General features: G+C 38.5%; 2 protein-coding genes and 1 long non-coding RNA gene across 14 annotated transcripts in view; all 3 read right to left on the bottom strand.

The window, feature by feature from the left end:
• Positions 1-60,523, bottom strand: part of SESTD1 (SEC14 and spectrin domain containing 1) — a 65,054-nt gene extending 4,531 nt beyond the window's left edge. Inside the window, exons 1-19 of one of the 5 annotated variants that reach the window (XM_068948397.1) lie at positions 60,396-60,523; positions 57,580-57,634; positions 56,787-56,889; positions 46,804-46,883; positions 41,165-41,273; positions 37,555-37,645; positions 35,493-35,606; positions 23,030-23,143; positions 21,314-21,411; positions 20,408-20,463; positions 17,640-17,851; positions 13,746-13,868; positions 10,468-10,662; positions 9,602-9,716; positions 8,394-8,553; positions 4,131-4,212; positions 3,679-3,801; positions 2,260-2,451; positions 135-256 (exon numbers count right to left, since the gene is read on the bottom strand). In XM_068948397.1, the coding sequence (XP_068804498.1) occupies positions 135-256; positions 2,260-2,451; positions 3,679-3,801; positions 4,131-4,212; positions 8,394-8,553; positions 9,602-9,716; positions 10,468-10,662; positions 13,746-13,868; positions 17,640-17,851; positions 20,408-20,463; positions 21,314-21,411; positions 23,030-23,143; positions 35,493-35,606; positions 37,555-37,645; positions 41,165-41,273; positions 46,804-46,858 (1,961 nt within the window). In that variant the 5' untranslated portion in view covers positions 46,859-46,883; positions 56,787-56,889; positions 57,580-57,634; positions 60,396-60,523. Of the gene's footprint in view, positions 1-134; positions 257-2,259; positions 2,452-3,678; positions 3,802-4,130; positions 4,213-8,393; positions 8,554-9,601; positions 9,717-10,467; positions 10,663-13,745; positions 13,869-17,639; positions 17,852-20,407; positions 20,464-21,313; positions 21,412-23,029; positions 23,144-35,492; positions 35,607-37,554; positions 37,646-41,164; positions 41,274-46,803; positions 46,884-54,502; positions 54,619-56,786; positions 56,890-57,579; positions 57,635-57,744; positions 57,940-60,110; positions 60,242-60,395 lie in introns of those variants that run through there. The other 4 variants (XM_068948398.1, XM_068948399.1, XM_068948400.1 and 1 more) reach the window with 4 other exon arrangements.
• An 855-nt stretch (positions 60,524-61,378) lies between these two features.
• On the bottom strand, positions 61,379-81,566 carry LOC104145009 (uncharacterized). Of its 2 annotated transcripts, XR_011142090.1 has the most exons (9): positions 81,457-81,543; positions 78,513-78,593; positions 78,274-78,345; positions 75,269-75,490; positions 73,741-73,866; positions 70,721-70,812; positions 68,212-68,408; positions 65,797-67,040; positions 61,379-62,543 (listed from the first exon to the last, which is right to left on the bottom strand). It is a non-coding gene; the product is annotated as an uncharacterized lncRNA (long non-coding RNA). The 2 variants fall into 2 exon arrangements; XR_011142089.1 differs by lacking the exons at positions 61,379-62,543; positions 70,721-70,812 and having other exon boundaries at positions 63,694-67,040; positions 81,457-81,566.
• A 24,149-nt stretch (positions 81,567-105,715) lies between these two features.
• On the bottom strand, positions 105,716-282,540 carry ZNF385B (zinc finger protein 385B). Of its 7 annotated transcripts, none has more exons than XM_068948393.1 (9): positions 282,452-282,540; positions 250,928-251,230; positions 166,539-166,669; positions 148,222-148,332; positions 130,715-130,877; positions 111,731-111,976; positions 110,023-110,201; positions 108,811-108,912; positions 105,716-107,189 (listed from the first exon to the last, which is right to left on the bottom strand). In XM_068948393.1, the coding sequence occupies exons 2-9, from the start codon at positions 251,226-251,228 to the stop codon at positions 106,971-106,973; spliced, it is 1,452 nt and encodes a 483-aa protein (XP_068804494.1). In that variant the 5' UTR covers positions 251,229-251,230; positions 282,452-282,540; the 3' UTR covers positions 105,716-106,970. The 7 variants fall into 7 exon arrangements, with proteins under 7 accessions (XP_068804494.1, XP_068804497.1, XP_068804493.1 ...); XM_068948396.1 differs by lacking the exon at positions 282,452-282,540 and adding an exon at positions 282,198-282,247; XM_068948392.1 differs by lacking the exon at positions 282,452-282,540 and adding an exon at positions 280,817-280,947.
• Positions 282,541-288,358: the final 5,818 nt, after the last annotated feature.

Genomic DNA, 288,358 nt, shown 5'->3' with positions numbered 1-288,358 from the left:
AAATCTTAATGAGAATTAGTGCACTACCTTTTGAATTTCAGCAGTAAGCATTCAGAATTCTTATGCATGGGAGACTATTATGAAACTTTACCAAAAAGCATATGCAGAAGGTATTACAACAACATTTTGCATACCCATCGGGATAAACTACAGGCACTGTTAATCTGTCCAGCAGCGATTTCCCAATGGCTTCAATTTCATCAAATTGTTCCATTTCATTAATAGCTTCAGGCTGCTCTGGACATTCTTGCAAAATCTGTAAAACAATAAGGAAAGATAGAACAAAGTAGGCAAAGGATAGCATCTGGTTTTTAAAGGGCCATTAAGCGGCCCAGTGAATGCTCTTTCAGCATCTTCAGCACTTCATTTACACAAGATCCATCTTGAACAATCAAAATAGACTCGTGCAAGTTTCAAGAATGAGAGTGGTTCAGCTACTCTGAGAAGATTGTTCAGGGCAGCTGCTATTCTGTATTGGCACATTTTGTATTATTGCTAAGTGGGTACAAAGAAGAAAAAAGAATGAGGTCTTGCTACGAGGTATTCCAACAATACATACATACTGCATGAAAAAGTAATCTGAATCATTAAACATGCAAGACAACAATATGAAATAGAAAAACTTCAGTAATGAAGGGCCCCTTTCAAGCTATTTTGAAACCAAAAACCATATCCGGCAATGAACTCACACAGCAAGTGAGGATTAAAAGGGGACCAAATACTAGTGCTTAATTCTGTGTTTTCTTCCAAATGCACTCTTTTTTTCCCCCCCCCTCCTTATTCATCCTCCCCCCCTTCCCCTTCCCCCTCCCCCCCCCCCGGTCAATGAAGCAGGGATATTAAGATCACAAGGTTCTTCAGTGTAATTAATAAGCCAAAATAGTGCAAGGAGAATTACACTTCTGGACAAGACAGTAGTTTTTTGAAGCATCCATTTACTCGTTTTTATTTCTGATTGCCTACAAATATAGCAATTAACTACTGCAATAATGAAAGAGTGCTTGTAATATGGACTGAGACAATCAAGACTTTTATTAATCACAGAATTCTAATTTAATATTAAGCAATACTATTTTCAGCTCTCTGTGACAGCACAGACGATATATTTCTGCCTTTATGAACTTCCAACACCTCCCAGCTCCCAGGGATTCAAAGTATCCTCCATTAATACAAACAAGAAATGAAGGAAACGAGCATGTGAATCAACGTTTCATCCATGCTTTTCTTTAACGACAATTCAAGTTTTTACCTTTACTCTGTCCAAGGTTGGCTTTTTTAAAATGATAATGGTGGTAATATTGGAGACAGATATCCTAAATTGCTTTTCTAAAACGTATCACTTATAAACACCGAGAAATGACATATTCTGTACCAAAAGGCCAAGTCCTTCATGAACTATATTCAAGGATGCTTTATGGAATTTAGGCATTTGAAAACTCCAGTATTCCCCCTTATCTAAGCTGTTACCTAACAGCAAATTTTCCTCACAATATTGTTGCTGACTGCTCATCCTCCTCTGTGGCTTCTAGCAACATCCAATTGGGTGCAGTAGCCAGGCCCTTAGTTACAGGGGTTTGAAAATCATACTAAGATAGCAGAGTGCTTGGAAGAAAGCATGTTCAAAATCCCCCCAAGACCAAACTCCAAGCACAAAATATGAGATGTAGCAACCTGGCATGTAAGAAAACAACTGCTGAGAGTTTCACAAACCTACACAATTTGTGAGCAGAAGACCACATTAAAAACACACACAGTGTATACAGCAATTTATTCCTTTCAACTCTGTGAAGTTCTTAAGTAATATCACAGCTTCGTATTATACCTTGCACAAAAACACAAATCAAGATATTTTCGTTGCTTTTGAAGAATTACAGTCTAAACCAACAAAACAAAATGCTTTCTGATCAACACCACACTCGTCTTGGTATTAAGAGTTAAAAAAAAATTCTTCCCAGCTACAATCCAATGCCACCTGCTTAAGGCTGTTCTCCTTTTTGTTATACAGGCCCTATAACAACATATTGTATAGAAATAATAATTAAGTACTAAAAAAATAATTCTAATAACTCTTCTAATCAATAACATAAGAATTCTAGATTCTTAAATTCCTATTCTTCCTACTTTTTAATATTTAGAAAGGTAAATACAAAATTAAGTCTAAAATATACACTGACAACTTTATTTTTCTTACATGATTTTATTAAATTTTTTGCTTAAATTTTTATATGATGTTTTTCTTCTTAAAAACACAACACTCACCTTTTCAGCAATTGAATGAAATGCAACAGCTGTTTCCAGCCTATGTACTCTTTCCTCTGAAGTTAATGTAAACTGCTTCCACACTCTGTTCAGCCTTGGAAGTGTGTCCCCCGAGGACCTTGAAGTGCATCGCAGAGATTGGCACAGCACAACTGTAGCCTGCAGTAACTGTCTCCCGTAATCGTAAGTACTCTAATAGTGGGTGAGGGAGAGAAGAAAGTAGGTAAAAACTTCTGCATTCAAATGAAGGGTTAATTATGATCTTAAAATGACAGCAGACAGGTTTGTCAAACCCCCTCAATTTAGATTCACAACGTATGTTGAACTAACTTGATCTGCTAGAAAAACACTGCTGAAGCGTGAATAAAATTGTGTTTACCAATGCAATTGCTGCAATTGGTGTTACACTCTTCAAAGAGCCCCAATACTCTAGCATTCACACTGGCAAAAGAAGAGACCTTCTTCAAAATAGCAAATAGCTGCTTGGATCTTACATGGAATGCTTGATATCTATTGCCAAGATGACTGTCTCACCAACTTCACTGTCACCATGTTTCTGGTCACCCTACATCCAGGGCACTGCTACTGACAGCAAGCTATCCTCCTGCCATGGTCATTTCTAGTTCTTCCTCATCCTTACATGGTCACTGTTCAAAGAGAATCAGTTCCAGTAGAGCAGGTATTTGAAAATACCACATCTATTAATTGGCAACTCTGAACTCGATGCGCCTAAAAAACAGTAAGCATCTGAAAAAGTACCTGAAGAAGGTCCAACTTACACACATTGTTTGCATATTCAAGGTTTGCAAATAGGTGTGCAAGAGTGCCCTATAGCTTCCGTGAAATTCAGTATATTCTTGTACAACAGGATTCTTTAGTTGGCTGCTACAGTCAAGAGATGTCAGCTCTGTTCTATCCCTAACTCTACTAGTACCAAGGGCTCCTTGCACGAGCAGGACAAACATACACCAATGGTCAACCCTACCTGGACAACCAAATGAAAGGCAGGCTCTGTTTCATAACATACAGCAGAAGACAGACTGAAATCAAGTAGCTCACTCATATTTCATTATCTTGGTTGCAATCCTTCAAACATCTTTACAAAGACTGTCTGAAATAGCTGCCTTTAAAAAAAGGTCATTGTCAAATTTATGTTCTTGGTTTGCATTGCCTATGTGAAGCAGACCAAACTAAAGGTGGTAGGACTGTGGTATCACCGTTGGTGAGGGAACTTCAAAAATCTCATTAAGCTAATCACCAATTCCAGCAATCATGATTTCTTTATTCAAGTATTGAAGCAAACTATGAAGACAACTAGTAACAGCAGTTCAAATAATCACATATATAGGGCAGCAATCCTTTTTAGAAGATTTTCTGAAACTGTACAAACCCCAAATTTCTAGGAAAAAAACATTTCACCTGTGCAACATCAACAAATTTTCGATGTTTCTCCAGTAAAACTTTAGTTTCTTGAGTATCATCTCCCAAGCGGATGTGTGTCTTGAGCAGAGCATCCAACAGTTCACTTAACCACTCTACTGCCTTAAAAAGAAAAGTAAATTATACAAATGAAACACAGGTTTTGTACTAAATTAAGAAATTCATCCAGAGGGGTGAACTAACTACAATACTAGTATATACTTTTAATTTGGAAAAAATAGGTATCAATTAAACTGGTCAATCATGCATATTTAGAATCGTCATATATCATGACTATTTTCAGTCACTGCAATATCCTTTTTTATTTTCACTTTACAAATTCACTTAAATAGAATTACATTTGAAAGTGACAAAAATAACGCTGTCAACCCCTGTGAATTTAGTCAGTGGACTACAAAGAACATAATGAAGTTCTGTAGCTAGTCCCATACCTGAGCAGCGTCTTCTTCACATTTAAATAACTGCACCATCTGAAGCATCTTTAGTCGACGCACGTCTACCATATCCTCACACCTTAAACAGTACCACAGAAAGATTCACCAACACATGTCTAGCAAACCAAATACACTCTGAATCTGACAGTGACAGTATAACAAATCACATGTTTGCAGTGAGCAACATTAAGGTACGAATGTTCATGAAAAGGGGATTAAAGTATTCCTATGCCGATGAGCCTGGCCAAAATAGATAATGTCTTGCATAATAATGAAAAACCTGCAATAAATACAGTTGAGTGTTACAAACCACAAAAGTTATGATCCTGAAGAGTCGGACATGTCTACACTATAGATGGGAATACCAGCAAGTTACATGGCCATTCAGCTGCACTGAATGTTCTTTACCTTGTTGCTCCAGTAAGATTTGCACATCACACAGACGTTTGCATGGCTAAGACAGACTGCTGCACCTACTACAGTCTCTAGGTTAAAGCTAGCTTAAACCTGGCACCGTTCTGACTTGCACTGTCAGCTGATGACAAAGCTTTCTTGGCAAATAAAAATGAAGACTGTTTAAAATCACAACATACATCTTCCCCTCTTTTAGCTAACTACATTAAAAGATTGCAACAAGTGAATCCTTATATGCAAGAATCCAAGTCTTACAGGACTAAATTTGATGATTTCCTTTGCTATAACCTGTCAGATTTTCTGAAACTGTACAAAATCCACGCTTCTAGAAAAAAAATAATTTCACCTGTGCAACATCATCAAATCTGATGTTTCTAATCTAATTCATACAAAAACCTAATTCTAATTCTTCTGTTGTGAATTAAGTTCATCTTGTAATTATTCTTCCAGTCAGAAAGAAGTGTATTGAAAGTTCTTTTCTTTATATAGTGAGAACTGAACTTTAATACATTCAGCAGAAAGGCCTTTCCACTTAAATTTCAGAGCCTACAATCTAAGTAGGCAGCAAGGTCCAGACTCCCATCCAGCGCAGCAGAGGGCATTAATGTTAACAACAGTTAGCACTTCAAGTGTACGGTGAAGGCAGCAGGAATATCTTTTCTCAGACTAGTTGGCCAATTCACATAAACACTTCCCAAGAGCAGTCTACTAGAATGCTGAGTTTTGTTAAGTGTCCTGCAGTGCTGAGATGTTTACAGAGAGGAAGCAGTTGCTCTAGTTGAAATGCTGGAAAACAGCAAAACATCCCTAGAAATAACTACTAGCATAACTCTACATGCGTGCCTATATCTAAATAAATGACAAACATAATAGGATTTGAAAAAATGAAGTGTCACAAAAATTACTACTACGAAATGTTCTGGACAGACAGTAGTCCTTAGGTATTTTTCAGTGGGCAAGGAAAATCTGGTAATGTAGTCAAAATACAAGCAATAAAAGTGTTTCACCCACTTATACCTTAAAACAATTGTGTTTTCAGCCTAAATACAGGACTTATAGCACACTGATTCCTTTGGAAAAATCCAGACAGCAGAAACTAATCATGTTCAGTTTCCAGCAAAATATATTACTTCTATTCCTTCCCCTCCTTTTGATGGGGATAGCCCATGACTAAAACCCTTTCTTAGGTATGTACTTAAAATGAGAAACCTCTGATTCTGTGGTAAGATGCATTACATGGTTAGCTGATAAGCTTTTTTTTTTTTTTTAAATCTACGATAAACTCTGCAGATGAGTTTTTCTGTTTGTGTGTGGGCTTGTTTGTTTGTTTTTAAATAAACCTAGTGAAATTCTAACATTCCAATTTCTTTTCACCCCTTGAAGACTACTACAATAATAGTACTAAAGAAATGTACAGATTCTGTTCAGTCCTGATGATGTGAACTTCATTGGCTTCAGCTGATTACCTGCTGAACATTACACAAAAGAGCTAGTTCGCAAACTGAACACAAAAGCAAGCAAAAAGTTTCAATAGTTGTTACAACCAGGAGAAGCTACATGCTATCTAGGGCAACTAGATAAGATTAAGGATGCTGACAATTAAGTTAGATTCAAAATGCATCACAGTAAGAGACAGAAAAAGGTAAAAGGTAAGCAACTTAGAATAGTTCCTGTCATTTTAGAAACCCTGTCAAGTTAAACAGATTCATGAGATTTGAAGAACCCTGCTGGAGAAAACAGACTGACAAAGAGAAGGGGTGGGGTAAAGAAGGTGTCCTACAACATTTTATTTAAGGGGTATGTCATCTAAATGGAGGATGTCTTTTTATCTGCTTCCTCTCACATGTGAACACACAGAACTTTTCCTTCTCAGCCAAGCGACTCACAAATTCCCCAGTGAAACCTAAGAATTACAGGCATGGAACATAACTGTCTTCAGAGAGAAGAGACAGCATTTAAATATGCATTTAAGCACATACACATAGCAGATGCATAAGAAAGAATATCCAAACTGGGTAAGTATTTAGCAGTATTTCCACAGTAATTTAAGTTTGCTTGCCTCTAGCAATTTGCAGTTCAGAGACTGAAGCAGATGACGTAATTGTGTTTAATGACCTTTGATAGATTTTTTTCCCTCCATAAGTTTGTCCAAACACTTTCTGAAACTAATTAAACTTGTCATCAACAAATCTGGGGTAAGAAGTTCCACAGCTTAAGTACGTGCTGTTGGAGCAGTACCAGCTCTAACTTTCAGGGTTTCTTATGTCATCTGATTTGATGCCCTCAGGTTTTGTACCGGAAAGAGGCAATGAGAGGTCTATCTCGACCTTTTCCACAGCTCACTTGAACTTAGAGACCTTACTGTACTTTTGTCTCTTTCAGACTGAAGAATCCTATTTAATCATTCATCATCTGAAAACTGTTTCATACCTTTGGATGATCCTTGTCTGAACATTATATTGACTTTTTTGATCCTCTAATTGGCTTCTTACAATTCTATAACCCTTCTGAGAAGGCAGATCAGAATTGTATAACATTTAAAATGCAAGCGCATTACAGATCTATGCAATGGCACAATGACATTTTCTTTTGTTTTTTATTCATTTCCTAATAATCCTTAGCTTTTTTATTTGTTGCTCACACTATGACTAAGCATTAAAGAAATTATTATTTTTTTTTTTTTGCAAGAACTCCTTAAGTTTCACCTCTGAGAGGTGACAACTGCATTTTATTGCCCAGACAGTGACCTATGGTCCTTCTGTAACAGTCTGCGCTGACCCTCTAAACATCAGCATCAGTGAGGTAAATAGGATTTGGAGTACATACTCAGAATAAGACCTTTAAGCGCTATCATAAAGCACATGGTTGCTTAGACCGAGCTACTCCAGAAAACAATTTGTGAGTGGCAGAATTAATTACTAAAATTAGCAACTTAAACAGCAAGGTTTAATGAGCATTAATAACTGCACCTCTTTGTCTGCTTGGCCATCGCCCCCATACTTCAAGCACTTTCTATGGAGAGCAATTTATTTTCTCAGAAGTTCCAGCAGTAACCACAAGCAACACCTTTTGATTCTTTCACACTGTGAAGATGAAAAAAGGGTAATACCCTATCTATTCCAGTACTACTGTATCTTTAAGAAAAAGGAGTCAATAAAAGGCTTAGATGAAGAGACAGTGACAAAAATCCATCCTCCTCTTCCTGCAAATCCAACTTTCCCCAGAATTTTACTCTGGTTATCTTTTTCCAAGGCTCACAAAACCCACATTCTGAAAGATGAATTCTGTCCCTCTATTTTGCTGGTCAGTGCGACAGGGTAACAGAGTGAGACCTGACACCAGCCCCTCTTTCTTCCCATCTGTAGGGGTGGAAACACCATGCTGGGATAAAAGCTAGAGGTTGTGAAAAAGAAGAGCAGAACCCAGCTGGTGCACAATTACTACAAAATTTTAGAGCCAGCATTGCTATTATAGTCTTAGTATGCTTTCCATCTCAATCTGCTAACATCTACAAAGATGCCTCTTGCATCCCTTCCATAACACTCTATAGAAGACACTTCTTCCACATTTACAAGTACAGGAAAGCACTCAAATACTCCATCCAGCACCGAACAGTAAAAAGGGCTTGAATTCAGGAATATACTGGAACAGATGGGGGTGGGGCAGGGGCTGAGAGGAAGAAAAGTTTCAGTTCCATTAAAATGTACTACAAACAGTGTAAGTTACAACTGTACCATATCCCTTGACTGAAGATAAAATAAAGCTGTCTCTAAAACATGTATTTTAAGGTGACCCATCAGGAAAATCTTAATGAAAAATCCTAACAATTAGAACTATTGTTACTACCTTTGTTTTCTAAGTTGCATATCTTCCATCACTCCTTGGATGTGGTCCACATTTTCTTTGTTTTCAATGGTCACATCTTTTCCATAGGCCCATGATGCCTGATTAGATATCTGATCGAGAAGACTTTGACCTTTCTCACGCAAGCCTTGCAAGCCTAAGTCTAAAGCAAATGGGAAAGGAAAAAAAAAAAAAAGGTACTCTGATAAATTTGTTTCCTCTCCCCAAGAACAGATATGAAATACAAAAGAAACTCTGAATAAAAGGGTGGAGAGAGGGAATAGACATTACTATTTCCATCTTCCTCTGCCCCTTCTATCCCTTCCCTTTTTTTTTTTTTAATTAAAGTTTGAGGGAGCTTTCATCAATATTAACGAAGAGCTAAGGATACAGGCTTTGCTATTTTATGATCTAGCAGTTAAAAGGGAAGGAAGAAAAGGAATAAGAGTCGACAGTCAGTGTTAACTTTTTAGCATATAAATAGCTAATTAAAGTCTTTCATCCACACAGTTGCATAATACTTAAAATGTGTATCATTAGGTAGTTGCAGCCTAAATATTTTTTCATGGCAGAAGTTAGTATTTTACGATACATCCGATATGGCTGACACATTTTTCTACACCAATATGTCAACCCTTAGAATCTGCTCTAGAATCTATTATCTGGCAGGTCTGCTATCTGTTCTCCTGAAGGAATATCTAGCTTACGCAGTATTATATTCTGAGTATAATTACTTCAACCATATATGTTTTTACTTCATAGCCCCTTCTCCTACAGGATACACATGACAATATAACAACCTTAAGTATTACTTTTATTAAAACATACATTCAGAACTACTGCAAAATATTCCATATAAGCATTCTAAAACTGAACAGATGATTGTCTTATTCATTGTCCAAGGATGATTAGTTGGGAGTGAGGGTGGAAGGGTGGGGAAAAAATAAAGGTTTGTTTACAAATGCAAAGTCTGGTAACTATATGCAACAAATGCTTATATTACATGTAAAACCTTTAAAAGACAACACTTCCAGAACATTTCCCCAGATTATAAACATAAGCAAGTCAGAGATAGTTAGGTGGGGCATTACTAGAGGTAAGACATTACTTTTCCCACTCTTCTTTTTTAGTGAGGTGGAAACAAAATTTTGTTTTCCTATAATGCGTTTATTAGAATGTATATATCTGAAATGCAGAAATATTTTGCTTACCAACACTTTTCAACTTCTCTTCCAGCAGTTTTAGAGTTTGTTGAACTGAAGCCCCATCTGCTGGTGCTACATCTACACACAACATTCCTAGTAAGCCATCCAATTGCTGAGACAACTAAAATGAAAAACAACACACATATGGATTTTTTTTTTTTTTTAACTGCCATCATTCTTTAATTAGTTCGTTCTAATTGCTTTAAGAATTTAAACGGTAAAGATCCTGTCCTGGTTTTATCTACTTCTGCATAAACAAGGAGTATTGTCAAGATCGTTCCCCCCACACCAAATCACAAGGTTAGTTAAATACTGACACTTAAAAAGAAGTTTTGAGCTTCAGAGGCTTGGCTTTGCATTCTGTCTACCTGTTTGGGAATCTCTCATTTTCAAGTTGCTCTTTGCATCTATAGCAACCAGAAAGTCAAGATGAAAGATAAACGGCCCATCTGCTTATATGATTCCAAGTACAGCTATCCCTAGAGAAAAAAAACTAACCAGCCAAAATTGTTTAGATAAGTACAAGAATAAATGTCAATATTAAAAAGCTATGAAGAGTGCATCATCTTGTGGGACAGTCAATGCGTATGCCTCTAATAAAAAAGGACAGAAGAAAGCAAATTTTTTCTAGTAAACTTTTCAGTTCAAATACTATTGAAATGTAAGAGGTATTACAATGTATTTCCCACCTACAAAAGGAAAAATCCATCCTCACAGAGCTTCAGTCATGGTACATGAAGACTTTCTGCATTTCCCAAAGGACATTATTATTTTGTCCAGATAATTCTTTTCCAGTATATTGAATACTTTTCATATTAAGGCAATAATACATCAAGGGGTGAGTTTGGAAAAAATTAAAAAGAAAAGCTTACATCTTGGGCAACACTATGGAACTCAAGTGCTGCTTGTAATAGATTCTGTCTGAATTCCAGCTGACTGGCCTGCCGGTAACACACATCACTCAGCTGCTGCTGCAGCGCTTTCAATTCTACAAGGTCCTCCTCATCCCCTGCATTTAGAAGAGCTGCAATCTGCTGATTAAGCTCAACATAAACAGCAAACCACTCCTAAAAACACAAGAAAATTAAGCTTTAAAATATTACCAAATGTAATTTTATTTTTCTTAAAATGGCATGCATCTAACTGCAGGCTAATAGACTATAAGAGGAACCTATTACAGCTTATACTGTAATTATGATATCTCACACAGAAGGGAGGAACTTTCCTCATTTCAGAGCAACTCAAAATATGCTTAGAACATTTCAGGTAATATACTAGTATAGAGGAAAACAGTGCAGAAAAGATGGGTAGATCACAAATTATAAAACAGAGCACGGCTACCAGCTTACAGTACAAACTCCCAATCAAACTATTTCATTGAATTAATATAAGAATTCCATCATTTTAAAAAACAAAAATCTAACATTTACATGTTGATACTGATCCACTGAAACAAAAGACAAAACCTTTTGTCAAATGATAAGCATTTACAAAAATGCCATTCATAAGACTGCTCAGTATTTTAAGTAAGGATAATGAAATCAGCAATAAATTTCAAACTATTTGGAAAAAAAGCACTACTGTCAAAGTGAAAGAAACAGCTATGTTCTCAATAATATAAGGCATCTATATACAGAAACTTACTTTTTAAATGAAATTTTTACTTCCTTGTTTCTTACTTAAGGAAAGCTTTATACTACTCATTTCAAAACAGGTAGATTTCATTTTCAAATATATTGAATACTAATAAACTCCAATGTTTGTTTTCAGTGTTGTCATGGTGGTGTATTACCAAAAGAAAATAGTTTGAATATTTAATAGCTCTTGGAGATTTAAAAGCTACTTGATACTTTAAGATCAAATTCACATCTTGCATGATTTATAAGCCTGTAAAGCAAAACATGTCTACTCAACAGCTTTTACTCTGGCCTAGGTTCAAGCAACCTTCAAATGCCCTATGCGTTTCTAATACGACTGAATAGCACCACCTATTGGCCTTATATATCTCAATTAGTAGTCTTGCCGCTTTTCAATTGGGATGTTTGCAAATTTTTTTAATTATGCCTTAAGTTTTGCATCATATTTACTTACAAAGCATGCAAAGTGTAGGATATAAATATGGATATTCTGAATTTTTTTCTGTTTACCCAAAACCTTCCCTACTGTCTGCTCACAGGAGAAATTGAGTGGGGCCAGGGGGAGGTTTATAAAAGAGTTAGATTAGCAATCAGTCAAGAATTTAAGAGCACAATAAATCTCTCATCTACCCCAACCAGGGCACCTAAAGGGGAAAAAAAAAACAAAAACACAACACATGCATTGTCACTCTTGTTCTATAGATCTATAGGTTAATTCAATGTACACAGCAGCAAGTAACTCCTGTTATTATCTTCAGACGCCGCACATAAAAACCAACCTTCCTGAGTGCGATAAATCAACTACAACAAAGAGTCCGAAGATAAAAAATTTCTCCATTTAGATTTATCATTAAAATAAACAATTGTAATAATTTCAGTGCTAGTTTACCCAAAACCAACTAAGAGACTGATAAACCAAATAGAAAATGTATACTTCTGACCCTTTCCTGCAGATAATGAGATGAAACTGTACTTCTAGTTAGACAAAGGTGTAAGTGACAGCTCAAAACCATGAGGAAAAGGCCAACATTTGCCCCAAAATAAAAGCTCTAGTATACAGACCCTGAATAAAACCAGAAGGAAAAAAAAACGCAATACCACCTTAAGAAAATTGTTTTTCATTTGTAAGTAAATTGAAAGAACAACAACAAAAACCCCAATCTTTAAAACAAAGTAAACATTTTTGGAGGCCTCTTCAAAATAAAAGTAATAAAAGCAACCATAAATGGGATATATGACGAAAGAAAGTAAACAAACTGTTAATTAAATTTTTAGTAGAGAAAAAGTAGGAAAATGGTAAAGGAGGAAGAAAAGACAACAGGTGCACTCAGCTTTGTACCTATTACAAGATGTTTAGAAACTAGGGAAAAAGGCAAAATATATTTATTTTGTGCTGTTTTCAAGAAATTTGTTATTTATAAATGAGGACTCTGAACTTAAGACCGGCCAGTGGTTTCCCAAATAGTTCATTTGGTTTATAAGTTAAAGATCAGTTTTTTGGCTGTTATTTCTACAAACTTGTAGCAGCACCTGAGAAACAAGCAGTGTTCTCTTTTGTCTGTGCTATATAAACAGCAGTACGGAAACTGCAGGCCAGCCTGCAAACTTCAGTGGGATCTCAGTGATTTCAGGGAAGACTGACTGTATGTAGCCTCAACTAAAGCATGTTCTCACTTGGATATCTTTAACTGTGAGAACTAAAGTATATGAAATCTTATTTTCCCCTTGTCAGTTTGAAATGCTAATGATGGAAAGGTAGTCAAAATTATTTTTGTCCAAAGTAGATAGAGGATTTTTTCTAATCCATTAGGATCCTAATTGAAAAATGCTTTCACTTCAGAAGATACTATCAGGAAAAGCTGGTTGAATTGTCAGTGTCTACATGCAGAAAGTCTGACAAGAGGAAGCATGCTGTAGGCAACCTTCCCTTTTAGAACACTGAGTATTCAAGTCTTGGCTATAATAAAGTATCTGACGGAAAGAGAAGATTCTACTAAATCTTAGAAAGTCTTCAGAATTAGAAGTAACAAAGGCATCAAGTCATACAGTTACAAATCACTCTCTTCAAAATTTCACTATGAATCTTACCTATATTTCAGATTTTGATCAATGAAAGCATTTACCAAGAGCTGAAACTGGATTAGTGTAGTTTAATAAAGACGAAACGTTAACTTATTCACTGGAGAAGTAAAGGACTTCTCAGGCATTTTGGTAGGGAGCGGAAAGAAAATTTACTCCTACTTAAAAGTGAAAATTTAAGAACTGCTATAATGCAACAAGAACAAGACAAATCCTAGATAAAAATCAGTATTTGTCTATACTGGAAAACAAAACAAATAAAATCAACATGTAATGAACATACTAACTTCTTAAACTGCTGATAGTCTTATCTCTAACCCATAAAAAACATACACTACCCCAAATTTCTAGATACTCATGACCAAAAACCATTGGTTGTAATTTCATGTACTCAGAACTATTTTGCTACTTGAAGAGGGTAGGGGAAGTCTCACACTGTGTTGACTCTCAATCTCTTCATGTTTCTGTTGCAAAGCCTGTGAAGCTCTAATTGAATCACCTATTCCCCACTGGGTTCTTAGCTGTTCTGATCCGGGTCCTTCAAGCCAATTGACTACCTGTCAATAACATAAAGGTGACAAAAAAAAATTAATTAAATGAAGTCTGGCATAAAATGAATTCTGAAACATAAGCAGACATATTTCAAAGAAAGTACACATTTATTACCCTTTTTTTTTTCTTTAGGATCTATGAAAGTCTTGTTGAATCCATTCACATTTTTCAAAAACTTTCAAAAGGTAGAAAGTACTTTTCATTACCTCAGCCTGTCTGTTCCATGAAAGCACGTGGCAGCTAGCAAAAGATTTATGAAATGACAAGTATTTGTTTGACATCTCTGTCAATGAACAAGATTAAAACACAACCGTCTTGATAATGGAGCTTATGTTCAAACAAACAATTTTTCTCCCCGTAAATGAATTACGATGCACATAGCAACAGTGAACTGTGGGATTCAATCTCACACTTGAGAGTCGTCTCCTCATTTCGTTGAGCGTGTTAACATACACATACAGGACATGTATGTTTTTCAAAATTAAATACTTGTGGTATTTGGTATATATATAGGCCTTGCAAATTGCTCCACTCATATACCAGAAGCCTCTTTCAGAGTCTTAACAGCAACTTTTCATGAGATCTGCCTTTGAGGAACTCTCCACAAGGTGACAGTTACAGTGTTTTAGACTACAGTCCCGGATTTACTTTTCTGGAAAATGAATAGGTCAATTTATGTTAAAATTATTCAAAGGAAAGCAGAGTTATCTCAAATTTGGTTTTCTTTATATAAACTGAATTATTAGATGATCCCCATGGCAAAACCTTATGATAAATCTCTAAACAGATCTAGAAGACAGAGGCAGTCCTGATGCAACCTAATGCAAAAGTCACTTCTCATTACTGCAGTCTTGAAGTAAAGAAATACAGGAATACCCCATATTCTGAATCTTAATAAAAAAGCAAATAAAACCGGCTTCTTCTCTTTAGTGTGACTTTTCTTTAAGCAAAGATGCCAAAATAGCTTCACGTATTTTTTTTTCTACTTGTCTTTACAGTTATTGTGTCACACAGTGTGTGTTTTACTTCCTGAAAAAATATGGACTAATGGGACCATTTTCTCAGTGCCGCTAGGCCACACTGCAACAGTAATCAAGAATGACCATCACCACTACAGGAAGTTTGCTCAGTTCGCGCCAACTTTTAGTCATCCTTTTCTGTGTCATATATTTTTTAAATGAAGCTCTATTTCAAAGCACATGCTTTGTTCCAAAAACATCCTGGGTTTTATTTACTTATATCATTTCTAGGGACCTCCAGTTGTCAAATTAGGACTCTGCTGTTCCAGAATAATCTTTTTGTTTTAAGACGAGCTCCCTGTTGCACTCACCATCCCTGCACAGCTGTCTCTCTGGTTAAACATGGAAGGCACCTAAAAGCAAAGCCACCAAGATGTCCCCTTGTAACCTCAGTGTGGCCTGGAAAACTCACATGTGGAAATCATGGTTCTGGTGAAAGTCTGGAACAGCGTGCAAGACTGTTGCTTAGCAGCCCCCTCTCCAACCAAGGCCACTGCCCCATTACAAGTTTCTAGCTACTACTGTATTGCCTCTGAAACTCAGCACGCGGCCTCCCTTGTGCCACCACAACAAATAATTGATCTGAGGAGAGAGAATCACTAAAGACGTAAAGAAGGAAGCAACGTTATTTTCATAAAAGAGCTTTTTTAAATGGTCATTGACTAGAGACAACTGCAAGGCTAGGCATATATTTTTGTGAATAGATTAGAAAAATAAACATTTCTACATAAGCTAAAATTTATCCTACTATACAGAACTGTCTATTAGCAGTCTGCTTAGCAAAACCGCTCATCGGAATACATCTGGAAATCATTGCCATCTTTACGCTGCAGAATGAGGGAGGAAGGGAAGGGAAATAAAATTATGGTATAAGAAAGAGGGGTGGTTTGAAAGAGACGGTAGGATACCGAAGATACAAGGGAAGAGAGGTGGTCATGCATGAGTGTTTTGAGCAGGGAGTAAGAACTAAGCAGTTCACAATAAGTTGAAAAACATCATAACGAAAATGAAACAGGACCACAAATAAAAGCCAACCAGAAGTGGCAAGCCATGTGAGAAGCAATAAAAAGAATGAAACAGGAATACAATTGTAACGAAAGATTATGTGAAATCAAATCATTAAAATCAATCAGCAATATGAGGGAATATGCTGTATGTACACACTCATTTCCACTTAATAGTGTTAAAGTATGTTATCCTGAAACTTCTGTTTGGTTTGGCAAAGTAAGTTTTAGAGCACTTTGCCTCTCAGTTTCCTTCATTATCTTCCTGTTTTTCTGTGTTAGCCCAGTTTCTCACACAAACCAACCAGAAACTAAATCAATTTTTAGATTTTAGTAAGTTTTTTCACATATTTGTATGCTACTTACAGATCTTTAAAAGGTACCTTATAAAACTCAACTCAGTAAAATAGCTAAGCACACTCCTCCTATGTGCTGAGACACAATTGTCTTACTATGCAGCATCTGCAGTGTAGACAGAGCAAAGTGATAACTACTTCTAACATAAATATTTCAAAAAATCAGGTTGCTGCCCTAGTAAACAAGTCTACTTAAATGCATTAACAATGGCTGTTTGCAAAACTCTGTCAAAAACCCATTTCCATCAGCACATCTTCTTCAAACTAAATAACTTTACCACAGGAAAAAAAAAAATTCTCATCACCTGATTATATCCATTGCCATGCTAATATGTTTTATGCAGTACTGTTTTCATCCTTTACATATTTTTATTGTTTTCAGCTCAAAATATCAAAACATGACATATGCATCCCTCCCCTTTTTTTAAAATATGAATGACCGTAAGTGAAAAATGGTATCTCGGGACATTTATATTTTTATTGCTAGAAATAACAAGACCGATTAGTTTTTATATTTAGCCATACCTGGAATGCTGTGAAGTATAAATACTTGATTCTTTCCCCATGCATTAGAAAAGTCTATGTTTAAAGGTTAAGAGCAATATGCATTCTATTTTCTGCACATTCAAACTATTACAGAAGCTGAAAAACATATAAATCTAATTTCAAGTAATAAACATCAAAGAAATAAATTAATTCCGTTTCCTTGATTATTTCTATTGAGATTATGTCTGCGAAAATGCTGAAAGTGCCAATTACATGCCTATATCTAAAGGACCAAATCAATTCATTATGACCTTTAACACACAATTGATTAGAAAGGTTTGTAATCATTCTGGTCAGAGTAGCCTTGAAATCCAAAGATAGAGAGTTTAATCACTTTTGCTTCATTAAAACATCAAGTGTTAGACAAAAAGAAATAACTGATGGCTTATCTGCAGTAATGTGAACTTAAAACAACAGGAGCAGGGGAAGTTTTCCAACTCACAAGCTAAACCACAGTCAAACATGTCTCATTGGCTAACGCTCCTTTCTTTGCTAATAGGCCAGGTATTTGACCTGGTGACAGGGCAAGAATAGTTGTCAGGACAGTACGCAGCAAAGGGTCAACGCGAAGGTTCTTCAGAAACACTGTGGGGACAGGAGAACAACTCCATCTGAATCTGTATGCTAACCACCTCTACGTATCAGAGCATGGAGATTTTGGAAAGTTACTGCATGTAGCCACAACATAAAGCACCAAGTCAAAGCAGCGTTTCACAGTCTGAGGAGAGAAAGGAATCATAAAGAGTGGAATGAATATCTTCATCTCTGATTCTTAGTTTTGTAGGAAATAACAGCCTGGGACACAAACTCAAACCTCCATCGCATAATATCAAGAAAAACTTTATGCTTACCTGCATCACTTTCTGCTGAATCTCCTCTAGTTGTGTTCGCTTGCTACGCTGTCTACAAACTTCCTGGTAGCGGGTATATTGCTCTCGGAGTGAGTCTAGTAGCTTCATGACCTGCGGCTGAGCAAGTAGCTCATCATCCATTGGAGACCAGGATACTCCTCCATCCGAACCATTGAATCGACGCTGTTGCAACTCAGATAGTAACTCGTGACCTTAAAGGATACATATAGTGACACAGTTAACTTAGATCCAAAAACAATCACAAAAACCTCTAGGAGGCCAAACTGCTTTTAGACCACCTGGTGGTACATTCTTGCAGCCAATGATCTTTTTACACATTGGGCACATTTAATGGTATCATGTCATTAACAAGTAGAACACTGTCCAGTCGGTGGGGCTGTATCCGTCAAAATAAGGCAGAAATCTTCCAGTATATTTTAGACAGAAAAAGGTACCAAGCATGCAACATTCATACTGATAACAATATTGATTAATATAAAGAAACAACTTCAAGGCATAGTTCTGAGCCTGAAACATCTGTAAGTATTTTGGTTTACTTCAAAACAGTACGCAAGCACCCAGAATGTGTCTCTAGCACAACTCATATTCTTAGATTAAATGGATGATCCAGAAGTACTAATGAATTAAGCATAGCACTTTTCTATTAGCTTATAAGATTTTATAGCAAGTACAAAACTTTTACAGAAAGTGCGGCGTTGAACCCAAAGTATTTTTACTAAAATTATTTTCTCACTTTCCCTACCTCTTTTTTTGTGTTCTGAATACCATATCTGCATGCAAACTCTGCACTGCAATAACTTTCATACATGCAAAAATAGCACAGTGTGACTATTTAGTCCTCTGTTTCAACTGCCCAAAGAATACAAGCTATTGATAAATTATGGTGAAGATTTCAGGATGTAGAAGCTGTCCTACCAGGAAGTAGCTAGGGAAGGGCTACCCAAAAGCCCTACAAACAAGTTAACAAATAAAATAGTGTATTGATCACTAAAGAACTGCTGGCATAAAAGTGAAAAGCTACAATCAGTTAGCTGTGCAGGGCTTAAAACTGTAACACAACAGCTCACTAAAAAAATTTACCACTGGAACAGTAATTATACCAACTCAAGGAAAATGCAGAAAAACAGGCTCCGAATTCAACTGGTATTATCTAGACAATCAAAACATTAAGTGCTTTTGAGATTGCAGTAAGAAACTTCAAATTACTCAGCACGTATTATCGTGAAATGGGGATGCCTTAGGAATTCAGATACATTTTGCCATACCATGGAAATAAACATCTTTGATTTCATCTTATATAATACTACCAGGCATAGATAGATAGCTGCAGGGCAAATACAGACTCTTAAAAGTTTTTTCAAGTGATAAGTTGATAATTTTGAATTTTTATTGTATTGTTCCAGCAGTAAAGAACTTCCATTTTCACAGTAAATTTTTTTTTAAACTAGGTTCTTTTGAAATTTTAACAAATACACTTTATATGTGGATTTGCAGCTTGGGAAAGCAACAGAACTTGTAACTGTTGAAGACAGAAGCCTTCTATTTAAAATCCCAGAACAAGGAGGGAAAAAAAATTTCAAGTTTTCTTTCTTTTGCCTTAGTTTGCATTTTCCATTACAGGATAGGAAAGTTTAAGTGGGGACAATTTAATCTTTGAGTTCTCAAACGCCAGTACAGTGGGTCTGACGAAGTGAAAGGTTGTTTCTTAGGAACTCCCATGACTTAATGAAAGTTCTCACATTAATAGCCCTGAAGAATTTTCATTATGTGATAATTAAGAAAATAAACAATGCATATAAACTAACATTCTTGGGAGCCACTTACTCAAAATTAAAATTGCCGTTGTGTCCAAAAATCTTACCATTAGAGGAGAACGTACAGTTAGTCTCTAAAATCTACCGACAGTGTCAGTGGATATGCAAGAAAGAGCTTTAAAGGCTGCCACAAGGAACTTCAATACTGTTTCCATTTCTAACTGCAACAATATTCTCTCCCATTTAAATACACTAAGGCTTTTATGCAGAGTGCATGTAAAGCCAGCAGTTCTCTGCAGCAATTAATATACGCGATTTACATGTTAGTTTGTACAAGGCTATAAGATAATGATCCTAAACACGCCTTAGAGGCTCTGACCACCACATTAATACCATACATTACTTCCTACTCCACAAATACACAAATCTGTTAGCAAATTTCTAATCCAAATCAATGGTGGCACTATACCATAAACAATAAACTCACCCTAAAAGACATTTAAATTAAAAAAAAAAAAAACAACTCAAATTGCTTAACGCTCGAGGGAGAGTCCAAGCACCCAAGAGTTAGGAGACTGTATGCTTTACTTTTACAATTAGTCTGCTCAGAACTAGGCTGACATAAACTATTAAAATTGTGGGGAGGGGAAGGGAGGGAAAATACAACCTGTATTGTAACCATTTGGTGGCTACTGAGTGGAGTTCATTCAACAGTGCCGACATACTGTCATCATCTAGAAGCAATGCATTCTCAAATTAAACCTATTAATGAGGGCAATTCTGTAAAAATGTTATTGGGATAACTAGAAACTATTCTCCCATTCACTAGCTAACATCAGGGGTTTTTTAACCCAAAGATGATATTAATTGATAACCAATTTCACAGTGTATTAAACTTAAGATAGTTATTTGTCTTCAGTGCCTTCACTTGAAGACTGGAAACAAATTATATGACTTCATTAACAAAAACTATCGTTTTTCAACTTACTGTACCTGTCTGGAGTACTGTCTCAGGATCAACTGATGGAAGAAAGTTCAAATCCACTGATCTTAGAATAAAGTAATAAACATATTATTAATCATCTGTATTACAGTAGCACTAAAGAGCTTCAGCCAAGGCCAGAGCTACCTCATGCTCTTAAGAGATAATATGCTTCTTTTCTCCACAACTCTCCTCCCCCTACGCTCCTCCAGAGAACACATTATATATAACATGACCTAAAAAGCACGGATAACTATGAATACTGCTATTTTGCACTTTAACAGAACTGAGCAACAGTGCTATCACTGTTAAAGGCTTTGTTCTTGGAACGTGGCCTGCTGGCAGGGAGAGCAACACAAGATCAAAGCCTTGCACACTGTCATATAAGGAGTTTCCAGCAAAGCCTAAGACTGAAACTTAAGTCTCCTGTATCTCAATCCAATACCTTAACTACACGGGTTCTCTGTAAATCTATAGAGGGACATACCTTTCATCAAAGACATACAAATAACTGAAAACTCCAGCTTATCCCTTACATTCTTTTGACACATTGTGATAACTGTGCATTTTTTAACTAATGTATTTAGCTTGTTTACACAAATGCTTATTAGAAAGTTTAGTACTTGGGAGTAAATTCATCCTCTCCATCTTGATTCTAAGTATCAGGAAAAAGAGTTAGTCAGGAAAGCCTGGCTTTTTCAACTTGTTGTATCAGAACAGTGTAACTGTACATAGTCAATAGCCAAATGAGCACCTGTACACAAACACACTGATGAATTTTGCTGCCCACATCATAAGTCTTTAAGATTCCTTTGGATGTTTCACAAAATATTAAAGGTCTATCATACTTGCTCAATATTGCTTTGATTTCCAAACAAATTTATATTGCATTATATTTCAACAAGTCAGCTACATACCTCTCTTTCTCTTGTTGAGTTCCCTTATCACTTCCATTGTTAATTAGAGCAAGCTCATCTAGTAACGATGTCGATTCTTTCGTGAACTTTTCAAATACCTAAACAAAAGGCATGTTTTAATTCTAAAAAAGCAAATTATATAAGTGACAGCACTGAAGACATCAGTACAAATTTATCCACTAGTTCTGTTAATACACTTCGATCTTAAAGTGCAATTGCTTCCCAACATTCAGACAGTAAGGCAGAAAGACTAGAAATAGAGTATTCTTCAGGGAACACTGTGTTTTAAGACTCCTTAGGGCTGTTAGAAATATTACCCTAAATATAATGGGGGAGGACTGAATTCTGAGAGTTCTTTAAAACTGTAAGCCATTACAGACTTTTACTATCCATCTCCATACAAGCCTTTGAAGAAGGTTATTTGTTAACATATAGCATAGGTGAAATGAGGCTAGTGCTACATAACTGAAAAGACGTGACAGAAGTCCCAGCTAGGGTGGAAGGTACTGTGCTTATGAATTTTCTGAATGTAGGAAGAAGAGGGTAGAAGCCAAAATTTGTATATCCTACCCAAGAAGGAAGGCTTAGGGAGATAGGAGAGGAAAGTTGGCCAATTTTCAAATTAAGGAAAAGGAGGGAGTGAACAGGGATTTCTGTATAAGCAGACTCATGATATTAAAAACCCAGGCCTCCTGCCTAAAATTCTACCTACATGGATTTCCCTTTCTTTTCCTTATTTGTCCAGACTCTCTCATCTTCAGGTAAAGAAGAAAATCTGACTTGTCCTAGTCCTGGCACTCGTACACATCAGTCAAAGTCCAGTAGAAAAAAGCTGCACAGCAGATAACCCTCTCTCTGTCCTAAGGTCTGAGCACGTAGGGCTGCTGAGATGCAACAAAAAATGAAAAAAGGTACACACTGTATGAGCCCTCAATTTACTTGAAGTGGAAGGACTTCTGTGAGATTGGTTGCAGAGTACGTTTGAAGACTTTTGACAGTTGCAGTTGGGACTCACTGTGGAGTGCCTCATCCAGGATCCCACCTAGGGATCGTAGATGGGAATATACATTTTAAGAACATACTGCATGGCAAAGGGAAACAGGTTCACTCAAAATTTTACATTGTTTTGAAAATTCAACTTAAAGTAACTACAAAATAAATAACAATGAAGAACAGATCAAAAACATTCTGGAGTGCTATGTGCACCAACAATTGTTTGAATAATTTGTCTCTGTTAATGATTTAGGGGTGTATTTGCTCCTCCACGTACACCACAGCCCTGTATTCACAGGGAGAACTGCACTGCCAGAGGTTTCAGCATTAGGGCAGCTTAAAACCTGGCTGTCAGTCCACAGGAACCCAGGCTTAAAAAGAAAAGATCTGCAGAGCCCAAGCATTTCCTAATCGTCTTCAATTTCTCCTATCAGTAGCCAAACACTATGTTCCTTTGCAGCCACTCTACCCTATGCCCAGGCTCTTCCACAATGAGGTTCCTACACAAGAGCTTCATTAAGAAACTTGTTGGTTTCACAAATTGATTACGCTAGCTTTATCATCCCCTGACCAAATTCAGTGTTAGTTATCACGATGAGGCTATTCACGGATTTGAACTGCATATTTCTTTACTATATATACAACAAATTCTTTACATATATCAGTTCTTACACAAAGTAAAGTTCATAGTTTAAGGAATGAGACATTTGAAAGAAAACTAACCAGTCTCTTATTCAACCAATCCATGTGATCATAGGTGAGAGTTCCTCCAAAATCTTCTGTTAGTTGGCATGGTTCTATATATCGAGTCAGCTTGTTAGCAGACACTAAAATAACCTGCAACAATATAAGAAATTTTAGGTACTGTTCTAGGTAACGCTCATATTTTTCTTTAAGTACCTGATAGGTTGCGCAAAGTGTGTCCAAAGGCACTGAGCAGAAGATCTTTTATTTGATACAGAGAAAGTGACCCTCTTACTGCTAAATGTTTAAGTACAAATGGTTGCAATTAATTTGGGCTTTAAACAGACACACAGTTTTGGTATGGAACTTACATCTCATGCACAATCCTTGTAAGACTTTTATCATCTTGCCTGTTTAGATTTCTCTTAGATGTCTATCTTGATGGTAACTAATGTTTCTTCATTAAATGATTCTTCACATGACATTTTTAGTGACTACAGTTGCAGGACACAAAGCTGCAAAGCAGTTAAAAGAAGAGCTCATGCCACCATCTTGCAGTACTTCCAGTTTCAGTGCTGAGTTTGTGCCACACAAGTTAAGTGCCTGCATCTGCTGTGCAATTAAGCCTAGTAAAGAGCTGGGTCAATCATATTTCTCCCATGAGCAGTCAAATTCAAAGCTAAGTATGCTCAAAAGCTCGAGTCATTCACCCAGGAGACAATTCTGAAGAGCACCAACTAGTTCAGGAAATAAAGAAAAACACTGAGCTCCACTGCTAGTCAGAATACAAATCTCTCTTCTTAATTTCTGCTTTCTAGAGCTTCTTGGCAGAGCCTCATCCATACAAATCAAAGACCAAAGTTGGCTGCACAGGTTGCTTTGATACTGTCTGTGAAAGCAGACATTGGCACTATATAGCCAGAAAAAAAATAACTGTGATGGGAATTTTGAGAACCCATCAAACCATGCACATTCTTGCAGCAGACACTCCTGAGAAGAATCTTCTACTTCTAGTCAAGTTCCATGTTAATGAAGACACTGCAAAATAGAAACCCCATCACAAACTGACTGTGTTTCTCCTTAAGTTACTTCAATGTCTGTCTTCCACTCCTGCAGGACAGTTCCGACTACTTTAGATCACAAAATCCATTTGATGTACCAAATCATCAGTGAAATACTTTGTTTCTGAGCTGATCAAAAGCTACTCCAGTCAAAAACTGTTGGTCATCTTTAGCAACTGAAAGCAGAGGTTGTGCAGTCTCCATCTTTGGAAGTTTTTCAAGACCTGACTGAATAAAGCCTTGAATAATGCGGTCTGATTTCACAGATGATCTTGCTTTGAGCAGGAGGTTGGACTACAGATCTCCCAAGGTCCCTTCCACCCTGAACTATTCTATAATATTTCAATTTGTATTACTGAAGATTTAATTTAGAATAATTCCCAACAAATGATCTAATATTTAATGTGTACTAGTATGTGAATGTCTTCCACCAACATTCAGCCAATATAGGGGATTCTCCTCCATTCTTTTCCCATGCAACTGCATGCATAGCTGCCATAAATTAAATTAGTTTGTAGTTTCTTTAAGTAAGACTGGTAACCAGCCCAAACGCCAGATGATGCTAGGTCCAAAAAGGTGAAAAGCTTTTTTATTCTTTCTTCTTTAGGCATGTATTTATATTTTGAGGTCATTTTTACATTCTCTTTACATTCTATGTGCTTATGAAAAGGAGAAAATTAATTTACTCCAGATATGTTGATGTTGTGTACTAAAGCAATTATGGCAGCTACTTTACATCATTGAAATATCTGTTTAAAAAAAATGAAGACAAGGATGGGCCACATAGTACTATTTTACTGAAATCTTTGAAGCGGGGGAGGAGGGGCACTTCACAAACTTGTAGCAGGGAGAGATTAAAAAACCCCAAAACAAAAAACCACACACAACATTTCTTGCAAAGCAAAACATTCCTGCAACCAGAATTTATCTTGGAGCAGAAATGGAAAGCACATTAGCAATCAAAAAAACCCACGTGCACACAAAGTGCTATTTGATCAAAAAACATCAATTTCACTTGCATGGCTGCAAAAACTATTTCAACTATTCTCTTCGTTCCTTACTTAAAGGACTTCGAGCTAGAGTTATTGATGGTTCTCTGTGATAACTGCAGAAATCTTGTCTAAGGACCTCAAAAAAAGGAAACAATCACTTGAACTGGTGAGGCAAAAGGGAGGGTCCTTACCTCTTCTTCTAAACCTAGACCAGTGACAGCACTGCTGTAACGGCCTCCATGTTTTAAATGAGTAACTTCACTATTTATAGGTGTCAAGAGTCCAATTTGTCTCTCTGAAGCTTCTGAAACACTGTTTTAATCAGCTACTACAGATAAATAGTCCATAAGACGACAGCCTGCGAGCCAAGGAAATAAAAGTTGAAAAAAAGTGCAATGGTGCAGAGGGAAGAGAGAAGACATTTCTACCTCTGAAAGATGTGAATTCCACTTCAAACTTTTCCTATCGCAGATTCCTAAAACTTCTCAAAATCCAATCACAGCAATTGCCTTTGATGTCCTGTGAGAATGAATGTCAGATTTTCACGTTCTGTAAAAGCTTTTCCTTTGTCATTCACACTGTTCCAGTTTCTTTGCACTCAAATTTCATATTCTATCACACTACTCTGCCCTTCGTGCTTCACAAAGCATTTGGTCACATGGCCTCCTCACAATCCTCAGTAGTTTAATACTTTGTTATCAGCATACTTTAATTACTTGCCATCTTTCCCTCTACTGTTATCGTTAGGAAACTGCACTAGCCTACTAACCACAGAGAACATTAATTTCTCTTCCCCCTGTGAAGATAATTACATTCCCTGTAATGGTTTTCTATTGCTTGACCACCTCTCAATAATCCTAGATAAGGCACAGGTATAAATGGAGGCTATCTGCAATTATAAAAATAGAAACATCCCACTGTCTGCTTGCAACTGCAATTATTTTTTTTTAAGTCATGTTGTTATGTTGACTTAAAAATATCTTCTTAATCCAAATGAAAAGCCTTCAGACAGCAGACCAAAGGCTGGATGCTTGTTGGATGTTTAAGCTAATGAGAAGCTCAAATTTGCTAAGGGAGAAATTAATAGTTCTGCACTGTAAAAGGGTCTTTCAAAGGCAAAAAAAATACCAGTTATCAAAACTAAGTCTCTGTTTCACTTCCCACTTGGCCTATCCACTTTTAGCTCTTCTGACAATAGTGATGGCTAATAAGGTGACAGTGGTTCTGGACATGTCCTGTCTGGTAGTGACAGAAGCCCTAACATCATCTGTACCAGTTCTATTTAAAAACTGGGAGAGTGGTAACAGCTCTCATCTTTGTTTTACTCTTATCAGCAAACTTGTTTTGCATAATATTGGACCACTAAATTTAAATCAACAGTGCTGTGAAAGTCTGCAAAAATAACTCAGTCTAGTGTTTTGCAAGCAAAAAAGGCATTTTTTTGAATAAAAACAAAACAACCGTTTTCAGAGTGGCCAAAAAAATTATAAAAAGAGGGAGCATGCATTAGAAAAAGTGTTGTATTGCAACTGTAAAATACACATATTTCTCTGGAGTAGAGCTATAGTTATTTTTTCTAGCTGCATGATTCTGACCAAGTCAATAGTGCCATTAACATTGATTTTTAATAATGCAACAGCTCTGACAGCGCTTGTACAAAGCTGACTTCTCTGCTCCATTTGCTGTTTTTTTTGCAGGTGATCCTCATATCATCGACCGTTTGCAATCAGATAGTTGCAGATGCCAAGAACCCCGGAACAGGATTCTGGATATTCAACAAATAAGTATACTCCTGCAAATAAGTATAAGCAGGAGTTTATTTCCCTAAAATTCTACTAAGAATCACGAAAAAGAACCTCAAAATGCTAAACAAGTCCATCTGAACTTCTCTTTTTTTTTTTTTTTTTTTTCTTTTTTAGGGGGGGAAGCACTTTAATACAAATGTCAGTTGCAGAATCAAAATTAGGAACTATTAGAAGACAGGCTGGTGTAAAGTCTCAATTACCAGAATTTTTTTCTTTCTTTCTTATTAAGGCTATATCAAAACCAGCCACACTACTGAGTCTAAAAAGGAGCAGTTAAGATCCAAAGAACACAGATATCACCTAAGAAAACAAAATCTAAACAAGCGAAATCAGAGTATATGTTCTTCTGAGTGGAGCAACCATCTGCATTAATCTTCACAGTTTGATATCTATGAGATACCATATTCTAATGCTGGAATAAATTAAGAACCCTAAATTATCTAAACAAGTTGGACTGTGATTTTCTACATCTATTATCAGAATAAAAAATACATTGCGGAAATAGCTACAGAAGTGCTGTTCTGAAAAATCTGGATTTTTCACCTCAGGAGTAAAGGCTTCTAAAAATCCAATTTAATTTAAAAGATTTAAAAAAAGTAGCTTCCTGTCTTAGAAAAAAAAATGTTTACTTTATTAAAAACAGACACTTTAATACAGCACTGTAAATCTAAAACCATGCTAAACTTCACAGAGCCGAAAAAAAGCTAGTCCTAACAAAGTCATTTACGAAAGTGGAGATCATTAAATACACATATCTATACTGCATATTGCTTTTTAGTCTGTTTTTTTATACTTCAAGCAACATCAACTAAAAGTATGACTGAGTTCAGAATTCTTTAGAAAGAATTCTTAAGTGTCCAATTACAAAGAATTTTAATGTGCTAGAAGTGCATTACTGATGTGTGGCATTTTCTCACTTATTGTAAATAACCCTCATGATCATGTGCTACCAGAGTAATAATAGTCATAATATCAGATACATCTTTAGCATTTAAAAAAAAAATAAAAACCTCAAGTCCATAAACAACAGAACGGATATATGAAACCCAATAGTAGCTGATAGATGTTAGGTAAACATGATATAGAAATGCAACTAATGGCAAGATTATGGATTTGTTATTAAATATGTATAATGTTAAAGTTAGCTGTTCCAATTTGTTACATTGCACTGTGACTACAAAATGTAGCTACTTCAAGAGTATATTAAGGTATTTATTCAAAATGAACAGAACACCACTGCTCATTTACTCCTTTTAATGAACTGCTACCTCAAAATATTTAATATTTTTCATTTAATTACATTTTAAGAACGATAAGTTCTTATTTTCCAGTACAGTTTTATTTTAGGAAAACATTAATAATGATTCTCTGCAAGCTGATCATAGTCTATCTGCTCACTGACTGGTAATTTTGGCCAAATTTCAGGCAAATAAGTATAAGCAGGAGTTTGTTTCCCTAAAATTCTACTAAGAATCACTAAAAAGCCCAAATAGCTCTTCTCATCTCATAGCCTTGTTGACAGCTATAATATACTGAATTTTGATGAAGTCCTTTGAGCTCAATATTGCAATTATTTTCTCAGTAATACCAATGGATTCTTGATTATTTGTTACACCAAAAGCAAAAACCAAACAAGAAAACCAACACACCCCAAATGCCCTTCTCCAAAAAAAAAAAAAAAAAAAAAAAACCACAAAAAACCACGCAAACCCACCACCAAAAAATATGGGAAAGGCTCCAGTAAACAAAGCAGAGATCTTGCGAGCATACCCTTCCTCAGTCTGCGGAGAGATCGAAACTAAATGACTTTTTCCATTTTTCACACTACACTTGATGCAGCCTTTAAATAAAGAGCAGCAACTTTTCCCAGCAAGCGAGAATTCTAATTGATTTCTAAAGCATAAGCATATCCATCTTTGGCATTTGTTTTTTGAAAACTAGTTGTACTTATTACTCAGCAAACCCAGCTGCTGCAAAAAATTGGAACAGGCACTCAATTGATCCCCTGGTGATTTTTCAAGAATAACTGGCACTTGAAACAGATAAAGCATAGCTGCCCATACAACTAGTCTGACAGTCATTCAATGACACCTAATTTTAAAGATGAAAAGGCTTCCTTCTCTTGAGCAGAACAAAAATCCTGTTATTTGATAAAAGAAATTATTTCAATCCATTTTTGAAACAATTTCTTTTATTTTGATAAAACCTTGAGTAGGATAAAGCAACGTTTGTTAATAATGGAACACTAACCTATAAAGTGATCATCTGCTTTTAATACAACAATGAAAAAGACAAATTAAGCATTTGTCTGGCCAGTATCATACAGAAATCTAGCATATCAGAAAACTGTAATTTTAAATAAATGTGTCATTTTGAAGATTAAAAAACACACAATGCAATCTGAAAAGGAGGGTAAAAATGTTACTTTCACAACACACAGTTTAGTTCTATAGCATGTTCTCGTCATCGTATTGGAATTCCTACATGCATTTTTGGGAAAATTCATGAAGCTGCAAATATTGGTGCCAGTATTAAGACAGTGAACTGGAATATCTGACACAGAAACTAAAGCTTTCCTACAAAACGTTAGCCATTTTTCAGTCTGTTGAGCAACATTCTGCTAACTGGCATTATTCTTCAAAGATAACATAGGGATACTGTGCCATGTTTAAGTAGAATACTGAGAGCTAAGATATATAGATACATTAACGTTTAATTTCAACATCTAAGAGCAGTAAAAAAAAATCCTTGCAATATAGTAGAAAGTTCTAGACTGCATGGAGTTTTTAAAGGCAGCAAAAAGCACACTTAAAATGTTTGAGGTGAGGGTGGGTTTTTTTGGGTTTTTTTTTTTTTTTTTTGCATTTTGGAACATCAGTAAATGCTATAACCACGTTAACAGGTATTTAATCACTTTCAGAATAAAGTCTCAAGAAGATAAGTACCTACTTAGGTATCTACCACTACAGCTTAAGACAGACATAGATACTTAGCTTTAATTGGGGACTAGTATGAAAAACTGGGGTCTAACCATGCTGGATTGGCCCTTTTCAGTTATTTTCTTAAACAGTTTCTACATTTACTTTAAACAAAAGACAAAAGCTTATTAGCTACCTGTCACGTACATGGGACGAAAAGAGAAATCAGCTATCTGAAATTTCTTTCAGAACAACTCTGATATGCAAATATACACAAACAGGGATATGCAGGGATCTTCAGATAAAAATGTGATCATTTTTAGATTTTCAGTATTCATTTGTACATTGAACACTGTTGGCATTATACACTTAACTTGAGATTTTCCAGTGCAGATTCTGCTGACCTCTGATCATAAGAAATTTCTGACACTACTACTAAAGACTTCACATTGTTAAGCTGCTATAGTGTAAGCATGAAACATGTAAACTACTCAGACTTTGGACTTCAAGACTATCAGGATCCTTTTACTGTATACTCTAAGGTCTGAATTTAAGTGGTTCCCAGCAGTTTATATTTGTAATGTTTTTATCCTCTAGCGCTTGATTTTCTATATCCTAATCCTAAATGAACTTTTAGGTTTTGCTCCATGATTTCTACCAGGATAAGAATAGCAACCATGCTTTTTGCTCCCCTTTCAAAGGGAACTGATTTTCAAAGAACTAATCCAATACCTGAACCAAGGTTGGACACATTTTTAGCTCCCGTTGGAGCTAAACAGATGTGATATGTTAATGTTTCTCCACCCCCTGCAAAAACAAAAACACCCCACCCACCCTGGAGGCAGTTTTGCATCATGTGCAAACAGCAAAGCACAAAGACATTTACCAGTTCTGCAACTTTTATGATACACATTTTCTTCCAGTTATTATAGTTATCTTGAATTAAAAGCTTACAATCAAATACAAGACACAATGGCTATTCGGAGAGAGTGGTTTGCTTCATACTATTGTGGGTAGTACATTGATCAAAAAGCTAAAAGCAACACCTCCCAGTCTCCCAAAATACAGTTAGATTTCTTTATATTAGCATCCTATTCTTCATTCATTTAAAAACATTAGCAATATTAATTATTACTCAAGTATTATACAGTGTAACATACACAACATTCCAGCTGAGTGAGACACTTCGAGCAATATCGAAACAATTCTCTCATGTTATGAAGCACCCTTACGAAGCACCACGTTATGAAGCACGAGGGACAAGGCCTGAAAAAACAGCTCCAGTGAACACAAGAACTGGTTGCTAAAATACGTTTTGGGGAGGAAGAAAGGGACAACAGAAAGCTCTGCTGTAAGGTAAAGGAGAATTTACTGAGGGGCGTCCAAACCCAACACTGTTACCAACCAAGACCAAGGACTCAACTCTTCTCAGTTGAGTCAGTCCACCTGTTTCTATTTATCCACCCAGCAGCCTTTTCATCTCAGTTCCCACATTTACTTTCAATGCTTTCCAATTCTTCATCACCATGTCTTACACTGAAGCAGAGAATCTCTGCTTTGCAAGAGAAAGGAAGGTATTGCGAGTGATGGCTTTGTATGACAGTATTAACCAAGGTATTAAAAACAGATCAGGTAGCAGGAACTAAGGAAGAGACTGGAAATCACAATTGCATAGCAATTACTTCAAATAAAATTTTGAGATTATACTCTGAAGTGAATAAAAAGATTCCATACTTTCATTTAAAATTTTACATCATATTTATTCATTGGTGCAAAAGTGATCTTGATTTTCCTGACTAACAGTTATGCAGATTTACCCTGTGATCTGAAACACAAATTGTGGTTTGTTTTGTTTTTACTGCCAGTAATATACAATTATGCAGCTGTAAGTGCATGCATGCATTAGAGGCTTCCATATCCTTATCATTGCTCTGCAGTCATATCAGGAATAGAAAAAAGACAGTAAGATATACGACTGTCTCTAAAACAAAGATTACTTGGAGAACAGAGACAGTGGGTCATTTTTACCAAGCCAGTTTTCCTAAACACAACCAAGTTACAGATTAATAGAGTTAATTGATCGTAACAGAAGAACAAAAGCTTACCTATTACTAGGGGTCATTCTTTGTCATCTGGAAAAGCACACAATTTTTCCAACTACTCTGTCAGCTTTCCCTGTCTTTTAGTGAAGAATAACACTTAAGAAAATGGGCATTTTATTGCACAGGAAGCAAAAGCTGAGAAAATACGTGAAACAAGAAAGAGAAAACCATGAGCTAGAACACAATCACACAGTCTCTTCAGAAACAGCTGTAGCAACTCTATACCAACAGCTGCTCATTATCCACCCTCTGCTGGATGACAACTGCCCCAAAGCTGATGGTACCCCTGTGCAAGAGAGCAGTCCCACTCTGATTCAATGCAAGCTGCCAGTCAGCACTTCTAGATTAGCAGGCAAACCTCAAGAGCAAAGAACTATCAACTAAAACAAGAATTCAGCAGCTACCTATTACTGATCCTTTACTCATATAAACCTTTGACCTGCCCACACATCAAGCCAAAATATAAGGAGTCACTAAGGAAAATACCTAGTTTTCCTCCTGACCAGTATGCAGCTGCTCTGTTTCAATGTTGTGACTCTTTTGTTGTAAAACAATTCATATTCACTTTTTTTTCAAATTCACTTTTTAAAAAAAAAAAAAAAAGTTGACACATTCTGCTCTAAACCTGCATGAAAACTATCTTTAACACTTGCATGTTTTTCCCCTTCCTAAAACCTCAGGACTCTTAAAGTAATACTAAGAGAACCACAGATCAAACTCTCAGAGGAGGGACAAATGTTCATGGTTCAGTAATAAAAAAGTAGTTTTGAAAGCAATAAATTTAATTACACAGTTCCAACGGTCCATGCCAACAATGATATCATCATCGGCACAGAACAGTCTTCATAAAATTATTAAGTGTAATAAACTTCGTTACAGAAATACCAGGAATGACTGCGAATCAACCCTTAAAAGTCAAATTAAAAAAAAGGTATTATTGTAACCACGTAAAATTATCCTTGCTTCATTACCAGTTCACATTTTCTGTAGGCATTCCACCTTTGGTCTAGAAATATGTTCTAGCTGAGTCATATTAAAGTAAAACGTAAAAAAAAAATTCTTCTAGAAGATTAATGTCAAAACTAGCAAGATCACGTTTACATTAACAACTATGCTAGTTTACAGATGGCATGAGAAAAATTTAGACCACAAATTCAAAGGCTTCCTCAACTTGTCCAAGAACTACATTCACAGCTGGGCAGGTGTAGAAAGACAGCCTAAAATTACACAGTAGGAACTGCTGAAGAAAAAGGTCCATCTTTATTACTGCTAGTCCCTTTAGGACCTTTGGTACCTAAAGTCCTGAAGGCATCTATGTGAAACTGAATACTCACAGAATCGTTTAGGTTGGAAGGGACCTCTGCAGATCATCTAGTCCAACCTCCCCGCTCAAGTAGGGTCCTCTAGAGCATATTGCCCAGGATCACATCCAGACGGCTTTTGAATATCTCCAGGGAAGGAGACTCCACTACCTCTCTGGGCAACCTGTTCCAATGCTCTGTCACCCTCACAGTCAAGAAGTTTTTTCTCAGGTTTAGGTGGAACTTCCCGTGGTTCAGTTTCTGCCCATTGCCTCTTGTCCTGTTGCTGGGCACCACAGAGAAGAGGCTGGCCTCATCCTCTTGACACTCCCCCTTCAGATACTTGTACACGTTGATGAGATCGCCTCTCAATCTTCTCCAGGCTGAACAGGCCCAGCTCTTGCAGTCTTTCTTCATAGGAGAGGTGCTCCAGCCCTCTAATCATCTTGGAGCCTGGACTCTCTCCAGTAGCGCCATGTCTCTCTTGTCCTGGGGAGCCCAGAACTGGACACAGTACTCCAGGTGAGGCCTCACCAGGGCTGAGTAGAGGGGCAGGCTCACCTCCCTCGACCTCCAAAGTCACTTACTGAACATAAGCTCTTAAATCATCTTCCTGAGTACAGATGATCGGTTTGGTCTCTCTTTTTAAAAGCTCAGCTTGGAGGTGCACCAACCAACAGGCTAGTATATAAAAGGTGGGCACCATATTCATCTCTCTTTCCTCTGGTAATCACGCTCTTGCATGAAAGCATGCATGCAAGTCTTGCATGACTGAGCTGCTACATGCTGGTGGGATATATGAATATGCCTTGACCACACTTCCTTATCAGGCCCCTCAAGGGGTTTAGGTGAAGGGACAGACACTCTGTGAAGCCCAAGAGAGATTAATTGTAATTTAAATCAAAAGATGGTCATATTTTGGACCACACACAGCAGGAAAATTTCAGGCACTTAAGTATCTTTATTAGGGAACATTTAACTGGCTGCAGGCTTTCAAACACAAATGACTCATCAGGGATTCTTTGGATTGTTCTGCTGCACTTGGGCTACTCTTCAAATCTATCTTTAAGAAATGACTCAAAGAGAAAATATAGATAAAAAACAGCCTGAAGGCAATGCCGCAGGACTTGCTTACTCATTACAATGTAAAACACATATACATATATATATACACACACATACATACACACACACACAGAGTAGTAATGTAATAGAAGTATTCTAACGCAGTTTCAAAAAAAGGGTCTTGGCCAGCTAACTGGAAAATAGAAGTTTTCCCCGCCCCCACACTCCTTCAGAGCACTTTCACATGCAGGAAGTATGTTTCTAAAATTAAGCCACCTATTCTAGGTAAAAAATGATAAAAATGTAACAGGACAAAATGAATGTGAATTAACAACGTTGTACCAAAATGATGAAGTCTCTAAGTTTGTATTATTTAGTAGATAGTTATATAATCCTTTAGTTGCCACCTTCCCATCCCCATTTTCCCTGAATTAACTTTTCTACAGGAATATTTGAGAATGTCATAATCTTAACGTCAGTAGGAACTACCTAGCATTAGAGAGGGCTGCAAAATATTTTTCTATCCAATCCCTTTCACAAAAAAAAATGCTCTCAATAATAGTGTTTTGCTGTATAAAACAATTAGATCTTTTATTATGCGATGAGCACAGGAAACCAATTTTTTTAGTTCAAACAAGATCAGTGCCAAGATGGGTCATGTAATAAATAATTTTCTACACACCGGGAAAATTGAAAACAACCATTCAAAAAAAAAATAAAATAATGGAACTGTTAATGTTAGTGTGCAATCTCTTGTACACATTCTGCCTCACAAAGTAAGAGCACTGTCAGCTTATCTTTAGTAATCAAGGTTACAGGTCCCTTTAGTTTTCTAACATCAACTCAAATATGAGGAGGTGCATGCAACAGCAGCTACATGTTCTTCTAAATAGTTACTACAGACGTAATGACACCATGCAATATGCAACTCTGCAACCTACTACTGAGGAGTCATTTACAAAATTCACACTAAGCCCTGTAAAACAATCTCTTGCTCAAAACATGGCTAGGTTTATCAAACAGCTTTATCTTCTCACTGGGCAAAGAATTAAAGCAGTAGATCTCTAATTCAAGACTTACTGCATTTAATATTCTTTTCAAGGGAGAAAAATTAAAAAAAAAAGCTGTAGTAGTTTCTTAAGGATATCCACAAAGCAATTCAGAATGTAACTACTTCTAAAAAAAGATTTATTTTCATCCAATCTCTAATATTCTAGAAGGAGTATTTCTGACTAAAGTAGATAGAAGTTCTACATACCTCAAAGCCAAGTCTATCTTTCTCTTTCCAAAAACAGAAATGTGTAACCTTCTTGTCCCAAAATTCATCTGGCTTTACTACACAAACAAGTGATACCTCAGCAGGAACAACATTCTGTAAAACAACAACAACAAAAGTAAGTAAAATATTCAAGATTAACATCTGAATTCCATTTATATCGCACCCTCTATTCAAGAGCTTAATATTTACAGATATAAATTTTAAAAAGTCATCTAAGCATCTAAGATGCTTGTTGGCACCATCCTCTTACGAATTAGAGCGCACTAAATCCCATAAAAAGATATTGTCAGAATTAAAAAGAAAATCTAGCCTCTCTACTCCCAATATCGTGGTATAACCACTGGTAGTCCATGCTCCATCAGTACAGAATATTTATTACTGGTTCGACTGCATTTTATTTATGGTACTTCATTTAAAAAAAAATTAAGAAAACAAAACTTTCCACCTATGCCCTCTGCTATATAGCACCTTGAGAAACTTTTAGAAAAAAGTCTAAGCTTTAAGAAAAATAGTATTTGAAAATGGGCAGAATTCAAAACATTGTCAAAAAAGTAAGAAGAGACACGCATACTTTATTGTTAAATCTTGAATCAAGATCATATCCCATATCTCTCCAGTACATATTGCTCAGAATACAATGACAGGACAATATTAACATATAAATATATTAATAAAGGTATCATTGGGAAAGTTTTCAGCCTAACACACTAATTTTATCTACCGATGACCTCAATACTCACAGCACTGAGATCAAGATGACACTATGCATGCAACCTCTCTTCCAATACCTTGCTCAATTTCTAAAAAAAATAACTTTAAAAAAAAAAAAAGATGAGCTAACTCTATACAACTCAGAAATCGTAACTAATAGAAAAAAGGACCTATTTCAATCTTTCTCCATTTTAATGGAAACGCAAGTTACATAAAAGCATACAATATTTTTAACACAGAAGTCTCTCTTTGACGACCAACCACCATTTTCAGGAACTTGTTGTCCAAGCAGAGAGAAAATAAGTGGTCTGCAAAAACAAGTTGTTTTACATCATGTCAAAATTCTCTTTATTTCTCCCTTCTCAAATTTAATTTATAGATGTGCAACTTATGTTTCTGCAGACTTCCACCGGTTACAATGTCAGGAAGCCAGTGAAATCTGAGCACAGGCAAATAGCTACCTTCCTCACTAGCCTGAAGTTCACATTAAATGTCACAATTGTGTATTAACCAAAGTGAAGGCTCAGTTAAGACCACAACTGGAAGGCAATGGACTGAATTACTATGTCCATTTGTAAGAATAGCAATTTAGCCAAAAGTAGATGAAAGACACCTTGAAACCGACCAAAGAACCCATGAGGACAAACTTTGTCCCGTAGGACAACAAAATCAAATTATTCATATCTGACACACTTTCTGAGGCTTCATCTAAGTCTGCGAAGAAAATCACTCTGATAAACAGAGACCACTTTTTCCTCAATCATCATCTGTGGAGTTAGAAAGGCAGTAATTGAAAATGCATGACAGTTCTTTAACTTATTCACGTGCTGTATATTACAGTTTCTTTCACCTTTGAGTCCACAGAATAACCTATATTGTTTGGCAAAAATCAGATGACTTTATAATGAGCCCATAGTTCTGAAGAAGTAAAACAATAAATTATGGAATTTTGAAATCTGTAATTGGCACCTTTTTTCCTACTTTGTAGAACTTTTGCCTACAGATCTTTCTGCCATTCACAATTACGCAGACTGATGATGCCAGGAGCAGACTTCTGTATTTTTAAACTAAAAAGGTTTCATACCCATTGTTTTAGAAAAGTTCTGAGCATGTAATGAATTTGTCCCCGACTTGAGTAAAATGTATCATTCTCTTTTCAGATTGTTTCTTCCTGCACAAAAAATTTGTCACGGAACAAATTTGACTGTGATTTTTAAAACCATAAATTGTCTATTTATCAATAAATTACTGCTGTTACAGTAATGCAGCTAATTGGGCTTGTATCTATAAAACTAATCTCTCAACTACGAACGTACAAAAAGAGATTTACCTGTAGCATTAGCACAACCGTCTTTACCACGTTCCATTGAGATTTTCTGCCGTCCACTATCACAGTAAATCCTCTAGCTTTACATTTTTCACTAAAAGAAGAAAAGTACTTAGAAATAAAGTCAAATTCATGAATAAGCGTCATATCACAGTGACTTTGAACTTCAACCCTACTGAAAAACAGCTACAGTTTTTTTTCTTATAAGTATTTTGCCTTATAAATATGAAGTATGCTCAGTTAGAATAGTTTTCATTTTTAATGCTCATGCATATTAATAGATATTCCAAACTATAATTTGGCAGTAGCACTGAAGTGTGTTTCATAATACAAACATTTCTTTAAACCTCTGTACTTCTGAAAAGGTTTTATAAACATAAAAAAAACCCTTCAAGTAAAACCTCCGAAAGATAAAATAGAGTCATTTGCAATTTAGTAAGGAAGGCAAAAGAAAGCTAGTTTTCATAGGAACACTTTCAAATTGGTGCAGACTTGAGGATACAACTAAAAATCACTTGACACATGTCCAAGCAGGAAGGCATCTAAATACAGTTAAATTCCTTTTCTGAATGAGTGTCCTCGTAACTACAGTGCACAAAACGCCTCTACAGGGACAGAGGCTTTATATATAGTTCTATACAGAAAGTATTTTAAACTGACAGTGTCTTCTTTTTTTTCTTTTTTTCTTTTTTTTTAAATGAAAAGGTTTGAGTCTGCGTCCTACAAACAAAAACTTTGCCGAAAGAACAACAAAGCCAAATATTTGAAGGTATTTCTGCTGAAGTACCGAATGGGAAAACACAGTGAAAGCTTTCCTCACTCCAGGCACATCACCACAAAGACCTATCCTGCTCGTTTCAAATGAAGCAGGCAACAAGGAGCTCACAAAATTGGCTGAGCAGTCAGTTCCAAGAGGGCAGCAACCTCTGGACGTGACCTGCTCACAATCAGCGCAGCAGCAGCCAGAAGAGGGCATGGAAACGAGCCCGTAATTTTAGCATCAGACACCACAGCATTCCTCAAAATAAAAACTCTCTCCCTCTCATAAGGAAAAAGTAGAAGTACATTCATGGGATGTAGCCCTCAAAGCATAAGACGCATTCACAAAGTACATGCAAGTAGTAATTTTTAAAGGTTTACAACTTTGTAACTTTTGGTGGAATTCAGATCAGCATCCCTTGCCAAACTCTAAATCCACATGGAAGTCTGAAAGCTTCTCAGACGTGAAGGTGCTACATAATTTCTAATCATTGTTTTGCTCTTCTAGTCTTCCTTTCTGAAATGGAGAACTAGAGAAGTTCCCTTTTCCTGAACTGTAAGGCCTGATATTGCAGCTTTTCAGGCTGAGACTTTCTATCTATCAGAGTGATAAGTATCTGAAAATAAACTTTATATAACAGGTAGAGGAACATTATGTACTCTAGGGCCCAGTCTTTCAACCTGCAATCACAAAACAAAGCCATTTCTGATCTCTAGCTTACAAAAAAGATGAAACTCGCTTGTAACAGCGAGCATTGTATCTCACGTGTTCAGAAAATTAACTGATTTTTAATCCATATTTAGGCTGCGCTTTATCAGCTGCGGGTGGAAGACAAAAAATTTATCATGTAATTTAAAAAAGGAAAAAAGGCATCCTATTAATCTATTCAGGAAAAAATTATTTATAAATTTGGCTGCCTCTCCATACATATGTTTGATTTTGTTTGTTTAAGGAACTTCTAAGATTATGCATATGATTATCCCAGAATCACTCAGAAAACTCAGGCCTTTTTTTGTCCAATGTTCAATCACAACAAACCACAGAGGCAGACCAACACTACTTCTAAGGGCAGCAAGATGAACAGTGTCACTACAACATTTGTGAGACAATGCTTTCTTATGCTCACTGGAAACTCGTAGTATCAGCACCTGTTTTCCATCATTACTTAACCCATTAAAAAACAAAACAAAACAAAAAAATACAAGTGAGCTACCAGTTCTGAAAGGTTTAGTCACTTGTCCAAACAAACGTTTAAAACGTTCAAAAATGTGGCATGGTATGCATAACTGAATTCAAAGGTAAACATATAAAGTTACTTTACATGCAAAACAAGTAACGTTAATGTTTCATGGAAACCCATCTGGGTTTTGGACAACACGTCCCCCTCCCCTCAAACACTGTTCAGTTAGACTTTTCAGAACATAAGAGGCAACTAAATAGTTCAAAGAGTACGCGTTTCCTACTAAGGAAATAACATGCAAACAAACATGACAATGATTTTTCCACACTGCCAACATAAAGAGAGGTCACTTTTTCCACTCCACTGACAAACAACATTAGAAATGGGAACATTAAACTTTTCTTTCACACAGATTTCCCAGTTTGCACAGAGTGCAAAGAGTAGTTTGGTTGAAAATGCAGAGTTACTTCTACACTACTATAGCTATAGCCATATATCAGCGTGAGACTGCAGAATAGTTAATGCTGGCTAGAACAGCAATGCCTGCATCTGTTCCGTAAACACAGCCAAGCCCTTAACTCAATGAGAAAGCTTGCACAGATGATGATCTGGGATTTTCATCATTTTAAAAATAACAACAAGCTGATTTAAAAAAACCCAAAATTTCCATGACTAAAATGCCGTTCAATATATACGTCTACATTATGATGTTTTATGTGTAAGCAACCTGAATTAACTCTCTGCTTCCCTCTCTCCAACCAGAGCATTTTTTAAAAATACTCTTAACTACAAAAAAAAAAAAAAACAAACAGATCCACATTTTTAAAGCATTTGTTGATTCCAACATGCAAAGTAGATTCTCTAATTATGTTAGTTTTTCTCTGCTTTCAAAAGACAAACTGAAATGGATAAAAATAAGCATTTAGCTGAGGTGCTTCTTTCCTTTATAAATCCACGTCAAAGGAAAATGAAAAACAAGGCTATAATAAAGACCAACCTCAGAGACTCTTAAGACAAAAAAAGGCAGCAACTAAGATAAGATCCAGAACTGTCACTGTAAGCTTGCAGGGTTACATGAGCATGATGATTTTACAGTAAGGTCTGAACAGCAGGATATTTGAGTTGTAATTCAGCACAATTAAGCACTCTCTTAACTTTAAACATTTGCATAAGCTCACTAACTTCAATGATATTTCATATATTTTTAAATTAAGCACATGCTTAAGCACTTCAGGCTACAAAAACAGGCACTTAGCAAAGAAAGGAAGAGGAAAAAGCTTTCTTAGTTTGAGTAAGTTCAGCAACTGCATGACTATCCTTGTAAACTTATGAGTTTCATTACAGTGGCTCATTAATTTATACAGCAATGTAAGCAAGCTGTCATTAAAAATGAAATTACTAGAGAGATTCCAAGAAAGGAGTGAGGAATACACACAGCAAAAAACAAAGCCACAGACATACAAAATAAAAGGATGTAAACAATCATTAGTAGATATACCTTAGTTTATTGAAATATATTGTTTCTAATTAAAGCAGATGGTATCACATTTTAACACAACTGTCCATGTAAACTTCATTTTGCATTAAAAGGTAAGGAAAAATAAAAACCAAAAAAACACCCCTCCTACCACCAGGAAAGCAAGCAGCCCTGAACAGAATGCCTTTGAAATTACCTTGGGATACTTAGAAGGTAGTCTAGCGTGACACTCAGCTCATCCATACTTGTCTGTTCAAGGCATAGTGGAATTGTCAGAATGAGGCCACTTCTTCTGTCCTTCCCTCCTATTTAGGGCGGGAAAAGATCATTAGAAAGATGGGATGGCTTTAAGGTAAAAGAAATACTTGATACTTACATGGTCTCAAAAGGCATCAGAAAACTAAAGTTACTACGAAAATCACAACTGAAGTTTCTCCTCTCAGTTGTGAGGATTCATTCACTACATTTATATTCAATGCACCACCAAGAGTTCAGAGCACAGATCCTATCTGTACCTGTCAGTCTTTTATCTACTATTCCAACATAAATAACAGCGTCAAAAATTAAGTCTCCTAGGAGCATTTTTTGGCATATCTAGATGATGCTTTCAAAGACGTATCTCCTAGACCTTCTACGCTATCAGTCTGTCAGTAACCTGGTAAGCTTCCAATGTAGGCACGTACACAGCAGTTCCCAGCCGCACTGCACGACCTCCTAGACACCTCCAGTACACAAAGGAGGGCCCTTTACCACACAGACCCATGAAAGCACATGTAGTTGCTTTCATCTTCAAATGCATGTTTAAACCCTTCTGGCATAAGTTATACCAACAGTACTAGCAACAAAAATATTGAAAAAGCAGGTCCCACATTTATCCTTCCCTTATGAGGTCCAGTAACATCAAGCAATAGGTGATGTTAATGTAGTGCATTCAAGCAGACTGTTCCACAACTCTGGCTTGGGTTATTTTTGACTAAACAAACATTCTAGAACATCTCTGGAAAGTACAGTTAAGAAAAGTGAGTTTTAAAGAGAGAGAAAAATTTCTCCTTTGATCTTTCTTCTAGAAGACTGAGTTTTGAGTCACATGGGTATGAACCAGTAACTAGAATGGATTTGGACAGGGTTCTTTCTCCTGACTTAAATGGAAACTGAAGCCAAGCCCATTGATGATTACTGAATCGAGCCAAAAATAAATACTGACACAACTCCCGGATACATACTTCTACTATGTCACAAAAAGGTCAACCAGAAAATCCTGTAGAATGAAGCAGACCAGTTGGGAGTGCAACCGACTTTTCGACTATCACTGTATCTCCAAGTACAGGAGCATCACGGGGGATATTTTGAAGGCAAAAGGCCTTGAGACCAAAACATTAGCCCCTAAATGGCTGTTATTTCATCAGAAGAAATAGAGAAGGTGGTTTGTTCAAAATGGCAAATATAAGAAGCAGTCAAGAGCTCCAAAATTTGTAAGTGGAAAGACGCAGCACAGCTATCTTTGCTCCCTTACTTAATCACAGAGTGTCAATGCCCAGCTCATTCAGGAACTATCCAAGCTTTCAGTATCTTACTGCTTTCGGCATAACTTCCAGAATTCTGCAAGTTCCAATGATGAAAGTGCCCAGGAAGTCAGAGTAAAGGAAGCGCAGAGAAGTACACAGAATTTTGTTAGAGCGCACAGCAGCCTGAAATGGTGGGGACAAAATCTAAGCGTCAAGAGGTTCAGAGCGAGTTTGAGAATCAAAGAAAAGGTTCATCACCAGTCACACAGAGGTTGATTAAAATCAAAAAAAGAAAAAAAACAAATAAAAAAGCACAAAGGGATTCAGACTATGGGAACACTTAATTAGAAACCCAGCCTCCACCTCGTTTTTCAAAGTAGCTGCATAGAACTGCTCTTCACATCTCCCAGTCCTGCCAATTAAGTTTATACTACCATCCTGGGCAAGCAGCTGTGCAGGGGAAACAAAATAAAACAACGCCAAAACAACAACAACAAAACTTATACGTGCTTTTAAGATGCCAGGAGTTGATACAGAGATCTACCAGAAATGTAACTGCATCTTCTGAACATTCTTTATGCTCTGCTCTTGAATTTTGAATCATGTCTATAACGAACTTCAAAAGAAAGAAAACCTCATTTCAAAACCCAAACAAGTTTCTTTGTTTACCTTTTTTTGGAACGGACTGGGAGAAAGTAGAAGGGAAGTAGGGAAAAGAATTTGGTCAATAAGTAAAGAACATGAAGCGAACAAAACATACTTCAGAGAAGGATTTACTGCTTGACTTTGCAGCTTATTAAACCACAACTTCAGCTGTCTTAAAGTTTGTTTTGTTTTTTAAATCTTCAGGCATTTTTTTTAAACTAATGCTTATATCTACATTAAACCAGCTTCAAAATAAGCTTTCCAGATTCTGGAGTAGTTGAAAGGCTTCTCCATTTTCCTTCGTTATTTTTAAGAATACTTTTTCTTTAATATTTCAGCTATACAAGAAAAAGTGTCCAAAATTACAAGGAGTCATTTACATACATTTAGGGGAGCATTACTAAACTATTTCCTCCAGATTTTAAAAGTGCAATCGTACAAGGAAGATTATAATCTCAGCTTCATTTGGGGTGAGAGAGAAGCAAAGTGATTTTCTGTGACCTGAAAATGAACTTTTTCCTTCAGTGATTTTAAATGTGTTGTTCACGTGGCTAAAGCCATCAAACTGTGTTTTTGCTTCCTACAGGTATAATATTTGCAAAGGCTAAGTTCAAAAGTTGGTTACTTTTAAGTTTAAAAAAAAAAAAAGTTGTAAAATGAAAGCACTACGAAAAATTAGTTGAGTAAAGAAGCAAGAAAACACTGTCACAAATATTAATGAAAATTAAAAAAGGAAAATGGACAGAATTTAGTCATCAACCTGAGTGAGCCTGTAATATGAAAAGTAAGACTGCAGTCATGAAGGTGCTTCTTACAAGAAACAACTGAAGGGCAGCTTTGGTCCAAGCTCCAGTGTCCAAAATACAATCATAATCCATGGCAACAGCTCAGGACTCTCTCTCATACCCCCTGCCCTCTACCCACTTATAAGCTCATGAGTGATCCTAAAATGAGTTTTCTGAAGTTGTTCATTTTCGTGAAGGTGTATTTGGGAGTGTACAAACACCCAGACACACCCTCACATTTATAGCAAGTCAGCCTTACCATAGCTGATTCATAACTGAGACTTGTTCTTCTGTAAGCTACTTGGAGAATTTATGACAAATGCTGTGAGACACACATGCCCAAAACTATTAACTATCAATATTGGTTCATGACTTGTTTACACAGAGTTGAAAGACTGTGCTGTTGAACAGGGTCTTTCTTATGAAAGTTTAGAACTGGCCCATGGAAGCCTACTCATACAAGAAAGCAGATACCTAGAACTTTTCACTTTTATATCTGGATTTAAACAGTATTCAATGAACTGACTGAAAATTGTTGACATTCCACAAAAAGACCGCAATAATTAGCTAAATTCTTCTGTTTTGGGACATTTCATCTTGTGCACAAACTAAATGGTTTTCCCCCACCCTGCAAACACTATTACTAGGATTCAAACATCCATATGCTTCCTGCACAGTGATTTTTGTACCGTTTTTTGAACGACTGCAATATAGGTAAGTTCAGGTAAATATCCTGCCGCTCTGTCAGCGCAAAACGAGGACAAAGTCGGGATTATCACTGATTCTTTTCCCTCATGAAAAGTTATCTCTTATATAAACCACCAGCTATAACTATTATCTCTTTATCCTTCTAACAATCATTTTAACTCAAAACTGTATTTTAAAGGAAATATTGAAAAACTGAATAGGGCTTTAAAGGAATATTAACTAAAGTTATCCGTTAAGAAGAGTTAGCTATCATGGACGTAGCCTGTAACATTTCCCAATATTACCACGCTAAACAATAAAAATTATTTATTAAACAGTCAAGTAGATTTTTCTTTGATCTTAGTTATAACATTTTGATCTTAGCTATAGTATAGTAAAGCTAGACGTTGGGTAAATATTCGTCATAACCTTTATGTTTCAGAAAGATAAACCCAAACCAAATTGTAATTTTAGGTGTGGGGAAAACAAAAAAAAAAAAAAATCTCCTTTGTGTCACAAAAAAGCACTACATATCTGAGTTTTCAGTCTTAGAACCAAACCTGAAAAACAAAATCAGGACAAATTAACATGATGTGCGTTGTAAACCAGCAGAAGCGCTATAGTTTACAAACTGGAAAAAGTAGATTTAAGCTAAAGAAAACTATAGTCGTTACAAAAGAAAAATTCTGTATTTTGCACAGTCAAAGTGGCTGCTTACTTCATTTTGTTGAGTCAGAGCTAACTTTGTCCTTTTTTTTGCTGCTATTTGTAATAACCTACCAACATGCAACCTACATGGCCATTTGCCACCTCTAAACACAGTTTATGGATTCCAAATCCAAAGAGACACTGCTCCATCAGGAATCACTGTTTTGCTTCCAGAAAAAGGTGAGGTCAACATTATATGTACTAAAGTAATGCGAAGAAAAAGAGAAATACAAACACCACCAGAGAGCATTTTCCTAAAATATCATTTCTCTGATTATTTGTTTTTATTGCTAATGTATTATGCATGAAACTACATGGAATAAAATTGCTTTAAAGAAACCACTTTACCTTATTCCATATCAGGTCCTTTTACTCACACTGAAGAAAGCTTAGAAGAACTATTGTATGAATCTTTACCATTTATTAAAGTGTCCATCAATATCACACAACTCCAAGAGGGCAAACCTACTTAGCAGCAGGTAAGTTCTAAATGGTTTCTAGCACTTAAACTGCCACTTAGTAAATTACTTTTCACTAAGAACATCTATATTTCAAAATGAAGCAGGCAGCTTTAATTGCCAATCTGCAAAAGCACTCTAGTTAATCAGAATTTCCTTGAGGTGATCAAACCACCATACCATGCATCTACCGATACTACTGAAGAAATTGTCCACTGTCCCAGGCAATTTAGAAATTAAACAACTCCTACTAAAAAAGGAGCAAGTTTCACTTCTCAAATGACTGGAGCAGGCTAACTAGTCCCTAGAATAAATTAAAATAAAAGAATATTACAGCAACCTTTCTCATTTTATGAGGTTAAGCGTCCTGCAAGTTATCCACCTTCTCTAAAATAAGTATTCAAACACCAACAACCAGCACAGCTATCTGTGACAGCAGTGAAATCAGCAAGAACACGTCGTTCATCCTTCTTAAATATGTCCTTTTGGTTTTCTTTGGCTTGGGGAGGGAAAAAAAGTTAAATTTAATCTAAAATTCACAAAGTTTGAACAAATACAATGACAATAATTCCAGCACTGCCCGGATTAACTACTCGTAAGAACTAAAATCTGGCAACGTATGGCTAATTCTGCTTCCATCCTCTTCTATGTTGGAGAAAAGAATGGAGGGGGAGGTGAAAAGGAGGAAACAACATTTTTTTGAAAATTCCTGAAACCAAATACTTTACATTTCAAAAACCACTTACAAAACCAAGAGGGTTGTTCTTGGACCCCTGCTAAATCATTCCTTTATTTACAGAGCAAAGCTTCATGAAATCAACTTTCTGAAGTTGAGTTACAGGCTACAGTGAAAACAAGTCTGCCAAATGCCAGCAGCAATAGTTTGGCTACTAGATTAAAAACTTCAGAGATGCTTTTGAAATAGGACAAAACACTATGCTGCAATATAGTTCTGTTAAATACATTGAGCAAGTATAAGAAAGGCAACCTAAAAACCCCATCCAAATTACGTGGACAGGAACCATTTAAGGAAAACAGAAACTGTACCTGAAAGAAAAGCCAGTTTTTTCTTCAGAATGGGTAATATTACTGAAGCTTCCATTCTACTTCAGATAATTTTCACCGCTCTGAAACACAAGAAGTTAAAGTTGTCAAGTATGGGAAATCAATTACCACATTTCAGTAAAATGAGCACTGGCCAAAACACTTTTGTACTCTTGAAGGAAGTATAGAGCACCGTAACACAAATCCAACTTATAACATGTTCAAAGTGCTGTAAAAATTGAAGAAAATGCCAACATCAGACTCATTTTCCATGTAGATCTTTAACTAAAGATTTCTTCCTGCTCACCTTAAAAAAAGAAAATCAAAGCAGAATCTCAGCCAAAGACACAGCGATAATTTATTTAAGAGTCCCATTTCCCAACCCCATTAAGCAATTTGCAGGCAGATCATCTGTTTGGCTGGTCATTCAGGTATAAAATAAGATTAGTACTCTTTCCACTTTTACATAGTCTGTCTCATACTACTAGGAATAAAGTAGTTATTTAAATACCTCATGCTGCATTTATGTCTGGACTCTGTCATTAACCTGCAATTAGCAGGTCTTCAGTCAAAGAAAAGAAAAAAAAAGCCAGAAAAAGTTTAACATATAGATGACATGCTTCTGCTCCCTTTTGTCTCCAAATGCGTTCTTAGCCTCATCCCATTTTCATCGATTTATGTACCATGATTCACTGTGACTAAGCTTCAGTGTTTCACAGATAATCAACAGGACACTAGAACTACAACGGCCTCTTCTACCTTACACAGAGTAGCAATTGGCACCCCCTCGTGAGTCTTCCTCAGTTCATATTTTTATTTATGCCCTAATCTACAACACAGTATTGTGCTCTCCCAGTAACAAGCCTCAAATTTGATTATTCACACCTTGCCATTACTCCTGCACCACAGAAGACATGCTGCACAATTTTCAGATTTATTTATTCTTTCCAATTAGACAAACTTTCTTAAGAAAGAGATGTAGAGACAGATGAGTCATTCTCTCAGGAAACTGATGAAATTTCAACTGTGAAAGAATTAAGATACAGTCTGCTTATATCCACAAGAAAATCCCAACAACACACACTGCTTCTTCAGAAACTTGTTTTACACTCAAGTAGTATTTTTTTCTTTTCCTAAATGTCACATAAAAGAAATGGAAGTGCCTCACTTCACTAGATTTATGTGTGGTTAAAAGCTATTATGCAGTAACATTTCATTTACTGATAATAAACTGATTTTTGGTGTATCAAGACAATTTACTCTTTTTCAGAAATAAAGTGCTTGAGCAAACAAATAGACTTTGAGTGCTGCAACATATAATTGAGAATTATATATAGGAAATACATTAGAAGTGATTTCCTGATGACCGTTTGCTAAACGGTTACCTGTGCTTCTGAGAGGCACATTTAGAACAATTAATAATCCAATACAGATAAGATGAGCTATTATATCAAGTAAGAATATAATTAACATAGGAAAATTAAACTATGTAAAATAATTAAAAATAACCAATAGATTATTATTGAGTAAGCTAGGCCATAAAAGGAAGCAAAGAACAGTAGACAATTCTGAATATCAGGGTACAATACTACCATAAGCAGATCAGAAACAGTAAGAATTTACAAAAATAAAGGGAAGCGTTTTGGCATAGACCAAATATAGTCCAAGCTGTGCCAAAAACTGCAGAGTGAACACTACCAAGTGACAAATTGCAAAAGAATAGAAACCTTTATGAAAATATAAGGTTCTGAGGGATGCTCCATACAAAATATCTTTAAAGGAAGTATTTAGTAGGATAAATATTAAGTGTGAGAAATAGATTTCTGCAAGTTCCTAAACAAAATAATAATTATAAAAAAAATATTAATTCAGAGAGAATACTATGCATAGCAAGCAATCAGAAAAATCAACTGCTGCACTTGGTAGCTACGTGCTGTACCTGGTTTCGGTCACAGAAGGTGGCAGACAGCCTGGCAGGACAAGCTGTCACCATCTGTACGGAAACACATTTCCTGCTCATCAAGTTCCACCACGAGATGGCACAAAAATCTAACTACAGGTTGAGGTTTTTCAAGAATGCCAGAGAAGTGCCAGAAAAACATATGTATGGTTTAAGGAGGCCTCTAGACTGAGTGGATTTCAATCAGGTTAGAGGAAAGATATGAGGGGCAGGTTTAGTATCTCCACCAACACCCGTTTCAGGTAGGATCTGCATCTGGAAAGGTGTGTTCAAGTCCAGCACTCAAAAAGGACAAGAGGCTACGATACAGAAAGGTGTGGAAGACCAGTACATCAAGAACTTAAGAGCTTTATAAAGTTACACCTTATGAAGCCATACGTAGCATCCAATTAGCAGAAGAGAAGGGGTTCCGTGCGCTCTTTCGGCTAAAAGAGAACAGCCAAGTTTTGGCAGTAGTAGGTTCACTGTAATACATGCTTGCCGGGAGAGGGAGCCTTGGTCATTCACATAGTGTTGGCAGAGCTGCCTCTGAAGAGCAAAGGAAAAACCCATGATGGCATTATGGGTCAGCATGTATTTTGAAGAGATGGATTTACAAGTCACAAGGACAAAAACAGAACCCTGTAGTGCCAACACAGGGGGAACGCACACTTTATGAATCCTAACAGAGTTCTCATTTCAGCTGCGGGCTAATCCATTACAAGATAGTTAAGCATATAACACCTTATTTGTGGTATACATAAGACTTAGAAATCTTCAGGATAAGAGAAGGCCAGCAGGAGAGTTAAATTTTGGATTTAGGTAAGTGTTTTTTGTTAGATTTTTTTAAACCCTTACAGGCTGGACTGATGGGAGACAGTCACTAGGCCATGAATTCTGACCATACAAGCTGCAGCTGCATTACCCTAGGGCCCATGTAAATGCACGTTATTCCTTTTCTTGTCAAAGGAATGAGTTTCATTATGAACCAAAAGTTCAATGATTATTTTTTATGAAGCACAGACATAACAGTTCAACCACTTTTTACTGCCCCTCTCTGTTCCAAAGTGTAATGCTTCACAAAGTTAATTCCCAACCCTCTCACCAAAACCTCAGTACCTGCGTCTTTTTTTGTCAACTATATAAGTTACAGAAGGAAATAAAGAGAAATCTCAGTTTCTTGAAAGCATTGAAAGCACCAAGACAGGTTACACTTTAAATGAGTACTCAAATAAGCATCCTATTAAAACTTCCTGTATGCCTCAGACAAAAATGCTTTTTCAGGTTATGTGTTGCATAAAACACAAAGCTCAAGATGATCATTCTTGTCTCTTCATTACAACCACACTTTAACTACCCCATAGAAGCTACTTAAGAAAAAAACACTGCCAAAGTTAACATGAGGAACATGTACCTGGTAATTATTTTACCCTCTCCCCAAGGTATATTTCAAAATTACTACAGACGGTTCTGCAGCATAATCAATGAAGAGAGTACAAACTTACACACACTTCATTATCTTCATACCTTCACATAGGAACAAAAGTTTGTATAAACTTATTGACTCTAGGATGCACTTATTTCTTTGCTATTGTTAAAACATCAAGTTATTTAATATTAAAGCACTGCCTGGCTTTCTGCCGCAGTAGAAAACTGCTGTCCATCGATTAAAATAGTTCTTTTGTTGAATATTTCCTGGAACCAAAGGAAGTATTCTGTTCACAGAGAAGAGGGAACTGACTCAGAGCAATTACTGTTAATTTCTACCACCTACCCTTTGTTCCAGAAACTGCTAAAATTTTCAATTACCGCTTTTTTGTGAAAGTTTTGATGCATTCCATCTAGAAGGAAATTCTCACCAGAGCAAGTTATCAGACCATGCCAGAAAATCTTCAGAATTAAAAAAGGTTTAATATCCCTCACTATCTTCAACACTCCAGAGAATATCAGGATGAGTGAAGTTAAATACCATTTCTCTATTAGTAAGTGAAACAATTTGAAGAGAGCTGGCCTCTACTTTCCATTGGGAGCTGTCAAAGGTATTTTACAAAAGTGCACTGCTAAAAAACAGATATATTTAGTCCTATAAGTAAAACAAAGTTTTATTGTTCAGAGGAAGACAAAATGACAGACTCTTAAAATGGCCATCAAGCCTCCATTTTAAAATTAGGAAAGAATAATGAGAAACTATGCGACATCACTGTTTAGCTGAAAGGAACAGATCCAGTGTTTACTCATCAATAAAATAAAAGCATTTGGACTCATTAAAGAGAAAAGAAAAAAGCTACAGAATAAAAAAATAGGAGCACTGAAGAGAACAGACTTCACTTGAGGAAACCAAAGTACTTCAAAAATATTAGCTATATTTTATCACCTCCAAACAAAAGGCACAAGTTTCATATGCTCAAATTTTACAGACATGAAACCAAGTTAAAGAGCTTTAATCAGATTGCTGGAAATTAGAAACAATCTGGAGTACTGAATGCCCACCTCCAATATACTCAGCCAACTAAAATACCATATGCCAAATCATAAAACTTGTGTTAACAGGAAATATGCTAAATAAAAGAAATACATTAAAGAGCTGTACAGAACTCACTTAAAATGACTTGAGTTCTTCAGATAATTTTTTTTTAATCAATACAGCAATGTTCATCATCAACCACGCATTAATTTTTTTGAAGATTTCCAGAGAAATGGGGCAAAACTGAGTCCATACAGAATATTTGTATTTAAACCTAAATATTTGAAAGGTGCTTCAAATACCTGGACGAAAGACACAGCGAAAACAAAGAGAAAACTCTGCCCGCTACCCCCAAGCATAAGCTAATACTGCTCGTGAAGAAAATTCTCTTAAATACATAATTAAATGTAATAGGAACGGATGGGAATGAGCGACGGTAAACATATCAGCTACAAATTTACCAAACAGATAAAATGCAAATAATATTTCATGCTGCACTCCACTGTGGAATCAAATCATGGCTACGCAGACTTCATCCCCTATTATTTCTAGGCTCTGGAAAGACTGTAATGACACTGCTTTTACCCAATACAGTTTAAAAATCTTAAAAAAAAAGAAACACACACCTATGTGTACAACATGTATAATTTATGATTAATAAAAGCATCTCATCTGCATTTGCTACTACACATCTTCAGTCTCATATAATAAAAAATAAGTAAGAGCAGATGTCCAGACACTATTGAAACAGAAGGGAGAGGATAAAGAGAAGCAGCTCATGGACTCGCAATTGACTAGAGGACCAGAAGAGAGACACCCTGAAGATGTCAGAGAGAACCTGACTCTGCAATTAATGTGTGTTTTCTTCCTAAGTGATCCAGCAGGAACCATGCCACAAAAAGCATTAAAAATCAAGATGAATCCATGCTCAAGGAGAATTAAGACAAACATGATTACACAAATTCTTTGGGTCTGAAACACTTAATACTCTCAGTATGTGGAGCAAGATCTTTAAATGGATTAGTCTGTTCACAAACATCCCCTGTCAGTTTCAAAGAAAGAGTAATTTCATCATTCTCTCACCATATACCAAGCAAGAGAACATAGCTGTTCTGTTAAATACAGGACTAGAAGAAGTCTGCTTTCTACTCCTTGGTCTGCTGTGAAATACACCTACGGCTTTCAGCAAGCCATTTATCCATTTTAGTCTTCCTTCGATCTCTCCATCTGTAAAATGGAGCTGTTATATATTAATTCCCTCTTTACAAAAGTATTGGGATGTTTTATTCAGCAACGTTTTTAAAAGACTTGAGAGATTATAAGAAACTCTATAGATCTGCCTATAAATAACCAAGAAGCAGATGGGCAGCTACATTCAAAACTGTAGCAGCTTGCAAGTCCTGGCACAAACAATAGTGCAAATAACAATAGACATGCTGAAATACTGCACAAAAAAGAAAAGCCTCAATCACATACACTGATTTTTTTTTTTTAAATCAGCTTCTGAATTCTCAGCCTTCAAGATTAACAGCTTCATTCCCTGAAGCCACCATGCAAGTTTTTTCAGATGGTATGTTCAACCCACAAAGCACAAAGTTCACTTGTTCCACATGGAAGTAAAACCTGTGTGCATAAGAAACAGAAAGCTGAACAACACAAATATCTATGTAGCTTATTGTTCCATCTTCCTTTGAAGCTAGCTTAGAGCTGTGGGAGAGAGGGCATGTAGGTGTCACAAAGTCAGGGAGAAGACAAATAAAAGCATCGCCATATGACTGCTGCTACCCCAGGGTAATCTGAGAAATACACCAAACAAATGGCCCTGAAGAGCAGACAAAAGCGGTAAACATTCATTCATTGATTTAGTTTGTAATTAAAGAGCACATAGGCACTGCGTTACTCAGCTGCACAGTTTCAAAATAACAATAAGACCTGACAGATGAACAGACACTTAGGTACTCAAATGCAGATGACGACCAGTATGTTTAGAAGCTGTCACGTTTAAATGCTAGAGCCCTGTAAGGCCTCACACATATAGAAATGATCAAATCACAGTTTCAGCTTTCTGAACAGCTTCATTCAGTTATAAGCAGATTATTTTCCTTTTGATCAACAGACTTTCAAAAGGGCATACTGAAGTTTTATGTTGTGCCTGATTTTCAAGTAGTACACAAAAAAGATGCTCCTGCTCTTCCACAAGGAATTCATTCATATCAAAGGATTAAGCAAATAAAAATTACAGACCATATAAGTTTCATCAATATGCAAGCTTGTTTAATTTTAAGGCAAAAAACAAGCATCTCTATCAGTTCCATTACAAACAAACAGTTACTACTCTAATTCAGCAACTTTTCACAGCAGATGTATGCATGGGTTGAAAAAAAAAGTGTCCAACTTCAGGTTAATACTTGGGTTAACAACGTGCTAGGTTATCATCCAAAACATATTGCCACAGCCATACCAAACTGAAGCTTGGAAGCAGTACTCCATTTGTTCTGCCCCATTTTCAGTCGGATGCTTAAGTGTTAACTTATACCCTGCGTCTGCTAAGTACTTCTAATAATAGAATTTAGAAGAGCCCTCTCCTGTTAACTACTTCCTCTGTTTAACTTTCCGGGAGAAGTGAAGTAAAAGACCAGTGGCAAAAAGGAGTGATGAGCAATGTAATGAACAGTGAGACAGCAAATGGAGAACTGATGAATAAGAGAGGTTATGCCATCAGGGTAGAAAAAGTCACTGTTCTCATAAGTTTACTTTGATCTCAGTTAAATACTCATTTCACAGAATGGGAGCCCTTTCCCTCTGCTTTACAGCAAACGTCAAAGGGAAAGAAAGCAGAGTACAGAGCCCAGCAGCCATATAACTAAGAATCCATGCCAACATTTGCACTTATAGCTATGAAACATGACACCCACACCTCAGGCTTTTCATACAAGAAGGGCAAGCACAGGACAGTCTAAAGCAATTAGTACTCTCAAATAACACTTCTTTGGATTCATCAAAGGATGTGTCCACAGATAGCAGCTCTAAGCAAAAGATTAGGCAATTTGCCCTAATCCAAAGAAACACGCAGAAGGCTGTAACGATGCTACAGCGTATGATACACCAAAATGATAGCTTGCTTGAGTCTTCTAACTTTTTCAGGCTCAGGCAAAGCCAAACACATATGGCATATGTTAAATTGCAGCAGTTTCCAGGCCTCTTCTATTCAGAATAAAAGAGAAAATAAGTCTCAGGTTTTGAATGTGTCTCCACATTTCCTTTTCGGCCACACTTACAGAAAGAGACTTTGTGCTTACCTTTCTGCAGAATTCTATAGCTCGCCCTTGTAGGTTGCTACCACAGGCAACAGCAGAGTCAGATCTACTTTCTTCCCTCTCTTGCAACACACAGCCAATATAGTATAAGTTGCAGTCATCTGGCACGGTCCCAGCTGACATCAGAGCACAAAGTGACCACAAAGCAACATGATGCAATTTGGGAGGTGGCTTCTTCCATCCCATTCTATGTTGCAGTAGGTCAACTGAAATGCTATGTTCAAAGCATAGCATGGAAATTTTCTGTTCCTCATCACACCAATGAGAACCACAGGTTCAGCTCTTAAAATTTTACTTAGTTGGAAGTCACGGGGAAAGCAAGACAGAAATCGCACAGCCTGTAAATCCTCACGGACATGGTTTCAGAATCACAGGCTAAAAAACCATCGATGAATAGTAGAATAAAATGGCATACTTCTTCCCCAGCTCATTCTCCTGAAAAAGCCAGCAGTCCCAAAAACTTTTTATACCAGTTCTTAAAAATACTGACCAAAAGCAGTTTGTGATGAAAGACCACAGATAGCAAGCACTTCAATACTTCATAAATCTAACTAAACAGACAGTAGGAGTAAAAATAGTGGACAATTCCAGGCCAGAACTGGCCAAGTCAAGAGTCAAAGTCAAAAGACAAACAGCTGCACTGATGAGTGCAAGTGCTGGCAGTCTGGAGTTTAAAAAAAAAAGAAAAAGAAAAAGAAAGCTTTCCTCTGGGGTGCAAGATCAGAACTTCTTGTTCCTTTTATAACATTTACATAAGAGAATCAAGTTCTGCAACCTCATAACAATACAGCAACAGCCCTGGCTACAAGTGTGTGTGGCTCAGACTCTCAGAAACATTTTTTGTGCAAGAGGTCAGACCAATATAGTGATACTACAACTGTATGGAAGCAAAAAGAAATGCACTTCTAAACTTGGGGTGGGGGAGGGGAGCGAGGGGGAAGACCAGAAAAGGAGGACAGTTTTGAGAATAAATTAGGAGCAGGGTGTGGAGACATAATCATAGTAGACGCAGTAAAAGCATTTGTCCTTCTTAGGTAGAAAAACCAGACTAGAGGTAAGAAGAAAACAAATGATGCCTAACAGCTTTAACAAAAGCTAATAAAAAGACTGCTTACAAGTCTAGAAAAGCATGTTTTTGATACCTTACATAAAAAAAGTTCTCAGCTCAGAGTAAGATGTTGTGTGAGCCTTGAAATATCCTGAGCAATTCTAAATCTTTTCTTAAATGGGAATGGCTTGCTAGTTTTTCTTCCCCACTGCACAATCCATAAGGTAGTCATAAAAGGGATAATAATAAAAATCCCTGCAGAAAGAATATGTAAATAATTTGAGAACTTTGCTAACCTTAACCAAACAGGCAAATTAAAAAAAAAAAAAAAAAAAAGAGTTGAGGCATAAGTGACTTGTTCATCTGCATTTTTAAGTTTCAAAATATTTCAGGATTAAACAAATTATGACCAAACAAATAAAAACAACTTTGCTCCTCTTGAATTACTGTGTATGAGAGAAATACATCTTTCTCTACTGTGAACAGTTCTTTCCTTCAATTTTTGTGCCCATCTTAAAGATTCTGAACCTTTCTTCTGCTAGCCACAAATCAAACTGGCTGCAACAACCACCTGCAGTAGCTATAGCATCTCTCTCCCGCTCCCTCAAAATAAAAGCGATAACATTCCACTATCATAAATAAATAAATGGGCACATGTTTCAGAGAAGATAAAAACAGGCGCGCTAAACTGCTGCCTGGAGCATCTTACATGGAAGTAACACACTTGCATATTCGCCAGTGATGTAACTTGTAGGGCTGGAGCAGAATGTAACACCAAAGAAATAGCAAATACTACCTTAGCATGGAGAAAACAGACAACCCACGTTCAGAGGGTACACTGATAGGAAAGAAAACATTTTCACAAACACCTAAAAGTAGACAAGCCGTGACGCCTTTCACCTATGTATTTTGTGTCCATCCTGACCCTCTCTCTTAAGAAGAGCCATTTATTTTCTGACGTTCAGCCACACATATCATCGCGTGACCAAAACATCCTATTACATTAACATCAAACCCATTCACCTTATTCTTCCAGAATTTTTTTTTTGGCTTTATTTGGTCTGGCCAACGTTTATCCTTCACGAGTTCTCTCTCAGAACATCTCTCTCAAATTCAACTCTGCCAATACCACAGAAGTTTAGCTTGACTTTAAATTCTCATGCGCTTACTACAACTACTTCCCTTGAATCATTGCTTCTGTCAAGCACTAAGTCATACCTTCATCTCCTCTTAACTACTGTAATTTCCTTCTTAATGGATTCTTTATGTCGCAGCGTTCCAAACTTCAGCTTGTCCAAAATGCAGCAGCTCATCTTCTCACCTAGAAACAGGAAAACAACACTCCATATTCATTTTCACTTGCTTCCTCCTCCAGTAGGGTCCCCTGTAAGCAAAACTTCACTTCAGAATCTCTGATTCTCATTTAGTCTAGAGGGTAGAAAGCTTTGCGAGTGGATTTTTCTGCTTGCTCATTCAGGATGCTCACTCTCATTTCTCTTCTCTATGCAAGCTTGTCAACACTATAAGAACAGCATCAATCTTCTTCAATGCTATTAAGTTTTTTTTTCTTTCCTCACCTACAATCATATCTCCTAATTTAAATTAGAATTTACAAATCTCCCATCTACCACTTGCTCATCCTCTAATACATTAGAAAAATAATACTGTGTGAGCCACTGTCACCAACACTATCTCATACACAAGCTGTATCATTTTAGTGAGTTTAATATCTATGAATTAAGATGTCTAAAACAAACTATATAATGTCTTAAATAAGTGAAGCTTTGGTTTTGTTACACCAGCTTCTAAAGGTTTTACAAAGCCACAAGACCAAACGCAAGTAGTATGCACAAGATAAACAAGGCATGAGTTTGAATTACGGCTTAAATACATTTGCGCAACACTAGTTGCAAGGATGTTGTCCAAGATGTCTGTCTGTATTCATCAGAACCAAAAAAACTTCATGAAGATTTTAATGATCTCATTTCGGGAACAGATCGATCTTACTTACCATTTGCATTGGAATATCTGTTAAGGATAAAAGTTTGAGCTCTGGATCCTGGATTCTGAAAATTTAAATGAAAAAAATGTATTTGACTATATTTTTAGAAGCTAATGCTCCATACAAATCTTAATGTCTTTGGAGACTGAAAATAAGAATTTATTATGAAGTTACATGATAAGGGAGTCAATGTTTCCATTATAGATTCATAAATACTTGTAAGTTAGGCATTCAAGTTGAGTAGGTCAGCAGGAATCCCATATTTTCCACCAAAACATATGGTAGACATCAACATTGTTTATAATTAGCAGGCAATGCTCCTGAGGCAGCACCGGAAGCAGTGGGAAAGTAACAAGAATCAGAGTCCTTGTAGTACGCTTTCAACCGGAGGTAATCCACACAGTTTCAGGCAAAAGGAAGAAAAGAACAAAGTCAGTGTTTTTTGTGGAAAGAAAAAGATATTCCCTCAAACTAAATGAATCACCGCTATAAAATAAAATAAAAAATTGTATCTTACATTCAAAATTTAAATAGTCCCTATTTGTACTACAAGATACAGGATTAAAAGATAAACCCCAGCAGATGCTTCAAGACACACATGGAACCTTGATCAAATTCCACCCATCAGAGAAACCAAAGAACACAAATTTGTGTGGACTGTTTCACAGGTGAAGCAGAGAACCTAAACACACTTCACAGGTTTCACATTTACTGAAATGTAGCAGTCATTACAGCAATCTCTCACAACAAGTTTTTAATTTAAAAGTGTTATATTAAGAGATGTTTTCTAGTCAGGCAAATAAACCAGAAAGATGGAGAAGGCGGCAAGGGTACACAGCCGCAGATTAGACAAAGAATATCAATACTAATTGCTCAAGATAGTTTGAACAGAGAAGGGTGGTAGAAATCCTGTGACAATGCCATTTCTTACCACTCCTAGACCTAAAGCAGGCTTTGCTTACTTCATCAGAAGCTGGCTATTAAAAGTATTCCATGTTCCCCTGCCCACTCAGTCACTGGGGAAAAAAGCATTCCTCTTCATGCTCTATCCCTAAGGACTCTTGATAATCACATAGCGCTATGTTATTAAAGTTTACCACTACTGTATTTAGCTCGTCTTCCCTAAGTACCTCCAGTTCTTGTCCCCTACTAATGCTCCCAAAGCAGCAGCAAACTGAAATCAACCTGAACTTCACCTTTGATTCCTTTTTTTCCCCTCCTACACTGAAAAGCAGCAAACAGCAAAAACAGTTTGTTTCCCCTGTTTACAGAGGGAAAACAAACAGAGAAACAGAGAAATATAATTCCAAAGCTAATTCAGAATTATACTCTATAACTCAAGAAGATACCATGGTATCAGTTCTTAAGTTAAATACAAACATTATTTTAACAATAAATATAATAAATATTAATTTCTTTTTCTTCTCTTAACTTCTGACTCTAAGGAAAATGGTAGTAGAGATCACTACTAAATCACCTAAACACCAAAATCACCTAAACACCAAATAAACATCAACTATTATCATGTTACTTTAGGAAAAAAAATTTGCCATGGCTGCTTTCCAGGATTTTCCAAGAAACAGCAATCTGTGATGTAAAAACGCGTACAAAATTTGAAAGTTCATCACTAAAAAGAACACTAATGACCTACAGACTGTTTTTCCAAGTAAAGCATGACCAGAACCCTGACAGCAAGCACTAGGCCTCTCTGACCAAGCTCTGGTTGTACTGTGGTCCACCTTCCCCTTTCTCTCATTAAATATCCACTCAGTGTAGACAATGCGAGTAGTAAGACAATACGACTTCACAAAAATACGTAAATTCAGGAAACTGAGAGCCCTTATTAGGGTGCAAGTCCATCAGCATAGCTGTTGCTGTAGCACAATAACATTATTCATTGTGCACTATAAACTGTACCTTAGCAGACAATACCAGGGGAAGGGAGGCAGGGGGGAACCCAATACTTCCTTATCACAACGAATTTTAACGAGTGAACAAAGTCTACATTCAGTCATTAGTACAATGCAACGTTAAAAACGCAGAGAGCCAGTATTTTCTTCGGGATAAAGCAAGATGAAAGGACAAGTGCCAAAGCGTCCACTAATGCCGATCCATGTGAGCATTACCAGTTCTGCTCATCCAAAAAAAAAAAAAAAAAAAAAAGGCAAGCCACCTTCCGTGATCACCTCGACTCTCAATAGTTGCTTCCCACACGTTTGTACGCATTGGTTAAGAAACCAGCACTTGAGAATATCTTCTTCCTACAATTGCCTAGCTAAAAACCGACGGGCGCGCAGCACGGGAGAGCAGAGCTATGGGAGAAAAGGCAAAACTGCCAGACAATGGACCTGTCAAAAACCAGAGAAAAGGCACCGGCGGCGCTGAGCAACCCGCAGTGAATCAGCCCCGACCGGGTGGCGCTTCCCCGGCCCGGCCCGGCCCGGCCAGCAGGCTCCCCCGCCGCCCTCCCGCACAAAGGCGGCCCCGGGGGCCTCCCCGCCGCCGCGGCCACGCAGAAAAGCACCACCAAACGCCCAGACCTGTTGCGCCGGTGCCCGGGGGCCGCAGTCAGCCGCCCACGCGGATGGGCCGGGCCGGGCCCCGCCGCAGGGCTGGCAGCGAGGCCGAGCCTCCCGCTACCGCACCAGCGCCCGCTCCGCGCCGCGCCGCCGGCCGCGCTCGCCCCTGCCGCGGGGCGGCTCCTCCGCAAGGCCCGGCCGCCGCCGCCGCCGCCGCCAGGGGAACAAAGCGCGGCCAGGCCACGGGGCCCGCGCCCCCCCCCGCCCCTCGGCGCCGGCAGAGCCCCTCGCGCCGCGGCTACTCACCGGGCTGCAGCGCTCCGGGTGCCCGGGGCCGGCGGCAGGGCGGGCGCGGGGCGGAGCGGAGCTGACACCCGCCCGCCTGCCTGCCTGCCCGCGCCGGCCAGGCTGCGGCGACCGCCCTGCGCCGCCTCGCTGGCCCGCGGCGGCTCGCGGCCTACGGCGCGGCGGGGGTGGGGCGGCTCCGGCCTCTTCCCGTTGGCAAGGAGACAGCGAGCGCGGCCGGGCTGGGCCGGGCCGGGCCGGGCGGAACCGCCACCCTGGCCGCGGTGCCGCCCGCTGGGAGCTGCGCGGGGCGGTGCGGCCGCCGGCAGCCCCGCCCTCGGGGAGCGGCGCGGCCGCCGCGCCGGCAGGGGGCGCCCGCCGCCGGGGGCGCCGGGGAGGAGACCGCGAGCGCGGGCCTCGCCCGCCGCAGGCGCCGACTAGCGGGCTGCCCGCGGGCTGGGTTAGCGGCGCGGGGGCCGGCGCACGGCCAGAGCCGCCGGGCTGCCCTGGGCCCGGGCGCTGTGGGTGGCAGGCCGCCTGCTGCCCCGCCGCCCCGGGCTGCCCGACGGGCCCCCCAGCCAGCCGGCTTCTGTGAACTCTGCCCCGAGAGAGAGCAGTTTCGCCCCTGTTAGTTGCAGGCCGAGCGAATAGCGCTAACCCCGTCTCCTCCCGCCTACGAGCACCGTGCCCCCGCGGACTGCCGCTGCCTGGTCTCCTGCCCCAAAACGCAGCTCGCAAGGGCAAGCGGGGGCCGCGCGCCGCCGGAGAGCTCACCCGCGGGCTTCCCGAGGGCGCTGAGCCCAGGCCCCTCCGGGTCGGCACCCGCCGCTCGCCTCCCCCTTTGCCAGGCCTTTCTCTCCTGCGGTGGTGGTCACAGCAGCAGCAGAATAAAATGACGAGCAAAAGCGGTCCTAGCAAATGCTGTTGGAAATGAGTGGAGACAACCAATCTTTATTCGCTTCCCACTGGAAGTTGGGAGCCAAACACGTTCTCTTGGTCTTTATTAAAACTCTTTAACAGTGTTTTAATTCTGTGCATTAGTGATTTAAGAGTGCTCCAGACGCAACTTTCAGGGCACCTTTTTAAGTGTATGCTTGTGTATTTGAGGTCAGAAGGTACGACAAGGGGAAGACGTTTATCCTACTGACCAACATTTAGTTAGGACTCTACCTTTGTAGTTTCTGACTGTAGCACAAATACTATTTTGTAACACTGGGTGCGTGATGTAAGTGAAAATCCAGCGGAAGCCACTGAACCGTGTGAAGGAGGCTTCTCCTCCTGCAGAGCTGCTCTCAGCTCGGACAAAGCCGCGCTCTCCCACCTTGCAAGTACAGCTCCTTGTCTTAGCAGACACCCCCTGTCCAGGTTCCCGTGTGCCTCTGTCCTCCTCTTTTTGCCCTTGTGCAGAAGGTTTTTGGGGCTTTCAGTGCTCTAAGATAGAGTGACCTAAATAGTTGCTCTAATTTATACGGTGGCTGGAGCTGAGCTGGTTTGAATATCGAGATGTAACAGGCTTTCTGCCTCCTCCACGCGTCCGCTGCTCAGTGATTTGCCAGGCTAGAGTCTGAGCAGAGTGATGTTGTTTAAGGTCACGCTGGAAGTTCAGAGTTGTAGTTAATTTCCTCTGCTGCACATGCCACCATCAAAAAAAAAAAGTATATTTTTGTATCAAGGATCCATGTGATTAAAACTGACCTTAATCAATGTTCCAGCAGCCATGCCAGATTTACCCCACTATGAATAGCAGTAAATAGGCTGAAAACATCCTGAGCTTTGGAGGCTGTGGTGTGTGAGCACAGCAGAGCCTTTGTTACAGACGCAACAGAGCCCTCACAATGGAGTTACTGCTTCCAGCTTTTGGTGCTGCTCTTTCAGAAAAAATCAGCTTTCAAAGAAGACTGAACTAACCCCACCATGCATGTTTTAGTGAACAGCAGCTCTTCACTGTGACACTGGTCCTCTGCTACTTTCCAGGTGCCCCCAGGTGTGACAGAGGCTCACGCCCGTGCCTCGGCTCTGCCTCCACTTGCCGAGGGCACCGGGAGCCGCCTCTGGGCACAGTCCTGCACTGGGTGGGCTGGAAACCCTCCACACAGAACAATTTATTCTGCTCCCTTGCTTCTTGTTTGCTTCCACATCTCGAGGCAACAGATGGACAATTGTTTCTACCTGCAGCACAAAAATGAATGTAAACAGTTATGTTAGTGTAAGCTAGTACTATCCAGCGTAAGTGGCTAGAGCTATAGTTTGCCAACCATTGCAATTCATAAATCGTATATATCATAAATCCAGCAAATATCTATGTGCAGTAAGATTAGTGTAGGCTGGCAATGATGAATCGTAAATAGAAACTGGAGAATGTGTTATATGTGAAGCTTTATGATCGTAACAAGATGGTATCATCATATTCACAGGTAACCAGCAGAGGCACCTAGTACTTTAATACCTTACATATTTGTTATGCAGCCAGATTCATGTTGACAAAACAGTGTGAACAGTCCCTTCTATGTTGATAAACAGTATTAGAAGGTTTAGGAAGTGGAAGTGACAGAAAAATATAAGCATTCAGTGCACGTTCAAAAAAGTGGCAGAAACAAACAAAAGATCTGCTACAGTACTCTGCATGTTAGCTGCCGTTCACTGATTGCTGAAGTTAGCCACGTTTACCTGCTATTAGCAAAAAAAAGGTGAAATCTTCTTTTCAACACAAATAAATAACAGTTTTAAAATCCTGAAATGAGGAGAGCTTGGTTCTTCTGAAACAATTAGCAACATACATAGCCTTAAGTCGCGTTCCCAATAGAACTAGAAACTAGTGTCCCCAAAAGCTCAGACCCATGAGATTCCACGTACTGATTAGCGCAAGCTGAAACTCAGCAGCTATTGAAGGATCTCTATTATCTTATATCCGTACTTAAGAGGTAGGTGTATAAAGCCAGTCCTTTAAATAGCTATCTCATGTTGACAATACTTTTGAAGTTCATCACTTAAAATACAAAAACAGAGAGAGCCTTTGTTTTACAAAGGTCTTTGCATGAGTGACTTATGCCTGTAATGAAAGACATCAGTATGAATCTTTGCAAGAGTCTGAAGAAACAGTTTTTGTTGTATATTTTTCATATGCTTTCTCAGGCAGAAACAATAAAGCACACCCTGATTTCATTATATCCACCCATGTACTAGAGGCTGTCAGATTGTATGACCTGCAGCAAACTCTTCAGTGACTTTTATTGTTTTGTTTAATTACTTTTTATTTTCTATAAAATACAATCTTTACAATTTGTCCTTTCCCTCCTACTTAGGAAATAAGGGCTTTTTTTGTAAAAAATAAATGCCTAAAAGCTGCATTGCTATTGAGTAGACACATGAGAACCGTCAGAAATGTTTCATGGGAAACAAAGCTATCTGTGGTCAGCGTCTTTGCCGAAGACATTATCCCTCCTTTCTTGGGGACAGACTGGTCTGATGGGAGCAGTCTCAAAGTCGAGTGAAAAAAGGAAGGAATCAGAAAGTGTTTCTTGCTGCCCAGGTTTCTTAAATGCAAACATGGTTTCCCCGCAGATTTCTTTCAGCTTGGGAAGGAGGAGTAGTTTTCGGCTGGCAGTGGGCCCCGAGCCCCTGAAACGCAGCAAGGAGGTGCACCCAGTCCCGTCCGCTGGGTCTGGCCTGCCTCGCTCCCCAGGCAGCAGCAAGGGCAGATCTTGATGCAGTCTCTGTAGCTTTAACCAGAAGATGGAGGGCAGCAGCACGGGGCTGGGGATGCCTCATGCCCCGTTCGGGGCTGCAGGGGCAGGAGGTGTCAACATCTGTCGTGCTGCTTGTGTATAAAGTGCTTGAAAAATCATGAAGAAAAGTGTTATACCTCGTTTACATATGGCACATTTCTAAAGGAATCTGTACCTTTGGTGGAAAATTCTTACGGGTTCACAGATTTAAAAATTACCAGTATATTAACGGAGAAATATCATTAGCTTCTGCGAGCAAGGTACACAGCATACGGTAGCTGTATCAGAGCCAGAAGCCAGGATATTTGTATTCTTATGAAGGTAATGAATATGTTCTTGAGAAAAATTTCTGTACTTTGTTTCTAGGAGTCAGAATGGAAAGCACTTGGAAAGAGGATAAATTGAAAGGAGAGACTCAATAACATCTGTTTCTGTAGTGTCTAAATAGCAAATCTTTCTATGTTAAGAAGAACAGTTCAGTTACAGATTTTGAATACATTCTCTATATAGATTCCTCTTCTTCTGGCTTGGATTTTTAACTTTACAAACAGCAACTGCCTTCCATGGTGTATACTAACGCTAATCACAATCACTGATAGCTGCAGTGAATAGAAAGAGGATAAGAAATACGAGCTACTTTTAGAGGCAATAAACCAGAGCTCCTCACTCTTGGGGAAAAGCCATATTTAGGAGTAAGTGGCTGATCTGGTCAAAATTCATCACTGTGTCTACTAGTCTATGGATGTTCTTAAAGCTTGCCAACTTTATAGTTTGTCATGTTTATTAAGCATTCAGGAGCCTTAAAATATAACTTTTGGAGTAGAAGAGTGCGTTATTTTACAGAGATTCGATGTTACTCAGCCTTCAATTACTCAGCATTCAGTGTTCACCCTGCACGTCAGAAATCCTCTTCGAGAAAGATGGAATTTCATGGCTGAAGAAATAACTATGTTACCAAATAAAGGAATTACATCTGTAATTATAATTGAAATGTAAAACGTTTTGCAATGTGGGGAAGTAATTTCTCATTGCTTTATCAAAACTGTGCCCTAGGAGCCCAGTCATGGCCCTTGTTTCTAATTCACAGAAATGTTTTAAAATCCCATCCTTTGGTCCTCGTTTTGTTTTTACTTTGCTTAGTTCCCACGCAGCTTGTTAACTTCTTGCTATATCACTTTTCTGCATGGCGTACATCAGAAATCGTGGACAATCAGATTGCAAAACTGATCTTTTTCACAGAGGTCGTGCACATTACAAATAGATCATTGAATTCAGTAGGACCACCTTGAGAATAAGGTACTATTCTCATGGAATACGAATACTACCGTCTAATCCAAAGTGCTAATAATATTCCAGTCAGAGGGAAGGATTTCTTGAGCTTTTCATCCTTACAGTATTTAGTGTTACACAACAACTGAAATCTGGATGTACTGTTTAGTACCAAATTAGGTACTTGGCACTTTGTCTTTCAGTACATGAACATAAATTCAGAACAGCTCATACTGAGATGCAAAAAATAGGGCAGAGATAAATGAAATCATGCAACAATTTTTACTTACTAAAGTAATGCTTTAAAATTTCCATAATAAGAAATATTGTAAAAGAATGTAATACTACCGTGAGTTACTATGTGTAAGAATTTTACAAAATTTGTAAAAGGTAACAGAAATTTACAAAATACACCCTTACATACTTACAGACTTGTAGCGAATTTTACTTCAGCAAGTGATTCTTTCTGAAGAAGAGATCATTAAAAATCCTCGTATTCTTCCCATGAGTCAGTGAGTAGGTTGAAGCCCCAATGGATGACAAAATTAAAATCCCCTGTTGCATAACTTTCAGTACCACAAACTATAAAGAAACTTATTCCATGTACACAAATGAAAGGAAAGGAAGCTCAGGAAGCACAGTCAGAGGCAGCTGAAGTATGTGCGTGCAACTCTACTTTTAGGGCATGTTAGCGGGAGAAAATATTTCTGTACTTGCATTAGGTAAGAAATTAAAATTCTGTCATTTTAGTCGCATATAATCCAATTTTTTATAGTGCATCAAAAATTCTTGGGTACCTTATTGCTTCATTAGTGTCTTTCTTGTATTGGTAATAAGGGTGTTTAAATAGACTTCATATTTCAGAATCAAGAGCTACATTTTTGTCACTTCTTATCCTTAGTTGTTTTAGTTTCACAGACACATGCTTTTCCCCAGTCTGGTGCAGGATGGTGGTGCAGCAGCTGACCCACAGCTATCGCTGCAGTCTGTCTACACCTACCCAAGAAATGTGGCCGGCTGATCCACGTGTTTTGTAGATCCTTCCACAGCGAGCTGCTTTGTTTGTTGTCAGACTGCACGGAAAAGGAACAGCTATTTTCAACGTCGCACCCTTCAACCTTTCAGCAGAACTGTGGTGGTTCTCTTCCTCTTCAGATTTTGCAGAACTGCCTTTTGAGATGGAGGGGAAAGGAAGCTGAATTTACACCTAATGAAATGGCCATCTGGACCGAAGGCTTTCCAAGTTCTGTACTTCTTTAATGGATGCATTAATTTCTAAGAGCGTGATAATATTGCTGACTTTTATCGCTTCTTTTTACACAGCCTGCTATTTCAAGATTTTTGAGACATTTGATTTAACAAATCAGAAGTATATTTCAAATGTACAGATGTTTGAAACAACCCAGTAAATGCGAGTTGTGAGGTCCTTTTGCTTAAGCAGTTTGCGGGGACTCTGGTAACCAGATTCACGTGATTTTGTGAAATAATTGTTTTCCGTTCTTCCTCTAAATCCTTTTTCAGAACTGACCATGGCTTTTTTTAAACTTTATCCATAAGTAAAACGTGTGTGTCCTCTAGTTATAATCAGAGACTGGATCCACACTGCCATTTGCCTTTTTATCCTAATGGTGAATAGTTTGTTTATGATATGCTGTCCTGTATTTGTAAGAACCTGGCGTAAAATAGGGGAACAAAGCACAAAAGGTTAGATTTTTTAGGGCTAGCAAGAACCATTTCAGTCTTCCGTATCTTGACACTGCAGCAAATTGTCCTAATGAACCTTTCTGTTTGATATACACAAGGATACTGAGCTCATGTGCCAGCAGACAGAGACTGCATGCTTTTAAGCCTCCCACAGGCAAAAATAATTTTCTTCCTCTCCTCAAAGTTGATCAAGCCAATACTTTCCTTGAAAGAAATATTCATCAAACTCTACCTCAAGTTAAAAAGTAAATCCCTCTGTAAAGTCATGCATGCTTTTCCCTCTGAATACTCTCTGAGTCCTTTGTGCCTAGTATCAACCCTTGGCTTCACTGATCTTCTCTTCAAGGATTTTTCTGTTATCCAGCAACTTTGACTAGCCGGCATTTTCTAAGCTTCTGCTGGGCCATTCCTGGCTTCTGCTTGAGCGGACCCAGCCAATGTTTAATGACCCTCCAGTATTCCAGTTTTTGGACGTACATATCACAGCTCTGGCAGCAAGTGGCAGATTCCACATCCACTGACATATTTATTAGTACAGAAATGTTTTGAGATCAGTCAGAATTTGTAAACTGCACAGAGATTCCCCGATATGTCACACATGACTTCTTCCTTCATTCTTTTTAATTTTAAAATCAATATAGAAAATTAAATCATTTTTGGTGGGATAGAATAGAAAAAAGCCTTTTCATAGTTCTGTTTCCAGTCCTGCTAATCCTCATAAATATAATTAGTTCTATTGTATTTATGGTGACTACTCACATATATAAAGTTACTTACTTGAGTAAAATGTCTGCAGAATTAGGGCCTAGTTTGCATTATTATTTTTACCACAAACTAAAATTAACCCATCCTATATAATTGAAAATCTTGGATTTATACGTATAAATTTTGCACTGGAGTGCAAATCCTATAATCAAATCTATATAGGTAGGTACTATCAACAAGAAGTCTTACTGATTTCAAACATGTCTATAGGTCCATTGCTGGGACTATAGTCTAGACTTCAGATCATATAGATATACCAGGTAAGCATATGAGCCATATAAAGGATTTAAAAGCAGATTTCTAACTACCCAAAGTCCTTTGGAATAGTACAAAACAGTTTTTAGCTGCATGAAATAGGACTCAAACCAACAAACCTGTGTTTGGATTTCCCTTTTCTTTTAAGCAGACATTAGAGGCCAGATCCAAGTTATTCTTAACAAACGCGGTTTACCTCCCAGAGCCAGAGTGTACAGGCTACTTCCCAGATCATAACCAAAATGCACAGCATTTCTCTGCTTCTCTCTCAGAGCAGGACACAGATACACAGCTTGAAACATTTGCAGCAGCTAATCTGCAGAAAAACAGAACAAAAAGCACATCAAAGCCTAAAATTTTCTCTTGTTGTAGTTGGTAAACAAAACACTGTATTTGGGGCTATTCCGGGTTAGGCCTCAGCATTTTCACCCTTGAACACTTTTCAAGTTTTTCTATTCTGCATAGTCATTTTATTTTATCAGTGACCCCCATGCATTTTTTTCAATTACATTTTTAGTCTTCCCTGGCAGAAGCACGCCTCTAAAAGTCATTAATGAACTGCAGTATCCTCTGACGTGCTGGACTTGCTGCCCTATCTGGTAAAAATATGATCTGCATTTCTAATTTTAGTTTAAAAGGCAAAAGGATAGATTTTCCTCAAAGCTTTGCAAAAAATCTCTTATGAGTCTCCATTTAAGGAATCAAAAATAAATTTTATAAAATTTACCCAACATTTTTGCGGTTTGTTGCAGTAAGGGGATTTTACTGTTTAAATATGATCGTATTCTCCTGTTTATTATTTTGTTAACAATAGACACAAGCAATAATAGATTTTATGTATAATATAGTTGGCTATAAGAAGGTTACCTCCTGTCATAAGGAAACTAAATAACTTAATACAAGCATATAATTATTTTTACATTGTTAAAAGAATAAATAAGCTGCGCTTATTGGTAATGGAAACAGGTTGCATACAGTTATTTTCCAGACAAGTATAATATAAGAATCATACTTCCTTTTTTTTTATTCTATTACACACAGCAAAGCAGAACACGCGTTTGCTTGCCAAAGAATTTCACATCTATTTTACTGGGGAGAGAAATTATTTCACAGTGTTTTTGAAAGCCTAGATGTCTGTAAGCCATTCCAGTGAAAATTCACTTTCTTTTTATTGATCTAGAGATTTTATGTTGCTCTGAGGAAGCAGGCGGCTGCAGAAATGTTATAGCACAGAAGGAAAGGGAAACAGCAGGTATGGTCACATTGTTTATGAACTGCATAATAAAATAAGCCTGATGTTGGCTTCATTTTGTCATTTCTTAAGACTAGTTATAAATGACAATATTGCAGAAGCATCATGTAGGATATTTTTAAAGAACAGTAAAAAATAAGTAGCTTTGCAGTAGGAAAACCGCAGTGATGGAGCCTTGTGCAGGGGAGAGAGGAAAGCACACTAGTCAGCTTCATATTATACGCTCAGATCCCTAACAGAGCAGCAAAGAGAAAATCCTTTCCTATGCAGCACAGGAAGATGCCGCTTTCAATCTAGCCCTCAATATCAGAAATATAATGACAATTCAGAGACTGGCACTGATAATTAAGGAGCTAGAGGGACTGATTTAAAAAGAAATAGCATTGATTAAAATTTGCGTTTAAAGCATTTTCTATCAGAGGATCACAACTGCTGCATTAGTATTAGACCAGCGTTTTCAAAAGCGAGCGTTAATGGGCTGCTGTACTGCAATGGACTCTGGTACTCAGCAGATTTTCAGAGCAGGTGCTTGACTGTGCCAAAGCCTGCTGAACACCCTTGGGCTAAATACTCCAGGAGGGCTGAAGCGTTAGACACATTACTGCTCTTTGTGGGAGCACGCAGACAGCCCCCTTTGCCTTTGTTTCCAGCCAGGTGCTCCTGATTTAAACAGCTCTAAGCACAAACAAAGTCACAGAAGTGAAGGGTCATTAGGACTGTATAGACACTACTGGTAATTCAGCAAAGCACGTACCTTCAAACCACTAATAGAAAAAATAAAAAAACCCAGCTCTCTCTCACTCCCTCCCCCAAAACCTTAATCAACCAATTAAATGAACTTTATCTGAAAATGAATGACATAGAGATGGATGACAGTGTGTGGAAAGAAAGAAGCAGCTACTGAGAAGATTGAAACCAGAGAGAAACCAGAGAGAACTGCAGTCCAAAGGACAGTTGCATCAGCCCACGGCTGCAGCATCACATCCACCATTAACAGTACATGACACAGCTGAAGATAAGATTGTTGTAGAAAGGGGAGATGCAAAGTGACTAAATGTAAGATAAATCCGCACACTCTAAACAGGGAGGAAGAGCCACAGAAAGTTTTCCATGACTTTCCCTAAAGACAATTGGAAAGACAAGCTAATGTACAAAATGGATGAACGTGAGAAAGGTCTGAAAAAGATGAGTAGACAGAGCCATGATTTGGGAGAGCTAGTAGTGTCACTGCAGCGTTGTACGCACTAACTAAAACCCCAAAATTAAAAACATATATATATTTTGGGAGTAGCCTGGTGTCTGACAGATTTATGCACTACGTTTCAGGCTCCCATGCTTTCTCCTACCCTTGCTCCTCTCTCCGCACCAATAAATACCTCCAGTTCCTTTCCATTTTCCTATCCTTGTTAGGCAGAGATCTGTAACAGCAATGCTGAGATGAGCGTGATTGCAGAATGGACAGGAATGCCTGGAACAAAAAGCGGGAGAGGGGATATGAGTGGCATGTGTTGATGGCACCTAGATTAGCAGCTCATCAGGATCCCAGCATATTTATGTGCAGTTGCAAAGGACATCCAGGTTAGGAGACAAAGGAGAGTGAGTAAATCCTGATGACTCACAGAGGTGGGACAGGATGGAGAGACTGAGGACTGTCAGCTCCTAAAGGGTGTAGAAAAGGCATAGCCGAAATCAACACATGGAGCTCATTGAGAAGAATGGAAAAACAGCCAAGAAACCCAGCAGACTAATCTGCTCAGATAATAGAAGCAAGGAAATATTCCTTGCTCTACAAAAACAGAAAGGGGTTTTATGGTCTTTATACTGTTTTCCACTGCTTATCCTGTGGAATAAGTACCTTGCACTGGTGGAAATGAAGTCATTGCAAAATATTATAAAATAACCTTGGGGAAGTAGAACAGAGACCCTGGGCCCCACTCAGCACACAAGTTCTCTGAAAGAATTCACCTTGCTGAGAGCTGTCATCAGTGAGATGGTCTTTGGGCCTTGACATAGTACCAGGGACAGCATAAGTGACTAAGCATAAGCACGTATATCAGAAGATCTGGTGCATCTAAAATTCTGCATTGACGCTGCTGAACACAGATTGCTTTTGTCTTGAAACACAAATTCATGTATGTCACTGCTCCAGTGAAATATATACTTCAATAATAATTCTCAAATCTCTCAGGTCCTAATCATTTAACCATTGTTAATTATTTGGCAATTACGCTGATGAAAGGTTAAAAATGATCACAGAGCCGTTTTTTCAGTCGAGGAAGGGAGAAATGGTTTAAAATTATAACCTTACAGTTGATGTTTAATGGTAATGATATGCTATTTTTATATTATTCGAAGTAGCAGACGATTACTTAGAAATTTTGACATTCGAAAATGGTCTAGAAAAGTCTGGTAAGCTAAATTAGAGACAATCATTCTCTACCGTGAAATTACTACATAGTATAGGTTGTTACAGAAATACAACTTTACAAGTAAATATCTTGCTGACCACTGAATACCACAACCTGGCATTTATACTTCTGCTGTCCGAAGTATATGTAAAGTAGGCACAGACTATAGTTAGGAGTGTTAAGATAAACTTTGTCTTTCTAAGAAAGAACAAGGTATATTTTCACAAGGTATGTTTTTACATATTATTAATGGAGTAAGCCATGCATATTTAAATGGAAAACATAAGTAAGTTAAACTAATCATGAGCATAGTATCTTTTTAAAGTTGCACATCAACGATCAGTAATGTCTGTCAAGTTGCCAATTTTTTGCTTCACTTTTTTCAAATGTAGCATAGTTGGAAGAACTTAACTGCAATATCTTGTATTGTAATGTCCTCCTGGTCATTTCAGATTACAAAATGAAAGTGCAATCTATTTAATTTTTCCCGCAATGAGTAGCTCTTAGCCAGGGTAGGCACAGGAGTCTATGTTTCGTGTTTTCTTCCCTTCTTTAAAGGGAAATTGGAACAAATGAGCAGAATCTTATGCCCTTAAAAGGAAGAACTCCAGGATATTTCAGGCCAAGAGCAAGAGAGCATTTCAAAGCCCAGAGGGGGTCACTGCGAAGCATACCCTGCCAAGCACTTGGGTTACGGGAGGTGTATTACGAGCACCTCTTCCAGTTGCATCTCTGACACCACAGGGAGGAGCGAGCAGGGAGGAATGCAGTCTCCTCACAAGGATTGATCTCAGGTTACCAAACACTTGTTATCTTCCTGGTACGACCTACTAGACCTTATAAAGCCATCACTTAAAGTAGATCCAATCTTTTGAGTACCGCAGAGGCGTTTAACATAATGCTGGGTACTGTAAACAACTGCTAGGAAACTGATGACCTTATCTTTATTAGAAATAGCCAGAGCACTCATACAAGCTATAATAAGAAGAAAGGTACTGGTACACATTACTTAAGAGCAAATTTGAAGATTCAGTGTTGCCCTGCAGTACGTGGAAGTACATGGCAGCATATGGAACTTCTCACACTTTTTTGAGTATTTATCAGGGCTTAATATGCAAATGTTAAACGCAAATTATTTCAGGAAATACCATACTTATGAAGATGGGGGAATGCAACCCTTCGGTCAGGCTTTTCTTGACAGCAAAAAGGGTTGGGTTCCAATTTCAGGAGTTTCTGATGAACACCAGCTCAGATATATACCCTGAAACTTGGAAATACTAAACTAAGTGGTTGCATTCCCAGTAAGCTAATTGTCCCCACCTGTAAATGACAAATGAACTCGAATGTCAGAACAGTATTTCACTGAAGGGAAGGAGTAGAAGGGGTAATTGGGGACATAGGGGAATATACAAGAAATAACCTCTACTTTCCCAAGGCACAAGCAACAAGCATATAATATAAAGTCCTTCTCTTTCTTTTCTTGTGCTAGGTCCTGAGGCTCTTTCTCTCTCCCTATAACACCTCCGTCCCTAACTTATTGCCTATAGGCCTGGCTCCAGGGCTGCATAGTCCACCCTGCCGAGGAGCAAGGCCTTCAGCCCCTGCAGCTCCTGGGATTAAAGTGAGCATCGCTACTGCCTTTGCCGGTGCCTCCGGCCCCTCTCTTCAGCTGCCACCTTGCTTAGAGGAGCCACTGCAGCTCCAGCCTCGTGTAACTAATCACTGCGGCTCCACCAGTGGACCCTGCTCCTTGGGTCCCTCTGCCCTCCAGCAAGGATGCATGCAACACACGGGATGCACACAGGGCTTCGCTGCTCAGAGGAGGCTCGTTAAATAGACTTCCCTATCCTGCCTTGTCAATCTACAACTTTTGCACCCTGAATCTCTTGTACCTGAGCTGATTTGCCCGGACTTACACTCAGTGTTGCTACTACATAATTTCCCCCGCAGTATGATGTGCCTGTTTATTATAAAGCGAAATATCTCACCTGTAACATAAATAGTGAACCACGTGTCTCTGTTTTCCTGTTGCCACGTGTCAACCAAGTCCTCGTCGTCTTCTGGAGAGAGGGCGGCTCTTCCCTTTAGGCCTCAGCCATCAGGATTGCATTCAGCTAAAATGAGAGAAAATTGTAGCTCGTCTTTCCAGTTCTTTCTTGAAACAGCAAATTAAGAGATTAAAATAAATAACCTGACTGAAACTTTATATGAACACAAATCATGGTATTGATTAAGAAATTAGTTTGGTCATAATCGTAAGCAGAGCTTATCATTACATTTCATTTCCTGTAATGGACACTTTCTGTTGCATTTATATAAACAGAGGAATCCTTTTTAAGTTAAATTATGTGCCTGTATTCCTCTGTGCTTTAAAATGTCCAGGGCTTCAGGGCATATACATTTGAAGTGCACCATATTCTTCCTTTTCTATTTGCTGTTTCTTCAGTAGCAAAACTGTGATCTATCGCTGGTTCCAAGGTGATTATATAATGTCTTCTCGTTTCAAGAGAACAAGTATATCAAATACCACAAGGTTCTTCAAAGTTCTGTTAGACTTTTTTTTAGGTTCTGCTCTTTCTCTCACAGTGTTTATCAACTTTGAAGACATAAACACCTCTTTCTCTCATTCTTGCTGGTGCTGAAAAACTATTACTTGTTCTCATGTTAGAAACCATTCCCCCTTGTAGGATTTTGTTTTTGTTTTTGTTTTTGGGTGTTTTTTTGAGATATCATAGCACTAGAATGGGAGCAATTTCCCTTTATTTAGGGAGCATATTATACATCTATAGTGGCTCATAAGTAGCACGGTTCTTCCGGGAGCATATAAAGCATATACAGCTCCTGCACGCAGCAATTTCTTTTGGGATTTATACATTACTGAGTTTATCTGTCTAAACCCTTGTTTGCAATCACCTCTACACCAACAGTAGCTGCAGAGACTCCTCGGGTTGGGATAACAAATCTAAAATGAACCTCATTTATAAGAGGATAGAAAACGAGTGAGTCTGTAATTCAGAGAAGAATAGCACTACGGGTCAAGTCACTCTCTTTTGGATCTCTGTCATCTTACAGTTGGTATACCTGTGTCTCTGAAGGCCCCCACACCTTCCAGATGAGCACTGCTGGAAGGCAAGAGAGTCATAAAGGCAGTCAGTAAGGAAGCCCTCTTCCCCCATCCTCACACTCCTCAGAGCTAAGTAGGGACAGGCCGGTAAGCATCCTCTCATCCCTAAAATATTGTTGAAACAGAAACTGCCAGTCAGCACTTTGAAAAAGGCGCTGCGTGCAGAGACTGTCTTTTAATCTATGTCTCTCTCCCCACGCAGTTTATTCAAAGAACATTTTCTATTTGTTTCGCAACATATGAAGCTTGACAGTCTTCACAGTATAGAGTGAGGCTGAACTATTTCAAATGCCCACAGGACTTCAATTATGCTCCTTGCTCTTCTGCAGTGATTAATGCATTTGGAAACTAACAACGTCACTTTGCTACGGCTGGAGCAGGCCTGTGCATACCGGCATGTCTGCAGGCAGCTGGAAGGGAAGGCAGGAGCAGAATCACCAATGCTGTGCCGACCGCGGTGTCCAATCAATAATCCACAGCAAAAGCATCATAAGCTCTGCAATATTTCAGGGGATTTGACAAGCTGGCATGTAGCATTCCTAGCGGCAGGATACCTCAGTGCAAGTCTGAATATGGAGAATTTGGAATATTTGGTGTTTCATTTTTCAAAGGACCTGTTGTGTATCGATAAAACAGAAATTAGAAAGAGAATTTGTTAGATAGAGTCATTTGTATCACTCCATAAAACCTTATTTTCCCAGCAGAAGAAGCTGTGGAAATCAAGTGAAGAATCTGTTCTGATCTCTAGCTGACAATAAATGTTAACATATATTTTAATCCCCTTAAAAGGATAAGTGTGTGTGTATATATATATATATATATATATATATATATATGTATACTTAAGATTTGCAATAACCTACAAGCATAAAAATTGCATGTGCCAGAAGACTTGAAAATCGTCAAACTCTATCATCTGCGAAATAAAAGTATGTATTTCAGGGACGTATTCATTTCGTAAGGGTCCTTTAGATTTATACGTTTCTCACAAATCTATGATTCAGTGATTTAGTTGGAGCCAAAGACAGATGGATGGAAGAGAGAGAGAAATGCTTTAGGGGCATCAAAAAGGTAGCTTGGCACCATCAAACAGCATCCTGGGATCACAACACAGCAACACAGCTGCTTGTAGGCTAAACATTAGTCTAAACATTAGATATGGCTTTTATTCTTTCCATATTTCTTGTTTCTTTCTCATTTGCTTTTATTTTCTCATTTTCGTGTTTCTCTCTTATTTTTAGCCTTTCCTGATTTCATTCTATTTGTCCTCTGCATATTTATTTCTGTCCCTCTGTGATTCCAGCACTCCCTTTGTTGCTGAATATTTACTCACAATTCTTTTCTCCTTCTCTGCTATTCCTCTTTCTTTTGGCACCTTTTCTCCTTGCTCTAGAAGCAATCTGTTGGGTTGCTTCTGCCTTCAACAGAGGGAGAGCAGGTTATCTCCCTCTGTTGTTTCCACACCTCTTTACTCTTCCCTGGCCCTACCTTTTTTTCTCCTCCCCCCCTTTTTTTTTCTTCCTGCTTCCTATTGCCCATAGGATTTCTTGATTACCTTTAAGAATACTTCCTTCTTTACCAGCTACCTTTCTACATCGTGAGAAGGGGCCCCGCTTAACTCTCATTGCTTAGATGGTTGTTCACTGTTAAATGGCAGAAAGGCCAAGCACAGTGATGGTAACCTGAGCTCACAGAAACAAATAACGAAAACTCTAATCAGATTCTCTGGCCCTAACTGATAATTTACAATCATGCTGATTAGGTTTTAGGGACTGATTCCTGATCAGTACAGGAGTCCTGCTGACATTTCTTCAGTCAGTTACTATTTGCTCGTACCCACCATACAGTGCCCACAATTTCCTCTGGTAAGTGCATCATCTCTCAGAAACTACTGGCATTTCAACATATACATTTGGTCATGAACATTGGTTGTCATGAAATGACAGCCCCAAGCAATACAGATAACACTCCGTGTGCAAATAATGTGCTTGTCAGGCACCTCCCAGGCCCACTGCCTTTCTCTTGATGTTCAGGCCAGGGAATATATTTCTACCTCCTCTACTTTTCTGTCATTTGCATTTTCATTTGCTAAGAGTATTATACTGTCCTGTTTATCTTGGACTGCAGCATGAAGATCTTTGTGCATCTTATCCCCTCTAGGAATTTCCCAGGGAAGTATTTCCTCACTGAACCTATTTACTAAATGACGACAAAAGATTTCTCTAACATAAAGAAGTAGAGACTGTCCTTAGAGAAAGCCAAAATCCTTCTGAAGGATAATTAATTTTCTGGATACAGTTCAGCAGAATGCCATTGTGTGTATGAGCATGTGTTAGCAAGAAATAAAAGCTTCGTATAATATAAGCCCTCTCCTAGCTGATTGTAGTAATAAGAAAAAGACCAGTTCAGTGTATCTTGGGGGTTCTTTTAGCAGATACTTTGAGCTCAAACCCTCAGCCAGGATTTCTGGAATCACTAAATACATCCCCTGAGAGCCCTTAGAAGTTATTCCCCCCTTCCAAACACTGGATTCTTGTAAAGGGGGTTTGAAAAAAGCAAGACATTATCATTAGTAAAGATACACAACCTCAACCTGAATGCTGTCCCCAGCAAAGTTGTTTATGATGATACATAATGTGTTCCCTCAAGCTAGTTTTAGAAGTAGTTCATTATTTTGATTCCTCACTCACTAGAAAGAATGCGCAGCAGACATGTATACTGTTAGCAACACTTCTCGGGCTAATGTGTTAGTTTTCATTGCACAGTGCAGTGTAAGAGGGCTTGCAGTGCTGCTTGACCTTGTCCTTTGGTTCATCTAACTAATTTCAGCTGTTTAGCACTGGGAAAAAGGAGGTCCTTACGGAGCTAATCCAGATTTGCTATCATTCTCTTCGGCTTCTGGAAGAACCTTCATTTTGTTTGGAGAGTCTTTCTCGGGAGACAGACTCCGAACTGAACTCCACATTAAGTTCAGTTTCACTATCCAAGTAGTTTTAAACTTGCTTCCTGTTCTGATGGCTCCCAAAGCATCTCTGGGGTAGTGCTGGGTTGAAAACTTATGCAAATAGAGCTTCTTGATGGCTTCCTTTTCCCTGTGTGCCAATAACTGAGAGCAGAGAGCACTTTATTCTCTGCATTTTCATCCCATCAGGAGTTCTGGGTAAATAGTTTATGCAGACGGGTTAGCTCTCTGCCCATTATTCTCCCATTCGCCCAAAGAGGAGCCTTCTAAAGATTCAGGCCATGGGGCTTAAATGAGGTTTTATGAAATAATATTTTTCTATTTTAGAATAATACCTGTCAGAAGGAAAAACAAGCAAAAAAAATCTGCAGGAGTTAAGATTGCCACAGCCACATCCAAGTATTTTAAAGAATCCCATTATCCCTCTGGACTTACCACAGTGTTGATGATACTGTGTAGAGGTCCAAAGTTCTTCAGGTGAATCACTCTATTATCAGATGCAGTAAGCTTTATGAAAACAAAGAAGCTTCTGTTGGTTCAGGGTCAGTTAAGTTCTGTTAATACCAGTCTCTCACTGACTGGTTCAGAAAGTGCCTCTAAGATTTAAGCTAGGCTACTGAAATTGCATTTGGGTGCACTCTCTTCATATGTCTTCAACATATGCATGCACTTACTTGCCTTCCCCCACTTCAGCACCCCACAGGGACATGAGCCGGCCGCCTCAGGGTCCTCTCCGCCTCAGCCAGTGTCTCCACCTACAACATCAAGAAGCAGCTGCACCCAGGGCATCCTGGGCTGATGAAATGTACCCTTATTCCCTCGTTGCTTTGCACCTTTTGGTGGCATGCCTGTAACCAGTATCCTCCGCTTCGATTTCTTTAAAAGAGCCCTGGGTATTTTGGTGATTCTGTTTAGTGTTCTTCTGTGGCATATTATTCTTTTTTAGGTCATTTCTGTCCCTATTTTTTCAATACAATTTCTGTTCTGTGGCTTTTTCGTTCAACATAAGGAAAGAGCTTTTAGTTGCAGATGTGTCTAAGCCCGCTCAGTCAAGGAATTTTCTACCGGGGCACAAAGTCTTTTTTTCAGCTGTGTACATTCTCTTTCCCTCTCTACAAAAATGCTGAGATTACTAGTAGCTATATCTAATCTTATCTTTTGCTGCCCGATAGCTCTGTAACAAACATATTTGAGAAACAAATAAACTGACTGCAGAAGGAGGGTTTATTAGATATGCAAACGTAGCTACCTGACCCAGACTCAATTTTGTGGATTTAGTGGCTCATTTCAGCCTGGTGACCTTTTTTACTGTATTGTTTTGTATGATGTTTAGCCACATCCTCCCTCGCTTATGCAAGACTGCAGTGCTAGCTGTGCATAGCATCCCTTTCCTTGGCCAGCAGACCCTGCTCCCTGCTCCAGTTTCAGAGTTGCTTTTCTGTGACTGTCTTAATGCAGTAGCCATCTCCATTTTTCTGTTCTTTTAAAATCTGGATTAACTGTATATCCAGGATCATTTCCATCAGGCAATGCCTGGCCCAGGTGCCTGGTCTGCACGGCTTTGCTCAGTGTTGCGCGGGGCCAGTGCGGTGAGGGGCAGCGTGGGCCCCCCAGAGCCTCCCCCAGACACCTCCCTGTAGCTCCTACTGGCCTCACTGGCTGCCACGTGGCTCCTACTCTACTGTCAGTGTTAGGAGCTGGTTTTCCTTGGAAATATTGTTCACTTATTTATTTAAGAATTTTGGCTACCACTAGCTATTAGTCAAAGCAAGAAGATGTACGTTTAGGAATTAATGGGAGTATGAGTCCGCTGCTTAGCAGACTTATCATAATGGGAGCAATTTATAATCCCTCTTGAGCAAAACTGGATTTAAGCCAGTTTAACCAACACACAAAAGGCTGTGTAGCTAATTAGCAGGGTTTTGTAGCATCTAGGCTTCCAATAAATATTAATGTGATGTCCTAAAGAATGAGGTTTATGTTCCTGAAACATACATCTATTAAGTCAAGATTTGACCTTTTTGGAGATTACACAGGCAAAATCCTTCACTCTCTGCAAACACAGGCAAAAATCAATCATCTCCTGCAAGCGTACTCTGAACAAGTCCAAATGCCACATCCTATGTTTAATGGATAAGTTTGATTGAACTCAATACAGAAACAAAATAAATGTAACTCTCCTAACCTAACTACAATAAATTAAATATTGACACCAGATCCAAATTTTTAAAAAGTCATGTATTAGTTTTGAGTAATATCAACAATTACAACTATTTTGTTCCTCCCACAGTAAGAGGAGAGTCTATCTGTACGTAATTACTCCCAAAAATCTACATTAAAATCCTGTTGCCGGTATAAAGTAAAACACTCCAGAATTGTTAATGCTAAAATGAAATCTATCCGTAAAGCAATCATTCTCCATTATGTACGCATTCTGGTATTTTCCTCCAAAATTAACGATCAATAACATTTTAACTCCTATATTTCATGCCCATCAGCACTGTTCTCTTACACAAAGGAGAAGCTTTTAGCAGGAAGAGCTGTAATGCCTCATATGGACCGCTCGGTCAGTGGCTACCTAACACACATGGTGCCAGTAAGATACCTGATTGTGGTAAAATGGCAAGGGACTCCTGGTGTGGGGATTCCCAGCTTCCCAGCGCTCAGAGGGGTAGGTAGCGATGAGGGACGTGGTTACAGAAAGGGGCACTGGGAAACTCCAGTAACATATGCATTTGGTGAGAGGAGCAGAGCAAACGAGTTGGTGACATTTCATTTTGCCACGTTAGTGACCCACATTGCATCCTCCCAGTACTTTGGATAAAGTCCCAAAGTACCGTACCTGTAAAAGCAACGGAGGAATGTGATACACTTGTCAGCCTCCTGGGGTAGGAATATTAGATCTTGATCTAATAAGAGTCATGATTTACCCAGAAATAGTTCCAGAAACTGATAGAAATCAGAGTATACGACCTTGCAGCTTCTGGCCTGCTCTATTTTACCATGTATTCTGTGAGGAAAATCTCTCTCACTGCAGATGCAGCCAGGTGTGACAAGATTACCTGTGTCATGTTTGATGTGCATATAGACCTCTAGGGAAAGGTGGTCCTATGTAAAAACCATCGTTGATGCTACTTTATCTTATTCTGTAATAACCCGTTCCCCCCAAAAATCTGTTTCTACTACCAGCTGATCAATGTATGCATGGCTGAAAACATTTGGGATAATAGGAAGCATCTTTCTTCAGGTCATAATTATTTTCAAAATTTATTTTACTTAAAAATATTTTTTACTTAAAGATAAAGGCTACCATAGTAAGAAGATATGCCTACTGCACGTCTGCAGCAAACTGCTACAGTTACTTAGCAACCAGTAAGATTTTTGTTTCCTGATAGAAGCAAAAAAAAAAAAAAGATCATTTAAAAGAAGAGAAATATTGGAAGCAAATTGAGTTGAAATAAAAAAGCAAATACCATATTAACATTCAATTTGCATAATAATATGGGTAAGTTTCCATTGTATCCACCAGCAACTGTTGCACAGCATTGTCAGCCTCTGCTTTTAAAACCAAACATCAGTCTAACTTGAATTAGCCCATAATTGAAATGCAGTGCCTACCATCTTATGCCTATATCCTCCTTGTGTTTCAGATTGCAGATAGAAGGATGCAACAACAGAAAAATGCTATGATGAATTAAAATGTTTATGGTTGAGCACCATTGCTTAAATTGCACAGGGAAAGCAGTCTGAACTGGAAGAATTTACTGGGAGCAAAATTCTGCTTCCTGTATTCAGGAGGAATAATTATGCAATCGCATGGGACTTCAGCAGAACTGGAAACGCGGCTGTTGCGGAGGAAAGAATAAAGACGCCACTGTGCCCCTCTATCTTGGCTGGCCAGCGCACTTCTCACTATTATTTGAATTCGCTGGGCCACGCACTTACCTTCTTCCTTTGGCTGGGGCATCCTCTTTCCTCCCTGCTCCCGGCTAGACAGGATTTAAAAGTACCATTGATTCATGTTGAAAGATGAAGATGCAATATACTTTCTGACCTAGAGTGAATGTAATGAAGACTTCTATACAATGACCAGTGAATTATAACTTTTTAGCCTGGATTTTATGATTTAGGAAGGAGTAAATTGTGTTCTAAGGGAAATTACAGACTTAATTACTAAGAGTAATGATGCTATGAATAAACATTTAGATTCTCAGCAGGAGGTAATTACATTTCTATCATAAGATCGTTTCAAAAATTTAGCACTGCAGCTTTTTGTATAAGACAGCAGGGTTTCATCAGTGTACCATAATATATATTACCTTCAAAGACTGCAAAAGTCTGAAGTATAAAATACCAGAGACCAACATTCACTTCTGTGGTCAGTTATTACATTGGTTTTTATATTACATTTGAGCAAAGGGATGACAGTTACAAATTATTAGGCATTTTTCTATGGAAAATGTTGACTGAAATGAAAAAGTGGTATTCTACTTGATATTTTTCACTGCAATATTCTTTTGTCAATAAAAATGGGAAATTTACTGAGTTTTGTTTTCATATTTGTTTGCAGGTAAAAAAAAAATTAGGAAAAAGTGTCCCTCAGTAACTTTTTATTAAACATGATATTTTTTCACTAAGAACCTTGGAACAAAAATCCAAACAGGTCTCCCACAGTGTTTAATGTGGCACAGTTCTGCAACCATAATATTTTGCATTTCTACAGAACATATTTTTCTCATGAAATGGAAGAGAAAAAAAAAAAGAATCTTTCCTAAGTTCCAAAGAAAGTCAAAAAGGGATTGTGAGCTGGTGTTTTATTAATCTGAAACTTCAAGTAAGTATCAATCATTTTAAAGGGGAGAGTTTCCCCACAGAAAGCCCGTAGTGGGTAGTTTCATTAGAAACATGATTTTGGTGCCTGTTTCCTGAAATCTGCTTTCACCTGATTTCTTGTACTCGCTGTCCCTTGCTTGTACAGCCAGTGATTTAGTGTGTAATTTTTTGTACAGTGTTTGTACTTTCTCGAGGGGAGCACTTTCTTTTTAAAACACAATAGGAGTAGTTAGTGTCAGAGTTACCAGTATTGGTTTCAGGAGACCTATAAAAATCTTAGGCTTTGTTAAGGGCATGGAGGTATCATTAGAAGAGGACAAAATACTGGCATCACTTATTTGTTCTAACTAATAAGTGAAGCAACTGATCTGAAAGAAGCTGTTATTGTGCACTAATTCAGCTCTTATCAGGCCTGGCAATTTGTATAGTTCTGTGGGAAGCGTTTTGTGGTCTTGCCGGACTTGCTAGGAGAGCATTTTGAGGATGGAATTTCTTTCATGATATGCCACATTCACATCGTGGTAGGATCTTCATTTTTCTGTTACTCTGAAATTTAAGACTTGATGTTTCATTTTTTTGGAAAGCTCATATTTTAATCACAAAGATGTAAACATAGGAGCCAAGTCATAACCAGTTTCATTCTAGGAGCTTTTTACGTTAACTCTACACAGTTTTAGCTCTGAGACAGTTTGTTAACAAATACACAAGTTCCTCCCTGAGCAACAAATACATCACTGAGGTTTATGGGCTCCCAGCACTTTCATGTAGATTACCTGTGATAAACTATGGTCCCCATCTTCCAGAGGGCTAAGATTTCTCCATCTCTGCTTCCAAGCGTTCCAAATTAAAGCAAATATTTCATTTAGACTGACACTGAACAGCGTAAGAGCTGGCTTCATCTCAGCTCTGTGCAACCAATCTGATCTGCATGTTTGTTTGTGCTTGGCAGAAGGGACCTTCTCCACTAAGCAATTCCCAGTATCGATGTCTGCTTGCTGCTCTTGTGCCAGTCTCTCACTGCCGAAAGAGGCTCTCATTGCCGTTAAACTTTAAATTTAAAAACCACAGATTTCTGTGCAGTTTTTTTTTTGGAAAACAGGGAACACCGTACAAAGTTTCAGTGAAGTGGAACGTTCTGATGTGCAGTAAGCAGAGCACTGGAACAGGACTGCAGAAGCGTAGATGAAGATATGATCATTTTAAGAGGCTCAAAAGAGGAGCATCAATGCATGCTCATCTCTTTATTCAGTCTTTTGAACACTGCAAGAACTGTCACTGTGATAGCGTAGGTCTGAAAAGCTACCTGCTTGTTCTCTATAGCAATAGCAAACATGAAAGTACTGCTGTCAGATTGAGCAAGGCAGGTTGACTTCTTCACAATAGAGGCAGAAGCCGACAGATTGACTTTCAGTGATGATCTTACACCCATAGACCTTTAGCCACTTGAGAGATAGATCTGACTTATGATTGTATCCTTAGTCATAGCACACATTTGTTATCCTTTCCTACCTAATCCTATGAATATGTTTTTTACAGATTTACTTTCTATTTTTGTTTTTCTTATTTGCAGTTGCTTTAACCTTTTATATGCATCTTGAGAGGTCTGAAATTCAGTTGTGCATAATTCCAGGAAAATACATAATATTTATTTATTTTGTGGTGTGCCCTCCAGACTGAAACATAATATAAAACTTCCTCTAACATTCTCTATTTTTAGGAGTGTCAAACATCAGAGCACGCCAGCAGTTTAAATTATATAACTGAACAGAAATAAATAGGATGTGCTTTTATATTTTTAGCACCTAGCTAAACACGTGTTGCCTTACTGTATTAGTCTATGGAGGCCTCCATATAAACAGGTAAATGAAGTATCAGTATCCTGATGGGTCTCAGGTGCTCTCCACAGACTTGCAAAGCAGGCAGAATGGTCTGCGTCCCAGGCTGGGATTCTGCTAGTCATGTTTAAAGCCAAGACTCCCTGCAGCTGTTTTTTCCTCCCTTCTTTAAAGTGAGAAGCTCATTATCTCTTCTTTCCATCTATGTGCCTCACTCTAAACCTTTAATTAAGGGAAGGATATGTTACTTTGTTAGATTTCCCTACTTTCGACTTGCCTCTTTCCCTTGAATGATTCATCACATTAGTGAGACTTGCTCGTAGAGCAAATAACTCAAGAGAGCAGCTTTTGTGGGCTGTTGGCAGGGCAGACTGACCTCTGTCAACAAGAAGGGACAGAAGTGACCTTTTGAAATTGTGGGCCAGATTCATAGCTACACTTAAGGGCAATACTGAAGCGGCCGTGCCAGCCTGAAGGGAACGTAGGGCAAAGCATGGGTCCTCTTCCATTGAGCACTGCAGGTGGCAGCACCGTCCATATTCACTCCAGGTTGGTAGGAGACTTGTCGCCTATGAAACGCCAAGACAGTGCTCAGAGTTGCGAGATGGTAAGAACACAGACTAGAGCAGTGACCCCCCCCACTGACACATTGGGCCCCTTTGTAGGTCCCTCAGGAGCAAGGCAGACCTTCAAGCCTATCAAGCCTAGACAAACATCTGTATGTGAGTAACAGCCAAAGCTAATTTATAGACTGGCACCAAAACAGTATCTCTCAGTCAAGCCAATCTATTTTTGCGCTATTTGCTTCTGAAGCCAAAAAAAGCAAGATAAGCAAATGATATTACAGCCTGCTAATAAGTGTTGGTTACCAACTAAATATATACAAATTTAGTGGAGTGTTACTGCACAGGAAGTGTGTGCACTCAACAGCAACGATGTGATCTTACTTTATTAAATCAAGAAAATTGAAATTTCCTATGAATTACCACAGTGAGATGTGTCCAAACAGCTTGACTTGGACCAAAACCAGAGCAACGACTGAAATGGGACTGCTTCCCAAAGAACCAGCATAAGGTCACCTCTTAAGCTCTACTGTCAGATGTGTTGTTTTATTTCTAATCAGCCCTGAATGCACTTCAAACCAAAAGAGTCTACAGAAAATCTCTTTTCGTATGGCACAGAGGCTTTCGGGAGTCCTGGCAGAAGTCTGTCCACAGACATGCATATTTTAAGCTTTAGATTGTAAAATTCTTTAGGACAAGGATCACTTCTTCCTCTTTATATTGAGCCGGCACCAAAACAGATAAATCAATACTCATTAAAAAAAAAAGTTAATAATGGCCCACTTTTTAACCTTCTGTTCAAATTATCTCTTTAGTAATTGTTGTTGCTACTTTTTTTCATTTTCAGCTTGACCATGGTCAGAGTGTAGAAGTGTAGTCTGAAAGTTAGAATTGAAGCAACATAAACTTGAAGGTTGATAAGGCAAGTTTCCTCCCTTGTGCCTGAGTGATAACTGTCCTGTGGTAGTGCCGTAATGAAAAATACACAAAAAACAATCTGGCAGCGTACCACTAATATCTATGACAGATAATTTACTGATCTAACCATTATTGTGCCACAGGAAATGTGCATAGGTGAAATGTTAGAGATCTCATGTCAGCTCAATGCAAAGAAACGCTTCTTATTCTACTGCTCATCAAATATGCACTGTACAAATGTAGAAGCTCTATGTAGCTTAGTAAAGATCTAATTTCAGAGGTAGTAACATTCTTGACAGGAAACTTTACCTCTCAGGTACCTGCAAATGAAGTCACCTTATGCAGGCCATTCAGAAAGGTGGCAGTGGCAAGGGAACAGCAGGGGATCCGGTCTCCATAAAAATCAATAATTGAGATAAACCTGATTTTGAAGCTTAATCCTCGTCTCAAAAGATGAAAGAGCCTCTGCAGAATTGAAAAAATAAAGAAAACAAATGGTAAAAATGGCTCCAGATTTCAGAGTGAGGAAGATGCATCTTGGGACATGTGAGTGGGGATTCATAGCGAGGACATGCTGTTGGAGACATAGCTCTTTATTATTTTGTATGTTTAGTAAAAAGTATAATATTAGAAAGCTTAGTGGAAAGGACTTTGTAAACAAGAGGATGTAAGATGCTAGGTTACAGAAAAAATGTACCCAGGCTAAAGACCAGCATGAAATGCTGTGTGTTAATTACAATTACAGAAAAATATGTCTGAACAATTACAGAAAAAGTCCAGGAGTGAACGATAAATACTAGCAAGAGACACCAATTTCAACTATGGAAAAAACAGTGAGATGATGAGATTTGATTACTCTATAAATTTTAGGAAGAACTTTTATCCCCAAAAGCTGGACGGGCAAAAGCAGACATCTTTCTGCAGAAAAGAGATGCAGTCACAGTATTGTAACAGTTACATGCTAAAAGAATGGGGAGCGCCATTTCTATTTTTATCTATTATCCTCTGTTATTCTGCGCAATTAATTTCCCTCCAGAGGCCCCAGAGTAGTTCTTTATGTTGATTTATCTGTCATGTACCTAAACTGTAGGCTTTCCGGGGCAAGATCATCTTTTATGTGTGTGAGCAGTAATGAACACAGGGAAGCCCTGGCTGTGAATTAACACTACTTGCAATATGGGGGGGAGAGATTAAGGAGTGACGTAGCCTAGCACGTAAATGCTTATAATGGACACTTCAGCCTCATACAGAAGAAATTTTCTGCTTTCCCAACACTATGTGGTAAAAGCAAGAAGGCTCGTTAGGCTGGAATCTAAATTATTGTCAACCACTCTCTTACAGTTTTTTGTTTTTGAAACTGCATTTCTTGTCTGCTTAAGATGGTTCATACCAGTAGATCCAAAGTAACAGTCCTTTGATCTCTCAAAAGAAGCTGATGAAAGACGTAGTCTGTGCTGGGCTGAGACGTTTGGCTGAAGGCAAAGAACACCGTTTTGTTACCTGAAGGTGTTTTAGCTGCAATCAGTGCCCATAAAGCAGTGAGTTACAGAACCAGAGACTCATAAGGAAATTCTGAAGGCCAGACTTAGAGATTTATCTTGGAGAAGTTAAACTGCATGAAGAATAAGCACCTGGGGTTTCAGGCAACAGAGATGAAGCGTCTGGAATAGCGTGTTTTTAATCAGCCGTCAACTCCTCTTGCTTAGCACAACAGCTTTCACTGTATCTGTGGCAGAAACTGCCCAGGTGACTTTTGGAAACTCTTCAGTGTATAAGTAGAAGAGTTTCCATGTTCTTCTCGGAAAAATGTCCACTCCAGTAGCTATTCTGGTGTCCATTATTCTCAGCTTTGCTCTTGGTGTTCAAGGGACAGGTAGTAAACCCCCTGCGTTCAAGACAGCTTTTTTTGTTCAGTACAAAAACTACATAACAGAAATTCCTTCTCTTTGCAAGACTGACATTTATAAACACTTCATGATTTACTTCAGAATCATTCCATTTAGTGGACTGGTGATTTAAGTCTTCCATAGCAGATGAATCATAAATGCTGAAATCTAGCTCAGTTTTAGTTTCACAACAGTGTCACAACAGGCACCTGCATTGAGCAATCTATAAATAAAAGAATATGAGCAACTATACACCATAAATATTTATTTTCCAGTTTATGTTTCCCTATCCATCACCTAGACCTGTGACTGAGACTGAAAAAATGTATTTGTGACAAACCCTTCTAGCAGCTGCAAAATGAGCCGTGGACACATCTTGGAGTCTTTATTAATTTACAGATAGCGGGGAAGTGGGACTGAGTTTCTTAAAACCGTGCCCCCACAGCTTTCCTGACACATTTCACGACATGAGCTAGACAGCTGGTCTCACCTTCTCATGAGACAAAATAAAGATGACTTTTGATATCAGTGAAACTTCTTTTTCAGTTAACAAGCTGTCCCTCTAAATCAGGAGCTGCCCTCCATGGTCACTCTCTGCAAGCCTGTGTCAATCCTGTGCTACCTGCGTGTGTCAGGAAAAGGAATAGAAAGGCTGCAAGAGGTCAGTGGCCCTGGCAGACTACTAGACTGTTTGGCTGGGGAAAGCGCTTCACAGCTGTTAATACTAATTCTGGCACTCTGAAATCTTGAACAACTAAGATTTTCCTGGAAAAAGTAAGTAAATCCTTGATGGAAACGTGTTGATCTAACAGGAAAGCCGCGAGCCCTGGTTGTTATGTGACCAGCTGATACTGTGAAATCCTGAACTCTGGAGCCTTCTGGGGAAAGGGCAGCAAGGATTTCACTCAGTTCCCTCAATTTCTAGTTTCTGCTGCAATGTATTTTTAACAGCATTAATTATTGTTTGGTACTTGCGCTTGAAGTGGTCTCTGTGAGTCAGGCTAAAAGTTCACTCTCACTAAATAATAATACCGAAGCAGCCAATTAGTAAAAATGCATCAAAGCGCTCTGTAATGCAACCATACTAGGGGCTAATGTAGGACTTTTGATTTAATTACAAGGGCTAAGATGTCAAATGATTGAACAAACCAGCAAATCAATGAACTGTGCAGATATAGACTGTTAAAACCTAAAGTGGGAAGGGATCTCAAGGTATCAGTCAACACATTACTCTGCACTGAGTCATTTTTGGCAAAAAAGTTGCAAAATCTCCTCTGCTGCAGGCTTTAAAAACAAAGCCTGGATCATTTACACCAATGCTTACTCACCCAAACCACGAGATTTTTTTTTTTTTCCTAATGTCTGATCTAAATCTTCCTTCCTCAAATTTAAGCTCATCATCTCTTCTGCTAGCCTCAGTCAACATGAAGAACAGCTTGTTTCCTTCTTTTCTGCTTCAGCCCTTTATAGACTTTATATATAAACATATGTTGCGTAGGGTCTAGTAAGAACTGGACCCTCCCTTTATGCCGGCTTGTGCAAATTACCTTGAGCATGTCTCGCAGCTGCTGCCGTGGGCAGCCGCAGGTTTGAATGGGGTCTCTGCCACCACTGGAGATGTAACCAACTCGTTCAGCCCTGCAGGCCACATACCTTGGCCTGTCTCTACTATCTAAGCCAATATAGGGGCTCCTACTTATCCCATAGAAGAGCATGCTAAAAATCCAGGATGCATTTGTAGGGTCTTTATAAGGTATTGGCCTACCTGTAACCTCTTTAAGTTGGAAATATGTGATTAATTCTCTCCTTACTTGTAACACAAGTAAGTCTTACTATGGCTAGAACTTATCCAGCTTTCTAGGCCGCTCTTGTACACAGATGTCTCTTGCATACTGTGAGAATATCAACATTTTTTCTTCTTCATCTTTTTTTTTTTGTTTGATCTATTTAAATCACATAGTTAGAATAAAAGTGTAAGAAAGACTGATAGGTTATTCTACCTTTGGACAAATTTTAGTAAAACAAAAATGCCCAAGGCAAAAGTGACAAGTTTGGGATATTGTCCAAACAGGAGAAAACTGAGTGGCTGTTGGAGGAGGGAGGTGCTCTAAAAGTTTCCTGCTTTCCTTCCTTTCTAGCTTGAAGTCCTGAAATTGAAGTAGTTGATGACCTCCGACTCTGATATTACAAACTGAAAATGGGGATGTTATGATGCAAAAATTGAACTGTGTCACTGTATGCAAATCATATTAGTAGACCCATCATTTAGAGGAAGAGTCTCTGTCTTTCAAAAAACAAAAACAAAGAAAAAAAAAAGCCCCAGCCCAAAATTAAGGTAACAGAAAATATAGAATCAGGGAAAGATGAGTCAGTCATAAAATTACCAGAGATTTAAAAGAAAGAGAAAAAGGTCAATTTCATTTCTTCTCAGTGAAGTATAAGTTAATACATTTTTTAAATGAATGTTCAATTGTCCAAGTTAATAACTCAAACTGGTCATTCAGATGTGCCCTCAGCAATACCTACAGCAGGCTGAATGCAACCCAGAGTTGCTGGAGGAGAAACCTCTCCACTGCAGAACGCAGAGCAGGAGAAGTCTTGGCAGGGCATCAGCTGCCTCCTTTTCTGAGTAAGCATCTGCCTATCTGTACAATCTATTAGCAGCCGTCGTATGCGAAGTAGAAGCCAAGTTAAAACTTCTTAGGTGATTTCAGGGCTATTTCTATCCAGAAAACAGAAGACAGCACATGAACATAGTATGCAACATGGGCAAGCTACAGAAAGGTGCCAAAACCCCCTTTATAGTAAAGATGTTTTAAAGGTACGGTAAAAATTTATTTTGCAGGTCTGTAACACTGGTGGCAGACTTCCCTAAAGAGCTCATTCTCAGGATGCAGGAAGAATAGCTTTAAAGAAGGAAACACATCAAAACAAAACACTAAAACATTTCTTCAATAAAAGGGCTTTCTCAGGGATCATACATGAGAACAAAATCTTCATCGACAGAAATGCTGGCATTGCCCTTTAATAGCCTCACAGATCCAGAGCGGTGATAAGAACAAATACATAGGTAACATCCTTACGCAGCTTTTCCAAAGCTAAAGCAAGCTACCTGCAGAGACATGTGGCTCTTTCCCCAAATGCTGCAGCACGTTCGCCATGGGGGCCAAGAAGGCAAGCTCTGGGCAGGCTCCCTCCTCTGCCCTCTTTTCCTAGCACGTTGCCCGGTATTTAAAGGCACACCTCTAAACTTCTACTCTGAAACTAAGATTGTCCTCATCAAGTCCACTTAAACAAACGTTTACCTACAACACTGTATTTATTACCTTGAAGCTTGTGTTTCCACGTTATATTACATGAACAATGGTTAAAGTTACTTGAATGGTATCCAAAGAGGCAATTTTGCTGAGATAAGCTTATTGGGCATATCTTTTTTGCTATTTACAGTTGTTCTTAAATCAACAGTAACTGATCCTGTAGGGTTCATTATAGTTCCTTTATAGGGACTACTTTATAAAGATATGTAATGTGTTCATCAGAGCTGTTTTTGCTACTTAAAGTAGTGTTTTTTCTATCCCATTCATAACATATCATTATTTTCCACTTCCTGCTGTCAGCCTCTAGTTCACATTATGCTCCCCTGAATCTCATTTTGCTTTAGTGTCAGTAACGCTCATTTCATCCGTTTGCGCCTTCTGCCTCTGACGCATTACTCCAATTTTGCCACTAGGTGTCATCAAAACTCACACCAGCACCACTTACTTGATGACAAGATTTGGGAAATGTGGGAAAAGGAGCAATGCTCATTAGCTACCACTACGTTCACACAACAGTGAGAGGGCCACGCGTCGGACTCGCCCATCGCCTTCTCTGTGTAGCTAGTCCTTTGCGTTACAGCAACAAGATGCAAGCAACACCCTCCAAACACTGGTATTTGAATGAGGCTGACACCACCTTACCTGTAGTTTCATTGGGAGTGAGTCTAAGGTTTGTCCAGTGCTCATCAGCACGCCTGGAAGAGATCTTTCTGCTTTAGCCTGACCTTCTTGGCATTACAACAAGCCATCCAATTACTTACACTACAAGATGAAAAAAAGCATGAATTGAAGAGGCATCAGACAGAATGCATTCATTTATTGCAGGGATTCACTTAAAAAAAACCAGCAGCTGTAGATTCTGAAGCAGTTTCCTTCTCAAAACAAATACAATTCTTCCTCTTTGTCCTCCATGTCTTCCTCCCCAAATTGTTTTTACATTTTCAAATAAAAACATTAAATGATCTTTCTACCTTCCTATTGCATTCTAAATACCCATGTCTTTATGCTGTCAATTGTCCAGTTCACTATATATGGATTTTTTTTTTTTTAAACCATCTGGACCAGGCACTTTAATATATTTTAGGACTTCACCAGGGCTGTTAATCAGATCCTTGAAACAAAACCATTATCTGTCAGGTGCAAAAATAAGCTTGCCATGAATTCTCTTTGATGGCCAGGGACTATGGGGCTTGCTATGTGTACAGGGAAAAGTAATGCCAGTCAAGGCAGTGAAAACAAAGCAGTTTGAGAGCCGACAGGCCAGGCTGCTGGTGTGGTGCTGGGCTCCGGGCACTCCTGGGAGGCTCCCGCGTGCCAGCCTGCCTGCGCCATGCTCAGGTTTCTGGCACCAGCCAGACGATTCACAAGGACGCAAGGAAAGAGACACACCTTCATTTTCTTAAATATCAGTATCAGTATCTTAAATACTGGAAAATTATAGAGCATGTTGCAGTAACAAAGGAACAGCTTCACCAAAGCATCTTTCAGGAAAGCAAATCAAGTTCAGTACACAAATAAATTCTATTTCCAAGTTTGTTATTTTGCTTCAGCGCACAAAAGCCAAAACGTTGTCACTGAATTACCATTCCTGCAAGGCCTGGCTAATGAGTCTAAATCGGCATATAGCATACATATTGAAAGCTATGTACTCATTTAGATCCTCTTCGAGTCACTTATTTTTTGGACCCAAGAAAATAAGGGTCAGAAAATGCTTCCAGGGGTTCCAGGTCGCTGCAGAGGTGGCAGCTGGAGCAGACGTGTGCCTGTCGCCTCGCTACGCAGCAAACACCTGAGGCCGAGGCTTGGCAAAAGGCTTCTGGGGTCCTTCTGCTGCGATCCAGGAGCTGCTGTGTTAGATGCAGTCTGCCGTGGATGACTGACCTTTGCGATCCACGTGGTACCATTTAAACCCTTTTGTACTTCTTTATTATGCCGGCTTTCAGTGACGTCTGAATCCAAGATGAAACCCAACGTGTTCAGGCTGGTTCAGCTTTTATTCCTCGTCAGTCTCCACTTAACTCTATGAGCTATGTTTTGAATTTCTGTTGAAAATCTATACTAACCCAGTTGGAGAGGAATGTGAGTCTTTGGTCCTACGTGCTTTTTTTTGAACTGTAATAACTGTGTTCAGCTCAGAACATTTTTAATAGAATTTCTAATATTAGGAGGTATATGTGCATCTCAGCACATTACACAGTATATGCATCACCGCTGTTCAGAGACCTTACCCCAGTGTAGTTTGGATCCAGATTAAAATAAATAATTTCAGATTTAAGGACGTGCATCTTTGATTCTCTGGCTTTTCCTTAGTTTATGAAATCTGACTAATTAAGTATGAAAGTATTTTCCTATAAAAAGGATCCCTACCATTTTTATTATAGCATAGTAAACGTCAGTTAATGTTAAATTTGTATGCATCTTTACAGGATGTTTCATTTTATTGTATACTATATTTTAAAATGTCTTCTTAGGTTCTATGGCAGACGAGTTTATTGACTTTCAACTTACTCTGAAGTAATTTAATTTTAGGAAAGTAATTTGGAAAGTACTTTAAAATAGTATTTCTTTCTTTTGATGATATGCTTCCTCTTATTAACGTCTGGTTTTAGTGAAGCAATATTGTACAGCTGGTTCCCCTAATAAAATCATTCTTTCAGAGTGAAAGATACATGGCACACTTTAAACAAGACTTATTTTTCTTAAAAAAAACCCAAACAAACAAAAAACACTTTGGCCAAGTTTAAATGTGCTCATCCGCTCATCTAAAAATAACAGCAGCTAGCCATAAGAAAATCCACATTACTTCCTTTACTCTAAAAAAGCAGTGTAAATCAAATATGATGTATGCATTGAAATGATGTATGCATTGAAATGATGTATGCATTGAAATACTGTTCATCCCTAGCGCTGACTCCATTGACATCCAATGAAGTTACACTAGGATCACTTTACTCCTAAAGTTTTGCAGTTCAAGGTAGCATGAAGTGCCAGAAAGAATCCCAAATTTTTAGTCTTTATAAGCATAACAAGTCAGAGCTTCTGATATAAAGAGCTATATTTTTCTTTTCAGTGGGCATGCCTCTGGGAGGAGCACAGCTGGTGAGAAAGCCGCAGTGGGGGTGACTTCATGGAGCTTCCTGCAAGTATTCTGCTCAGCAGAGACTTACAGACTTTAGGGGTGCAGTTTTTTACTCTTTGCCTCTTTTCTAGGTTAATGCATGTATATTGCTACTGGCTGGACAAGCTATTGGCTCAGCAGAGTGAAAGACATACTCTTGGCCTCTCTGCCAAGAGAGCATTTCAACAGCATGAGGAATTCAAAAGCCACCTCTTCTTCTCAATCTAGTTCAGAGACTATAAAAAAGGAAATTCTTTAGATCAAAATCCTTTACACAGAAAATGGCAGCTACTCAAGTTTTGTAACACTTTTCCCACTCTACTTTTCCTTCAACAGGTGACCAAGCAAAGGTCAGACATGGACACCTCAGACATGGAATTAAGCTGTGTACTTCTGTTGCTTGGCTTCTTACAGCAGCCCAGGCTATACCTCCAAGTGAAGACATTGAAAGGATCAATAAAAGTATGGGAGGAATCTGAAAATGCAAATAATTAGAAATTCAAGTTCTAATTAATTAAAAAGCTTGAAAAGTTCTTTGAAATCAGCTATATCTTGAGAATATTAAAGATTATTTTCAGTGCATTGAAACAAATTTAAAAAAATATAAAATGGAAAACCAAGAAGCTTGATCAATGTGAACTTCTCAGGCAGCAGTACATATATCTTTATAATTATTAAACACATTTTAGCAGAACTACACTATTTTTACTATAAACTTACATTCAACTCTTCCAAGCATGACAAGCTCTACTGAGCATTAGGTGGAGTCTGTTGCTGTCTTCCTGGTGCAAAGACTCTGTAGGAACCTCAGAAATAATTGGCAGCAGCTCTCATCTCCTTTACAATGACTACAGAGAGATTTCTTTGGATGTACATATTTAACCTCCACACATTTAATCCAATGCCAAGATGAAATACATTTCTACTAAGGAGGGCTTAATTTGTTTGCTTCTTTATCACCTAAAGATTCTGGGGGTGCTGACCTGGTCAGAGGCTGTTTATCCCAAGATTTAACTCCGGGAAAAAGAAAAAGAGTTCCATTGCAGCAGAAATGTTTTTATTTCTGTGTGTGTGTGTTTTAATACCACTAGAATAGGAAGATCCTTCCCAGCAAATAAGAAAAAAAAAAAAACCCTACCACCAGTAGTATTTGCAGACCAAATATCATGCCTTTTTAGCAGTGCACAAAAACTCAAAAGTGAATCTGGCTAGTCTACTGTTATGAGATAGGTTAACTATCAATACCTCTGAAAATTGGATTTTCTCTTTACAATACCTGTACATACTTCCTAGAGATCAGCTTCTAAATGACTCCAGGTTCTCTGCAATGACCAAGCAGCCTTGTGTGGGTTGGCTACACAGTCACAAGCTGCAGGAAATACCAGTTGCTCTGTCCAGAGTTCAGATAAGTCGTTCCCAAAGTTACTGGCAGGGCACTTACCTGGTTGTAGCGATTGGCTTCACCCCTTCTTCCATGCCATTGCAAAGCAAAGAACAGAACTGCAGCATGCTCTCCATTTTGCTCCCTTACTTCTTCCTTTTAATAATAGATAAATGGTGAGTGCATAATTTCCCATCAGCACAGAGATCTGGCAGCCTGTTTTGCTTTGGTTTAGTCCTAATAGACCTGCTTATGTATTCCCCTGTGTAAAGATTTGCTAGCTGTGTTTAAAGTCATGGTGTTTCTTTTCATCAACTGGCAATATCGAAAACTTCCTTTGTCTCATTAAGTATAAATGAATGAGACATTCATTGAGTCAAAAATTGTCTTATTTTAAATTAAACTAGAAAGCAAGGAGGTGATCTTGAAACGCATCACTGTGTGATCTGCTCATTGAAAGCACGTGGACAAGCTTTAAGAGAAGGTGGAAACAATCATATGCTATCAGTCTTCCAAATACCAGGTGAAAAAGGTTTGACGATCTTAATCTTCCCTCTCTGTCATGCTAAGAAAAGACAATTCCTTTGACAATACAGTGAAATATATTTCTAACATGAAAGAGCAAGTTCTGCATTTTTTTGTTTCATATTTTTTTAAAAGAAATTTTCTTTGCTATCTGGACTTTGCTTCTATTAACCTCTCCTTAAGTCCTTTGAAAAACTCTATGTATATTTTGGAAGAATCAGATACTTTAAGACTTAGTCAAGGCAGAGATAAATTTTCCGTGTGGGATGTTCCCAACGATGGTCTTGTCGATAAAGTCTTGGGAGGATTACAGTTTCTAAAGTAGATACACGGTATTTGAATTCTGTACTGTAACCACATAAATATTATTCCCAAAAGGAACAGTTACCCCATTCAAAAATTACCATCAGCTTACTAGATTTGTATTACCAGTGGAAGACTGCATCCAAACCGTGAACAAGCGTCAGATCAAGCTAAGAACGTGATGCAAAAGCATTGGTATGTCTCTTTTGTTCCTATACTAATACACTAAGAAGTTCGTATTTTATCTGCAATCTCAAGTTCTCTGTTGCTGCCTCCTCAGGAACAATATGCGATAGGCATTTTATGTTTCTTCACTGTGCCAAGGTCAAATAATGCTAATGTATCAGGATGAGAAACTTCTTCCCTCCCTAATGCCAAGAAGAAAATGCTTTATTTTTGGTGCTCAGCAACATTTTTATTGAAACAGTGGAAATATTGGACAAGTTCCATTAGTCTTTAAGTTCCTGTCATTATCAATATTCTACGTTACTACAGAAGTGTAGAGTTGAATGTTTACTTTAGAGTAAACACATGCCATGAACATACTAATAGAAGAAAGTAAGCATACCTGGTCAAGCTTCTTCATTACTTTCTGATAACTCCTTGATTTGACATCTAGAGATGTTGACAATAAATGTAAGCGTGCCTTGTGGAAAGTGAATAGATCTCTTCTGAACTTATTTCACATCTCAGCTTTTCCAAGTCATGGAATCAAACTTAGCAGTTAAAAGCATAGCCCCAGCAAAAAAAAAAAAAAGTGAACTTTTTTTTAGGGTTTGGATGTGCAAATATATTTTTAGCTGATCAAGCCATGCTTCACAGAAGGAGAGGTGCCAATAGGTGCCAATAGAGCGGGTTAGAACAGCTAGGTGAAGTCCCTGGAACTGAGTAGAGTGCTGCCCTTCATGCTGGTAGGACAGCCTTCTCATTTGCACTTCATAAGATGCTAAATCATGAAGCAGCTTTTTGGCTTAACTCTGTAATTATAGTTTCTTTTAGTCACAATGTAGAAAGGCATTGCAAGTCATAACTGAATTCTTGCTTGCTCACAATGTAAAATAAAGATTGACATTTTCAGAACATACTTTCATAAACACATTGTCCTCCTTAAATGCGCTCGACTGCATTGCACCTGCTAGCTGCTCACAAACTGTCCTGGTGCGCTGAGAGCCCCCCCTCTTGCTGCATCCCTCCTTTACCACTCTTGTTTTTAGAAGCAGAACAGAACTACAAATGTGCCTCCTATCTCTGCTGATGGAGCATCACCCTGGCACCTGCTGAGCAGTCCCTACAGGAGGAAAATTTAAATAGAAAACATCTAAAATTACAATTAATTTCCTTTAAAAATAGATGTAAATAATGATAGGCAACACTTGTGAGTAGTTAAGTGTTTTCAGGGAGAAGCTAAAACTTTTTTTCACGTAGGTGGGTAGTTCGAGCGCAGAGCAGGCCACCTACAATGATTGAGAAGGCACAAGAGAATTCCCAGCATCCAGTTCCATATAGAACAGCAAGTCATAATTTTTAAAATTAACTTTTGCATTTGAAAACATGGATGTAATTCTAAGCACCCTCTACCTCTGAACATTTCTGATGTCTTTGCCTACACTAATCTCTCTTCTGCACTCAATCATTTACAGAGAGCAACCAGTGAAGTTGATTTACAAGCCTAGTGCCATATCCAGCACCCCAAAGCACTCAGCTGGCAGAAAGCATCAACACTTGCATATCTTCTTCCACTATTACATATTCCAAAGATGGATAGCAGAGAAGGCGTAGGAGTGTAACTGGAGTCTGTTTAGCATTGGCAAAAACCTGGAGCCTGGGATTTATGGGTTGGGGGCTGTCACGAGTGAGAAGCATTCACTAATGAAGTCCAAACTGTGCAGAACAGACATTGTGTTCCTGTTCTTATCTCCTTTTTCTTGGGAGCTGAATAATTCATCAGTAAACACTCACCTGTGAAAGTCACAGGTGAATCTCACACTGAAGGTTTTGCTACATGAGTTGTGACTGCTCCTCCACTGGGGGAGGGAAGGAGGAGGGCAGAGACGCAGGCAGTGCACCCCTGAGCTGGGAGGAGAGAGGCAGGGCCTCCAGAGGATTAAATTTTCAAGGTACAAAAGAGGATTACTGTAGCCCTGGACTCACTGGCTGTTAGAAAACAATAAACAAATCTCATGTCACTCTAATGCCTGTCAGATATTTAGCAGGAAAAGAAATTAAAACACAACATACATTATGAGGCTTGCCTTATGTATGCCCCTTCCTGTAACATATGGCAGGCCACAGCTTCATTGCAAAGTGTTGTTTGGAAGGGTGGGTGGACTGGCTTCAAAACAAGAGCACATATGTGGTCATATGAGGAATTATGTAGACAAGAAAAGCAAGAGTGAAACCAGTGCCTTTCATGCTGCAGAAACCAAAACTCCACTATTTCCCTTGCCCTGTTTGACAAAAGGTAACCCACACTACTCCACTGCAAGTGACAGCCTCCGAGCAGCTCTGGTAAAGTTGGGGAACAGATGATCCATTTTTCATTCAACCTCTGCAGAAAATGTTAGAGAACATCTTAAAATCTGAAATGCACGTGAAATTTGATTTGGTGCAGTGCAATGTGGAAATTAACTTTGAAGGAAGCTACCACCTGTCTTCCTAAGGAGAGAATATATCCTGAAAAGGAAGTTTTTGCTGGCATAATTGACCCTCTAAGGCAATCATCAGATCTGCCAGAAAAACGTGCTTAGCACAGTCGCACTGACAGCGCTTGGAGAGATGAAGTAAGGAGGGTCATGGTTATGCTGTCCCCTATTCTTAGGCGTTCCTGTGTGCTAAAATCTGGCATCACAAAAGCTCCTGCCAGTTTTACTCTCCCTGCAGGTGCTGCAGTGGTGGTGGATTTTTTTTTCTTTATCATCATCATTATTTTTAAGTATGCTGCTATAAGTTAGTTATATGAAAGATTTTGAAGGTCAAAAAAATCTGTCGAAATTACATTGCATATCTAAAGTATAAGCCACTGTCTTTGAAAAAGAAGCCTGTGTGCTAATGGCAACACTGGCTGCCCCTAGCCTACGAAAGTAGCTCCAAGTAGCTAACATCTCCTAACCAATGTGTTTTTCAACACCACTACACAGTCAAACTCTTTCATTCTTTCCTTAAAGAATGCAAGATTGACCTAAACTCGCCAGCCTCTTTCCTGATGCAACCTGCTTCACGAGTTTAGACCTGGCACTTGTCTAAAGCGCACTCTAGGGCGCTTTGGGACTTCTGCGCAAGATGAAGCCGGATGTTCTTTCTAAGAGATTTCTAAACTAATAAAACCACTGCAAATACCTAAACCTAGTCAGTCTCAGGTAAAGGGACTGGCCAGATCCTGTCCCCCTCACACAATACAAATTAGACTGTTTTGTTCTGGTATAATACTCTAATTTTACTACTGTTTTTCCTAATTCATAGGAATCCTTATACCTCCTACCTAAGTTCTTAACATTCCCTTGCCCTTACCCCTCATGGAATTCAGTCAAATAGTGGAGGCATCCAAATATTTTTTTTAACAATTACTGAAAAATAACTAGCAGCTACGGTGTGAACTCTGCTTTTCTGTTTGGTTCCATTTTCATTTGGCTTGCACAATAAAATCAGAATATTTTGCCTCTGTTTATTTCAGAGGGAAGAAAGGAATCATTTCTGTTTGTACTGATGTGTAGACCTAGATCTGTTTTCAGAGAGAAAATAATTGTACAATGGATTTACGTTTGACAGCACATCTATGCTATATGGATTTTGTTGGCTGGTTATGCAGACACTGAAATTCTCCAATATATGTAACCCTAGTGCTGAATTAGCAGGCACCCTTTTTAAAATCAGCATCTTACCTACATAGACCAGTGCTTTGTCATCAGATTCGGCCAACAGCAGCCTTACTGTCTGTTGCACACAGTATTTTTTTCCTATTATACTACATCCTCTTGCTGCTACTTTACTTTATTGCCAACATATCCCTTAAAAAGACAACCAATGCTTGTCTAAAAAATATGACCAATTTTTATATTAATTTTTACCTTTTTAAGTCTGATGGGGAATAGAAGAAATATGCAATTCAAAACCAAAACAGTCCATTGTTCCAAAACACAGGCACTGAGAGATAAATGCATTACAGGTGTTAGCCGTGGTGCTTAATTCACTAATGGAAGATGCTCTTCTATGAACATAAGACATAACCTAGATTTGGTGAGAAAATTTTCAGCAAAACATATTTTTGGTTAAATAGTTTCAGCTCATCTAAACAAGAAACTTTTGTGAAAAGGTATTAGCTTTAGCAAAACTTGTCCAGGCTTGAATCATCTTATATATTTCAACTACTGCAATGTCTTTTTATTGGCCTGAAAAATACAGTCTCAGCCCCAGATAAAACCCAGCCACAACATTACAGTAAAAATCTTTCCCCACCCTATCGCTTTGACTTTCTCATCATTCTACATACATCCTCCTGTTAGCTCCCCTTCTTCAGCACGTTACAGGTAAGATGCTTGTCTTCACTTTTTCAGCCTTTCACAGCAGCTCTCCACCACGTTATGGGTGATGAACTAGCATTCAGTACTCAAAAGTTTACTTCTGCCCCTACTTGTCCTGTACTGCAATTGCTCTGTTTTGGATCCTCAACAGAAGTCCCTTCACCTTTTAGAAATACCGAACCGTTTCTGAGGGGAGGGCCCTTGGGAGGTGACCAAGTCCAGCCTCTTGCTCAAAGCGTTCAGAGCCGGATGAAGGTGCCAAGGATTTGTCCAGTGCCCTTTGAGCCTCCCCAAGGCTGGACATTGCATAACCTTCTAGGGCAAACTGTTCCAGCTCTTATCCACTTTTACTGTGGAAACTTCTTTTCTTATATGCAGTCAGAATGGTCTTTTCTGCAGCTTGTGACTGCTGCCTCTCATCCTTCTGTTGTGTTCCTCTGAGGAAAGTACGATTCTGCCTTCTCTACAACCATTCATTAGACAGTTGAGGACAGTGGACAGAACTGCTTTAGCCTTCTCCAGACTGAACAAACCCAGCTGTCTCAGTTACTTGTATATCATGTGCTCCAGTTCCTAACCACCTTTGTGGTCTTCTCCTAAACTTGCTCCAGTTTATCAAAATCTCTCTCATGTTGGAGGCCCAAAACCAGACACAGTATTCCAGATGCAGCCTCACAAGTGCTGAATAGAGAGGAGACATCATTTCCCTTAACCTGCTGACCATGTTTTTGCCAACACAGCACAATATCCAGTTAACCTCAGTTGCCACAAGAGCGCACTGGAGACTTGTGTTCAATTTGTCCACCACAGCCCCCAGGTACTTTTCTGCAAAGCTGCTTTCTAGGCAGTCAGTCCCCTGCCTGTAACATTGCACAGGGCTAGTCCACCCCAGATGCAGGACTTTGCCTTTGTCTAGAACTTCATGAGGTTCCTGTCAAATCATTTCTCCAGCTTGTTGAGGTCCCTCTGAATGGCTGCTCTACTTTGCAGGATATTGGCTGGAAAGGTAGATACCCCAATTTGGTACCATCCACAAACTGCTCAGGGTGCTCTCTTTCCCGTCGTACAAGTTGCTGAGTATGTTAAGCATTACTGACCGCTGAGGAACACCACTCATAACTGGCTGTCACACAGACTGCAAACTGCTGCTACTCTTCCAGCTTGGTGGCCTAGCCACTATTTCTACGCACCTTATAGCCCACCCATCCAGCTCTTCCCCAATTTGCCTATGAGGATTAGACGAGAAACTGCATCAAAAGCCTTGCTAAAGTCAAAGTAATGACATCCACCACTCTCACTTTGTCTACAGAGGCAGTTATCGCTGAAGGCAACGAGGTTGGTCAGGCAAAATTTGCCCTCAGTAAACCCATGTTGGCTGGCCCCAGTCAGCTACTTGTCTTTCATATGTCTGGAAATGGCTTCCAGGAGAATTTGCTCCATGTCTTCATGGGGATTGAGGTTAGGCAAACTAATCTGTACTATTCCTCTCTCTTGCCTTTTTTGAAGATGGGTATAACACTGTCCTTTTTCCGGTCATTGGGGACCTCCCTCAACTGCAAGCTTTCAAAGATGACAGGAGGCTCAGTAAGGCCTGTACTTCTTGTGCTTGGCTGGAGTTCACTCTCAGCACTGTGTGATACGTACAGGCTCATTGGATCTGTACTGTATCTAGCACTGTACTGTATTAACACAAATTAATATTAACGGGAAACTAAACCAAATAGAAACATAGCTAGGTCAATGTTACTTTAATTCAAGAATGTTATATTATCTAAGAATTACAAATACTTGAAAAAAAAAAAAAAGATAGTTTTACCTGAAAAGCTGCTCATTCCAATAAATCCTTGAGGATGCTTAGGATGTCACTGGAAACAAGATGCTAAGCGAAAATGGTAAAAAACAAACAGACAGACAAACATACCATACATAGTAAGAGAACTGTCATAACCACTGTGACCAGCAGGTGACAGCTGTGGAGATTTACTCTTCAACCAAGCATGAATAAATAGTACAGTACCTCACTTATTCAAGGTGACGTGTTGGATACATAGTTGGGCTCACTGGACTATTGCCGAATGTGTGGTGGAATTCTTCCTGCAAAGAATTTCTCTCCCTTGGCCTTGAACAACCATGTCCTCTCCCTCCCCCCACACCACATGTGATGGAAATTCTTTTACAGAAATTTTCTGAGCCTAAAATGTGTTGCTCCATATCACAGAGCAAGGGAGTAAAATAAGCCAATTTATTATGTAGTGAATTGATGAATTTTCTTACCGGAAATGTCTATTACTTCATCTAATGCTGAGTGATGGACTCTAATTCCCAGTGTAACATTATCATAGGAGTTCAAGTGGTGATATGAACCAGCGGAATATATGTGCTAGCTTCTCTCTTACTCCCTTTGCCATCTGACCAAAATCAGAGGGAAAGATCTGATTAATTTTTTGACCTGTAGAAATGAGAGGCATAGTAGTATCCTCTAGTGGCCTCAAGAGAGCCTATTTCTATAATATGTCTATACAGGTTATTACTTTTAAGACTATTGGAGCACATCCTCTATTCAGTCCTCTTTACAGAAATCTTTTGCAGTACAGGGACTGCGATGTGGACACACGCACCAGCAAAGAATTCCTGCTGATATTTCTGTGTCTGCTCTGGATCCTCCTTCTTCTACTATAGCAAGAACGGTAGTGCCTGGCAACCATCCCTGATTGATACAGGGCCCATTGTAAGCCTTAACCTGGTAGCACAACTTTCAGCTTCTCTTGCAGGAACTCCTTGCAGCTCAGGGGCTGGGCTGGTGCCCACTATGAGCATGGCCATTCCTGCAGTGAACACAACTAGAATAACAGGCATAGGAGAGAACCAGATCCTATTACCTTTAGGTATAAGGAATAATAAGGAATAATCTTTTGGTTTGCACATTCAGTGTATTCATTCAAAATGGTGCCTGCATTGCAAATATTACATTTCTGTACCAGTTCCCTTTTTTTCTAATAAATCCATTAATTTAATTGCTAGCTGTCTGTAATGATATTACATCTCAGAAGAGACCATCCTAACACATTGAAAAAGCAGCTGATATCTTTTGTACCAAGATGATATAATTTTCCTTCTCATCTACAGCTTATTTCTAAAATGCAAGCAGGCATAAAGGGAGGTTTTACCATATATCATGTAATTATTAACTCAAACGCTCAGTCCTGCATATCATGGACAAAACAGGTGGAAAATGGAGTTACAGCACACAATGTGTAAGTTAACACAGCAAAGAGTACAAAGGCTTTTGAGCGTGAACCTGACTCTTCCTTGGCTCACAATCTTGGTCTTGTAGCTCCTTGTGTTTCATAGGTTAAAAAATTCCACGCGTTGCTGGATGACATGACACATTCTTTCACTCTTAGTGACATAAATATTTCTCTCATACAGGATACTCTTTGAAACAATCAATTGCTCTGAAAAATCTACACACTGCTGATCGGTCCTCTCAGCCTCAGTATGGCTTTTTTCTATTCTGTATGTGAACACTGTCAATTGCATTGACTTAAAATTGCTTTAAATCCAGTATTACCAATAGCAGGTTAAAAAAAGCAGGAAAAATAGTGTTTTAATACACAGACAATTGTTGTTTCCTGAACAACCAATTAAAATACACAGTTCTGTAAACTTGTCCCATGTTGAGTAGAAATAAGTTCCTCATGCAAGTAACTCCACTGAAAGCAGCTGAGTGGTTACCCCTGACTCGAGAGGAGCACGAGTTACAAAATCAGACAAACAAATGCCCACGGAAGAGTATCTATCCATACACTGTAATTCTCACCCTCCACAGGATTAGTACAGCCTTCACTGCTTCCCTAGAGGATGATAAAAGCCCGGATTCCCTTACTTATCCATTTGAAGGTGATTCTCTAGCAGCTTATCTTCCCACAACACGGTCTGCTGCTATACTGCATAGGGGAAATGGGCAGATTTAAACTGACAGAAAATGCTCTCTAGTATGTTGCAACCATGAGACATATGCTGGCCTTTAAGTTATTAGAAAGCTCCTGAAAGTTTAATTCCTTTGCTTTTGTGGATTTGTAATGGCTCTGTTGGCTTTGTATTAATCATAACATCCTAACAGTTAACTCTTTTTACTCAGCAATAACAAAGACCTGTTTTCAACAGAGCAACTTGAACTCTTTAACAGGGGAAATAAAATTTCAAAGCTGCCCCACACACCTGCCTTCAACAGCCTGCAGCCTCAAGCAGCTGCCTGCTTTGCCAATGCTTAAGAGCTGGTCCTGGCTACAAAGGGACCTGCTTCCAGTCTTGGGTATGCCCAGGTTGGTTTTAAAGATAATCCTTAATCTCATCAAGAGGTGGCATAACCACATCATAGCTCTGATGTAGGGTAACAACAACAATCATCACCACCCACCTGGCTCCACTGCTTCTTTCTCTCGATCTCCAAAGCACTGACTGTTTATAGTCCTATTGCAGAAAAGCCCCAGTAAAGGCTGTAACACGATGTAGCAAGGAAAAGACATTAAGACACAAGAGAGGTAAATACAGGTTCTCTAATTATACTTTATTACAAACTCTAACGCTTTGCCTGCTCCTAAAGACTTTTTTTTAAGCTACATTTGTTTGTTCCAATCATTTTTTTCCTGTACTAATTAATAAACACAAGAAGCATGTATATTTTTCTCATTATTTTATTGAAAAGGTACATTTAAAAAAATACACAGACATTTTACTATTATGGATTGCAGATAAAGATGCTCTAAAAGTTAATTCATTTTTTTTCTTCCACCCGTTGTCTCCATTATCACATATAATGACTTCAATCTGAGTACTGCATATCGATATCACCTTTATAAAAGGGTTGGGGAGGTAAGAAGAGAGGTGGGGCATTACTGCAATAGAAGTAAACAGAAAGTAAACAGAAAAGACAATCAGTCAATTATAAATATTTTATGTTCTGTACATTATTGCATTAGGGAGCCACAACATTATGCAGCATCGTTACAAAGGAAACTAGTTAGAAATGAAGAAAAAGGATATTTACGTACAAATGCATGGATCCATTCTCTTCTTGAACAATGCATATGAGCTGTGGTAATGTGCAATTGTAAAGCTTTTTTTTTTCTCTTTAAACATTGCTCAGTAACACCAGTGAGGAAACAACAAAATAAGTTAAATGAAAGTAGCAAACAAGCAGTAATCTTAACTATACGTTATATGGCTTTCTATTTTTAATCTCTCTAAATAAAGTGTGACACAAAGGAAATAATTAAAAAAAAAAAAGCCTCAGCGCTGCGTTGCTTCCAAACTAAAAATTTTAAATTCAGACATGTGATACATCTTCAGTACTACACAAGATACACCAGCACTGGGGTCTAGGACAGTACACAATCCCTGTCAACAAGAACACATTGAAAACAAAAGGACGCAACTCATTTTTAAGATGTTATCCACAATTAAGCACTTCATTCATCTACCTTTTTTCACACTGGAATATACCCCATTGGTTTTCAGAGACCTATTTACATAAGTGTGAGCGAGGAAGACCCTAGTTTTCAAGTCAGTCAGGAAAATATTTTACGTTCCTTGTTTCCAAGGTGCATCATACGTGTTTTTAAAAAAAAAAAAACAGCAACCATTAATAGATGCAATGAATCTTTAACGATGTAATTTTACGAGCAATTAAGGTTTTAGCAAACCACTCTATTTGGATTTAAAAAAAAAGAGAGATTGAGAAACAGATAAAGAGAGAGAACTGTCTAGACTTCTAGGACACAGTACCCATCAGTGATGGATTTTGTGGTGCGGTTGGCTGAGGTGTCACACTGGATGGCGTTCCAAAAGAGAAAGACATTTTATATCGACCCCTTTCTTGCTTTCGTTTTACCCCTTCTACTGGCCATAATTATCTCCTTTTTATATCACTAAAATTAGTATGGTGCAAAAAGGATTGAGGCAGGTGTTGCACGGATGGGACCATGGCCTGGCCTTAGGAGCGCCGGGGGTATTGCAGGTGCCTGGAACAGAGAGGCAGAAGGACGAGGAGGAAGGGACAGAGCTGATGATACAGCTGCAGCCGCAGCAAGAGGAGATGAAAGGAAAGCAGGTGCCAGCGGTTTAATCATGTCTTTCTGGAACGCAAGTTTTGCCTGCAATGAAACAAACAAAAAAGCAATGTAAATACAGTCCTCCTCACGCCCATTTTTACCTGAGGGAAAACATTAACTCTGGCAAAGTGCACACTGTCGTTTTTCCACCGAAGCCTGTTGTTAGCTGTTGGGAAATTTTACCCACTCTGTCTTCTTATTCCCAGGACAATTTAAGCAACCAAACTGTGTATTTAAAAGCATATAAATCTCTTGTGTGTAAGGGCAGCCACAGTGGAGTTTAGGAGGAAGCATAATTTGCAAACGAGTAACATTAAACTATACAAGTCATTACTGTGCAAGAAATAATAAAACAATGACTATGACTTCAATGCAAAAAGTTAGATTTTCCTCTTTTATTTACACTTGCAAAAATTATTTGTAGAAGAGTACAAAGGTCAGAGATGGGAAACTAGTATTAGCGCAGCCAGCTATTCCCCTGTTAATGCAGAGCTGTTCTTGTCTATATATATGTAGATTTTTAAGATCAATACTGTAAAAAGTTCTTTCTGGAGGAATTATCATTCAGCTCTCAGAACTACAGTGGGGCTGGTGCTCATGGTGAAAATAAACTAACCAGAAATATACACAGTACCGTTTCACTGAAAATGGCAGGTTTCACAACCAAGTATACCTGTGGGCAGAGATACTCACGTCCTTCTTTTGTTAGTGCAGGTCTTTTCTTATCCAACAGATTACAAAATAACGTATTACACAAGTTAATAAGATTAGCGTGTGCAGAACCTACTGAATGGAGAGACTTAGAGAAAGCCTACAGCGTTTTCATTCAGCTCTATGCAATTAGAGAGATACATTAATAGTTCAGCTTAAAAGGCTTTTCACATGCTTACTCCTGCACACATGCATTTGCCTCTCTTTCTTTCCAAGCTATAAATTGTTTTTGTGCCATAGATGGCATGCTCTTTTCCCTAATGAATAAAATACAAGCTGAGTCATGAGCAAACAAACATACAGTCTCTGCTGTGCTAGAGTCAGCCTGAACTCTGTCTGCATCTGACTGGCAGAACCAGCTTGGGGAATTCTTGGAAACGCAGGTAGGTGTGAAAGGGGAATCGCTGGGGGGCACAAAGGTGGGAGTAGTGTTTTGACAGATGGCGACAGACATAGCCCAAGTATGCAGACAGACCATCTTGAACTTATAACTCCTTTGCGCATCTACACAGCACCCGGTTTTGCTATATGCAAAGAGTGAACATTAGTATTTTTATATTTTAACACCTTATATCGTTTTCCCTGACAGCACCCATCATAACTGGGAGATATCTCAAGTGCCCAGAAAAAGAGAGTATATACCTTTCAGCCTTCAAGAAGTGCATTAACGAGGCACAGTTCATACCTTTCCACTAGGCACAGGGTTCATTCCAGATTCCACTGATTACCGCCTTCTTCCTAGCAGTAAATAACACTCACGCTGTTGTCTGAGTGCCTTTGACTGAGCAGACAGACTACTAACTACCTTAAAATCTGGCTCCAGTGCACATTCAGCCTGCAGGGGGAGAAACTCTGTGGAAGTGTCCCGTCTGTCATGTTCTTGTCTTTGTGCAGTGGGAGCCCCCAAGGTCACAAATTCACACAGACAGTGATGACAAATAAGAATACTTACTGCTAAAATACTTGGGCTGCGCTGAAGTTTGTTGTAAGGACTATATTTAGGTTTCATAGGCTTTCCTGCAACTCTGTCCTTATGCCTTCTGCTGGAAATATGCTGAAATAAATATCATCACATTTAATTAGCTGTTTAAAGTTTTGGGTTTAAAACCGATTTATTAGCAGGATATGCTTAAGCCCGTGTGTGAGATAAAGTAGGTTCTTTGGAGAGGGCAAGGATGAGTTTTGTTAAATTAAACCTAACAATATGGAGCACATCAAATAGAGAACCAGAAGCTAATCAAACACAGCAAATTCTGTGATCTGAGACTAGTTCTGCAAATAATCAACATTTTGGTTAGTATTTTCTTTTTCTACTCAAGGAGCTTTGAACCAAATAGAGCTGTAATCACTAGGTCATAGGGATATTCATAAACAGGGGTATATGTACACTCCAGTTTTTCTTACTGATGCTGTTCCAGTTGTATACATAATTCGGTATTAACAGAAGGAAGAACCAGTACCCAAGGATATGTCTATGTCATGCAAGTTAATACTATCTTAGAGATAACTGAAATAACACATCCACATAGCACAGAACCATTGAGTTAAGAGATCCCAATTTGGGTATGAGATGCAACATAGTTAGTTGTATTGGCATAGGTCTGAACCTGGGGCTACTTAGCCTGCACAGAGCAGAACTATACATTGATAGAGCTGTGCTGCTTCCAGGGCTAACGATAACTTTGCTGTATAGTACTACCAGTGCAGACATATCTAGAGTGTGTTATCCTCCTGCTGATTGTCTTAAACCAAGATGCAAGTCTCATTCTCCCCCTCACACTGAACGAGCATTAAAAAATACTACAGTAGATTAGAAAAGCATCAGAGAAGGAATTCAGAGAACCTCAGCCCAGGATTTTTTGCATTTGGGAGAGCAAAGCTCAAATCTACTCTCTCTTGAGCCATGACAAACTTTTAAACCGGTTCTACTATATTATTTGCTGATACTGACACCTCTTCCCCTTCTGCTTAACTCTCAGCCCGTTCTTTTCCAGCTGTAACAATCAGGTGAATTTGATGGACTTTTAGAAATAGCTCCAGGATGATGAAAAACATAATTCATTGAGTTCACTTTTTGCCAAAACGTCTTCCCACAAACCTACAGGAAACCTACAATGCTGCATTACAGCTAAAAACAAAGACGCCTCAGAGACACACAAGCTACCTGTTTAAGCTGAATTTCTGAATTAACATGCACGTCACAGATTTCACAATGAAATGTCTTGTTCTGCAGTCCTGAGCCTTTACTGCCATTCTGAACCTTCAGCCGGGATCCAGGTCTAGGATAAGACTTAATGGGACCAGCACCATTTCGAGCCTCAACCATTGTCTTGTGCTTGGAGCCTAATGGACAAGCAGGTGCAGATGAATTAATAAACAGCAACATATAATTGTGTCCAACAGTCTTGGGACTTCTTGTAATATGTTTATCTTCAAGATAAAAGGAATAAAATCACCAACAAATCTAGATTAATAATGACTCTGCTTTTGGTCAGTGTAGCTCCCATTTCCCTGGATCCAAAGGGAAATCAAACAATGGAAGAAGGGTTTGTACAAAAAGAGGCAACATAAGCACACCGGGACACTGCCCCTCTGTTTGGGGGCAGTGTGTGGCTGTATGGCCCAGGTGTCTGTCACTTGTTCTTCTGCCAAAATCCATGCAGCTGATGGATCACATCAGGAAAGGGGCATTAGCCAAGCAGGGAAGAAGCAGCACAGCCATCACTCAGGAACTCCTACACAGAAAGCTGTGATTAAGCCTACAGCCACTATACTGGAAGACATATGGAGGAAAAGCTACCATATGAAGTCTTGGCTCTGTTAATTTGATTATAATTTTTTCATAGACTTAATTGGGATCAGAATTCAACTCTTAGCTTTAACTGTCAGAAGAGACAAACAACGAACTAGGAAAGGCTGATCTCCTGGACACTACATGATTTCGGAGGTCCTGATTGCCCTGAGACTCGTAGCGCCGAGGAAGACCAGAGGCACAAGTCCTCTGGATTCATCGCTTTGCAAATACTTTTACGCAGAAGTCACCGTGGCCATTTTCTCTCCAGTGCAGGTAGCTTTTAAGGAAAGTAAATCTATATTAACTTTCAATATTAACTTAATGGTGACTGTGGGACCCTGCAGTAAGGTGTAGAATGAGGGAACTGTACATACAGTTATTATCACACATCCCCAGATGCAAATAGAGGTGATGATGATGGAGACTGCAGCAGTCCTTTAGTACATTTGATCTGGAAGGAATGTCTGCTTTGGCCATTTGAAGAATAGATTATAGCTGTAAAACCAGCTTCACTGGTTTGTTAACAGGCTTTCCATCACCAGCACATCACAGAGCAGCCACAGTACATTAGGGATTATGTGAGGAACGAGGGGAGAAAATTTCAAAGATTCTAGGACATCTAGAAAATCTAGAGAGCCCACCTTCTTAAAAATATCAGATAAAAGATACATCTTTGCAAACAAAAGTTACTACTAGTTATGCCAGCAAAAACAAGTACCAGAGGTACAGAGAGAACTGAGAACTGAAAGAGATACAGAACTGTCCTTTTAAGAAATTTGGTGTTATGGAGGCCACTACAGAGGCATTACGGAATATGATTAGGTGACATGAACTCTATAAGCCTTTAGCTGACAAAATCCCTAGAGAACAAGAATTTTCAAAAACTAGTAGAGAACTTTAATAAAATACCAAACATGTTACCATCAACAGAAATGTTTTTGCATCTTGCCATCACAAAATTTTATTAAAAGACTCTCTTCAGTAAAGTGTGGCTACAATAGCGTCAGAAAAGCAGCTTGTTACATTCAGTTTTTAAAAGACAACTCACAGCTTGCACATGCACTGTGCACATACTCACCTGTATTGTGGGCTTCCAGTTGCGACAGGGAATTCACAGCCACTTTGCATAACGAACAGTAAAGTAGTTTTTTGGCTTTTTCCTCTTCTGACTCGGAAGCTGTGGCAGGAGCTCCATTTGTGCTCTTGGAGGATGGTGTAGGTGCTACAGGTGCCATTGCTGCCACTGCAGGCTTGGGAAGAAAAGGACTCACTTCTGTACTGGAATGCTGACTCACGCTATTGGATTTTGCTTTCCCTTTATCTTCTAAAAGAAGAAAAACATGTATGTCATAATATGCGGCACATAACAAGACATTAAGCGATTGTCCCGTGGTTTTAGTGAACCTAGCACAACAGGATCCTAACTTCTATTTTATACAGGACAGCAATATCTGTGAAATCTTGTTAAAATCCGACCATGAAATGTATGTAAACTGGGGGAAGGAGCGATCTTCCTGTTTTTCAAGGCAGCAGTGAATAGCAAGGACTCTTCCCTCAACAGATTCATGCCAGCCACTGTTGCTACCATGCTGCAGGTCTGGGCAGCCTGAAAGAAGCCCCAAAAAGCCCAAGAGGTGAAAGGCTGGAGAGCATTTAAACATGCAGGGCTATGTCCTGGGGATTATAAAAATACTTTTGAAAAGCAATATATTTGTCTTTGGAATGGCCCAAAATTCACAAAGTCACTGGGATGACATTCAAAGACTTGATATATGATTTCCCTCATTTCAGTTACAGGAGTTGAACACAGTACCACACTACCCACATGAACACAGCTGCTAATATTTTTAGATTTTTCAAAGAATAATTCTGCACACGTTCAGAGATCTGATGGCTCTGATGCACATTCAGTGCATTCCTGTATCACTTCATAACCATTAATCAATAATCTGTGCTCCTTTGGGACAGGTACGCAGGTATGACTTCACTTTACAGATGGTGATCGCGAGGCAGAGAGATTAAATGTCTTAACCGAGTCTTAGGAGGGACTTTGGACCAGAGCCAATATTCAAATGCACAAGGATCTTGCTCCTTGCCAATGTGCTGCTGCCTACAAGAGTTCACTGCTTTTTAAACTATTCCGTTGCAGTCCTTGTGGCCACAAGTCATCCTAATCGTCAGCAGAAAAGCAAGCTCATCTCTAAAGGACCTAGGACGGGAACAGGAAAATGCAGTGGCTCTCGAATGAGCAAGCCTGACAAAACGGACATGGGAAGTGACTGCACAGGAGGACTAGGGCTTGTTACCACTCCAGATAAACTGCCATCATCAGAGGAAAAAAATCACCTTGACAAAATTTCCGTTCTGTTGATTAAATAACCTTGGCATCTGACAGTGTGCATTTTTAAAGTTTGTTTGTAAGTGGAAAAACATGAGATAACTAATTTTCTTAGAAACTAACCAATATTAGCCTTTACATTTCTGTTTCTCTGAGATTAACAAAATTCCAAAGGCCAGCTCTGCATTTAGGATTAATCAAAGTTGGATCACTTGCAGCTCAAGCACAAAGACAGCATAACATATACACGAAGTATAGGGAAAGAAGTGTGTGTGATGATGCAGATAAGCATCTCCTCAAAGCTCAGGCTTATGTCTTATTTTCTCAGAACAAGTTAGAAACTCAAATAGCTCCACTTACATTGTGCACTGTTTTTTCATACTCATTGCTTATACTTTATACCTCAAGACACCTCATCTCTAGCGAGAAATAAAGTGGATTTATCGTTGCTGTCACTTCTGTAAGTCCACAGGATGACTGCTCCCTCTGCTTTGAAAAATCCAGAAAGAGATGAGGAGGGAATAGCATTCCTTGCTCATTTCCCCACAATAAATAATATTTAAATGGCTCTGAATAACTAAATAATGTCCTCGGCCCTTCCTCACGACATCTGCTAAATTCTGCATTGATTTACACAACATTTGCTTCTGGTTAAGCAATGACATTTTTCACGGCCTTCAGACTTGAAAGAACACTTCTAGGTATTCAGTATCTGCAAAAGGAACCAACTTTTTAGCATGTAAGTACAACATCTAAGTAGCAGCAACCTCTTAAAAACTACTTATCTTTCGTTTGCATCCTGTGGCACAGTTTCAAATGCGTTGAACTGATCTGAAAAACTAGGTTCTACTTTGAGCACTCAGCTGTTTTTAAATACAGATCCTTGCAATTTATGTTTACAATTACTAGACTCTGTCTTAACATCACGGTGTACAGCGGGCCAATGTTGTGCTACTGAGAATTCTGAAAGCAGGACTGGACCCTCTACGAATAGACGGGAACAGCAAACACTTGAGAGAGCATACCAACTATGAACAGGCATGCTGATACTAAAAAACACAGCTGTTGGCATATCTCCCAGAAAGGCAGTGCAGTGCATCAGTTCTAGATTGTTAAAACCAGAAGAAAAGAAATTCTAATAAGGGAATTGCTTTTTAAAATGCCTGTAAAACACTGTAAAATTATACAATATAAACTATATTAAACATTTAAAATAATTAAATATGAAGACTACTATTGGCACCAATTCATGATAAAGCCAGATTCTGAAGATATTTTTGGCTGATAAAGTATGGCAAACGAAAGCAATGTTAAACCATAATTCGTTGTTCAATTTTAATGCTGCTGTAGTAATCGGTCACATCTGCAACATTCTAAAATGCAGAGATGATATCACATTCCATACTTATAAAACATACGCTTTCAATAAGTATGTTTGCTAACATTCTACATTAGAGATTTTTCAATATGGAAAGTTCTCAGAGGTGCTAACATATAAAAATGAAACATGCAGACCTGCTACTGTTTGTCAACTGGCATTACAGGAAAAGAGATTTTTTGTTGCTGTTGTTCTGCGTAGTATTATACCAAACCGTAAAAGGCATAATGCCAAAAGGTATGTGAACTTGAATCCAGAAAGGAAGGTTCCTCAGTATTTTGCATTTCAGGTCTTAAAGACTTGAAATAAATCACTAAAAAGAAAACTCCCAAACAGTAAAAATTCTAAAATAATATACCTGCAAAACTGCAAGCTGTATCTTAACATATATAGACTATACTTCCAGTTTGGGCTTTCCATAGCTCTTCAGGGTTTTTTTTTTTTTTTTAAATATAAATGTACGCATTTAGTGCTTCTGAAACATCTCCTGGAGATAGAAATCATGTCATTCTGTAGGAGAGAGAACAGCGTAGGGCAAGCAGGAAGGCAAGTCCTGCCTCCGTGCCAGGATGGACCTCCACTGACCTAAGAGATTGCCTTGCAGCCCCTGACCTCCGGATTCAAATTGCCTGTAACACCTGGGAAGAGACTTTTAATTCTTTATTTTGCCATTAAGTGTCTGTGGATTGAGATCCTAAACAAGGGAGTAAGATCCATTTTACGCAGGCCACCAATTACCATCACAGAGTGACAGTTTTCCATTGCTGAATTTAACAGATAATTGAGAAATGACAGACTTAATTTCCCACTTCCACTCGCTTAGCCAGCCACCATTAAGGGACATTTAGATTTAGTTCTGTGCCTCAAATGCCAGCTGATGTGGTACTTCAATATTTAAAATATTGCCTAGATTTACAGTGTTTTCACTATTCATAATACCGAGTGATTCCACAGTATGTAATGTGGCAAGAAAACCTCTACAACCTGGCAAGAAGACCTCTACAAAACTAGACAGATATTACTAGCATCCAGCTGGGCAAAATTCTGCCGGTTCCTCAGCTCGTGGGAAGGAGCTCAGCTCACTTCACCACTCCCTCCTCCTGAAAGCTTCCCGACACGAACAAACACTTCATCCGTGTGGATATACGCGTATGTGGAAAGACACACGCTCCTCTATGAATTAATATCTCTTTCCACAATTCTAAATGCTTAATGCAGAACGTCTTCAAAAATCGTAATTGTAAGGTTATTATACAGCTTAACTCCCACAGAAAGTACGCTCAGCTAAGTGTGTACTTACCACTCCAGTGGGGCCAGAATCGGGTTTTTCTGGCTTCTAAGATCAGAAACTTACACTTCCCCAAGCGAGTTTTAGATAACAGCGTATTGTTTTCAATCTACAGAATTCAAAATACCACTACTTACATTTTTAAGTTTGAGACAGAAATGCCTACCAAATATTCAACTGTGCAAAGCACAGGAAATACAAATAATATATATATACACAAAGCATGAGGAAGATTACTCTTTTATTTGTATTTATAGCACTGAGTTAGTAAGTAATACCTCCAAGCAGAAAGAAGAGACGTGACTTGTTTAAGCCTACCCATACATACACTATTGTAATCACCCTACAGAACAGGTGGATGGTTAGATGTGCCTACAGGATTACAGTGCACTTGCTCCTTCTGAAGGCAAGAACTGAGGACAGGTGAGAATAGGCCAAAATTTGCACCTGGCCCAAGCCCAGTAGGCTCAGCGGGTTCAGGCAAGGCTAACGAGGTCCCTCCTACCCGGCACGGCTGACGACCCGGCTCCTGCCGCGCAGCTTAGCAGGACGCAGTGCGCTGGGGCTCCAGCCCCATCACTGCCCTTGCCACTAGCTGGAAGCGGGAGACCGTGACTATAGCAGCCTCCTCCCAGAAAATTATGGCTGTGATTCAACCTGGCCCAGGCGCAGGCTGAAGCGCTCCCGTCAGTCCTCACAGACAAGGCGTTCACAGAAAAGCTGACTCGTACTGTATGGGACTACGTTCTGTTACGATAGCAGAAAGGGACGGTTTTGCCCGTGTTAAATTCCCATCTTTAAATTAAGTCCCCCTTTTCCTCAAGAGTCCAGAGGAGTAAATTACTGGTTCATTTCAAGCTCTTACTGAAGCCTGAATTTATTTTGAAATAGAGCCCAGGGAAAAAACAGAGCAAGCTAATTAAGTATTGCTTTGGGCTCAGTAATACCAATGCTGTTGTTGCCTACCTCCATTGTTTCAATTCTGCTTTGAAGTTGTCATCATATATTCATGACTGTTTGGCTTTTTTTTTTTTAAATCTAATTAGCAGTGCCACATCTTAGATTTGTGTATCAAAGTCAAAACATGCAGTAGGATAAAATCTAACAGGTTCAACCTTTCTAGTTCCCTCCCAATGCAAGATCGGCTTAAAGCGATTGACTACGTGCAGGTAACGCCACTCTCACTACAATAGGTACGGTACAGTTTAATGAACTACCTGTTAATGGTGAAATCCCACCCCTGCTAAGGGAATGGGTTTTGCTCTTAGCTTAAAAAGGGGCAAAAATGTTACCGCCTTCCCTGTGACATTCAGCCTGCATTTCTTTTTTTCAGTTGTATTTTTTCTTGGTTCCTGGTGAACAACTCAATGCAAACACTTAGTCCCCACCTCATAGCCCAGTGATCAGGGCAGTCCCTGCAGAATACCTCTTTGTGGTGCAGAATATATAAAGAACATTTTTCCTCCTAACAGTTCTATCAGGCAGTCTGTTTTTCAAGGTACTGTTCAAACAGTTCACTTGGTTTACTTTGTGATTTCTGTGAGGTGTTTATAACATATACTCATATATATTTATGTACATCATAAACCTATATTTTAAAATGTTCTCTTACGGTACTAAAATGTTGCCTATGGGTATTGCTTTCTAGAGTTAGGAAATCACATTTTTCTGTTCTTGGCTATGAGTGATGCTTTTGGTATGTGTTAGGCAAAGGTGTAAGGCAAAAGGCAATTTGGACTTCATGGCAAAAATACATGCGCTATTTTCAGTAGAATAGCAACCTCAAAATTCAGATCATTAAATAAAAATTAGGGATACCAACACAAACAAAATTCAAAATAGAATAATATAATATAATATATAATAATATAACTATAATCCTAAGGAAAACCTTTAAAAAATTGTTACAAACATTTTCTGCCTGTGTTAATAAATACATACACAAGCAAATCTGCTCCTACTGGGATCACAACAAAAGAAATAATATTTTGTTTTTACTCCGTATATATGCTTTTGTGTGCATGTGAGAAAAGATATGGCTTTACATAGGTCTGCCTGTCTCCCCAGCCAGAGGATGGGACTGCTAATCCCGACTGCTGCCAAAGGCACTGACGAACAAGGATCCGGGGCAGGAACGCGGACGGGATTGATATTCTCACTTTATGGATACTCCTTAAGCTTTTGGAGTCCAAAATTGCAAGTTGCCCATCACTGCTCTAGACAATCCTACACCAAAGCTCTTCTGAGGCATTTGCTGGTTTCCTGTCCTAGAAATGGAGAATTATTTTTAGAATTCGTCTACCTGCCTGCATAACAAAACACACTGCCAGCTTGTAAAAGAGCATAACAGAACCACTATTTTCAGAAGTCTGGATATTCATGATTCTCCTTCGTGAAGGTGAGAAAATAGCAAATACTTGTGCCTTCCCTTTCTTCTTGAAAAACCTAAGGGAAAGACCATGTGAAACTCCTGTCTAAAATGTGAAAACAGAACAACTATGTGAGGAGAGAAAAAAGAATAAAATAATCTAACATATAATTCAATCAGTGCGTGGTTATCTGTGCTTTGCTACCAAATAGCAAAACTGATGCATGGTCAGGTGCAAACCCTTTTGCGTTATCAGCCGTGGTTACTGTGGTACATGACAGTCAAGTCTACATCACTGCTGAAAGAACAACTTTCTAAAATATGGATAGCTTGATCACTCTGAAAACCTTAAATGAATTTCTGACTATGCCATTTCCTGCGGTAACTAAAAACAAAGTCATTTCTGAAAAGAAGGGTTTGTGTTTTATTTACAGGTTTCATAGCACTGATCCTTAACAGCTTTATGTCATCACTAGAAACGCAGCGCAAAGATAGTCTCGTGATACCCTTGAATTCACATGGGTTGTGCTACAGGACACTGAGGTAAAGCATGCAGATCTGCAAAACCAGCAGAGCTGTACTGAGCAAAACCAATTTCAAATTTCTCCCTGTAATTTCAACAGCTCCAGATATGAGGCTACTTTAAGCAACCTTTGAAGCATACAGTGATATAGACGGGGAAAAGGAAATGAATCACATTGTCAGAGTACTGTGCAGAAGTTCTTTTCCTGATCAACTGCACAGAAAAGATAAAAAGTTACATTAATTACTTACAACTGTATACAAGCCAAGAACTTGTGCTGAAATGCTTACCACTGTAGTTAAATTGGCATCAATAGAGACAGTGTGAAAATGTGTTTGCTGAAAAATAATATTCTAAATCGCTTAAAATTTGACATTCCAGATGCTCGTCACATCTGACGTAAAACTAAAATGACAATTTTTTTCCCACTGCATTTTTTATTCCTACACTTTTCAATGAAATATCCACGTTGACAATGCTGAAGAGAGGTAAATTACTTGATGTTACTGGAAGCTATCATTTGACCCCACTGTTCTAAGCTTTCCCCAAACAGAGCAGTAAGATGGTGCGCAGGCCAGAAGAGCCTCAGTTTAAGAGAAGAGATCACAGCTGAGAGAGACAGATAGGAAATTACAGAAGAAACAAACGCAGAACAGATCAGCAAAATGGGCATTGGTGGGGCAGCTTTTTTCTGTTTTTTAAACCCCAGCAGAAAAAAAGAAATTTTCAGAAGTGAGAGTAACAACAAGAAGTCTGGCAGGTGTTTATAGGGAGCTCTTCCCAAATTTAAGGGCCGACAAAAGGAAAGCAGGAAGCTGTCTGGGGAGTTAACAGGCAGGCGCCAGAAGTTGGTTTCAAAGGCAAGCCAGGACCTGGGAGGTATGTTACAAGTATATGTACAAGAAGATATGAAGAGCTCTGAACGTGAAGGACAGGAAGAATTTGGAGAGAGAAGATCAGAAGCTTTATTTTGGGGAGATAAAATGGGGAAATAACACAGAAAAGCTACCCCGGTTCACTCTGACAATCTACAAGCATCCCCGCAGCAGTGGTTCTGAGCAGACTTGGCTTAGACAGAGCTACGTTTGACAAAGTCAGGAAAAAGGATGCAGCTACTAGAATGCAAAATTACAAAAAATGTTAGCAAGAGATGGGAAAGGAAGAAGAAGGGGCAGGAAATTAAAAGCTGTATCTTGGAAATCTTGTAACAAAATTTGCAGTACTTACGCAAAAACAGGGAGGTAAAGAGATCACAAAGAGGTTACAGCCTGACTGAAATTCATAAAGGAGATGGTGAGAAAAACCATGACAAAGCAGGGTAAGAACTTTTTTAGCCACATTGTGCTTGTACGGCTGCCTAACCAGTCCTAAGATCTAAACTGGGACACAGGACTGGAGCAGGGAGAGAGGATTCACGAGTCCTCATAGCAGAAACAATAGTTGCTGCAGATCAGTTTGCCCAGAAGTAAGGTATGGAGGCAGAAGAGGATCAGTACCAGAATTAACAGAAGGACAAGAAGGGCCTTCCTCGATATGCTGCTGGAAAATCTCTACTGAATAGCAAAGCAGATAATAGCTCCAGAAAAAAAAGCAAATACCAAACCACTGTTCTTTATGGAAAATCTTATCTTCTGCTGGCCCACGCTGTTATAAAGGAATAAAGCATGCATTTGAACAATTACTTATCCTTTTTATGAAGAAAAAGATGAACACTATGAGTAATATGTGCCATAAAGGCAATAGCAGGAAAGCAATTAAGTCACTAGTGGTCGCAACCTTTTCAGCACTCATAAGCACTCTGTCCTACATCTCACCAGCATTCAAAAGAAAGAAAGAGCGTTACATGATTTCTTGACACTCATTAAGACAAAGTTAGCTGACTTTGATAAGGGATTTCAAAACCATCTTTGTTTTATCTCCACATTGCTCAATAATGAGTCTCTAATGGGTGTCAGGCAGAATACTTACTTTCTCACCAGTTGTGCAGTCTACTGAGAAATGAGGCTGAAAAACCCGTAGGGCTCTGCTCTAGAAAAATTCCACTGCAAACCTACATGCAAATCAGGCAGCACAGCATATCTGTCAACTCTCTGATTACCTTCAGTTTTTGCAGAAACTTTTTTCCCCGTAGTTTGAACCTAACTGACAAAAGGCCAAGCTTTGTAGAACTGAAAGGTTGTTACATGAAATAAATATTTGATAGATTCTAAGAAAAACAATTTTGTTTCTATATGAAAATGACAAAAACAAATGGCAGCTATAAATATAAAGCTTTTCATCCCAAAAACAGTTTACATTGAAATCAGCTACAGCATATTTTGTGGAGATACTGAAGCTACACAGGGAAATGCTTGGGTGGCTCTGAAATATTGAGTTAACTCTGTAGCTAGACTGATTATTAGATTAGCTGCAACACTACTCTCAACTGGCTGAGCCGAAGCATCAATTTTCATTTCAGAAGTGTTGCTTGTTTGGCTTGATACTTCTTAATTTCTAAGCTATTTTATTTTTGATTTGGCATACCAAAGACCCTAGGGAATTTTCTTAGAAAGCACCTGGCTTTTTTCAGAGTACAAAAATAGGTGTAAATAATCAGATTACTGATACAACGTTATAGAGGTTTGTTTTTGAAAGTTTGAATGGATTTAATTCTTATGAAAGTGGACTGATGAGAATCAGAAAATATTCAGGTGTCCACACAGTTCTGCAACTGTAAAATCTTCACCTGCAAAAATCTCGTTTTGTATCTATCTGCACACCTTCGCGAACAGAGAATGCTTGTTGTTCCAAATACTACGCATTTCTGAGATAACCTTACTGTTTCATCTACTATTCTTACTTGGTTCCTTGTTTCCTTGCGGTTTTTTTTTTGTTGATTGCGGTATTTTATATTTATTTTATTGACTAAGATCAAGAAAAATTTGGCACCAAAAAACCAAAAAAGCTATGCTTGTACATACATGAAAAGCATATATGCAACTGACTGTGCAAAAGTTGTTATATATCAGCAAAGACATTCACATTTCAAAAAATCTGACACTTAATGTTTCAATGCAATGAAATTTCTTTGTCCAAAAGAAAAAGGAGCAAGAACAGTGCAAATTAAAATTTTGCACTGTTAGCCCAAATGCATAACTTTGTGTACTACCTGGAACACACAAACTAAGTTTTAACACTCGCGTGAAGTAAATAGAGCAGCAAGCTTGTTTTGCGTCTCCATTTCACCTGCTTGTCTCCCTTTCTGCTTTTTTGCATTTGTAATACCTTTGTTTTGGTTTGTCCCTTCTCTCTTCCTGGGTAGTAAAACCAACAGAAGTCACTTTCATTTCACTCGCTCCTTCCCTGTTCCCTCCGAAAGGACCGAAGGCTGCACAGCTATACCCACCCAGGGGGCTTGTGAGGTTAAAAGTACCCAGTCGCTCATTTGCCCAACCAATTCCTTTGCTTCCTGGTAGATACATGCAGTCCTGACAAAAACGCTGTCACTAGAAAGAAAATAGTCTATCACTTCTGTTCTTCAAGGGCTTTTCTTAGATCCCCTTTCTTACAGGGACTACTAGGTTATATCACACTTCTCTTTTCCTCATTTGAAAAGAGATTAAATACATTTTCCCCCTCCTCTACAATTTTCAGACTGAATAGTGTGATCACTGGTAACTATGGTGAATGTAAATTCAACAGTGTATTAGTACTGGAAAAAACCAGCTCACTTACAAACACAACTACACACCTTCTTAGTGCACATGGCAGATGTCTAATTTTTCAGTTAACACCTCATGCCTATTACAGTAGCTTAGGAAAACTTGCACTAGAAATTTGTACATGAAATTCAGCAAGATCCGTAGCGCTACTCTGCCAGCAGTTGAAAACAAGGTAGATCTAACTAAGGTACATCTTCTAATCATACACAGGTAACAAGGCCAGACCTTAGCTTAAGGAGTATCCATAAAGTGAGAATATCAAACAAGTTAGCATTCTTGGGTTCTTTCACTATGCAGGTAGCCAAATTAATTTTAAATCTATCTTCACCTTTCATCTTTTCTAAGCCATGCCAGTTGGCGTTGGCTGGAATGAAAAAAATTAATATAGACTTGGAAAAATCACAACACAAAGATTGTGAGCAAAGACTGATACTTGGTTTATGATCTTTTAGTTAGGCAAAGGTAAATACATATGCTGGTTTAATCTACCTTTTTCTGACACCAGGCATTATTTTGTAAGTATCTTATACTCCCGTTATGGACTATATCACATTTATTTTACAGGCCCTGGCACGTAAGCTATCTATAGTACTGTATTTGTCTTTTTAATGTTTTAGTAATGTAGGAATGTTTAGAAAAATAATGTTCAAAGATTACAAACATCTGTATTCTGCCCAGGCATCTTTCACTTCTGCTTATAAAAGCCTTTGTTCGTCTCCTAAACTATAAAAATAATGTTACCTCCTCCATCTATGAATCTGAAATATATTACTAGAAACATATTTCACTTGTAGTTTGTGCAAAATAATCTTAAAATTCTACCCACAGCTGCTAAAGTGTTTTGGAACTCAGTACAAAATTTATGGGTCTCTAAATAAATGAATCAAGAAAAAATGGCATTCTGCATGCAAGTATGCTCTCACGGGACTGTCTCTGAACTACTTATTCAGTACTTGCCTTGCCATTGAAGTCAACTATGAAACACTCCTCATTTCAGTTAAATGATAGCTCTCATTTCAGTTAAATGATAGCTATAATTGCGCATTCTCACTGATTTCAGCTACAGTTTCGCCTGAGTACTGTGAGTATTCAGTCATGCCCTCAAGATTTGACCAATGAATTGCATTTCAAATATAACTCACCTGAAAGGCATCAAAATATTTTCACTTTCTTTGAAAATAATAAGTAACCTATTGTTTGTAGATACAATTTTTATGCTATAGGAAATGTAACATAGTTCTCATATTAACTCAATAAAGCAGCAGCTATAGAATTAAGGCTGGAAGAAAAACGAAGGAAGATTTTCAAAAGACCTACTTAAATGTTTGATATGCCAACCAAGGATATTTTTGCTTTTCTTTTGGATACTGGAGGCCTGAACAATTTGGTTTCAAAATAAACTCATCAACTTTTTCACCTCCCAGTTTCCCACCATCTCCGGCATTTCCCTAGCAACATGCAATAGGGGGTTATTTTTCCATATGTTTGTATTCTAAATGCCACTTGCAGTTATGCTGCAAAAACTGAGATAAATACAAGTAAAAATAATATTTTCAAAAAAGAAACAAAATCAAGTAAGGGCTTAATGTTGCGTTACTGATGTGTGGAAGTTGCCACTAGACTGGTTTTTGTATACATACAGGCCTTTTCCTTTACTCAGATAATAGTTGATAACAAATGCAGAACAAAGCCACCAGCAAGCCTGTTTTGCCCCACTTGTAAGTACATCTTTTCCAATAAGATGGTTCTGCTTCAAAAATGGGATAATTTTTTTCTTCTGTACGAGTTAAAACAAAGTGTTTTGAAGCAACACCACCTCTGAACGGATCTGACCCATTCTTTTACATTTGGAGACTAAACTCACTCAAAGACTAAGACAAAACAAGGAATTTTAAACTTCTAACTTTACAAACTCAATGCAACCTCTAACTGTGGCACAACTGGCACCGGTCACAGACAAAAACTCCGTTCAACTACCAGCTGTATGAGTGATCTCCAGCATTGCCTTACATATTCTCTGATGATGAAAGAAAACTAAACCTCTAGCATCAAAATAAATGGCCTTATTTCTTTAGCAATATATTTTTTAATGAGCTTTGGGAAACTGAGGCACAAACTCTTCCCAAACTTGTTCAAACAACAACAACAACAACAACAACAACAAACAACAAAGCAAAACAAAAAAACCCAACTCCCCCCAAACTGAGCAGTGTCTGTACTGGGAATTTTGCATTCTAATGAATTCAGACAGGCAATTTCAGTCCTACTAAAATGACAAGGTTTTCACTTATTTGCATTTCTTACTCATCTAAAAGCATAGTGCTTAACTCATGAATTAAATTTTTCTTATACAAATAATATTGTCATCCATCATTGGAATAATCACTATTTGAAGGTGACAAAGGAGGATATTTTTTTGGGGGGGTGGATTTTTACAAAATCTCATTCCACAACCCTCACTTTTTAAGATACTTGATCTTTCTTCCTAGAACAAAAAATTACAAAGCAGCTAAGTGACATTAATCTCTCTGTCTCATACTCTCTCTTTGCTGGCTATTTTTTTTTGTCCCACTTTTGACTTCTCCATTTTCTGACCTGAAGACTCAAGAACTTTTGTAATAAAATGCTGCAAAAACAATGATGAATTGAGAATGATGTGATACATTATAATTGCATGTCACGGTCATTCTCTCATCCCTGAGGAAATATAACTTCTTAATCAATTGTTAGTAATTTTTGTTATTCCATACTTATCTTATTATCTTCACTAAAAATAAAAAAAAATTTTTGAATATTCAGTAAACACATCATTAACATCACAGACAAGAAAAAGAAAAGAGATGCCTGACCTCACAATCTAAAAAAGTTGATTTGAAAGATCAAAGGTATAAATGGATTATTTAAATGACCATTTACCTCTAGCTAAAAAGAGTTGACAGCATCCCTGTCTCTGCTCCCACTGCCCAGCTAAATTAGTAGTCAATACTGCTAGTCAACACCTATCTTTACTTCTCCTCCAAGTAAGAAAAACTGAATAATTTTAAGGATGCTAATGAAAAAATATGCAGTGAAATTGCAGTTTTTAGCACCGGATTAAGTAAGAGTAAGTAATAATAAAAAACTGCTTTAATGATATGGGACACAAACGTTGAGGTAAGGAGCAGAACATCCAAAGAGAAGTTAATTTAATCTTACAATATATTTTTAATGCAGAGCTTCTGCAGGAGAAAAAGCCTGCCATTTCTTCAAAATAAATTCCTGCTTGCATGTATTTCTGATTGATGTAATGACTGGAGAAAGAAAAGATTGACCTTTTTCAATTTGAACAGGAATTGCAACAGCTCATCAATGTAATTGTGCCAGTCAGAGCTTATTTTTCAGCTAATGGCACCTATAATCAGTTTTCAGTAGAGATACAAAATTTGATATGTGCTATTTAGCATTATTTTAGACAGACTGAAGAAATACCTGAACACTTTAAGGACCTTCTAGAAGTCCATCAACACCAAAATTTGCAAAATAACTGGCCTCCCATTCAATTTGTAAGACGACAGACATGGAAGGATGAGCTTTGAAAATCCCCTTTTGAAAAGTATCAACAGTAAAAATGACAGGAAAGAAAGCGTTTAAAGATCAAACCTAATATAAACATTTTTTTAATAGACTTTGATTTGCTACTCATACTTTTTGCTAAACTTCTATCCTAAGAATATAAACTTCCTCAAACAGGTGCTGAAATAACCCACAAGCTACTTGCTAACAGACCCAATATCTACATTATTTATGCTACTGACAACATATTTTACACAATCAATTCTGATATCGACACTGTATTTACGTAAATGGTACTTGCACATGAAATCACAGAATCACAGCACGGTTGAGGTTGGAAGGGACCTCTAGAGATCATCTCATCCAACCCCTCTGGTCAAGCAGGGCCACCTACAGTACATTGCACAGAATCATGTCCAGATGGGCTTTGAATATCTCCAGGGAAGGAGACTCTGCAACCTTTCTGGGCAACCTGTTCCAGTGCTCAGTCACCCTCTCAGTAAAGAAGTTTTTCCTCATGTTCAGCTGGAACTTCCTGTACAGAGTACATGATGAATTTATGAGATTTTATCAACTTTATTACATTATCAACCAAAAATACATTGCTATCAAGCAGCAAATCCTGTATTGTGCCTTGACCTCCATTTGGGGAGCAGAGTTTTAACAGGTGGCAATACAGAATGATCTTCAGAGGGCTGTGAAATCTTGAATGGAAACAGAACAAAACTTACCATCCTCAGAGGATTTCATGAAAAAATGCCATTTAAATAGCACACCTTGGTGGGTGTATCTGGCTGATTTTAACACTTAGCTGACCATAAACTAATGTCTTTATCTAATGGGAGAAACTCACCCTTATGTTCTCAATAAAGATAACAATGTTAATTTTTATAAGTATTCCAAAACTCAGGGCGGTTTTATTCCTGAATAACCATTTCCCCCACAGCTGGATGCATATAATGGCAATAAAATTTCTGGGCTTGATTCACAATTATTAATCTCAGTGATAGAATATATATGTTGAAATTTTGTCATAACATAAGTAGTAGGGATTTTTGAGGTCTGCATCATTCGGGAACATTGTAGTCAATAGGACAAGAGTACTAAAGAATAAATACACTAAAAACACTGTATACTTTGAGGTTCTTATGACAACATCTGTATAACAAATAACCTAGAATTCCTCAGAATAAATACAGTAACAGTTCAGTTGTGGAGGCCTCATGTTCCTACCTTCTTGGTATTTCTTGAGGATTATCACTTAAAAACGTGTTTATTGGAGCTATGCAGACAAGTCTTTTCTTTAAAATGGGTGGAAAATAAAATGATGAATGGAAATAAACGTTAAGGAGAAGAAAAGCGATTTTGTTAAGAGAACTGGCCATCTTTCTTAGGATATTCAAACTACAGAGATGAATATGGAAAAGTTTGTAATTTTAGCACTGGCACGAAGATTTTTAAAATAAGCAATAAAAATGACACCACCTGGGAGTGTCTCGATGGTGCACTTGCGAAATAGGAGCTGAGCCCTCCCTTAGGACATTACATCTCATTGGTAGTCGACGAATAAACAGCACTGGTAATTGGCACAAAAACCAATCCCTCAAAATGTTCCTGAGTAATGTGATTCAACGCTGCACTCTACTATTTAGGAACATTTAGGAATAAAAGGAAGGAATATTCAGTTTTGTTGTCAAACCACTCACAAAGAGCCCTCAATGAAGCCAAAATGATGGACAAGACCCTCAAGATCAACCTTTCTAAGTGTAACAAAGCTTGGGAGTTGCCAGTCCTGCCTAACAGACCAACCTCTGGTATGTCTATATGACAAACTGTTAATGATTGCATGAATCAGCGTGTCCAGACTGCTTTCAAACTCTGAGCTAGCCCATTCAGTGGCAGACACAGTACTGCACCCTACACCCTGCTGACATGTTCTTCTGAACAACCTGCAGCTGGTTTTAGTTATACAGTTTTAATTATTGGCTAGGATTAGGCTGGAAAATGACAGCTTTCCAGTTAGGTCCCTTTCCTGTGGTCCTTGCCACATACAGCAAATCAGCACAGAAATGCTCATATGCTAGGATCTCATCAGCAAGACACTATGAGCTGCTTGTTTAGCTGCTCTGAGGCACAGTTACAGAACAAAGCAGTTTTAAGAGCCGCCAGGATTTGAAACGAGGTTCAAAATTTGGCCTAGCTGAGGTCGTAATGTTACATGTCCCTATACCAGCTGGAAAAAAAGCGGTTTTCACAGCCAGACTGTCCAAAGGGTTCATCTGTAACTACAAAGTCCCAAGTAGCAGAGCCTTCTGATCTTACTTGAACGAGGACTGAACTTGAAACGCCTATATAATTCATTTCACAAATAGCTCTCACTGACACAAGGGAAACGAATCATATATGGAATGGATCAAAGATGGAAAAAGGTTTTCTTTTATACTCTGAAACCTGGTTTTGACTCCTTTGAGTAGTTTAAATCATTTGCATTTACCTTCGGATTTTTATATCAAAACAAAATGCAAAGAAGGTGAGACTGCAACTTTCTATCTGCTTCATTTTGAACTATTTATTTTGATTTGGAAGTGTGATCAAAGAATTTCTCTTTGTTTGATAAGTAAACAGTGACATTTCAGTCCAGTTATTATTATACGCATTCCTCAAGCACTCATCACTGTAAGCATCTAGACTATGTTAGCCTGGGATCATAGATGCCAGTCTTTTATTGTGTTCTCAGAGCTATATTTAAATGCATCCTAAACACTCTAATCTGTGTCATGTTGTAGTAGATACCCCTGCCCGTTTCTAAAGGAATGTATTCCACCGTGATCCTTTTTTTTTAATGTTTACATTAATGCAGGATCCTTCAGCTTAAAAGACTTTTCAAAGTGCTGAACAGAGCTGACTTTCTAACTAGGTTCCCCCTCATATATGCATATTTCTCTATGAAGCCATCCTGAAAATCCTGGCTTTCCACGGCGAGGGAAGGGAAAGGAATCTTTGCCCTGCACTGGAGAACAGCTCTCTGTTAATCCTGTGTTGTTCTCTAACCATGTCTCAGAGCAGCTATACAAAATTTTACCGTGTCATGCTATCCCTCACAGATAACTCCTATCTGAAAATACCAGTTAAGACAAGTGTAGCACACTGAGTGGTACAGATCCTACCTGCAATCTTTTGCAGAGCACTCTCAGGCTTTTAGGAGCCGATCTTTCACAGAGAATTCTACTTTTCTCCTAACTGGCAGAAAAGTGTTTAATTAAATTGCCACTGTGATTTATTTTGAAAGTAGGAACACTTGCAACGGTATAATTCAATAGATACAGATGGTAATCGGACTAACTTGGGTGAAGTAGTCAATTGCCCCTGTTTTGACAGTTAACAGGCAATACAACAATTTCAAGAGCAGATTTCCCTTGTCATTGAATTAGATTGTATTATTCCTTCTCAAAAACTGAACATAGAGTAGTAAACGATTTTAGGTATATGGCACAGAGAAGAAGAAAACTAAATTAGGGACAGATCTTGTAGTCCAGCATAAGAAATGCATGAGAGAGCTCCAGACTTACGTAAAATAGAGTTAGAGATGATGTTGGAGTTAATAAAAGATTCTGAAACTTACACTACGTGGGCCAAAGCCTTTGGCATGGGCGGGCACTATACAATTAAATTATCACAGAATGTATTCTTAAGATGTTAAAAACTGAAGTTTGAACTCTTTTAAAGTTTTGAAGTCCTATTAACTAAACTCTTGTCTGATTTTTTACACTGTATGCATGTAGTAAGCTACTTTAATTTGATATTTCAGAGAGTAAAATTTTTATCAAATATTTTAAATCTTTTCCCATTCAATGATTTATATCCTTATTTTATTCAGATAAAACTGAAACAGTAGTTTGCTACTGTTTTATAGTAAATTGACTTGTTTACTTTAAGATGCTACTTGGATTCATGTTACCTCATTCAAATCTAAAGGTAGGTGAATCAAACCAGAATTAGGAACCCGTTGTCATTGCTAAGGGCCCAGATCTAGGCTTTTTTGCTGCTGTGGAGAGAGTACGAATACCAAATACTCTGGAAATACTCTTTTTTTTTTTCATCAGAGAACTGTACGTGCCGTTCGCATTATGGCATTAAGAGTCAAGCTCAGCTCTGGTGAAGAGAATAATAAATGGCTACCAAGGCAGAAGCAAATGTATCAGAGGCAGTCTATTAGACCAGCAGTTAGGAAACCCACAGTAGGTGCTTTCTCTTGGATGACAAGGACAATATTTCAGACTGCCAGGAAGTTCAGGAAATTCTCTTGTTTCATTCAGTAACACAATGCTGACAGAACAGAAAGGACTCCAACAACTCTCCTGCAATTACTGTTAATGAACTTCCTCAGATTACTAACATGGAGAAAAAAAAAAAAGTGCTGTTCAAGCATCAGTGAGACTGAGGAAGTCAGGAAATAACCATGCCATGAGGCTTCACTTAGCAATATTCTGTGGGTGTACATGCAGGTTTGAGCAATATTATTCAGAAAGGAAACATTCTTTAAAGAGATTTCTTGTACCTCAGGTTTCAAAGTCAGCTAAATATATACATCATAGACTTGTTCCCTGTCCCAGCCCCCATCCATCCCTCGTTGTTGCTGGATGAACAACATCCACAGTTTTATAAAAGTAAATTTCACAAGAGGGTCTTAACTTGAAATTTGAAAAAAAAGAGACTTTAGTATTCAGGAATACCAGACGTTTCAAAGATGTGAAAAATACTTGGAAAATACCAAAAACAATCAATTCTATATAAGAAAGCATAGTAAACAGTTTAGAAACACAAGTCATGGATCAGTGTCATGCAACCAGATTTTCTCACACAGTCAGAAAAGGAGAAAATAAACGATGCATAGAACAAAAAAATTTCATTGACCTGATTTGTCAGAGAGGTTGGCCGTGACTGGCGTGGTGGAGCAGCTTGTGTTAGCCTTTGCGCTGTCCTTGGAAGAACCAACTTTTGGTTTATTTTTCGTTGCCTCTAGTGCTTTGACCTTCTTGGCATGTTTACTTCCTTTGTAGTGGGCCTCGGCCTGGCTCTACAAAGGAGAACAAATCAGGCTCACTTTGTTTGGAACTTACATATAAGACAATGGATGATAAGGCAGAAAAGTGACACTTTCAATAGCAGGCACCATATTATTCCACCTAGAAAATTTTAGTAGCTTAACACTAACAATTTTTCTAGATGTAAATTCTGATAAATTCAAAGGGTAGGATTTTAATGACCAGTACATGTTTTTAGTAACTTGGAACAAGAAGCTTTGAGATTAGGTAAAGTTCTGTCACTTCTAATGTAACTGCTTCTAAGCTGCTTAAAGATTTAAAGTCCTATACAAATGTAAGTACATCAAATTGTGAAAGACACTGTTCAATTTTCATGTACTGTTCCCTTTATTTATCCATATTGCTTATAGTTAAAAAAAAAAAAAGTACCATGCTGTAACTCGATCAAACAATCCATTCTCTTCCCTTCTGCTTGATCTAGTACAAAAGTCATAAAGTATTTTCATCATCACACTAACAGCAATTGAAACAGGCATTAATGACATTATGACTTCACTATTAGATCAGGGAGGAAGGGATAAAAAGAAGAAATATGATATCAATAAACTTTAATAGACCCAAGTGAAACACAGGTAACAAAGTATTAATCAGTGTTGATTGTTTCATAAGTTGCCTGGCATAGTTTTTTCCAAAGACTAAGAAAATTGGAACCTGAAGGACAGGAAATGGAGGAGCTTGTATTTATTATCAGCTTCTTTGCTAAAATGCTTTATATATAATGTATTCTTCTTGGTCTGGTCCCACATAACAGTAGAAATATGTATTAAGGTGTATCATTTACTTCACCTCTGTCATAAAAGTATCCACAGAACCTAGGCCAGTGTTTTCCAAGTTGCAAAGCTAAAGCCAGACAAGTAAATAAATGATTGCTTTTCAGCGACTTCAAGTCCTCATTATTCTTCTTGACTTTACATGGCCGGCTCCCTTAACAAATTAAGCCACTTCTTTAGGTGCAAAGCTAAGAAACTACATGCTTAGCCCAAACTCAAGAGTTTGGAAATTTTCAGCTATTGAGTTTTCAGTGTTTTTCCCGACTCCCTAAAAAATTAATTTACCAAAAATGCGCAAAGAATATAGTTTTATACAAAACATCATCTACTTTCGTAACATTGTACCTTATACTATTTAGCACTAGCTTTGCATTACTAGTATTACAAATGTCATTGTTTTAATGATTTGAGATATACTACTAGGTGCCTCTATTGAAGGTTCCATATTAACTAAAAAGTTAATAGTGTCGTTTAATTCAAAGTAAAAGGCTCAGAGAAAGCATGCTTCAGGTAGCAAGATGACCACATCTTGGCACCTGGCATATAAAAATATCAGTGCAAGGAAACTTTTGCTATGTTCATGCAAAAACACATAATCTCTCTCCAACTGATTAGGACTATTTTATTTAGCTCACTGTGTTAAATGAAGCGAGGCATGAAACAAATTACATGCTTTACAAAAGCAACTAAACATGTTAGGTGTGGTAAACAGTGCTGCCATAATGAGGAAATTCATTTTAAGGTCAGTGGAAACAGGCATCACAATAAAGTCACCTCGGGACGACATGTAGTAACACTTTTTGTCACACAGTAGAGTGTAAGCGACCAGTAGAAACAGCTGGAACAGGTAAGAGAATAGATACAAAACTATGCCTGTTGGAGTCATCACAAAAATTATATGCACCATCAAAGCTAACGGAGAACTGCAGCTAAAATAGGGCAGGGAAGTTCCTAAATGCTGAAGCTTCTTAAGTGACTATATATCCTGGGAAACACAGTGATTTCTACCTCAAAAGAAATAGCATGAGTGATGCGCTATGGCTGCATCTTTTCTTTTGTGGGAAATTCAGTAAGCAAGCACTCACTCAGAAAGGTTGCTAGATAAGTTTTACCTTGAATTCCTTTGAAATTGGGTTTTTTTAATCTTCATTTTAAAAGCAGCAAAGATTTTACTTATCAATTGCTATTAAACTATTTACGACTTTAAAATTTTTGATTTAACATGTATACAAACACAATTAAAAGATTATCAAGAAATAACTAAATGACTATACCACCATTGATTTGTGCACTACTTAAAGGGACACTTGTCAACTTCTGAGCTGGAGCTTTTGATTCCTGAACGTGGGCACAGGAGCGCAGACGTGTTTGCACCCTGTTAAACACATGTGCCTTACGAAGGCACGGGAGCTAGCTGTTGTCCCCCCTGTCTCTCTCCACCCTTGCTGGGTTTTGCCCATTTCTTTTCAGCTTTGCTGTTGCTATATAATGCACCAGGAGTGTCCACCGTCGACAAAATTATATCAACTACTTGCACAATACGATGTACAAAAACGTGAAGCTAAAAATTGAGAGGTAGATAGGCTCTGACCGTTCTAATACTTTCAACTGTAAATACTAGCATCAACAAGATTTTCGACTCAAACACTCTCAGGTTGATGATGTCCCTTTAAATATTTGGACGATAACTATGCTCCACGCGTACATGTGCTGTTGGTAGGATCCAGTGCTGCCTGAGGTGGAAGCTACGACATAAGAGACATAGGTGCACTCAAGAGAAAGGCTTAATAAGTCAAATCATTGATAATAAGCCTTTCTGCTGATATTTGCAATAATAATGCCTGCAATATCAGTAATAACCTACTACAGTCTTTGATTCCCTTCATTCAATCCTCACATAGCGTACATGAGACCTGTTGAGAACAAACAAGCCCAGGCAGAATTAAAATTAAGATTTCCATAAATACAAGAGAAGCCTCAAGGAAATGTGGTAAATGGTCTCCCTTCTGATTTCAATGACATAATTACTGTAATCATTACATTACCAAATTTGCAGCTGTACTTTTTAAAGCCAAAAGGCACTGCTGTGACAATCCAATTCTGGCTTCCGAAAACATCAACCTTTTCCAAAACTGTTTGACACTAATTCCTTAGAGGAAAAAAAAGGTTCAATTTTGATTTTAAAGTAGCCAGGGATGGAAAATCCACCTTTGGTAAACTGCCTCAGCGATTCACTTCCTTAGTTAAGAACATAACGTTTATTTCTTTGAATTTGTCTAGCTTCAACGTGCAGTGACTGGATTTTGTTGCAACTTTGTTAAGGCTCTTTCCATATATCTCTCTTCCGTGAGCGGGAACACAGATACTCTTTTCAACATGAAGTTAAGGGGCATCCCTTGAGGTCCTGAAGCAGTGTTTTCTAAACACATAAGCACTATCTATTTTCTAACCCTTTCAGATACAGCAAAAGTTCAGGATTTACTTATTAACCACTGCAGGATTCAAATCACCTTCTGATTTGCTGTTTCATGGAAGAGATTATCCCACCTTATTTGGCCCAACTTTATTTTTGCTAAATCCATCCTTCTACATTTGTCTACTTTCATACGAACAATGTGTTTGTGCAGAATTTGCGAGAACTGATGCAGACTGGTCTGGAACAGTGACCTGCCCTTGTCTGGGCATATAACCCAGAATACACTATGAACTTCAACTATGGTTGTAGATTATCATATTTTTCATAGTTTTATAATGGTTCAACTTCATTGGCATAGCTCAGCAACAATGACCGATGTTAACAGAAAATCCATGCAGTATATAAAACTGTCATAATAATGTTGCAATATTCAATTGCTCATCACTTGCCCTATTTCACCCAAGTATCCTATACAGGAGTTGGAATTAAAAATAGGTCTCACATTTTTAAAAGCAATATTGTATTTTATTTCTGTCAATGCACTAGTTTCTTTTGAACTAGAAGCAATAATTTAAAACAAAATGCACAAGTTCAGTGAAGGGCAGAATTTAATCCACTATTCTTAAGCAGTTTCAAGTTATTCCCGTTCCCACACAATTTATTTTAATCAGCTGCCTTTTGGGAACTAAAACACAATATCAGCATAGGACTGCTTTCTGTGTAAACGTATTACAAAACCTACTGCTCTTTAGAGTTTTCTAGAATAAAAAAAAAAAAAGGATGGTCGCTGCAATCTAAAATTTTAAAAAAAGTTTGGATTATGGTGTTAATGAGTATGACTATTAATGTCCTGGGTGTAATTAAGCCCAGTTTTATTGGATAGTTGCACAGACACCACATTAAAACAAACATATTTGGTCCATATCCTTTCAAAGAAAGAAAAAAACTTGCTTCTTACACAAATACAGCAATACAGTGCAGGTTACAAGCTTCCATTACACAGACAATTGAAATACTAAATATAACTTTAGAATAGGTCACTACAGATAAAACATTCATTTTTAGTTAAGATGAGATGCAGTACATTTCAATTGTTCTGACAATCCCAAAAAGTCCAGTACACGCAAGGTTTAAAAGTCAAATGTTGTATAAAAGAAAGATAATTTAGCTGTTTCAACATAAAAAAAAAAATATATAAAAACACTAATAGTAAATGTATTAGGAATACAATATTTTAAATGAGTACTGAATGTACTTTTTTGATTATCATTAACACTAATCAAACTAATTAATTTATACAAACTCCATACCATCAAAGCAATTTTTGTGAAAATTAATAACGTTAAGAGCACAGCAATATTACTTAGGTTGTGAGACCAAGAGCTCTAGAACGAAGAATAGTCAAATTAAAGATACATAATCTTACTGATTCTCACTATACTTGTGTACTGTGATGCATTCTAATTGCATAGTAATTTTTCCCATATGACACTGTTTCATTCCGTGTACAGCGTTGCACCAAGTGTAGGGAGAATCAGAATTCTACAGTAAAAGAATTTTGGTGTTGTCACTGCCCCAATTCAATGTTATTGGAATTAAGTGGCATTTATTGCTTAGATAAACAAAATTAAAAGTCACCATTGAACATTTTTTTCTTATTACTATTATTTTTCAAGAAATACTGACTAGGTTAAGGATGACAGTGTTGTTTTCTTGAAAAAGTAGAATAAGATATAATTCATATGAAAGAACTCCCTACCTAAAGGGAAAAATCTAATTCCCATTCAGTTCTAAAACTGACTGTGGCCAACTACGTTGATAACACAGGCATTGCTACAATTTAACATGGAATCCCCACCTTTTTAGAAAACAGAAAGCTGTTAAGTACTGGCTAGTAAGTTTAATGAGTAGGAACAACTTTAAGCTGCAATAAATGTGGAATTAAATAATAAAATGCAAAAAATACCTTTTTATTGACTTAGGTCAAATTCTACAACAATGCTTTTGCACGTGCCCAGTATTACATTTTGAATGTGCTGTTCAACAGGATGCATACAGCAAGATACTAAACATACGTTTAAGCCTTTAGAAGACCATAGTTTATTGAAAAAGCTGTATTTAGAGCTTAGTCACAAATAATTAAGCATGTTATCGACATACAAATAACCACACAATTTTCACCCATGGTTTTTTAAATTCTACATGTTAAAATATCTGCCTGTCCTATCTTTGAGGAACCTAGATTTTTAACTCCATTCAAAGTCTTTAAGCAGGAAGTAAAAAATCCCAAGCAACTAAGCCTTACAAATTTTTTTTTTGTATAAAGCCTTCTAAACTATAAGGATTCTTGACTTGGCTTTAACTAAGGATAAGGATTTTGCTCTTGTAAGTATTTTCCATGAAGACAAACAAATGATTGTGACAGTATATTTTACTTAAAACCTAAAATTAATCATCACTCTCAAATGCCAAATATTAAGTTATCAAGTTTGTTATTATCAAGTTATTTAAGAATGTGAAATTGTGAGATTATATACAATGCATAAGCTCTATGACACACTGGTTTACATACTAGATTGCAGCTAATAAAACATTAGTGATGCAAATGTTTGTTTTCTACCTGTAAATGTGCTTTCTAAGAGAGCTTTTCTAAGAGAGAATATTACAGCATACCATAGTGTTCAAAATGTTCTAAGTACCCTTGCTTTACATCTCCGTAAGTATGTGTATAAGTAGCGATATATATAGACATAGATATAAATAACCAGGAAACATAAAAAGCATACAGATTCTTTGATAGTGGTATTACCTTTAGGAAATCTTTAAAATTCAGGAAAGACTGCAGTACAAAAGATGATAGAAAACTATCCCTGTCAGGAGTGATGACTGACAGTGTATTTGAAATCATCACTATTCATTTTGACAGTTCACAGGTGAGTGAGTTTGAGAATCTATTTGGTGTGTGAATGACTAATAACTGAATTTAACCTAAAGAGATGAAATATCAATCTACCAGATTTTTTCAATGACAATCTGATGCAAGGTTTGACTAAATCTTAGGTCTTTGGTTCAGTTTGCATGCATGTGCAGTCAGGGGTATTTTCAGGTTTCAGTAGGATCAACTGAAGTAGCCCTTTAATTGAGCTGGACGGAAATAGATCTTTGAACTTCCAACACTTAAGTTGAATGCTTGAACCTCCTACCAGGTTATCCAGTCTGACAATTAACACTTAAAATGAAATATACGTGGAGCAGTAGGCTAGCAGGAAGGAGAAAGGGACACGCTGAAGTATCCATGCGGGAAGCCCAGGTTCATGTCTTAACACGCTGAAATATCAGGTGAGTGCCATAACTACTATGCAACCGGATATGGTGATTCTTAGCTCTTATTTCTTCTCCTTTACTACTGCACCTTTTTTAAAGCAGGAATTCCATCCTGGATGGGAAGCCTTCTCAATGGCAATTTGGTCTCTGTATTTTTATCCCTGTAATATTCAATTTTTTAATCCCAAATTGCCAAATACTTGAATTCCTCAAGCTTAATTTAAATCAATATAATTTGTGTCTGCAAGTTATAAAACGAGGCCTAAAGAAGTGCTGAAACATAAGTAATAGTATCCTTATTAAAAGCATGAATCCAAATAAGGCCATGACTTCTGAAAGTGCTGCTAATTCATAGTTTTATCTTTAATTCAGTAGGAACAGAGATTCTAAGCACCTCTGAAAGCCAATGCTGAGTGACTTACCCAAGTTCACGGTAAAACTAAAGAGAATTTAGATTCCTTAATTGCAATTAAAACGGACAATTGCCACAAAAAAAAATGAGAACACGTTCTCTTCCAGCATTCAAAAAAAAGTTAAAAGATAAATACATTTGCCTACAGAACATTGTCAGAAAACCATTCACTACAATATGCCTTTTTAACACTGACAAGTACCAGGTTTATTATCCTATATTGAACTGGCAGAAGCACATACTATAGGAAGCCTCATGGCATGAATTATACTCCATAAAAAACAAAAATTCCTAGTACACTAACATGCACTATTACACCATGCATAGCTTCCAGGTACTGGGCATAACAAGCCATTAAATAGTGATATAATTACATATCTATACCACATCCAGTACTGCAATCAAGGTTTCTAGATCCTAAATCCAAAGATATTTATGGACTTCTTCAGCTGAAGTCATTAGGACTGGACACAAAAGTTAAGGATGCATGTACGTCTGTAGGTAGTACAGAAAACTGCCAACATAACTAAATAGTCTCAAGTATGAATAATTCACTCTATTTACAAAAAGCTGTGGAAGCAGCTAGGCTAATCGTACTTGTGTTAGATCAGGCAGTTAGGAGAAGTGCTGTAGTAAAGTATGTGCAGCATGTCTGTAAGAAATCTTCTGTCTTGGCTGCAAGGGCAGTGGCAGCAGGCTTCTATCTTTGCTTGCAAAGCAAAAGACTGGAGCAGCAGAGAGACATTTAATTCCAGATTTAATAAATCGTAACTTACAACAGGCCTAAACTATCAAGCTCCCTTTCTTAAAACAGCATAACGTCTGAGAAATGTTCGATTATCTAGTTTACCTGTTAGCATCATGTTAGAACAGCATGCATATTTATATGAGGGGTATTTAAATACAAAGGAAAAAAAAAAGCAGACTAGAATTATATAACTTTAGTGGAAATTACAAAATGTGATAATTAGGAAATGAGGTTGACATTTTTCTTTTTTGATGTATCTCTAGTTTGATATTAAGCATAGTTTTAATTGAAATCTGCAGAACTGCAGCGCTCATATTTTTGTTGTACGAAAGGTATCCACTATTTTTTAAACTCTGTTCTCAAGAGATTTCTAAAACCTAATTACTCCAAATAGTAAGGTATATTACTACTCAGGAGGACATGGAAAGAATGGAAAATCTGTGCAATCAGCCATGTAATAAGAAATCAACTCTCTAATCAAACTTAGTTAAAAGCTTTGTTAAATAGCTGTTATTTAAACAGAACTTTCACCACGTTATAACCCTGCACCCTATAATCATGCAATATTTCTGTCATGTTGAAGCTAAAAACTTTCATCATTTTGTCAGCTCTGTCTACAAAACAGAATTACCTTCACAAGTTTCTGAAATTTATGCTTTTAATTACCTCCTATCTACTTCACTACCCTCCAAACCCAATGAATTGATATAAATAGTCTTATTTACAGGGAAAATGTAAAACATTGGACAAAAGACTATGACAGCTCTGTAGATTTTTATTTGATGCTATTGATCATTTTGTGTATTATCTTTTTGACAGCATGAGTAATTCATTCAAATTCGCAAAGTTAACATTTAGTAACACTTACCAAAACTTCAAAAATTTGCCTTTTGCTTTTTTTAAAAGATGATCACCATCCTGTTATCTTCTTTATTAGCTGCAAATGTATTCAATAATAAGCATCTCTTAATGCCCAACTGCTACAACGGCTGCTTTTTTCTGAACTGCCTACATGATTTGTCTTCTTGATTCCTGAGTATTCATGGGTGATCCTGAAAAGCGGTATTGACCTACAGTTATCACTCACAGAAAGCAGCACACTACACAAACACAAGTGTATTTTAATCAAATAATATCCTTTCTGATCAGTAAGGTGGCACCTACCAGACTTTATCCAATAAGCAGAGAATGTGCAGTGAGAGAGGAGGAGACGTACACAAAGCACGTTTTTTAGATGTGATCAACAGATGACAAAATTTAGTTTTCAAACAAAAAAAAGAAGTTGACCACTAACATAATTTACCTGTAAGTGAGCATGAGGCACATGCTCATGAGGCACATTTGACACAAAGGCCTGGAGACTAGGAAAGCGAATGGATTAGCACTGACATTACTGTAAAATAATGCTCAAGCTCCAAATGTTTTGTGGAGTATCAGTACAAATAGTGACAGAGAAGAGCAGAGAGAAGCTACCTGAACATAAGGCAACGATTCACAGATATGGAGAAAACCCAAATTTTCAGAAGCCAAAGAGGCGGCCTTGCAACTGTGACCTACCTTTCTCTCATAGTTGCAAGCTACGGTAGGAGACACTATAAGAGAATACAACAGACAACTCAGGGACAACCTGGCCAAAGCTCCACAGCTGCTAGAGGGACTTGCTGCCACATGGCAGCTGCAGGAGAAGCTGTAGATTTGTCTAGTGGCCATAAGGAAGAGGAAGAATGAGCCGAGAGCAGGCAGAAAAGGAATCTACGTAGGATAAAAAAAAAGCCATTTTTCCCTTGCCCTGTTGCTACCAGACCCTCTTGTGGGTATCTTAAAAAGTCAGCAAACTCACTCAAGCCACTTTTTGTTTCTGCAAGAATGTCTGTAATACAAATACTAACAACAAACTTGGCCTCTTTAGTTAATATGAAGGCTTATTTAACAAAGCTTATCTGTAGTCCATATAGATATACTATGGGTTTCGAAGGATTCCCAGAATTCTTGGAAGAAAAAAATATTTAAAAAAGGCTAAGTCAGATCTTTCTCAGAATGTCTTGCTTCCTCTTTCTGGAACACAGTTGTGCCCCTTGCTCTGCTGGCCTTTACTGGAGTGTAAAATCTGACTCACTGTAACAATTCGTTCCACATGGATTCTTCCTCCTCTGCTCGATGTTCTCTGATGATAGCGAATATAACTGAGACATTTCTAAATTTCTCTTAGCTGGATTGTAACACAAGACCACAGCTTGAACTTTACTGACACAATAGACATTACTGTATTAAAACATACACTGGTTCACCATGATGTAGAAACCAAAAATAGTGTTAACATACATTTTGATGCAAAGATGGAAACACCTATGTTTATTCTAATATACTGGAAGAAAACCAAATGCAACTGTCAACTGATGGTAGGCTTTTTAAATTAGTTTTTCAAAGCATGTCCCTCTGCATAACAGAATTTACACAGTTTACACAGGCTGAAATTCGTGTCTCAGTTTGAGCATCTATTCTGACTAACAAATCTCATCAGCTACCAATCCTCATAAAGCTAACCCCTCAAGTTGTTTTCCAGCTTAACCATCACCAGTTGACTTCTGGTATCTACCATCGTGAAAAATTAGCTTTGGAAGAAGCTCTCTTTTCTCTGTTCTCCTTTTTCTTCACTCACCTTCCTTGAACCATTGAGAGCCCTACTAACCTTCCACTTTTCTAGGGTCATAATCTTGGGGTAAGTTATCTTTCTTCTGGCTTTTTTTAATGCTCTTCTCACTAAACCTTTTCCCCTCCCCCCTTAAAAAAAAGAAGGAAAGGAAAGTAAAAAGCAAAGCTAATAAGTTCCCTTTAGACTCAGTTGAGATTCAGGTGTCCAGACAGGCATCCGGTAAAATTTGTCATGTCCTTAGATGTCCTGGCTGACCTCCAACTGCATGTCCTGTGTCAAACTGACCAGCCCGGTGTGGATGTTCCAGGTCCCTGGTCCTCAAATGACACGAGACACTTGTTTAGGCACCATCCTAGGTATCAGTTAGAGCACCTTAATTAGGTTATGCGACAAATATTGTTGAAATAACCTCAGTTACTGTTGATGTCGCATCAATATTAATGCTACAGATAAGTAATTCCAAGTCAAGGATGTCAAAGTTCAGGTTGTTAGAACAACTTTAATTTGCTATTATTTCATAGGGATGGCATTTCACCCTTCTGTTTCTCAAGGCTTTTAATTCTCTATTCTTGTACTCCTGAAGTTTTCTCCGGAAACTTCTAGAGTTTATTCTGGATTTGAGAGAGCTTGGAAGGGTTGTTCAGATTGCTTATGGCAGAATTTATTAACAGAAAAATACAGCTTCCAAACTGGCCAAACTGCTAATAATGAATTTTTGAAAAGGTAAGTTGGGAGTATGATGGTGAACGTCTAATTGAGCAAAGGGAATGTTTCAGCCCCTTCTTTGGGGAATATTTCTCTACTTAGAGAACGGTTCCAGCAGGAATAATAAGGAGAAATAGCTCCTCTAGAATATCCTCAAACTATGTTTTCTTGGCAACTAAAAAGCCTTGTTTAAAATTCTTATTTTAGAACAGGCAGAGTTTAAGGTTTAACTTCGAAAAAAACATGTCCCATACCCACAGTCATGAAAGTGGGATGCTTCCACTGCTGCCCCTTCAACAATGTGAAAATAACGTCTATTTCTTCCCAAAATACAGGTCTTTGTTTGCATATCAGCTTCTTTTTTTTTTGAAAAAAATCCATAATTCAAAGTAAAATATTTGATTTTGGTAAAAGACTGTGTTTCATTCCATTTTAGGCTACTTATTTTCACTGATTCGAAAATTCAAAAATCCAAACCAAATCAAAAATAAGTATTAGCTCGGCACAGCTACAGTTCCCAACTAAAGCAGCTCAAAATATTTCTTTGAATGTTTCAGCATTTATATCATTAAATATACAGAGAAGATTTGATGTGCTGTTGCATAGCTCATCTTATATTTGCATTATTTCATGGAAAGGTATTAGGGTAAAACCGGACTATCAGAGACCACAGCAGGCCCACTGTGCCACAGGATGGACTTAGGAGTGCTGAAATACAGCTTTAACTGCCTGGTTTTAACAAAATAATTTTAGGTACTACTGTGAAGCTGTGTGCCTAATACTTGGGCATCTCTCTACAACAATATTTGCTAACAACTTATTACGTTCTATGAAGGAAGAATACTGAGTGCCTGAATGTATGCAAACACAAATACATATATGTAAATCTGATCCTCTTCAAATGAGAAAGACATGATATTCTTTAACTGAATTGTCGGCCCACTGGCAAAGTTATTAGCATTAATTTCTAATGGTTCATTTGGGAAATATTCATGATCAGCACTTCTACATCTGCATAAACGTTATATAAATATAAAGTGTAGCCTTTGCCTTCTAACAATGGTGCATTGCAGAGAGGATGGAAAAAAGGACAAAGAGGACACTGATGGTGGGTCACACTGATACTTAATTATAATGTATAGAAGCTTCCTTAAATTACTTACTTATACCAAACTGTAGTATTCCAAAAAATGATCAACTGTATTTTAATTCTAGTTTTCAAAACTTTCTTCACAGCCTGTGTCATCTTAGTCTCTTCATACCATTAGAAATGTTCATTCAGATTTTCTTCATGTAGACACACAAAAAAAAGTATAAATATAAATAACCAGTAACGAAGGAACACTAAATGCAAAATTATGTAAAGTTTTCACTTATATAGCCTATATATGGAAGAGCAGACTATTGGTACTGTAGATTTTCAGGGATTTAAAAAGTTTTCTGAGAGTCTGAATTCTGTTCATTAAGAAACTTATTTTCTTTCTGTACTATGGCAGGGAAGCTTTTTAGCTTTTTTAAATTCCTCTCTCAGGTATACATTCACACTTCCCTGCGTTCACATTCTCAAGACGGCTAGCGCTGATGATTTCTTAAAACCTAAAGCAAATGTGCACAAAATTCATATACTGCCAACTAAAGCTCAGTGAATCTCTCTGGCATGCATTTGGGGATGAAATGATTTGTGCTTCTTGCTCTTCTTTTAGTATACCCAACCGAAAGTGTAACATACCGTTTTGACTCTTCTACAAGTCTAAAAGCTATCAGTTATACTATCTTTAGTTTAGACTGCAGAGAAGTGGAAAAAGTTAAAATACCGTAGGCTGTCATCTCAATCATTTTGTAAGTATCATTTTCACCATTGGCTATTTGTTTGGCTTCAGCTGTCCTTACTTGGCACATAAACAGGATTGTTCCTGCATAGCATAATTCGTAACTTATGATGGAAGTGAGTACTAGAAACTGCAGTTAGGCTCTTAATATAATGTTCTTATAATTAGGGACCCATTATATAAATAGGTTTCATAACAGAACTTAATCTTCCACTAACAGCTAACTATAAGCTTGCATGGACCTATTTTTGCAGTTTAGGCTTTGCTTTTTTGAAACACAAATACAAATAATGCATGATCAAGAACAAAATCTAATTCAAACAATTCTGGAAATCTTTTTGCGAAGAAGAAATCAGATGAGGGCCAATGAAACAACTACGACTGACAGGAGTCGCTTTTGGCCTCTAAAAACTGCCATTCCTAAGCCAAACAATTTATTTACTGAATTGGCTTAAAGATTTTAAGTATTTGCTAACAAATTTAAGCTTGTTACATTTTCTGCTTAAGAAAAGAACTGGGGGAAAAACAACTCAAAACCTCTCCTCAAACTCCATATGGCTGCTTCTTAAACATACTTTTGAGACTTACAGAGCTAGGATAAGCAGCAGGCTATCTTGAAAAGATATATTTATTTTCCCCATATAATCACAGATTAATCTCCAATGCATAAAGTGTGCTTTTAAAAGTATGAGTCAAAACCCATCATTTCATTTTTCGAAGCAGATAAAACTAGTCTGAGTTCAGAGTTTGCACACAGATCTTTTCTTCTTGTACTTTTTGAAAACTGTTTTAAAAGTGCAGAAGACTGGGAAATCCTGAAGAACTCAATTAGAAAATTCTCTTTTCAAATTATAATATGGTAGAAGAAAAATAACATCATTTTATTAGTTTTTATTTTTCAAAAATAAAGGAGACATCACGGAAATGTTAAATGCTTTTATTCCCATAGTGGGAACAACTTATTTTTTAACATTTTTCCATCTCTGAACTCAGACTTTCTTCTCCTGACAGCTGCAGACCTGTCTTCATTCTCTTATGCCAGAACACTGCAGCCAAAGCTGAAACTAAAGAGGCTAACAGAAGAAAAGAAACCTGAAATCTCTGCAATTTAGCATATTCATTTAATGGGAGGTTTCAAATTTATAAATTAAGTAGTCAGAAATATTTTGGTCTAAGTGGGTGTCCACAGTGTGAGAAGAAGATTACAGGCAAGGAAACCAATTTTCTTCTTCTCACAGATGAATATTCACTGGCCTAGATATTATTCATGCAATATATAGAGCGCTGTGTGAATTAGGTCAGAAGCTTCAAATACCATGCAGCTGAAATTTGTTTAGGAGAACAAAAGTAAGAATATTACTTAATAGCTTATTCTGTCATTCTTGTTTAATTCGCTTGCATAATTTAAGTCAAAGGAAGTTCAAAGGAACAAAATGGCCATCAACAACAAGGACCATGTCAGCCTTGCTGAGCGAGAGGAAAAAACTGCAAATGTGAAGTGGCTGTACTACAAATTTCATTCTACAATGTGCTGTGCTTCTGTGCCCAAGGTTTTAATGCAAACTATCATAATTTGATGTCACCAAAAAAAGTCAGTAAATTCTTAGGATGTTCTACAGTGGAACTGATCCACAGAAAAATTCAACAGGTAAGCTATTCACAAACATCTTACTGCCCTTTCCCCAATCTAGCACATTATGGATTGTAAAGACCATTCTGTACCCTAAATATGAAGTTATTTGTCTCACTATAAAGGGATAAAAAGAAAAAAAACAAGGAAATAGCTCAGATCTTTGTTTTTATTTGAAAGAAGGTGGTTATAACAAGGTGAGAGAAGTATGTATCGCCTTTTCAAGGAATAACTGGCACAAGAAAACATGTGTGCATATGTGTATGTATATATTTATAAACACACATATATATACACATATGAGTGCACGCACGTGCATGTGTGTGTGTGTGTGTATAAGACAACTCTACATACATAAGAGTCTGCAGAGCTTAGTTGAAAGGGCATTAGCATTATTTCAGTGAAATTACGACAATAAAGTTTGAGGTGGAGAAAAGTATCTAAATAAAATAAAATTTATCTCTGTCAAAGAAAAGGTAACAAACACTTAAATATTCAACTCTTAAGGTCAGAAGACTGAACCCGGCAGTAAGCTTCCTAGGAGAAGCTGAATAATCCAGTGAAAGATTAGACAGCTTTTAGAATAAAAATGCTGGGAAAACTTTTCTCCAAATACTCCCGTATGCTCTGGTTATGAAATATTACTGAATTTTTCATTTAAAAACGAGTATTTTCTAGTATTAACAACATTACTAGAATCTCAGCATCTTCTAGAATAAGATTTGTAGTATGTTTGAGAATGTCCTAGGGTCCTTCTTACACCCATTCATTAGAAAAGCATAATTATATTTTCAAGCAATCAGAATTAAGCACTTCTAGAAAATTCAAAAAAAAAAAAAAGGAAGACAACACCGGATGAATATATCCAACCCAAAAGAAGAAATATATAATCTCCCATGCTCTGTGAGGCCACTGTTGAAAATGGAATATGGTACTTGCTCTTCTACATTGTGAATAAGTCTAAATAGGAAGAACTGCTTGGTTGGGAGATGCACAAAACATTATAATATTTCAGCTCTTCTTTGTTTTGTGCCACTGAGCTGGGAATCAATATGGCTGCCTTGAAGTGCTATTTGTCCATCTGAATGTCAGTGCAGATAGAGCAAGCTACTCCTCTAGAGACAGGATCAGTCATCAGAGGGACCCTGACCTCAAAATGAGAGAGTAGAGAAGAAACAGGCTGAGCTGCCTCCTCTGTGATAGAATAAGGTCCAACTCAGAAGTAATGCTCAGATCCATACATGCCTCTCTCTCTATATATACAAATTATCTATCTATATATAATATATATTAAAATATCTAAATATTTTAAAACTTTCTTAGTTCTTTGTTTGTATTTAAAAACATTAAAAACAAAACACAAATAATTAAAAAACCTTGGTCTGGACCAAGTATCAGAGCAGAAAGATTTTTTAACCTTTAAGAGGAAAGACAAATGAACTACATTTTATGTAACACTTCTGAAATATTAACTAAGTAGACATTGCCACTTCAGAGAAAGTTTAAGTAAATCAGCTAGTCAAAAGATGACAGCTTTTTTAATTTAGAAATCAATTTGAAGGTAAGAAAGCAATACTTTAAAATGGTGCCAGTCTAGACAAGCCAAACCAAGGAAACCACATCTCAAGAGACTTTTCAAAGTGGAAAGAGGCAGAGAAAAACAGATTAATAAGTATGGGGGCTATATTGTGGCTCTCTAGTAGTACCAAAGAGGGTACAGTGGCCTTGAATTGCTGTCTTCAAACTTTCTCTTAGAATAAAATAATAATAAAATATTAATATTCACACATCACTTAAGTGCTTGTTCTCACACCTGAGATTCAAAAAATCTGATAATTTTTTGTTTTTATTAGCTTCATGACATTAGTAAATATTTTCCATGAACAAATACATATTTTCAAAGTGCTGAATGTACTACTTTTCTTAAATATAATTTTCTTGTACTTCTTTAATTTTCCAGCTCTGCTGGACAACCTTTAATTGGATATCTATTTTAAACATATCCGTCAATGTGCTCTTTTGAAATATACTCTTCTGAATTACACCTCAGGAGACAGCTTCCTTGACCCTTATCACGCTCAAGAGACAGCTAGAAGTCAAGGTTCATATTTATTACCCCTATAACTCACTGGACGAGTGACTTAATACTAAGAAATCTGGAGACTTATTATAATAAAGCAGGTAGGAACAACCAGGAAAAAAGGGAGATATTATTTCCAGAAAACTGGGTATGAAATGAAAAGGACACACAGGAAAAGTCTGTGGCCTCCTCCTCCCTTTTTTTTTTTAAAGGATTTCTTTATGCAGTACCTCTTGAAGATTAATAGCCTGTCAAATGGAATATCATCAATAGACAAGACATTGCACATCGTGGCAGTCTTTCTTCCACATCTATCCAGAAGTACAGGGCTCTGTTAGGGTGGCACTTCAGCTAGTGTTCAACCAAAGAGCAGGTGTCTGCAGAGCTGCTGTCTTGAACGTGAGAAAAAAACTACACTGCCCAGTCCTCAAATCCAAGAAAGAAGGTGCATGTTAGTAGTGAGCTCCAGGTGCTCTGCTAGTCATTTTACCTGGGTAGTGGCAGTCTCTGCTGATCAATTAAGTTTACATGTAAATACCACTAGTTGCCAGGAACATGCAAGGAAATCAAAGAGCGGGATACCACTACAGACTTCCACCTCTGAGCAGACAAAATATCAGCACAATAGGCTTTTCAGAAGGTAGGCAGAATTGTAGAGGATTTTTTTTTCCCCCAAAAAAGAGGTATGGATTAATCATACCTACTGTGACAAAAGAAAGAAAAAAGAAATGCAAATAGCCAATACTCACATCAGAGTTAAAACGAAGCTGGCAGACATTACAGGAAATAACTTGTTTCTTCTTTGGGGGAATGGATACTCCAAATGTATGGTTTATGACTGCTTTTTGCACAGGATCCATCTGGAGAACAAACAATAATCAGTTTACAACTTCTCAGGGCAACATACGTTACAGAAAAAGCTAAACAACAACATTTTCTGCTGCAACCTCTTTTTTTTTTTTTAAATAAACAAGAGGAAATAATATTTCAGCTCTCATAATAGCTAGACTTAACTCAGGTTAGGGAATCAGAAACATGCCAGAGCCTATGAAAAACAGGCAACTCGATTGCTGCTGCCACCCTCAGGCTACTATATAGTTCCTCTCCCAACCCTGCATATCCCCTGCTCTCCCAGGGCCCCGGTAACACATCCAAAACGTGAAGAGCCCACTGAAAGTTTTCCCTGCATGACTTGCTGATTCAAGAGAAACATTCTAAAAAACCACTGTTGCTCCCTAACAAAGCAGAGTCATTTATCTCTATTTGTTTTTCTGTTTGACGATAAATATTAGCACTTCTTTGGAAAATGTTCTCCCATGAAGACCTCTTTGTGCGAGGAGGTTGTTTGCTGGCTGCATCGGAACCATCACTTGCTGGGAAAAGCTGACGCAACCCCCAAACGTTTCCAAAGCGGAGCCGACGAGGGATGGGATCAGTGAGAACATTCAGGTCAGCAGAGCAGGCGGGGAGCACCCACCAGGAAAGGCTACAGAAGTTACCATGTTTCAGAAAATGCTCTGACACTGAAAAATTTGAGATAAGCAAATCACTGAATATAGTAATCCTAAATTTGACCGAAGACTTTCAGGAACTGGAAGCTGCTTACATCTTTGCTAAATATCAGACTGCTGTTGGTCACCAGCTCAGAGTTTGCTCAAGATGCCAGAGAGCTCTGTTGTTCACACCGCTGGAGCTGGGGAATGGCACTGGCTGTTCAGGAAAAAGCATTTATAACTGCTACCGCACAGAGGGGGCCTCAACTAAGCATAATGTATTTACTTCATGATGTAACACGAATAGAGACTAAAATAAATCCCTTTACTCAAAAAGTTTCAAAAATATCTTCACAAATCATGTAAAACAAAATATCTGGTCTAACATCAGGGCTGATTCTGCTTTGAGCAGGAGGTTGGACCTGACAGCCTCGGATGTCCCTTCCGATCTGAATTAACCTATGTACATGTGTACACGTGTGGTTCCCCATCCTTATTTAAGATAACAAATATATTCTGGAAAGGTGGAGTGGGAAAGTGGTGGTCTGCAACAAAAGATAAGTGCTTGTTTCCCAACCAGAGAAAATAGTTCTATTTACTATAAAGCTGTATTTTTCTGAAGCTTGTTTTGCAGTCTCATCAGCGACGTTTTTCCCTTTACAGTACTATTTGAAGAAACCAAATCTGGGTATTTAATCCTGTATGGTACACATCATATTTAATATTAAGATGAATTATAAAAGGAGGAGAGAAAAGTTGAAGTTAATGGTTCCTTAAAGAATTATAATAGTAAATCAGATGCTTCCAGAATTGTAAACTCAATGGATACATACTGTAATTTTCCCTTATTACGTTTACCCTTTCAGAGAAAAGAAAACTACACTCATGAGGATTTTCTACACATATATGCACATACACATAAATTCAAAAAATGTTTTGTGTCATACCTGCCTAAGAATAGGCTTTCAGATAATCTATTACCTAACATTCAACAAACAATATTTTTGGCCTAAGGTTAGACAAGTTTCTTTTACTACATTCCTTCAAATCCAAATGCTTGGTTTTGTAAACGTCATTCATTGCTAACAAATTTTCTGGAGAGATGATATAATTTCTGTCAGCTTTTTGCCATTAAATATTGTGTTGTGTCATATTAACACAAATAATTACAAAAGTAAAAATAGCTAATCTAGAATGAACTACTGAATTATCAGATGACACTATAGCTTTATTACAATGAATGACAAAGTTGAAAATAAAAACTGAAATACCTTCATTTCCTCTGTTTCGAGGATATAGTAACAGCATTTAAAATACTACATCCAAAGCCAGAACAGAGTTGAACAGATTAAAATATAACAAAATAATTTGTGTCTGACTTATACCATTTATTGCATCATCCTGCATAATAAATATAGCACAATTACACATGCAGATTAAAAGCTTTTTGAGTATTCATTTTATAACAGAGATGCCACTGAATATATATTGTCACATTTATAATATCTGTTAAAAGACTGCTGTATCATTAGGGAATAGCGTCATTTTTTTTCTTGAACAGAAGATACATTTTGCTTTTCAACTTAACTACCAGTTACTAAACTCCCTAACCTAGACCAAAAAGTAATGCTAAAAAGTACCTCAACCATTTGAAGTGTCTGAGATCAGTGAAAAGAAATAGCAAAAATATCCACTAGTGTCTGCAGTCCCGTTTACAAAAAGGGAAAAAGAAAAAATGGTCAGTGATTCTTCCGAGTACTCCAGGTAACAATCCACAGCACTAACGTTAGGCAATAGTCAGTCCAAAACACACAGTGCAAGTAAAGCCCCGTTTCAGGCAGAGGTAGCAGCGCGAGGACAAACTCTCCCGAACCCCAGAGCCCAGGCTGCCTCCCAAGAGCATCGCTCGGGATCCCCAGGGGAACGGTTAATGATCCTTCCCAAACCGGAGCCCCAAACGCAGCCTGGTCATGATTAGAATTCAAGAAGTGCAACATTAACAATTAATAGGTTTTAAATATATCAGAAACCGGGGTGGATTACAGCACGCTGGAAAAGTAAAATAGTATCTCTCTGTTAGAAGCTTAACGTTGCAGGGTAAACTGATCTCAGATAACTATACAAAATTATCCTCTTCATTGCAGGGAGGAGGGAGTACGAAAGAGGAAGAGAGCAGTCTTCTGAGGTGTCTATTAGCAGGTGATGCAGCATACTTTGCCCAGTGGGGAGTACCCGTATTTAAAAAACAGTTCTATAAAATAAAATAGTCACAGAGGCTAAACAGCTATTGGAAATGCAAATCCCTTCTCAGTTCTATCACATTTTAACAATTCAATTAAATATTTTGAAGAGATGGACAGGAATCAAATGCTGTATTCAAGGTGGATCAGTACTGAACTCTCAGCTGATGTTTTCATGGCATCACCTATCATAACCCCAAGATCTCAGCCTTAAGTGTTCACAGCTCTTCACAGCGCATCATTTCATAGGTGAAGTTACGATTGTTTTCCCTTCAGGTGCATCACTACAAACTTACCTAGATGGATAATGTCATTACAAGTTCTTTGCAGTGGCTTTGCCCTCTAAACACCTTCTAAAGCCTAATCACCAACTGGCCCTGCAGAGTTTCCCAAACTCTTCTTGCTCCTGATGTGTTTGAGGAATGATTAGTATTTCACTTGACTGCTTTTCTTGTTCTCTCCTTGAACTTTTTTTGGCCTTCTTTATTCTGCTTTTACTTTTTATCTGCTAAAGTCTGTGACCTTTTTCCATAGTCTTCACTGGGACACAACCTTAGCTTTTCGAAAGATGTCTTATGTTTCTAACAGCTTCCCTTGCTCTTCTATTCAGCTATGCCCAGCTTCCTTTTACCTTTTCTTAAGCCTTTCAGAGTGTGTGGTACGTGCTGAATCCAAGGTGCCCTTCAGCAATCTCCTCACAACTTAAAAGCAGATAATTCTCTTAGCTACCTGTAATTTTTTTTTTAAACAATCTTCATTTTTTGCTAGTGCTATTTAAGCACACCCACGCTGAGATTTTTGGCCTTTGTCCCTCCTTAAGGAATGTTTCTTCTCAGTTATGGCCATGGTTACAGAGTAGCTCTTCAGTTGTAAGACTGTGAAACAGATCCTGAGCTTCATTACTGAGACAACAGGTGCATCTTCCCTTGCGGGCTCCTAAACTCGCTGCTCCACAAAGCAGTCTAGATCGTCTCTAAAGCTGTGGGCCAGCACTACGTTTTGATAGTGGGGGAGGAAGAAATAACTGAGGCCTCACTCTGTTTCCTCACTGCCATCTCTGATCTCCATCAGCATGTCAAAGTCAGTGTCACCGTCCTATTTCATTGATGAAATCTATATATTCCTTATTTAGGTCACTTCAATACATGTAGATTATTTTGTTAATTTTATTCAAATCTAAGCTCTCTAGCATACAGTATTACATTGGATAAACGTTGCGGTTTAACACTACTACTTCATATCCAGCACAGCCTTGTCAGGACACAGCTGTCTCCCTTCACCAGGTTTCCATGAAACCGACTCTTCACCTACCATTTTGTCAGCTTGACATTCCCATGTCTTCCATCCCTATTTCTTAGATTTTTTACCATTCCTGAAAAACAGCTGCACCACAGTAAGTTCTCTTGCTGCTCCCTAGCACTCCTCTGTTCTACATTTCCTATTTGGCTACTTTTATCCTCCACCCTCTCTTTCACTTTAGACCACAGAGTTGTCCCTGTCTTCATCCTGAACCATACGCTCTTCCACACGTTAGCTTTCTCCCACTCATGACATGTAGGTTCCCTAACTGTTCAAATGACATTCATCCACCTGCATATACTCTAAAACATTAACTTCTTACAGCATCATTTCAGCCAGGCATTACAACTCTAACTCTCTTTGGTCCTAAACAGGAGACTGGGAGCACTTCAGGAAAGGCAACAGAGAAAATCCTGTCTTCAGCTTTCTTCCTGAGAGCCTAAATTTTGCTACCTGAAACTCTCTGTTGCCTTGCTGTATGTACTGGTACACACAGATTCTTCCCTGGTGCCTTTTAGGAACTGACCCAGACTTCTAAGAGACAGCAAAGTATGTTTTGGAAGAACGAAAAGAAAAAATTGGGCAAGGGCATCAGGAGAACTCCTTTCATGGAACTGAAGCTCTGGTTATAAGGTATTTTAACAGGCTCTTTACACACCGCTGATAGCAGAAACCTCAACTTGCAAGCCTCAAGAAGATGATGAATCACACTGATCCATCCTGTCAGGGGGTAAGCTGCTACAATAAAAAGGTTAGGATCTTTTCTAAGCCTATTATTTAAATGAGGTGATGCTATATTGCAAGAAAAGCTGTTTTTGTTGTACTGCAAATCCAGAATATTTTTATTAGCTTTGCTTGGCTGCAATCTCCAGTTTAAAAGTTTCTATAAGCCTAGATTCTTATATGAGTTGAAGCTTTGATAAAGTAGCAGATAAACTGCTGGTTAGACATCTGGGTTAGCGACTGAGCATTGATCTACATTTGCTATTTTTACCTAATGACCTAATCTCTAAGTTTTCTTTCTCTTCCTGATACACTTAGCTACTGAAGCAGGCTCAGCCAAATGCCATACATACTATTGCCATCACTCCTACCAAAATCTACACCCAATCTACATCTTCTCATAATAGCTAGCAATAACAATGCCTCTGTTTCACAGCAAGGGAATTCTGATAGATAGGATCTCTGTTCAATTCAGAGAAAAGTTTAAAATTGTTACTGGAAATTTATGCCCCCCTTCAGTTATCTTATATCATGACATAACTCCTAGGTGAAATCTAGAGTTGTGTATTAGAGAAGCATTTGTAAACAGAATATTGCTAAATGGGAATAAAAGATTTAAATGAATATCATTTAACCATTGGTGACTAAGAAGCTTCTGTAAAAATACTGAGAGTGACCCTGAGGCATACTCTGTCACTTTACTCTCATAAAGCAAAATTTTAAACAGTATATGGAACAAACTGATACCATAATCCAGTGTTCCCTCTGGTAATTAAAGGGAGCAAACGGTGGCATAGATAAGTTACCAATGCAGTGGCAGGATCTAAATTAAGTCCTGGGATTTTTCTGCACTGTCTGACAACATTCCTACTTTGTGTGGTTCCCCCGCCCCCCCATTATAAACAAGTAACCAGGCAAACAGCAACAAATATCCTGAAGGTCAGATCTTTCAGCATCCTTCTAGATCATAAGCTCTTACGTCAACATGAATTCGTTCTGTGTTTGAACGCCAGTTTTCAGGAAAGCTGGGCACATTGCCATTATGAAGAACCACTATATGTCGAAGCTTATCGTAAACTCTGTCATTTACACACCCTCCTGCCAGAACTCCACATGTTATGATGACTAATGTTGTTATATGAGTGAATATATGTACCCAGCAGAACACATTTAAAACGTCCTGTGTATAATCAAATAAACAGTGCAGAAGAAATTAACATAAAATCAGAAAATCTAACATTCTGATGTGATAGCTTATACACTTCGGCAAATGCCAACTACCAAGGATCTCTCTTTACATTAATGCTGCTTTTGTCACAACAGAGAACATCTCTCTCATTAGGCTAATGCTAAGTGTAACTCACTGTTGAGGTGAGCACTATACTGTTACATATGCCCTTGCTGATTTTGCATTACAAGGAACACCTGAGTCAGCTCCGCTGATTTGCACTACTTCATTTTATTGAGAGAAGTCTATCAGTGTTCCCTGCTTATCTGCCCTGCTCGACTAGCTCAGTGTGTGTATGCACACAGTGAAGTACTTCTGGTTGGTCAGCTTTTTTTTCTAAACATCACCCATCACCCTCCCACATACATTTCTATCTCAATGTTCCTCACAATGGTTTGGGGTCATAAAAGTCATGCACGGGTAAACAGCCAGTAATTGAGAATCTTCTCATATTGGTATCTCTCTTTTTTTAATAATTCTGTGTTGATATCTTTCCCCTAAGCGTAGAAAGATACCGGCATACAACTTCTTGCATCCGTCGAGATAAAAGTAAGACCACAAGGATAATATCTCCTTTCCCATCCACGTGGTTCCCAAAATACAGAAGCAACATAGTACTCCTGACGGAAAACCTCTCTAGCAGATAAGACTAGCTGAATGCAACTTCTTACTGTGTTTGCCTCTCCCTCTCTTGATCCATTTAGCATTAAGTGCCACCTTTCCTAGACACAGTGGCTGTGATAGCTGTGACCACCCAGCACTACTAGTCAGTGAAGTCAGCCCAAAGGCATCTTAAAACAAAACAGAAATCTTGCTGTAATTCATTTGCTAACATGTCAGATAATATAGACACCTATGAAGAGTTGTTAAAACAACACTGAGTACCTAAAAAATAAAAAAAAGAAAGAGAAAATTTAAGAGTTTACATTTCTACTTCATTCTTACTACAAGCCTACTAAAATGGCACCCAGAGCTGGGAATAACCTTTTATGTCTCAAAAGAAATTAAATACTAATGAATTCGGCTTCGTCATTTTCCTTTTAGAAGTACAGATTGGGCTAATTTTATTTTTGAAAATCCCACACCATTTTTGCTAACAGACTTGCAGGGCTGGAATGCTGGTGTTCGGGACACCGCTCTTCTGTCTCCTGCTAGGGGCAGTCAGACTCCCCTCCCTGCTTTTCTACATTCAGTCCTACGGCATGATGCAGAATCACTTGCTGTGCTACCCTCTTGCAGGTCCCCTTTTAAAGCCCAACTAGCATGGAAAAATCAGAAAGGGGATGATTCTCTTTCTGCATCGGTAACCATGCAGGTTACTGAAAGCGGTGTCTACAGCATCTTACAGATTCATAGTGTCTTAGGCCAGAGGGAGCCATTACATTTGATTTCCTGAGTAACGCAGGACACAATTTCACCCACCGGAAAGTTTCAGCCTTTCCTGTTATGAAGTACAATAATTTATGGTCAATTCCAAACCTTGATTTAAAAGTTCCCAGCTATGATAAATGTACAGCATCACTGGGGAAGCTATGCTAATGGTCGATTATCCCCACAGTCAAAAACCTTTGCCTTTCAGCATCTATTATAAACCGCTCGACCTAGTTGTGCCTCACTGTATTAAAGCGCACCCTGATGTCAGATACCTTCTGAGTATGTAGGTATTTATACCCTGCAATCAGACCAGCTCTTAACCTTCTCTTTGATAAACTAAATAATTAAGTTCCTTAAGCCTCTCATTATTAAGGCCTTGATTCATTTTGTAGTTTTTCTCTGAACCCTCTTTAGATTTTCAGTATGCCATTGAAGTATAGGCACCAGAAGTGAAAGTAGTATGCTCAAATATAATTTCTCTTTACCTACTTAATTAAAACTCATTTCTTTCAGCAAGAACTGCATTAACCTTTTTGCCTCAGCGTTACCTTGGGAGGCACAGCCCTACATATTTACTAGCACGACCATTTATCCATCTTGTGTGCTAATACTCTGGATTTTACCATCACGCATCCTTTTATATCCTAGGATGTGTTCTGACCCAATTAGAGAGGGAGTCGACGGAAATATCACCACACTGTAAATCTTCAGTTGGAGCAGATACTGTTTCAGTAGGTTTTTCACTTAGTTGAATTTTGCAACACTTGTTTTAGGCCTCCTGAACAGGAACCAACAAAGTCCCAGTCTCAGTAGAATTTTGTTTCTCCTAAGTCAGTCTAAAATTTTGGTTTACACTAACATATGCCAAGGGAACAGTGTTCCACACTGTCCAACTGAAAAAAAAGAAAAAATCGTGCATCTTCAGATCTTTTGCTGTTCTGTCTTCCCCCTCACTTTGCCCTTCACGGGCTTAAATTAAGAAATTCAGATATTTAAAAAACAAAACAAAACAAAAAACCACACGTATATAAAGGTAAATATTCTAATCTCTCCCTTCTGCCCATATAATGTGATTATGATTAAGTAGAGAGGCCAAAAGAAAATTGAGAAAATGTCTTTTAATTTTTTTTTAATTATGTACTTCAGTGCTGGGACTGTTCTCTCTCCCCTTCCTCCATGTGCATATTTATTATAGATAAAAAATAAATTCTGCTTTAGAAAAAAAAATTGTGGAACCTTAGGAAAAAATGTTCTAAAAATGAATTACTACTAGTATTTTGGAAACAGTCATGAAAAAGATTATGAGAATTTTATATCTGGTCTGCTATGAAAGACGTAATCCAAAGAAAGAAAAAATAGGTGAGGTATCACAGCAAAAAATGTCTGAATCAGATCTCCATTTCTTGTAAGGCTTATTCTCAAGTGAGGGCTTGGATACCTAAAAGGATTGAGTTTGTAACATGAACGACAACTGGTGCTATTGACCAGTTATGTACTGAGGATGCTTCTGTTTACAGTATTCCTTATGACAGAAAAATGTCATGTTTTTGCTCCACACAAGTTCAGAGATTTTAGTAGTAGAGGTAAAGAAAGATGCTGAAAGTGTTTTAGGACAAAATCAGGGACAAAAGAGACTTCTCACACACCCAAATGGAGAAAAGGAGAAAATATCTGAGGTTTAATCCTTTTTTTATACTAAACTGAATTCAGCTCTAAGTATTTTTTTTTAATCCATCCAGATCACTCTCTTGCCACAGTACAAGACTGTACCTGTGAGTTTTCAGGATCATGAAAGAGTAAACCTGAGAAACAGAGAAAAGTCAAATACAAAACGTGATGGTTTTAGCTAATCTTTAAGGAATACGACAATTTCCCTTCCCTTTGTGGCTCTACTGGCTCTGTACACGAGTCGCTTCACGTAAGCCTTACTTTACTCATCTTTAAAATGGGGATAACGTATTACAACCCCACAAAAAGGCTGAAAGACCTAAATAACATGTTTACAACTCTTCAAATCCTCTGATAGATGATGTAACATAACTGTTATTTATTATTAAGCACACTATTATTTAGATTGCTCAGTTTTAAGCTAAGCAAAAAAATGCCACCAAAAGCATCTTGCCTCCAGATATAGGAAAGAATAAAAACATTCCACAGTTTGAGACTTGCAGGAACTCAAATCAATAACACACCCCAAGAGTAAAGCTAGCTATTCTTGTTATACTGTCTATTACCTTTTGACAATAAAATAATGTGAACCTGGAAAACAGTATGAAAAATTACCTTCCAGCAGAATCCTGCCAAAAGACTCAAGTCTAGGAGCTTATGGGGGAAAAGCTTGGAGAATGTGTGGGCTAAGCAAGACTCCTGGTTTTTGATTTGATCTTCGAGATGACCCTTTTTCCTCTTGAGGGTCTGCTCTATGTTTTCCTGGCAGTTTTCTTGCTCCCAGCCTGCTCAGAGCACCAATAATACATAAAAGTGAATGCTATCCCATTAGGTAGATTTGAATTACCTTTATAATTCTAAACTGTGCAAAGAGAGGTCAGGGTCATATTCATGGCCTTGATTACATCTCTGAACGAGAGAGAACAAAGACACAGGAAGCCTAATCTTTTGGAATGAATTAATGCTGCTACCTTTCACATATTGAAATAAAAATCTAGAAAGATGATAAATTATATAAATACACGTTTGAATACGAATGTCTAAAATGTCTGAATATCAACGCATAAAATGGCTCAATATAAATGAGAAGCAGTTCAGAATTGAGAATTTCATAAGTGTACTAGCTGCTAACTGTCATCCACGCTTTGCAGTGAGCTAAGTATAATAGTTCTTTCTTCATTTAAAACTCAATAATGAGGTTTTTGGTTTTGGTTTGGGTTTTTTGATCAGTAGCATGCACTACACCAACAGCTTTTCAAAGGCACTTGTGTAAAAAAGCCCTGTATTTAGAAACAAACCTTTGAATCTTTTCTAATCAAACCTGTCCTGACTTAATTAAAATCAAAATCTGCTGGTTTTTTTTTTTATCCAAGTAAATAAGACACAAAGCTGGCAAAGGCAGAAACCTGTGTTTTTTTCCCAGCAAATACGCGAACAAGAAACACAATCCTCTTTCCATAGTGCTAATGTGGTGAAGCAGCTGAAGTTTGTGGTACCTTCACTGTGATAACGCATGGATTGAATATAGCAGAAGATCAGCTTGAGTGACAGATCTTCAAATCAGCTTAGCTCAGGTCACTGAAATGGGCTGCTCAGTGCTTCAAACCTGCAAACCAGCAGCTTTCAGATGTGCTACAGAAAGACAGGTTTCACACTATGACTTTAGATTGCCATACTGTACTTTAAAATTGTCACCAATTTGAGAGTATCTAAATTAAAGGATCAGGAGCTATATTCACATTCAGAAAGAAAAGAGTACAAAATGAATTAATTCTTAGCTAAATTCTTAGTATTTAGCAATTAATAATTAATGCATTAATTCTTGGTTTCGCATGGAACAACGCAACACAGCCCTCTGAGAGCAGGGAAAGCCAACCACCTGAGGCTGGCATGCTGCATGAGCAGATATTTTGTATTCATTAGATACACACTGAGAATTTAGAGTTTTCTACCAGTTTTCTAGAATATTTCCTTAGGACAAGAGGTCTTATAAGTAGAAACTACTGAAATCTTTATAAGTGGGGCAACACATGTGTCCGGTTTGCCTTAGACTGTAAATTTGCTACTGCCGGCTGTGAGAGGGGACGTTTCCCTCGCAAGGTATTTGCGAGACGCCCTTCAATGTTCTAACGTGTAAAATACTCACGGCCAACACACCTCGCTCTTTAAACAGTTTCCCTGTGTCATGAACTCGCTACTAACTTGAGAACAAAGCAATTCAATGAAGATAAAAAGCTTCTCAACTTTTCCCTATGCTGACCAGTAAAAGAAATATATACCGCTGAAACGTCAGAGAGACTAAATCCAAGCTTTCTATAAAGACAGAGATGAAACATATAGCTAAAGAACAGATTTTCTGCAGGACCTGGGAAGTTATAGGATTTGTTTGCAAAAGCTGTAATTTTGTGAAGAATTAGGCTGACGTCCAAATTACTTTTATGCACAATAACTAACGTAGCCGTTTAGAACAGCAAGTTTTCAAAAGCCGCACCGGGAACACTGAGCTCCTATAAAGCGGCCAGGAAAAGGCTGTCCACACGGGTTGACTTCTCTCTTGCTAGTATGCCAATGCACTTTCTGTTTACAGACGGGGGGTTTTATCTGCTTGCTAATGTAGTAACAAAGAGAAAGAAGCTAATCCATCCAATTCCTGTCAGAGACAATCCAAAATAACTAGAATCTTTAAGCAGTGAGTAACATGAGGAGGGCCACCATTAAAGGTGGCTTGTATTATTTTGATAAAAGATTTTTTTTTTAATGAGAATAATATGTATTAAAGACTAGACACAAAACAAAAAATATTTAATCACTCTTATTTAACACAAAGTTGTTCTTTGAAAAGAACCTTGACAGGAACTAGGGAACCTGCATTTTTACATTGAAATAGTGCAAGCTGTAGCACCTGTCAAACAAAGACTGATTGACAATTCCCTGTCTTTAGCAGCAATTTTTCTTCCATATCTAACTCAGTTTATCTTACTAGGAGTTTGCTTCAAGCTGAGTATTTTTTGGAATTCTCACCAGAAATCCCTCAAGTATTTTGTGGTGAAAATACACTGTTTGGAATAAGTATGTCTTGGGGCCTCCAAAGGCTGAGTAGAAGTCTTCCAAAAATTGCTCCCATAGTTGAAAGAGAAGGTCTCTGCTGACTTGCATCAAAGCCAGAGAGATGAGGAGGAATTCCTGACTTAGTGCAAAAAGAATAAGGACACAGAAAAAGAGGATTACAGGAAATTGGAAAGAGGAAAAACAGCAGATAAACAGGTCCTCAATCAGACGTTAGAGGAGAACAGAGTTAGAGAAAGAAAGCAAATAGGAACTAAGGAGAAGAGCAGCAGAGGTGTGTGTTTCCAGAACTTGGACTTTATTATGCCCCAAGCCTCTGGTTTCCTCTCCTGTAAATACCTGGGAAAATACGTATTTTCCTCTTTTGTTCCCTGATCTGTATAAAAGATAACAGGCTGATTCCTCATGCTGTAGCCTGGGTGATTCTGCATATGATTTGGAAAACATGAACTCTGGAGCCTCCAGAACAACTAACGGTGAAGGAAGAATGTTTTTAAGTGTCTAACAAAGGAATGGAGAAGAAAAGCTCAAGTGCCTTGTGTGCCTGCACTGTCTATAAATAAAGGGCACGTAAAATGTCTGTAAGAAAAATCTTGCCATTTCCTGCATTAAAAAAAAAGAGAGCACCTAGCTATCCCATACTGTTTAATTCTAGGTTAATTGCCTAAATTTCTTTTCTGTGCTGTTAGTTAACAAGGGTAAGGGATAGCTCCTCCAAAATGTCAGCTGCTCTTTGGAGTAGAGTATTTCTGAGAGAGATGAAACAAGCAGTTCCTTTCCCTTTAGCTCTTCATAGAAGGGGAAAAGGGGAAATTCAGAGCACAGGCTATTTAGGGTAAAGATAAAGAAGGCAGGGGATAACTGGTTGGCAACATCCAGTTGGCTGCATCTGTAATTTGTTCCCGCTGTGCTCTAGAGTGTGTTTTGGCATTGCAGAAGAGTACTAAGCAGCTGAAATGCAGGTTCGGCTACGGAAACAAGAGCTCCTCTAGCTGTACCACACTGCCAGAAGTAGAAGAGGCACTTGGCACGCTGGTGTGAGAAGTCAGTGACAGGAGCCCACTGGAGTCTTATCTTCAGGCCTCCGCTTCTGGTTTGGTTCCTTCAAATGTGAGGGAGAAGGAACGTAAACCAGATAGGTAGCAGATAAAAATGAGGGATGTAATTGAAAACGCAGAAGAGGAAAGAGCAACTTGGTCCTTCCGAGTCGTTTTCTTGGGAGTAGGCCAGGGGCAGTTAGTCCAGGCAAGGCTAATGCTGGAGAGAAGTCAGAGACTCCTATGTTACTAGTCAGCTCCTCTTTCCCTTCCTGTAGCCCACTCCAGCTGGCTCACTTTCAGTGGCAGCTGTAAAATACTTCTGGTCCGCTACTAGAGCTTGGATCTCCTTTGCAAAGAATCAGTGTAAGCTTTCTACTTGAAGAGAAATAGATACTGAAGCAGTAACTAGGCCACATTAACCCCTGCGTCCTCTAAAATATGAAGGTATGAACCAGCATTTAGAAATCAATCATGATCGAGTTAGATGGAGAATACTTCACTAACGTGAAAGCTACAAGAGATGCTATAATCTTTGATCACCCCTGAGGCCGTAACAAACTCTGAAGGAAGCATATAAATTGCTGATTATTTTCTATGACGATAGGATCTCAGAAACTGCTGACTGCTTTTATGCAGACTGACAGGTCCCTCACTGTATTACTCTCACTTAATTTGAGTCATCAAGAAGTGCTGCTCTGCTTCCAAATCTACTTTCAGGACAGTAGAGCATTTAGAGTTTTGGAGACTTCTTCTCGGGTGTATACAACCTTACAGGGAGGTGCAGACAGTGATCATTAAGTTTGCTTTGCAAGATGAATCCTTGCTTTTGACCACTCTAGCGACTGCACTGTGACAACCTTCCATGACGTGATCACGTAGTGTCTTTTCCTCATTCCCCACCCACAAGATGGATGACACAAGAAAATGAATCCTAGAGGTGCAGGGAAAGCATGTTATATCAGGCGAAGCTGCGTGGTTAAAGAGACAGTGAGCGTAAAATTCAAGATTACATTATAATAAACGTGCAATGGGGACAAAAGGAAGATTGCACAGTCATCCTAATTCTGATTTTAACTAGCTTTACTTGACTTCAGAGACTTACAGATCTTTCAATGTAATCAGTATGCAAGATGTTAAATGTTTAGAAATCATTAAAATCATTTTAGCATGCTAAAAGAGAGCTCTGTTTAACAATACCATTTTGTACAGCACCTGCTACAAATTGGAGGTGCCAACTTGAGAAGTTCCTTCCCATTAGGCTAGATCTCATTTTGCTATAAATAGGAATATTTTAAATTACGCCACCTGAGAATTTGATTCAAACTGTGCATTTCAGGCAGAGGGGAATCAATAACTGAGACAGAGCTTTTAGCAGATTGAGGCCAAGGCAAACAGGCTGCTCCCTTTGGATCAGTTGCTACAATACTTCTAAGTCCTTCTACAGCTGTCCTTCTGTGCAGAAAATAAGGTTCAATTTGTAACAGAATAACGTCCGTTCTGACAAAACTATTTGCTAGTGCTGTAAAAAGATCAGCAAAGAACAAAGTACCTGCTCTGCAATACCTCTCTGCTTGGAATCCTTTATTCTGCACTTAGGAGATCCCTTTCCGGCTGCTCTGCTACAATAAAAAGGCACCCTTACCGAGGATTAAAGGCATGTATCCGAGGAGTTGGTACAATCATTCTCCAACTTATTTTGCCTATAAGCAAGTCCTAAGGTACCTATCTCCTCCATAAAGGGAGTCTCACTTTAGTAGAAACTAAATTGGAGCTTGAATTGATAAATACTACACATACGTCCACAGCATTTTTAGAATTATTAATGTATTCAGAAGAAAGAGAAGGAAAACCTTTTTAACTAAATCATATAATTTTTTCAGGAAAATGAGATACACCAGGGGTAGGCATTTCTTTCCAAAAAATCAGGGTCTGCCTAGTGCTTCATCTGAAAGTAATCCATGCAGAGCGACCAGAGTACTTTCACAAATGAAACACGAACACCCATGTTTCATCTGTAGTGTCACAGATGTTTTGAGAATTGAACACCGTCCATTAAAAAGGTTTACCCTAGATTTTAAATATATTTCTGTAAATAAGAGGACTTCTTTGGGAAACACTGTAGGGAGTGTTCCTTAAAAGATGCTTCTAGTTAATATATTTTGCTTGTTGTTTTTCCTGCCCTGGTAGCTGATATATCAAGCTCTTCCACAGAAACTTTTCTTTTTTCAGGTCACTGCAATTAAGTTAGAAACCACCTTCTGACAAAGTTCAGAAAAAAACGTTTCCATATCTGACTGCTATTGAAAAGGTGAATCCAGAGTTTTCGCTTGAGACCAGATTTCTTTTTTCCACTTTCAGTGGATACATGCAAGCATGAACAGCTGCCTGATCCAGCACTGGCACGTGCTGCAGGGTCCTCTCAGTCCTGCTGAAGGCAAAGGGATTCAGTGACCCACACTAGAGGTTTCACTGTCTACTTTGCTTTACAAGTAGTCTTGTGAGTGCAATGTGTAGATTTCCAGATTAATCCATAAGGCAAATGATAGCCTTTTTCTGGAAAAGGACAAAAAACTCTTCCAACATCATGCTACTGTATAGGATGAAGACGACGGGGACTTCAGAACATGCATATATTATTGCTTAACCAGATTACAGTTTTGTTTAGTCAAATTTAACATTGCGGAAAAGGCTTTTCCCCCTTTTAACAGATTTTACATACTCTCCCACCACTTACTTGCATTTACAGGGGAAAAAAATATATACATATATTTATAAACATGGAAATCTACATTTGCAAAGGTTGTGTTAAGTTACAAAAAAGGGAATGCATGACAGCTGGTGTTCACTGTGCCTGTCAGAAGACAGCCATAAACGATTCAGTTTTCCAATAAGCTTTAGATAAAGCCCATCATAAAAGACCACTGGGGAAGATCAATACCTGCAAGATAAATGAGAAAGTCTGTGAATTAGAAGTAGAATAGTAGTGAACTACTGCTCCTCAGCAAAGAGGTGCTAAAATGTGGTGTTTTTACAGTGCATAGCAGTGTGATTTTATGTAGTTTTCCGTAATTCCAAGGAAGAAAGCAGACAATAAGTTGATAATGTTTGCTGACCACCCCAGGCCTCTCTCTTTAATGAATAAAACCCACAGAGGTTTGGAGTGAAATGACAAGTGTGAAGGATAAACACTCCAGGAATTAGGCAAACGAAATGTAAACCAGATAACTGTAAGCTAGTGTGCATAAGCAAAACCAGTCTAAATATCCAAATTAATCTGCCTCTAGAGGCTCCTGCAACTCAATCAATAATACCAGTAAGAAAATAATGCTGGTGGACGCTACAGCTGCAGTATCTCTGAAAAGGTTCTCAAAGTCTTTAGGTATAGTTTTATGAAAAAGCTCAGCTATAACAACAGTACAATTTGAAAGTAAATCAACAACAAATACAGTTCTTCAGTGTGTTATAAAGAGGATGGAAAAGGAACATGAATTACGTCATGCCTAGAAGATGAAAATGACACATTTGTCGCCTTCAAACTGTACTGAGTTTTGTTTGCACTTTAAACATACCTAAACTTCTCTCTCTTTGAACGCATGCATGTGCATATACCCCCCCCAAACTATAACATGCACATCCTCACATCTCCCATCTAACTACACAAGTTTTACATGGGTGTTTTGCAACGAATCTAGTAATATTTGCTGGTGCTTATAATACAGGTTTGGGCTGTTGACCTTTGAAACAAGTTGGCTGGTATGTTACCTCATAATCATCCCAGAGCGCTGTGCGTTATAATACAAGGCCTGTCAGCAAGATTTATTTGCGAGCCATGAAGAAAAAATCCTCTTGCTGGTTTAACTTCAGACAGAAAGTAAGTTTGCAAAAGGAAACAGTTGGCAGTAGTTCAGCCAGTCACTGTCTGGTGGTGGTGATAACGCTCCCTCTTCCATCCTCCCTCAGTTGCAGTGACAAGTACGATGCTGTGCAATTCACGCAACAGTCATGTACCAACGACTTATATTTACTGACTGGATAAAAACTATTTATACAATGACCGGAGCCAGCTTCCTTCCTGTTGCTATTAGCTTATTATTTGTGGACTCATTCTGTGCTGAATTATCTCCACGCATGGAAACTTTGTTGGCAAACTGGCAAAATACTGGTTTTGGTGTACTCAGTAAGTTTAAGATGATAATTAAACAACCATGAAGGGTGATAGCAAAAAGGATTTTAATAACATCCAAACCCTGTTTATGAACCCATTAAAGAAGTGCAAACTACAAAGGAGTATATTTTTGTTATTGCCGCTCTGAAAAATTTAGAGAACTAAAGCAACATTTGGCATTATTTTGGCAATAATATTTTACTGCAGAAACATCAAGAAAAACCCCCAAATGCCTCAACATAAAGAAAAAATAGTGCATTAACATTTTTCATTTTGGCTGGCTGCACAATTCTAGGTTTTATTACTACTGTTGTTCAGAATAAGCAAGATCCTCCACTTACTTCGCAGGTTGTAACAGACTTAGCTTGATTTAAGCCAGCAGAGGATCTGCACCTGCCACATCTTTCGATTAGCTTTTGCTTTTTCCATTTTTACAACACATGAAAACACACAGATCCATACAAACGCACAAAAGGATTCTACTGCTCATTAAATCCATATTGTGCGTTGTTGTTGTTTTTTCTCTCCAATGTGCAAACACCATCCCAGCAGGCCAAGTTAGAAAAGGATCGGGACCAGTCACAGTGAGAAGATTGAGTCACGGTCTGTCACTGTTCCACACGAGAACAATAACTACCAGAACACAGAAAAAAAGGTTTCTCTAAAATTGTGTCAGTGATGCACAGTTTTAAGGCAGCTTCAAGTACCGGATATTTGAACTGGCTTGGAAAGCACACACTGAAACTAAATGTGGAAACACCTTTACTTACTGTGTTAAAATTTGGGAAGAATCCAACAGCAGAACTACTGTCCACTGGGAAGGACATAAAGGGTTTGATATCCAGGGAAGGCTGCATCATCAAGGTAGGTGCACGCACAAGGGTGGGAAGGGTCGTAGTGCCTGCCAAGAGCAAACAAAACCAGGCATTCATAGTAGTCTCCTTTCCACATGACACACGTTAGAGCTATCTCTTGCTGACACAACCTCTAAGAAAAACTATTACCCAGAGGTAATAAAGTGGCTCTTTAGGAGTTAATATCATTAAAAGAAACCTACTTCCACACACTACAGATGAGGCAAAGCACTCTCCCATGGCTGTGGCTACTCAGATGCCGCAGAGGAGACATATGGTATATAAATCACACTGGCAGGTAGAATAAATCCTTTCTAAAGCTAAAAAAAAAATTTTCTGTGCCAAAAAGGCCGGGATGGGTGCCTACAGAAGTCAGATGCTTTTGCAATTCATGGTTGCCTATTAGATCAGCTAACACAGACAATATATGCAAGCTGAAGTCGAGAGGTCTGTTTCAGACAGCTAGCAACATGTTTATTTTTCCTTTTCTGATAGTAAAGTATAAGGTGCTGCACAAATATCTTTCCACCGAACATCCAAAAAAATTCCGTCTGCTTTACAAGGCAATGATATTAGCAAACAGACAGCAAGCTATTACACACTATTAAATAATGAGATGGCATGCAAATGAACTCAAATTTCTTTACATGTAACAGAAAACACATTTTCTTAACAGAAGTCTAGATCTTTCATTCTAAATAAGAGCTTTCCAGAACCATATATGCAGAAATTGTTTCTGTATGCACCTGAGCACTCGCCCTCCCCTAACATGACCCCAAAAGAATGAGAAGGTACACATGTCCAAATATGCATTTATAAGTAGCTGTCTGCCCTATTTGCATAATAGTGTGCCAGTCATGCCAATGGGAGTATTTTTTTCCGAAATCAAATATAGCAAAAAAAAAAAATCTTCAAACAACATTCCCCTCATTGAAATCAAAAATGCAAAAAAATTCTCAGTTTCTCCTTTCTATGTTGAGTAAGTAATTCAACACCGACTGACACAGCAATGGGAAACGCAAGCGTCCCATGTCTGCAAAGGAGGGTGAGCCTTTCTCTGCCTCTCCTGGACGTCCTCTTGGCCACAATTCCTCCAAAACTCCCTCCTCCTCCCGCTTACCGATGGCCAGCGCATCGGCCTGGGGGGAGGAGGGGAGGGGGAACAGTCCTATGTTCAGAGCGTATTTGGTCTCAAGCAAAGGTAACACGATACCAATGCACGGCATATTGTTCCTCATCGAAATTTTCTAAGATTTTTACACGCAGTCAGGAGGGGGAAAACAAGCAAGCAAACTAAGCGGTTTTCCCTCTCTTCACCCATGAAATCAAATCATTTGCATCTGCTTGCAAGTCCGAGTCTTCCATTACAGGGTCTCCCTTTCTCCCTGGTAAGGGCATATGAAAATCAAGTCAGAGGAGACATTTTCCTTCTTTTCGTCTCACCATCCTGCCTCTGCAGACAGTATTTCACACCCATCCTGAGTATTTCACACACACCTGAGAGGGCAGCTGAGTTCAGGACCCGGATGTGGCTCCCCGATGGCCAAACACTTCTAACTGCCAGCCCTGAGCTTTCATTTTGTCGAGGGAAGAGAGACAGACGTTTTGATGACAGCTGCAGCATAGTAAACATGATATAATGGTCTAGCAGATTAATAGCAGGCTGTAATCTATTCTCTTTGTTTCTTGTACAGGAAAAGTGTGATGATTGCAGGAAGATGGGTCCCCAACAATTATGGAGCGAGAACTATTGAATAACATCTCAGCTGAGCTGCACCACTTGAAAGGAAAAATATGGTTGAGACACACTGTTCCAGAATATTTTCTCCTATCCCAATACTTTCAAAATGTAAGGTTTGTTTCAAATCTCTAAGGCAGTTAAACCCTACATTCTGCATAAGCCCTGAAATTCATTGACAGTTGTGCTTAATTAACTGTAAGTCAAAGTACTCAAGTGGAGTCTCAAATGCCAAAAAGCTAAAGGCTGTCTAATATGCCTATAGTTGCTTCTTTATCTGTAATGAAAAAAGATATATCAACAGGAAAGTAGTGTTTCAGAGGATTTATCCAAATAAATTGTCTTCAACTGCAAAAGTGATGATTATTTCTCCTAGCTGGTTCTGACACAGTAGATTTACATAATTTGGATTTCAGAGTTGTATGCATACAGCAACTATGCTGTATTCAGTTATGTAAGTCTATAAACTGTCATCATCAGTCTAAGTTCTATGAGTTTCTCTTTACGGTTTATAAGCAATTAAACATCTACCAAGTAAAAAAAAAAGTGCCCTGTCCTCTCTTTATATATTCACACTTCAGTGAAGCTATGGTTACATATTTTACCTACATTTTACAGAAAAAAGTGTAACAGATCAGAATCAACTTGTGACTGACATTTAAAAATCAGAGTTAAGCTGAGCTTCTGAGGCAGCGTTTAACTGAGATATAGAAAGTACTTGGCATAAAAGTTAAGTTTTAAAAATTAAAAAATGATTAGCACCCGTCTCCTGTAACAATGCAATCTTCTTAGTGCTCCTTAGCTGAGGATAGATATTTCATATGACAAATATATTTCAAATCTGCCTGCAGTTTTTCAGGCCACAGTGTTTCTATGACTAGTAGATCAGGATATATTCAAAGATAGCACAAAATAGAAAAACGTACACAACTTGCAGATTGGTTAGTACAGGCATCAATTAAAGAAAAATTGTTCTACTATTACCAATGAAATACCAGTGACCTTGCTTGACTGGAGTTTGATTTTTAGACCTGCCTTTAAAAATCTCTGAAGAATTACCAGATGAAGATAACCTAAATTTCAGGTAGAATCCCTGAAGAATAATATCATCAACTCAGAGCAGGGCAGTTTTACACCAGCATTACTCCTAACAGTCAAATATATTCCCACCAGCACCCCATCAAATCTGCATGCAAATCTGAACTAAGCAGGAATACTGCCACAAGAAAGATGTAGCCGACAAGCTTCATTATCATTATAAATTTAACAGATGTTTACCATTTCATTAGCATTTTAACGATAAAGACAATTTACCATGTCAAACACAGATTGCTTTAAACTACTTGTAAATCTTTGCCATAAATATAACTGATCTTTCTTGTAAATTCATTTGCTCATTTCAGCTTCATAATTTTTAAGCAGTATTTTACCTTTTTTGTAACTGCTATTTTCACTCCTACAGCAGAAGTTACCTATGTACAGCAGATGCAAGCAGCAGAGACTTTGCGAAAATGGCAAAGGGACCTTGTTGGTCCCTTCTACCCTTGTCTGAAAGGAGGAAAGCAGGTTTTCATCTGAGCAGATGACCCCAAACAAATTCTCATTTTCTTGAGATTTTTTTCCTCCAACATATACTCATCTCAAAAACAAGTCTCTGTAACAAGCTCTACTTCTCTTTAATCGTATATAATTGGCTTCAAAAATCCTATAGCTCACTTGGCCATAGTTATGAAAGGCTGTCATCTTCAATTACTTGAACTTGACCTGTGTCTAACAAAAAAAAGGCATGTAAGTAATAGATTAAGTGACAGCAGTGATATTTTGGGGAAGCAATTGGTGCTAGCAAGCCTTGTACTGGTCCCTGCAATGGCAACGCTAGTCTCCCTGGACCACTGAGATGGGCTTTAGGTACAAACCAGAAAGGTGGCAGACGACAAGATGTGACCAGAGCAAACTTCTTGCAGCTCCCAGTGTGGCCAGCCTCACAGTAAGTCTGCAGCAGACAAGACTGGCACAATCCCAGTTTTGGCAAAGGCAAACACAGTTAACTTTTGCTGCGGGTAATATTCACTGTTCATCTTTTTCTAGCAAGAATGGTGTCAAGGTTCAGTAAAATTTGAGCGGTAAAATCTAAAAGCTTTTCCTCTTTGTACCCTCCTGAAAACTGTTTGTAAAAACATTATTTGTTTTTCTCCTTAAGCGCTTTCCTTTATTGCCTACAAGTATCAACAAGTGTGTAAGGCCTCCACATTAATTCCTCTGATTTGGATCAATATTGGACCATTACATGAAAGAACCCGATTCCATCACAAAATCTATTCATCTAAAATATGTTTTTCAAATAACGTCATCATATTTAAAGAGCAATTTTCCAAAACAAATTCCACTTTTAAAACTAGAAAGCATGGTCTTCAAAAGTCTTCACTGAAGGCAACTATAGGGAAGTCTAAAGCTGTAGTTGATTCTCTCCACTTCCTCTGTTACCACAATGTTTTGCTCCTCAAGTGCAAGGAAGCAGTTTGTACTTAAACAAGAGCAATGAAAGAGTAAATGAAGTGTTACCACAACTGAATAAAGGTATCTGGCTGACAAACTGCTACGGACAGGACAATCTTACATCTACCTCTGAGATCGCATGTGCTTGCCTTTGCTCAACTTGTGTCAAAGACAGACAATAGTGGGGTGAACTTCAAGGGGACCTAATTTGGGTGACTGATACCCACTACAACATATACTTCAGAGTTGCTCTGAAGAATTTTCAGTTTGGGACAGGCTATCCTAGCTTTTCCTCCTTGAATTGACAGACTGTTTTGAGCTATGAAGAACCAATACCTAGCCAGGGAACGGCAGCAATACAAGAATGACTAATGGGATGGGTGAGTTCTGGGCTTTTTCTTCTCTTGATTTTTTAGTGCAGCATTTTTCAGACACGGCGTGAGCCAAAAATGTCCCTTGAAGGGTGGATGACAGTTGTCCCTTTGGTTTTGCACAGGTTGGCTGAATCCATTACAGATTGCAACCACACTATGCTCAGTCATCCTGCCTTTAGAGTTCACACTGTCACCTCAATTTACATTGTTTGCCCTTAAAGCTCCACAAGCCTTAGGACCAGGCAGGACATGTTTGAATTGGTTTCATGAAGTGATTTTCAGAATTCTGCATGCATTCATCTACAACCTTCTTCTGAGGCTCTAAAGCTTTCAGTACAATTTAGTAATTTGTCAGTGGAACTTTTGAATATTGTCAGAAATATTTATTTCAGTGCGTGGCTCAAAAACAGTTTCATAAACAGGTTAGAGCCAGAGGTAGTACCTAGGCTTTCATATTGAATAAAGCTCTCCAACTCCATTGCCTATGTCTCGCAAAGAAACACTATATTAAAAAAAAAAAAAAAAAGCCTGCTGAAGATTTTCCTACACTTATATGCAGCTTTATAGGATGATTAGAATAATGAAGTTATGTTTATAAAAACCCCCACCTAACTACAGAAATGCATTCCATGAAAAAAAAAAAAAAGTTCATTGACTAAAATCTGTGCCTCCGTTGCATTATGCCCCAGACCCATCCGCTTGCCTTAGGATTCCCCCCTCCACCGCCACAAAAATGACAGGCAAGATCAGTCACTTGCAAGTCACTACATTTGTAGTTTAGGTATTTATACGGCATTCATCACCATAGCCCCCGAGATCTTTCCCAATATTTAACAATAGAAACACTAATCTTTCTTCCTTCTCAGTGTGATCAGTTCACAGGATTTAGAGGTATATTTAGAGGTATTTAGAGGTAGATTTATTTGTATCGTTCTGGCTATAAACAGGTATTAGAGAATGTCCTAAGACAAACTGCTTTAAAAAAAAAAAGTTAAGTTCAAGTAATATAATTTTGAGTTTCTGAAAACAGCAGGTGCTGATATCAAAATGCTTAAGCAAAAAGCCATTTTAGAAGTATTTAATTTAGAATATTTATGGAGGTGAATTTTAAGTCATTCTCCTATCTTAAATAAAAAGTAACCTTCTTTAATAGACTACTTTTTTTCAGGACTCACTCAGCAGAACAAATATTGCCTCCTTATAATACAGTACTATGATCCATGAGATTTACCGTCTCCATAGGGATTCCAGCTTGTCAAAAGAAAAGAATCAAAGATGAGAGAGAGAGAGAGAGAGAAGACCACTCCTTCAACAAGGTTTCCCAAAAGGCAAATTAACATGAACTTAAGAGATATTCATCATCCAGGCAACAGAACTATTTTTTAAAATAACTTGAAGCAGAACATCAGCACATGAGAGATACGGCACAGTCCTCAACTGACAACAGGAAAGATACTAAGCACCATACAAACTACTTCATTAATGAATGCGAATGGCAGTTCCTGTGAGAACTAACATGATTACCACTAGAACTACTGTTATACACACATCTTTTAAAACTTGGAGAGTGCATTGAATTCATATCTCTTAAATGCTCTTCAGATATCAATGCAGCAGTCAGTCCTTCCACTGGCTCGTTAACTGATTTAAATAACACAAACCATACATGACTGTTCATGTTTGGCTATTAAAAACTAGTACAATCCTCAAACATGTTTTTTCAAAAGCTTCAAGGAAAGGCAGCAAGAACTACTGCAGTGCCTACAGCTATTGGACAGCATTAAGCAAGAACTGCCCTGCATAACTAGCATAACACAAGTTACAGGAAAGCATAAGTCCAGGTCTAACCTCATACAGCAATATATCTATTGAAAATGATATGCCAAATGTTTTGCATTCCATTCTGAGCTTGTTTTTTCAATAGGTCAGCGTTGCAACAAACCCAAAGGCATCTGATGCAGCTTGACAGCAATGTACAAACTGTCTATATACCATACAGTTTCTAAGCTCTTGTACTCAAATAGGATTTGTTTAAAAAACATGGCAGGCAGAAAATAACTCTGTCCCCACAAATTAAAATGTGATTTCCAGTATGGGTGAGTGGGAAGACAGTCATTTCATTATCATCCATCTAGAAATAAATGTATGGTGAAGGTATGTTAACAGAATACTATGTCCTCTCTTTGTATACAGTCAGATACCTCAAAATGAAGTATTTCTATATCTCAAATACATACAGCATACCACCTAACTAGATCAGTATAATAAACAAATTGAAATCTATGTTGCTGAAATGTATAGCAGTTTTGACATTTAATCAATCCAAAAAGTCAATCATTACCTACTTACCTAATATTGATAACCATATACAGCTCATTTACAATCAAAAAGAAAAAATGCATAGCTGTATACATCTGTCATGCATTTCACATAGGGATTACAAAATTAAGACATAAAAAGCATACGCCTAAATATTTCACAGAAAATACAAATTTAACCAAAACATCTAGCCAGCAGCTGGGGATGTAAATTTGCATGATCGTTCTCTTCAAGTCTTTTGAAATTCTGATGAGGTTCTGTTCCTGGTAATTTGTGTGTGCCTATAAAATGATTTACCTTCTCTCTTGTCTTCTCAATATAAGGTTAAACAACATTAAAGGGGCAGCACATTACAGCGAAGGAAGCCAGGCTACTATCAAAAGTATTCATTGCATAGATTTTTAACAGGAACTTACCAAGTGCAATGGCTGAATTTAAAATGAAAGGCAAAAGCATAACTAGAGTTTTAGCAACCTTTTAGCTTCATTATTAGCATGCTGCCAAAGAGCCTGGCATATTGGCTGACCCTCATCAAAAGTTCACCGTTGTCTGTACAAGCACTCACTCAGACAAGTACAAGACTTTTGTACTTGTACGTGCAAGCAAGCAAATCGTTATGAGATCAGACCTGTCTCATTAAAATACTGAAGGGCTGATTTGGTACCGCCTTAGCTTCCGTGAACTGTAAAGATTCCTCTGCCTATCTGATTGCTTTCCATCTCCCATGTCTTAGGATGTAGAATATAGATCATAAACACTACGCATAGAGTTGCTATGAAGATAATCCTGGAAGAGCTGATATTTAAGACCCCTGCTCTAATAATATTAATGTTCAAAAGAAATTTGTAAATATTTATTTCCCTAATCTCTACATTTAGTTCCTCAAAAATCGTAGACAGCAAATAATGTTTACCCTTAAAAGGAGAGGTGTTAACAACAGAAAGCTATAATTTTACTATTTTAGAGACAAACAAATAAAAACATTAATCAAGAAAATCGCAGCCTCTTGCAGTTGTACTGCATTCCTAATAGCTTAAAATAAAGACAAGAATCTATACAGGTTTTGCACAGAAGACATCAGACCAGATGGAGCGGGAAGGAAAGTCCAATAATTAGAACTAGAACAGATTATCTCATATTTTGTCTGAAATAACTGTGTTACAATTATCTGATCATATCATTTTGAATAGCCCTGTCCATCCTACACATTTGCAATAATTGCACTCATCTGGATTTGCAGAATGCGTGACACATTTTTTTGCATTATTTATATGAAAGCATGTTTATTAGCATTGGCTCCTTGTCAAGCCTAAGCAATTAAATAAATTAAGGAACATCCTCCACTACATTTAGAAGAAATATCCGGGCTTCAGTACTACCGCAATCTGCCATTACCTGTAGGTAATACAGAAATATTTGTCATCTGTTTCTTGAAAGAGCTAGGTCTTCAGACTTCTAAAACAAACAAGACTATTTGTTTCACTGGAAAGCATAGTAGCATGTTATAACTTAGTACCCGCTAGTCTAGCGAGCTGGATTTTATTCCACATAAACAGTGACAACTATTAATAAATGCAATACTCCTCGTCCTATGGGAGTCCTGCCTGCATTGAAGTCAACTGGACTTTGCAGCCTGTCCCAGTTTCCTTTTAGAAATCTCCTGGCTTGTTCAAATCTCTCTCCCCAGCATGAACAGGCTTATGAGCAGCCCTGTTCCCCTCCTCTGTTCCTGTTTGGTTTGAGGAAATGCTGCTTTGGAGTTGTTTTCTCTTTGAAATTGTTCAAGTATGACAAAAACCAGCTGCGTCTTTTTCAGCTCTCCAGATTTCCATTCTTTTGCCGTCTGTACTCATGGAGATCTTGAAATCCTGCAAATACTTTTTCTTGACTTTCTCAAATCAGGACCCTTTGACCCCTTGCCTTTTCTACTCTCCAGTACAAAGGCGCAGTGAGAGAGGGTATTTGTTTGCTCTTCTGCCGCCATTTTTAACAAAAAACATAGTACCACAACAATCATACTTGATGCTGCAACTTTATCTAGAGCGCAGGGCAATCTGCATTTCAGGCTCCTTTTTCTGAATGCATGTTCTCCTGGGCATCACGCCTGTGAGCGTCAAAGGATGAAGCACAGCACTCCATCCCCTCTCAGTTTAGGATACTGTAACCAACCCATGCCAACAGTTTATTACCATACCTGTCCAAATGCAACTGCTTTTTCCCCTTTGGGAACCTGTAAGAAGTGCTATAGGGTGATGAACAGCTTTCTAAAGACAAAGAAAATAGAAAAAGTATTGTATTTGTATTTAGGAAATAGAAAAAGTATCAAGGAAGAGCCTAAAAGTCCCTTTTGATCAACATAATGTTTCACTACAAACTGAAGCTTCCCGACTAAGGAACAGGAACAAAAAAGGACCAATTCATATTATTTTAGAAGTTCCATAAGTTTCAAGATGAGGCCTGGTCTAAGTTTGCTTTTTAGAGAGTTTGTCTCCCCTGTACCTCTAATACAACCACATGTTTCTCAAAAACCAACCCTTTCATCCTGAATTCAGGTACCACCACACTCATCATCTAATTCTTTGAAAGCCTCAGCACAGACTTGACTTTAGCAAGTACCGAGTTGCTATCTGCGGAAAACTAACAAGTCTATCAAAGGAAACGCTACTAGGTGACTGTTCTCTCATTATTCCATCAAAGTTACTGTGCCTTGACACTTATATTTGGAGGATTTATGTCTGCAGTTAGCTTCTTCCTCCTTATTCCACTTCCATACTCAAATAAACCAGCTCGGCAATGCTATACAGAGAGGTAATAGGGGTCTAGACCCATACGCTTTCTCGCAGATGACACTAATCATTAACCAAATTAGACAGAATTTCCAACTCTCTTGAAAGTCATCATAGCTCAGAGAATTTCATGCCTCATCTGCTTTCCTCATGTATCACACAATCACCCCTAGCAAATGTAATTACCTAAGTTACTTTTTATTTTCTTTTTTTAAAGATAAAGACTATAGCAACAGCTAATTTAGCTTTCTGAAAGTGTTCTATTGAAACTACTTACAATCTAAACAAAGGTCTCTACTGAATGAAATTTAGTTTTCCTTTCAATAAAAATTTCCAGTTTTTCAGAAAATTCAAAAGGAGTTTCAATATTCAATTCCCCCCCCCCCCCCAATTCTATCCAAAAGGTCACGGTTTCAGTGGCCATCTTCCCTGCTATTTGCTGCTTTTTCTACAGTTAGGTACTGCTTTTACGAGAACCACAGTGTTTCTATCTTGAAATAAGAAGCAATGAGATAGGGAAGAATGGTGGAATTAAAAGTCTTCATAATATTCACCACGTAGCCTATATTCTGTGTTGAATGTAACTGTTCTACCAAAGCGCAGAGCGTGCAGTAAACACCTGTCCAAAACAAGCCAAACTTGTCAAGTTGGTGGCAGATTTATTACACTTGGACTTAAACTGCATGTGATATAATCCTTTTTCCAGGACTAGTTTTACTAAATAGAATCCTAGAGGACTTAGAAGTAGTTTATAGAAGAAAAGAACAATTTTATAATTTCTTAGTCAGTACAGAAAGGAAAAGCTGCTCCTCCTCTAACTTGCCTAATTCTTCCTAGTGCCATATCTGTTACTCCTACTTAAGTGCCAAGAAAGTATGATTTCCCGGAGGACTTCAGTTTTCTCATAATCGTTTGCCCTGCAACATCTCCCACTTTTCACAGCCTGCACTCATAAAGGTTACAGTGAGGGACAAGTCAGAGCTGTTTCTTGAGGTTTATAAGTTACTAGCCCTCTGTTACACTGCACCCTGGAAATACAAAAAGTGCAAACGCCTTCCCTTGCTCAAGAAAGCAGGAGTTTGATTCAGCACTTCTCTCACCTAAAAACACCAAAAGGGTACTTTAACCTGGCTGTGAAAAAATCACAAGAGTTGTACTTCTGACCCATGTTCTTTAGGCCACTCATAAAAGGAAAAAAAAAAAAAAAAAAACCACACTACGGTTCACCAATACCTTGGCATATTCAGAAGCCAAAAGCTAGAGAGGTTTCATTAAGACCATTTCATAAACCATGAACGATTTTAGCAAAACAAAAGCATAAAACACAGACAACATAGTCCCACAGAAGTTCCCCACTGTTATGAAGTGTCATGATGCTTACCTTAGTTCCTAAGGTTATAATCCACCTCAGCATTCAAGCATACACACAGCATCAGACTCAGATAAATAAACCCTCAGTTTCAACATGGTGCTTTTGTGATGTTAGCTGCTATGAGACAGTGGGCAAGCAACAAGTCTGAACAGATTGAGGGTGCTGTAATTGTGTGCTTAGCTTTAATTACTCTGGAGGACAGTGTTTGCAACTTGACTCCAGAGGGAGGGTAGCCTACTATTGACATCACCAGATCAAATATAACCTAAAAGACTGATGATCTACATCTCAGTGGCATTTCCTCAGTTATTATTCTTAAATTTAAACTTAAGGGTTACTGCTTTACCTAGCTAGCTGACTGCTATAGAGCTGCATTTTAAAATAACTTCTAATAGAAGAAATGGTGTCTGCTCAGATTGCTGAAGAAATTGGTGGAAGGAGATCTGGGAGCGCAGGGTTATAGACACTGCAGGGCCCTGCACTTCAGGAAATCTAAGTCCTCAAAACCTGGCTCTGTTGAATGAAGGTGCGCTGCTGTACCTCACTTATTCTCAAAGTCAGGATCGATGGATAAATAAGAATTTGAAAGCTGATAAAATTAAAATACATGAAATCTACCCTCTCTTACATGAGGGAGAATGAAGGCAATAGATTTAAAAACTAGCAGCAGAAACACTGGTTATCTGATTGAACACCAATTAATTTGACTAGAAACATTATTGTGACTTAGGAAGCAGCAATATACCAGCCCTGCCAGGACTGGTCCCTGAAGTGCTTTGATGCTGTTATGTTTTCACAACGATAGACTGCACAACATAAACTTGGGCGACTGTACCCTCAGCTAAATCAGAGAGAGAAAAAAGCATTATATAACAAACGTTTCTGAAAAATTAAACTGAGATTGGACAGAGAAGAAAAATTTTAACAAAATATTCACATTGACATTTAACAGGACTTCACATAGTATAAGACTTTTTTGAAAGTCACCTCTAAACTCCTGATCAATAATGAATATAACTAAGATATTGCATATCATTAAATATAATTAAACAAAAACTATACTGAAAATTAACTGAAAGAAACATAAGGCAAGAGGTAATGTTTAAAAAAAAAAAAAAAAAAAGCCTGAAAGGTATTTTTCATGAAAAGTGTAGTGCATCTGCTTTCCAAGACCGTGGGTGGAGCAGAACGGGCAGTCCCACCTTTGCTGCACTCGTCCTGCCCTTCCATGCTGGCACTTGCCTCCACCAGCACTACCACGCAAGCACCCAGCGCATCAAGCCATCTGGGAATAAACTGGCAAGAAACCAATACAAGAGAAGTTTGCTTTCAGCCAGTTCAATGAACTGGTCCAACTGAACTCATAACTGTGCAATTGAGAGTACCATGATGGTGGTAGAGGAAAAGAAAACTTGCAACAAGTGCCACAGGAAAAAGCCTGAAATTAGATCAGATTAAAGCTGCTGTCAAATCGTACCTTCAGGCATTTATTAAATTGTATGGTCATAGCTTAGATTTCTTTTTTGTTATTTCAAATGAAACGTTCACCCAAGCAAAGCACCTTATCCTTGAACATTAATAGCAGTCAAGTGTTGAAAACAAGTAGCAACCAGCTGCAGTCACACAGTTCTTGACCGAGGTCCCCATCCTGCAATAAGCACTGGGGCTGCGTCCGTCCCTCTACACAGACTCCACTACAAGAGTTAGGCCTAAACAATTTATAAACTTTCTGCATGGGGAAACAGTGACTTTTGTTGAAGCATAATGAATTATTGATACACTAGGTAAAAACAGCATGTCTTCCTCCTTCTTGAAAAGGTCTTGATTGAACTTTTTTTTCCCTGAAGGGGCCTTCTGCAGGAAGAGATGCACAGGGTCACAGAGCTGAATTTAGCCCACTATGTTTTAGAGTGCTAACCCCTAAACAGTTGTTTGGCAGCGCTGCCCAACCGCATACTACTACTGAAAACAAAAACCACGAGCAAGAGCAGATCTGTGTCATTTTCTATGATACCTTACACTGAGACAGATGAAGTAATTCACCAGTTTTGACAGATCTTACAGATGAGTACAACAAATTCTGCTCCATTACCAGCAAAACAATTAACACAGGAACACACACTTGAAATGTATTCACTGCAGTTTTTAACTTGTCAAGGGTCTATTAGAGCCTCTTAGACTGGAAACATAGCAGATGGAAGCTATACTAAAAAGCTGAGGATTAATAACCGATTTAAATGGACAGTCAAAAGGAGAGATTACTGATTTTTATTTGTCATACTTAGCTTTCCGGCATCAGCAGTTTTCCAAACATCTTAAGGATTTTGTTGACTGAGAAATAGAGCAGGAACAAGTAAGCTTTTCAGAAATAAGCAACATGGGGGGGGGGGTAGGGGGAAGAACGAGAGAATAAACTCCTGATATAGAAAGGACTACGCACTAAGTTTGCTCAGATATCAAACTTTCAGAATACAAACAAAATTACAGTATGCCTCCAGGAACAGTGAGAAAACCTACCTTTTTATGTTGTTTGTATACAGATGTGTCTGTGTAAACACACACACGCTCACGCGCACACAGTGCGCTCATGCAGTTAAACTATCAACCAATGTTAGCTAACTGGTTAGCTCAACTAACGGGTTCCAGGAGACCCTGCTTTCAGAACAGAAATGAAAAAAATTTCCAGTTGACCAGCTGGTGCTTGTTGTCCCCACCAAGGGAAATCTCTGGATTGTACCTCTACTGCCTCAATTCCCTCAGAGCAGGAATTGCGTTAATTTTGCTGATTAGTCACGCTGACCAAGAGTGTTTCAGCACAGCTTTCAGTGAGCGCTCCTTGAACTGGCCCTCAGTGTAACACTTCATATTCTGTAACAGTTTATATTTGTACTTAAAGTCCTCTGAAATACTACATTCAGGCGTTGAACTGAAACTCTTCCAAAAGTGAAGCGGAACATCCATTTAAAGAGCATCCACCGCACTACACAAAACGTAGACAGAAGTCAAATATTGTAACTATGTAACTACTGTAAGAATTAGGACAAGAACCACCTGGAAGCCATACAACAACCACAGACTGGCTAACACATCAGCAAAACATGTTTTTGTCTAGGGCTAGAAAACAGACGTTACCACCTGAGCTATGGGATACACTTTCCAATAATTCATGTGCTCCAGGGTCAGAGTCAGAGCTTTAACTTAGGCTCAACAGGAAGCTACATTAAGGCTCTTATCCATAACCTTCCCCGCCCCCCTCCCCAATAGCGTCACATCACACTGAAAGCCTTCCACAAATAACAATCATGCACTGAGCATGTAATTTCTCCAAGGCACTGGAATTATATGTCATATCACAGAGCTACAGGGAGCTTCAAGAACTCATCTAGCTCCTTCCCCACTTGCAGACAGCATCATCCACTCCCTCTGCCTTTCCTAACAGACACTTGTCTAATCCGGCCTAAAAGACTGCTGGTGATGAGACTCCTTCCTACTCCACTCAAACGCTTCCCTGTTTTCACCACTTGGCTTCCCTGTTTTCACCACTTGAGAGTTTTTCCTAAGATGAAACTTACCTTCTCTTTTCTACCGTCAACAAGGAGATCAGATCATTTTATCAGTCGCATTTCCCTCTTACGCATTTATCATCATTTCCTCCCTAAATTATCCCTTCTATAAGCTAAATTCACTCAGTCTTTCCTCAAAGGTCCTGTTTGTGTGAGCACTGATGATTCGCATTCTCATCCACACTCACCCGAACTCACACTCACCTCGTCTTCCTTGCAGTGTAGCAGAGGAATTTCACGTCTCTCATACGCTATCTTTCTGCCTCTCAGGACAGTATTGGCCTTAGTTAATAACATGGTGTTGTTAACTCATGTGCAGCTATAATTCTTTTTTGTGTTTGCATAGTGGTGATTCCCGGTTATGGCTGTGTCTTGAACTTCCTCCTATTGAATAGCAGCCCTGTATTTTCTCTCATCATCTCTGAGTTTTAAATCCGTCTTCCAACAAGCTTGCAGGCCTCTTGGGTTGGTGTTCCATATAAACCTACTAAGCAGATTTATTCAGGTTGTTAGTGAAAGCATTAATGGTAGCAGACCATCAGATTGTCTTCTGTTTAAATTGTGAACTTTTGGAAACTACACTCTAGTTTGCTTCTCAACCAAATTTGCTTCATATTTTATATTTGTTTTTCCTTGACTGGCATGTGTCGGGGGACATACTACAGTGAAGGTATGTGATTTCTCTACCCACAAGGTCTGTTATTTTGTAGAGAAGGCAATTAAAATAGGTGAATGATTTCTCCCTCAGTAATACACATTGGTATTCGCTCAGCTCCTGTTTTCCTTTGTGTACTTTGGCATAATTCATTTCTCTGTTTCTGCAAATGGAAAATAACCTGTTAGTTCCTAAACTCTGAGTTCCTAAACTCAGAACTTTTTTCTTCCCTTTGAAAATACTGGCACCCTATTTGTTCTTTGTAGTGCTTCTGAGCTTCATCTTCTCATCACAAATGGTAACTGCTCTGACAGTCCCACTAGCTCAAGTGTTCCAGCATGTTGTTTGTCATAACCAGCATCTTGAAGACTGTAGCTTATCAAAATACTCTCACTTGTTCTTCTTAAATTGTAATCTCACCCTTTCACGATTAATATTAAAAATGACAGTAACTTTAGCACAATTAATCTTTCTAATGAAAAATAATGCTAAAATGGCACCATGCAACCCAAACTTATTGGCTTCCTCTGAGATTCACAGAACAACATTCCACCTTCTTCTTTGGTATTCTCTAAGTATTACAAACGTAGATTTCTTAACGTTTGTTGCTTCTTTCTGTCTCATTTCCCAATTATTTCTCATTTTGTCCTATCCATTCATGTTACACTTTCTTTACCATCCTTAGTAATTTGCCCTAGTTCCCATTTCCTATCTATTCACGTAGTCCTTGTGCTTGAGTTCATAAAGAGCTTACAGTTCGGTCAAATTAGCCTTGCTACACTTCCTATCTTTCCTCTGCCATGGGATAGTTCGTACTTCTGTTCTTATTAGGGTCTCTTTAAAAGAGCTTCTAAACCCTTACAGTAAGCTTGGTAAAAGAAATATCCTGATAAACATATCTTAAAGAAAAGGTCTACTCAATCCTCTTTCCAAAATTACTGGCACTACTGGTCACTTGGGACACTACACTGTTGCTCTTAATAAGTAGACACAGTAGCCTTTTGGTACATAATTTAAAAGAAAAGAAAAATCACACATAGATGGCTATTCTGTTATTATTTCCACTGGAAAACATACTCCTCCCAGTTCTAATGTATAAAAAAAGTTTAGTATTTTACTCAGATGTTAAAAGAAACAATACTTTAGATTTAGTCTCCTAAATACTAGTTTAAAGAGGCATCTAAGCAATACACAGGCTTCAGCCTACCTTCTAGGACAGACATATTTCCCTCGTCCATTCATTAAGTCCTTGTTATATACTAAGAGAAATGATCACATCTATCATTCTGAAGAGTAAGAACCAAGCAAAGCACACACTTACATTTTTTCTCTGTCCTGAAATTCACTTTGCCTATTTTAAGAATGAGTTTATATTCCCAAGCACTGGGCCTTAAAATCATGCTTAAATGTTTTTCTTAATTCTCTAAAAAGAGTATTGCACAAATTTAACCTCACTTAATGCTTAGCTGTTGGCAAGACTGATGTAAAATTGAATAAACAATTTACAGAAAATTTACTGCTTGAAACATGGCTCTAAATCTCTTTAAGCTTTTCAAAACTTAACATTGAGAGATAAAACTATATAGGGGAATTCAAAGTAAGGCTGCTTTGTTTTTGTGAAGTGAGGAGAACTGGGAAAAGGCATACAGGATGGAAAATACTGTATTAGAAAGACATGGCTTTTTCCCCCGCAAAAGATTTCTATTAGCTATAATGCCACTCACTGTAATAGGGAAAGTAAAAACCCTGAAACCCAGACTGTCAGAACGCTGGAGACAGAATTATTCTTGCAAGATTTTGAAGTGATGGCTGACAACATTGTAAAAGGGCATGCTCTGAGATATCAAGAAATCTTAAAATAACTGGAACTTTAACAGACCTCTGCCTTTCACTTTCTTTTTAATTGCATACACTTGCCATTGAAAAAGAAATCGGGAGAAGCTAGGCAGCATTCCACGGCTTTTATACACTTAACGCTTGGAGGTATGATGTGTGATGTACTCACTCCTGCAAACGGCCCAAACTTCGATCTGTTGCTCTGGCATCGATCTGAAATCATTCTGTTCAAACCCATAGTGCTGCTGCAATGAGCAGCAGTGCGAGTGTGGAGCTCGGCCCATTAACTTCAGCAGGAGCTCTGCGTAGACAAAAGAGCTACCAAGCCAGATGCTGCTATAGTTTGCGTTTCTCAATGCAAAGGAATAAGAAGAGAAGATATCACGGTTTTTTGTTAGTGCACTTTTATGTCTTCACTTTGATACATTAACAGAAACTGCTACATGTTTTTTATTGACTAGTATTTCTTAAACTGCTGCACAGAGAAACCCAGTAAAGAGATGAAAAATATGAACAGTGGAAGGAGAGGGGCAAACAATGACGAGGCTACATTGCTGGCAGCATCTGTAGCAGAAGGATCATAGCAAGTAAGTTATACAGAACAACGTGTCGCACGAGGAGAGGATCACAGTCTACCCATTCATCCCATCTCTTACAGAACAACGCGTCGCACGAGGAGAGGATCACAGTCTACCCATTCATCCCATCTCTTACCACACACTCTGGGCGACACGCTGCAGCTCTCCTTTCACTTCTGTGCGAATGTCCTGGGTCAAAACATCCACTGGCACTAAGTCACTACCATAACATGCCAAATTGGGCGAGACAAGTTTGCAGAGACAGGAAACAAAGAGTGACTCCTTAGTTAAGGTCAAGGTTTATGTGTTTTTGTGGATACATCAATTATGGTTTCATGATTAAGTCTGCATTCCAAAATGGGCTTAAAATAAGCCATATATTTCTGTAACAGAAACAGCCTTTCAGAGTGAACCCATACTCCAGAAAGCACTCCCTGCTGCATACCCGAAGGAATCCAACCCAGGTGCCTAATGCAGGAGCTAGGGCTCCTTATGAAGCAGTGGTTAAGACACAGGCTCTTTTCACAAGTACTCTCTGGAAGTTCAATCACCTCCAGAGGAAGCCCTCACTTGTAACATGGTCACCTACAACAGCTAGCATGAACAACCCCTCTCCATCTCCACTGGTGATATGTACACCTTTTGAATTTCTATATCGTTTTCCAGAATTTTCAAAAAAAAGTTTTCTGGAAGTATTTGAGAGTAGAGTTTGGGAGAAACTTGTGCATAACTACAGCACATGCCTGTCAGCCCAGGAGAAGTGCAGTCAGAGTGGAGAAGAAAGCAGGAAAGGAGAGAAGCTTAAGTCCATTTATCAGCAGTAGAACATTTACATTAAAGAGAATTAAGGTCCATTTTACAAGTTTTGCAAAGACACTTTATCTTACAGCTTTCTGCCAACAAAGAAATTCATATTTCTGCAACAGCTTTTTCCCCAGACATGAATTTCAAACATCATCTATTAAACACTTCTGAAAGTTACAAAAAAATTGAGTCATGCAGAGTGAAATATAATACTGAAATGCCTTTTCTGTTACAGAAAAATAGAAATGAACATAGCATATTTTAAATCCTTTACAGAATGCAAATTTGGATACAGATCCATGACTGATACCTCCATTAGAAAAAAAAAAAAGAGATCGATATATCTTCAGATAGTACTGGAGCTAGAAAAGGAAGCACCTATGAACAAGCATCATCTTTTTTTTTTCCTCCGCATGTTTAACTTACATAACAGCACTTGAATGCAACAATGAATTCAAGAATAGCCATCATTGTACAAGAAAAACAAAGAAAATGTATTTCCTGATACCTCCTAAATTTACTTCCAGCACTGAGAAGTGTTCATCCTATGGTGTGAGATCTCATTTGCAGTACAGTGTTTAATTCTTGGCATCCATGACCAAGGAAAGCAGAAACAAATTTAAGATGGAAAAAAATGGAGAAATGGTAAGGGCAGCTAGATTCTAGTGTGGTCAGAAGAAAATCTCAGCTAGTTTTGAGATTGCAAACAGGTGCTCCAAGACCACCACAGGATTGGACAGGGTGACTCTTGTCCAATATCTCTATTTGTGTGTACGCATATTTAAACAAAACAGTAAATGAAATCTGTAAAATCAATTAACTAAGACCATCTGATCTTCATATGTTGAGATAAGCTTTGACAAATCAATCCATCAGACAGCACTGCAGAATTAAAATAGAACTTAGGCAAAAACTACAGATGACAGAAAAATATCTGGACATATGAAAAAAAGTATAGATAGTGAAAGTGTTTGGTGTGTTTCCAAATATTTAAGTTGCAAGTGCAAGGGATAGACCTGCCAGCACAGCAATTAAGGAAAAGGGGATTAAAAGTCCAGTTCACTCTCTTGCATAAAACTATCAAGCACAAAGCCTAATAATCTGGCCACAGCATGAGGGACAAGACTTTGACCTCTTTAAAGTATCGATATAGAGCTGACATGAAGCAAGGAATTATCAATCCCTTTCAACGCTGACTGTTTATTGTGTTGATCAGTAGGTACCTTTCTACTTGAAAAGTATTTACAAATCAAAGAGAGGAGACTGAGGCAAAACAATAGAAGCAGCAAGCCCCGAAAAGTCTAGCAAAGATAAAAGAGTTAAACACATACAGGCTAGTAACAACATAGGACAGATATAGAGGCAAATGGTGACAGGACCTTTGAAAGACTAAAAGAATTCTAAAAAGGTTTGGAGGCTAGAGAAAACTGAAATAAAACGATGCAACTCAAAAATAGCAGTACTGAACATCGGGGAAAGTTTCTTGACAGTAAGATTATTCTGAGTGATATTTAATGTTCACGGTGACACCCTTTTTGAGATGAACTAGTCTGTGGAAATAATCTCCCAAGGGAATTTGGGAATCGCAACAGCACAGACATTTGTATCAAGAGCAAATAAAATAGTGTTAAACATACAAGAAAAGTGATTCCACGTTGACAAGGAGAGGACTAGAGGACCAGCAGCAACGGGTACTATGATTGTAGTCATTAAAGACAAATGGCAATAAGGTATTTATAGTCAGTGAAATTTACTTTTCTTTTATGAAGTATAAACACGACCTTGCTTGATTTCAAGGAGGCTCTGTCTTTCAGAAGGAGTTCTATCACAGGTTTTGGTCAAGAGGTGACTAAAACAAGATTTAGTAGAAGCATAAACATATACTGCAAATCAGTGTCCACGATGTCCCAATACACTGGACCCAATACATTGGGTTGTCTCTTTGGCACAAGAGAAGGTCCTTCCTGCAGAAACATGACTATCAAATTCTTAACATCCTAACATGAAAATATATAAGAATATCTCTACACATAGAAATAAAGTTCTAGTTTAATTAACATAAAACATCAGACTGTTTAAAATTTGCATTTTATTTTACTGTGGTACTTGCATTTTTTGCATTCTAAATCTAAAGAACGCTATAAATACTGTAAAAGAATCACTCTAAGAAGAATTATGTGCCAGCTCTTCAAACAATTGAAGTAGAAGAACTTTTCATATGAATGGTTCTGTCACATTTGGTTTTTGACAAGTCAAGATTTTCAGGGTGCTCACCACAGTGGCATCTGCGAATTCTGGGAAAAGAAAGTAGCTAAGACTCCCCCTCACCCCCCAAAATGGAATTTTCCACTATTATAAATACTACTTTTGTCCAAGCCATTTGTATGGAGTCCTACTACCACTGTACACAAAATGGAAAGTTCCACAGCTTTAATGTAACTGGGAACAGTTGTTCATGGAACACTTGTATTTTCATGTTCAGGACAAACGTGTGTCATAGTCAACAGCAGGGTTCTTATCTGTGCAGTAAATATTAAATTTACAATTTTATTTTCAAATATAACTTGTACCTGATTTAAAATGTTAATTTTCCATAATCCATTTCTAGCAAAGTTCATGGTAGAACAGCACCAGCACAGATGTGAGTTGCCATGCACCTTAAACCTACCTACCACAACTACCTTAAACTAATTGCATAAAAAGCCCTGTGAGTTGAATCAGTGAAAATAAGAGACAGCTTTCATTTGGTGATATTAGGATTTATGCAAATTACAACAAAGTAAAGTATCCATCAAAGAATTTATACTCACTATTTCTAGGGTGACTAGCAACTTTCAGATATTATTACTAGATCAAAACATCAAAGCATTTTGATTAAAAGCTGGTCATTGAGTGATGGAAAATAGGACTAGACAGAATCTCAAGAAGTCATCCAATCAACACATTTTATTTTCTGTAGATAGATAATCTGGCAATAATTTTATCTTCGATCTATAGTGTCAGTCAAGCTCTACACTATTTGAAAATCCCTTCATTATAAAAAGCACTCAGAACATAGGGAAAGAAAATAAAGGCAAGTGAAAAGCTGGCAGAAGAAAGATGGGCGCTACTGGTTCCATGGAAATCAGTGCACTTTCTGTGCATGTATTTTGCTGAAAAATCAGATCTTTGAAATGGATCTTGGTGAACCGTAAAAAGGCATTCATTATAAACTACAAAAATTCTTGATGTACCTCACATTCAAAAGAAGGGTCGGCAAGATTATGCAATATTTGCAGAGTAAATAACAAGCAGTGACAAGCATCAAGATCTTGCTATTAGTCTGGAACTTTACTTACTTGAAAAAAAGAGAAATAATCAAATAGATTACAGATCTTACTTACACTGGTTAATAGATGGGAGTTATAACAACTATTTACACCTGTTAAAGTTCATTCTTCAATATCAGCTAGATATTGAGCGATCACTTCTGTTTACTACCAGGGAAAGCTATATAGATATAGTTTTTGCCTATATTTATTTCACACTCTCACTTGGATTTCCTCCATTTTGTCTCTTTTCCCTTCTTATTTTATAGACAGTTGAATTCATCTGCCAAACGAGTGGGTAGGAGGAAGCTCTTCACCCTGATGTCCAACCTCCAAAGGTTAAAACTAAAAATTACAGCAATCCCCTGACTTCAGAGCTTCCTTGCAATGCCTTTCTGCTGTCATTCAGGCAGCTGTTCACATTTCAGATTTCCAAACAATTTTTTTAGTTGCTTGCCCTGACATCCCCCTGGTGAGCAGACGTGGTGAGAACGTGCAAGACTGATTATTCTTCCCCACCTGCCTGACCAGCAAGACCTTTCCTCAGCATCCTTTACCGACTGTTGCCAAAGAGGGAATCCCTGTCTCCACTCCCAACCCCACACCTCGCTGTTCCAAAAGCCTGCCGCTGTAGGCTATTCCACTTATCATCCACTTGCAGGTTAACACAAAATAAGTTCAAATACTGATCTGAAAGATCCCTTGTAAAGAGCCTGCCTTAGTGTTGACTGCAAAGAGAACTTCTTGAAGTGGTCCGTATTTTGAAGGGTACACCCGTCTGTATATGCATTAGAAATGCATACATTCAACATCCAAGACAAAAAACGGCTTTTTTCATTCAAACAAATCCCAAACTTACCATGAGAAAGTTAGAGCGCTGTGAACACCAAATGAAAAAATAGCTTGTAACAGGTCTCTCCCTTTAAACCTGCAGTTCCTATGTTAATCGCAGCAGCAATACTGGCTATATTGCAAACTTGGTCTCAAACCATATGGTAGAAGAAGCTGCATGCAAACAAATCAATAACCGCAGTAAAATCTCAGCTTCAGTTTTAACATGCTGGCATGTGAACAGCCAAGGACTATGCAGGTTAGAGTTTCAGTTTAATTAAGAGTTTTAAGAATGTCTGAAGTAACTAGCTACCTCAAAAAAATAGCGTGCTATTGCATTTGAACACTTTCAATATGCAAAGAGATCCAAATGACTGCTCAGAAAGCTTTCCTGAGAGGAATGCAAGCATAAATAAGGAAATCAAGCTTGTGGGGTGGGAGAGAAGATACCAGCAGCCCTGTAAGTTTCGTTTCATGAGCACCCCCCCAATAAGAGCAGGCAAGAAACTTTTTTGCTCTGTAGGAAGAGGAAACAAAGTGAGAGTTGAATGCTTCACACTGCAAATGGTTCAAGGCAGTGGGCTGACACACTAAATAATTTGAAAAAAATTAAAATATACTGCTCTTGTCCTCATTTGGGAGGGACAGCAACAAATGGCGGTAACTGGAGTCATGAGTAATCGAGGACCACATGAATTTCTGCCCAGTTTTCTGAAGTCCAGAACAGATAGCAGACAACATCTTGTACTGTTGTCACCGAGAGAAACGGTCCTGTTTGTCTGTATTAAAAGAGGGTTTGTATGAGGCTGTCAAGTCAGACTCTGAATAACAAATGGTTGCAATTTCTGCCTTCTCTCTTTCTATTAGGGGAGAAAAGCCTTCTTTGACAACAGACATTCAAACAATCAGGAACACCAGCCTGGATTCAAGAAACGAGGCAACACCTTTACAAAATACAGAGCGCGTTTGTGATGCACTAACTGGGGAAAGCAGCATTCAAACTGAGCTAACTTTAAGACTCCAAAGGGTGTCCTAGCACATGTTGCACTGACAGCCTACATTAAAAGGCAGTATTCCCCAAATGCCTTGTCACAATACACACTATCACCAACAGTTCAAAAGATTCAACAAATTTTGGACACAAATTACTTTAAAGAATATAGTTTCATTTTCATTAACTCATATGTCTGTACTCTTGGTTCAGAACTGATTTGCCTGTTTAATATTATGTCTCAACTACATAAAAACTACTTCTAATTCCAATTCTCCCAACATTAGCATCAAGCATCTTTCTTGAAATTGTTCTCTCATAGACGGCTTCCAGCACTGGTCTCAATAGTGTTCAGTCTGATTCTCTCAAGATTTTTTGCCATGTGAATGAATGACTTGCAACTCCACATTTCAGTAGCACATCCAAACCTCTGGCACCATGGGGTTAAGATCTAAAACTGATGATATCTGCCCCTCCCCACACACTTTTTTTTTTTTTTTAAAGGAAAAGTATTGCCTTTTGTTTTTTAAATGCTTCCTATGCTTCCTTTTTCAGATCAACACTGAAGTTAGATAAGAACGTTAACAATTTCCATTTACCTGCTTTAGGAACCGCCCCTGCTTTCTAAAGTACAGCTTGTTTTCTTTTATATTGAAGAACTGAAAAGAAAGCTTGTGATCTCCTCTAGAGGTGGCATATATTGCATATACACAAGGAGTTCTTCACTTTTCATGCAACTCATTCTATTGTAGAATGTAAATGGTAGTTTCCTGTTGAATTTTTTAAAGAGTGTCCCATATATAATTTATAAAAACTGCCAATTGCATCAGTCTTACGTTCTGGTATGCTTTTTGCTTCAAAATGTCACATGCAATACTTTAGTCATAGGTGCAATATCTATTATTGGCTGTAAGTGACCCTGCCCTGGCATCCATTTTGTTGCTATCAACAATCATTTGAGCATTTCAGATTTTTTGGCTGACACCACCTACTGCTTTGTTGTTGCGCTTAATGTTGCCATGGAGACAAAAGAACAGCTGAATAACAATTTTCATGGTTGAGAAATGCTTATTCTTTAGTAACAGGATGCTACTTGCCAGTATGGAGTCTCAAGATTGAATGGAAAATATTATAAATAGCAACTTCTGAATCAAAGTTTCACTCAAAGAAAGGCAAAAGACAAAGATACTTGGGTTTCTTCTACTGGACTTCTATTGATACTGCACTGGGGAGGAGACTGTTACCCTACTGCGGCAAAAGAAAAGTTGCCTCCCTGTCCTGTATCCTAGAGAATACAACAGCCACTGCACAAAGACGATTACCTGATTTTCTAGCGCTTCCAGGTTGCAAATAATCTCAAAACAGGAAGAAATAAGGAAGTTCCACGCTTCATCTTCCTCAACAACTCAGGTAAATTGCTGCTCCATCCACAGAAATACCATACAAGCTAGGAAGTAACTGAGGATCCTCTGCTTGAATTTATTCCTCTAGTCATATAGATCTGCTTTTCTCTATCACAACCCTTCCTACACAGAAGGGCAACTGCTGCTCTCTCCCTATAATCCATTAAATCACATTAACATAACTAGCAACTCATGGGAACTGAGTGCACTCTGGACACTTGGCCCCCTTTGGATCCCCATCCTAACTCTTTCTTCTATCTCACTGCAACTCCTGAATGGACAATAATGACAATGACAACACACGGGATCAAAGTGAATCATCTATAAAGCCTTTTTTTCTACCTTAAATCCAGTGGTTGGTTAGTCGGACAACTCCTAAAGATCATTCTGAGTAGTTACGTACCACTGGTGTGGTCCTGTGGACCAGGGACAAAATGCAATAAAGCAGAGCCTTGTCCCACCCAGTTAACCAGGGGGCAAAGCAGGCAGCTGTCAGGGATGTGGGTATTTTTCCTATACAAGAGCCTTCCCCCCACCTTCCCAACAGACAAACACTTGATACTGCTGCCCCTCTCCCAGTATCTCTATGGCAGCAAAAACACCGACCCTGTTTCCCAGGGAGTGCAGCCTGATCCTTTACCACTGGTAGCAGCAGCTTTGGCCCCTCCATCTCCTTCCCCATGAGTAGACTCCGACTTGTACCTTCCTAGGAGGTGCAGGAAATACCTTCTAGCAAGGGAGCAAGTGAGTGATGGGGGGTAACATGCAAGCAGAGGAAGGCTTGAATAAGGATGACTGTTCCTCTTTCTTCACCAGATCTCCCTCCTGAAGGACCCCAGTTGTCAGAAGCCTACTCTGCTCTCCTACAGCCCTGACGCTCCATCCATAGCTCCTCTTATCCGTACAGAATTGTCCAAGTCCTCTCATGACCCCATCGCTTTCAACAACCCCACCTTCATCCCGAAATACATTTTGTTGATACTTACAGAAAGAACATTTCACTCTGAGGATTATAATCCTTTACGTAAGTTGGACAAAGCTATTTTTGCTAAGCAGCTGTGAATTAGCTTTGGAGCTCACAGAAGCAAAAATATTAAATATTAATATAAAAGAACCTACAGACTGAAGACAGTAAAAGCCTGTTTCCTCTAGCTTGGAAGTTTCCAGCTGAGTGAGAACTGATAAACTGAAATTAAAAGCATGGATTGATCCTAGTTTTAAAAATCCTCTGATCTACAGCACAGATTTTTAATGTGGAAATAACATTATGAAAGAACACTGCACCTTTTTGTTCTTTTGAACAAACTTTTGATTACTTGGGAGGAGGGGAGAGACAATGGTAAAATATATTTTCATTATCGATATTTAACTTCAGGAGCTCAAACAACTGCAATCCTAAGGTCTAGGGGACGTGATGCAAATGATCACAACAACAAAGAGAAGGAGCGAAAACTTGAGAGCAACTCTACCTCAAGGAGGGCAAGACCATATTTCAAATAAGCTCCTTGCCCGCTCTCAGCATTTCACGATTCCAACCTGTTTCACCTAAGCAGTTCTCATTTCAAATGTGCTAACTAAAAGTAGACTGTACGGTTTATACAAGCCCTCTCAGCAGTCACCCTGCGAGACAGGAACTTGCTGAGAAGTACGTGCTCTGCAGAGACCTTAGGTATCCTACTCAGAGGCACGGCCAGCCCACCGCTGGGATGCCCGAAGGCAGCACGCCGTTCCCTTTGGAGCGGGGCACAGCAGGGCCAGCCCAGCCAGGACCAGGGCTCTGGCGCTGGCCAGTCACTGCTGCCTCCAGAGGCTGCCAGCTCCTGCTGAGCCTGAGCCAACACGCTGTATTTTTGTCTCGAGCTGGAGACTAGTCTGCTGCATCACTTCTGACAAGTTGCCAAGCCCAGTTCCACGTCTCTTTACTGTACTGTTAAAAACAGAGCTACAGATTGAGGTAGAAGACAAATCTGTTAATAAAATGATGCAGTTTCTAATCCTTGTGTCCCCACTGTCAAGCCTGAAGGGAAGGGAAAGAAGTCCACACGCCACTGAAATAAGGTAAAATTTAAATGGAAAGGAAACCAGCGGACTGGCAGCCTCAGCTCAGTCCTATTGGCATTTTGATCAAATACGTTTGGCATTGCTCCCACCCTGGGGAGAAAAACCATTCTCTCAAACTCAATGTAAAGAAATGTGTGACAAGGCAGGAAATAAAAGGGCTTCACTGTAAAAGGTTATATGGAAAGACTTTTTTTTTTATGAGGGGAAGACTTTCAGAAAAACTTGTTCAGTGAAAAAAATTGTGATGGAGCTCAGAAAGAAATAAGGCAGAAAACTTTATCCTAAAGTTGCATTTGAAGATTAGCATACATTCAGAAATCATGAGGAATATGAGAGAGTGAATTTAAAGCATTGCTATTCACACAAATTCCCTGTGAGGACGGACAGACGAGCACTACACTAGCATCTATGCAAACTCTAGGTTAATTTACATTCACTCAGGCAAAGTGTGAGTTTTGCTTTCACTTCAGACAGGACAACTGAATTTAAAAAAAAGGAAAATTAATGCCCTGAAATAAATTATAGATGGTTGCCTTGCAGTAGCAAAGGTTTGCCTAGGATTTCAGCTCCTATCTTTCTATTTTAAAGACGGACATTATCTGCAAAGCGTTTAAGATAAAAGGCAAATAAAGGCCAAACGTATAAAGTCTTAGAAGGGATCCAATCTGATTATGAAAATGAAGAATGGTGCCAGAGCTGGCATACATACATAAAGGTAATCTAGAAACCTACAGCAATAAACAGAAAGCACACATTTACCCGTTATCTTGCCATACGAGCTCATTCCTTCCTTGCTGCACCTCAGTAAGCGATATGAAGTATTGCTTGGCGTAAAGGCACAGCCAGGAAGTCTGTCCCTCAGAGGTTCGCGCCACACTGCTGCCCAGAGCAATGGGCTGGGAGCAGAGCACAGGAAAGCTCTGCCAGCAACCATGCAGTGTCCTTGCACCAGCTCAAACCAAGAAACCCTGCTGCTCTTCCAGGACGTCTCCTGTCTTTCATCCAGTTTTTCTTGTTGTTTGAACGATTGCTCCAGATGCAATGTAACAGGAGTTTGTATATTTTCTCAGAGGTCAGCACCAGGTACTTCATTATTTATGGTCATCTTTCCTCAGGGAATGAATGTGCCTGGAGGGTTTTAAAATTCTGATGAAAGGTCTTAAAACTCTCCCTGGATTTGCATCCATAACTGACTGTATTACATAATTTTTAAGTACTGAATGACTCAAAATTGGATATAAAATACTAACTTTATAGGGACTTTGCGCTCTTTAATAAACTTTCATTGCTCTTAGGGTCTAGGATTTCAATTCATGACGCTTGGATTTATGAGAAGAAGTTCCTCTCTTTTTCAAGTAGACATCTTTGCTCTGTTTAATTTTAAAAAGCAAAAACAGTGCAGAGAGCCTCATCTCTGTTAGAGTTGCACTGCAACATCTCAGAGTACTCCTCAGACAGCTGGAACAGAAGGATTTCCTGAGTCTTACAGCTAGCCCTCCAACTAAGAGCAGGATAAATCCTAGATTTACAAACTCAGCATGTTAAATGTATCTGGATTAATCTTTTCCATGCAGATCAAATATTAGAAGGTTTTATTATTTGTTCTGTTTTGCTATGACGAGCCTACCCTCCCCTGTTCTACAAGGGCTGCTCATTTCTTTCAAGCCAAAGAGCTATCCAGATCCCGTAACGTATCTTTGAAATATTAAGAGTATTACTAGCTTCTTAAAAATCACTGTGGTATAATAAAACTTTACTTTTAATTTAACTGGATGCCTGAACAGGAAAAAATGAGTTTATTTTGTTGTTTTGGTTTGCTTTTTTGTGTTACTACTACTAAGTCATAATAACATCTCTTTCACTACCAGATACAATTTCTTAATGGCCAAACTTGAACAGGGACTCAAAAGGTAAAATGATACTGTTATTAATGTCCCAAGAGCAGGGAGCTAAAACAGAAAACTGATACCAGTTACAGCTGCTAAAAGCAAGCATTTGGCTTAAAGAAGTTTCATGTAATCTAAAAAGTGTTTTAAATCGCCACATATTTGCAAAGCGTGAGCCACTATAACTGATTCCAAGGTTGCTGAATATGAAAGAACATCAACAATCAAATAACAGAAAGCCAAATATCACCTTTATGAACCCAGCCACCAGGATAGGAATCATAGACTAACTCTATTTCAGGGCAAGCAGTATTTAAAAGTACCTAAGAGTTGATGAGATATAAATAATTTTGAAATAAAATATGTTTAATGCAGTTAGCATAACTGTTAACCACAGAACATCATTCCTACTGCTACTTTGGGGACTAATTAAAAAAAAAAAATTAGTATCTGCACCCCTCACTCCACCACAAATTTTGGAGGAGTTAATACTGTAAGCAAAGTTTCTAAGTCTGATACACTGGGGCGTAATTTAGAATGATGGGATAGAACAAAGAAATGAATATTAGTCGTAAGGCTGAACATTGGGAAAACTAGCCTGACAACACAAACACCAAGACAAAAGTACAGCATCCCATGGGAAAGGCAGGAAAGCCTTCGGACTTGTAAAACAAAAACAAAACAAAACAACAAAGCAAAACAAAACCAGAAAACAAAATTGGTAAGCAAATCTATTTTCATGTGTTTTTCAGAAGGTTCATCCTAACAGTATCAAAAGTCTTTCCCCACTTTTAATTTTATTTTTCCACAACATGTCTTATGCTCTTTCTTGGATTGCAGGAAGGGTTTTAAGAAATATCAATAAATTTGTTTTCCTCAGTCAATATAAGTGGAAGCTTCTCAAAAGGCATGGCAATCATATTGTGTTCAGCAGAAATTGAGACAAAGATCCCACCTGAATAAGAACAGAAGGGGAGCACCAGTTCTATTGTTTTTATAATGCTCTTAATTTAAAAAAATGGTAAATTTACGATTTTTAAGAAAAGCACTGATCAGATGAGTGTTTGTGGAACCACTTTGATCAAAACACACTGTTAAAAAGTATCAATTTTCATTGATACAAAGCATCAATGTTTCAATTGCATTTCTAGTATTAAATATTGTTAAATGCAATGTGATTATTACAATCTTAAAATTTAAAGAGCACAGATCCATAGAGTATTCCTGAAGTCTCTAAAATTGGTGATCTTGAAGCATATCATTTATTACTGGTTGTGCTCAGTGAAAAGTTGATTGATTTTTCTCTATAACTGGAGTTCTGCTTGAGCAGAAACCACACATTACTCCCAATAGATTCCTGAACACTTTTGGATTTCCAAAAGGAAAATGACTTCCCTCCTAAGATTTTACTTACCTTTCACTTAAATCAGACAAAAACTAGATCTTGTGGATTTTCTGGGCCTACTTCTGTGCTCATATATATCAGATTAATTCCACCAGCCTCAGGGAATTCAAACCAGTAAAAAACGAAGACTGAGCAAGCCAGTCACAAAACACTTGGAGCAGAAGCACATGCCCCACGACAGGTTGATCTGAAGTGCGTGAGGAAACTGATACACAGTGGAGATGCTGATGGGCCCTTCGTTTTCAAGCGTGTCAGATATGCAACGAATGACTCCTGAGGCTAGCTCTTCATTCCCTCTAGCAAGTGATAGGTCTTCCTTGGAAACTAGAATTAGAAACTAACAATTTAACGTTAAAGAAGAACATTCACAGGAAAGTCTTGTTAAACTCCGTGACTCAATTTTTTCAGCCCATCACATAACATAAACTGTAAGAACACTAGTAAACAGAGTTGGACATCGTGCTCCTTTTCCTCCAAATATTCCCTGTACCTTTCACTAAGCTAGACATCCATCCTTTCTGCGCTATCACGATCCCATAAAGACAAAAAATTTTTCCAGCTAACCCAGAAGACTGATTCTCTGTCCTTACTCCTCAATCTCTTCAAAAGCTTTAAACATTTTGAATTATTCTCCTTTCATATTTACAGTGCACTTAGTTTCCTACAGATCTAAGATGGCCAGAGTAAAGTTTCTACTCCCACTGTTCTTTAATCCTAGTTCTGATTTTGATTGTATCCTCTGTTTTATTCAGCAATCCCACTTCATCTGCAATTCATCTCTCTCCCTACCTATTCTGACTTTCCTCCTCCCTTCAGTTTCAGAGAGCACAGTAAAAATATCTGAGTTGTCAAGGGATGATTCTCACAAAATATATTTCACTCATATAGATTCACTTGTCAGCACTAGCAGTTGATTCAGGCTTACCCATAACTTGAACTGCGAGTTTTTGACATGCATAACCCTAAGAGGTTTTAGATCCAGCACATCTCCAAGTGACCTCTCTTTCCAGACATCTTAAGTAATGAATTTCCTATTTAAAGAGAAGCACTTAACCAATTTACTTTTACTTCTAGAATCTGAACCTGTGGTTTTGGACTACCTGAGAGAAAACAGCCTGGCTTTTAAATTAAACTAAAAGAAGTTTCTCTGTTTTACAAGAAAATGGAAAAGGACACAGCAGAGATTTAGGAAGAGCTTTAGCTACGGACACTATCTTTCAGGACAGAATTTATGAATTCCTCTGAGGTTTTTCATACTCACCAAAAATCTGAATACCTACACATGCAGGGATGCTCAAATTAAGAGTTCTGAATCATCACTATTTCTTTAGAACGTCTAGTCTTCTCTTCTGAAAGTTAGTAAGCTTATAAGTTAATAGTTTTATAGTTAAATTAATAGTCAGGCTTCAGAAAGAACAAAAAAATGCTCTACTCATCCCTGATTTTTTTAACGATTTCCTCATACAGGTGCTATTTTGGTTCTCTGCTAGAGCATAACCGCAACCACCCAAGATACAGGACTGCTTTCTTCTTCTACTGCGCTACTATTTGTTATATCAGTAAGTTGGCAGTGCATTTTTAAAGATTTTTTGTAACTATTTTTAGATCTAATACTGATGTTTGTACCTAAGTTTCAGCTATGCTACCACAGCATTCTGACAGAGACATTAATATATGGTATCAAGTCTATAAAGGGCAGTTAACAAGAGACCAAGACATCAGATGTTCATGTTCAATCTAGGAAGGACATTAGTATGCTACACGCACTGTCTGAAAAGGCTGTCATGTTATTTTATTACAGCAGCAGAGGGACAGAGGTAACATGAGAGTACGCTTTCAGACCTAGAACCATGTCACACCGTGGCAGTTGGTAGCTATGTGACGGCTTTATAGCACATATAACTGCAAAAGGTTGAGGATCTACTTCCCAGGGAAATCTGAGAACAACAAAGCTGCAGACTTGGTTACCTGTACTCAGATGTACATATATAAAATCAGCAATTTTTAAAACTTCACAGTAACCAAGACTATGCAGTCTATAAGAAGATAGAAGACTTATTTCCTGTACATCGTGTGCAAGTTTCAGGGAAAAATCAATCTGAAAACCCAGTCAAAGGCACAGGTCAGATACCAAAAGAACTTGTGTCCTGAAACATTCAGGTCTTCCAACAGAGTCCATACGGCCTCATTTTCCTTACTAGACACAGCTAAAATTCTTTACACAGCACAGCTCTTCAAGCTTTTATATTGGCTGTGGGGGTTTTGTAGTTGATAAATTCATTTCAAATAAAACTTGCTTAACCTAGTTAAACTGGTGCTTGCTATTCTAGAGATGGCCGAGGGGTTTAAGCCGAACTGCTTGCGTACGTTCCAGTCGATTAAAGTTTGCTTTAAATGATGATACCTTCTCACGGCTGGCACTTTTAGCAGCCATGGAATATAAAAAGGCCACTGACCACAAAAGGAAGAGAAGTAAAGACACCAGTATGGAAGGTAGGTGTCCTTCTCTTCCTTTGGAGTTGGGTAAGACTTTCCACAATGGCCCATACCTTTTTATAGAAAAGTCAGCTTCAGGAAAATCAAAGTCTGAAGCTAATACTTTTGTTAATGAAACTGTCCAACTTTTAACTTTACTTCTTAATATGATGAAGCACGTTACTTGATATTATTTCTTGGTTAAGAAACGCTAATAACGTAGTGTTTCAACAGTACTTTACATAAACTTTGGAATTGTTGTATATGAAGCTGTCTTTTCATTTACAAAATTACACAGTCTTTGCTTAAGTGGACATGAAAGAAATGAAAGGAAAAGATTCTGACCATTCTAGGACTTCCATACTCTTCTACCAAGATAATATTCATAAACTATTTGAAAATGACCACAATGTTACCGTGTACGGCTTAAAATAACTTCTCCTAAAATTGGTTTAATATTACTATGGAATTTCACATAAAGTCATAATAATCACATTATGGCTAAGTATAAATCGAAATTTGAGCAGTCAGAAAAAAAGACTAGAGAAAATAGCTTAAAATATAAATTTATAATGATGGTGTAATTGTGATGACAGAATAAATTAATTATGTAGAAAATAGTGAAGCTTAGAAGTTAATATTAGAACACTACCCACATGTTCTGGTCTTTGTAGGATCCAGACCTGAAAGCATTACCAAACTGCAGCATTTGATACCAGAAGTAGTCTATTTTGAAGCTAATGACTACTGCATGAAACTACTGAATACTGTATTTGTCAGCAATTTTTGCAGGGATACCTCTTACATATTGGTAATGAGGGAGATTCTCTGTATAACTTCACTACATATCACAGCACACAAGAAACATCCTGGTTCAATTCAAATAACAAATATCTCTCATAGAGGTTTTCCAGACTGTTAGCTCTTCCAAAAAAAAAAAAAAAAACCACACACCACAATGGTACGGTTTCTTCCAGTAGCAAAGAAACAAAGAGGCTAGAGTACATTATTCATAAAACATGATTAGGATCAGCAGGAAGTAGCATGTTTCCCTTCCACAGTGCTTACAGAGATAGACCTCCTGATATATGTGAGCAAGAACTGCTCTCCTGAGAACACTGTAGGATCATATCCCTAAAAAAAATTACTTCTATGTTAATCATGATTAAGTGTCTAGAGTCACTTTAAAATTATATATTCTATTCAAGAATATACTGTATTCTAGTTTAATTACAACAGTGAATAAAACAAAGAATCCTAAATTGAAATAAAATTATAGAAGCAAATAAGTTTAGACGGGGGTGGGTATTCTTAGCTTTTTCTCCATCAAGATAGTTTCTGTCCTAAGCTTATAGAATAGCCTATCCTGGCTGTTAAGCAATATGGTATTTTTGTATAATATCATTCAAAGTATGAGCTTCATGAGCAAGCGAAAGAAATATAACAAGGAGCAAAACACGGTGGGAGGAACTTGAGCATTCTTCTGTGCTAAGCCTTGACATTTAACAATGCACTTCTTGTAGAATTACAAAGAGGAATAGTTTAAAAAGAAGTTTTTTTCTCTGTTCTATTTCTTTTTTCAGGTTCTCCCAAAACTCTCTCTAATTCTTTATCCACCACCTTCAGTTCAGTCCAAGGTGCAATAGAGAACATACCTTTCAGTTACTGCCTAAATACTTGCTAAAAGGAGAGGAAAAACTTAAAATTACTTCAGAATATAATTTATCTGCATAGGAAAGCCTCAGTGTACATTCTCATTTATTCTAGTACTCCAAAAACACATCTATACAAACAAAATGCTAAATAAGGAAGCAATACAAATGGAGTTCTGCGTCAACATGAAGTTGGTCAAGTGGTGGTTTTTGAAAGCACCACAGAGGAACGTCTTGTAAATGCTGACCACTTGTGTATACTGCATTTATCACTGCAGTATGAGATTGTCTCTCAATCAAAAGAATCTGCATTATGTCAGGGAACACTGGATATTAGTTTGGATCTGTGCCCAAAGAATGGATATAGAAGTTCTTTGTGGCATTGCCCTTAGAAATGTGCAGGTCTCAGAGCTTCAGTTCTTATTGGCAATAAGTGTTAATAAAATTACCTAATAAAATAGAGGTTTCAATCACAAAGACTAGAAAATTAAGTTGAGTTGTATGGTATAATCTGAACTTCATCCTCTGGTTTGTATTATTGTGATAGATAGGATATTTAGACTAATCAAGAAGTTTATATGACACTTGCTATTATAAGACCATGTTTTTCCATAGCTTGTAATGGGTTGGGCTATTAGTCTAAGTTTTTCTTGACTAATCTGAATTTTTATCAGCTTTAAATTTCAAGTCACTTCTCAGAACAGCTATTATAAACAAACCAGAGGGTATATATGCTCGAACAAAGAGAAACTGGTAGCCATCACCTGTTAGGATTACTGGACACCACCCATTGTGAAGGACTGTTAAACTGCTTTTTGGGAATTTCTCACACCTCTGTTGACCTTTGATATTTGGAAGAATATCCTAAGCCTGCCCACCTAATCTTTGACCTACTGATATAGCTTTTTACATGTTAAAAATCATCAGTTCCTTCCCTCACTTTGGTTCCAGAGAGATTTCAACAGTCTACCAAAACCTCTGTTGTTCTCAGAATGGATTGTGCCACTTCCAAACCTCATGCTACACCCCCAGACTTCATGTACTTGGTCCTCTACAACTTTTGGAGCGGTGACAAAGACCACCAGGGTAAGAGAGCAAAACAATGCACTGGAACACAGCAGTGTTTCAATAGTCCAGCTACCCTTCCAAGAAGGCAGGAAGACCATTACCCCTTCAGGAAGTAATTAGCTTCATTACTTCACTAGTAATGTAGCTTCCTCATACAAGTTCCTGGATCCCCAACCCTGTCTCTTGAACTGAAAACGGCCAACCTTGTCAGTAAACGTGGCTAGCCCTGTAGCTCAGACAGGAACAAGAAATACTAGGTGTGCTGTCTCTTGTCCCTCCTCGTCCCTTTCTGGCTGCACTGAGTTCTTCTGCATTCTTCCTTCCCTTTGCCTATCTGTCAGCAGCAAGGCAGAACTTCTCCCTGAAGGCACAAGGGACAAGCAGAAATAAACATCATAACAAAAAGTCACCAGAAAAATACAAGTAAATCACATAGAAAGAAATGCCTTAACTAAACCAAAGCAAATCATATGAGGATCAGATTCTTCCTTAGGACCTTCTATAAAGGCTTATAAAAATTTTTAATGAAAGACCAAAACTCAGAAATTAAAACAGGAGAAATCTGTTCCAAATACAACATACTTCTAAACAATCCCTTGTTTTATCTGCACAGCTTCAAATCTCAGTCAACAAGGTTCTGCAGAATTCAAGCCAAACCATCTCCAACTGTACCCATCTTTACCCAAAAAGAAAGATTTTGTTCAGAAAGATTCTTTTTTTTTTTTTTTAAACAGTTAAACCAAATTTTGCAGGAAAGACTACTGCTTGTCTTTGTACCCGTTATGCTATTGATTGTTGTGTAAATATTAGGCTTCCTGCTTGCGGGGAAACTACTGCAAAGTTTCTTTCAGGTCTGTTGGCGTATTTCAAACTTCTGCGTGGTTTAGCACAAGGAAGTTTATGTAATGTTCCAGAGAAACTGCAGCACAGCATGGCTCATTTTAATTCAGGTATGAATACATGACACAGATGAATTCACAAAACACTCCTTTCATCTGAAATTTAAGTAGTAACCCTTTCTCCTCCTGAAGGTTTAAGCAGCTTTAAGTGCTGAAATGATTATATTCTCCTGTCTCTTTAAAGCAGTCCTGAAGAGAAACAGCTTAGGATGAATCTTTCCTGAATTTATTCAAAAAAGAATACACCGCCAACTGTAAGAATATTCAAGTAAATCATTCTGGAAGATCTCAGTGTTCTCTACAAGTACCAAATACAATAATTTTCAACTTTGCTCAAAGCATTTTAGTATTGCAGCACATAAAAGCATCTTTTTCCCCAAAAGCCTAATGTGTGGGTGCTGAACAAACCCAAATATCTGTTTGGAAAAATCTAGAAATCTGTACATGCACCTAGAATATTCACCTACCTAACCACAAACCTATGATGCCCTTATTTGCATGATGCCCATTACCAGAGCCTGTCACTGAAAGCCTTGTGTACCTGCAAAGTTGGTTTCACCTTTCCGGCAGAAAGCTTTTGTTTTTTTTCTCCTCCTTTTTTTTTTTTTTTTTTTTTTTTACTACTACTGTTATGAAATGTCATTGGGAAAGACACAGAGGAGTACTTTTGCACCTCTTTACCCAGATACCCACCCTAAATTCAGAATCCTTTTCAGATGCCCCCTTTCCTACCCCCCTTCTATTCCCCCACCCCACCCCAGCTGCTTCTTGCTCCTGTGACTCCCGGAGCCCGGTGCCTGCTTCCCGGAAAGCAGGATCAGCAGGAAACACTGCCATCAGCAAGGATCAGACATTTTTCCCCTCACCCGGCACCATTTGTCTTGCTCTACACTTGCCAAAATTCACATTATCTTTGGTGCACAATTTTCCAAGTTTTGCTGGGTTTCCCCTCTCAACAGGATCTCCCTCTCAGCTGAAGAGATCAGCACGTCATGTAGAAAGCAGCATGTTATGTAGAAAGCAGTTTTGATGAGTTAAAACTACTTTTTGCTTTCTGGGCAGACAAAATTTTCCCTACATCACATAACCATCCCCAAGGGCTGGATACGAGTTTTGGGACTGGACTCTCACTTCTCTCCACCAGCTTGCAAGGCCCGTGGCTGGAGGAGAAGACAGCGGCCGCCTGGCCTGCTCAGCTGCCCAGCGCCTCCGCCTCAGCCGCTCAGCTGCCTCCTGCTCTGCCCAAGAGCTGCCTGAGGCAGACAACACGCGGCAGCCTAGCTCGGCCCACGGGCTGCCAGATGAACCACGCTGAATACTCTTAGATGCATATGAAGTTTGACATTACCATCGTGATGGCAGCACAAGGACGTTACAGCTAGCCATGTTTAACTAAACGTCCTGACGAAGGCCTTAAAGATATGCAACGGCTGTAAGCTCACAGGGAATCCAATATATTTTTAATATACAACACTGAAATCACCCAAGTGAGCAATGGGAACCTTTCTCTCAGACTTCTCTGTTAAATACTTCCACAACATGTATTTCTCCGCAACACAGCAAATGATTGTCACGACTGTGACTACACAAATAACACAAGGAAGCAAAGGTTTGCAGTAATCACTGAGCATTTCCATATCACAAACAGTTCAGTACCCAAGCTATAATATTATGATCATCAAACAAAACAAACACAGCATCACAGAGAGACAGAGAGAGACAGAGAGAGACAGAGAGAGACAGAGAGAGACAGAGAGAGACAGAGAGAGACAGAGAGAGACAGAGAGAGACAGAGAGAGACAGAGAGAGACAGAGAGAGACAGAGAGAGACAGAGAGAGACAGAGAGAGACAGAGAGAGACAGAGAGAGACAGAGAGAGACAGAGAGAGACAGAGAGAGACAGAGAGAGACAGAGAGAGACAGAGAGAGACAGAGAGAGACAGAGAGAGACAGAGAGAGACAGAGAGAGACAGAGAGAGACAGAGAGAGACAGAGAGAGACAGAGAGAGACAGAGAGAGACAGAGAGAGACAGAGAGAGACAGAGAGAGACAGAGAGAGACAGAGAGAGACAGAGAGAGACAGAGAGAGACAGAGAGAGACAGAGAGAGACAGAGAGAGACAGAGAGAGACAGAGAGAGACAGAGAGAGACAGAGAGAGACAGAGAGAGACAGAGAGAGACAGAGAGAGACAGAGAGAGACAGAGAGAGACAGAGAGAGACAGAGAGAGACAGAGAGAGACAGAGAGAGACAGAGAGAGACAGAGAGAGACAGAGAGAGACAGAGAGAGACAGAGAGAGACAGAGAGAGACAGAGAGAGACAGAGAGAGACAGAGAGAGACAGAGAGAGACAGAGAGAGACAGAGAGAGACAGAGAGAGACAGAGAGAGACAGAGAGAGACAGAGAGAGACAGAGAGAGACAGAGAGAGACAGAGAGAGACAGAGAGAGACAGAGAGAGACAGAGAGAGACAGAGAGAGACAGAGAGAGACAGAGAGAGACAGAGAGAGACAGAGAGAGACAGAGAGAGACAGAGAGAGACAGAGAGAGACAGAGAGAGACAGAGAGAGACAGAGAGAGACAGAGAGAGACAGAGAGAGACAGAGAGAGACAGAGAGAGACAGAGAGAGACAGAGAGAGACAGAGAGAGACAGAGAGAGACAGAGAGAGACAGAGAGAGACAGAGAGAGACAGAGAGAGACAGAGAGAGACAGAGAGAGACAGAGAGAGACAGAGAGAGACAGAGAGAGACAGAGAGAGACAGAGAGAGACAGAGAGAGACAGAGAGAGACAGAGAGAGACAGAGAGAGACAGAGAGAGACAGAGAGAGACAGAGAGAGACAGAGAGAGACAGAGAGAGACAGAGAGAGACAGAGAGAGACAGAGAGAGACAGAGAGAGACAGAGAGAGACAGAGAGAGACAGAGAGAGACAGAGAGAGACAGAGAGAGACAGAGAGAGACAGAGAGAGACAGAGAGAGACAGAGAGAGACAGAGAGAGACAGAGAGAGACAGAGAGAGACAGAGAGAGACAGAGAGAGACAGAGAGAGACAGAGAGAGACAGAGAGAGACAGAGAGAGACAGAGAGAGACAGAGAGAGACAGAGAGAGACAGAGAGAGACAGAGAGAGACAGAGAGAGACAGAGAGAGACAGAGAGAGACAGAGAGAGACAGAGAGAGACAGAGAGAGACAGAGAGAGACAGAGAGAGACAGAGAGAGACAGAGAGAGACAGAGAGAGACAGAGAGAGACAGAGAGAGACAGAGAGAGACAGAGAGAGACAGAGAGAGACAGAGAGAGACAGAGAGAGACAGAGAGAGACAGAGAGAGACAGAGAGAGACAGAGAGAGACAGAGAGAGACAGAGAGAGACAGAGAGAGACAGAGAGAGACAGAGAGAGACAGAGAGAGACAGAGAGAGACAGAGAGAGACAGAGAGAGACAGAGAGAGACAGAGAGAGACAGAGAGAGACAGAGAGAGACAGAGAGAGACAGAGAGAGACAGAGAGAGACAGAGAGAGACAGAGAGAGACAGAGAGAGACAGAGAGAGACAGAGAGAGACAGAGAGAGACAGAGAGAGACAGAGAGAGACAGAGAGAGACAGAGAGAGACAGAGAGAGACAGAGAGAGACAGAGAGAGACAGAGAGAGACAGAGAGAGACAGAGAGAGACAGAGAGAGACAGAGAGAGACAGAGAGAGACAGAGAGAGACAGAGAGAGACAGAGAGAGACAGAGAGAGACAGAGAGAGACAGAGAGAGACAGAGAGAGACAGAGAGAGACAGAGAGAGACAGAGAGAGACAGAGAGAGACAGAGAGAGACAGAGAGAGACAGAGAGAGACAGAGAGAGACAGAGAGAGACAGAGAGAGACAGAGAGAGACAGAGAGAGACAGAGAGAGACAGAGAGAGACAGAGAGAGACAGAGAGAGACAGAGAGAGACAGAGAGAGACAGAGAGAGACAGAGAGAGACAGAGAGAGACAGAGAGAGACAGAGAGAGACAGAGAGAGACAGAGAGAGACAGAGAGAGACAGAGAGAGACAGAGAGAGACAGAGAGAGACAGAGAGAGACAGAGAGAGACAGAGAGAGACAGAGAGAGACAGAGAGAGACAGAGAGAGACAGAGAGAGACAGAGAGAGACAGAGAGAGACAGAGAGAGACAGAGAGAGACAGAGAGAGACAGAGAGAGACAGAGAGAGACAGAGAGAGACAGAGAGAGACAGAGAGAGACAGAGAGAGACAGAGAGAGACAGAGAGAGACAGAGAGAGACAGAGAGAGACAGAGAGAGACAGAGAGAGACAGAGAGAGACAGAGAGAGACAGAGAGAGACAGAGAGAGACAGAGAGAGACAGAGAGAGACAGAGAGAGACAGAGAGAGACAGAGAGAGACAGAGAGAGACAGAGAGAGACAGAGAGAGACAGAGAGAGACAGAGAGAGACAGAGAGAGACAGAGAGAGACAGAGAGAGACAGAGAGAGACAGAGAGAGACAGAGAGAGACAGAGAGAGACAGAGAGAGACAGAGAGAGACAGAGAGAGACAGAGAGAGACAGAGAGAGACAGAGAGAGACAGAGAGAGACAGAGAGAGACAGAGAGAGACAGAGAGAGACAGAGAGAGACAGAGAGAGACAGAGAGAGACAGAGAGAGACAGAGAGAGACAGAGAGAGACAGAGAGAGACAGAGAGAGACAGAGAGAGACAGAGAGAGACAGAGAGAGACAGAGAGAGACAGAGAGAGACAGAGAGAGACAGAGAGAGACAGAGAGAGACAGAGAGAGACAGAGAGAGACAGAGAGAGACAGAGAGAGACAGAGAGAGACAGAGAGAGACAGAGAGAGACAGAGAGAGACAGAGAGAGACAGAGAGAGACAGAGAGAGACAGAGAGAGACAGAGAGAGACAGAGAGAGACAGAGAGAGACAGAGAGAGACAGAGAGAGACAGAGAGAGACAGAGAGAGACAGAGAGAGACAGAGAGAGACAGAGAGAGACAGAGAGAGACAGAGAGAGACAGAGAGAGACAGAGAGAGACAGAGAGAGACAGAGAGAGACAGAGAGAGACAGAGAGAGACAGAGAGAGACAGAGAGAGACAGAGAGAGACAGAGAGAGACAGAGAGAGACAGAGAGACAGAGAGACAGAGAGACAGAGAGACAGAGAGACAGAGAGACAGAGAGACAGAGAGACAGAGAGACAGAGAGACAGAGAGACAGAGAGACAGAGAGACAGAGAGACAGAGAGACAGAGAGACAGAGAGACAGAGAGACAGAGAAAGAGACAGAGAAAGAGACAGAGAAAGAGACAGAGAAAGAGACAGAGAGAGAGAGAGAGAGAGAACAAGGAATAAATACTTTTGAAAAAGCTGTGCTTTCAATCCTGAAGCATCTACAAATACGCAACCTATTTTGCTAAAATCTGAACAATCTAGCTGTACTAACTAAATACTATACTAATCCTAAATTCTATCTAACAAAAGCATCTCCCTAGGGCATTTTGTTGCTTTTGGAAAGATAAAACACTGTCAGTAACCAAAAATTAGGGTAAATGACCCATGCCATTTTTAGTTTAAAAAAAAAAAAAGTGTGAGAGTTCTTTTTAAAATAACTGAATCCTATGAGTCTAAGTTTGCCACATCCAAAGGATGATCACAGTTGCACAGAACAGAGAGTACTTCATAATGTTCAATTCACGGTGAATGAATCATTTTATCATTATTTACTTAGATGTCTGAACAAACTGCCAATGACATTCCTCCAGACAAGGTTGCCTTGTATGAAATAAAGATGTTTTCTACAAACTAATTTTCTAACTATAAACAGCACTTCCAGGATGGAAGGAGAGCATTTATCTGCTTTCTGCCTAACATGACATGCCACAGAACTTTCTGAAAGCATCATGCACATTTTTAACATTGCTGTCAAGCAGTACAGTGAAATCTGCACTATATTAACATTGCATAAGCTCAATAATTTGAAGATTTTCTTTAAAATACAGATGAAGGCTTATTTTAAATGCTATTACAATTTATAGTTGAAATTATTATATAACATACTATCAGTCAATAGGATTTTAGCATTCTGCTGTTAAAGAAAGTTAATGCCATACAATAGGCAAGCACTAAATTTTTGCAGTGAAGTATCAGCATGCTCACAAATAAGAAACAAGTTTATTTTAATATTTAAGAAATAATGTTTTCCAATGGGCTTACTAACACGAATATTTATAGCCTTACTTCACAAAATGTCACAATTACCATCTGAGCAGGGAAAAAAAGATAAAGTTCAAATGCTGATTCTGGCATTTGTAGTTCTCTCTGACATATTTTACCGAAAGATGAAAGTTTTCTAAAAAAACAGATCACAGGCATCCACAAAACCAGTATTTTCTAATTTGATTATTCAGTACCTAAACCATAGCAAATGAGTACAACTTTCACTAATAGACTGCTATTAAAAATATATTAGCAAAACATTGTATGTATTTCTCCTCCTATACAGCTGGAGCAAGTATACAGTGTTCTATTATGCAAGCGAGCTGAAAAACAGATTTCAACCTCCACATGGAATTACTTACCCAGAAGCATGTTTTTCATGTAGAGTTAGCTCGGCAGAATGGTAAGTTCTGCACAAGAGATTTAGCAAGGGGAATGTTCTCACAAACTCCTTCTCGACTTGGTTCAAGTTTTGAGTAAGATTTGAACTTGAGCTGCTGAGAAATATGCCTGGCCCCATAAAGCTGCTGGGATACTTTACTTCACTCTCATTGGTGAATGATACCTCTTCAGAACATGTAGAAATGAGGCAGAGACAGTCAGTAGCTGGTGCCACCTTAAACTGAGGTAACAAAACCATAAAAAGAGAGTCGTCACTTCGCTGAAGCTTTAAAAGTGATATATTTTAACATATCTGCCCTGCAATTGGTTTGAAATTAACTGCTTGTATTTGAGCAAAGGATCCCTACAGAACTACTGTATTACACAGCATGGTTTTTTTTTTTTTTTTAAACAAAATACCTGAAGCATCAAGAAAAATATAAGTGGTATGCTGATTTTTCACAAACCTAAAAGTACTTTAGACAAAATATTTGTGAACAGATTAACTTTATACCCAGTCCTTACTAAAACATGTGGTTCCAGTGACTACCCTCTTCTCTAGGGTGTGACTTCTGGTTACTCAAAAAAGCGCACACAAGAGTTCAGCCAGAGCTTCTTCCTACTTTATTCTACAACCTCCTACCCGTCAATCTCTCTGCTAAAAGGGGGATTACTTTGATAATTACTTGCCAACATGACTTGGCAGCAATTACCAAATTTTAACTGTCCTGAAGAAAAACATGAAAAGAAAGAAAGGCCATTGCTAGCAGTAATGATTACAGAAGAACAGCGGAAAAAATGAATCAGCTTTGACATAAAAAGGCAAATAAAAATGAAAGCTAATTAAAAATAAATCCCTCTGATTTTTAAGCAAATCCTGTGATCTTGGAAGATGTGACTCATTCTTGTTGTGCGCTTGGGATTGGCAGCATCAAACTCCTATGAAACTTTATGTGGGATTTATATAGACTCAGATGATTTAGCAGGAAGACCAGTACTCCCAAGCAAACACTACATTCTCTCATGCTGGTACTACTTTTATTTGTATTTTCTGTGATGTCTGAAGACTTTTTTTTAAATCTCACTGTAAACTGCAGAGGGGTTTCGTACATTCCATAAGCACGTACGTATCTGTGTGTTACAGCAAGACAAAACTGCAAGGACTACATTTCCCAGAACTGGCGGGCACGCTTCCCCCACTCCCTCCACTTGTTCAACCACGGTTGTTTTGGCAATGTCTGATAGTTCCTTACTTGTTAAAGCCATTAGCAGGCAGCGGCATGCTCAGGTTAGATGAGCACTGTAGCTGGTTAGATGTGCTGCAGCGCCTTTCTAATTCCTTCTCAGCAGCACACAACAGCCGGTCTCACAGAAGACCAGTTTTTGGTTGCAGAGCAAGGTTTAAGTTTTACTAACTACAGTTTTAACATTTCAGCCGGCACTTTAGTTCACATTTAAAAAGTACTTTCCAGGACACAAAGGGTCAGAATTTTATCTCTATGACTCTCTTCCTGTTTAGAACAACTATTAACTCCCATCTCCTTCTATTGATGCCCACTGTCCCAAGATTTTGCAGCTCCCTTGATTATTCTTTTGCCTGGGAACGTCTCTGCAGAGGTTTATGATTAGTGCTGTTACAGCTGTGACTCCTCCATGTAGTCCAAGAGGCCATCACGTTGGCAACATGGGCATATAAAATGCTTACGTAAGCACAACAGAGAGGATGAGGGTGAGAAGGAAAGCAGGAGGAGAAAGCTTTCTTTTGGAGAACCAGTTTGAAGTGATCATGCAACTACTGCATTACAGATGGTGCTGAAAAGCTAATGAAGCAATAAAGGTAAGGACAAGTAAGAGAGAAACACTAGAATATAGCGGAGACAACAAAAAGGAGAAAAACAGGTGAGAAGTAAACAGCATAATATGTAAGAGAAGAGTGAAATGAAGGACAGGAAGGAATAGATAATAGCGCTCATCTATTGTAAGACAGCAAAGGGTAGAGAAGCAGAGATGAAAAAGAACAAGTAAAAACAATACGGAGAAACGAAAGTAACTCAGGAAAACAACAACAGTAAACGAAATATGACAAGGAGGAACCCATCTCTTCCCAGATATCTTATCTTATGGAAGGTCAGCACCTGTCAGCTATGACATTCACTCCAAACGTGGTATCTGCTACCACAAATCTAATCAATCTGCTCCCTCTTTCTGCTTTGCCTTCACAGCCAGCATCCATCCATTTCCTTTCCAAATGAGGCTGCTATATGGAAAGTTTCCCTCTTCCCCTTCAAAGATCCCAGAGTCACCACCTTTTTAGTCAATAAAAAGCAAAAGAAATCTGTCTTCACTTAGGAGCATCTCAACTCCTGCAACACTGTAAAAGAGTGAACCTAAATCTTCAGGCAATCAGAGAGGGACAGCAGGGGGGAGACTGAGAGCAAGGAGGAGAGAGAGAGCGCGAGCCCGCGCAGGCAGCAGTGCGAGCGCTAGCACTGTGTCATCTACGGCCAAGAGCAATGCAAAGGGAAAGGCCTGTCCAGTGGGGTGTCTGAAGGTGAGTGCTAGCAGGGCTCACTCATGAGCAGCTCCCCTAGGGGCTCAAAGCATGAACAGCAGACAGACAGCTCAACTGGTAAGAAGCTCAGGTGATGTCTTTTTACTAAAGGCCGTGCTTTCATGCAAGTTTTTCCTGTGCTTTCCTGGCATTTCTCTCTCATTTGTGGAAGCTGGAGAAGTGTTGTTTGGAGCGTTTGTAGCAGTTTATTATCTCTGCCTAACAAGTTTCAGTAACTGAAATAAAAATAACCTAGAATCCAAAGTCTACACGAACCACAGTGTTTAGACTTCCACTCTTTCCACCTCCGCTCTCTGCCCCCCAATTGCTTTGCTATAGACAGCCTCCCTAGCAGGCTGCAGTACAGCAGGCTTGTATTTCAGCTGATGGTCAGAAACTCTGAGAACTCTACTGTCAGGATGCAAATGATGAAAAATGGACAGTATATGCAGACACACCACATTTTCAACTGAAGTTGCTCTCATGGAGCAACTCATTCTTCCAGAAGACCAAGATTTAGCACTTGTGACTTCCACAGAGATTAGTGTCAAACAGTAACAACAACTACCTACTGTCAAAACTTGTAAGAGGCTTCTCTGTCTGGCCACGCTTGGATCCTTTTGGTTTGATCCTTGGTTTTTCACGTATGAACAACTGTTTAGGTTTGTTGTACCTGTTCAAGGTTACATCTTCAGTTAAATACACACTAGTGTAGTTGTAACACTAAGTGTTGCAGAACTTTTGGACAAAAGGGAAACCTAGGAAAAAATGGGCTATAGCTACTATATCTGGTAGTAATGTATAAGTAAGGAAAAAAAAACAAAATTAAGTGGTTAACGGTTTGAATATATTGTCGTTGTGTATTAGTCATGGTGATTCTTAATCTTCAACTTTCTCCACTGAATTTTTACATATATATATGAACAGATGAATGTTACTGTTAAGGTATTAATTTTCACTGAGATCTTAATGAATTTATTATAATGATATAGGTGAAATACACTAATGAACTGCAAGCATTCTCCAGAGACATCAGCTTAAATCAATGGCTAGTATATGAAAGAAAAAGACATCTTTTCAACAAAAAAACAGAAGTATCCTACCTCTTGTAATAAAAGATTTACATCTATACTCCAAATTCCGCTAAGCGGTAAGAGTTGTATAGAGTGTGCCAAATCACCCCTACTTTGTTTTGAAAAAATTCAAGGTGAGATTCAAAGCAAAGGCGAGATACCTTCCTCCGGGGAATGCTGCAATGCTGTCAGACATACAATCTAATTTATGGACTCAGTGTGCGCTATGTTCTGAAAAGTCAGTAAGCATAAATTCTGATTGCTTTATACAAAAGCAGCAGAATAAGTGGACTTAAAATTGTAGTAAATGTGCATTCACTAATCTCTTTTTTGGGGAATTTCCGGCTAGCAGTTAGGACAAAATGAAAGAAACTGTGGCTACAAAACACTGCATGCTAGGGAGTCTGCTGGCCACACCTGAGCAGTAGTTTACTCCAGTGCATTTTCTACAATCCTTAAGAATTATGCTCAGTTTGAGTGAAAAAACATATATGTCAGAAGAGTGGTAGAATAACCTCAAGAGCCTCTGAAAAGTGTGCAGACGCACAGGAACAGGCAGGGAGATGCTATCAAGCGCACGTCAAGGGAGTAACGGTTAAATCCATTTCTCAACAGACAATTTCTCAAGGACACCACAAACTCCCAAGGCTGCTCAAATTTGTCAGCGCAGAAGGAGATTCCTGATCAAGGGAGTTTGGTTGTTCCGCTCTTAGTCTTTTTCCCACATTAGGCTAATACCAGGGAGTTGTAGCACATGCAGATACAGGTTAAGAAAGTGGAGGCAAGCGATTATATTCTCCCAGACTCTCAGATCACATTCCCCAGTAAGACATGCACAACCAGTCACACAGGAATTCCAGCTCCTCCTCTTCCTGTCGTACAGAGCCCAGCTGGATCCAGCCCTCAGTAAACCTTTTTCCTAAACTTTCCATAGCCAGAGGCTATGGAAAGACTACAAGAGGTCCAGCAGGCTTGCAGCCCTCTTCAGTATCGAGACCCTAACAGATATTGTTGAGAACATCAGAGGCTTGCTACACCATCTATAAGTGCACACTAAAACCTAGTTTTTCAAAGTTACTCATCACTCTCACTCCTCACTCACACTTGCTACTTTGCATAGTTATTTTTTTGCATATTTTATTTTTATTTTTGCTACTCTCACTCACACTTGCTACTTTGACCCAACATGAGAACTTATCATTATAAACTCTAGATGACAGCAGATACTTTAGGAGCCATCCCCATAAATAATTACTTCATTGCAAGTGCAAAAGAGAAACGATAAACTTATTTCCTGCTTTGTAACTTGTACTGCAAATCACTGGAAAAGCCTTTCACATGCAGTATAGTAGATCCAATTAATCCTTCCTTTTATTAATGAGCATACATAGATTCTGAAACACTCATCACCTTTCAGGTCTCGAACAGTGTATTTGCATGGTATTTCTGCATATCTTTCAGATATATTCAGAACTGAAAAAACAGAGTATTTGAAAACAGCAAAAGTTTAAAAGTCATACATGCATGCATACATACATATATATATATACGCATATATTTCCTTAGCTTTTGCTCCCAAAATTCAAATAGATATATATTCATCATTATGTTGGCGATAAGAGTTCACATAAATAAAGGGAATCACAAAGCGTAAGTAGCTGCAATAAAGCCTAGAAAAATTCTGCAAGCCATCTCTTGATGACTTATAATTATTTGTATTACAGTAATGCTGAGAGGTGTCAAATGACATCAAGCTCCATAGTACTAAGAGTTCTATATATACAATTTAAGAAAGAATTCCTGACCTAAGAAATTACAGTATAAGAAATACTAAAAAAGGATTCACAAGTACTTTAAGTTTTATATATAATGAATCGAAGCATCTGTGACTTTCCCATAGTCAAAAAGAAAATCCGTGATATGCCCCGTTATAAATAACAAATGCTACTAAGCATGCTCTATTCTGATCACATTTTAAAATGACCTATTGAGACATCTCTGCTACAGCAGGGCAACAGCTACCCCATCACAACAGATAAACCCTCGCGACATTACTCCTGAAACACAATCAGCTTTTCAAGGAAGTGATGACACACAAATATGAAGAAAAAAAACCCACACCAACAATGGCTCAATAGTCCTCTAACAGTCCAATGCCGTTTGCATCTTGAGACTGCAAAGCACTCTGTTGCTGAGAGAGAGCAACATTCATGGCTATAGAGATTCCCAAATCCTGGTGCAGAGTTTCATGGTCAGGCCAGGGAAGCCGGCATGCTTCGCGAACGAAAGCACGAGAGCTTTCAGAGAGAAAGAAAAGAGGAAAGGGAGCAGGGAATAGGCAGTCTGAGTGCTGAAAGAAATTTGTAGGACTTGGGCAGCGGAAGCACATTGTATCATACGTTGATACCAGTAACAGCTACCTGCTGATTTCTAAGGAAACTATTTGAACTCTGTAACTATCCTGAGAGCCACCCCTTTGACATCAGAAATACGAAAATACAGTAAAAGCTTTAGGAAAGCAGCGATAAAAAGTCGCAGGCTGATAATTTTTTTTTTTTTTTAAATCAGCATGCTTCTTTCTCTGTTGTTAAGAGATAATAGAAGTTAGCAAGCCAATCATCAATTCATACGACATAAATGAAAGCAGAGTAGGTCACAGTCACAGAAATGTCAGATCAACGATGAATAAATGAGAAAGGCATTTGCACTGACATTAAAAAAGTAAGCTTAAGATAGCCTTCTGAGAAATTATTTAGTTTCAAAACACACTCGAATTCTTCCATTGACTGTAAGAGGCTTAGGAATTAAAGAAAGTATATATCTGCATACTGTTTGCAAGGACTAGTATGCCAAAAAGTTTGACATAAGCAAGAAGTATCAAGACAGTTTTACTGAGAGAATGAAGCCATAAGAAACAAATGACACATCCAGCTGCATTATAATAAGGGCTGACAGCTCAAATCACATTAATGTCCTGGTTTAAGAATGATCTCATTAAAAATATTCCCATTGTCCTTTTGCTTCTCCCTGGAATGTTTCAAAACAAAATTTTACATCAGAGGAAGAAAAAACACCTGTCCATAGCAACGACAAAAATCCATCAGATGTACTGATTTGTTTCATTTACTTTTTAAAGTACATAATGATACATTGATCAATTTAAAGCCCATATCACCAGGAGGACAGTGGGGTTTTTTTTTTTTTGTAAATAAGAGTCAGAGCTGACAGCACAGAGCCACTAACTTACTCAGGTCATCCAAGCAACGGCCCTTAATTAGCCGCTGATACTTGAGTGTTTGGATATGAAAAGATTAACGTCCTGAAGCAAAGAAGAAACAAAAAGAAAAAAAATGAAGTCATGAAAAGAAATAACATTCCTAATTTACAGGGGTGCACTAACTAGGGATCTTACTGGCAAACTTATCTGACATACTAACGCTTACTTGTGTTCAGATTATAAATGCTATTTTTTCTGGATGGCCATTCTAGTTTAAAGGCAGGGCACAATATGAAATATCTAGAGATGAAAGCACTTCTGATAAAATCCTCCCAGGGCTGGGAAGCTACGTAGTCTAGTCCTAATCTGGGTGTTTCAACAGGATTCAAGTATGACATAGTGCAACTCATTTAGCATTTGTGCTAAGTTACAGTTGTAAAAACAAATACTTAGAAAACATCCCTGCTTAATTCACAGGGCTCAGTTGCTGACCTGGCACAATTTGAGAAGCACGGTTCCATTCCTGCCCTGTAAACGTGAACAGATACGTCTGCTCCTCTGCACACTGCATACTGGCTCCAATCATCTCCTACACACTCTCTTCAAGTTAGAAAGGAATTATACATTCCCCAAGCTTCCTTCCTTTCAATCCTCCCTCTCTGTTTCTCACTTTCTCTCAGTTTTCCCTTTCTTGAACCTTCAATATATCATTTCTCCACTTAATTAGCACTCCATTAGGCATAACTGTGATGATACTGGCCTCTCCTCCTTTGCTTACTCTTCTTGTGCATTGAATCCTTTCCCTCTTTGTTGATGCTGGAGTCAGCTGCTGTTTTTTCTGGGTTTGCACAATATCTCATACTGGAACCTCAAAGAATGTCTGCACTGCTCCAGCTTAATGATGTGCACTTCATGGCTGGTTGGAACAAAAACACACTCTTGCATCAACACAGCTACTTTGCAGATAACGGGAAGGAAGGAACAGTTATAAGGAATGTAGCCACCCTGCACACCAGAAACCACGTAAGGGGGATTTGGGAAATAGATGTGTCTGCAGGGAAGACCAAGAGCTCTGTGCTGCCTGGGCAGATCCATTCTGGGGCCAGGCAGCAGACTTCCTTTCCAGCAGGACAAAGTGTCGCAATAAATTCCCTTTGAAACAGACTGACATCTACGTTACTCTTCAAAGATCGGTCTCTCTCAGTAGTAGCTTGTTTTTATTTCAGTCTTGTATGTTAAAGCCAATTAGATTGTTTAACTGACACAGACACCTCATTTCTCTTGGCACCCAGCCTTCTCCTTCTATGAAGCCATCACACTGTGTATACAGACTTTGCAGAGACAGCATCTGTGCAGGCACACTGGAGTTAGAAGCAGAATTTACACCTGTTAAAAAGCCATCCTAAAAGTTTTGCAGGTACACAGACGCACACAGTTTGAACATTTGTGAGAATCCACAAGTATGTAGAGCTACAACGAACACAAGTATATGCTCCCAAAACTGCATGAGCAAGTGTGGAATGTACATAAATTTGGCCAAAAATTTCCAGGCTTTGGATGGAAGTAAGAAAAAAATCCAACACCAAACAGCCTCAAAACCCTGAAACAGCACCACAGCACTGGACTGGTTTTCAGACCTCTCTACCTGTACAGTTTTGAAGGAAAAGTCCATCAGTGTGCTCTGTAGCTTCCCAAGCTAACAATTTTTAAAATGTCACATGAATTGCGTGTAGGGTATGCTGTTACAGCTCAAAATCCCAGGGACACCTCATAGCAATTATTTCACTTTGAAATATTATCTCTGAATCACATTACGTTCAATAAGCTTTTTGCATTTTTGCATTGCATTTATTTGCAATGTCTAAAGAACATGCTCTCTTTCCAATTTGGATAAAATGCTGATCTTGCAAATTTAACCTCTAAGCTTCTTATTGATACCTTTAACTGCCTTTTATTATATGCATTTAGGTATGATATTTCCTCCAGGGAAACTGAGACATATCAGTATTATCACCTGTGCATATAGGATGTCATTTCTTTATAATAGCATTCACTCAGCTAATCCAAGTTCTCAAGAGACATTTTAAGCACTACTAGTACTTAAGGTCATTCCAGATGCCTGTTACGAGTTTTTAAGCAATCTAATTTTATTAATAATAGGTTTCAGTCATCTGGAATTGCCCAATCAGAATGGCATTTATTCTCATTGTTTTTCTTGATTTTTTTTTTTTTAAATGTGCTTCAACAGATTCATAGCACAGTAGTTTGCCACTTTTTTGGCAAAGTACCAACACATTCAGCCTACTGCCATGCATGACAGGACACAGATTTATGCCCATAAAATACAGCCTGAATGATTAATTTGCAATAATCTATAATAATTTGAGCATATTTTAATTGTTATATAGAAAACAGGTATGTACCACAATGACAATTTTTTAGTAACATAACAAACATGCAATTGCTTCACCAAAAGAAATCATTTTGGGGGGGGGGTGGGGGGAGGGGAGGTCAGGTAGCAATTGACAGAGATCACTCAATATTTTCCAGTTTACTGAAACTGCAATAGTTTTTTAAATGGAAAATTAATTTAGAGAAGCAAATTTTAATTGCCTTAGGCAGAGCACTACTTACTGTAAATATGTCAGTTTCTGAAGCCTGCTCATTTTGAAAACTGTAAAGCTGTACCAAACACCATGAAATGATACAATTTACATAATAATTAACATATTTAAAATAACAATAAGCCAACTTCCACATCTCTAATAATAAGCAAGTAATAATAATGATTTGTCCTTTTCCACATTATTCTTACTCAGTGCTCCAAAAATCCTTGGGCCAGCATTGAGCACTCGACAGAAGACAGAGGGGAAAAAACCCTTTTATGCCCAACCCCAAGTCCTCCAAATACAAGTCCACTAAAGCACCAAGATCAACATATTAGTCAAAATGAGAATACAGAAATTGTTAAATGCCATACCAGGCAATAGATGGAGCCAGCACCTACCTACAAACCCAGCAGAACTACATTAAAGCCCCACGTTTACTCATCTTGAAACACCCTCTGTAAGGCAGGCTAGTGAAGAAGAAAAGAATGCTTTGGCATATGAGCTCAGACTAGAAGAGTCACCTGTTTTTTCTCCCCCAAAGCCTCTGCTGCTGCAGTGACCAGCTGGTACTTGAGCCTTGGTATTCTGTGATCTGCACAAATTTATGAGAACTCCAGGTCACTGCTTTGGTGGATTTCTACTTACCTGGTTTGTTCCCCTGGAGTGCTAGGCAGACACAAGAACCTAGAAGTCTGGCTGCACAGAGCAGCTTTGCAAGGCTAGGTCACGCTAACTCATTTCAAAGGTAGATGAATGAGAGTGGACTGTATTTTTCATTCCATTTTCCTTTTCTCCCCAAAACACAAAAATAATCTCTGTATTCTTAACTGGGTAGTTTAGGCTTGCCGATTGCACTATGATATTGCCAGTTTAAATAAGTGCCTTAATTACCTTCACTTAGTGAAAAGGGCAGGGAGAGAAAGGAGTCATTTCCTGCCCCACTCCAAACTATCTGCAATTATTTAAGCAGCATGGTATTTTTTACTGTTTCTATATTTTGCAGATATTTCTGCAAATATTTTCTTGTCCATTGTTCTACTGAGTATATCACGTATCTTCTTTCATTTCATTGATTTCAAAGGAAATTTAATGGGTAGACAGTAAATGAACAGATACAGTGGAAGATGAGCGAGCAAAAAGGGTTGATTGTAAGATTACTTACATTAAGATTTCCTCCTCTCCTTATATGTTCTGTAGATAAAAAAAAGTCTATCTTAATAATTTTTTTCCCCAAAAATTCAATTATTAACCAGAAACTTGGTAATAGTAAAACTGGCCTTAGTTTCTCATTTTAAAAATGGGACCTCTTAAGAAAATCTAGAGATACACATACATGCAGCTGGTGTTTCAGTGTTTCAGCTGGTATCTCAAGTGATTAAAAATATATACATATATCTATAGAGAGTATATGAGAAAGGAATCCTTTTAGCAAGAAGTATAGTATTGAAGATGCTTACATACAAAACAATAAAAAAGTATAAATAATAACTCATAGAAAGGAAAAGCCTGTGTAATTCCTCAGACCTTCCTCCAAATTCTACAATCCAAGAACTTCAAGTCCTTCAAAATCAGTGGGAAGGATACAGGCCAGTATCAAGCCTGCCAGAGAACATGTTTCTTCTCCAGTGTGTTAATCCGTACAGGGCAGCCATTCTCAAATACATCTAGAAAAAGAGATGGGTCCCTCCTGAAACTAGAAAGGATTCATATAAGAAATCTTTATACCCTCTGGAAATAAACTGGATCTGCAGCCAAGCAACTGTCTCCCATCAGTGTAAATAAACAAAGAATAGCAAAAACCGAACTCTGAAATATTCTTATTTCCACACTAAAAAAAGGAATTGGATAAACAATAAATCCAGTATTTTCTTCTTAGACATCTTTGAGCAGAATCACACAAGTACTCTTCTGTCTGTCCCTCCCAAACAATTCACTTTCATTTGTTTCAGTCAGCATCACTGGCCCTTGACAAGAGAAAAACAGACTAATGAGACAAGCATTGCCTCTAAACCAGAGCCAGATTTAGAAAAAGTTTGAAACTTGAGATGCAAAGAAATGCCAGAGCAGCTTTGTCTGAATCCTTCATATAATCTTTCATTTTCATATGGGAAAGCCAACACAGTTAAAGACTGGCATCAAAAAACGTATCTTCTTGCAACGTCAGATCTACTTTTTGAGGAAGACTTCCATCCTAGCTTTTCCTTACAGAGGAATGAACATCTTGCGTGAGCAAGAACCTCTTCAGAAAGAGAACAGAATAAAAGCGAAACCACATCTGGTAACACTGGCTGTGTATCCAAACACAGAGAGACTGCAGAACAGTGTAGCTAGCGCTGGTCATTTCAATCGCTTTCAAGAACATGTCTAATCTTAACCAGTTTTGCAACTGCGTGTCATGGTAAAGGTTGAATGACTTATAATAAATAGATGCACTGAAAAGAAGTGTAAAAATGTTAGATTAACCTAGCACAGTATTATCAGAGTAGAGAGCCTATTTCTTGTCCCTCATTTTTCAAAACAGCCATTGAAACTCCACGATGATTCCTATTACTGTGCACACAGAGTGTTTCTTGCTCAAGCAAGTCCCAAGTCACACAGGCTGGCAGAAATATACAGCAACTATATATAGCGGAATCCACAGAAGATGAGCAGTTATTTCTAGTAATACATAGGAGATCTAAGCATACACTGCCAGAGCATAAAAATAACATCAAGTCTCATGAAATCTGTAACTATCAACCTGTAAGGGAAGGCTACTACCATCTATACTGCTAATAGCTAGCTGTCAAAATCGTCGCAAGCTGTGTGAAATGAGTAAGAGTCCATTCTTTGTACAGATCCCTGGGAGCTCTCAAGAGCAGAGCTATTTACATAATTTAAATCCATTAAAAAAACCAAAATGCTCAAACTTCATTTCAAATTTTTTATATTTTATATAATTATATGTTTTTAGGTAGGCTCTGTTTTCTCTCAACTTTTTAGTAAGGATAAAGCACTTCATGCTTTAATATAACTCTTTCCTTCATTAAGGTAATGAATTTTCCATCAGGAAACTTGAATATAACAGATGATTATTGCTCTGGGTCTTTTCATCAGCTGAAGTTTGGAAATCAGAGCTTCTGCTTTTGCTTAATAAAGAAGCAGCTGAAATAAAATCCTGCTCATCTAACAAAGATCAAGTCTTCTGAAGGGGGTAAGGGTAAAATATTTAAGGAATAATCTTCCATAATAGCCATAGGCAAAGACCATAGTTATGCTGAAACGATGAGATCTATTTTGTTTTACTTTTCTTATCATTAGTTTTCATTCTCAAGACAGATGCAATTGTTTGAAAAGTTGCAATTACATTATCCCTTGATCTTCTGCAGATTACTCTGATGGTTAACATTTAAGAGAGAATAACAACCTCTTCAGCCATCAAATACCCAGTATGCAATTTCTATTAAAAGCTTTAGGTATGAAGGTGAGGTTCATCATGCCATGTGGGAACTGAAAACTGAACTGCATCTTAACACTAGCTACAAAAAAGAAAGCATGCTCCTTTTATGTTCTGAACTTGCAGAAGCTGTGACAATTTTTAAAATCAATTAATGATCTGTCATAAAAAGCATTCTTTCAGGTGATTCTGCAAGCCCCACTCTTTCCCCAAAGTAGAACGTGTTCCTTGTTAGATACACGCATATTTATGCGGAAACGCATAAACATATTCTGCCTTGGAAGCCACACCATGAATGCCATAGCGAGAAGCAGCCTGGCTTTTAGATCAGTAAGACCCCCCTCCTTTCCTCTCCCTCCTTCTCCCCCTTAGAAGGTAGCTTCCTCAAGTATTTCTATTAGATGAGAGTAAATATGCTTATTATAGTTCCAATCAACTTCCACATCATTAAAAAAAATACACAATTTAACACAGATGAACTACATCGTATTCCTATAATCCAGACAGGACTGTAATTTTTTCACTGTTATGAAACCCATGCAAATTAAAACATATATTAAAGTTTTAGATAACAAACAGCCTTGGAGTCTGTTTTTCAGCTCTAAATTACTTTTCTTTCTCTTTGACTGGGGACAAACAGGACTGTCCTGCGAACTCTTCAGTTGAGTTTAGAAACCATTAACTCGAACTACAAGGTCATCAAGATAAGAATAAAATCAATAGGATTGTCCTTCTGGGCTCTTTGCAGATATTGCTACTAAGTCTCTACAGCACATTCTTCTCCACACTGGTTTCTTTTTATTCAAATATTTACCTAGGTTGCAGTTTAACCTGGGGTTTGCTTTGCAAAGTGTCAATGTTCTGCTTTGACTGTAGCACCATTTCTCACAGCAGTGGAACTGTGCTGCTGTAAGGCATTGCTCACTATATACAACATCAAAACCAAGTCTGGTTAACACAAAGCTCACTGAATAGGGTTGAAAAATTATGCTCAAACTAATGGAAGACAGTAGTTGGACACTACAGGCATGCCCACCATTATAAACCAGAACGAAAGCCTGCGTTTGAAGTTTTGCTGTTATTCATTGACGATAACGGAAGAAATTGGACTCTCAAAAGGCAGCTAACAATGACTCGACCTGAACCAGCCTAGTCCACAACTTGAAGGAATGCCTCAACTCCAAATAACTTACTGGAGCCCACCAAAACTCGATTACAGCAGCTGGTAGGAGAAGCATTCTTATCAGACAATGCAGATTACCAGAATGGCTTATCTTTTAATGCTGAACAGCAACTTTCAAGGCCCTTTGCAAAGCAGTCTCCCGCTCTACGCCACTCATCAGTCCTTCCACCGATAACATGAGCATTTGTTTCTCACACGTCTTATGCAACCCTTTAACCCGGAGCTGTTCTGTCTGATGGTCACCCTGCTTGCCATCGTAAACTTCTTTAAGGATTATTTTAAAGAAATTGCCATCTCTTAATGGCTAAGGAGATGGCTGGAGAGGAGATTAATAGTCAACCTATTTATACAGTACAGCTTGGGAAAAAGCAATGGTAATGCATATCTGGGCTGAAACACTAGGTATTTTCTACATAATCCTATTTATTTTGGCTTATAACCCTGTTCCTTCCCACTATCTGTCATCCCACACTTAAGTGGGCCCCATTTTAAACTACACTGTAAATCAGGAGATCAGTACTGTCTTGTACTCTGCGCCCTTAGGGAGCCTAGCACAACAGAAAACCCTGACTGAAACCCGCAAAAGACCTGCTAAAAGCCTAGTAAAATGCACAACTACAATGACTACTAAAAAAAAAGGGGGGGGGGAAGTGGGCAAAAAAAACCCACCATCAAAACATTATCAGGCTACTAAAGTTATTCAGCATAAAGGTAAGATACCAAAAGTGAAAACTTGAAAGTAAAATGAGGAAAAATTAACATATACAGTCAGATGAACAAACTTTGCATAATTTAATTCAAAGTTGTTTTCTTTACTCTGAGGATTTCCCTCTATACTTTCAATAGCACGATCTGTAACAATCTGTGCTTGCTTAATTTCATGATATATACTTAAGTGATGGTAAAGGAGTTAAGAAAATGTGCAACAAAGAGTATAGCAACAAACTCTGAAATTAAAATGAAAACATAGCATAATGCACATGAATGAATTCAGATTTTATTTATATGGGAAGGTATATAGTGTGAGAAAACAGCATTAATGTCTTATCCAGGAAGCAACTGGTTTTAAAGAGCAGAAACTGTTAAGGGAAACAATCCTGAAAAAGATATTTGGATATCACTGAAAATGGCATACAAATAGGAAATGTTATCAGAATTTGTTTTCCAAATAATTACACAAGAAATTCAGCTATTTGTCCTGATTCACAGAGATATGAATGCACTACATATGCTGGCAGGGAAAAGTGACAAACCTATGACTTCTGAAACTCTCAGAGGTTTAAAGTTATAAATATAGTAAATGAATGGAAATATCCTATTCATATTTGTGCCTCCAACACAGACTATAATTAAGTAGATTAGTACTATATAGAACCTTTTAGCTCCCCTTTGGTTGACTTGGATTAATTTGTTGTAATTTTTTCAGGAATAAGAGCTAGGAAAGTTTCTAAATGCTATGAAATTTTAATCAGTCAAATATTCACTGACTACAGAAACCTTGAAGAGGTAATGAGTCAGATTTCAGTACTTCAGTCAAAGTCTGCAAATGTTACATACACTAAATGAACTTTCCAAAGTAACTGCACAGCTAATATTGTGAGGATTTAAAGTCTCATGAATGTTCTGCATTCAAAAAAAAAAAAAAACACCAAACTCAACTACTCTGAGAAATGTATACTTGAAAAGATAAATACAAATGCTGTTTATTGAAGGAAGAGGATGACTAGGAAATATTCTAAAAGCGTGTAGACAGAAATACAATTTATGGCATACTGTGGCTTTTGGTGTATTTTGGTATATGTGCAAGGACAGAGAAGCATGCAGGAATGCTATATACATTCATGCTTCATATTAATTCAGAACAAACACACACTCATTATTTCAACATATCATGCAAACTTCAGCACTGAAGTTCTATTCTTTCCTTTGAAATATTCAAAATAACAAGGTTGGATATAGCTAGGAGAGTCTTGAAATAAGAATAAAAAAGATAAACCTTTCAGTTATCAGCTATATACAAAACTTGCCTGTAACTACAGAAGAAATACTGCCTGAACTTAAGTAGATACTGTAGATACACTGAGACAAAGTAACACAGGTCAAGATTTACTAGGTATTAATAATCTAAAATTTTATAGTCTCCATAGAAATTCATCCAACTTTTAAAAAAAAAGAAAAAGAAAATTTGGCAAATGAAAGTAAGCAGAATCTAGAAAAGTGTTAAAAGACATTCTCCATCAACTGAGTAGACCTTGATCATATTTATTGTTAATCTTTCTTCACATAGTTACTGATAGCGCATTTCTGTAAAATCACACAGTCTTACTTATTTAACACACACACACACACACACACAAATAATCAAAGCAATAAACAGATATTAAAATGCTCATAACTCAGCAGATTTAACTGACTGATGCGAGCGATACAATCTGAATTCAAATAATGTTACACCAATTCCACGGAGTCTCAAAGTAGGACACATTGAGCACACCAAATTTTCCCTCATTCTACTACGAATTTGTCAACAAAAGCTGGAGTATCTGAGGAGTCTCACAGAACATCCTCCAGTGTTTGAATATTTAAGAAAGAACTGCAACATTTAAGTTAAAGCAGAGAGACAAAAACCAGAGCAAAAACCAGCAACGCAAGCATTTGCACGACATCCTCCACTAAGTTACATACACACTGACTTCTTTTAGGACCCTGCAGGCCAATTCCAGTGACGGTAGGCACCAGTGGTGATGTGTCCAGGTACAAGGTTTTACTGCTTTTAACTCACTGAAGTAAGAGAAGCCTGTGTTTCATTACAAATCATCAAATCTATTATTAAAAACTTAAAAGTAAGCACATGCTTAAGTGTTGTGTTGGCCTATAAACTCAACTATTAGACAGATTAAGTCCTTGCTCAAAACTAAATGTTCGGCGCTTAGCTTTATCATTAAATTGTTATGCTAGGATGAACTAGCATTATAAGCTTACCTTGAGTTTTCCTGGGTTTGCAAATTTAATATCCATATTGCTTATATGAATTCTCAAAAGTTATTACCCTTATTTTCAACAATAAAAAAGTATAATTTCCCAAAAAACCCAAATAACTGTACTCCATGTTAACAGATGAATACAGAGGCTCATGTTGTTATGCAAGAAACAAGTTTTTAAAATGCAGACTGCAAACCAACATGCAGCGTGGCATCAATTTTGTGTCTGATAAAATTATCATTCTAGTAGTTGCTGTGGCTTAACATAAACAAATGTGGTTATTGATTGAAAAAAAATCAGGATCTAATTTAGCCATAATGCATGATTTTGCATTGTATCACAGGTTTCTGCCAATTTAATCTTCACATAGTAAGAGAGCTTGATGTTTTCCACATGTGTTCGAAGAAAGTCCAATCCTCCTAAAAGCTGAACTTTCTAGCACCTCAGCTCAATGCTGTGTGTGCTATCATCTTGAACAGGGAAATCAGCAACACATTTCTAGAGTGAAAATTGTCTCTAGACTCCTACTATATAAAACAAGAGAGCCACAGAAAACTTCCCAGAAAGGCACCTCAGTAGAAAGCTGCTCGGCAGCATATGACTTTATAAACTTCTCAGAAATCTCAGAGGCCCAGATGCAAAATCCTAGATTTGCAACATGTGGATATGTAACTCCACCTTAGAGAGAGAAGATGTAGAAACTAATGATGGCAGTGGTCATAATCTAAAGTTTATTCTTGTGCAACAGCTATACCATGCATAATACTGTTCATAAAATAAAGGCTGTAATTCAGCTTGAGTTTCATAAAGTGGCGGCTTGATCTCAACAATCCTGAAGTGTTTTTTCACAGATCTAATTTTGCAAGTGATAATTCTCTTTTGATCAGTTGCTAAGTTGAGAAGATAACTGAAGGACAGCGAGTATCTGTACAGGCAACTACACAGGACACGCTAAAAATAAAAACAAACTATGTAAACAAGAGCAGAACATTTTCCTTAACGCACTCGGAGCAGCAGTACACGGCCTGTATAAACAGAGTAATTACCATCAACACCACCTCAGCAGGGAGAACGCCACCGGCGTGTGCTAACCATGTGCAAACCCTTGGCAAGCCGTTTGCGGGCTAAGCTTAATGGCGCTTCCTAAAAACCATTTGAGGAATAGACAGCAACACCTGCCATGGACGCCAAATTAGGTGATCTAGCTTCTGTTTTCAACAATATGTTGTTTAACTGCTACCTTTGGAAAAGAAAACAGTAAAAAAAAACAAAACAAACAAACAAGGCCAACAAACCCCCTCCGCAAACACTTGCTTTTGTGAACTATGCAGAGTGTTAAATCACCTATTGAAGAATAAATAAATAGCCAAAAAGTTATACTTGTGGCAGTGAGCACAGATACAGGTTTTATTTGAAAGCATGGACCAAACAAAATCATCTAGACGCAGGTCATTTCACACAGGCAGGTGCCTACTGTAATCCGTCAGGCACTCTGTTCTGCAGTCTCTTGCATGTGAAGAGAAACAGAAAAGCATTTATCTAACATACGACGCACTGAAGGCAGGCACTGCCTCTACAAAGGCAGCTAAGGAGCATCTTAATCCTGCAGAGTAGAAAGACATCACAATATCAGTCAGCAAATGTAGACTCCATAAGTCAAAACCATCGTCATTCACAAGGAATACTATGGGGAAGGAGTTTTCCAAATGGCATATATGAGCCTAAGTTATCCTCCGAGACGCTGTAACCAAGGAGTCGTTCTCAACTGATAGCCATGATGAGAGCGACTTTAATGCTGATGGGGGCCATAAAAGTCACCAGGCTAGAAAAAAATCCAAAAATCCAGTGCCACAAGCACAACACATAGATATATTCAAGTTCATTTTTACCCACAAACAAACAAAAACTAATCCACACATACCAACATATACTGTGTATCTACATCTTTCTGTATTTATAAAACCTTCATTTCTTGCAGTTTCCTCCTGGAGGACAGAAGGAAGAACTGCACACATGCAGATGCTCAATACATCTCAAAATAATTCTGAGGGCATTCAGACAGTGATAAAGAACGTGCAATATTATGAATAAAAAATTATAATTTTATGCATGCTTTTTTTTTTTTTTTTTTTTAAGTAGAAAGGAAAATCACCAGCTTACATCTCAACAGCTCTTAGGTAACTAGTAGACAGTTCTTTTGAGACAGCAGGCAAAAACAACTGTCATTTTATTCACAGTTACAAATAAAATCAGGGGGGAGGAAAAGTGGCTATTTTGCAGCTACCCTAGAAAATCAAGTTTTGAGTTGGTTAAAGACCTAAACAATTGTATTTCAAAACACTTCTAGAGGTTCCTCCAGAACAATTTTTTTAATAACACGTGTTAACGTTACAAAAAGCTTCCCATGTTTTTGAATAGCTGTAATTAAGATGCTGTTTGTAATTATTTTATAAAGGACACCCAAGTATTATACATCTCTCAGTGACTTCACCCAGCATGTCTTCTCCACTTTTGCTAAATTTTATAGTCCTGAATTCCACTGAGAAAGCTTAGACACAATAGGAAATGAACTGAAATGAGAAACACACAATTTATGCCCTCATTATGAATACGCACAATACTAAAATAGTTGCAGTTCACTGAAATCTTCTATCACTGTTTAAATAGACTAGTACAGCCATTTCCCCCCTCAGTATCGTACTCTGGAATTACACTTTCTTCTTTAAATCTACGCGTGTGTGTATTACACAAAAGTGTGTATATATCTCTATAAAACAGTATAAACTGAAACACTTCTGATTTAACCCATTGGACGAAAGACTAATAACTCAATCACTCTGAAAAATCAAATCATGATTTGAACAATAGTTTTAACAACAGATGAGGTCATGTCTTTACTCTTGAAAGTTCAGTTATGAAGAAATACACCTTGAAACAATTCCACATGCCCATAAAACTGTGTGCAGAACTTGATTTCTTATTTTTAAATGCTATAATACTGTACTCTGCTTATTTCCAGTACCTCCTTGGGATATGTTCTCGCTCTCAGGTATTTCCTTGAGCTATGTTCACGTACTTTAAGCGTTTTCACTTTCAGACATTGCTTAGGACTTATTTCCCTTTTCTGTTTTTTTCATTATTGCAATGCTTAAAAGCATTTCAGAAGTTTCCTGTGATACAGTCTTCACTACCTCCTATAAAAATAGCACAGTTTTTCTTTATCCGTGCCCTTTCTATCTAACCTCCACCTTCTAACATTTGAAAGGACCGTGTTCTTCTTAAAACCGTTTAGATCTTATTTTCCTTTGGTGTGTAAGATTTATTATCTGTGAAACACTTTATTGCCTTATTTAGTGGCTTCAGTGGCCCATTCCAGTAAAGTAGGCAGATCAGCTACAGGCACCCCTAAAGACAAAGATGTTAATGACTCCAGCTGATGTTCCTACTGCTCCAGCCAGTGGAAAAGTGAGCCTTGCAAGCTGCATGTTTCCTGAAGCACTGCCGCAGCTCACTCAAAGTGCTCACTACCCGGAGCAATGCCAAATATATTCCTTGGACTGATTCACAGTACTCTAAAACACTGCACTCAGTCACCTAACAAAGAAAAGAAGTCATTTATATCCTCCAAAAACAGGACAACTCAACATACAGCCAGGTGAGACATGGGAAGGAAAAAAATGCAGCTAATCTCTTCAAGGAAGAGGCTCAAGGCAAACATAATTCAGTAATGGGGAAATAAAAATAAGAATCAATGTGTTTCTATAAAATCTTTCATTTAAGGTTCTACAAGTCATTTAAAGGGATTAATTCATTGAGGTTTTCAACATGTCTTTTCTTTGTTCACGTAGCAATCAAAAAAATTTTTAAGTGCAAGCTTTTGCTGACAAATTTGACATGTATAAAAACAAGAAAATATATCTTAAGATGATGAACGTTTTGGAAATGGTTCATTTGCACATGTCAGAAAGCACCCTAGCAAACCTAGTCCCTTCATCCAGCAATATGAAATCAGCTGTGTCCCTCAACCTTCATAATTAAACAAACAACAGAAAAAAGATAACTCGTGAAACATGTACTATGCTTAAGAAATTAAATTCCTCCTTGAACACTGAGAAAGAGGTGCAAAACTTGAAGGAAAAAATTCTTCTAATAGCTCCTTCCAGTTACTGTGACATCCTGGCATACTGTAGAGCCCTACCAGCGGTCATTCTAACTTCCCTGATCATCTACTGTAGATACTTAAGTTCTACGAAAACTACTATTCCAGTAGCTCTGATTAAGCTCAAATGCATATGCAGAATTGTACCATAAAGCCCCCCCTCAAACCAAAAATATAAAGAATCAAGTCAATGCCAAAAATCTGGAAAGCAACCTTAGGCAAATTCCATATATGGATCAACTGTGCAACACCATCCAAACATACCATAACTGGGGATGGTTTAAAGGCACTTGACAGATGAAAAGAACAAACAGGCAGGGTACAAGGACCACTGATCAATGAGGTGAGTACCTTCTACACCGTGCCTATCCCCAAGGGAAATCTCTGTAAAAAAAATCTCCCAGTATTTGCAATTGCATAGTTATATTCCTTCCTTTAAAAGAAGTTACCAACATCCAGCACACAGAGTTGGACACAGTGCATTTAACATTAAGTTCCTGGAAACCTGGGCCTGTGCAACATGCCTCAGACATCACGATCCTCGGAAGAGACCGGCTATATCCTAACTCTCTCTCTCTCATTCTTCATAGCCTGTTACCTTGCACATTCTTTTTCTCAGGGTGGTTTATTGATTCATTCTTCCCTTTGGAAAGGAAATGCCCTTATGGCCAAGTTTTGCTTGCAAAGAACGGAAAGAAACAACTAGCAATTTGTATAAGGGAAAACACTAAAGTTTTATAGCTGTCTCATTAACTGATCAGCTACATTGTGTTTAGACCACAAAAAAAAATGCAACCCTGCCCAAGCCAAGGAGTGTCCTAAGGGAACAAACTCATTTAATATGCAACAAAACAGATTAGTCTTCAGTAAGTCATTCTGCTTGATCTTTTTCGTATACTATCCATTCTTCTATAATGATATAAAGAAGCGTTGGTCGCCACAACACGTTCACTTTCATGGGAAACATTAAGACAATCACTTGATTTTGGAAAACTAATTGTTTCTAGAATCTTCTCCTTCTTCCTACTTGCTCTGCTGTCTTCATGAATTATGTTTCCAAACAGATTTTAAAATTTCAGATATAAAAGTCTTTCCCATAATTTCATACAAGTTCAGTAGAATGAAACTGTGAATCTTTGGAAATCTGTAATACAAATAATCATCCAGTAAATTATTATGACATAAAATACAAGCTCTGAGAAAAATGCCTCTCGTTTGCAAAGATCATGATTGGTCCTTTGCCAAGACAAGGCTCAAGATTTGCTAAACAAAGAAAAAATGTAATCTCAAGCCTTGCTTTAATTTTTTTTATATAAGACTAGACTGAACAATTATGTAACATTTTCATCTTGAAATCAAGATATATAGTCCATTTATATATTAGATTCCCTTATTAGACATTCACTGGCAGATATTTTCATTATAATTCATGACCTCCATTCTGGCTTTTTTGAAGGCATTTTATTAAGTCTCCATGCTCCATGTCCTCTCCTGCTCTTGTTACCATTTTTATATCCTCTGGGGCAAGTGACAGGAAACAGTGCAAATCTGACAACAAGCAGCACAGAATCTAGCAAGAAATTACTATGCAAATGTGCCTGGGACAAGATAACATTAATAAATATTTGCTGATAGGCCTTTTGCTCTCGCAGGTAGCACATTCATAATAAAAACTTAACAGTAATTTAAACGAAAGATCAGAAGCCTCAGACGTACATGTGGCTGATGGATGACAAGAGGAAAAAACTTGTGTTGTCATTTTAGAGGAACCAAGCCAAGCTCACTACCTGAGAAGAAAATATTTTCTTACCAACTTCCCACATTCTATAAATGTTTAAGTTACTTACCAAAAAAGGAAGCCTTTCTGTTCATCAGTGACTAGCAACTTCCAACCACTGTATGTTAAAATACTCAAGTATTCTTAGTACTAAAACATGAAGCACAACACAGGCAACATTAGGCCTGTGATAACAAAGGAAGCCCTCAGTGGTTATTTATAAGCAACTTCACACATGTTAAACTTAAGGTAATTCTGCAGCTAAAGGAATGTAAGTCATAGGAAAGCGGGGAAAATTTTGACTTCATTATAGGGAAAAACCAGTTACATACTTAGACACTCAGAGAAAAATACGAAAGAACGGGAAGAAATACCAGTACATGATCACGTAAAATGAAAATATTAATTATTCAATTTAGACTATAAGCACGTTAAGATTACGCTTCAGAAAAAAACAACCAACCATGGCTAATTACTCACCTTCAGTAACAGGAACTAGATGGAGGGCTTATCAACAGAAAAAAGCAGGCAATTCAGAAGTAACCAACTTTCACGGACATCGAAAGACACAGAGAAGTTTGCTTCTACCTTAACTGGAATTTCTCCATCATAACAAACTGCTACAAAACAACTTCCTTTTTTAATTCAATCTACATGGTGATTTTCAATTCTTAAAATACAAAATTGAAAAGCATTTTTGCATTTATTCCTGGCCTGTACTCTTCAAATCCTTCTATGTTGGATACAGGTACACGTATGGATTGGTGGTCATTCCAACCCAGAAGCAAAAAGGGCTTGTATAGACAGCAGCTTATTACACTGAAAGGTCAAGTTCTCCAGAGATACAGAAATCACAGAAAAATTCCAAGTAATACTTAAATTCATACAGCTTTTTCACTTCTACTTCTGTGGAGAAAGTCTGTTAAAGGAAGAAGACACATACTGGCAACAGGCTCTTTGGAGTCAGAAATCCTGAAGACCAGCTTGCAAGGTATTATTAAGATTAATGTTCTGAATTGCAGTCACAGGCTTAGAAGCAAGCCTGTTAACGGTGACATCTTGTCCAAGCAGCTTTGTGCAGCTACGTAAGCATTACCTTAAGTATAACAGGAAGGAATGAGTTATCCAAAGAAATTAGTATGCTTATGCTGTGCTCTTCCCGCAAACTACAGAAAAAAGTCTTCACTTTTTATTCATTGGATTGAAACATGGGTACTGGGGAAAAATTCCAAAGAAGTTAAAGACATCCCAAGCATAATAGTCTTAATATAATATGGTAGGATTTTGTTTCTAAACAATCCAGATGAAGTTGGAAAAGAACAGAAGTCCAGAAAAATCTAGAGAAGTATTGGCAACATGCTCCTACAGCAGATGTCTCTTCAGATTTCATTTAGGTCTGGCAGTCGATCACTCCACACCAGAACAGTACAGTCATGTTCCATTTACATTAAGCATCGAGGAGAAAGACAGACAGACAGAATGAACAAGAGAGACCATCGTGATATACAAAATTATTTGTGGTTCTCCAAACAGTCTTCTCTTGCATGTCTGCACTGTTACTGGTTGTTGATTTAACATCTATGTTATATCTGACACCTTGAATTTGCAAAACAGAACTTTTGACTATAGCACCCTAGTAGAGGTAGGCAGTACACACGTTCAGACAACATGCAGCCCAGAAAAACAGTATAGTGAGTAACTGGATTCAGGATACATAATGCATTTACAGCAGTACATCAGTTTTTTTGCAAATTATCACCACTCAACAACCAAATTCTGCTATTATGACACACATATATGACACATACAATGGTATATAACATTTCCAGCTATATGTCTTGAAAGCTTAAAAAACATAATAAAAATGGACATTTTTTCACCCAAGTTTCAGGAATGCTCCCTGTCACCTAAAGGGATACCCCATCCACTCTTTCCAAACTACATTTTTCCAGTAGTGTGCCTGTCATTGAGAAATCAGTGCTGTACAAATGAAGCACATCCTCTTTCACAGGCATTGAATTTGTTCCTTTCTCCATAGTACACAACTGTCAGTTCTGAGAATGAAAACACCTCATACAGAATAAACGAAACTCAGGAGTAGAGCAGCCTGTTAATCAACAGCCAGCAGAGAGAACACATTTATGTTCTCCGCACCATAGTCCTTCAATTAATGAATGAACATTTCTGTGATTAGGATTTTTATCTTAGTTATTTAGAACAGTTAAAGTAACTTTGATGCTTCGCACTAAGCTTTGCAAAGGGAAGACAGGACACTAACTTGGAAATGCAGGAACAAATATAAGATGATGCTGGACTAAAATACCACTGGACCAAGAGTGAGGGACACCTGAAAGCTGGTCTTAACTCTGATATGGACTTTTTAGAGGCTTTTTCCCTAGACTTTATAGAAAATACTAAATTGAATAGCTGGATACAATTATTTTTACATTTTCACACTGTAGTCCATTTCAAGATAGAGATGCTAGTTTCATCTGACATCATTAGTTTTAAGTGCTTTTTGTGTTTGTTAATAAAAGTGATTTAAAATTACTTTAAGGCCTAACTTGAAGCAACCAGGATAGTTTGCTCACCATCTTAAAAAGTAACTCCAGGTTTTCAAATGAAGAAAGGGGTACAAAGAAGGAATACTCCAAAAGTATAGAGAGCTTTATTTGCACAATTCATCCACTAACTTGAAGTCTGGATCATTACAAGCGTTTCTGAAGCAAAACTGTAAAGAGATAGAGAAATAACTGTATTTGCTCTAACATACAAAGTATACTTCTGTCATTCCCTCACCTCCTAAGAATTTAAGCAAAAATAAGTATATTTTGATTATAAAAAATAGCCTGCCCTTCCTAGAGTAGATGCTCAATGGAATTAAGTTGTAACAGACAGAATCATCATCATCTAAAACTATATGAAGGTACCTGCTTTTTCCTGCTGCCATTGCAGTCTTCACATATTAAGCGCAATGAAATCCATAAAGGCAATTTCCAATAGGTCTATGGCTTCTGCAGTGATGCTTGGTCTTCAATGAATTAACAGTCCTTCAAATGTACTTCTTATATGTAAAAGATAACTACCCAGATAAACCTACATTAACAAGCAAAGAGATCGACAAAGCTTCACTATGAAAATATATAACTTTCAGTAAAGGTGGCTTAAAATTTTACTTGAAACATTAATAATAAAAATTAAATCGTTTGACACTTACTTATAAAGCTCTTTTTCAGCTTTTGAATTTTGTCCTATCAAATAACATGCCTATCAGGCACAAAATGGACTTCTAAAGATAAAAGACCAATTTTGTATATTAAATTGTTTTTCTAAACCCAGAGATAAAAAGATGAGTACATTACTAGTATCATACTTTATAAACATAAAGCAACACAAAATACTTAAAGTTAAATTGATGGGGCCACAATCTTTTCAGTGGTGTCCAATGACAGGACAAGAGACAATGGGAACAAACCGAAACACAGGAAACGTTGTCTGAATCGAAGGAAAAGCTTCTTTACTGTGAGGGTGACTGAGTACTAAAATAGGCTGACCAGGAGTCTCCATCCTCAGAGATGTTCAAAAGCCATCTGGACACAATCCTGGGCAACGTGCTCCAGGTGACCCTACTTGAGTCAGAGAGTTGGACTACATCTCCAGAGGTCTCTGCCAACCTCAACCGGTCTGCCTTTATATGCGATTCTGTAATTATATATTTCTTCAGAACTACTTTTCTGACAAACTGTACAACTCCTCATAACAAATTTTCTGTACAAAAAGTTTCCTAGATTTAAAAAATTGTTTTAAAATTCATGCTGTCCAGCTGCTTGCCTGTTCAGCTGTGACCAATTCCACTTCCAGTTTATAAGCGCAGTCAAAGGGGACAAATGGCCACGATATGCAGCCTCCACCACCTTCTCAGGCAGAATGCTGCACAGCTCACGTTATTTTTACTTTCTGCAGGCAGGAAAATAAGGGAACTGATCAGGTCAACAGCCAGAAAGTGAAAAACAGAACAAAACGAAAAATTATCAAAACCCAGTTTCCTGAAATAGTATTTCTTGAGAACTCCTATCATCCCAAAAATCATGTTTGACTTTTCATACTGATTTAATGTAACTTTTTTTTTTAAGTGAAATTTTCAATAGCAAGGAGCTGTATTTTCTTCTGCTCTAATTCAAACTCCTATTCTTGAACAGTATCCCAAATCCTGTGAACAATTATACAAATTTTTAACATCAAGTGCGTGAAAAATCCCCACTAAAGACAGAGATAAATCACACACATGAGGGTAGCAGGCTCTTGAAAAGCCTGAAATACACTGACTCTAGCCCCATTCCTGCTAGAGTCGTTTGTATCAGCTGGACAGGGTAGGATGCAGCAACGCCTTCTGCTCACACAAATTCCTTCCTCTTATTTCATTTTACTGCTTGATATAATTGGCATATCATAGTTAAAAGCTCTAATACAAATCTCCCCTTATTTAGCAAGAACATGTCCTTTCTGACTAGGGAGCATAAGCACAAAAGGCAGCAGGAGGAGGAGCCATGTATTTAGTATTACAACACTTTCAGATAAAAATTTCTTTTTTAAACTCATCTAATAAGAACAACTGAAGAAGTTTTCATGAGGATTTAATCCCCTAGTAAATAAACTGGTGTCCCAACTCTGGCTTTCCTGAAAATCTGTGCCTTGCTCACCGGCCTAAGTGACTGAACAGTGTAAGCCTTATTTTCAAGAGTCACCTGGGTGCATAGATGCCAAGTGCTATTTCTATTTCCTTAAAAAGAGTCTTCTTTGTAAAGAATGAATTTTTACTATTCAGAACCTTACAAGAGACATATCAGGCTTCAGTGGTACCACTATCAAAGCTGGCCACCATACACTAATTACAATTCCTAACAATAAACTTCAGTTCTTTCCAGCTAGTCTGCTTTTTCTTGATGAAGTGATTTCTGTGACTCTTTATCCAGATGTGCCACTCTGAAGCCTAGAAATCTTCCCCACCTCTTTTTTTCTTTCATGCTCTATTTTCTTTAAGCATGTTTGCTGACGAAAAAGCCTTCTCTTCTGTCCACATTTAAATGCTCGGTCTGAGAACTATAGTTTCATTCTATCTATGTTGAAACAAAACACAGTTCAGGACATCATCGTTGGAAACAATCTAGGCAGAGAGGAGGACTGCACGTATGTGAAAATTCAGAATCCAGTCTGAGCAAAAATGATAAACAATTTTAAGAATATCCTGCAGGGATTTCTTCTCTCCCCTTCCCCTCCCTACCCCCTCCAATATGAAGTATCCTAAAGAAAGGATATGCAGGTGCCTGGGAAGTCACAAACTTCCAGATGATAAATTCCTACTTCTGAATTATGTTATTACAGAATACTTGAAGAAAATTAAACCGTACCCGAGCTTACATTAAATCCTCTTACAGCAAATCATGCAGGCTGCTATCCAATTTCCAAATATAAAAACAAAAACAAAAGAGGAAAAAAACAGAGTTCCTGTATAGGCTCCCCACTCAAGAAAAACTACCTGCTCAGCAAGGTAGAGACCTATTCTGTCTTCCTCTACCCCGTGGAAAGTATAAATATTACCCACGTGAAACAGCTCTAACACAACAGAATGAAGAAAACCTAGTCAGAACTCTCTAGACCTGAAAACATCTTTCAACCACCAGTTTTTCAAGTGTGGGGCTAAAGTCTGCGTGTGTGGAACTGGAACTGAACACAGATCTCCCATACGCTGTCCAGGGCACAAAATGACAGGTGACACCATCAAACACATCATATCCAGAATTCTTGTCCAGTCAGAAGTCTGAAGTTTTCACAAATAAACTCTTCCTACCACAAAAAGTTTGTCCATCCAAGCTTTCACAGTCATACCATTTCACTCTAATAGTTCCTGCAACACTGAATGAAGTTCAAAATAAGGACTGAGATTCTGAAGAAGCTATATAGCGTATTCTCAGAGGGTTTTATTTTTTTTTTTTTAAAAACACAAACTTCATCTTCTCTTGAGATCTGTACTGCTCAATCACAGACCAAAAAAAAAAAAAAAACCCCAAAAAAGGAACCCTTTTTTCATGGTAGGTTCAAGATGATGGAATTTAGCCTTTAATCTGAACACATTGCTGGCAGTAAGACAAAGCATTCTTCCCAAACCTTGCCTTTTCAAGCATCAAAAAGTGCTTTTCCACACTTAAAAGACAAAAAAAACCCACAAATACTACCCATGCACACATGAATAAAAAAAAAATCCACCCTAAAAAAAGAAAAAAACAAAACAACCACCATCACCAACAACCCCACACATGTGAAAGAGGGAAGTTAAGAGGTTTACTTTCCCTTGAAAGGCACATTACGAGCATGGTTTCAGACCCTAACTGAGCAGAAAGCATATGAAAAAAGCACACAATTTCTTGGCTGAACATTCCAGGAAAGACCTCCAGAACATTAACTCCTTCACCTGTCCATGGGGGGATGGGGTGGAGGTGTGACACATAACTTCTACCTCCAGGGCTTTATCAGGGTTGCTACAGTGCACTCACAATTCTCAGTTTACTCAGCTCCTCTGGCAGCAATCATCGATGACCTTCACTAAAAAAAGGCAAATTCAAGATTTCCACGAAGAGGCTTGGCTATTCTTGGGTCTCAAAACCAAGATCATCAACATGGAATTGCTTGCAAATCCCAACCACTTCCCTAATCATTTTTTCCTCTTAGTTGCAATATCCTCATCTCCTTCAGAAGCTCTTTGTAAGTAAACCTGTGGTAACGAGGCTGCCAACCCCAGAACACTCTCTCAATCTGTAAAAGATCTAGTACATAATATTCATGTGTTTTAAAGGAGATAAAATTAAAATGATGGTGGTATTGTCCTGTGAAAATCGACAATCTGATATATGAATACTCTCTTGAAAAGACAGAGCTCCCTACTGGGAAGCTAGGTAGCTTTGTCTAGCCTAACTAACTAGCGTTGCAGATGCTGCTTCTTTCATTACTTATCATTATGAAATGGCAGAAGGGGAAACATGCAGCGGTAATGACACTTGGAAGAGGAAGCAAGATCTCTGAAGTTGAAAGCACCTTACATACAACAAAGTTTTGGAACAAAGAACTAGACTGCTTGGAATATGACAAGCAGGTATTTATAGCTATGACAATTACGAATAGAAGAATCCCCCAAAAGATAAAAGGACAAGGAAAGACACACTAGTTAAGGTACTTAGAGAAATGATACAAATTGTATGTGTCATGGTAGTAACACGTGACACATCCTTTTCCAAATATTTGTAACATTTTCTGCCTGGTAGCCTTTAAACATACACTAAACAATAGCAAGTAAATTTATTCAAAGGTCCTAAAAAGACAGCAACTGTATCTTTTTTTAAAGCTATACAAAACACCACTTGTCAATCTGCATCTATTTCACGACTACAAGTTGATCCAAACAAGAAAGCTTAGAGAAAGGAGCTTTGTTGCAGTGATACTCTGTTGCTCTTTCCAAGTGTCTTTTATAGCCTTTGTATGTAGCTTCTACTACTCTTCTTCCTCCATGATGATGAAAGAATCTAAAATTAGTACATCGGTTTAAGTTTACTTCTTATCAGCTATGGCCTCCAGCTTCTTCTTTCCCAAAAAGCAATAAGGGAGCTGATCAGGATCTCTCCTGAGCACTTCAGGAAGAAACGCATCAGTTCTAGAGCCGATCAGACCTTCCATATAAGAGAGAACGTCAGAACTCGTCTCTTGCAGATACAACTTCACAAGAAAGCAAATACTGTATCATAAAACCTGCTCAATGGAGGATTAAGTCAAAATTGTGGAGACCTGTATTAAAATCAGCACAATTAAAATTATCTAATATACAGGAGATGTTAATACGAGTTGGACAAAGTAATCCAAGTGAAGCCTAATAGCGTACAATGTTAATCACCTTAGCCTTTCACTAAAGGTAGCTGCAACTGAGGGAATGGTTTATAATTTGGCAGCATAAGAATTCCCTCTTCCAAGAGGGAAACATGGGTAAAAAAGCTGTCTCAATTTATGAACAAAATGTATCAAAGGAGGTTTTAAAAAATATACACCAACAATTTATTTTGACTCCTATAATTTTAATTAGAAAGATTGAACTTAAGGCTATGACATGTTCAAAAGTTATAAATCGATATATTCTAAACAATCTCTCCCCTGAATGCTTAGGGTGCTTCATGCACATTTTTCAAGTATATTCTGTCCTTGATCCTTGAATAAGCAAACAGAGCAGAATGATATCGAACTATAGTAGATTTCCCATGTCATGCAAGAAGCTTACTGCAAACTGATTACTAAACTCTCTGTGAAGTACAAGAAGGTGACAATACATTTGTTAATATTTTTATATCATGAATGACAAACATATGCTTAGGAGCAGTATGTAAAAGACTATAAAACAAAGTCCAAAATACTAATAAAATGTTAGCTGTTCAAGTCAATGGGAAAAATTTTCCTTCATTAGGGTCTCCTCTCCCACTCCCCCCCCCTTTTTTTTTTTTTTTTATCTCCATAGAACACCTTAGTAGAAGCTATCAGCTTTGACAGAACACCAAAATTCTGGCACTGAACCATAAATTGACCAATACCATAAAAAGAACTGCTAAATGAGAAACCATGTGCTCAGTATAAAACTAATTTCATGCTTTCAAAAGCACACAGTGGCTTCTAGCAAGATAGTGGCCCTGGGACTTGCAAAGACAGATTGGCTAATACAAATGGTGTGTGCTCCTGATGCAGTCTGCTTAGCCAAGCTTTACATGTACTGGCAGCAAATGGAAATTCTCGAATCTTCTGTCAAACAAATACACACTTATCTATAACTTCAGAGCTGAAAGCTATAAAACAGCTGCCTCATAAATATATTTAGCAGGAAAACACATGAGCTGTCCTAGTTCCTCACAAAAAAAAAGCAGTCTTTACATAGTAAAGAGAGACATTTTTAGCAAGCAAAACAACATTTTTAATTAAACATTTTTCCAAATCTTCCCCCTTTCATAAAAAAAAATCATACCAGCAGACCCAAATATAATCACAGCAGGTCACAAACTAAACATACTAGCAGAACAATACTACTTAATAAGTAACCGAGGTTAAATAATTTTGTGTGTGCTGCTATAGGCGAAATTCTCAATAAGAACTTTTTACATAGGTACAAAGTCTATTTAGTTTGTGATAACGTTTTTTTTCAAGCTTAAAATTTTACTACTGGGACTTCAGAAGCTACCTTTAGCACACTATCTGTTCCCTTAAATAAAACTTACTGCACTAAATGTCAAATTTAACTGAAGCCTGGTTAGGGAGTAGCGACAGTAATTTTATACCCTTCTCAAAGCAAGTTGTCAGTGCAAATGAATTACTGCAAGCTATCCTGGGCATGACAGGTCATAACTTTTAATATTAACAATGACAGCCATACACAAAGATATCAAATCTAGTGTACAATTTATTTCATTTACTTTCTTGTTTATCTGGAGAATCCAACAGCTCTCAGATTTGACATATCACTGTAACTACAATTTGAGATTTAACAAGCCAGAAAGCTAGCTCTGGTAAGAGGTATTTAGTCACACTGCTAATTAGCTTCTTTCTACAACAATAATACAGCATTATCGACATGTTCCAAAAACATTTAAAATGCATAAGAAGTCACCTACTGTAAAGATGCCCTCTGCAAACAGCAAGCAAAGAAAGGCAGCTTGCCACATATTTACAGAGTTACTTTTAATATTGAAATAGTACGAGAAGAAAAATATGCATTTATATGCCTTGCCATTTTTGCCATCTTTTCCGCTAAAATACATATGACAGATACAGAAATAATGCCAAACATGTAAGCACTGGCTATTAGTATGATACCACAAAGCTATTCAGTGAAGTTTAATAATAAAAATTATGCTCACCTCTACTAGGAAGTCCGCTCCACATTATGGCAACAGTATTTAACAAGCTGAAACAGCAACCAAGTTATATAAACAAAACTTCCAGTATGTGACCAATATGATCTACGGTGCTACAGATACTTGGCTCCAGCCCTGATCATCTGTGTGACAGTACACTCTTCTACCAGTGCAGCTTCAAACCTTCCCAGATGCTGGCTTATTGCATCGCTCATTGAAAATCCTTCACACGCTGGCAACATTTTAGGGAAAGACAAGCACACTCTGAGTCATTTGTAAAGAAAGCAAAGCAATTTCAGTTCTGTATCTTTGTGCGTACCGAAACACAGGGCACTGTCAAAGCAGAAGTCTGAGGTGAATTTATGCTGAGAAATAGGCAACCTAAGCCTTCATTATCAATGCATGAAATCAGCTACAGTGATCAAATTCACACAAACCATAAAAAGGATATGATTATGAAAGGCTCTACAGATTTAGCTCCAAACCACACAGAACGAAGAATCATCTATCTAGATTGTGTAAATGTTAAAAATAGCTCTGTCTTTTCTACAATGAACATGAGACAGAGGAGAATGAGTAGCCTGCATTGTGATGAGCTTCATTATTGGAAAAAATCCTACAATAAAAATTAATGATTCCTTACAGCTTTTCTAAATAAGATTAATTAGCAAGTATGCAAATGAACAAATAAGTACTTTTCTAACCATACAACTTACAAAGTCTACTATCAGGTATCATATTTGTTTATACATAAACAGTAGCATAAATACCTGGAGAAAAATTTTGGAATACTGACCTAGCAAAGATCTTCTGTACAGTCCAGCAGATTAAATATGTGCAGGAAAACAAGAACAACAACAAACAGCACGATATTATTTGACCACATGCCTTTATCTTTCCAGACAATGATTTTTTTAATTACTTACTACAGAAAAATCTCCATGGCTTATTAAATTCATGCTCTTTCTACTCCCACAGAGGCTTCCCACTACACAAATCTTTTTGTCTTTACCAGTACTTCACACATTTTCTTTTGCAAAAAACGGGAAGAGGGCATGTGCCACTGTGCATACTCACACCCACAGAGATTTTAAATACACAGTGTAATACGAGTCAGATGTAATCATGAAGAGGTTAAGTTTGCAAAGAAATAAAAAGACATGAGAGTCTCTATTATAATACCTGCACTGTTATCCAAATAGACTACTGTGTCAAGAGATATCTATGAGAGAAATTTTGGCAGCATCTGTCCCCAGATGAGGATACTTACCATACAACAGAGAGTATCTGATTTTCATTTAGGAGATAAAACTAATAAACAATTCTGACTTCAATATTTCATTGTTTCAACCATTTAATACTATAAAAATCACCATCAGGAAATAGATACTGAATAAAAATGATCACCCTGCATTTACAGACCCCTTTTTCTCCAATACCTGTACACTGTGGGTCACATCCTTCTGAGGGTGAGGAGACCCTTGCAGCAATATGAACTCCACTGACCTCAGTAGCTTTCCAGGCAATTGCCCAGGCTGCCTCAATTACAAGGGGACCCCCCCCAAGCTGACCACGAATTGTGTCATCACCATTTCCGCAACCATTCTCAGTTTGAAAGTATGGTAAACGATCAGCAGCATTTTTTATCCTAAATTCAAGAACATCAGATTGGTTAATGTTTTTAATAATGCTTCTTTACCACAACATAATTGCCCCATGAAAACAGATTAAATTGCCTGAGCAAGGAATTCTGGAGATAATTTTGATATGAGATTATACTTATGCATATCAGTGGTAAGAAGCCTTAGTAGCCACTTTTATGTTGAAACTTCCCCACCCCACCCAAGAAAACCCATAAAACCTTGTTTTTTCCATACTAGTCACACACCCAGTTTGTTTGCTTACAAATCCCACATGCCACCCAACAAGAATAAAAGCGGAGGCTACAGGAGGAAAATTAGTCTGGTATCCATTAACAACTCCGAAAGAAGGGTGTTTTCGCCTCCACTGGAGATTTTTTATGTTCTGCTTTAATATAACTTCCCAGTTACGAAAAGTCAATCCCAATTACACAGTAACAGAAATACAAGCATCTATCTATTTTTAGTATTTTTATCAGTACTTTCACAGTACAGCTGTTAAAAGATGGCACAAAGTATTATGGAGACGGTTTGCAGCTAAAATCTAGTATCTGCTACTATCGGTAACATCAGCTTTGTCACTTGATATCAACTGTCATCATCAATATTTTGTAAGAAAAGTGCACCAAAAGAATATAATTAAGAATCCTCTTAATTTCAAAGTAACTAATTATGACTGCAATGAAAGAAAAACTGCAATTGATTATCATATTTCAGTTATAGGAAAAACATTACCTTATGTAATATCACATATTTCCAAATTAGATTATGGAAAATACTCAAGTGAGAGAAATAAATGCAGAATCAGCTACCAAAGGGAAGCTTGTTCCAAAGAACACTGAGTAAGAAAAGAAGTTGAGACGCATTATAGCGAGAAGTGAAATACTAACAGTTTCTCAACTGCTAACTCCACATTAATCTAAAATGCATTATGGGAATGCATTTTTTTTGAATTACATCAGAGGAAAACATTAGTTTTACTTTTTAGGAAAAGTGACAATCTAATCTTTTTCATAAAAAAAAAAAAAAAAAAACACCAACAACACACACACAAACACACACACAGATTTTGCCCGGACTGGGCTAGCAAAGAGGAGGCCATCTCTCTTTCACAGAATGAGAAGGGGTGGACGGAGCAACAGCCCTGAGGCATGACTCCATTTTGGGTCCCCAAAGTAGCTTTGTTAGAACTACTTTCTAACAGGCTGGGTTGTAGGCAGCAGATGGAGAACGCAGAACAGGAACTGATTTTCTACAAGTCTAAAAAAGATTTTGGCATAACACAAGACAGGGTAAGCTCACTCATTTTTCCTGTCCTCCTTCTCTTCTTTCTAGTTAGAAGGACACTAATTCTGTAGCTATGTATGTACACATTTAGTAGGACTCCTCCACATACAAACCTATTCAAATTACTTTTGGCTGACACAGCATTCTTCTGAGTATTCATTAGAACAGTTCCTCATGACCTTCCATAATAAAAATTAAGACCATCCATTAGACTTTTTTAAGGAAAATAAAATACATTGAAATGGAATCTGAGGATCTAGTTTGAGGGGGTTTAACGTAAGCCAAAATTCTGGTCCCCATCAAGGTGTGATAAAGCAGTCTTAAGACGGTGATGAACCAAAGTCTTGGCCCAGCTAAGGTTCAAACTTACATACAAATACTTCCATACAAATACAATGACTTCTTCCATTTAGGATTAGATTCTGCTGACACTTAAAAACCACGGAAAACTCCACTGAAATCACAGTAAGGCACTGCAGTTTTACTCTGTTGTAACAGGGCATATTTTACCCCTTAATGTCATGTTCTCAAAATTGACCTTGCAAAGGTGTACTGACCTAATATCCTGGAAGAGCAATTTCTTTATGCAGCTGAATAAAAATGGTCTTCCTCATCCGCACCAGGGCAAAGCTTGGTGATTTAGAATTAAAAGTGGCATATTCAGAAGAAATTTGTCAGTGTTTACCAATAGTCATTTCAATTTTTCCACAGAAACAAAGTCATATTCTTAGAAAACGAATTATCATTCTAAATGAGATCCTCAAGAAGGCACTTTTTATTTGACATAGCTAGAGGGCATTATTCACACTTCCTAATTCTAGGCTTCTAATTTGGGAATCTAATATACTCATGCAAGTTCCCTATATAGCCCACGGATCCTTTAGAGGGGAAATTCAGAGTACTTTAATTATTAGTCTACCTCCTTCCATTAACTTGAAAGGATGCCTAGACTTCTACTTTAATGTGATATGACACAAGAAGGCAAAGCACATCTAACAATTCTCTATTGCCAAAAGTGAAAAACTTGACTTCTCCCTAACTCCCTTGCTCTCCACTCATGGCTCACATTGCCTAGCTTTACTTTCTCCCTTGTACCAGCTTTATCAGATCCTTTCTGTGACTTGATTTAAATCAACAGCACAATGGAGAGCATCTACTTATGTATTTAGTTTGCTAAGTTAGTAAGTCCCTGGGGCTCACAGTGGAGACTGGTGAGAAACAGTGTTGAGAAGAAACACAGCTGGCAGAGAGCTCCTTCACTCTTCCATCCTCAAGAGATGTCTTAGGTGAAACCCTACGCATAACCCATGAGGCTCTCGCATTCATTGTTATGAGCAAGATCACGCAACTGTCACAGAAGTTCAATAATCTTACAGGAAATCATCCTATGATACTTCCTCAGTAGCACATGGGAACATGTTAACTTATAGGACGGAAAAGTCACAGCACAGCATCCACAGCATTTTCAACACTATCCTGTGAGGTCAGAAATTTGAGAGCAAAGGGCAGAGCTGCTACCAGAATACACTGCTAAAGGGTAGACGTCCCAGACTCACTTCCTACCAAATGTACAGAAAGAGCTTCAAAAAGGCACTACTGGGTGCTTTCTGGACGCTAAAACACATTTGCTCTCTAACATAGCCTAGGACCCTAGGAAAAGTGATTCCAGTTTTTTAGCTTCAAGAATGTGGGCACCTTGTGTTTTAAAAAAAAAAAAAAAACAACAAACCCTATACTACCCATTTCCAACAATCTGTAAAATTTAAATTTTGATAGGTATTTCTAGAACACTTAATCTTACAACTATATTAACTATTTCCACGCTACCACACAGGCAAAGAAGAGACAAACAGGAGATTCACCAAGACATACACCCAAGGGGACAAGTAACAAGAGTTTCTGGAGCAATAGCAGTCTCCAAAGGAGAATTAAAAGGAATAGAATGATACCATTCACAAAAATGGCAATAGTACAACAAACAACTCACTGTTATCTTACATATGGTTTAATTAATAAAGCAGGCTTTAAAAATGAAAACATAAAAAGCAGTGGAACAAGTCAACGACAAAAATGCTGTGGAACAAAAACACAGATCAACTAGTCTGATTTGTAGCCCAGACTGTAGCACCACCTTGTGGAAGTTTTGCAATGCTGCATTTGCGATAGTTTTCCTGCCTGCAAAACACTAACTAAAAAAAGACCGCTCTCTCTCCCCCCCCCCTCCCCCCTTAAACAGTGGAGGACTTTAGCAAATAAGGAGGTGAGCAGTCTTACATAGCCAAGCTCGTACCATATCTTCAGATCGGGGTCTTCCTCCTCCAAAGAGCACACATTTTAGCCCTTGTTTTCTGGGTTGCTGGTGAGATTTGGGGCACCCTAAGAACCAGACTGTGACCTGATTAACTCCTACAGCCACTGTGTTGCAAGGAGGACGTATGCCTAGACTCTGTCAAGGCACATTGCTGCAAAACTGAGACATCATTTCTTTTCTTCTGGTAGAAACCCAGCAGCGTATCTGATGGACCTAGCAGAGGCTAGGACTTGCCAGGGTAGACCGCCACTAGGGCCTCTACCCTGCCCTAGAGGTAGGGAAAGGCTCTTAAGCGTGGTGTTGTTGACCAACTTCAGCATGGGTCCCAGTAAAACAAGATGGGTATTAATAATTATTGACCACGGCTTGCAAAACAAATAGCAAAGACTAACAATTAAAAGGACGTTTTAAAACATTCTGAGGCCACCTGTTATAGAGAAAGGACCTCACAAGAGGATGAATATGAAAATACTACTCATGACTCCTCCGTATTCATCATCATGCGGAAGAAAGTTCACCCAGAGTCAGGGAGGCTGGAGACAACAGTGGTGCACAGGTTAATTCTGTTACAAAGGACCAAGACAGCTTTCTGACAGTTTTAGGAGGATGGTAATCTAGATTTCTATACTTTCAACATGTATGTACAGTCACATATGTTTACAATCACCTTATTTGCAATAGAAACATTACTCGTTTCAAATTCATTTCACAAAGACAGAGGAAAATAACTCCAACGACAGATTAGCAGGAACCTGTGCAGAAAAGCTTCCCAAGCTGCGCTGAACAATCAACTGCTACGTTAGAGAAGTACTGTAGTTGTAACAACTAGGTATCAGAAGGACTGCTTGCTTCTTCTGCATGAGGAACGAAGCCTGCTCGCTGGTGAGGTGAGGTGAGATGAATTTAACTGCTCTTTTCCCTCTGCACAACTAATTCTTTTTACAATGTTAGGAAAGGAAATGGGAAGGAGATTCTCTTTGACAAGGGGTAATAACACTCCAGAGACGTGGATTAAGACCAAGCTTGGTAACGTCAATTAACTTCCACTTATTTTTAGAAAGTGTTCTCCGAGAACTACATTTCCCTAAATCTTGTTCATCTGCTGGCTCATGGGCAGTATATTAAACTGTCTATGCAAATATAACAAACTGTCTATGAAAAGCATATTTTTTCTTTTAAATGCTATGAAATTAACATTATTCAGCTATAAAAACAGAATGCCTATTTCAACATGCACTGTACACACTAGTATAATTAGTAAATAAATAGAACATAGTCTGATACAGAGATCAGTGAATCAAGCGTATGGCTAAAAGAAACAAATGTAAACTCCTATACCATACAGTGACTCCAAAACATATGTTCCAGAAAACAAAATATTCTCAGCCTTAAAGCGTTTTTGGACAGTGATGCGAGATGTCAGGTGCAGGGATTAAGCTAACAATAAAGCAACAGAAAGTATACAGTGCACACAGTTAAAATATTTTCTATCAGCACACAGAGGAATTAAATGAGACCCTCTCATACACAAAGATATTTCAAGAAAGCACACAATTAAGTCATTCAGGTGTTATTCAGTGAGAGACAACCCTACCCTAACTTGGATTCAAAACCAAAACTATACCACAGACTTCAAAAAAAGTCACATTCAATTAAAAAAAAGCAGAAAGAAAATAAAGAAAAGGAAAATGAGCAAGTTCCTTGGTTTTTTCTACCAATAATTTTCAAAGTTTTTCATTTATCCTTTAATGCAGTTTGACTGCACTATTATAAAAGGTAATCTCCCATGTGGCCATGCCACTTTTCTAATAAAATGAATAAATCTCTTTCATGAAAATTTGAGGTCTGTTACTTCATTGATATTTGTGTACTAACTATTAATAAGCAGTACTTCCTGCTTCTTCTAGACAAGGATTCCTTAAATCTGTCGCTTTTTTTTCCCCCATTTGTCTCAGAACCAGAAAGGATGACTGCTATACCTCTTTTAACGTGAGATGCAAAGAATGCTTTAAAGTTCAGCTTTGCCCCTTTTGGATTCTACAAGATGTCAAAAGATGACCTGTTTTGTTTAACAAAATTAACTGAAGGGAAGAAAGGAAGCGTCTTACTTTCACTATCAGCAAGAAAAGCATACTTCATGTGCTCTAATAAGTTTTCTTCAATGTTGCTGGAAGCTTCTGAATATCACAGAAAAAGAATAATCCTGCAGGAAAGTCCTTATAAAACTGTAAACATTAAGGCAACAGAACATCTGCCATACCATGACCCCTAAAAAAAAAAAGGGGGGAGGGACGTGTCACAACTTCCTTACCCTTATAGCCGTACAAAAACGAATTATTTGTTGGGTTTGTTCACTTTCTCATATGCCTAGAGGAGTAGGGAAATACTAGCATCTTCCTCAGAATAAATACTCAGAATAACACTGAAGCAAAAAACCCCCAAGAATCCCCTCCCAAACCCAGAGAGACCTATCAACTTTTTGTATATTATGTCCTTTGCACCTTAACATTTGCACGTTACATACATTTTGCAAAAGCACTGGGAAAGATGACAAAGATCCCAAATAAGTAAAAACTATTATGTCAAATCACTTTTCTTTTTAACAAGAGATCGAAGCTCAGATGTGTGAAAGCAGAAATGACGAAAGGAGGACCAAGCCTGTAAGTTCTAGCACTCTTCCTCTTCCCACCTTTACATTTGTTTAAAAACTTCTGCTTTACATGTAGTGTCCTTCTAAAACTTTGTTTCTGAAACCAAATGACAAGATGCACTCTACTCCTTGGACCCACAACAGCTGTTTTTAAATAGACCATACGTCAACTTCCTAAGGCCCAATCCTCTCATTAAGCACGGAATAACATAATACCACCTAACTACAAGCTGGCTTCACAAAAAGAGGGAAGTATGCCAGTAATTATGAACGTGGCAAAATATTATTAATTACTAGCATTAATTTATACGAAGTTTAATCATTATGCTGGGTGAGGGAAGATACAGCTTAAGACCTTCCTCAAACTTCCTGACCAAAAATCAACGTCTCATATTGATCACGTACCTGTACTCGTACTTGCAAACAAAGTGCCAGGAGCTGTACTTGTAGGGAGTTTTCCATTGTTTAGCTGCTTCACTCTTTTCAGGTGAGACTTCCCGTTGTAATGAACTTGAGCTTGTGCTGCAGAGTTCAGTTGTATATTGCACACTTCACAGAAGGAAAACAGTATCTTCTTTTTTTCTTTGCTTAATTGATAGTCTGGTCTGTCATTCCTCAGTCCTTTTTCTTCAAAGCCCCGTAGAAAAGCTGGTTGATTCATAATCCCATCTTCAAAGATGTGGTCAGGACTTAATGGACGCTTCATACCTACAAAGCAGAGAATGGTTGCCAGAAATCAAGTAATAATGCTTACTACTAAATCAGCATTTTATTTTTTAAAATGCTTACAACGTGGACCAAAGACCGGTTTCAATAAGGTTCCAAGCTGCAGCAGCTTGCCTCAATAGAGAAACACATGCATTTGTGACACATTGCAGAGCTCAGAAATAATAAGCTGGTAATATATCACACCCCACATATAACACCCTCATTAGATTGTTCTGCAGCTCTCTGTTTTAAAGCAGGTTTATTATTGCATCCCTAGTGGAGGCTGAGATTGTTTTCAGTTATATTTCCTTTCCTTCGCCTCACTAAAAATTGGTTCCAAAGCTTTTCGCTTTACAGTGCCCAAAGCAGTACACAGTGCCCGAAGAAACTATTAGACCAAAAGGATGATGACAAGAGGTGTTACTAAAACTCTTGTTTGGAAGACAGCAGAATATTCAAGTCAGAACTAATGAATACTTTGCACTTTTATTTTCCCCAAAAGCTCCATCTTCCACACCAATATCAAGATGTGGTCTATAATACCTTCACCTTTACTACCTTCATTATTAAAACTATTACACAGAGAAATGGCAGCTATAAGTTAGTCTCACGGGAGCTACACAAATCTACGGGAAATGACGGTCCCTGGGCTATAACTCAAGAGCCTGAAATAAGCATTTGTCCACAGAGAGTAAGAACCTCATCCCGATAAGTGAGCCAAGCTGCACAAACAGTGCGAGTGTGCATGCGTGTACTTTATTTAAGGTATGCAGCTGCACCAGTAAGAAGTGGAGTAGGGGAGCGCGTTGTGTAGGGGGAGAAGCATCTAGGGTGACTCAAAAGGGAAAGATTTGTTTTCTTTGCTAACTAATTTGTTGTTTATACTTTACTCTCTCTCCCACCCTGAATATTCCAGATCATCCCAAACAGGATATTTCCTTTCAAGGAACTTTTTAAGATTTGACAGTGACAGAAAAGAGAGAAGATATCTCTTAAAAATAAATAAAATCGACCAATGCTACTTGAAATTTGTAAGAAATTGATGGATCAGCCAGCTCAATCATACGTGAGTCCCTCTTTGAGATTTTTGATGTGGCTATCATTTCACATTAGAAAAAAGACTTGGGGTCATCTGCCAGAAGCATCAACAGGCCACAAATTATCTTCCACTTTTCTTCACAAGAAAAAAAGGGATTCAGTGCTGCTTCCCTGAGCCTCTGAATAGCCACTTTCTTCAGTTTTACGGCTCACAGTTTTGCCAAAAATAACAGACTCATAAAATTTTGCTTAGATCATCTGAGACTGCTCAAAATTTTGCTTTTACCACGAATTACATCTGTTCCGTGTCAGTGAAACATGCCCTGCTTATGCCCCCCTCATCAAAACACCTATGAGCAGAAGCAGAGGCAGCAGCATTTACTCTCCAGAGCAGGAGCCCGGCTCCTCGCAAGCGTGCACCGATTCATCTTCCAGAGGCACGGAGGCTTTAAACACAAGGCCCCTTTTCAGCCCAGGAACCCGACCGAGCGGCACCGCTCCTCAGACGTACCCACCACCCTACCAGCCGGCACAAACGACAGAGAGCATACTGCTATCACACAAAAAGAAATACAGAAGCGGTAACGTTAATTTTTCAAAGAACTGTGCAGTACTCCTAAGCAATACTAGGATACTCCTCTCTCTATCCAAATACATTACCAGGAGTAAGTCTGTTTGGTCCTTTTGCACAAGTATGTAAATGTAAACAAAACTAATTTTAGAAAGAGGGAAAATGAGAACCAAAGGGCTTACTTGCTCTAGGTTATAAAAAATTCATTTATTTGCGATGATGGAAGTATTTTATCATATTTCGAACTCTAGTCCATGGTTAAAATTTTAGTATTTGTACAGACAGCTCCTAAAGCACGATTCATTAATCAAGTATTCTAAATAAACAGAGTTCATCATACATTTTTATTTCATACATCTCAGTTCCGTCATCAAATAAACAAAAAAGAATATAACCACTACATTCATTAAAATATACATCACATTAAATATTAAAAATAAAGCCCATTATTAAAAATTTATGTTAGGTTCCAGGCACCTAACTGCTTTTTAAAACAAAATACTGGTGATCCTGAAAACCTAGGCTAGACTCTGTCGCACTAAATCATTTAAGCGTAAGTCTCATATTTCAAGGCAAGCAACCAAGATCCTTGACTCAGCTGAGCTTAGATGACATTTTCATCTGAAAATTTAATCTGTTTGGAGCTTTGGTGTGTGTTACTTTTCAATGTATTTTTTAAACCATAAATAACTTTCCCCTAATCCCTTTGTTTCTATATTCTTAGATTTCTAGGGTGCTGTTTTATTCTTTTATTTCCTGAAGTAAAGTTTTTGGGAAAAAAAAGTATTTTTATATTATACTGTCTTAGATGCTATAAACATGCTAGTTTAATAATAAAACAGGTAACAGTTAAAAACAACAGGGCTTGTCAGAAATCTTGCAAGTCTGACTGCAGAAAGTAAACAACAATTAAATAAATTACACTTTTAATGAAACACAGCTGGTTTGTATACATTTAAAAAAGGCAGGGGGTAACGCCTGCATTAGTAAGCGGTACGGATCCGAAGATGCAGATCCACGGGGCAAAGCAGCTGGTTCCGAGTACCCGAGAGCCACACCAAAACCGCTCTGAAGAAACCGGTTTCTGCTTCGGCCAGCTCTGGTCTGGTACCGCGGACTGAATCAGTCCGTCATCACAAGGGCATGAGACACACACACACGCACACCCCTGCACTGAATGTTCTTGCTTAATCGCAACCAAAAGAAACTCAGCTTGTAAACTCTGAGGCTGCTCTGTGATATGAACCAAAGTGAATTAAGCGGGGAAAATCAGAAAAAAAACTTCCTTCCAAAGTGCACTCCTGACCCGACCGTCAGCGTGGGCACAGCCAGAAAGAACCACCGAGTATAGCCAGGACTCAAAACACAGCACCTCCGCCCCAAGGCGGCCACCGTCCCAGCCCTTAGTTTAGAAAGGAAGGAAAAAAAAAAAAAATCACTCTTCAAACAAACAGATAAAAAATTAAGATCAAAAAAGCCATTGGAAAACCAAACGGAATAGCTTTGCATTCTCTTTTAGTACAAAGTACTGTCTTGCATTAATACAAGACAAATGAGCTGCATTTCAAGCAATCTCTTCTTGATACTTAGTTTAAGACCTAAAAAGCACCGGCCAAAATTTTAAAATAACCTCGACTGCCTAAAGCTCTGTGCCTAAATTAAAAGGTGACCTGATTACAAGAAGTACTGACCTCCCAGCAACTGCTGCGATAGCAGATGCAAAGCACGTCTGAAAAGTTACCTACGCTGAGCATCTTTAACCTCGGGCTTAGCGCGTAAGTGGCGGCGTACTCCTGACGGCTTCCCCTCCGCACCAGGAGACCCCGGCGGGAGTCCGCACACCCCGCCCCAGCCCAAAGCGCCCCAGCCCTACGAGGGGGGCGGTCGTCTTCCCGACCCATCCTGCGCCCAAGAGGGGCTCGGCACACCGTGACCGTGCCAGCTGAGTCAGTCGCAAAACACCTTCCCTGCCTCTCGTCAAGAGAGCTGCTAAACTCACCAGTTTCTCTAGGACCTACGAAGTACTTAATGTTTTTAAAAGTTAGGCCACTTACAAGATGCTTAAATACAGGTAGAGCCCATCTGTGTTTGAAAAGCCTTGGTCTAGTACCTTCTGAAAGGTTTAAAGAAAGAAAACAACGTTGGGTGTCAAACAGCCAGGACGCTTTCCCAGCACGCACACCTTTCACACAGCGACACAGCTTTCACCATAGCGGATCACTTGCTGTGGCGTGCGTATTTGTCCAAGAATTAAAGTGGTTATTATACGAAAGGTGCTGTTTTTCTTCAAAATTTGGTATCCTTTCTTCTTTAAACTTAGGGCTGGGAAAACATAGCTTTTAAAAACACCTGCTGTAACGCCCTGGCTGTAGCACAAACAGAACAAATCCAGTTCTGCATTGAGTTAGCATAAGAACCACAACTCGAATGCAGATGCATCTTCCAGAACCGCCTTCCTTTAGGAGGCTATCCGAATCCTTTTACGAAAGGAGCTGCTGAATCTACACATTTAATTATACTTTTTATTATCACAGATCTTGAGCATTCTTTCTAATCTCTATATTTCACCAACACTTGAAGTTATATAAGCAAGCACCTGGCTACTGACCTTCTTCCCCCTCTTTCTGAGGGCTTTTTGCTGCAGACAGACTTTGGGGGAGCTCTGAAGCACGTGCACGCTCATTTACCTGCAGTCACACCTGAAACCCAGCCTTTCAGTTCCTCTCAGGCTTACATACAGCTTAGTAATATTACAGTGTAACAGAAGCAGCTACTTGAGACTAGAGTCAGTGAACTGAAAATAAAGAATTACATCGTTATATTCTGCAAAATCAAAAAATCAGTTAGAGCCATATTTCTATATCGGATTGCCAAGTATTTAAAAGCTGGCTCAAGATTCAAAACAAGAATATAAATTCATTAAAAGGAAGAAAAGGTAGAAATCATCATACTAGGAGAAAAAAGATACAACAACAGATCAATACTTCTCTTTTGGTAAAAATCTGGCCAGATTTATTACTAGCTTACGTTCACAAGAAAAATTCTACATGGTTATCTATTCAAAAATAAGATTTCTATATAAGAGCTTTTATAATAGAACCTTAAAGAATATGTGATTTCTAACAAAGTGGTTTTGAATTCAGATTTATTTAGAGAGAATATCTTTATACATTTTTCCATACAGCACCTACTACTGAGCTTTATTGGAACCAATTGTGCAATGCAAATATTTTGCTTCTGTTACATGTGAAATACTGTCAATCCATATGTGTAATGTGCAACTGTATCTTTACCTAGAACCACAAAAACTGCTATTCATTCCAAAGAGGCATCAAGCCAGATCTGCACATGCTCCACAATTCAGACATCAACTTGTGTCACAAGTGGGGGGCGGGGGGGGCCTTTTAAACACGCGGCATGGGAAAGAAATTGCATAGGGTACTGCAGACCAGGAGGTCCGTTTGTTCTGTCTTTCAGTAGCCCAACCACCTTTGCGCCCTTCGGAGACAAAACTAAAAACAGGGATTGAGTCCAGAGTGCTGGGGAAGAAGAGACTGCTGTTGCCAGAGAGCCTGCCAATTGCCTCAACTTCAGTTTACCCCAGCTCTCCTCCACTTGCGCCTGGCTCTTCCATTTCCTTAAGCAGAGCAAAGGACTTCAGACCTTCCTTTTTAGAAGCAGCTGACTATAGCTCAAAAGCTCACCTATTTTAGCCTTTATTATTTAGTGAACAAGTCATTAATGCTTTCTATTTAAGACTAACATTGATACAATTTGCTCCTGTCAGCTTCCACTTTTGTATAACGTAGAGTCAGCACAGTCAAGTAGAAGGCCAAGTCTCAACAGTGGCTGACATATAACAACCTCTATAAATTAAAATGTCCTGTATGAGAAGGACATGATTCTGTGAATCACACTGGAGAAACACATATTACAAAGGTAGTGACATATCTTTGTGAGTAACTATTTATTCAGCGACTTTAGGGGACTAGACTCAACTAAAAATTGAAAGGTGAGAACCTGAAAAGAAGGAAAAGCAGAAAACAAAAACCGTGTTAGAAAACATCCAGCTGAAATGGTCTGGAAAATCTAAGTCCATAAAGGTACTGTATGATATATTCATCTTTCACATGCATCAAAATATTCTGCTTCTTTCTCTTCTAAAGCTAAGTTCTGCTTCCAAACAAATACATTAATTTTTCTTCTAATCAAAACCATCAGAGGAAGCAATGGAAGCATAGTAGCTTTGCAGGTATCTGACATAAGCAGGGGACTGGACTTAGCAAGTCCCCATCCTCACGTTTTATCCCCAGTATACAGAACTGTGATCTGCCTGAATAGATTCTGCAAGCAATAGCGGAGCAGGAATAAGTTAGTGATTTATGACACCACATTAAAATTCTTAGGTGTCATGAGATAGCCTGTTTGGATTTCTGAAACCACATCTTCTCAGCCTCTTGCAGCTGGCAAAGAAATCTAAGCATGGACATCCTTTGTACTTGAAGCTCAAGGCAATCAGCCTTTCAATTTAGCTAATTTACTTTTAAACAGAGTTGTGCTTTCAGAGGAGCTACAAAGAAGTATTATATATAGTACGCTCCTGTAGGTGAGAATGTGCAAATCTTTACCCAAAGGAAATAAGCTTTTCATTCTCCTAATGAATTAGTGATGGTTACATGAAGCATTCTTTTCCTGACTACTGGTCTAAACTTTTGTAATGCTCATTCCTAATTAGTTCATACTTCAAAGAAACACCATGCTGCAAAATGTAATTGGAATGCCATCTTTCTGTGGATCTATGCCAGGTAAGCAAAATAGAAAACGTATTTTAACAACTTACATATGGGCAAACAGAATTTTCTTTTTTTAGCCTTTGGAAATAGTCAAATGAGTTGTGGAAGACACAGGCACTACTACTAACATAAATCAGTTTTCTATTTTGTTTTGTTTCCAGAGAGGTCCATTCAGCCAACTGCAAGAAGAATATGACTGAGCCTAGTACTGTACGCTTCTTCAGCATCTCAGCATGGTGGAAAACTATCCATGCAAATGGACCATTGAAGTCTAAACATATGCCTTGAGAGCTGTGGTCTTGCACTGGAGCAAATACGATTCCACAGTTCCTCAGCTCTGCCACAAATCACTCAAAGAGGGAAAACAGCCAGCTTGAATATCTCCAGAGCATTATTTAAAAAAGCCTCACTAGAACTGCTTTTGATAAGTCTTATGACCTTTCTTATATTTTTAGACAGTATTTCCTAAACATACATAAACTATTGAGAGGCATATGGTTTGCACCATCTGGGCAACAAGTTCTACTGGGATACTGTGGTGAACAGCATATGCATAAAGCCTTGTGCGCGATATCCTACAGTGTTAAAAAAGCACTAGAGACTCTTTTGAAGCCAACCTTGAAAGATCCCCCATATGTCTAAGGGACTAGTTTTCTTTCGAAAGATGCATCTCTTTTCTTTTAGCACAAATCAAAACAGAGAACTGCAATGTTTAATCTCCATCTCGTTCTGGAATTCTTCAAGGCAGCATCGCATATTCTGCGATGTTTCTACTTCTCAAACTATTTATTTCCTATCTATATGCACCTGATCAGCTCTTCCTCATTTCTTTCACCTCTGCTCTCAACGCACATAGAATATTTTAATTCAAAGTTACAGTAAAAACTGAATGGGTCACAGAAGTACGCAATTTTTCATTCTGTGAGACAGATAAAGAACAACAGGTTAACGATGGCGCATTGACCAAGTCAGGTTAAATACTGTTTTAGCATGTAAGTATTTTGACGCTAGTTTATCAACATGAATAGGAAGTCAGTTTGCCATTCTTGTACATGGAAAATTTTGAATGGCGTAGTATGACAAATGGCTGACGGCCTCTTCACTAACACATTTCAGAATATTTAACATTTGAGTGAGATTCTCTTTAAACTGCAAAAACAGATGGTTGTTTTTCAACACAAACAGTAGCTGTTCAGTATAAGGTAATTCAGAAAACTGAAAACATCCAAGCAGCTAGTATTTATTCTTTGTTCTCCTTAAAAGGGAACAATTTCAAGACTGGTAAACCAAAAATTAGACTTACTGTATTAGACTGTGAGCTCAGCTAGACTGGAGTAAATGAAATTACTGTGGAGTCAGATTATCACAGAACTGACGTATTAGCTTTTGTCACAGGCTATAGTTGCATGTGCTCATATTTGTAGCTAGCTCTAATTTTAAGGGTGATCCTTTCCTCTTCAGCCCTATACTTAGAAATGTCTGGCATTCTTAAAATTAACGAGAAAGAATGGATTTATACATGGGCTTATTTTCCAAAGAGATGTATCCTGGCCTGACATGATATATCTGACTGCTGCCAAGAAAGTTAATCAAGTTTGGCGTCTAGATAGCTATCTCAGATGATGCTTCAAAGGGAGCAGATAATTTTTTTTAACATCACTGTAGCATAATGTTGCTTGATGAACCATTTGACAAGTTGGTGGCCACTTCTCAGGAATTTGTCATTAAGCCATTACTCATAGACTTGTAGTTAGTTTTCACTCTAGCTTAACTACTCTCATCCAATTGCAGAAGAACACGTAGAGGCCCAAACCGTTCAATCTATGGTTGGATATGGCGCCTTAGTCTTTTGTCCTCATCTACCACGCGCGCAAGTTTGCCAGAGAGAGTACTGCTTCCCTGATAATTGCACTGCCACCCCCTTGGTGCTTTGTCTATAACAGATTCAACCAGGTGCCACTCAGTCCAATCTGTGTGTTATAGTGTCCTTATACACAAAAAAGAATGCACAACATACCAAACATTACTGACTGTCAGTATCAGGTCATATCCAGATCTTATTTTCCCCAGGAACTCTAGTCTGTCAAAGCCCTACAACCCGAATTTTCTGAAATTCCAAAGCAACACCCAGGAATGAGGCAAAAATCATAAAAAGAGACAGACTTCACCTGACCTCCCTGTTGGACAAAGCCAGGATTAAAACGCTCCATGTGCCAAAACACTGAGCAGCCAGCAAAAAGAATAGGTGGGATGCTTTTAAAAAGCTAAACATCTGAAAAATACAAGTCATCTTAACAGCAACCTCCTCAAAAACCTCTTCAAAAAAGTGAATCAAGATTTTTTTACAAATGCAAAATTCTCCAAAATAAAAATGCACTAAGTGAATTTCTTTAGATGTGTTATCTATTTTGATCATTTTCACAATCTGCTTACCTGAGGCTATGAAATGGTCCTATTCATTATCAATTTAAGAAAAAAAAAAATCAACTTATATCTATTTTCTGCAGGTATCATTGTCTCTAAGGCAAATTTCCACGACTATTTCCTAAGTCTTTAGAATTCTACCAAGTTGCTGGTTTGGGATTTTTTCCTCACACCTTCCAAAGTATTCTATCTAAATATTCTTTTAAATCAGAGGATCCCTCTTGTATTCCTTTGTAGAAAAAATTTATGTTGAATAGCAGAAAACATTAATTAGATGCATCTTCACCAGATCCTACAACTCAAAAGAGGGACATGTTACATATTTTGTTTGACTGATTACTTTTGATTTATCATCAAGTAATAAGAAAACAACCCACTGGTAGAGTCACAGACCATAAGAGGTGGCAAGTGGGTTGTCTAGCTTGAAATCATCTACAGCAGCTGACAAGGTTGAAGTCAGCAGTGCGTGAATGGACCCCTTCTCTTTTCATTCTCCTTGTTTAAATGAACCATAGCTAAGTACATTTTGTGCTGATATTAAACTCAGAGCCTTGAGGCAGAGATGAAGCTTTGGGTCACTCTAATTCCACCAGCCCATTCATGGACTTGCACAGACTTCTCTCAAAGTCAAACTCTCAGTCACCTCAGGCTTTAAGCAACTGCTTTGACTGCTACCTGTAAAATCCACTCTGAATACCTATGTTATTCCACATTAAAATATATACTTCAGCTCATGAAGATTAAGACAGTCTTTTTCTGTTTTTGTTGACATCTTATACGCTGCTCCAGAGAAAGCATATGCACGCTGTAGATAATCCGCATTGATCTTCCCTGACTTAAGAAGAACAAACCTGTTTGAGTGCGTTTGCTCATACAACTTTGAAAGACGAGCCCCTCTCATTTCTTTAAATTCCAGCCAGTGCAACCACGCTGTTGCATTAATCTTATTTGGGTTTGATAAAGTATACATGATATCTTCCTAAACTTTCGGATTTTATTCCTTACCTCTAGTCTTTAAATTTTAAGCTGAAAGATATCATTTGAATTAAGGAAGAGTTCATGTAGAGTTTTGTTTGTTTTTCTTGGCCTGCATCATTCATTAATATAAAATCAATATACTAGCTGGACATTCTACTTTAAGAAGCAAAACCACTTGGAGACTCAGATAGTGTATTCCACCCCTCTAATTCCTTCCTACCAAAGGACAGTTGGCAATTCAAACAGCTTGAAACTGCACAAACATTTTGAGCGCCCCTCTGTTTAGATATTCTGCAATCAGAGGATTTCTGCACCAAGTATCCTGAAAGCATCAAGAAGTTAGCTGTTTGAATCATTAAAGGAAATACTGTTTTCTTAAACTGTTAGTTCACATTCATTTCAGCAGACACATAGATCAGCTAAATGCGTACAAAACAGGCTTTAACACAAACCAAAACAGGTATCTTAACTGCAGTGCAAAGCAAATTACAAGACTGACACAGAGATTTTTTTCCTTTCAAAGACGTTTATGCTCAATACGAGCCAGAGCTTCTTAGGGGACCAACTTTACTGTCTCAAATACTCCATGTGAAGAACCTGTCACATGAATGACAAGGGACCCTTCCAGCCAAAACTAGTCTAAATAGTAGGTGTCAAAACACATATGTCAGGAGGAATCAAGGTTTAGTGCATAAAGCCAGGAGCAGCCCGAGTGAGGGAAGTAGCTTGTGTATATCCTCCCAGTTCACACTTGAGTACGTTGGTTTTGCACTTCCCCAAGGTGGGGCTGTGGAGGAGGGCCTGGAGACCTCCAATTCCGTTCCTGCAGCCCCACTAGAACTACTGTGTGCTATTCAGCAAGTAATTTTACATCATGTGTGTCCAAATCTTCCCCTCCCTTCTCCCATCAACTCAGGCTATATTGTCAAATCAAGGGCTTATAGCATACCTTATATTTATGCTCATTATAAGCATCAGGTCTAGCCTGGCATGAGGTGCCTAAACCTCTGACGATATCTAAGAATCAGAATAGTTACTTTTAATCTCAGAAGCACCAAAGATTAACGGTCCACAAAAACAAGGGCCATGCAAGCTATCAAAACTAACAAAATACAGAAGAATCTCCTCGTCAATATTTCAGCGATGGCCCTAAGGCATACAGATTCAGTTATTGCTGAATACGGCATAAAGTGAGCTTTATGCAGTGTTGACTGCATACCAACCACAGCGCTAACAAGCAGCGTCTTCCTTGGGACCTTTACAAACATCAGAATGCTTATTCATGACAGTCCCACATATCATCTGCCACCCCAGATGGTGACTGGTGGGATGCTGATTTTGTCCTAAGGCAGTTGCCACCCACCAGGATAGTATATGCAGGACTAAACAAAAGTATGTGCCATCTGCTGTGAGGTTTATAAGATTTTTTGAGATCCACTAGGTTACTTTAAGTTTATTTTAGTTCAGGCATACAGGTCAGGAGGCTACCGCTCCCTAAACATCCAATAAGAGAAGTTATACGGTAGGAGACATGAGGTGAATCCCAAGGGCAAGCTATAATGCATTGTCCACCTCTAACACCCTGAGAGCTGCAAAGGATTCTCATTGTGCTCAGTGGCAAAAGGCACCTATAGCTCAGAGGGAACTGCAGGGAAATTGAGACCAAGAAGCAAGATGGAGTTCTGCAGAACTTAGAGATTTCTTTGGACTGAAGTAATTTTAGACATTTTCCTTCTTGCTGACAAGATGTTTTTTCTGACTCCTTTCCTTACTTCTTCTCTATTGTTATCATTTTGATAACTGTTCTCCATCTTACAATTTCTTTCCCAATTCCTGATCTTCTCCCACCCCCATATCTCTGTAGACTCCTCTCTTCCCCCTGCTCATGTCCTCTCTTACTATACATAGAGAGAGGGGAAAGAAAAGATGGAAAGCAGAACCAGTGTGACATCTGCCGGCTTTATAAACCACATATACTTTCCCCTACTCCTGTCATATCCATTTATAGATGGTTAACAGAGAATACAGCAATTTCCCTAGTTTGGGGCCATTAGACACTTGATCTACATAAAAGAGTTCTATACGCTCTTCTTCAACCACCTCATAAGTCTTTTTTGTAAGTTAAAAGATAGAAATCTAAAGAAACTAGAGTAAATAGAAAAAAATAAAATAAAATAAAATCACATCCATCAGTGCATTTTTACTAACATTTCTAAGCTATCAAGTACGTGAAAACTTTCAGGAGCACTGAGGCAGAGAATTAACCCTTGCACAAGTGTAGAAGTTGCATCTGCATAGATGAAAAAAATGATTGCTTAAGTTCACTCCTTAAGAACTGGAATTTCAAAGTATGGCCAAGTCATCTGTAAATCTAATACCACAAGACCAGAACATAGCAGAGATGGATCACACAGGTCTGCACCGCAGAGCAGTGAGAGCTAGGGGCTGCAAAGGTCCCTGGTAGGGCCCAGCACCATAAGAGACCTTGCTGCTACAGCCCTTACCAACATGGCTGTGCTGGCACAGCTCCTCCGGGAAGGCCGGCAGCCAATGCTGAAAGGTGACACTTGCTGCCAGCACAAGCGCGTCACCTCCTCCAGTACTCATACCATATGGGGCAGGGCAGGAGCAGGAGAAGAGAATACCAGATACTCACCTCCAAACGGCAGCATCGCTCTCACAAAAAAGTAGAGGCCACCTAAAGATAGAAAGTCTGGAAAAGCACATGCAAAGGGACAGGCTTGTCATTCCTCTCCCCGCCACACACAAGCAGCCAAAGGTAAGAAGGGACACAAGGTAGAGCTTCCTAACAGAAGGTTTCTGCAGTCCCTTTTAAAAGACCGTTTGTACAACCAGCTGACTCCTGCGTGGTTTGAGATTGTTCTAGACTGCTTCCTCTACTACAAAGAAGGCCGCAAATATCAATCTATGTACCCTATTACAGCTATGTGCATAATACACGACCTTATTAAATGCCCAAGTAATCGCAACGTAGATTAGAACTTGACACCACAATGAAGTTATTTAACACAAAATGTTCTGGCAAATAAAGTTATACTAGTCACAGTTTGTCTTATACTGCCATCATGTAAAGAATATAATACTGGCATCTCCTTAGGGGTATAAACATTTTCCACCTATCACTTTACAACTATGAATCTGAAGCCTTCACAGAAATTCATGCACACTGCTCCCATAAAAAAGGAAGAGTGTCATTTTGGAAAGGTATAAACTTCTGATGAAGGCAGTCATACTGAAAATTGGCTGTTAATCTCCCCTGAATAAATATAACCACCCAAAAGACCGAAATGTGAGCAGAATATATATTTTTTGCACTTGAAAACGCTGAGGTGCACAACAAGAAGCTTTTACTTCAGGATTTACAGCTGAAGTTGTCCTTCAAAAGTCCATTTTATTCTCATGAGATATTTCTCTCTGGTCACTCACTTTTCAAAGCCTTTTGCAACTTTAAGATTACAGTAAAGCTGACTTTAATACCTTATTTCAGTATATTTCTCTCCCTTGACCAAGCTGTTCAATTCCTTAGAGATGCTTGGTGGTTTTTCAACTTTCTAAACTTTTTATTAATTATGATGGGAAACAAAAAATATTTGCAATGTATTAACAATATACTTCATAATGCAAAACATCCTCGTGATGAACAATTCATCTAATACATCACCTGATTAATGAAGAGTGCTCTCTCTCTCATGATAGCTTACCTAGCTGACCTGTGCTCAAATTATACTTTGCTGAATAGCTGAAAATCAGTGCTTGAATACAACATTCAAGACAGCTTTAAACACAAAATGCATGAAAACTTATATGTGTTAAGAGATCTAAAGGGTGGGATTTGGCTCCTGGGCTGACATTACAAACATGACATTTTGAAATATCAAACATTTAGAAAAGTTCTCTTAAGAAAAATTAATTTATCAATCTGACGTCTCTTGCTTCTGAAACTCCACAAAGAGCTTCAGACCTTTGTGAGCTTCAGAGCTCTCAACATTTTATCTTGTAATATTAAGCATTTTTCCTAAGCTAGGCTTTTTTTTATTTTATGCAGCCATAAAAATCGCTGGGAACTCTAGCTTTTTAAATATCTCTCTAATCCTTGCAGAGAAGACTGAAAACATGAACCCTAAAGGCTGAAAAACTAGAAAGGAATTAAAGAGAAACCAATTTAAATTTTCTTCTAGGACTTGACACCAGGTTTTTTTGAATGTTCAGAGCTGGCAATATTTCCGGCAGCTAAGCAAAAACGTTGATGTTCTCTTAACCACGCACTGCTCGAGTCCTGCACTGCTGCTGTGTTTTATCACCATAAGAACAAGAGGACTTAAAAGGCCTTCAGGTCTCCCTCATTCCTCAGCCTTTATCATCTAGCACCATTGCCACATACATCCAGCTCCACTTTTGAACGCATGAGGACATTAGGCCCCACTGGGACAGCTCTCTAGTGGGAACAAAGTCGCAAAGCTCTGACAACACACCTGCCTTTAACCATGAAAGGTATTCACAGGTGATCTCTAGCCACGTGTCCTCGGACAGCGCTGGCTTTGGGTTTGAAAAGTTTCTCTCCTCAGCTGTGTGCAGTCCATACATCAGAAGGGAAGGCGTTTCTCTTCCTCCGGTTGTCACGACCTCCCCTCGCCCTTAGCCCTTCTCTTTCCTAGACTAAGGCAGAGTCTCCCCCTAAGAAGTGGGATCTCCACTTGCCTGACCAGAAGCAGAACCGCTCCCTGCCCCTGCCGCAGTCTGAATCCATCAACAGCAGCAGTCGAAGCACCTTCCTCAACTCAGACTCATCACTTTTGCAAAACGACACTAACCCTTCCCTATCCCTAAAAGGCAGGAAGCTCAGGCATCACCAGTTCATTTAACAACACACTTGTAAGTAACATACAAATTAACTTTAGTTTTATTTAGTCACAATTCGTTAGGTACACCAGTTAAATAACTGGCAAATATCAGTGAGAGACCTCAGCTACTGTAATTCATGTAGCTTATGTTAAACAGCTGATGCAATCAGTAACCCAAACTGTCAATTAAATGCCACTTCATTGTTTTTAAATATTTATCACTCCTTAGCTAAGAGACACACAAAGAAAGCCCAATTTAACTGTCAGCAGAAACAGACTGTCATCTGTCACAAGAAACCACAGAGGAAAGCAACAATATTTCAGATCCCTAACAAAATATCCTTGCAAAAATATCTTAGTTTCCGGAACAAACGTCAAAATATATCCAGTTGAACATTTTCCAGTGAAGTTTTCTACCCAAGAAAATCTCAGTTTGTAGCCAAAGTTTTCTCTGAAAGTAGATCCGTTCTGTCTAAGTGGCTATTTTTCCATAAATTGCATAGTAATTAAATAGCATCACAAACACGGTCCTATACTAGGCTGATATTTGACTGTAAGTGATAACTTATCACCTGTCAATCTGTCCTTTTGCTGACCTTCACAAATCAAATAGGCAGACGGACCACAGAAGAACAAAGTTAAAACGCTTCCCCCTTTTGCAGTCATTCATCTAATTTATTTAAAGAATACACACACAGGCGTAAAGTTCTGAGGAAGATCTAACAGAGAACAAAACTCTGCAATCATTAAAATTCTCATTGCAACAAAAAATGTAGCATATGCCCAACACTTAGGTCATTAACAAATACAGACTGCCTAACTTTTCCATTTCACACCCTAAACCATGTTACATTCTGCTGCTAACAGCTGTCACTTGCCACTCTCAGGATGCCATGCATTCAGTGATGGGTGATGCAACAATTTGCTCTAACGTACTTCAGCACACTGAAAGAAAAACACTGCTGTTCCTCCCGTGTGCATAAAAATCATAGTGACCTCATTTACTGAACACAGAATAGGAATCTAATCACAGAAGGCCAAACGGACAAGTTATATTCTATAGAGGAGGAATGAATTTTACTTCAAATTAATTCTTGTGTAAGAAAAATAGTTGAGAACAAATAAATCAGTGTCCTAAAACACTGTCAGAGAGTGAACTCATTTGAGATCTACAGCTGTTGTGCTTTAGAGATTTGGATTAAAATCCATCATTATCTTTCAGTTAATACTCTTTCATCAACCAATCAGCAGTCATATGGTGTTTACCAACCCTGGTCACTTAACCCACTTGAATGGCCTTTGTGCTATAATTTGTACTTCAATACAATCAGATTACTTCTAATCTAAATGATTTGTGTCCTTTATAGGACAGATAAACACTAATCCCAAGGTTCCTGAAACACTGCAAGTCTAAACACTGCCAGTAAGGCATACAGTGTTTGTAGCTTTCATAGAGTATTTTATTCAAGCTGAAAAACATTTGATTTGATCATACTGGCACTGCCTTTTGGATACTTGTCCTAAATTTCCTATAGAGAGAAAGAAATTAGATTTACCAGCCAAATAAGACCACTCAAATACATAAAATCAGCAGTAAATGTGTCTTCTTCTAATACTGAAGTACTACTTATTGAGCAAATTACTTCACAGAAAAGAATATTTATTCTTTAAAAATAGTCTGAGCAACGATGAACATTTGAGAACTGCTTGTTTAGAGAGTAAGTGCACATGATAGTGGCCCTTAGTCTCCACTTCTCAATAAAAAGTCCTCCTCTTCAGAATGGTTTTCCAAGGATTCAGCAGTTAAAAATGTCACCCAAGATTAACTGAAGAACACAGATGAATGAGAACACTCGAAAGAAAAACTGCACAATATCAGTCCAGCATCTAATCACATTTAACAGTAATACATTTAGGCTTTGATCTCAGAAATCCTTCTGTACAGGTGGATCAGGAAACACGTGACAATCACCCTAAAAGAGGGACCCAGAGGCACAAAAGCACTTGCATGACTGCAGTCACACACACCAATGTCTCCACACCTTAAAACACATCAGAGTAAAAGGCATCAGAGAAGGAAACAAGAATAATTCAACAGGTCAGTAATGACCTTGTTGTGACATTACTTAGGGTGCTCAACAAGTATGCAAATGCCTAAGTAAATGAAGATGTTATCAGTGTTGCCCTGCTAAATTCACATATACACTTAGCACATATATTTCTTACCACAGAAAAATGGGTAACTAAAATTACAGCTCCCTATAAGACATATCACCTTGTAAAATATAATTGATCATATCCCAAGTTAAGCAGGGATATGCCTACTTGGTAATTGGACAAAAGATGCCCAAGGGAAAATTAAGGTTCTGAAAGATCTTAATAGCATCAATAGCTAGTACCGTAACTGTATGCAAATCTAAACAGATTTATTTATAACACCTCCACATAGACCCTCATATTTCATACGAACTAAAACTTCTTCCTAGTTGACAGCCTAAACAAGAAAGAGAATGTCCTGTTTCTTCTCTAAATTCACTTAACTAATTTGCACCTTAAAATACAGCCTTACATGCAAAGCACCTCTCAATAGATGACCTTTACCTACCTCTTAGTGAAGACTGAACGCGACACACATGGAGAGAATTAGGAGCAATACTCCTTCCCAAATAATTGTTTTGCAACTGAGATACAAGCCTGACAAGTAAACCTTTGAAAAGCATCCATCCAGATTTGAAAGGAATGAGTTAGAGCTTCTTATACAGCAACATGAAAAGCACGAGTGGGATTGTACTATGAAATTTGCTGTTCTGGTAGTAAGCACTTTGAGGATTATTCTGCAAGTGGTGTGCCTACTCCTTGCTCTATTCTGGAAACAGCTATTTTTCAGGTGAATTGCCCTTTGGGCAAGATTCCTATTAGCTCTTACAGAATAGCCTCCTTGAAGTCTAGCAGAAATTACAACTTGTTTGACATCTCCCAGGAGAGGTTGCAAAAATGTCAGGTGTGCTGGGAAAGCTTCTATAATTCATTTCTAGAATGACAAGCTAAACATATCACCAAATATGGTTAAGTTTAAAAGAACTGACCTACCTTTCCATGAATAATAGCCTTTGCCTTTCAATAGTTTCTCAAGCTCTGCTACATACCCTAAGAAGGTTGGACAGTTCCTTCAACGCTGTACTTCTGTTGTCTTAACTGAGATCATAAAATAAGCACAAATTGTAACTGTAAAACCACAAGTTGTGACTTACCTTCTACTGACGTTTAAAAGAATGAGGAGTTCGATGCCCAGAACTCTAAGATACAGGTATGCAACTATGATCTGCACAGCCTGCTTGTACAATTAGACCCACTGCCAGGGCTGGGAAGCCATTTGGTCATAAGGGAGTGTTGTGGGGTTTTTTTTCCCCCCCCCTCAGATATCTATCAATTCCTGAACGGAATGAGCCGCAGGCTACAAGTTCCAGAAGAGCTTGCAAAATTGACAAATCCTGAATAAATATTTATGAACAGTAGAAAATGATAATTTGAAGGAAGGACCTGTAAATTCTACCAAACCTGAAATAATCAATGAATGAAACACCTGGCAACGGCAAAACACACATCACCCACTGTGAATCCCAAAATACATGTTCTCTGTCATTACGAAAGTAGGTAGCAGTCTTCATCGCTTCTAAGCTCTGTAGTTAACGTACGTGGTATCATACAAACTGCAAAGGTATCACACAGTTCCCTGAAGATTAACAACAGCTAAATCCAAACTTCACAAACGCCACAGAATGGATCTACAGATCTCCACAGATGGACCACAACTCACGGATGTGAAACAGCAAAGGCTCTAGACTTCACAGCTCCACAGACATAGGAGTACAGACTACATAAGGAATAGGAACTTCCTAGAATATGTAGGAAATGTCCATCAATCCCAACAACTTCATAACTAAACATCTTCCCCACACACGCACACAGACACTAGACACAGGTATACTAGTAATGTTACTTGCCTTCTGAAAGAGGGTGATAATTGAGCATAAATTATGCAACTGCATTACAAAATAAAATGGAATTTTCATGCTACTTCTAAATCACCGATTACAAGAAACAGCTGCTCCAAATGGAACACAAATGATTTCCTGAGCTCAGAACAAGTTTGAGTCCCACTCATTACTGTGATATCCCTGATTTTTCTCCTCCTCATTCCAGAATACTCGGCAAAGCTTTAAGCAGTTAGACACATTCATACTAGGTAAACCAATATAAAACCAGGATTAACTAATCTGAATCTACAATGTTGTAGTTACAAATATCAGAACCACCACATCCAACGTTTTGTAAAGACAGAAATATTATGAAACTAACAGAAACATAATAATTGAAGAAACTTCTGGTATAAAAGTAATAGGGCAAGCAATAATCTCTTTGTACACAAAAGTAACTGAAGTAGTTAAAGCAGCCATTTGAAAAACAGCTCCTCAGAACTGCATAACAAACAAACAAAAAAACCTGTTTGCCTGATGAGGGTTTTCCCCACACCACTGGAACTAAACCATGCTATCACACTATCTCTACTGCTGAGAAAAAGTTAGAGCTAGATTTAGGATATGTGAAATAGCTGCATTAAATTAAGTTTGAGCAAGAAAAATTACTCGTGCATTCCCATTCTTACGTATTTTTATGCTTTATGGAAGAGCTACATTCCTCCCTCACGCTAATGAACTGGGTATGTGACAAGGAAGCAAAGAGACGTAAGTCACAGCAACATGGACTTTTATAGCCTTGCCATAATAAATGAGAAGATGCTTATTGCTGCTTTCTTCTCCTCCAGCACACTAGTCACTAGCTAGGGGAAAATATTAAACAATTGGAGGAGTGAACCCATTCTAGCTTTCCGCTTCATTAAGTCATATATCATTTTTTACATAGGAGTCACAGAGCTATAAGTCATGTGAGACAGAATGACAGCTAATTAAAGGGTCAGTTAAGCATATAATTTTGCATTGTTGCATATCGGAGAGCTCTAAAATTGGCAATATTTTCTATAAAACGTTGCCAAATATTAGAAGACATTTCAAGCAGATGGTTATTTTCTTCTTAGAAACGGGCACTTTTGTCTGAAAAACATCAATATTTAATTTCATAGCATAGAAGCCCTGTGAAACTCAGTCACCTTTTCTGGTTTTTTTGTTTGTTTTGTAAAGACTTAACTGTCTTGCATGCATGCGTTGTAATGCAGCCCTGTATACAGTCTTTAGACTTGGTTCATTTTTTTGTTGCTAGCCAAAACTCCTATGCACTTCAAGACAGAAATTTGCAATCGAAGTCTATACATGCAGTAATATAAACCACTGATCAAATAAATCTAAATCTAGCGGTGAGACACAAGTACGAACAGAACACTTCAGGCTATTTACAGCATTCCATTACCAATGTATAGCGCACTTCAGGAAATACCTTTTTTTTTTTTTTTTCCCCCTCCCTTCCCTGATCATTTCCTGATACCAGATTTTGCAGTCAGTGCAGTCAGGTGATAACAGATCTTCTCTGAAGGGTTAGCAGTAAATCAGGGTTAGAGGTAAATCTGATGCAGACATGTTAACTGAAGAAAAGATATAGAAAAATCACAATGCAAGAGGGTTTGTAAGTATTCAGAGTATTACTATAAAACCTAGAAAGTCTATTAGTGAGCCAGAAACCCATTATACCAGGACCATATAAAATGCAGCATAAAAATCATCCTCTAGCACAGAGCTTTTTATGTAAAGTGTTTTTAGAGATATGGATATATTTTTTATATTTGTTCCCTCCCCACCTTCTTTTTAATGACCTAATAATTGTAGTTACTGAAGCAGTTCATCAACAAATGCAAGAATTTTCATCTTAGAAAGTAATTATATAAATATAAAATAACTTAATATATCAGTCACAATCATAACTAACTGCAAGCAATAGTCTAGTGCATATATGTCAGTCTGATACTCAGTTTTCATAATTCTGGTTTCCCAAATACCTTAAAACATGGAGGCGCATACATTTTTCACTCAATATTCAATATGTACACACATTTCACAAACTAAACTTCAAAAGTAAAGAGCTATTTTTATTCTACTGGGGGGGGAAGGTATGTGAAAAATTTAACTAGTGAAAAATAGTTTTATTTCAGGCTTGACTGACTGGAGAAGTGGCTCAAAAACATTTTTGTTTAAAAATAGGGCAGCATCCACCTGAAGATTCACATTTTACTTGGCTACCTCAGCTATTGGGTGGTTACTCTTAAAATTTTTAGAACTAGGCTTCAACCAGAAATGGGGATGCGAATCCGATACTGTAACTAGGTCAAATACCATCAAATAAGGTCAGTTAGCCAAAGCAAGGGCCAGAAAAATTAGAAAAGTCAAGACATTAAAACTACTCAAGCAAAGGACGATGGCCGAGACGACAAGCAGTCTGAGCGGACACGGCAGAGGTGGGCTTGGCGGGCGACCACAGCTAGGCGGCAGGGACAAGCAATGGGAGCAGGGCCAGGATGGAGGCAGGTGGGAGCCAGACACCAAAGTCCGCCCACTCAGCCGGCCATGGGTGCCAGCCCCAGAGACCTCGCTTCTTCTCCAGCCGGCCCCCTCTGCTGCCCTCACCTTTCCTGGGCTTGTTCTTTCCCATAGATATCCTCTCCTCCTGCCACCCCATCTGACCCCTCCCTGAACAGAAAGGAGGGTAAATACAACCCCCAGCTGGAGCCCAGCCTCCACCCCAGAAGTAGCTGATAAAGCACAAGACTAGACTATCCCAACAGCCAAGAGACTGCTATACAGCCTAGAAAAAAATCATGAGATTTACCTCCCACACATGACAGGTGGAACAAAGCACCCAAGCAAGGTCACAGGCCAGTCCTTCGCTCCTCCCACCCCCCAGGCTTACTTCCTCAAGATAGACTGCAACAAGGTCATTCAGATAGGGCTTGGCAGGTGTGATGTCTCCTCCACTGCATCTTCCAGTGAGAAAGCCTCAGCCCAGCCAGGGGTCTCCCCTTTCCCTCCCTCTCCTTACAGCAGGACGGGGCAAGTCTAGTCCATACCCCTCTGCTCCAAGGAATTACAGGGTATACGTGACCTTCAAACTTGAAGGCTCCCAAGCAATCTTGAAGTTTTCCATCTTCACACTATTTCACTAGCTCCGCCATGCCTTTGACACTACTCCGGTAGCTCTCTGTAGAGCTTGTTGGGAAAATACAAATATAAATCCTGGTAACAAGCATTCTGGAGATGAAGGTCTGACAATGCTTAAAAAACATTAATGGCCTTTTCTGAAAACTAGCCTATTCAAAAATGCAAGCTGAAATGTTCCATTTAAACATCGGTACCCTTTTGGTCCAGTGCCAACTACTTCAACCTTAGGAGGTACTTTCAAAAAAATATTTTTTTGTTACAACGAGTCACTGATGTCAAAGAAATCTGAGGGGTCACATCATCTTAAGATGGGAAAGCGTGACAGCAGCGTCCTAACAATAAAGGGCAGCAACCGATAACATTCAAAAATATATAATCAAAAACATGTAAAACTCAGATGTATTGTCATACGGAAAATGTGATCTTCAGCTCTCTAAAATCAAGACGCATTCCATGAAAACATCACGTCACTACTAAAAGCACATTTATACAGCAGTGCACAAAAGTGAATCTGCTAAGATCCCCACGCTAAGTATGAAACACACTGTTGACTCCTAACTCCCCATTACAGTCCCCTTAGTTATCATAGCCATAAACCTTCGATCAACTGTGCTGATCACGGCAGGAAGTGCCATGGCACTGCATGTAGGGATAACAAGTCCCACACTCTGGCCACAGAGTCCTTGCAGCCCTTCTGCGTCATGTGACCTGGTATTTAAAACTAGCATGTCCTCCCCTTCCTCCCTGACCTTTTCTAAATCAGATTAGGATAAAGTCCTTCCCCCTAACAAGAACATTTGCAGATTTTCCTATCCTCACCCAAGATCTAGATGCCCAACTCTGTATATGGAGAAGAAAATTCAAATCCTTTCTTATAAAATTTCTATACAAAAGCTTGATCATTATTCCAATTTATAGACTCTGGGAAGCAAAGTGAAAAGCTTTTGAGAGCAACAAGTAACACATAAGAGTTCCATGGGGAGCAGGTCCCTCCAAGGGCAGAGGTTTTTCAGTCTCTTAACTGCAGCAACAAACCATCACTAAGTTACGCATACAAATACTGGCTAATGTAAATTTACTACAGGACTTAAAAATAAGCATTACAGCACTCCTATTGCATCTACTTCTCACTTTTTTCTCCTCATCCTATTTGAGTTATGTGATAAACCGTAATTATGAAGGTACAGTTGGGACTCATCACATTTACTGAGTTAACATATGGCATTATAACATAGCTGACGATATAATCAAATTAAGACATTAGTTTTGTCAACATTTGTTATCACCGAGAACATCAATGCGGTTTTCTCCGATGCACGCTGAAGTTCATAAGCTCCACTGTCTGGTTTCTTGAGCTATTTCTGTAGCATTCTAGAGTTGGTGAGACTAACCCACATGCTGGGGAAAGACAGCAGAACTTGACTTGAAATGTTTTCCTCAAACCTGTGCAGAAGAGAAAGAAAATGCCAGTGCAGGTGACTCTTGCCTAGCCTTTCAGGAATATCACATCGTCAAGAGCATCTGGGTCTTCTGCCTCCAGTGCAGAAGAGATCCTGAGTAAAGTGGTATTAGTCTTGTTCAAACCTACCCCAGTAAAGCTACAGCAGTCTCTGATACTTCCAATGAAAACAGTGATTTCCATCTTCAAAATTCACTTTATATATTTGCAGAAAAAATACATTGGTCTTTGAGCAGTGTGATACAACATAAGAGGACAGCATCAAACATTCCTACCAAACTTTGTACTCAGTATTCTTTCATACTATATAAGAGGCTAGAACTGTGTTTTGGGCAGCCAAAATGGACTCATGAGACAGTCTATAATAAGATCTTGCTGCTTCTGATGCCATTCGTCTAAAAGACTATGGTGAAGTCTTCCAGGCTGAGGTCTGAATATATCTGAGCAAATACCAGGGGCATGCACAGACAAAGCATGTCAAGCCTCTAATACCGGTCCATAAAGTAGTAAATCTATTTCTTCTATCAGTCATTCCATAAGCTCCAACAGCCAGGCTCTGCGTCTAAATATTTGAAAAGCGTCAATGAACAACGCAAAAAACTACCATGATTCCTTAGCGTGGAATTTAAAGATTTCATAGTTTGCTTCTTTTAAAAAGCTAAAAGGCTCCTTAAACTAAAAGATCATGTTTCTCCTCCCTTTGAGAGATTAGACCCGTTTTGGAGATGAATCAAGACAATAAACATAAGTCATAAAAAACCTAATTCCTAAAAAAACAGCCTCATTTGCTGTAGAAGTTACGAAAAAAAGCAGAAGTTTGCAAGAGAGGATTCTCTCAAGGTTAAGGCAATTGAATGCTGCAGTGCAGAATTTGACTGCAGCCTGGTCTTTACCACGGAGCTGCTAGTAATGCTAGGCAAGTCATTTAAACTAATCCTTACACACAAAAATCACTAATTCTGCACTCATTTTCTAGGCGCCTCTCTGAGGCTGTAAACTGAGAGCTCCAGTTTACAGAAGCGCTGAATGCTCATGCTGCTTTTCAAAGCAACTGCAGCTCCGCTACGAAGATGAACTACATCATTCCATGTATTCTGACAGACCAGCTCGCACAACTCTCAAGCTGAACATCTAACATTACCGAAGACCTGTCACTGTGCCTCAGCTCTCCGTCTATATGGGGAGAATGCCATCCACTTATGTCACAAAGGAGCTGCAAAGATTGAATTTGTTATTGTTTAAGCACGTAGCTACTATATTCTGAGCAGCAGTGCAAAGCTCTCGTTTTCAGAATAATGCTGGAGTGACAAGCCATGCCCCAAGAAAACTGAAGAGCCATTTCTCACTAAGAAAGCAACATCTATGCACTTACCTGCGACAGCTGCACACAAAGTGTTGCAAGAGTCCTGCAGAAAAATGTTTCATGACGTATATGCAACAAGAAGCTCAGTTCAGGTTGAACAGACAACATCTTTTTTAGTGTTTTCTAATTTTTAAATAGTTAACTTTGCAACCTCTAAGTTTTCTTAATGCTGTTTGATGTATATAATACAGATACGCTTGTTTCTCTGACTAAAAAGAGAATGAATTAAGCATCAAACAAGGTATTGACTATGAACAGGTCCCAGAGCCTACCAAATACGCAGTTGTCCGACACAGAACACACCTGCATTGCAGATAACAGACTGCAGAAAGGAACAAAAGTAGAAAATTTTTCTGTAAAGCTTTTACACTGATATATAATTTGAACAGCCATAAAGAAGGGTTTTTTAATTAGTAATATTTATTAAATAATCTCATTTTAAAAGTAACATGAAGTACATCTAGGCAATTACATGTATTTGCACGTAACCAATGCTAAGTTAAAGATTCACAGTCCAATTCTTAGCAGGTAACCAGAAGAAAAAAACATTATGTAATTTCCACTTGTGATATACAGTCACTCAGAGACACAGACCAGATATTCTTCTGCTAGCTTATGTTAGCATTTCCATTACAAAATCCCATTTGGAGGTTCCCATACCCTTCCTCAGAAGTATTTCTGAACAGAACAGAGTTAGAACTTTCCGAGTGTTTACTTAATATCTTAAGGATGCGTCTTCTCTGGGATAAGTCTTGATAGTAGGTCTCTATAGCCAAATTTTTTTTCCTGACTGAGGAAAAGGAGCTCATTTTTAAAGCTCAAAATTACAATATTGAGACAATTCACCACCCTCAAATAAACACTGCAAAGTCACATAAATACCATTACACAGTTTTTATCTTTCCTTCCTTTTTGAAGCATGATGCATTGATGCTGCCTGTCACATCATTGATCTTTGAGCTAATTAATCTTTGAAATTGCATCAAACTGTAATAGGCCCAAGGAGATCCTGTATTCAAACAGGATGTACTGAGAAGTGTCAAATTAAAACTCAACAGCATGGACTATTAAACAAAATCTCCTACCATATCTTTAACTGTCTTGTACCTGCACAAGTATAAATAGAGAGAACAACGCAGCCTGCAGCTATAACCACTTACGCTATAAGCTCACCAAGTCTTACAAGTTTAGTAATGCTCAGTAGTGTTAAGGATTCAATAGGTGGCATCCTCTGCTGGGAATCAGCACTACTCCAACACATAGCGGTTAAAAAAATCAATTATAAAGCAGCAGTATTAGAATATGCTGGTTCTAGAGTGGCAGCATTTTGACTGGCACACCACACCAAAAAACATGCAAACACCCTGGCACTTACAAAAGTTATTTTTTAAGGAAAAAAAATACACTTTAATACTGCAATATAAGGCTTCACTTCAATTAATAGTGCCTTGGTTTCCTGGCCATCATTTCAGCTAGATACAGAGCTCCTCTTCAACGCCTGTACTAAGCAGTTACATAACCCTCCTTTATACACAAGACTTACTTTAGTCTTATCAGGATCACCTTCCCTGCCATGCACAAGTAACGGGGTGAATATCATCATATTATCAGAGAGTGGACAGGCTTTGAGCTTTGTGGTTTGTTTGCAAAATGAGACTTTGTGAAACATCTCTCAGCATGATTCACCGAGCCACAAGGAGACGAGATTAGCCTACTCTGCATGCAGAATGAATGACTTAGTTGCAGGTATACCCCAAGTCCTCCGCACTTTCAGCATTGGCATCTCTGCACCAAATAGTTCTCCCATAGAAAACCAAGAGCAATAAAATACTGTCCAATATATTCCAGAATCATAGCATTTTACCAATACTCATCCTCCTGTCATGAAGCAAAATAATCTGGAGAAGGTCTAGAAAATTGTGAACTTCAGCTATCTAAGATGCATAATTATGCAGATCCTGCACTCTGCCACAGAAGAGGGTGCATTTCACCTACACGTAAAGTGAAACCTATTTTTGCACTCTGTATTCAAAGTGGACTCACAAGGTTTTAAAACCTAAGTGATGCTTAGACAGAGAAGGCTATGTAATTGAAAAGGATGCTAGACAGAGAAGGCTATGTAATTGAAAAGGATTTAGGATTTTCACATGTGGTGAAAAGGACTTTTTGGGTGTTTAACAAGGGTACAAGCACAAGCCCAAAAAAATCTGTTTAGATAAAATCCCCCTAAACTTCTGAATTGTAAATATTTAATGCCAGAAAAAAAGTTGCTTCCAGTAACTGAAGTATTATTGCATAATTTCACTGAGGAATGAACTGAAGTATTATTAATGTTTTCATAACAACCAAACTTGCTCATATCCAAATAATGCTCAGATAATCTAAATAGTAAAACTCTAATGTAGCTGGATATGTATTAGCAGTGCCTGTCATTATAAGATCTGTCCGGCAGTTCAACACCTGCAAAATGGTAAGGTACCAATATTGATAAGTAAAGGATTTGAGCTGCACTGATAGAGTTAGATTGGTTTACAAGGCTTCTGTTTCTACAGCCTTGGCAGCTCAGGTTCTCTAATGAATTTTTAACACGTCAATTAATATGTTTATAGAAAGCAATGTCAGCTTTACCTAATACACAAGAAAAATCACAGTTGCATGCAGAATGTACAACATATGCGTGAAGATTATACACTATTCCATTTCAGAGATCAAAAAGAAGCATTGCAGGCAATCTGATGAAAAAAACTCATTTAGAAAGGAAACACACAATTAAACTGGGAAAATTAATGGGCATGATTCATCAACTCTGGAAATCTGTTAGCTCACCTTCATGGAATATAATGTATTGCAGGGCATAGGAAAAAGGCATTTTTTGCGAACAAAAGTAAGATCCTGAACTCCTGTCATTAAAAGTCACATTATTCCAAAAAAATTATCAAATATTTTGTGATTCTGTAATTTGTTAACATATTACTTACGTCATGAATTAAGTGGTATTTACTTAATAACATTCACTTCCATTGTATGCAGCATTAGACTATCTGCTACTGTTCTGTAGCACTTTTTCTAACAACATAGAATGCAGTTAAATGACTGGATTGTGCAGATATAATTTTTGCCTTAACTCCCCTCAGACAGCTCTGTGCATTATGCAAAAATCAGAGAACAGATTAATTTTATGAAAAATATTTCTTAAAATCCTTAGAATACTCAAATTTCTAGCACTTTTAAAATGTTTTGTTTTAAAAACATTTTCAGTTGTTAAGTAAATAAAAAACAAACTTACAACAGTGAGATTAATCACGCTCTGTGGAGCTGCAATAAAAAAGGATCAAGAGAAATTCCACCTTTCAAGACACTGTACATTTTGCACTCGTGGACAAAGAAAAGAAGGAAAGTTGCCCTTCAACCAATATTAGACTTACACCTGCAAAGTAAGGCAAGTAGAGCTTCTGGCAAAACTCAGCCAATATATGATACTAGGATCGCACAGGAGAGTGAAGTTACTGTAATTCCTTCAGCCCTCTGTGCATTCTGACAGCCCGCTGAGAACATCAGCCTGGGAATAGGAGACGGAGGTCCAGTCTACAGATTCAAGTAAATTTCTGTTTTGGAAACTGAGCTATTACGTCACTTAACGTCTGCCTCTACCTTCACTGCATCAGAGGCAATACAGAATCGCATATGATAAGAAATACATGCTTGTATGCTGATAGGTGACATTAGTACTATCATTTTCTGAATGAAACAAAAATCACAGAGCTAAAACACTCATCTCCTATAAGCTCATATTCAAGGAATTTCAATGGTTTTAAGGAGTATCACAAAGTGGTGAACAACAGAATTTCGTAACGCATGCTATTCAGACTGCAAAGTCATGTTTTCTCCCTACTAACTACAGATGACCTAATCTTTGTGAGGTGCTTCAGTACACTAGAGAAAACCCTGCACTGAAGCGCTGTACATCCTGTCACAGACTGACACACGTTTCAGGATTCGGGACTCTCACAGCTGCAGCATATGTTCATTTTAAAAATAACACTAATGTCTCATGTCAGAACTTCTCAAACTTTTAGAGTAGATATTCTCAAACCACAGGCCTCTGTGATAACCTGAAGAGCAAAGACTATAATGATGGTTAAGCATCTGCTATGTTTCACACACCAATCCTCACTGCTGTTTGAAGTCTAAGGACTTCAAAAGCTAATTAACTAACAAGCCTACACTCCTCCAAAAGATTATCTTCCTCAACGCCTTTTTGTATTTTTATACCATCTTATCCCCGCACAACTCTACTCAAGGAGAAGGACATCCTCTCACTTAAAAGTTAGCAGAACAAATCCAGAAGTACCCTAAGCAGATGCAAACAGCGAAGAATGATTAGTTCAGAGAGATTTGGGTCAGCGTAGAGACATTTGTCTATCCGGTAACAGAAAGCCCTGTGTGGACAGGAACACAGCAATGATGGACAGCTCCAGCTATTACATAAAGAGGCAAGACGACAAAAAAATCTCTTGACATCATCAAGATTTTATTAGTACTTTCAAGTTTAACATTAGATATTCATCAGGAAAAAGCACAGAAACTGGGTCACTTAATGACGATACCGGCAAGAGGATTGTTTCCTTTCTAATTTCTTACCACTTCATGGATTATTTAATCAAACAGCAGAGAAAAGTTAACAACATAACCAACTACACAACTATTGATTTTATTTCTGTCTTCAGGGGTCTGCCTAACAAGAATCACATAAATCCCTGCTCATTGGAAAAGGTGCAAGCTACAGAAAAAGCTGTTGTTGGTGCGACTCAGGGAGACTAAACATCAGAAGGGCTAGAACAAGATTTGCAGCCGTGGCGGAACATCTCAGCAACCAAAACACAGAAACAAGAAAAAACACGTCCCCCTTCCCTCCTCTCCAAGCAATCTACTGACCTTGGGGGCTAGAAAGCGCAGCAAGATTACTCATCTGGAAAAGGAGGAGCAGCATAACTAATTCAACCCCCTCGAGCTCCAGAAAACCCTTCCAGCATCAGCTCTACGCTGCACAGAGACCTTTTTCTCTGTTTCAACAGCCCCTTTTCAGAATTGAAGTGAGGGGGGGCCGTCATCCACTAGCGAGCAGAACTGTCGCTGCCGTACAAGGCAGAAGCTCCAAAAAGCATATCCACCCTGCCTTTGGCAACCTAGACTTCCTTCCCACCAACGCTGCCATTGCATCTCATTTTATGCCTGCAGTAGCAACAGATCGTACACAACCATACGGACGTGTCCTCATGAACTTTTCTAAAAAGGTTTTTACACTACCGTTTCCTATCACGTTTCATTCACTCAGATACTAAAAGCTTGTAGGTTCTTCACGACAACAGATGACTTGTTTTGCTTCTCTTTTTTATTGTTTGTGAAATAAATCACCGAAGCAGCAGCAAAGAGAATGGGAAATTTCCTTCTTCTCCCTCTCCCCTAAGTAGTAGTTAGCTGTGGTTAAGTGTTCACTTTGAAGATTTATTTAAACTTTTGAGTGCCCATAAATTTAGAAGCACAATACTTTTCTGGTGTTCAAACGTTTCCATTTTCAGATTTTTCCATTCAAATTTGACAATAAAGACTCGGTGTCTGGAATATTTGAAGCCTATCAACAGAACACTAGTTCGTTTAACAATCTTTCAGAAAAGCCAACAGAAAACAAATATGAGCAATCACACAGGCACAAATATTCTCACAGTAATTCCTCTGAAATAAGAAGAATTTTCAGGTTTGCACCTGCAAAAAACACAACCATGCACCCACCTCTCCCTTACATGCTCTGAAACATAACGTTTCCAGGACTCAAAGTTTAACATTTTAAGCATGCCACCACCATCTAGGGGCTTGCAGGGAAGAAGCCGGTGATGCCAAGCACTTACACCCACGACGGGTAACTAGCTCAAGGATGATTCCTCGATGTAGGTTAATTCCTCCATTGCCTTAGAAATTTACCTTTCCCAAAGTCTCCGTGATCAACAAACTGGGAAAGCCAAGCTATGCCCGTGCAACTATTAAAAATAATAATAAAAGTCACTCGGTATGCAGGCAAAAAAGCTGCGTCTGGCCTCGAAGCGCACAAAAAAGCCTCGTACCTTTCCGCGATAAGAAAAACCCCTGAAAGAAAGAAAGACCCTGACCTATTTAGCGGAGCGCGTTATATTCTCCAGAAACACGTTTACGGCCGCGAGAGACGCTTGGGGAAACACCAAAACAAACAAACAACAAAACCCGGGCAGGTCGGAGGAAACCCGGGCAGGGGGACGGGACCCGCCGCCGCCGCCGCCGTTACCTGCGGCCCCGCTCCGCGCCCTGCTCCGCTCCGCTCCGCTCCGCCAAAGTTTGCGGGGCCGGCCGGCCGGCCGGGCGGGGCGGGCTGGGCTGGGCTGGCCCCGGCGGCCCCGCTCCGCCCCCGCCGCCGGTGCGGGCTGCGGCGGCGCCCCGCTCGCCCCGACTCCAGCCTCACCCTCCGCCGCGCCGTGACATTGAGCAAGGTCCCCGCCGGGCACCTGCCGCGCCCCGCGGCGCCGCCCGCCCGCCCCTTACCTCCGCCGCCGCCGCCGCCGGCAGGCAGCGCGCCTCCTGCCCGACCCCGCCGAGCGCGTCCCAACTCCGCCGGACCCCCCCGCCGCCGCCGCCCCGGCGCATGCGTCCGGCCCCCGCCCGGCAGCGCGACCCCCACCCCGCTGCCGCCGCCGCCGCCGCCGCCGCCGCCGCGGGCTCAGGTGGGAGCGCGCGCGAGGGCCGGGGTCCCCCGCCGCCGCGGCGCCTGCGCGCTGCCGCGGGGGGGGGGCCGCTGGCACCTGTGGGCGGAGGCGGAGCCGCCACCGCCCCTGCCGCCCGCCGCCTCAGCGGCCTCGCGGCAGCGGGGGTGAAGGGTCCCGGCCGGGCCGTTGGTCAGCGGCAGCCGCGGGCGCGGCCTCAGGAGTTCGGTGTACGCGGTTTCGCCCAGGTGCGAGCCGCGGAGAGCGACGGGCGAGAGCCCGGCCATGGAGGTGGCTCAGGGCTTGGGCCACGAGAGGGGAAGGAAGGGTCCGCTGAGGGTCCTCCCGGGCTCCGCGCCTCTCTGCGCCCTTGGCAGAGACGGAGGTGGCGGGTCGCGGTGGCGGCAGCCTTGTCTGGGGCCTCGCGTGCCGCAGGGCCACAGCCGTGTGCCAGAAGCAACGGCTTTCGAAAACTCCTGCAGCAACACTGGGTCTCCTGCTCTCCCCGGCCCCCTTCAGTGTCAGGTCACTGGGCTTTCGTGTTTGTCCCCCTAAATTCAAACAGATCGCTAGTGAGACCCCTGGACTTGGGACGCCCGCCTGCGAGTTACGAAAAACATAGCGTTAGGAGTAACTGTTGTCTTGTAGCTTGCACAAAATTAAATCCTTGCTCAGCTTTAAAACAGTGTACTTCATATAAAAGTTTTAATATTATAAATGACAAAAACATAAATAAACACAAATTTAGGTGTAAACCTTCTAACAGTATCCCCTTTTATAATATTTCAGGTATTGTCTCGTGCAGAATGTGGCGCCAGTGATGGGGAAGTCCTGCAATGCTTTGTTTGGTCCTGTGCAGAAAGGAAAACAGAAACATCTAACATTGATTGGATAAAACCTTCTTGCTCTATTTTAATTTCAGCTTTTGGAGAGCGGTAATACTAATACCATCAAGAATTGCATCACATGTTGTTTACAGTTTTATGTTCAACAAGTTCTCTTACAATTCAGGACAAGACATTTTTCAGACTTTGAATTAATCATCCCATTAAAACATAAAAACTAAGGTAAAAAGCCCTTGTGGTGCTTTACATAACACAAGTTTCTTGCCAAAAGAGGTCTGAAATCTAAAGCAGCACCAAGTTTTTTTGAACGATTTGCTGGTGGCTCCTACGGAAAGAAAGAGACACTAAAAACAGGACACAAACAGTTTCTTTTCAGACGGTCTGAGTCCATGCATCCATGCAGCATTCTTGCAACGTGTAGTGGCAGAGGAGATGACACCTTAGGCACAATCCACTACAGCAACTAGAAACACGAGACCCATGGCAGAGTGTGCCAGTGAATACAAAACATTCAGTAACATAGTACACAAAAAAGATCCATGCTGGCAGGATTTTGGATAAACCAGTCACTAAACTGATTATCTTGAAAAGGAACATCCCACGTGTGCTCCCACATTAGCAATATCCCATACTTTTATATTTGGTTATCTTTTAGTTCTACATTTTAGTTCCTTTTGAGACAAACTCGCTGTAATCTAGAACAACAGTCTTCAAAATACGTTCAGAAGTCTCCAAATAGCTATCATGAGTGGAAAAATAAGTTTTCTCTTCATATCTAGCTGTTAAGTCCCATTATACAGAACTAAGAATATTATGTTCATGCAATATTATTTTTCTATGTCAGCAGCTGTTATAGCTGCCATAGAGATGCTATTCCATCTCAGATTGAAAGAAAGTGGTCTACTATGACCATGCATCATAGTGTCTGTTAAGATGAAAACGTTTAAGAACCCCTGTGAATACTGCAACGTTCTTCAGAACAAACGTATTTGTGTTTAGCAGGCTTACGAATTACTTTTTATAAAAAAATAACACTTCAGTGAATGCTAACCGTCAACTACCTACAGAGAGATAGAATGGCAGACAGATAATTCTGTATGGTCTTGAACAGCTTATGTGAAGATATCTTGGATCTATCTTTGAAAGAACTGTTCTCATCCTAAACACCAGCATTTAAGCTGTAACTCTAAACATCTTTATAAAGCATTTCATTCAAGTCTTCCACTGTGTAGCCCACCATTCTTGACTCCAGCACCCCATCAAGTGCCGCGTAGATCAGATAGAAGATGGGATAGGTGATAAGGATGAAGAATTTTGAATGCCCTGTGATCTGTGTTATTGAAGTGTCATGTCAAAAGCTGAAAGCACACTAGAGTTTATGAAATTACGGAATTGTACAACTAATATTTCCTAGGAGTTGTAGAATATCAAAACAACTATGAAAGTGTCATGAGCAACAAGAACACCCTTTAACCTGGAAAAAATTAGGGGGAGATAACTGATCTGTAAGCTCAGAGAAACCTCACAGAAGGGAATGGTGCTGCATGCTGTATTTCCATTGAAAAACTGCATAAACCAAATTAAGAATAAAAATAGGTGAGGGAAAGGGAGATAGGAGCCTATCCTGAATAAAATCAAAATATATAGAATAGGAAGGAGACATGCTGAATGGCATGAACTAGAATCGCATTTTATCATTTTAATTTCTGTTTTTTGTAATTAAGAACTTAAAATTCTGCTTTGCTAAAATAAACATTTATAGTTTTCATTTTTTACGACATCTGGCATGGAGAATAGAGTTAATCTGATGTGAACACATGCCTGTAACCCCAAATCAGTCTGGGACATCCCAAGTGCTGGGAAATATTTCCTGCCAAACTGAATGGTTAATATTAAAGACTGTCACCATTTTGTACAAGGTTACAGAAAGTAGTTATGACTGGCAGGCTTAGAGCAACCCTCACAGACATGGTTTATCCTGTAAGAGATCTAGTGCAAGAAATCTAAGAGTATATTTTCTCTTTCCTCCAGAAAACGAGGAAATTGCTGAGTTATCTATGCTGATCCATTTCAAATGTCAAAGGCCTACTACTTACTTTGAGTAAGTCCTCCTTTACTCCACTGTGGAAGAAAGAATGTTGTATTTTTCATGAGAATTAAGGCTCAAGAATTTCTGATGACCATCCATTTTGAAAACAAGCTGTCTTTTTTTTTTTTTTTTTTGCAGTCCACGTGAAATGTGAAATTAGTGTCCTAATTCTCTGTATGGGCATTTGCCTCTTTGTTCATCTCACGAGGCCAATAATGAAAGGAGCAACAACAAAAATAAATACTTCCCAGGCACATTCCACAAGTCTGTCTCTGTGGAAATAAACAGAAGTGTTTCCAATGCTCCTTTTCACTGCCTTTCCCAGTAACTTAGTAAACATTACCCTTTGTGAGAAGTGTTTCAGTAAAAAGAGTTGAGAATTCAAAAGGCTGCTTCAGATGAGGGAGAGCAGATGTAGAAACAGAGAATGCAGGTGGAGTTAGTATTTCCCCTCCATTAAGTACTGATTCTTTTTATAACAGGTGAAATTTTTAAATGATTACCTTGAAGGCTCTTATTTCCCAGGGTAATTGGCCTAGATTCTCTAAACTCATATTCTTGGTGATTTTAACTGAATTTTGGATGCCTTTTCTGTTTACTTTGCACTCTACTCTTTTCAAAGTGATAATAGCCTAGTTGCAATACTACAATCAGTGCTTCTCTCACCTCTTTCTTGTACAGGTGAAGAAAAACTTTATGGAGAGGTGTTTGCTTTTCACTTTGAAATTGTTGCATCACATCTTGTATGCCCTTTTTTATTACTTGTTTATGTACACGTTTTCCGTATCAGTCTTGACATCCTTTCCAGCTCAGTATACTGGATTATTATTATACTTAATACATACTCCTTGCCTTGGTTCTTCACTGAAGGCCAACAGGTTATATGTGTACCTCTGTTAAACAACCTACATGCCATGTATTGGTATATGTAATTAACTAGTAAATAACACGATGGGAATTTGAAATCAGCATTGTCTTCCCTTATTTGCTTTAGTTTTGCATTTTTAACGTAATATGAGTATGTTAATTACTTGTGTTTGAGACTTTCATCCAAATTTTTTACTTGTTGGACACAATGAATTTACTAACTGTTTGTATGGTCATCATATGCCTTTAGCTGTTATACTAGTTTTAAAACATCCAACACACAATATTCTAGACTATGGCAAGAAGAGAAAAAACATTGCAATGATTTTCTCAAGCTTCTTTTTTAAAACTTTTTTTTGTAATTTATCTCTTTCATGAAGAGTTCCCCTCATCTCTGATCATTTCCCCTCAGTCTTCAAAATTAATGTCTGATACTGAGTTTTATTAAAATTCAGCTAAAAATATACCCACTGATATTACTGCATGGAAGAAATACTGTGAAGAAACTCCTATGTGATTACTGAAGTATGATCTTCCATGCCTGTATCTAGGTGGTTGTCCCTAATCAAACTGAGCTCTTCCTGGTATTTTCTCACAACATTTCTTCAAAACACTAAAGAGTTTTCCCTATTGGCCTGCAGTTCTGTGTTTATCTCTTGATTTTTTCAATGAAGTTCTTTCTGTCATTTCTCAATTCTCTCAAGTCGCTTCTGGAACTTTTTTTTTTTTTTCAAGTTTTTTGAAAGTTCCTTGTTTTCCATACTCAATTTAAAATTCACAGCTGTAAGAATGTCTGCAGTTTTGGTTCCTTTAAGGGAATCTGACATTTTATAACCAGTTATCTTATGATTGTACATTTTCTAGCTTCCCTGTTACAGCCTCTGGGGAAACAATCCCTGATTTAGTCAGATACCCATCTGCCTCCTCAGTAAAAACAGACAAAGCAACTACTTAGCCACCCTGCTACTTCATAACCAATCCATCTTTATTTTTTTAAGTAGGGCAATGATTTATTTTATTGCTGTTTTTTATCTTGCATTTGTATTTGATGGAAACCTTGTTATGTGTTTCTGCAATTTGCTATTACTCTTTACTGCTCTGTTTTTTTTATTTTTCCCAGTAACTTCCAACTTCTTGACGTTTTAAAAATATGTGTAAATGTCCCATTTCTTAACTGCTCAGAGAGAGAGATCCCTTTTTCATAACTGAATCTGCTAGCTATAGCTAGGATTCACACTAGCTGATGAATTTATCTGGGGGGGGGGGTCTGCCTGCAAATTATCTGTATTATTCAAAATTATTCGGTAAGCTGTTTATATGAAAATACTTTAGTCCACGAATTATCTGAAAACTATTCAATCTTGGGTAGCTATGCTGTTCATACCGTGTCACTCAGTTCCCATGATACCGTTCCTATTTCCTTGATTACGTGTTAAGTGAAGTTACTTGGATTTAGACTGTAAGCTGTTTGCTACAAGGAATTCTCTTCATTATTTGCCTATACAGTGCTTAGAAAACTACATCTATGAGCCATGATTAGAGTTGTATGTGCATATTCAATATGCATAGTAAATAACAAACACTTGTCAAGATAGTTAAATTAATGCTTCTTCACAAATCTAGTTTCACTTGTATATTCACAATTCTTTTCAGAAATCACTTGTGAATAAATGTTTTACACCAAGTAAAACAGTATTAAATATGGCAAATCAGGAATAAATATTTTATTCTAATGAAATATTTGCATCTGTCCTTTATTGCTTTCCCAGCTATGCTTAATATTTTTATCTTCTTGCAGGATCTTGTTCTTTTGAGAAACTGAAGCGGAAAATAGTGATCTAAACAAAAATATATGACATATTACTAAGCATCTGAAAAGCAGATAAACCCTTCCTTTCAGTAACAATCTGTCCTAAGAAGGAGGGCTCACTAATACATACTAAGACTA

Source organism: Struthio camelus, chromosome 6 (assembly GCF_040807025.1).
Source record: "Struthio camelus isolate bStrCam1 chromosome 6, bStrCam1.hap1, whole genome shotgun sequence".
NCBI lineage: Eukaryota > Metazoa > Chordata > Aves > Struthioniformes > Struthionidae > Struthio > Struthio camelus.
Note: the sequence above shows the minus strand (reverse complement) of the source record. Positions and strands in the feature narration are given on the sequence as shown.

Bases quoted from the DNA above. Each gene is read 5' to 3' on its own strand.
- ZNF385B (XM_068948392.1), bottom strand. From the start codon at position 280,871: ATGCTGCTCCTCCTTTTCCAGATGAGTAATCTTGCTGCGCTTTCTAGC. The intron at 148,333-166,538 runs GTAAGTAAAGGT...TTTGTTCTCCAG, and splicing joins TCTTCCCAAATTTTAACACA to ATGGATCCTGTGCAAAAAGC. The intron at 108,913-110,022 runs GTAGCTTGTGTG...TATTTATTTCAG, and splicing joins CAGAAATTCAGCTTAAACAG to CATATTTCCAGCAGAAGGCA.